The following is a 259,250-nucleotide window of genomic DNA, read 5'->3' as shown; positions in this document are numbered from 1 at the left end:
TGAAATGTCCAAAAAAGACTATAAGTCACTAAACTGTAGTGTTGTTAAAGAAATCGAGCCTGTGACCATGTTTTCAAGTGCCAATTTTCTATAAGCTTGTAAGTGAGCTGCTTTGTATCAGAGTAGCTCATTTTTTAACTAAGGGGCCCTTTTACTAAGCTGCAGTAAAAAAATGGCCTTAGCGTGCCCTTATGTGGGGTTTTCCTGTGTGTTGAGGCCACTTTTACCACACAGCCATAAAAATGGCTGTTTTTGATTTTTTTAAATATATTTAATGGCCATGTTGCCATTAGCAGGCAGCCATTTTGAAAACACCCACTCTCCGCCCCTTCATACATCCCCACACACATTTGACAGTTACCACAGGACACCTGAGCGCATCCCGCAGTACGCCATTTTAAGCTGCATTAGGCACACATTAGCGCCTAACATAGCTTAGTAAAATGGCCCCTAATTTTAGTAAAATTTTCAAGAGTAGCAGACTTTGAGTTAAAGTTTAAAGATAGGCTCAAATTTGCACTTCTTTTCACAGGTATGTCCTTGCAAAAAAAAAAACCACAAAGGGGGCAATTCTATAGTGGGTGCCTCCATTTAGGTGTCCGATGCAGCATGGTGGCAGCTTATTGTATGATGGCATTTCGGCACCCAGATTCCCATTATAGAATACTAGCATTACCATTACATTTACATCAGCCATAGATGTGGTGTAACTGCAGTTGCATAAATGCAACAACATGCATAACAGAGTATTCTGTATGGTACGCACATAAGTGGGAACCCTGCTTAAGAGTACACCCTCTTGCATTTATGTGTAATGCCACTTACACATGCCATTACAGAACAGTGCATAGGCACCCTGCTAGCATTTAACTAAGTGCTAGTATTCTCCACATGTATGCACACAAGGGGCATGTAAATGTGCACACCCAGTTATAAAATTCTCCTTATAATGCCTGGAAATGTTCACAGCAATAAAACTTTCACAGTTTTAATGATTTTTTTAAACACACACCTTCAGAAAAAAATAATAATGCAGTCTAGTACATATGTATATTTAAACATGGAAAAAATATGACGCTTGCTGGAAAAGCCCTAAAACCTGGGACTTTGTGAAACTAGACTGAAAAAACATTGCATGCTACTTTTAACCTTCTTCTACCCAGCTGAACACAGATTGCAGTTTAGACATGCTATGCACTTAATTCACAATTTGACTTTCAGGCAGGAGAATGTAGGTTTGTCTCATAAAATATAGATTTTAGCTTTGTGCGGAAAATTAAGTGTGAATCCAGAATGGACATATTCCACCTTTTTTTCTTCTATATCTCCAAATTATTTTTTTAATATTTTAGAAACAGTTTGCACAGTAAGTATAATGGTTTCCCTTTGGTTTAAGTATAGTGCAATAATTTAATTATTGTGGATATGACCTTGAGATCAGTTAGAATCTACTGTAAGTAGGTATGCAAATGACCATTATGAGCACTGAGGTATGTATCGCCTTTGGGGGTGGGGGATCCAATGGTGGGATGAGGGCTTTTGGGTGATGCAATTACTTACTACCAGCCCCTTTACAAATACTATCCAGGACATCGGGCCACGTAAGCTCATATAGGAAGAATAACGCAACTTGCAAAGTGGTACTAAAATTCCAAGGGATAGTGGTTTCTGTGGTACACAAAGGTGCACATTAATAACTAGCCCCATGAATGCTTCACATAAGTTGCATAAACCATAGTTTCAGGTGGCAGCTTAAAGCAAGATCTGTGAATAAACTGCATTGTACACAAGTAAATCAGCCGTTCCTTCAATTCAGCTAAACATTCACCAGTTTTTCCAAGGAAAAAAAAGCACTTTTAGGTCAATAAAGAAAAGTACAGACATGGATTATATTTTGAAATCTTCACATGCATTCTTTAGGCAAAAATCCTACCTTCACCCAAAGCAGGTGCCAAGTGCCCACAGATACTTTTGTACTCATTGCAGTTTTGAAAGTTAAAATGCAGTATGCACATGTTTTTCCTTTGAAAATTGGAACACAGATTATCGGTAAAAGAGTATAAAAATAGATAAAGTGGAATTAGAAAAGGTACAGAGAAGGGCATCAAAAATGATAAAGGGGATGGGACGACTTCCCTAAGAGGAAAGGCTGAAGCATCTAGGGCTCTTCAGCTGAGGGGAGATATGATAGAGGTCTATAAGTGGAGTGGAAAGGGTAGATGTGAATCGCTTTGTTACTCTTTCCAAAAGTACTAAGACTAGAAGGCATGCAATGAAGCTACAAAGTAGTAAATTTAAAATGAATCGGAGAAAGTTTTTCTTCACTCAACATGTAATTGAACTCTGGAATTCGTTACCAGAGAATGTGGTTTAGCTTAGCAGAGTTTAAAAAAGGTTTGACCAGCTTCCTAAAGGAAAAGTCCATAGACCATTATTAAATGAACTTGGGGAAAATCCACTATTTCTGGTATAAGCAGTATAGAATGTTTTGTACTTTTTGGGGATCTTGCAGGGTGTTTGTGACCTGGATTGGTTGGAAACAGGATACTGGGCTTGATGGACCTTTGGTCTGTCCCAGTATGGCAATACTTATGTACAGGCAATTTAAAAATTGTCCCTCTTCCCCCCCACCCTTTAAAAAAACCTGTGGTGGGGAAATTAAGAGGAAAGAGAAAAAATTGTCTGCTCTCTGATATTTATTTATTGAAGCTTGTCAAAATTTGTAAAATCAGCATGCAAGGGAAAACATTTTTCTCTTAAGCAAAATGGTTGGATGGTGTGCAGTGTGATAAAGTAATGAGATTGTATGATAAATGTTAAAGCTGTAACAATGTATACTGAGCAATACTAGTTTAAAAAGTCAGGCAATAATATCTAGATCATGCACTATCCATTAAAAGCAAGGCAAACAGGGTGAAATATTCACTTTGCCAATGACATCTAAATTAATTCAGCAGTGCTTCTGGACCATTGATCTTGCAGAAAATGACAGGACACAACACTGCAAATATATAATTTAGGATGTGCTAGGTAAACATAACTTTCTGATGATATCTTTTGAAATTTTGGCAGCCAACTTGATTTATGACATGTCTTTTATTGGTAGCTCAAGACAAAGTCCCTACTGTACCTGAATGTTCTTCCCTGTCCCCAGGGGATTTACAATCTAAGGGGGTCTTTTACTAAGGCGAGCTACCATTTTTAGCTGGCTCTAAATGCTGAGATGCCCATAGGAATATAATGGACGTCTCAGCATTTAACGCCAGCTGATTTTTAGCATGAGCTAAAAATGCTAGCACACCATTGTAAAAGACTCCCTAAATTTGCATCTGTGACAATGGCAAATTAGGTGATTTGCCCGGTGCAAGAATATTAGGCACCACAGATGAACCATTATTCTTGTGCCCCCACCCCAAATCTAGCATCTCCCCTCCAGCATCCTCCCACCATCTGTCCAGAAGCAGTAGCAGCAACAAGGACTATAAAACAGAAAGGAAGCCAGAGCAGCTGGGCAGAGTGGATGGACCGTACAGGTCTTTATCTGCCATCATTTACTATATTACTATGAACCCAATGCTTGCTCTGAATGCCTGGCCACCTGTCGCCCCCTCTGACCTAGACTTCCTGTTTGCAGGATGTAGATAGACTTTCAGAGTACAGTGCTCAGGAGTTTAGATGCCCTGTGCTGCACATTTTTCCTCTTATAGGGGCCGATGCTCAAAGATAATACCAGTGCTAAAGGGAGGCTAGTACCGAGTTAGCACACACATTATTCTGCGTTGAATGCTGTAATAGATAAAACTGTTGCTGCAGGTCCAAGGAAGTTGTGGCAATGTGGCATGGGGGGGAGGAGCAGGGTTCAGAGGCAGAGCAAGGCTGCCACTGCTGGGGATTTGGGGAGAGAACACTTTACTACTCCCAAACTTTGGTGCTCTAAGCAACCACCTACTTGGAGCATCAACCCTGACCTTGGCCAAGGTCACAAGGGGCTTCATTAGGATTTAAACCCTGGTTTTGCTGGCTTTCAGGCCTCTTTTCTATCCACTAGGCTACTCCTTCATCCTCTACCATTGTGATTATAGTGAGGGAGAAGGGCTTAATTACTGACTTAGCCAGTCAGAGTTCAGTTTTCTGACATTCTTATTAGCCAATAAATGGTCCAATCATGTAAAGAGACTGAAGAGTTTCTAATATGTCAGTCATTGTGCATGACATTTAACTATTTTGCTCCTAGCAGATTTAATGGTTTAATGAGTCAATGATATATTTTTGAGAATCAATGTGAGAAAAGCTGCATTCCTATGCACCTGGGATATGATGGTCAGCCTCATCTATCATTCAAATCCACCAGCTCATGGTTGGACTATGAATACACATACATCGTGAACCAGGGGCGTAGCCAGATTTCAGTGGGAGGGAGGTCCAGAGCCCGAGGTGAGGGGGCACATTTTAGCCCCCCCCCCTGGCACCACAGACCTCCCCGCCACTTTTGACCCCCCCCCCCCCCCACTGCCACCAACTATCCCCCACCACCGCCAAGTACATTTGCTGGCGAGGCCCCAATCCCCGCCAACTGAAGTCCCCTTCAGCGCCAGTCTCCGAGTCCAGTGTGTTTGCTGAGCAGGATTCTGTTTCTGTGAGTCCTGACATCCTGCACATTCCTACGTCCAGGTCGGCGGCGGGGGAGGGTGAAAGCAGGGGGGCCCATGCCCCTGCCTTATGGCACAACCTTAAGGGCCTTTTTACCAAGCTGCGGTAAAAGGGAACCTGTGATGGCATCAGCATGTGGATTTGCCACACGCCGAGACCCCCTTTTAATGCAACAGGTAAAGGGAGTTCTTTTTTTTTTTTAAGGGAAATGGCCATGTGGTAAGTTAAGCACTTGCCATGTGGTCATTTCCAGGGGGAATCCTTACTACTTGCTATTTAGGAGTCAGTAAGGTCTCCCGTGCTAATCCGGCGCTGCCGCTCTAGCAGTCCATAAAGATTTCTTCTTTGATTTTGGGTTTCATCGACACCCATTTCGTGTACAAAATTTGATAAGAATATTTCTTTTCAAGATCGCCATTACATCATAAGACTCCTGAGGCAGGCGCTCAGGCGCCAAAACACAGCAGCCGTGTCGAGTCGCTTTTGATGTTTTGTAATAGAGACTCTTATCCCTCTACACGTCTCCTTTGGTATTTAAGAAGAGCCAACTCTCCCTATTCCCCCTTTTGCTCAGATTGTTTTTGCATAGGGAACCAGCGCACCTCCACCCTTTGTGTGGCCTCCCCTTGTTCTGATTACCACCAGGTAAACCCCCCTGAGCTAAAAAGTTCAAATAATTTCAAAGCATGGGAAATGGCAGGCGGCACACACTGGAACTATCACCAGACTTCTGTGGTATGGCCAATTTGCTGTGGTAACCCTACTGCGGCTTTGTAAAAGGGCCACTTAGTACCGAAACGAAAGTTCAAGCCACATCAACAATAATAGGGCTGATTCCAATTAAGGGAATAGATTAAAAAAAACTACCAGACAAAAAAAAAGTTGAAATGACAGTATTTTTAACTTAACTTGTCACAGGCAAGCAATAGTCTTGGGTAGATCACTACCTCTTAATAAATCTAAATTCAATTGCTCCCGCTGCCTACAAATTAAGATGTATTTCAGTGCACCCTGTTGTTGCAAGTAGACCAGCTGTAGGTTTTGTTTTCCAGGCTGAAAATGTCAAGTCTTGATTAATTAGCAATACCTTGAAAAATAATGGTGAAACACTAAAAAATATTGAGTTAAAAATGGTTGCACTTAAGGTCTACTTCATTGTAGCATTATCTGTACCAGTTTTGATGAGGTCTTTTTCTTCATTTATTTTTGTTGGATTATATAAGTTTTTCTGAGTGTTTTAGTATTTCATCATTATTTTTCAAAGTCTTGCTTGCTCATAGTATGGTAAAAAAGACCTTGAATTGTGCTATGTAAGTCTTGATTAACAGTCATGGAAGAATGTACAGAGTAAATACTATGCAATTCTACAAATCTGACATATTGAAACAGAACATCCATTTTTCTTCTATGAGCAACCCTGTTTCTAGAACGGATGCTTTTCACTGAAGTTCAAATATTTTTCATTCATCACTGATCAGCTCTTACATGGTTCATGATTCTCGAGGACAAACAGCCATAAGCCTTTAAACTTTTCTTTTAAATGGTGTATAGTCTTACAAAACAACACCATTACATGAGCCTACTAGATCAAAAAACAAGGCCTGTGTATATGTTCTCTTAGGCTTCCACAGATGACATCAGAATTGTTGCAGTTATCCATGTCTTGATGTATCCGAGTATGTGGAACCAACCTTTAAGCCATCATGCTAGGCTTTCTCAAGATATGCTGTTAGGTGGTCTGCAATCTGTCTTTATATACAGTGGATTCATAAATAAAGACAAATGCATTGGTCTAGAAAAACCTCCTTCAAAAAAAAGTTGGGTAGATCTAGTGATTATCAAAATTTTTAACTACTCCTTGTAACATCTACCAAACTAGATTTTTTTTTAATTAAAATATGAAAAATAAAAAATAATAACACTTAGCTTAGAGGGCACAGCTGAATCACATCAATCTGTTCTGAGATCTGTTCCACTGGTTCAATCTTTATAAGGAACCGGATCAGCAAACATCAAAAATATCCATTCACATAGGCAAAGGTCCAAACGGGGACCCGTTTTGCAAAGGCTTCATCCGGAGTCCTTGCCGACACTTTAAGCTGTGCACTTCACTGAATCTGTTTTTCTAGACCAATGACGACTTTTTGACTGATCACATTATAAGGTAGCCATAAAAAAGGTTGGCTCCGACACTAGTGGTCTGGGTCTTGATGAGGTTTTTCCTCCCTAATTTTTGATAATAATCCAATTCATTTCCTGTATTTCCTATATACTTACCATCATTTATATTTAGAAGTATCCTGACTGGCTAGGTGTCTCCAAGTACTGGGTTGAGAATCACTGCTCTAACCAAAATGGAACACTTATTCTTCTTAATGTAAAAATGCACGGACAGAAAGTGTTCTTTGCCCAAAGACAAAAGGAAAGACCATATAATCAAATCAGGGGTATTTAAGTATAAAAAGAGTCTTCATAGGTTCTAGCCTTCCCACTTTATGAAAACACACCTTTTGACTTGTGTAATGAGCACAAAAATAGGTGACCAGTAATGCTATCACAGAAGCAAAAGTAGTGTTTTCATAGGAACCAGCTCTGTAAGTGCAAGATGGTGCTGAGCACCTCCTAATATTGAGCAAGCTTCTTCCATAGATACCTAAGGCAGTAACTTCAATTTTACATCCCAATAAGTACAGCATGCATCAGCCCCTCCCCTTCCATTCTCTAATTCCAAAATTATATTTAGAAGCAAAGTATTTTAGTTGTAGAAGAGAGATTTTATAAGGGTAAATATATTATAAATCAGGCACTTTAAGGTGGTAAAATGTAATGCGGAAGAGATTAGATCTTAAAATCCTGAGGCTGCACGTGTTAAGAAAAAACATGAAACGTTGCCCGTTGAGACCGCTGGCCTTTCAGGGAATGCACAACCCTATCAAAACCACTATCATGTTGTTGTTTACTTGTTAACCTGGTCTTCCTTCTAAGTGACTCAGACTAGTGTCAAATTAAGAGGTAGTTTCTGGTTTTACAGGCAAAAACTGCCAGCACAATTACTGCAGACTGCTCACAGTTCAATTTGAACAACAATTGACTTTATGGTGTTGCCAAGGTGAATTTTAGACAACAAATTCAAAACCTACACATAATGTGGGTGTTAATACTTGTAATACAGTAATTTGGCACTGGTATGTCACAAATATGAGGCCTAGTCAAGCTAGGTTATACAGAAATCCATAAAAGGAATAAGTATTATATTTTTGGAAAAAGAAAAAGAAAATAGAGTGCAATCTGCCATGAAAGAGACAAAGGATGCTATAAAGCTGCATCGTAGCTCAGACTTTCCCAGACCTGTCCTGTTTACCCCCACATCTTCCCACCCTCTCAAAATTCCACAGTTTGTATCAGAAACTTGCACATACTAGTTTCCAGTGTATCTGCTGATAGCCTGAAAACCCAATTGGTTCTAGGGTACCTGGACAGGTTGGTGGAACCTCTTAATTTGTTTTATCGCTTGGTTTTCACTCTTAAGAACAACTGAAGTGAAGATCATGTGACAAACTAACCCCCCCCCCCCCCCCCCGTGCTACAGGAACAAGGTTAAAGAAAATCTTACACTCAACAGTGCAAACCCCTTGCCTTTTATATATCGATTTTGTATATATGTATAAAATTGGTATGGCCTCACTTCCAGCTAAAGATTTGTTTTGCAACTAAAGGTTAGCACGAATGCAAATCAACATTAACTTCAGAGTAAAAATCTTTAACTTATTCTAGTAACCTCTTTTGCATGAAAAAGAACAAAATGGCAGATATTTTTGGCTTGTAAAAAAGCTATTTAAACATGGAATGTAACATTTCTGTTGTAACTGTATATAAGATATTTATTGAACCATTCATTCATGTCTATTCAAATAAAAACAAAGGTTTTCTGAAATTCTCTGGACTGAGAAAACATTGCAAGTTGCTTTACAAATACATTTTTGGGAGCTGTTTTCATCACTTGAATGGCCATTGGTTACCTGTTAATTCAGGATTCTTGTCCCACATACTTAACCCTTTGACTTCACTCCTTCCATCATCAAGAACAAGCAGCAACCAAAATAAGTTAATCAGTCAAATGTTTTAGATTAAAAAAAAAAAACATGACTGCAAATAAAAGACAGTATGCCCCAACCAGTTTAACTCATTCCCATGACCAATGAAGATTAACTCCATTAGACAAGAAATCATATCAGATACGTTTGCTTGCACACCCATTTTCTGCATCTAAGGAGCAGCAAAAGCAATTGGGATAAAAGCAACTGGGAAACCTGCAAAACAAAGAATAGCAATAAAGTACGTACACCCAGCAAACTATAAATAGCTTGGAGTTTACCAGGGTCAATGGAAAAATTGCACCTTACAAGTCACAAATTTAATATTATTATTTTTTTTTTGTTATTTGCTTTAAACTCTATCACTGCAGTCGTATTTAATTCCACATTTGGCAAAGTGCCAGCCTGAGTCTACCCCCTTAAATGAGATAGCTAAGTGAGGTGATTTGTGCTATCTATAGCAAAAGTGGGGTTACTTACCTGTAATAGAGGCTCTCTGTGGACACAAAATCAGCAATAGTTGGTTGATATCACCCTGATGGTGGCAGGTTGGATTCATTCTCCCAGAGCCCGGAAGAGTCTAGAAAAACTCTGGGCATGTGCGAGTTCTCCTTCCTTCCTGTGTGACTGTTGCTACTCTCCCACAGTGTATTCACAGCTTCGTCAAACTTCAGTCGTGAAGGAAAGTGGGAGAGATTGTGTAGCTGATTTATCCTGATGTCCACAGCGAACCTTCATTACAGATAAATAACCCCACATTCTCCATAGGATATAATCAGCCAGACTTGGGTGACTCCAGAGCTGAGGGTGCAAGAGTGGTTGGTAGTTAGAACGTATACATGTGACCCTTACAATTTGGGTGTCAGTGCTATGCTAGGTTGATGCCAACTAGAAAAAAAACATATTTGTAACAGTAAGTGTATGGTTTACAACTGAATAGAGGTTGAGAAGATGATTCAACTATTGCATGAGCAGAGCTAGTTCAACATCATCGAAAGAGAAAACACCTTGTGAAAGACCTAATTCTGCAAAAACAAAATGTAATTGACTCAGTGTTTGAAATAGAAATGTAGATATATGTCAAATGATTCTTTAATTTATTGAGGATTAGCTCTACATGCATGGTCTTTCAAATGGCGATCAGAGTGGGCTTTTGGCTTATCCAGTCTTGCAAATGCATGCAAGTTGTTCCTATCATTTTTTTTTTATTTTAAGTGAAAATTTATAATAAACAAAAAAGTAAAGTACACTGGAAAAAATAACTAAAATAAAAAGGAAATATAACCAAGGTAATATAAAAAGATATACATTCTACAATACCTAAGTTCACTTTGTGGTGATAGAGACAGACAGGAAACAGAACACAGTACTACAGAATGAACATCAAACAATAAATAATCCCCAAATACTCATAAGTAACAAACAAATACTACACTTTCAGAAGATGTTTCCTGTTTATTCTCTGACTTCTCAACAATAAATCATTTCAGCTCCTCAGGTTCAGTAAAAATGTTTGTAGCCCACTGACCTTTAATCAAATGCATACCAGGAAATTTAAGGAAGAAATGAAAACCCAATAAGACAGCCAAAGAGTGATGGAACAAATACTCCTTCCTCCTTGCCTGGGTCTGAGGGAAAGGGTCAGGGAACACATTAATCTAGATACCATGAAAAGGAATAAAACACTTCTTTAAAAATCCTTGTCAGAATCTTATCTCTATCTAAAGCCTTCACAAAAAAAAAAAAAACAATAACAGTTGTTGTGATGTTATTTTACTGTGATTAGATATTTGACAGCTAAAACTTCAAATGTATTCATGTTAAGTCTCCTTGAGGGCAGTAATAGATATATACTTTGTTCACATGTGATAAATAAGTGCGACCCAGAGATGGGGCAGTTGATGTGCTCTGAACCAATTAAACAACATCTGATATCTAGTTAAAGTACATTTGGACACCCAGGCACCTATAATTAGAGCTGTACCGAATAGCATATTTTACTATTTGGCCAAATACAAATAATGGGCATTGCACTTTAACATAACAAATAATAAAAGAAGCAACATGAAGTCAGAGATCAAGTATTTATTTATTAGGATTTAGCACAGTAGAACCCCAAAGTACTTTCATTTGAATTTAAATAATGTATTCAGGGCACTGTTTGGGGCTGAATCAAATATTCAGTACAATCCTACAATAATGTTTAAAGGAGACCAGCAGGAATGGTGAGCAGCCCAAAAAACAGACCTGATCAGTCCAAAAGAAAGTCCAGTATCAATTTTATTAGCAACATCAACAAGAGGGGTAAAAACTATCATCGTCATCACCTCCTTGCTTTAACAACACAGATGTAGAAAGTCTCTGCTTCCGGGCTTGATGCACAGTTTTTACCCCTCAGTTGACGTGGGTGCAGTTTGTATCCCTTCGTTGATGTTGCTAATAAAATTGATATTGGACTTCCTTTTGGACTGATGTGGTCTGGTTTTTTGTTTTTTTTTTGGTCTGTTCACAATTCCTGCCAGTCTGACTTTTGCAGACCTTTCACCAAATTGGAGAAATACTGCTTTGAACAGGTTTTTACTTGCTGTGTTGGTGGAAGTTTGAATATTGATGTGCACCCATAGTCTAATGCTAGCAGTAGACAAGTTGTGAGTTAGATTTGGTCAAAAATACTGGAAGGATGTTTGATTTGTTTATACATTCACCACTATCCCTGGTAAAGTTTTGAAGTACAGAATACTACTCTATTCAGAGGTACAGGATAGTGTTTTAAGGGCATAAATCTTGTTTATCCAGATGTGGCAGCTATTAAACACTGATTTCCTGGAGAAATATTTTGATGAAGTCTGACCCAATAGTTCAAAAGGGTTCCAATTAGTCACATCCATGTTAAGGTTCTATAAAAGGGAGCAGTGGACAAAATGAAAGCCATAGTGAGAAGACAACCTACCTGAGACAGGGCTGTGTCTGTATTGATTTATCACAGATTAAAAAAAAAAAAAAAGAAATAGGGGCTAACCTCAACACACCACAGACCAAGGATGAAGAAAGGTTGGGAGAAAGAAGATCTGAATTGAAAGACAGCTTGATTCACTACATGTAACCCCAGCTTTAAAGTACAGTTTTTACCTGTTTGGTGAAGCTTGGACTTTTACAGCAGCCGTACTGGTGAAACATGACTATTTTGGGTGCACTTGTTTAAACCTGTGAGCTAAAAGTAGTGAATAAAGACTGTTCCCTTGAAAAACAGAAGGAAAAAAAAACAGGAATGGGTGTGGGTGTCTGTATTTACATAGACAGAGACTTGCACATGAACAGGGTTTGTGGAACTTTCTCTGAGGCTGTGGTGTTCCCAGGGGGTCAGAAGCAGTTCCTGCAGGGTTCCCATGGAAATATAAGCTGCATCTGGGCCAGTCTCTCACCTACCAAGTACCAAGTTCTTTGATTGCCAGTGCCATCGCCACCACCATCACCTCCTTTCTTTAATAGCACAGATGTGGAAAGTCTTCCATTAATCCTCTCCGCTTCCAGGCTTGATGCACGGGCCCCAGCTCTGACCCAGTAATGAGCATCAGAGGGCACCTGACCTACTGGCACATGCATGTGGTGACCTCTCAGCAAACACGGTGAGTGAATCAGACACAAGTCTTACATGTGTGCACCAGAGAGTGCTCCAAGCTCCAGCTTCCATTCCTTCCTTTGCTGCAGTGCTTTGGCTCAAACCCAGAGAGAGACAAAGGGTCAACCAGAATTTTTAAAGTGTTTTAGAGGTGACCCAGGAAATTATAGACTTGTAAACTTGATGCTGGTGCTAGGCAAAATGGTGGTAGACTACTGTAACAAAATTACTGAGCATATACATACAATATGGATTAAAGGGACAAAGCCAATATGGATTTAACCAAGGGAAATCTTGCCTCACCAATTTGCTACATTTCATTGAAAGGATGAATAAAACATGTGGATAAAAGTAAGCTGCATGATATTGTGTATCTAGATTTTAATAAACCATTTGACAAAGAATCCCTTGAATGACGCCCGAGGAAATTAAAAAGTCATGAGGTAGAAGGCAGTGTTCTATTGGATGAAAATCTGGTTAAAAAGAATAGTTAATATTCTTAATGGAGACAGGTAGTGAGATTCACCAGGGGTCGGTGCTGGGTCCACTGCCTTTTAACATATCTAGAAATAGAAATAAGGAGGAAGGTGATTAATTTTGCCAAAGACAAAGTTATTCAGTTGTTAAATCACAAGAAGATTATGGAAAAAATTGCATGATGAACTTACAAGACTGGGCATCCAAATGGTAGATGACATTTAATGCGACTACTGTAACACTATTCTAAGGACTATCTAGTAGATTTCTCCATACCTTGCAAGTGGAACAGAATGCCACAGCTCAGTTGATTGTGGGTTGTTCCCGATATTCACATAGCTTAGATTTGAAACAATTGGTAGGCAGTTGCTTGGCGGATCAACTTAAAATTATCATGTTGTTATTCAAATTATTGAATAATCAGTCTCCAGCCTGTTTAGCTACTTCTTTGAAGGTTTCTACTTCTACTTGCACTAAGAGATCCTAGCATCAAAATTTCAGTACCATCTTTTCATCAAATGAGACTTGATTTTTATGATGATCACAGCATCTAAATTATGGAATATTTTGACACAGCACTTGGGTGATACACAATTGATTCTCCCATTCAGAAAGCAGTTAAAGGCATTTTTATTCCAGCAAGCTTTTAATACTGTATAATATGTAGTACACATTGTACAATTGACCTTTTTTTTTTTTTTTTTTTTAGGAAATAAAGGCATTTTTATTGTGACTAGTTTGCATTATTGTAACAAATTGTATATTTAGTCAATGTGATGGTTATTGGTATTTTGTGTGTTTTTATGTGAAAATTATTATGGAAGTGATGTGAACTACCCTGAATTATAGATGGTGCAGGGTATACATTTTATAAATAAGTGCAAAGTGAAGCATGGAGGAAAGAGGAACCCAAACTATAGCTACATGATGCAAGGTTCCACATTAAGAGTCACCACCCAAATGATTTAGGTGCCATTGTTCATATGTTGAAACCCTCTTGCTTAGCACAGCAGTGGCTAAGAAAGCAGATAGAATGTTAGGAAATATTAGGAAAGGAATGGAGAACAAAACATAACACCTTTGCATTGCTCCCTGGTGCGAGCACACCTTAAATATTGTGCACAATTCTGGTCACAGCATCACCAAAGCAATTATAGCACAATTAGAAAAAGGCAACAAAAATGATAAAGGGGATGGGACAACTTCAGCTAAAGAATCCAGGGCTCTTCAGCTTGGAGAAGAAAACTGACAGAAGATATGAAAGAGGTCTATAAAAGTTTTGCATCAAATAGGCAGACATGAATCACTTGTTAACTGTTTCCAAAAATACAAGTAAATTATAAACAAATCAAGAGAAATTTTTTAATTTAATTAAATTCTGGAATTCATTGTCAGATAATGTGGAAAAAGCAGTTTAGCAAGATTTGGACAAATTCCTAAAAGTTCATAAGCCATTATTAAGAAGGAAGTGGGGAAATCCACTAATTATTCCTGGCCTAAGCAGCATAAAATCTATTTTGGATCTTTCCAGGTACTTGTGACCTAGATTGACCAGTGTTGAACAGCATACTGGGTTTGATGGACCTTCAGTCTCTCAGTTTGGTGATGCTTATGTAGTTACATACTTAAATGTCTATCATAACACCTCTATGGCATAAATGCACAGGGGATGTCTCTTTCAATTGAGAGGACATAAGAACAAATGAGGAGCCATAATGGCTCAGACCAATAATCCATCTAGCCCAGTAATCCTGTTTCCAACAGTGGCAAAGCCAGGTCACAAGCACCTGGCAGGAACCCAAATCATGGCAAAATTCCACGCTACAAATACAAATTCAATAGCAGACTATGGACTTTTTCTCCAGGAGCTTGTCCAAACATTTTTTTAACCCAGATACGCTAACGGCTGTTACCAAATCCTCCAGCAAAGAGTTCCAGAGCTTAACTATTTGTTGAGTGAAAAAAATATTTCCCTGTAACTTCCTTGAATGTCCCCTAGTCTTTGTACTTTTGTAACGAGTAAAAAAAAATTGATTTACTTCTACTCGTTCTATACCACTCAGGATTTTGTAGACCTCAATCATATCTCCCCTCATCTGTCTCTTTTCCAAGTTAATGAGCCCTAACCTCTTTATTCTTTTCTCATACGAGAGGAGTTCTATCCCCTTTATCATTTTGGTCGCTCTTCTTTGAACCTTTTCTAATTCAGCTATATACTTTTTGAGATACAGCAACCAGAACAAAACGCAATACTCAAGGTGTGGTCACACCACGGAGCGATAGAGGCATTACAGTATTTTCAGTCTTATTTACCATCCCTTTCCTAATAATTACTAGCATACTGTTTGCTTGTTTGGCCGCTGCCTCACACTGAGCAGAAGACTTCAGAATATTATCTACGACACCTAGATCTTTCTCTTGGGTGCTGACCCCCTAGGTGGACCCTAGCATCAGGTAACTATGATTCAGATTATTCTTTCCAATGTGCATCACTTTGCATTTGTCCACGTTAAATTTCACCTACCATTTGGATGCAGTCTTCCAATCTCCTAAGGTCTTCCTGCAATATTTCAGTCCGCTCATGTTTTAACAACCTTGAAAAGTTTTGTGTCATCTGCAAATTTGTTTGATTTGCATATCATTTATAAATATGTTAAATAGCACCAGTCCCAGTACTAATTCCTGTGGCACTCCACTGTTCACTCTCCTCCATTGAGAAAAATGACCATTTAACCCCTACCCTCTGCTTTCTAATACCCAATTCCTAATCCAGAACCTTGCATCTTATCCCATGACTGTCTCAGGAGTCTCTCATGAGGAACTTTATCAAAAGCTTTCTAAAAATAAATCTAGATACACTACAGCAACCAGCTCACTGTTATCCACGTTTATTCACGCCTTCAATGAAATGAAGAAAATTGGCGCGGAAAGACTTCCCTTGGCTCCCATGATGACTGACATTAAGCCATGTTTATTTATACATATTCCATAATTTTATTCTTTATAAATTTAACAGGTGGATGTTGTATTTCTGGGTAGTGTTAGGCTGTACTTTCTGATGCATTTGACAGCTGAAGATGGGATCTTAAGCTGTGGATACCTGAATCTAGCCTTAGTGGCCAAAACCAGAACAAATTTTGAATTTACTAGGCTTGATATACTGCCCATTAATAGGATGTATGTGCGGTTTACACATAATTAAAAATGAGAGTTAAAAGGGCTAACTAGTTATAAAGATGGTGAAAGAGAAATGAGGGGGAGGGGTGAAAAGAAATACAATAAATGATCGGAAAAAGAGGAAAAACAAGGATAGGGGTAAGGAAGTAGCTTTTGCAGGCTGGCTCCCGAAATGATTACCTAGCAGGAAGTCCATCACAAGCAGCATGGATTATAAAAGTTTCAAGTGCTGCTTTATATTTAGCTAAAGAAGTTCCCAAGCACAGAGAAAAGAAAAGAGCATTCAGTAAAGTGGGGCTGACTAGAAAAAATGCGATGGCGGGTAGCATCATAAATAATTTGAGAAAAACTAATAAATTTTGCTGTGAGGATCGAAGAGTACAAGCTGGTATATTTGTTACATTTGTATCCCACCTTTTCCCACCTATTTGCAGGCTCAATGTGGCTTACATAGTACCGCAAAGGCCGGTAGCGAAACAAATACAAGGAGGCTCATTTTCAAAGCACTTAGCCTCCCAAAGTTCCATAGAAACCTATGGAACTTAGCCTCCCAAAGTGCTTTGAAAATATGCCTCAAGGTGATGTTGTGGTCGAATAAGGTTCATGTGTTTCAGACACAATAGGGATCGAAGAGAGGAAGGGTTATGTAGTGTCCATTACACACTTTGGTTTTGCTGTGTTGCAGAGTTCAGGCACTTATGTTGGGTCAGTAGGGTATGCCTTTTTGAACAGGTTGGTTTTTAGTGATTTCCTGAAGTTTAGATGGTCGTAGGTTGAGACCTAACAGCTTAACAGCTGATTGAGTCTTGCATGATCGAGGTAATACTAGGAGCACCTTTGGTTAGCTCATCCGTAATACCTAGTTAGGGCTAGTTCAAGACAGGGCCACATTGTTTTGGCCATGCTTCTTATAAGCTCCTATGCAGAGTGGCAGACATGACCATCTTGAATAGATTTCATGTTGTGTGAAAGTTAACTGTTAAGTTTAAGAACTTCTTTAAAAAAAAAAAAAAAACAACTGTTAAATAACCAGAGTCTGACTGAAGTACTTGTAAGTCCTTCCTTCAGGCCCCTCTCCCAGTACTAGTCATTGTTGGTCCAAATACTGTAGTGTTCTATGCTGCGCAATCTGGTTTGCTATTCTCTAAAGCACTTACAAAATTCTATCAAATATTATAGAAAAAGAATTAAAAGTATTTTTAATTACTCACCCACCATCACAAAAGCATAACTATTCCAGCAGCTCCCTCTCTTCCTCAGGAAAGTAGTCCAGAACAGAAGGCTTGAATGGAATAGCCCTCTTATTGGAAACTGCTGTGTTTTGGCTGTGCTTAAACATTTTTGGGGCTCAAGAGGGTTTTGGCTCTACATGTTCTTGGGGTTCCTATGTATAAGGGCGATTAAGTAGTTCCCTGCACAGATACACATTTCCTCCAAGGGTTACCACCCGATATGCCCAGGTTTGGTATCCTGGATCCCTCGCTGACAGCTTCAGGCCCTCTCCTTAGGCTAGTGTGACCTCAGTTACCTGTTTATCAATGTCTCTGTATTTAGGACTGAGTCAGCACGAGAGAGACCGACAGCCTTCTGCAGTGGTGGACCTATGTGCTGACAGGAAAAGCAGCTTGTATCTTATGTTTCTAGAGAATAGGGGTACGTTCATGTCTCCTAAGAAAAATGTGGACTTGTAGTTTTGGATATCAGGGCTCAAGATCTCACTCCCAGTACTTGGGTCATCCCTTTCCACATCTTCTCTCTCCCAATTAAGACAGCTTTTGGGGTGAATTCCATTAGGCCAGTGCCACAAGGTTACTTCTCCTTCCTTTAGGAAGGCTGGAAGGAACCTGTGCAGGTGGCTTTCACAATTCTCTGGTAAGGAATGGATTGGGAGTTCCATTCATAGTTAATTTTGCATTATAGAGGTGATCCTAAGACGCGGGGAGGGGGACCTGTGGCAGCCAAAGTGATGACAGGGGTCCTGGTGGAGTAGCAACAGGTTCAGTTTTAGGCCAAGAGCCAGTATTGGCCATCTAGCACTCCAGCAATTCTGGCCTCTAGTTGGGAGAAGGCAGTCCAGGTGATTGAGGACAAACACCATTTGCGGATGGGAATAAAGCTGAGGGGAAGTAGTATGCCTGGTGATGTCAGTTTTGGTCTGGGATGGTGTTCTTATGCAGGACTAGAAAAGGCTATGACTCTATAGGTATCAGGTATACCTCATATTGGCTTGACGGAACTGCAAAACAAGGAAATTCTTTAGCCAAAGAAAGAAAAAGGAGCTAAGGGGGCTAGATAGCCATGTGAAACCAGGACTGATACCAGGTCTCCTGCACATGTTCCTGCTGGGAGTCTGGATATGTCCTGATCCATTTTCTGATAAGGCCATTCAGGAGGGTACATCACCTTCTTCCCCAGTCAAACCATTCCTTCTTGGATGATCCAGAGACTGGTGATAATAGGGCAACAGAACATGGGTACTTAGTGCAGAATAAGACCACATAGATTTTACATTTTGATGTCTCTGACGGTAAAATTATGTGTCATACCTGATAATTTTCTTTCCATTAATCATAGCTGATCAATCCATAGACTGGTGGGTTGTGTCCATCTACCAGCAGGTGGAGATAGAGAGCAATCCTTTGCCTCCCTATATGTGGTCATGTGCTGCCGGAAACTCCTCCGTATGTCGATATCCAAGCTCCATCCGCAGGACTCAACACTTAGAGAATTACACCCACAAAGGGACACTCTGCCCAGCTCACCACCACCGAAACGGGGGAGGGGAATTAACCCAGCTCATCCCCACACAAGTGGGGGAGGGGAATCCGTCCAGCTCATCCCCGCGGAGCGGGGGAGGGACACCACACCCGCCAATGCGGGGGGATCTGGCTTATCCTGCAACCGCAACCGCGGGAGGAGCTGACTGACCCTAACACCGCCGAAGCGGGAGGGGTACAAAGCTGCCCTACTGCCGCACGAAGCGGGAGGGAGCGCTGGCAGAATTTAAGTCTCAATCCAGCCCCGTAAAACGGAGGGGAGAGGAATGCAGCAGCTCACTGTAACACAAATTCGTCTCAACTCTTGAAGAATCCATTGAAAAACTTGAACACGAAGTCCTCCTGAACAGGAACTGAAGACTAAACTTGAACCTGAAATGCAACCAGAATATAAACAATACAGATATCTGGGAGGGGCTATGGATTGATCAGCTATGATTAATGGAAAGAAAATTATCAGATATGATACATAATTTTACCTCCCATATCCTCATGCTGATCAATCCATAGACTGGTGGGATGTACCGAAGCAGTACTCACCCAGGGCGGGACATAGAAATCCCTGACCGCAACACTGAAGCTCCAAACCGGGCCTCCGCCCGAGCAGCCACAGTCAAGCGGTAATGCCTGGAGAAGGTATGGGCTGATGCCCAAGTTGCCGCCTTGCAAATCTCCTCCAAGGAGACGGACCCGGCCTCTGCCATCGAGGCCGCCTGAGCTCTAGTGGAGTGAGCCTTCAGCTGGATAGGCGGCACCTTCCCCGCGGCCACATAAGCCGCTGCAATGGCTTCCTTGACCCATCTTGCCACTGTAGGCTTAGCAGCCTGCAGACCCTTACGAGGACCTGCAAACAGGACAAACAGATGATTCGACTTCCGGAAATCATTGGTCACTTCCAAGTATCTGATGATGACTCGTCTCACATCCAGATATTTGAGAGCAGAGTATTCCTCTGGGTAGTCCTCCCTACGAAAGGAAGGGAGACAGAGCTGCTGATTCACATGGAAACGAGAAACAACCTTGGGCAGGAAGGAAGGCACTGTGCGAATAGACACTCCTGCCTCAGTGAACTGCAGAAAGGGCTCTTGACATGAGAGTGCCTGGAGCTCGGAAACTCTTCTGGCTGAAGTGATAGCCACCAAAAAGACTGCTTTCAACGTCAGGTCTTTCAGAGATGCCCTTGACAAGGGTTCAAAAGGCAGCTTCTGCAAGGCTCTTAGCACCAGGTTGAGATTCCACGCAGGCACCACTGAGTGCAGAGGAGGGCGCAGGTGATTAACTCCCTTGAGAAAGCGCACCACATCTGGCTGCGAAGCCAGGGAAGCACCCTTCAGGCGGCCCCTGAAGCAAGCCAGAGCCGCTACCTGGACTTTAAGGGAACTGAGCGACTTTAAGGGAACTGCTGGGTCCAAGGGAAGGCGCACAGCATAATCCTCCAACACCGGAGTCCAGCGCTGCAGCAGAGAGTGTTGTAGTGGTCTCTTATGAGCCCTGGCCAAGGGCACTACTTCCATCGTGGCCGTCAGAGAGCCCAACAGCTGCACATAGTCCCAAGCCCGGAGCGGAGAGGCTACTAGGAACTGGTCCACCTGAGCCTGAAGTTTGACAATCCGATTGTACGGCTGGAACACTCTGCCTAATTGGGTGCTGAATCGAACTCCCAGATACTCCAGGGACTGAGTCGGGCGCAGCTGGCTTTTCTCCCAGTTGATGATCCACCCCAGGGAGCTCAAAAGAGCAATCACCCGGTGCACAGCTTTGCCGCACTCTGCATAAGAGGGGGCTCGGATCAACCAGTCGTCCAGATAAGGATGGACTTGTACTCCTTCCTTTCTCAGGAAGGCCGCGATGATCACCATTACTTTGGAGAAGGTCCGCGGAGCAGTAGCCAACCCGAACGGGAGGGCTCTGAACTGGAAGTGTCGGCCCAGGACTGCAAAACGCAGAAAGCGTTGATGAGGAGGCCAGATGGGAATATGCAAGTACGCTTCCTTGATGTCCAAGGATGCCAGGAACTCCCCTGCCTTCACTGCCGCTATAACAGAGCGGAGGGTCTCCATGCGAAAGTGCCGAACTCTCAAGGCCCGATTGACCCCTTTGAGGTCGAGGATAGGCCGTACAGAACCTCCTTTCTTTGGTACCACAAAGTAAATGGAGTAACGTCCCTTGCCAAGCGGATCAGATTGTCCAAGGTCTGCTGCACTGCCACAGCTTTGACCGGAGACTTGAAGGGAGAGAGTACAAACCCGTCTCTTAAGGGTCGGCAGAACTCTAGCTTGTAGCCGTCTCTGATGACTTCCAGCACCCAAGCGTCTGAAGTTACCCTGGTCCACTCGCCCAGAAACGAGGACAGGCGTCCTCCAATTTGCACTGGGCCATGGACCAGGACCTCGTCATTGGGTACGAGACCCTGGGGGAGGACCGGAGGGCGCACCTCCGGGACGGCGGTCTCTGCGAAAGGAATGCTGCTTGGGGGAGAAGTTCCTCTTGAAGAAAAGGGGGCAGAGGAGCCCGACTTGCCCGGGCGGTACCGACGGGCTTCCTGAAACCGTCCTCTGGAGATACCGGGGCGAGCACTGGCCCGAGCCCTGACCTCTGGTAACCTCTTGCCCTTAGACGTGCCGAGATCGGTCACAATTTTGTCCAGCTCGACCCCAAAGAGCAGCTTGCCTTTAAAAGGCAACTTAGCCAGGCGGGACTTAGAGGCGTGGTCCGCAGACCAATGTTTCAGCCAAAGCCACCGCCGCGCAGAGACTGTCTGAGCCATACCTTTAGCCGAGGCTCTCAAGACATCATACAGCAAGTCTGCCAAATAAGCCAAGCCCGATTCCAGGGCCGGCCAATCAGCCCTCAAGGAAGGATCCGAGGGGGAATCCCGCTGCACAATCGTCAGGCACGCCCTGGCCACGTAGGAGCCACAAACTGAGGCCTGCAAACTTAAGGCAGCCGCCTCGAAGGACGGCCGCCTCCAATCTTCTGTCTTGGGCGTCCTTTAGGGCCGTGCCACCTTCCACCGGCAACGCCGTTTTCTTAGTCACCGCAGTGATTAAAGAATCCACGGTAGACCAAAGAAAGGCCTCACGTTCACTTTCAGGCAAAGGATAGAGGCGGGACATAGCCCTAGCCACTTTCAGGCTCGCTTCCGGGACATCCCATTGAGCCGAAATTAAGGTGTGCATGGCATCATGCACGTGGAAGGTTCTAGGCGGGCGCTTCGTCCCCAGCATAATGGCGGAGCCAACAGGGGCTGAGGGAGAGACATCCTCCGGAGAGGAAATCTTTAAAATGCTCATGGCCTGCATTAACAGGTTGGGCAAATCCTCTGAGCGAAAGATCCGTGCTGCAGAGGGGTCATCCACTCCATCCGAACGGGAATCCGTCTCCTCCAAGGAATCCCCAAAGGACCGTTGGGAGAACTCAGATACGCTGCCCTCATCTACATCAGAGGAAACAGCGTCCTCTAAGGCCTGGGAATCCACCCGAGGGCGTTTACTTCCGGGGGCCTCAACTCCTTTATCGGACAAGGGAGAAGGGGCAGCGTTCTGCATAAGGAAGGCCTGATGCAGCAGCAAAATAAACTTGGGGGAGAAACCCCCCAGACTGTGCACTTCAGCAGCCTGGGCCACAGCCCTAGACGCACCCTCAACCGACGCTCATAAGAGCGGGGGAAAAACATGCTGCGCATACAAGATGGCGTCCGGCGCGACACTCCGCGAAGGAGCCACGCGGGAAGAACGGCGCTTAACTTTAGCCGCTTTTTTGCAGTCGCCCAAATCAAGGGCGGCCATGGCATGAACGTCTCCCAGCTCAAGGGCGGCCCAAGAAGAAGCCGTCCGAGCAGAGTGGCCGGCCAAAATGGCGGAGGCGAGCAGCGGGGGATGGGCGTTTATGGCGGGAAAAACCGCCGCACCGGAGGAAGACCCAGGACACTGACCGGCCTCCGAACTGACACCCAACAAGGGCGAATCAGACTTTAATACCCCCGCATCCCCGCTAGGAGCGCACATGCGATCCGGGGAGCGATTCTTCGCGCCCTCGCCCTCCGACGCCATAGGCCACGTGGAGATCAATCGGGGAACCCCCTGCCCGCTATAAAAAAGGTAAAAATTACCTGCTTCTCGCTCCGAGCTGTAACGACCTGGTGTCCCAGTGAGTAGCTGCAATAAACGTTTAAATAAACGTCGAAATAAACGCCTTTAAGGACATCCAAAATTTTTTTTTTTTTTTTAACGGAGCCAGCGGGAGGGGGGAGAAAAGGAGGGACTTGGCGCCACCAGGTTTGCACTTGCTCAAGAAGAGCCCTCAACCCCAGTCACTCAACAAAACCTAAAAATTAGGCTTGGAGGCCTAGCCAGAGCTGCTGCTGTGTGTGACCACCACCTGCTGAGATAGAGAACATACTGAGGAGTTTCCGGCAGCACATGACCACATATAGGGAGGCAAAGGATTGCTCTCTATCCTGCTGGTAGATGGACACAACCCACCAGTCTATGGATTGATCAGCATGATGATATGGAAAGTTCAGTTTCTGAGGGGGGGGGGGGGGGGGGGGGGGGGGGGTGGGGAGACACTATTTCCTTTAGGAGCTCTTTCTCCAGCCACCTTCCTCCACAAGAGATTGGGACAAAGTTAAATTTGCAACTCTCAGAGTGAACACAGGCTGGCTCTGAGGCACAAAAGTGTTCTTGGATTCTCTTGCAGTTGGGATACACTTCTCCTGGGACTTGACCATGTAAGACTATTAAGAACATGGGTTTGACCCTCACTGCATCAGGTGTGGCTGTCTAGTTTTTACAGCTTTTCTTGCCTTCCCAGTGGGATTTTTGACAGTGTTCTTCACTTTTCCCTTTTGGGGCTGTTTTTCCTTTATGGGTTTAGTTTGTTTCCCCCCACTCTTAGGCACTTTATTATTTCTGTGCTCAGTAGGGCCTCTTAGGCTTGAGCTCTGGTCTGTCTTTTTTTTTCTCAGTGATTTCCACCCCCCCCCCCCTTTTTTTTTTTTTTTTTTAAGTTCACATCAAGTGATTTGATTTGGCCACATCTGTTACCCCTTCATGTCATCGTAGGTTGCCAGTGGTTGTAAGTGCTGGGCCGGGTACAATACAACCATCTGGTAAGGATTCCCATTCTTGGTGTCTACAATGTTTGAGGCCTCAGCATATTCCTGCCAGTTGTTTTCTTTGACTTGACTTACTTGCAGCATCTTACCTCCCTTTTTCTCCAATACACAATGGAGAGAAAGTGAAGATACATACCTGTAGCAGGTGCTCTCCGAGGACAGCAGGCTGGACATCACCACACGTGGGGTCGTTATCCGCGACGGCCCAGGAGCTCCGGAAAAATCAAAAAGTTCTAGAAGGTGCGCGACAGGCGCGGGGACAACACACCACTCATGCGCGAGTGACTTCCCACCCGCGCGCTTCCCTCAGTTAGATAAGCAAACAAGAAAAAAAACTACAACTCCAAAGGGGAGGAGGGAGGGTTGTGGTGATGTCCAGCCTGCTGTCCTCAGAGAACACCTACAACAGGTATGTATCTTCACTTTCTCCGAGGACAAGCAGGCTGGAGCTCACCATGCGTGGGGTACCCCTAGCACCCAGGCTCACTCAAAACAACAAACTTTGGTCAATTGGGCCTCGCAACGGCGAGGACATAACTGGAGATTGACCTAAAAACAAACACTCTAAGTGAGAGTGCAGCCTGGAACAAAACAGAAATGGGCCTAGGCAGGTGGAGTTGGATTCTAAACCTCAAACAGATTCTGAAGCACAGACTGCCCAAACCGACTGTCACGTCGGGTATCCTGCTGAAGGCAGTAGTGAAATGTGAATGTGTGGACTGATGACCACGTCGCAGCTTTGCAAATCTCTTCAATGGAGGCTGACTTCAAGTGGGCCACTGACGCAGCCATGGCCCTGACATGACCCTCCAAAGTCAGCCCAGCTTGGGCATAAGTGAAGGAAATGCAATCTGCTAGCCAATTTGAGATGGTGCGTTTTCCCGATGGCAACCCCCATCCTGTTGGGATCAAAAGAAACAAACAACTGGGCGGACTGTCGATAGGGCTTTGTCCGCTCCACGTAAAAGGCCAATGCTCTCTTACAGTCCAAGTTATGCAACTTGTCCTCACCAGGGCGGGAATGTGGTCGGGGAAAAAATGTTGGCAAGACAATTGACTGGTTCAGATGGAACTCCGACACCACCTTTGGCAAAAACTTAGGATGAGTGTGGAGGACTACCCTGTTATGATGAAATTTGAGATAAGGAGCATGAACCACCAGGGCTTGGAGTTCACTGACCCTATGAGCTGAAGTAACAGCCACCAAGAAAATGACCTTCCAGGTCAAGTACTTCAGATGACAGGAATTCAGTGGCTCAACAGGAGGTTTCATCAGCTGGGTGAGGAAGACATTGAGATCCCATGACACTGTAGAAGGTTTGACAGGGGGCTTTGACAAAAGCAAACCTCTCATTAATCAAACTGAAGGCTGTCCAGAGATAGGCTGACCTTCTACACGTTGATGGTAAGCACTAATCGCACTAAGGTGAACTCTTACGGAGTTGGTCTTAAGACCAGACTCTGACAAGTGTAGAAGATATTCAAGCAGGGTCCGTGTAGGACAAGAGAAAGGATCTAGGGCCCTGCTGTCACACCAGACGGCAAACCTCCATTTAAAACCGTAACTCCTTTTTGTGGAATCTTTCCTGGAAGCAAGACTTGGGAGACACCCTCGGAGAGACCCAAGGAGGCAACTTCTAAGCTCTCAACATCCAGGCCGTGAGAGCCAGAGACCGGAGGTTGGGATGCAGAAGTGACCCCTGATTCTGAGTGATGAGGGTCAGAAAACACTCCAATCTCCACGGTTCTTCTGAAGACAAGTCCAGAAGAAGAGGGAACCAAATCTGACGAGGCCAGTAGGGTGCTATCAGGATCATGGTTCCTCGGTCTTGCTGGAGTTTCAGCAAAGTCTTCCCTACTAGAGGTATGGAAGGATACACATACAGGCCCAGTCCCCCAATGTAGGAGAAAGCATCTGACGGTAGTCTGTCGTGAGCCTGAAGCCTGGAACAGAACTGAGGAACTTTGCGATTATATTGAGTGGCAAAAAGATCCACAGAGGGGGTGCCCCACGCTCGGAAGATCTTGTGGACAACGTCCATGTTCAGGGACCACTCGTGAGGTTGCATTATCCTGCTCAATCTGTCGGCCAGACTGTTTACACCTGCCAGATATGTGGCCTGGAGAATCATTCCGTGCTGATGAGCCCAAAGCCACATCCTGACAGCTTCCTGACACAGAGGCTGTGATCCGGTGCCCCCCTGCTTGTTCAATACATGGCAACCTGATTGTCTGTCTGAATTAGAACAATGTGATTGGACAGCCGGTCTCTGAAAGCCTTTAGTGCATTCCAGATCGCTCGTAATTCCAAGAGGTTGATCTGAAGATGTGTCTCCTGGACAGACCAAACTCCTTGAGTGTGGAGCCCATCCACATGAGCCCCCCACTCCAGAAGGGATGCATCCGTGGTCAGCACTTTGTGGCTGAGGAATTTGAAATGGGCGTCCCAAGACCAGATTGGATCGAATGGTCCACCAATGAAGGGAATTGCGAAATTCGGTGGAGAGATGGATGACATGCTCCAGATCCCCCGTAGCCTGACACCACTGGGAAGCTAGGGTCCATTGAGCTGATCTCATGTGTAGACGTGCCATGGAAGTCACATGGACTGTGGAGGCCATATGACCAAGAAGCCTCAACATCTGCCGAGCTGTGATCTGTTGAGACGCTCGAGTCAAGGAGACGAGGGACAGAAGGTTGTCTGCCCTGGCCTGGGGTAAGTAGGCTCGAGACGTCTGTGTGTTCAACAGAGCTCCTATGAAGTCCAATTTTTGAACAGGAACTAGATGGGACTTGGGATAATTGATTACAAACCCCAGTAGCTCGAGCAGCTGGATAGTAATCCACATGGATTTCAGAGCTCCTGCCTCCGAGATGTTCTTCACCAGCCAATCGTCGAGATAAGGGAACACATGTACTCCCAGTTTGCGTAGAGATGCTGCGACCACTGCCAAACATTTTGTGAACACTATGGGTGCAGAGGCGAGACCAAAGGGCAGTACGCAATACTGAAAGTGCTGAGTTCCCAGATGAAATCGAAGGTACTGTCTGTGACTTGGGAGCACCGAGATGTGAGTATAGGCATCCTTTAAGTCCAGAGAGCATAGCCAATCGTTTTCCTGAATCATGGGCAGAAGGGTGCCCAGGGAAAGCATCCTGAACTTTTCGCGAACCAGGTATTTGTTCAGGCCCCTTAGGTCTAGGATTGGACGCATCCCCCCTGTTTTCTTTTCCACAAGAAAGTACCTGGAATAGAATCCCAGCCCTTCCTGCCCTGGTGGAACGGGCTCGACCGCATTGGCGCTGAGAAGGGCGGAGAGTTCCTCTGCAAGTACTTGCTTGTGATGGGAGCTGAAGGATTGAACTCCCGGTGGACAATTTGGAGGCAAGGATTCCAGATTGAGGGCGTATCCGGACCGGACTATTTGCAAATCCCACCTGTCGGAGGTTACAAGAGGCACCTTTGGTGAAAAAATGTAAGCCTCCCCCCGACAGGAAGATCGTCCGGCACAGACACTTTGATGTCGGCTATGCTGCTCTGGAGCCAGTCAAAAGCCCGTCCCTTGCTTTTGCTGGGGAGCCGGAGGGGCCTGAGGCGCACGCCGCTGACGAGAGCGAGCATGCTGGGGCTGAGCCTGAACCGGCTGCCGAGAAGCAGGAGTGTACCTACGCCTACTAGAGGAGTAGGGAGCACTCCGTCTTCCTCCAAAAAACCTCCTAATGAGAAGGTAGTAGCCGAAGGTGTCCAGCAGGCAAGAGAATCAATAGCATCATAATGCTTTTTGAGGGAATCAACAATGTCCTCAACCTTCTCTCCAAAAAGACTGTCCCCCCGGCAAGGTACATCCACCATACGGTGCTGGGTCTTCTGATCCAGGTCCGAAACACGCAGCCATGAGAGTCTGCGCATCACGATACCCTGAGCAGCTGCCCGGGATGCAGCATCAAAAGAATCAAAAGCTCCCCTGGCCAGGAATTTTCTGCACACCTTCTGCTGCCTGACCACCTGGTGAAAAGGCTCAGCAAGCTCAGGGGGAAGAGCTTCAACCAAGCTAGACAGTTGCTTTATCGAGTTCCGTAAGTGGATGCTGGTGTACATCTGGTATGTCTGGATTTTGGCCGCAAGCATTCCAGCCTGATACGTACGCCTCCCAAAAGAATCCAAGGTACTAGACTATCTGCCTGGGGGCGCCGAGGCATAGTCTAGTACTCCTGGATCTTCTGAGAGCAGAGTCCACCACCATGGAATCGTGAGGAAGCTGGGCCTTCACCATCACATGTTCACCATAGACTCTGTACTGGGATTCGGACTTCTTGCTGACCACTGGATTAGAGAGAGGACAAGACCAGTTCCGCAATATCACTTCCCGGAGTGTATTGTGCAGGGGGCTGCTGCAACCTCTTTTGGTGGAGAAGGATAGTCCAGGACCTCGAACATCTCCGCCCTGGCCTCATCCACAGCCTCCATGGGAAAAGGAATGTCCCGAGACATTTCCCGCACAAAAGAAGAAAAGGAGAGACTCTCCGGTGGAGATTGTCTAACCTCAATAGGAGGAGTGGAATCAGACGGAAGCCCCCGAGAATCTTCCTCCGAAAAATACCTGGGGTCTTCCTCTTCACTCCATGAGTGCTCCTGCTCGGTGTCGGACAATAGCTCCCGAAGAACAGCCCGAACCCGATCCTGTCTTGACTTCGAGGCCCGATGTCCTGGGGGGGGGGGGGGGCGAGAAGTGGACCGGTGCCTGGACTCCGGTGAAGCTTCCTCCACAGACGTCAAGGGAGACTCCACCCGGGTGTCAGCCGACTGAGGCACCGCATGCGGTACCGAGGGCGGAGACGTCCACACAGGAGATGGACCAGATGCAGTCTCAACAGTAGGTACAGAAGGCGCAAGCACCTGCGGTACCGATGCCGATGGACGCATCATCCCTTCCAGAAGGCTTGGAAGTATGGCCCGGAGACACTCATCAAGGGCTGCCATCGGAACAAGCGGTGGGGCCGGTGCAGGAGCCGGTGCTAGAGTCTGCAGGGGTTCGAGAGTCGGTACCTGGCTGCCAGACGGCCGACGCATCGGCACCTCCTGATTGGAGAGTGAGCAATCCTCCCCGTGCCGACGCTTCTTGGGTGTCGACTCCCCGGAGCTCCCGGTACCGTAACGGGAAGGAGACCGATGATGGCGCTTCTTAGCCTTCGCTCAACGCCAGTCATCGACACTCGGTACTGATGAAGAGGACGCGGAATCCTTGCGCTTCTTCAGAGCCGGGTCCGACTCAGAGCAGTCCCGGGGGGCCTGCATAGCAGTAGGCCTCGAGACAGGTGGAGACCCGATCGATACCTCGCTGCTCCCAGCGGTAACAGGCCTATCAGCAGCCATTACCTGGACTCTCGATGCTGCTTCCCTCGACGCCGTCGACCTCGGTACCGATGCCGACGTCGAAGGTTCGGACCGATCCGAAAAAAGTCTCTCACGCCGAGCTTCTCGAGACACCTGGGTCCGTTTTTTCATCAATTTACACAACTTACAAGCAGCTGGTAAATGATCAGGACCCAGGCACTGAATACACCAAATGTGAGGATCGGTCGACGCGATGGTCCGATTGCAGCGGGAACAGCGTTTGAAGCCGCTAGGGAGTCCTCGATGACATCAGAGGAAAAATAGCGGCCGAAAAATCAAAAGGGCTCGATGGTGCCAATCAAAAGGCACAAAAAAAGAATTAGACGAGCAACCTAAGCGGTCGCGAACGAAAATGAAAGAAAACTTAAAGGCGAAAAACTAGAAAATAAAGGAAAAAATTTTTTAACAAAGCACAAGAAGAAAAAACTGAGCACGTAAATGCGAGGTCAAAACGAAACCTACCTCCTGGGCCAAAAAACACGCAGAGAAGTTGAAGTCACCTCTCTTCGCGAACGCGGAGAAAAGGAAACTGAGGGAAGTGCGCGGGTGGGAAGTCACTCGCACATGCGCGGTGCTTTGTCCCCGCGCCCGTCGCGCACCTTCTAGAACGTTTTGATTTTTCCAGAGCTCCTGGGCCGTCGCGGATGACGACCCCACGTGTGGTGAGCTCCAGCCTGCTTGTCCTCTGAGAAAGTGGGAGAATGATTACTTCAGACCCCCTGCAATTCCCAGTCTGAGAAAGCACCACAGCAGACCAGGAGGGCAGGCACTGAAGGCTTTTTCTTCCTTATCCTAAAAAAAAACAAACAAAAAAAAAACCTACAACTTTAAATCAGCTGATGTAGCACTGCTGCTACAACCCCTGCATGGCTCAGAGAGTGGAAGGTGAAGGATCTGGCACCACTAAGTTTATCCATGGACCAGCTTCTGCTAATCCTAGCCCTCTAGTCAATTTTCAAAGGTGGAGGGGCATCATCTTTATGCGACTGGTGCCTGCAGTTTTCCCCCAGACTCTCTGCTCCACCAGGATCTAGGCCTACAGCCTTCTCTCTCATAACTGCTGCACCAGGCCAGACCTGCACCATTTGCTTGAGCACAGAGCTGAAGACAGTACCAGCTCCCTTTAAATGGGAGTGAAGTCAGCTCTGAGCTGTTTTTCTCTGGCACCTGACAAGGGGACATAGCCCACTAGTCTTGGCAGTAAGGAAGGCAGCATTAGATTACCATTTGTCTGGCTTTTGCTATATGCATGTTTGACATAAATGTCAGAAGAACTACTACACAGATGAATTACTACACAGATGAATGTTAGGAAGTCTGAATGAGTGAAATATAAGTGCTAACCAGTTTTACATACAAGATTGGCAAGAATTTCACCTGCACCGATACTGTATAGCATTGCTTTAATAGGTATGGTATTTATCTGCAATGACTTATTAAAATGAGGTTCTGGAAACAGCGTTTCAGTTTTGTTTTTTTGTAAACTATTGTACTGTGATAATGGGAATTTGGCTTTTATTGCAGACATGAAACCTCTACAGTTATGTCACTGCTATATATGAAGGAGCTGAATTCCTGCAGACATATCAGAAGTACAAACTCCAAGTATTGTACCACTGGAACAGATTAAAAGCACTATCTTAAAAGAAAGAAATGAGTTTAAAATAGAATCTGCTTTACCTACCAAATTACTACTTTAAATGAACCCTCTGAAGAAATGCACACTGCATTTAACTTAATGGGCAGCCTTTCATAACAGTTTACAGCCTTACTGAGTATGAAGAGCAATCCTCAAAGTAAACCCCATGCAGGGAATTGTCAAACTAAACACTGATAAGAACTCTTGATACAAAATCTTCCCTTTTATTTAAAAGAATTCTAATCTCATCAAATGGATAGTCAAATGTTTCCATCATCTAGAATGAAATTTGTTTGTATTTATTGATTTTGAAGTAACACTAATAAAAACAGAACAAAAAGATTTAAAGTTACAATTGAAAATTCAGAAAAACAAATTCAACAACCTGGGAAGGGAGATCAGCCATACGTTACCTGCCTGCCACCCAACATCCTTATGCTCTATGTAACTACTTTCTAACTACTTCTGAGATGTTATCACACTACATTATTGGCCAACATTCCCCATTTACTAGGAAAGGTTTTCAAGTAATTTTAACAGAACTCCTTCTCCAGTCTTACCTTTATTACAAATCCATATTACAACCTGTACCAGCACAGACCAAACTGAACAAGACCTTGTTAGGTTTACAAGCTGCCATATTGTAGAAATACCAAAAAGCTTTGGTCTGACAGAGAAGTGTATTTGAGCATTATTTTTTTAGACACAAAATGTGGCTGCTGCCACCATTTTATTTAGGGCCACAAGAGAGAATTTGATTATTCATACATGACAACCCTGATGACCAAAAGAACTACTGTTATCAAGCACATACCTACAATGGCCAACTGTCATGCCAGACCTGGTTAATTATGAAAAGAATTGGCAATCTTATTTGTATTCCTATGGAAAACAAATTGTCAGTAAAACGCATGACACTATATGTTCTGTAACACTGAGTCTGAAATTACCATCAAGAGAATACCCAATACAGAATTCATGAGCACCAACATTTTAATCTGTGGGGAAGGAGAGCGAAATCCAAGTCTAGACCATAAATTCTTTTTATTTTAACTTTTGTCAAGACTGGAATGAGAGATAAATAGAAGGCACAACAATTCTGCTTTTAAAAGTCCTTTTTAGTTTTTGTTTTTTTTACAATACAAACTAAAACATGAAAAACCTAAACTTTCAATAAAAATTCACAAATTCAGGAAAGTATTAAAAGTCAAGTAACTAGATGTTTAAAATCTATCCCACAATCCAAAATCTGAGTGGTAAAAACAGGAGCACTATAATTCCCCCTCCCCTCACTTGATCGCATTATATAAAAAGTGATGAACACACTATTCAGTATTACCAGTGCCATAAAGGGAAAGAGCACCTGTTCTAGTTAAGTGGCTACTTCTCCAGCTCAGAAGCTCTTAAAACTTCAAAGGGTCTAATCTTAAAAAAAAATATATAATAAAAAAATTGGCTCCAAGATGCCTGTCAAGTACTGAGTTTCCTAAAAGCCTTCAACCATGTGCAAGTGAAAAAGCTTATTCAGTTTACTGAAGTGCACCCAATTTCAGTCAAGAGCGATACGCAAATGTCCCTTTTAGGTATGTCAAACATGCCACTTGTAGGGGAAAAATATCCAGTTCAGGTTATTTACAGTACAGGAATCTCTTGGTTAAAAATCCACTTTTCCTAGAGTAATTTTCCACAAAAGATGGATTCTGGGACAAGGAAGAACACACACACACAAAAAAAAAAAAAAACCAAAGAGGGGACGGTGATGCAAACAGTATCAGATGTAGCAGTCTGTAAGGCAAGAGCCACATTTGAAAATATCCAAAAGCTGAAATTCAAAATGCTGAAGAACAGGGATTTTGTGTCACTAGCCGCTTGAGCAATATGTGATTAAATCACTGGCGCTGCCCTCCAATTCCTCTTCCAGCTCCAAATCCTGGTTTCTGAGACATTCCCCCACGTGGCAGCCCCCTGATACCCCCTCCTAGCCCTCCACGAGGACCACCAGGACCTCTGGGTCTGTTTTGACGATCGCCTTCCCTAGCAGCTCGTGTTTTCTTTTCTTCCACATTCAACCGAACATCTCCTCTGAACATGATTGGCTGTAGAAAGGGAGGGGGAGGGGTAGGGAAAAAAAAACAAAACCTTTAGCTTCCTGGATATAAACCATTATAAAATATCCTAATGATGCAAAAAAATCACAATGCATTGAACTAGAAATCACAGGATCTGACATTAAGCTTTTCTTACCATAAATACAAAATGGAAAAAAAAAGTTTTAGTAAAATCAAGCTCACGAGGACCGACCTATTGCACATTAAACAATATTCGGGGTCTTTTTAAAAACAAGCACGCGCTAGGATGCCCATATATATTTCTATGGGTGTCTAAAGCATCTAGCGTGTGCTAAAACTGCTAGCACGCCTTTATAGAAGACCCCCTTAATGAGATCAACTCAAAATACTATAGACTACATGAGTTCTTTTATATTCTAATACCGAAAATAAGACACTGTCTTATATTAATTTTTGCCCCCAAAAATGCACTAGGTCTTATTTTCAGGGGCTGTCTTATTTTTCGGGGGAAACATCGGGGTTGGATCAGGGTTGGCCCGCCCGCCCTCCGTCGCTCCCGGAACTAACCTTACACGCCTCCTTTCACCTTCGCAGCAAGCAGCAGCAGAGCAGGCCACGTCTTCCTTCCGTGTCCCGCCCTCACCTGACGTAACGTCCGCGAGGGCGGGGCACGGAAGGAAGGAGAGGTCTGCCCTGCTGCTGCTTGCTGCGAAGGTGAAAGGAGGCGTTTAAGGTTAGTTCCGGGAGCGATGGAGGGTGGGTGGAGGGGGGGCCCGGCGACCTCGGGTGGGGGGGGGGGGGGGGGGCAGCCCAGGGGCGGCCTTGTCCAGCTCTCGGCGGCCCTGCTTTCAAACAAAAATTTGCTAGGTCTTACTTTCGGGGGAGGCCTTATATCTACCAATTCAGGAAAACCTCTACTAGGTCTTATTTTTGGATGTCTTACTTTCGGGGAAACAGGGTAGTATAAACTTGAAACAAGGATTCGTGAAGAATTCTAATGGATATATTTCATTTTTAGGTTGTGCATTGTTTTTAGCTATTTGTTTTATATACAGCTCTGGTGTTTTTTGTGAAAGGCAGTGAAAACATTCAATTTCGGAACAAATATTTGAGGAGGCTGGAACTTATTACTTGGGGATCTCTATTGTAAGAGAACTACTACTGAAATGGATGTTAATCCATACCTTGAACAAGTTTTAAAATTGTAAAGTTAAGCTACAGCTAATAAGGTGAGATTAGGCCTTATCTGCTAATTTTCTTTCCTCTAGATCCTCCAGACTGTTCAAGACGCTTGGGTTATGCACTCCTACCAGCAGAGGGAGACTGAGAACACTGAAACTTCTTATACAAGAAGCCTGTGCAGACCTTCTACTAACCAGTAAAACAGTAACAAAGCAGAGGAACAAAACACCTCCACCTAAACAAAACCACTGAATCCACACTCAGATCTCCTCCCCTTAAGACGGGGGAATTCAACTGCAGATGGGCACAAACGGTACCACAAACTGCCCTTAGTAAAACTCCAGGACCCAAATCACAGGAGCTACTAGAAATATCAACAACTGAAGTCTAAAGAAATCATCATACTGAACTGTCCGATACACTGGGTGGGCTCTTGGAGGATCTAGAGGAAAGAAAATTAGCAGGTAAGGCCTAATTTCACCTTCCTCAGCAATCCTCCAGACAAGACGCTTGGGACGTACCAAAGTAAACACATCTAAGGGTGGGACCTGCGAAGCCCAGAGGACAGGACTACAGCTCCAAAACTGGCATCCTCCCTTGCCTGTACATCCACTCTGTAATGTTTGACAAAAGAATGCAGGGAGGACCACACTGCCGCTCTACAAATGTCCACAGGTGGAACAAAACTGCCCCCAAGAAGCCGCCATCCCCCTAGTGGAATGTGCCTTGAGCCCCACCGGCACCGTACGGCCATGCAATATGTAAGCCGAAGAGATGGCATCCTTCAACCACCGAGCTATAGATGCCTTAGAAGCAGCCGCTCCCTTCTTGGGCCCCCCATGAAGGACAAATAACCTGTCCGAAGACCTGAATTCCTCCGACCTGTGCAAGTAAACCTTCACTCTGCGCACATCCAATTTCGCCAAACGACGCTGAGAAGCATCCCCCGTCCGGTCCCCCAAGACCGGCAACAAAATCACCTGATTGACATGAAAGGAGGATACCACCTTAGGCAAACGTGAAGGCACTGGACGCAGCGAAACCTTTTCATTAGAAAACCACAGAAACGGACGCCTACATGAAAGAGCCTGAAGTTCCGAAATCCGGCGAGCCAACAATATGGCTACCAAAAAAACCACCTTCATAGTAAGGTCTTTTATCAAACAAGATTCCAAGGGCTCAAAAGGAGAACCCGCCAAAGAGTCAAGAACGATATTAAGATCCCACTGTGGAACTACCGGCCGCTGAGAAGGACGAAGCAACTTCACCCACCTCAAAAAACGGACAACAACCAGGGAAGACGCAACCGACCTGCCCTGCACCTTAACCCGAAAACACAGCAAAGCAGCCAGCTGCACCTTCAAAGATGACAATGAAAGGCCCTTCTCAAACCATCCTGCAAGAAATCTAAAATGCACGACACAGAAGCTGTCGAAGGGACACACGCCCGGTCCCCACACCAATCTTCAACTATGCGCCACACACGCACATAGGCCAAAGACATCGAATGTTTGCGAGACTGCAGCATCGTCTGAATCACCTGAGAGGAAAACCCTTTCCTTCTCAACCGTTCCCTCTCAAGAGCCACACCGTAAGAGAGAACCGAGCCGGATCCGGCATTACAATTGGACCCTGACACAACAGCACCAAGCCCCCCCCAGCCGCAGAGGCTCGCCTTCTAACAAGCGCATCAGATCCCCGAACCACGGCCGACGCGGCCAATTCGGAGCCACCAACACCACCGGACCCGCATGACCTTCTACCCTCTGTAGGAATTCGGAGCCACCAACACCACCGGACCCGCATGACCTTCTACCCTCTGTAGGACTCGACCTATCAAGGGCCATGGGGGAAACACGTACAGCAATACACACTGAGGCCACGCAAGGACCAACGCATCGATCCCTTCCGCTCACGGATCCCGACGCCGACTGAAATACCGAGGAACCTGAGCATTCTGCGCCGACGCCATGAGATCCACTACTGGCATTCCCCACTTTAGAACTATCTGGTCGAACACCGACTGGCGCAGAGACCATTCTCCGGGGTCTAACATGTGTCTGCTTAGAAAATCCGCGTTCACGTTGTCCACCCCAGCCACGTGCGCTGCCAAAATCTGCACTAGATGCCTTTCCGTCCAACTCATGAGCAGAGCAGTCTCGATTGCCAACCGCGGACTCTTTGTACCGCACTGCCGGTTGACATACGCTACCGCTGTCGCGGTCGAACATGACTTACCGCCTTTCCGACCACACGAGCAAAACTCCAACAGAGCTAGCCGAATCGCCCTAGTCTCCAACCGGTTGATAGACCACTGAGCTTCCTCCGTTGACCACCACCCCTGCGGCATCTGTTACCAGAATCACCCACTGAGGAGGTTCCAACGGCATGCCCTTTTTCAGATGAGCCGAGCACAGCTACCACTGGAGATTGCGCCGAGGAGCCCCCCTCAATGGCAACCGCAACTCCAAACTGTGTACCTGAGACCACCTGGACAACAGAGCCGCCTGAAGCTGACGCATATGCGCCCTGGCCCATGGTACTACCTCTATTGTCGCTGCCATGAGGCCCAGAACCCGAAGGTACATTCGAACCGTCTGACTCTGAACGGACATTAACAGCCGGACCTGCTTCTGAAGAGAGGCAATCCGAGAATCCGGCAGAAAAACACGACCCACTGCCGCGTCGAACTGCACTCCCAAGTACTCCAGACTCTGCGACGGGATCAACTGACTTTTGACTACATTCACTATTCATCCGAGCAATTCCAGAAACGCAACCACCTGAGCTGTCGCCGCCACACTGTGAGCCCGAGACTTCGCCCGGATCAACCAGTCATCCAGATACGGATGCACCAGAATTCCCTGCCTCCGCAAAGCCACTGCTACCACCACCATTATCTTGGAGAAGATGCGTGGAGCCGTTGCCAGACCAAAAGGCAGAGGAGTCATTCCGTATCAAGTGGACCAATTTTAAAGATCGTCCCCACCTCAGCATCTCAGATTTTGATGAAATTTGGTACATAGTTTCTTTATGATAAACTAAGCTGTGCAAAATTTTAGTTCAAAAGACTAAAAATTGGAGGTTCTAGGGGACCTCAAGTAAAGGGTTGCAAAATGTTGCCTGAGCAAAAATGACATTTTGGGCCAACTTCCAGAAGCTGTAAAACTGGAAGTTTTAGTAGTACAAGGGGGATATTTGGAGAACCTGCACTACTTTTAGGGCTTAATGAACTGGCAAAACCCCATGTTCCTAGTCCTCTTACTTTTTGAATGGTTTAGGCTCAAACTTTGCAAAAAAAACGGCAAAAATCAATTTACAGCGATGTTGAGGCTGCTGTAGTTTCTAAACTAGTTGGCCTTTCAGATTGATTTTTGATAGGTGTACTAAATGCACGGCTGTAATGAGGCATTCCAATTTGCAGCACTTTCCTTCAAGTGGTTGAAACATTATAAGCGTTCAAAGTTGGTATAAAAAGCATTTTTGCCCATTTTAGGTTACCTTTGATGCCCTTGATCTCCAGTGGGACAGCTTCAATATTCTTTCTTTTAGCATCATTAGAAAGAGCAGATTTCCTTCTATCAGAATATGTAGTTTTCAATTTGGAGTCTCTCCATATAAAGATTGCAAAAAAAGTGTTTTTTGGCCAGTATTGTTGAATGATAGATGAAACGGATATAGGGCCCATCGATGTTTCTAATTGCTGTATAAGTCACTCAGTTGCTTTAAGCATGCGTTGGTCCATTGTGGCTACGCCACTACCAATTCAATAGGAAGTGGCAACCTCATCGCCAAGAGGTCACGCCCGATAGCCAGGCAAGTCCAGCCACTTGGCACAGGTTCCCAAGCCTGAAGGTGGGCATCTTACTTGAGGTTCCCAAGCCTCATTTGGTTGTCTTTGCCTAGTTTCTCAAGCCTAATGGGGGTGTCTTAATGGTTCCCAAGTAAAACCTTAGTGCTGAAGTGACAAGAAATTTTCACTAAGTTTCACTGCTGTTTCTGGAAATGTATACTGTCGTCCAAGTGTTGTAGTTGCTGGTACTGGAAGAACTGCTAGAATATGCTGTTCAGAAATCCAACAAGAATCTCTTCTGCTAGGCCAATGAAATGATCGTGCAGCCCGCATGGATGCATAAAGTTGACCAAGGCATCATGTTCTTCAAATGATGTGTCACAGACATTGCCAATCCACCATTTGTTGTCATAAACACAGGCAACATACTGCCCATGCTGAAGTTGAGACACATTTATGCCGGGTACACTCACTGAGTCATCTGACTGACAAAGTTTGACAACAAATGAGGAGGAATCATTTGACACTCTACTGACTGAAATTTGGTTCAAGTCAATGGGAATAAACTGGTGATTTTCACGAGTTCCAGCAACTGTGGAAGCTTTACTGAATCTTTCCTCTTGTGCAGATCTTGAAGATTCAATTTCATCCTTGGAAACAAAAATGAACTTGATTTTATTTATTTTTTGATCACAAATTTCAAACAAGCCTTGTGCTGTGAGAATTTGGCTATTTTTAAGTCGTTGCAAACTAGCCTGAGCAGCTAGTCGCTTTGTTGTACCACCTATGGCATCACATGGTGACTTGCCATGGCTTGTGCCAAAGAAATTCCACTGTGCACTTATTCCAAATTCTGTTTGATGATAGCACAAGGTGGCAAAGTTTTTGAAGTTCTTGTATTGTGCAGCTGAGCCATCACTAAAGTATGTTACATATTTTATTTCTCCAATTTTGCTTTTCAAGAACGCGATTAATTTTTCCAAGAATGCATGTACAGCAACTGCATCATGCCGCAAGCTGTCACTTATTATGCAAACACTTATGCACTGAATTTCATTTGAAGCATCACGGAAGTACACAACAAATGGATGCAGTGTAGCTTGACTGTTTTCCCAGTGGAAACCTTGAACAGCATCTTGGACAATAAAGGAGTAGTTTTCAGCAAAGTCCAAGAGAACAACAATTTCACAAGGATTTAGGTTTTCTTTAACAGTTTTTAAGTATTGTGTCTGATGTTTGGAAATGTAATGGTGAATTGACAGGTTTGAAACTTTCAATGCAAGCTCAGATCCAAAATCATCAACATACATCTGTTTGGTCTCCAGTGTGGTGTGATCTGTATGAACCCACTGCTTAAACTCGATTGTTTCACCTGAGTCAGCATCACTGAACACTTCTGTCAGGTAATTTTCAAGCACATCTTTACCTGGACATATTTCACACCTGTGAAGCATGCATTCTTTGCATTCCAAATTGCACACAGTTTTAGCCATCAGTGCTTTGTAATCTTCGTTCAGCAGATGGCTTCCAGCAAGCATAAGCTTCACATTTTGATGAATGACACAAACACACACTGAATGCATACCAGATGAGCCAACAGTGACACACCATTTTGGCCTTAGCTCACAAAATTTGGAAAAACCCACTTCTGGCCCATTTCGAGTACGATATGCAACATACATTTCTTTTAGATTGCTAAGCAGCAAGCGCTTTTGCATTTGAATTTTTTCAGTGCCAGTTCTGACAGAGACAAAATCTTTTTTTCCCTGGGCACAGTCTACTGAATTCATCATCTTCAAAAAAGCCTTTCTTCTTGTCTGGTTTTGCCAGAATGCCACAAACTGATTTCAGATTTCTTGCTTTTTTAACCATTCTAGTTGAAGCCATGAATTCTGAGGCAGTTCTTTCAATAGACCAGCGGTTTGGTGCTAAAGTTACTATTTGCAGTTTTTCTGCATGATTTGCTGAAACCTGGACTTTGTTTTTCAACTCGTTTAGCAGGTCATCATAATCAGAACATTTGTCACATTTCTGACTGGTAGAAGGTTGAGTTTCAAACTCATTTAGGTCTAAGCCACCAGCAACTGCAAGATGATGACAAAGTATTTTGCACTCGCCTGATTTTGCGCTTGGTGTAGCCTCGTACATCACGCTTGCTGACTTTTTTGAACTTTAATGGAGAAATACCAAGAGATGTCAAACTTGTGTTCAACCTGCCAGAAATGTCACTGTGTTCATCATCTGCTGTTGTTGATGATGATAAAGAATCAGCAGCTCTGTTACTGACGTCATTTCGACAAGATGGACATAGTTTGACCCGGCACAAATATTTTGCTTGTTAAGGCCTTTAGTTGGGCTGCTAGTGTGTCATCCAGCACTCTTAAGCCCCTTTTTGCATTATGACCACCTTTGGAAAATGGGTTACAGCAGGTTCTTTGCAAAAATTAAAACTTTTTCAACAGTAAGGATTCATGATGAAGGCAAATAGTTGATCCAGCATCGAAAAGTTGACCAGAACGCTCTTGTAACAACTTCTGTTGATCAGGCAGAAGCTCTTCAATTAATTTCAAACCTTTATTTTTATTGTATGCTAGTAAATTACACTCTGATGTACTTGAACAGCCAACTGAGCAAAGTGGAAATTCATCTGATCTTTCTGGATCCATTGATGACCATTAGCATCAGTTCAACAAACGCATTTATTCTTGCAATCAGGTTTTCAATGGGTAAAATTTTACTTCAGTCTAAAGTGATTAATATCTTCATTTGTGGCATTTAATTCAATATAAATGAGCCTGTTGGTGCAGGTGCGAGTTTCTTCAACAAGAAGTATGTATACAATGGTTTCCACCCTGTTTTTTAGTTTACTTGATCACAGTTTTATAACAATGTTTAAAGAAAACTTCTTTAGCCAATTAGACTTTGCCAATTATGATTGGTGAACCCTGTTGCAAGGCAGAATTGTTTGTTTCATTGCCCAATTGTATGCTTCTGGTACCTCCTGGCTCCTGAGTGTCTGTTGCTAGGCTTACTTTGATGCCTACAGTTCACTAAGAGGTCAAACTGTAGCAAGGGTGAAGAAACACCAGCAACAGACACTCAGACGCTTTGCAACAGGGTCCACCAATCATAATGGGCCAAGTCGGTCATCCTGACTGCAGTTTTCTTTAAACCTGTTATGAAACCTGGCCTCATCCTTCCACATCCTAAAAAACATTCCTGTTTTTTAGTTTTCTTGAATACAGTTTTAACATAATGTGTTCTTTATTTTAAAAAATTGGTGCTTTTTGAAAGAAGAATCACTTTTACTACACTTGTATCAAGGGTGTAGTGAAGAAATCACAGGCTGATGCCCGCAAACATTTGAGGGCATTTTTGCAATCCTTATATGAAGAGACTCCAAAATGAAAACTACATATTCTGATAGAAGGAAATCTGCTCTAATGGTGCTAAAAGAAAGAATATTGAAGCTGTCCCACTGGAGATCAAGGGCATCAAAGATGGCCCAAAATGGGCAAAAATGCTTTTTATACCAACTTGAACGCTTATAATTTTTCAACCACTTGAAGGAAAGTGCTGCAAATTGGAATGCCTCATTACAGCCGTGCATTTAGTACACCTATCAAAAATCAACCTGAAAGGCCAACTAGTTTAGAAACTACAGCAGCCTCAACTCGCTGTAAATTGATTTTTGCCGTTTTTTTGGCAAAGTTTGAGTCTAAACCATTCAAAAAGTAAGAGGACTAGGAACATGGGGTTTTGCCAGTTCATTAAGCCTTAAAAGTAGTGCAGGTTCTCCAAATATGCCCCTTGTACTACTAAAACTTTTACAGCTTCAGGAATTTGGCCCAAAATGTCATTTTTGCTCAGGCGACATTTTGCAACCATTTACTTGAGGTCCCCTAGAACCTCCAATTTTTAGTCTTTTGAACTAAAATTTTGCACAGCTTAGTTTTTTTTATCATAAAGAAACTATGTACCAAATTTCATCAAAATCTGAGATGGTGAGGTGGGGACCCCTGGTCCACTTGACACGGAATGACTCAGAGCACAGAACTGAAAGTGCCTCCCTAAAACAGCAAAACGAAGGAAATGCTGATGGGCCTCTCGAATCGGCACGTGCAGATACGCTTCTGTGAGATCCAGTGACGTGAGAAATTCTCCCTGACGAACAGCCACTATGACCGAGACACAGAGGCTCCATGAGGAAGGATGGCACCTTGAGCGCCCCATTGACACTCTTGAGATCTAAAATGGGTCGAAACTGGTCCTCCCTTCTTCGGCAACACAAAGTAAATGGAACAACCACCCATTCCCAGCTCGTGCCGAGGAACGGGTGCCACTGCTCCCAACTGGATTAAGCAACCCAGAGTCTCTTGAATAGCCTTTAACTTGACTCAAGAGTGACAAGGAGAGGGAAGAAACAGATCCAGCAGTGGGTGCTCGAACTCGAGCGCATAACCATCGCGAACGACCTCCAGCACCCACTGATCTGAAGTAATTTGGGTCCACCCCTGATAAAACAGACGAAGTCGCGCCCCGACCTTCACCAGAGGCTGGACCCGCACACCTTCATAAGGAGGACTTATTACCATTTCCAGCACCTCCAGAGGAGTCCCGACCTCCTCGAAAGGACTGCGTCCGCTGGAAAAACTGGCTTTTAGAAGAAGACACAAATCTGCCTGGCCTGTACCCGCCTCGCATTCTTAAACCGACCTCTAGCCGAACCACCTCGACTAGCCGCCTTAGGCCGTAACTCTGGCAACCGTGAGACCTTGGTATCCCCAAGACCACTCATCACTTTATCCAAGTCCTCTCCAAACAACATAGAACCTTTGAAAGGTAGAAAACACCACTTTGCTTTAGAGGCCGCATCTGCCACCCAGCCCCTAAGCCAAAGAGCCTTGCGAGCTGTCACCGCCAGAGCCATATTCTTAGCCGAAGCCTTTAGCAAATCATAAAGGGTGTCTGCCAAAAACGAAGCCCCATCTCCAATTTGGCCAGGTCCTGAACCAAATCCTATCTAACGCAGGCTCATCCAAGAGCTTCTCTGCCCAATGGAAACAAGCTCTGGCTACCAAGCCCCCACACACAGAAGCTTGCAAGGCTGAAGCCGACAAATCAAAGCTACGCTTCAGAAAGGACTCTAGCTTCCTATCCTGAGGATCCCGTAAGGTTGTACCGCCATCCACCGGAATGGCCATAGCCTTAGTAACCGCCATAACCACCGCATCCACAGTAGGTGGTTTCAGGAGGGCCAAATCTTCCGGAAGCAAGGGATACAGACGTGCCATAGCCCTAGACACCTCACAAGCAGCCTCCGGCACAGACCATTCCTGAAAAACCTTGTCCCTGATGTCTGAATTCATGGGAAAGGAATGGGAGGCTCTCCGAATCCCCTTAAACAAGGGATCTACCTGGGGTCCCTCCGCACAGGTCGTGGCCGCCGGAGCAAACTTCAAAGTAGAGATCACCTGATCAATGAGCTCTAACAACTCCTCCTTATGAAAAATGCGAACCACTGAAGAATCTTCCACAGGCCTTAGCCCATCCTGATCCTCAGACACATCTAAGAGATCCTCCTCTCCTGGGTCACTCCAAACGTCCGATCCAGGCAGAGAAAGTATCTCCATAGGCTCCGAAATATCCACCCGTGGGCGCTTAACTCCCACTGAGCTAGCAGCCTCCGGGGAACAAACAGCCTGAGAGGGGCCAGCTCTCCAGGCATTATACAGAGACCAAACAAACTCGGGGGGGGGGGGGGGGGGGGGGGAGAGAGAGAAAGAGCCAGCCCCCCTCCCCCGACGTTGCTGAAGCCCCAACACTGCCCGCAGTCTCCGTGACAGACCCCCCTCGCTCCCGAGGCAGCAGGTCCATCGCGTGACCCGTGGCTAAACTAGGCGCGCTTCCCGCCACACACGGATCCCCCGGCGTCAGTACGGAATGCGCGGCCAAAAGGGCCGCTCTTCCCGCCAAAAACGGCCCCACCGTTGCCGGCCCAGAATGTGCGGTCAAATCGACGCACAACACCTCCGCCGACTCAGGGGAAAGCACGGTGGGCAAGAGCGCTGACAACGTAGGCTCCCCACAAAATTTACATTGGCCACCTTTCACTTCAACGCCGCGCTTTGCGCAAAACCGACACCTCACCGGCTTAGACATAATGGCCACGAACACAATAAAAACAAACAGTTGCTTTGTGCTCTGACAGATTAATAGGCAAAACCGCCTAAGGCAAGAACGCCCTTGAAGATGTTTTATCTCTGGACTGCCACAAGAACGGCCAAAATAGCCGCCTTTTAAAAACTTTTTTTTTTAAAACCTCGTTGCTGATGCCTAAACGCCTCAAGAGTACAGAATGAAGTCTGTAGCCGAGGTCAAGAAGTCCTCCAGAGGAAGAGCACAGGGGGAGGGACCCGGCCACCCAGGTGTGACACCCCACAGGGAATAAGAAGCCCCTTAGGACTTACACCCTGTAATAATGATCCAAGTGTGGGTTCTCTAACATTTACAACCCAACCTAGAAACCCCAAACGGGCCTACCAGACTGAGTACACTGCACAGGCTGCACACATCTACCCTCTACTGAGACTGAGAAAATACTGGTTAGTAGAAGGTCTGCACAGGCTACTTGTATAAGAAGTTTTAGTGTTCTCAGTCTCCCTCTGCTGGTAGGAGTGCATAACCCAAGCGTCTTGAACGGTCTGGAGGATTGCTGAGGAATGGCAGATTTTAAATAACCAGTCGGTGCTGTACAAAACGTTTCCCTGTATAGTTTGTAGCTATACTGACTGCAGACATAGTAATCAATTAAAACCAAGGAAAATACTAGTGTATTAGCACTGTTTGGAAGCTTACCTTATTGCCAAGGATTTTTTGGACTGGCTCAGGATCATCAAACACCACAAAGCCAAAGTTAGGGAGTTTACCTCCACTGTTGATACGAAGCTCAACAACATTTCCATAAGCTATGAGGGGGGGGGAAAATAATTAAGTTATAAAATAAACTAGTAAAAAAGGCACGTTTCTGACACAAATGAAATGGGCGCTAGCAAGGTTTTCCTCGGAGTGTGTATGTGTGAGAGATGGAGTGTGTGTGTGAGTGAGAGATGGAGTGTGAGTCTGGATGCGAGGGTGTCTGTGAGAATGAGAGTGTGTGCAAGTGCGTATGTGAGACAGTGAGCGTGTTTCACACAGATACAGGGTGTGCGAGAGAGAGTGTGTGTCAGACACAGACTCTCTGTGAGACTGAGTGTATGAGACCAAGAGTGTGAGTGACTGTGTGACACACAGAGAGTGAATGTGATACAGTGTGAGACAGAGTGTGTGAGAGCGAGAAAGAAAGACACTGACTGTGAGAAAGTGTGCGTGTGTGACAGAGATACCTCCCCCCCCCCCTGGTGTCCGGCCCCCCCCCCCCTTCCTCCCTCTGTCTGGTGTCAGGCCCCCCATCTCTCTCTGGTGTCTGAGCGTTACTGTGCAGGACGCTGATCTCTGGTTGTGCTTCAAGGAACTGACCAATCCTATTTAATAGAATGCACCTCCAACATTCTGAAGCCGAGAAACCTCATGTGGTTGGTCACTTCTGCTTGTGACGAACCCGGAAGTACATGATGTCAATTCAGGAGATGGATACAGAGAGCAGGAATGCCTCAGCCATGCAGTCAGCTTCAGAATGTTGGAGGTGCGTTGTATTATATAGGATGATTACCCTTGACAAGGGTTGTTATAGGTGAAAGTAATATTAAACAGTTTATATTTAGTATGAATGATCTTTAAAAACTAAAACGTAAGAGGGCAACTTACTTTGGAAAAATTCTTTCAGCTCTGTTTTGTCAACATCATGAGGCAGGTTCCCAACAAACAACTGATGACTGTCTGGATACCTAATAGCACGCCTAGTATCCAATTCTCCCTGCTCACCCTCACGAACTAGAGAAGGAAAGAACACAAGGAGCTGCAAGCAGAACTTACATATCTGGATTCAAACATTCCATACCACCATCCTATTATGATCTTGTAGCCCTAAATATAAAATCGAACACTAAATAGTTAGAAAGGAATGGAAGTCACAAGCACTTTTTCCTTTGAAAGATGAGGGTGGCATGGTCAGCCTCAACATTACTGCTAGCAATTCCCATATGCAATCAAAACATTTAAAAGCAGATATTCAAAGCTATGCTCAGCCATCAGTGAACGTGTAACTTCTGAAAATACACAAAACATATATGGATAAGTAACAATATTCTAACAAGATAAACTTATGCATTTTGTTTAGGTCTACTGAATAGCAGGCCTAAACAGATAATGCGGTCACTATGCTAGACTATATATATTCAGCACGCATAGTACAGAATTAGTTTAAAAGGAGAAATGAGTTCTAACCTGCTAATTTACTTTCCTTGAGTCTCTCCAGACCATTCCTGATGAGTGGGTCATATGTTCTCTTACCAGCAGAGGGAGACAACTACTACCTAGTGACACCTGTATAAGGGACTGTGCAACTCTGACCTGCTCAGTATTTCACAGGGCCAAGCATTAAAAAGAGACCAAAGAATCAAAACAAACAGTGAAACCCCCCAAAGTAACCCTTGAAAAAGAAGTGAGCACCAAACCAACATTAAACTGGGACGCTTGCTGCTCCCAGACCCAACGTGACACCTGCAAATTCCACACATTCTTCCAGGGCGGGGTCCAGGAATGGTCTGCAGAAACTCAAATAAAGTAAATTAACAGGTACAATTTAATCTCTCCTTCCTTGTCTGCTCTAGACCATTCCCGATGAATGGAAAGTACCAAAGCAGTACTCACCAATGTGGGAAAGTCCCGGATCAACATGGAAGCCCCAAAGAAGCATCCCACCGAGACTGAACATTCAATCTATAATGTTGGACAAAAGAATGCAGAGAAGACCCAAGTAGCAGCCCTGCAAATACCCTGCAGAGGAGAGAATGCTCCGCCCAGGAGGCTGCCTGCACCCGAGTAGAATGCGCCTGCAAGATCGCTGGCACCGTCTTAACACACAGTAAGCAGACAAAACAGCCTCCTTAATCCAGCTAGCGATCAAGGTATTAGATGCCACCTGTCCTCTTGTGGTCTCTCAAACACAAAAAGCCGGTCCGTGGATCAAAAATCCTCACTTCGGCGGATGTACCACTTCAGCGCCCTACCAACATCCAGCCTATAGAAGGAAGAAGCCGCCTCCTGTGAAAAGGAAGGCAATAAAGCAGACTGACATGAAAAGGGGAAACCACGTTAGGCAAAAAAGATGGGATCGGTCTCAACGACCTCTTTTCCTTAGAGAAAACCAGAAATGGCTCCCTGCACGACAAAGCTTGTAACTGAAATATGCTGCCCCGACATGATAGCCACCAAAAACACCACTTTGATAGAAAGATCATTAAGGCTGGCCTGCTGAAGAGAATCAAAAGGGACAGCACCAAATTGAAATCCCAAGGGGGAACTGGTTGGACAAAGAGCCAAATCTCTACACCCTGGAAGAGGACACATCTGGATATAGCGCCCAACGCACACCCCTGCAACAGGCCCCCAAAACAAGCCACTGCCGCCAACTAAGGGAAGACAACCCCTGTGACTTTGGGCAAGTCACTTAACCCTCCATTGTCCGTGGTACAAATACGTATCTGTATATAATATGTAAACCGCTTTGAATGTAGTTGGGAAAACCTCAGAAAGGCGGTATATAAGTCCCATTCCCTTTCCCCAAACCATACTGAAGAAAATCCAGAAGCTGATCGACCACCGCCCGAAGGGGAACTACCTGTCTTTCCTCACGCAAGTCCTCAAAGATATACCAGACTTGAACATAGGCCAAAGAAGTGGACCTTCTTCGAGAACTTAAAGGATATGAATCACCCCAGAGGAATAACTCTTCTTCAGCAACCACGCCTACTCAACAGCCAAGCCGTAAGCAAGAACTGACCCACAGTGGGCATTAGAATAGGACTCTGTCTCAGTAGACCGTCCTGCAGAGTAAGACGAGTTGGATCGCCCACTTGCAACTACAGCAGGTTTGCATACCAGGGCCTACATGGCCAGTCGGGGCCCACCAAGACCACCTGACTGCTGTGCCCGCAAAAGTGTTGAAAAACACAACCAATAAAACGGCTATAGAGCAAATGCAAAAACAGCAGACCCTGAAGGGACCAAGGCTGAGCCAACGCATCCAGCCCCTCCAACAGCTCCTTCCTGCGACTGGAAAAAAAAAAGTGCTCTCAGCCTTGGAAATGTCCATGATCGGAGGATCCCAACAGTTGACTATAACCTGAAAGGCCGCAGGAACCAGACTCCACTGACTGAGGTAGTCTGCTTTCAGATTGCTGACCCCTGCTACATGGGCCACAGACAGTAAGTGAATGCTCTGTTCTGCCCAGGCCTTGAGAAAAGCCGTTTCTCGTGCCAAACAGAAGGCTCTTTGTACACCCCCCCCCCCCCCCCCGGCCGACTGACATAGGGTACTGCCATCACATTGTCCGAGAGGACTCGCACATCCCGGAAGCGGACTAAGCGTTGAAAAGCCAACAGGGCGAGACATATCAACCGAGTCTCCAGGATATTGATTGACCATCATGACTCCTCCTCCAACCAGCGTTCCTGAACCATATGCTCAAAACAAAGAGCTCCCCATCCACAGAGACTGGCACCCGTCGACATCAGCATCCAATCTGGCGGGTCCAGGGACATGCCCCGACTCAAATGGCACTGGTCTGGCCACCACCGAAGCCTGAGATGCAAGACTACTACTACTACTAACTAGCATTTCTAAAGTGCTACTAGGGTTACGCAGCGCTGTACAATTTAAACATAGAAGGACAGTCCCTGCTCAAAGAGCTTACAATCTAAAAGACAAGAGAACAATCTAGAGGACGAGTGAACAGTTAATCTGATAGGGTGGATAGATTGGGGCATTCTATATATCTCGAGCGGTTAGGCGCCGAAGGCAGCATTGAAGAGGTGAGTTTTAAGCAGAGATTTGAAGATGGGTAGGGAGGGGGCATGGCGTATGGGTAAAGGAAGACTGTTCCAGGCATAGGGTGAGGCAAGGCAGAATAAGCGGAGCCTGGAGTTGGCAGTGGTGGAGAAGGGTACTGAGAGAAGGGCTTTGTCCTGTGAGCGGAGGTTACGGGCGGGAACATAGGGGGAGATGAGGGTGGAGAGGTAGTGAGGAGCCGCAGACTGAGTGCATTTGTAGGTAAGGAGGAGGAGCTTGAATTGTATGCGATATCTGATCGGAAGCCAATGAAGTGATTTGAGGAGAGAGGTGATATGAGTATATCGGTTTTGGCGGAATATAAGACGTGCCGCAGCGTTCTGAACTGATTGAAGGGGGGATAGATGGCTGAGTGGGAGGCCGGTGAGGAGTAAGTTGCAGTAATCAAGGCGACAGGTAATGAGAGCGTGGACGAGAGTTCTGGTGGTGTGCTCAGAGAGGAAAGGGCGAATTTTGCTGATGTTGAAGAGGAAGAAGCGACAGGTCTTGGCAGTCTGTTGGATATGCGCAGAGAAGGGGAGGGAGGAGTCGAAGATGACTCCGAGGTTGCGGGCAGATGGGACGGGGAGGATGAGGGTGTTATCAATAGAAATAGAGAGTGGAGGAAGAGGAGAAGTGGGTTTAGGAGGAAAGACGAGGAGCTCGGTCTTGGACATGTTCAGCTTCAGGTGGCGGTTGGACATCCATGCCGCAATGTCGGATAAACAGGCCGATACCTTGGCCTGGGTCTCCACGGTGATGTCAGGTGTGGAGAGGTATAGCTGGGTGTCATCAGCATAAAGATGATACTGAAAACCATGAGACGAGATCAGCGAGCCCAGGGAAGAGGTGTAGATTGAGAAGAGAAGGGGTCCAAGGACAGATCCCTGGGGAACTCCAACAGATAGTGGGATGGGAGTGGAGGAAGATCCATGGGAGTGTACCCTGAAGGTGCGGTGGGAGAGATAAGAGGAGAACCAGGAGAGGACAGGGCCTTGGAACCCAAAAGAGGACAGCGTGGCAAGAAGTAAATCATGGTTGACAGTGTCAAATGCGGCGGAAAGATCGAGGAGGATGAGGATGGAGTAGTGACCTCTGGATTTGGCCAGGAGCAGATCATTGCAAACTTTAGAGAGTGCTGTTTCTGTCGAGTGCAGAGGGCGAAAACCGGATTGAAGTGGATCGAGGATGGCATGAGAGGAGAGAAAATCAAGGCAGTGGCTGTGAACGGCACGCTCAAGTATTTTGGAAAGGAAGGGTAAAAGAGAGATGGGGCGGTAGTTGGAGGGGCAGGTAGGGTCAAGTGAAGGTTTTTTGAGGAGAGGTGTGACAACGGCGTGCTTGAAGGTGTCAGGGACAGTTGCAGTGGAGAGAGAGAGGTTGAGGATGCGACAGATGGCGGGGGTGACAGTATGGGAGATGGTGTTGAGTAGGTTGGTGGGGATGGGATCAGAGGAACAGGTGGTGCATTTCGAGGAGGAAAGAAGGCGGGAAGTTTCATCCTCGGTGATCTCAGGAAAAGAGAAGAAAGAGACCTGGGTAGGTTGGTTGAGGGAGAGGGTTAAAGGGTGAAGAGGAGGTGGTGGCTTGGTCGTGAACTCAAGGTTGATCTTTTGCACTTTGTCGCGGAAATAGTCGGCCAGTGATTGAGAAGAGAGAGAAGGGGGAGTAGGAGCGGGGGGCACTTTTAGGAGGGAGTTAAGGGTGGTGAAGAGACGACGAGGGTTGGAGCTGAGAGAATTGGTCAATTGGGTGTAATAGTCCTGTTTTGCACGGAATAGGGAGTGGAGGGAGGATAGCATGAATTTGTAGTGGAGGAAGTCTGAAAGGGTACGAGATTTCCTCCAGAGGCGCTCAGCGGATCGGGTGCAGGAGCAAAGGTAGACCTGGTGAAGCCACACTCGGCAAGAGCCTCTGATTGAGACTATTGCGCCAGCAGCACTGCCTGAAGAGCAGCTCTTGCCCAAGGCACCACTTCGATGGTTGCCACAATGGATCCTAGCACCTGCAGAATGTTCCATGTGGAGTCCGAAAAGCGAGGAGACAGCGAATCTGAGCCCAAATATTCTGTATTCTGTCTCATGTATTGAAATGTACCCCTACGTACTCCAATGTCTGGCTGGGGACCAGAAAAAAAAACCTCTTGGCTAAATTGACTATCCACCCCAGATGCTGGAGCAACTGTACTCCTCAAGCTGTTGCCTTCTGGCTCTCCTCGACCAACTTTGCTGGCAAAATCAGCCAATCATCCAGGTAGGGATGCACCAGAATGCTCTCCTGCTGAAGATGGGCTGCCACCACCATTACCTTGGAAAAGGGTCTCAGTGCCGTGGTCAGGCCAAAGGGCATCACCCAAAAGAATGAAGATACATATCTGTAGCAGGTATTCTCCGAGGACAGCAGGCTGAGACTGGGTGACGTCCACGGCAGCCCCCCCCCCCCCCCGAACGGAAATCTTCCTAGCAAGAAAGCTTGCTAGAGCCTTCGAGCGCGTGCACCGCGTATGCGCAGCCATCTTCACGCCCGTTGCGTGAGAGTCCCGACAGTTCGATACCAAAGCAAACAAGGACAAAGACAACTCCAAAGGGGAGGCGGGCAGGTATGTGAGAACAATCAGCCTGCTGTCCTCGGAGAATACCTGCTACAGGTATGTATCTTCATTTTCTCAGAGGACAAGCAGGCTGCTTGTTCTCACGACTGGGGTATCCCTAGCCCCCAGGCTCACTCAAAACAACGAAGAAAGGTCAATTGGGCCTCGCAACGGCGAGGACATAAGAATTGACCTACGAATAAACATCTAAGAGTGCAGCCTGGAACAGAACAAACATGGGCCTAGGGGGGTGAAGTTGGATTCTAAACCCCAAACAGATTCTACAGCACCGACTGCCCAAACCATAGTCCCTAAAGAATGTAAAGAAAACCACAGAAGGTATCCCACACCCCAAAAGCTAAAACATTGGATTTTAAAACTCAGATTTGTAACTTATGTCAAAGTTACCGAGAGAGCTTGTTTCCTCCCCGCTTCTGCACAGATACATTCAAGCTGTCTTGCCTTTGGAACCAGTTACCTCTTGTCTCCTGATTTTACAAGCTGTGAGTCCTGTTACATTGAGACCAGTCAGTGTAGAAGGTATTCAAGCAGGGTCTGTGTAGGACAAGAGCGAGGATCTAGGGCCTTGCTGTCACACCAGACAGCAAACCTCCTCCATTTGAAAGAGTAACACCTCTTCGTGGAATCTTTTCTGGAAGCAAGCAAGACTTGGAGACACCCTCAGAAAGACCCAAGGAAGTGAAGTCTACGCCCTCAACATCCAGGCCATGAGAGCCAGACACTGGAGGTTGGGATGCAGAAGCGCCCCCTTGTTCTGAGGGTTGGAAAAGAGTCCAATCTCCACGGTTCTTCGGAGGACAACTGCAGAAGAAGAGGGAACCAAATCTGACGCGGCCAAAAGGGCGCAATCAGAATCATGGTCCCGCCGCCTTGAGTTTCAGCAAAGTCTTCCCCATCAGAGGTATGAGAGGATACGCATATAGGCCTTTCCCCCAATGCAGGAGAAAGGCATTCGACGCTAGTCTGCCACGGGCCTGAAGTCTGGAACAGAACTGAGGGACCTTGTGATTGAGCTGAGCGGCAAAAAGATCCACTGAGAGGGGTGTCCCAAGCTTGGAACATCTTGCGGAGTACGCCCGAGTTGAGCGACCACTCGTGAGGTTGCATTATCCTGCTCAATCTGTCGGCCAGACTGTTGTTTACGCCTGCCAGATACGTGGCTTGAAGAAGCATGCCGTGCTGCTTGCCCAAAGCCACATCTGGAGGGCTTCCTGACACAGGGGGCGAGATCCGGTGCACCCCTGCTTGTTGATGTAGTACATGGCAACCTGGTTGTCCGAATTTGAATGATTTGATAGGGCAGCCGATCTCTGAAAGCCTTGAGCGTTCCAGACCGCTCGCAACTCCAGGCGGTTGATTCGAAGACCTTTTTCCTGGAGGGACCAAACTCCTTTGAGTGTGAAGCCCATTGACATGGGCTCCCCACCCAAGACGGGATGCATCAGTTGTCAGCACTTTTTGTGGCTGAGGAATTTGAAAAGGACGTCCCAAAACCACATTGGATCGAATCGTCCACCATTGCAGAGAATTGTGAAAAGCGGTGGACAGGGTCCATTGAGCTGATCTCATGTGAAGACAAGCCATGGGAGTCACATGAACTGTGGGGCCATATGACTGAGAAGTCTCAACATCTGCCGAGCTGTGATCTGCTGAGACGCTCTGGCCGTGGAGACAGACAGAAGATTGTCTGCCCTCGCCTCGGGGAGATAGGCATGAGCCGTCTGTGAGTCCAGCAGAGCTCCGATGAATTCTAGTTTCTGAACTGGAAGGAGATGGGGCTTTGGGTAATTTATGACAAACCAGAGTAGCTCCAAGAGTTGAATAGTCATCTGCATAAACTGTAGAGCTCCTGCCTCCGAGGTGTTCTTCACCAGCCAATCGTCAAGATAAGGGAACATGTGCACTCCCAGTCTGCATAGTGACACTGCATAGTGATGCTGCAACCACTGCTAGGCATTTTGTAAACACCCTGGGCGCAGAGGCGAGCCCAAAGGGCAGCACACAATATTGGAAGTGTCAAGTTCCCAGACGAAATCGAAGATACTGCCTGTGAGCTGGAAGTATCAGGTTTTGTTTATAAGCATCCTTTAAGTCCAGAGATCATAGTCAATCGTTTTTCTGAATCATGGGAAGAAGGGTGCCCAGGGAAACCATCCTGGCGCACACTGTTGATGCGAATGAGCGCGCTGGGGCTGAGCCTGAGAAGGCTGTCGGGAAGGTGCATTGTACCTACGCTTATTGAAAGCATACGGAGCAGTCCTCCTTCCCCGGAAAAACCTTCTACCTGTTGAGGTAGATGCTGAAGGCGTCTGGTGGGAGAGTTTCTCGAGGGCGGTTTCCTGCTGGTGGAGCTGCTCTACCACCTGTTCGACTTTCTCGCAAAAAATATTATCGCCCCAGCAAGGAACATCCGCAAGCCGCTGCTGGGTTCAACTGTCCAGGTCAGAGGCATGCACCCATGAGAGTCTGCACATCACTGTACCTTGAGCAGCGGATCTGGATGCAACATCAAAAGTATCGTAAATACCCCTGGACAGGAATTTGCGACACGCCTTCAGCTGCCTGACCACCTCCTGAAAAGGCCCAGTGTGCTCCACAGGAAGCTTATCCACCAAGTCTGCCAGTTGCTTCACACTGTTCCGCATGTGAATGCTAGTGTAGAGCTGGTAAGACTGAATTTTGGACACGAGCATAGAGGACTGATAAGCCTTCCTCCCAAAAGGGTCCAGAGTTCTAGATTCTCGTCCCGGGGGCGCCGAGACAAAATCTCTAGAACTCCTGGCTCTCTTGAGAGCGGAATCCACAACCATAGAGTTGTGAGATAACTACGTCCTCATCAACTCAGGTTCTCCGTGAATCCGATACTGGGACTCAGCTTTTTTGGGAATGGTGGGACTAGTTAGTGGTTTCATCCAGTTCCTAAGCAATGTCTCCTTAAGGACATTATGCAAAGGGCCAGTGGACTCCTCCTTAGGTGGCGAAGGATAGTCAAGGACCTTGAGCATCTCAGTCCTGGGCTCATCCACAGACACCGCAGGGAAGGGAATGCCCACAGACAATTCCTGGACAAATGGAGAAAGACTCTCCGGGGAGAAAGCTCTCTTTCTGGAAAAGGAGTAGGATCAGAGGGAAGACCACAAGACTCCTCAGAAGAGAAATATCTGGGATCCTCCTCTTCCTCCCACGAGGCATCCTGCTCAGTATCGGACAAGAGTTCTCTGACTGCAGTCCGAAACCGGGCCCGTCTTGACGCCGAGGAACCACATCCTCAATGATGTCGAGAAGTCGACTCCCGTGCCGGCGGCGATGAAGCTCCCTCCAGCGATGTCGACGGGGAGTCGACCTGGGTGGCAGCCGACGCCAATACCGCAAGCAGTACCGGGCGGAGACCTCACCACAGGCACAGAGTCAGCCACCACTTCCATCAATGGTACCGAGGGCGCAAGCACCCCCAGTACCGGAACAGACTGAAACAGCAGCTCTTCCAGAAGACCTGGAAGAATGGCTCGGATGCGCTCGTCCAGAGTGTCTGCCGGGAAAGGCTGTGGGGCTGGTGCAGGAGTCGGAGGCAGAATCTGCAAAGGGTGAGGAGGCTGTACCAGGCTGTCCTAAGATCGACGCACCGACACCTCTTGAATGGAGGGTGAGTGGTCCTCCCGGCGTCAATGCTTCACGGGTGCCAAATCCTTCGACGCCCCGGAGAGTGAATGATACATACCTGTAGCAGGTGTTCTCACGACTGGGTTGACGTCCACGGCAGCCCACACCAACTGGAACAAAACTTCGCGGGCAGTCTCGCACGCAGGGCACGCCCACCGCGCATGCGCGGCCGTCTTCCCGCCCGTGCGTGACCGTTCCCGCTCAGTTGAATGACAAGCAAAAATGATCAAACGCAACTCCAAAGGGGAGGAGGGAGGGTAGGTGAGAACAATCAGCCTGCTGTCCTCGGAGAACACTGCTACAGGTATGTATCACTCACTTTCTCCGAGGACAAGCAGGCTGCTTGTTCTCACGACTGGGGTATCCCTAGCTCTCAGGCTCACTCAAAACAAGAACCCAGGTCAATTGAACCTCGCAACGGCGAGGGAATAACAGAAATTGACCTACGAAGAACAACTAACAGAGTGCAGCCTGACCAGAATAAATTCGGGTCCTGGAGGGTGGAGTTGGATTTACACCCCAAACAGATTCTGCAGCACCGACTGCCCGAACCGACTGTCGCGTCGGGTATCCTGCTGGAGGCAGTAATGTGACGTGAATGTGTGGACAGATGACCACGTCGCAGCCTTGCAAATCTCTTCAATAGTGGCTGACTTCAAGTGAGCCACCGACGCTGCCATGGCTCTGACACTATGAGCCATGACATGGCCCTCTAGAGTCAGCCCAGCCTGGGCATAAGTGAAGGAAATGCAATCTGCTAGCCAATTGGAGATGGTGCGTTTCCCGACAGCGACCCCTATCTTGTTAGGGTCGAAAGAAACAAACAATTGGGCGGACCGTCTGTGGGGCTGTGTCCGCTCCAAGTAGAAGGCCAATGCTCTCTTGCAGTCCAATGTGTGCAACTGACGTTCAGCAGGGCGGATATGCGGTCTGGGAAAGAAAGTTGGCAAGACAATTGACTGGTTAAGATGGAACTCCGACACCACCTTCGGCAGGAACTTTGGGTGGGTGCGGAGCACTACTCTGTTGTGATGAAATTTGGTATACGGAGCATGAACTACCAGGGCTTGAAGCTCACTGACCCTATGAGCTGAAGTAACTGCCACCAAGAAAATGACCTTCCAGGTCAAGTACTTCAGATGGCAGGTATTCAGTGGCTCAAAAGGAGGTTTCATCAGCTGGGTGAGGACGACGTTGAGATCCCATGACACTGCAGGAGGCTTGATAGGGGGCTTTGACAAAAGCAAGCCTCTCATGAATCGAACGACTAAAGGCTCTCCAGAGATGGCTTTTACCTTCCACACGATAATGGTAAGCACTAATCGCACTAAGGTGATTTCTTACTGAGTTGGTCTTGAGGCCAGACTCTGATACGTGCAGAAGGTATTCAAGCAGGTTCTGTGCAGGGCAAGAACGAGGTTCTAGGGCCTTGCTCTCACACCAAACGACAAACCTCCTCCACTTGAAAAAGTAACTCTTTTTAGTGGAATCCTTCCTAGAGGCAAGCAAGACACGGGAGACACCCTCAGACAGACCCAACGCAGCGAAGTCTACGCCCTCAACATCCAGGCCGTGAGAGCCAGAGACTGAAGGTTGGGGTGCAGCAACGCTCCGTCGTTCTGCGAAATGAGAGTCGGAAAACACTCCAATCTCCACGGTTCTTCGGAGGACAACTCCAGAAGAAGAGGGAACCAGATCTGACGGGGCCAAAAGGGCGCGATCAGAATCATGGTGCCGTGGTCTTGCTTGAGCTTCAGTAAGGTCTTCCCCACCAAAGGTATGGGAGGATAAGCATACAGGAGGCCGGTCCCCCATTGAAGGAGAAAGGCATCCGAAGCTAGCCTGCCGTGTGTCTGAAGTCTGGAACAGAACAGAGGCAGCTTGTGGTTGGTCCGAGAGGCGAAAAGGTCCACCGAGGGGGTGCCCCACTCTCGGAAGATCTTGTGTACCACTCTGGAATGGAGCGACCACTTGTGCGGTTGCATGACTCTGCTCAGTCTGTCCGCCAGACTGTTGTTTACGCCTGCCAGGTATGTGGCTTGGAGGAGCATGCCGAACTGGCAAGCCAACGCCACATCCAGACGGCTTCCTGACACAGGGGGCGAGATCCGGTGCCCCCCTGCTTGTTGATGTAATACATTGCAACCTGATTGTCTGTCCGAATTTGGATAATTTGACAGGACAGCCGATCTCTGAAAGCCTTCAGTGCGTTCCAGATCGCTCGGAGCTCCAGGAGGTTGATCTGAAGATCCTTTTCCTGGAGGGACCACAGTCCCTGGGTGTGGAAGCCCATCGACATGAGCTCCCCACCCCAGGCGAGATGCATCCGTCGTCAGCACCTTCGTGGGCTGTGGAATTTGGAATGGACGTCCCAGGGTCAAATTGGTCCGAATGGTCCACCAGTGCAGTGAAGTGCGGCAACTGGTGGAGAGGCGGATGACATCTTCTAGATTCCCGGTGGCTTGAAGCCACTGGGAAGCTAGGGTCCATTGAGCAGATCTCATGTGAAGACGAGCCATGGGAGACACATGAACTGTGGAGGCCATATGACCCAGAAGTCTCAACATCTGCCGAGCTGTGATCTGCTGAGACGCTCTGGTCTGGGAAGCCAGGGACCGGAGGTTGTTGGCCCTCGCTTCGGGAAGGAAGGCCTGAGCCGTCTGAGTATTCAGCAGAGCTCCTATGAATTCCAGAGACTGGGCTGGCTGGAGATGGGACTTTGGGTAATTTATCACAAACCCCAGCAGCTCCAGGAGATGAATAGTGCACTGCATGGACCGGAGAGCTCCTGCCTCCGAGGTGTTCTTGACTAGCCAATCGTCAAGATATGGGAACACGTGCACCCCCAGCTTGCGTAGGTAAGCCGCTACCACCACGAGGCACTTTGTAAACACCCGTGGGGCAGAGGCGAGCCCAAAGGGCAGCACACAATACTGAAAGTGTCGTGTGCCGAGGCGGAATCTGAGATACTGTCTGTGAGCTGGCAGTATCGGGATGTGAGTGTATGCGTCCTTTAAATCCAGGGAACATAGCCAATCGTTTTTCTGAATCATTGGCAGAAGGGTGCCCAAGGAAAGCATCCTGAACTTTTCTTTGACCAGGAATTTGTTCAGGCCTCTCAGGTCTAGGATGGGACGCATCCCCCCTGTTTTCTTTTCCACAAGGAAGTACCTGGAATAGAATCCCTGCCCTTCCTGCCCGGGTGGTACGGGCTCGACCGCATTGGCGCTGAGAAGGGCGGAGAGTTCCTCTGCAAGTACCTGCTTGTGATGGGAGCTGAAGGATTGAGCTCCCGGAGGACAATTTGGTGGAGGAGAGGCCAAATTCAGGGCGTATCCGCACCGCACTATTTGGAGAACCCACTGGTCGGAGGTTATGAGAGGCCACCTTTGGTGAAAAAATTTTAACCTCCCTCCGACCGGCAGATCGTCCGGTACGGACACTTTGAGGGCGGCTATGTTCCCATGGATCCAGTCAAAAGCCCGTCCCCGGCTTTTGCTGTGGAGGCGCAGGGGGCTGCTTAGGCGCACGCTGTTGACGAGAACGAGCGCGCTGGGACTGTCCCCCTGTGCCTGACGAGGCCTTCGGGCCGGCTGGGTGTACCTACGCTTGGTAAAGGCATAGGGCGCAGCCTGCCGGGACCGGGAAAAACGTCCACCTGCTGAGATGGATGCTGAAGGCGCCCGGTGGGAGAGCTTGTCGAGGGCGGTTTCCCGCTGATGCAGTTGGTCCACCAGCTGCTCGACCTTCTCGCCAAAAATATTATCCCCCCGGCAAGGGACGTCGGCCAGTCTCTGCTGGGTGCGGTTGTCCAGCTCAGAGGCACGCAGCCATGAGAGCCTGCGCATCACTATACCTTGGGCCGCAGCACGAGATGCCACGTCATAGGTGTCAAATATCCCTGGACAGGAACTTTCTGCACGCCTTCAGCTGCCTGACCACCTCCTGAAAAGGCCTGGACTGCTCCGGCGGGAGCTTGTCAACCAGGTCCGCCGGTTGCTTCACATTATTCCGCATGTGGATGCTCGTGTAGAGCTGGTAAGACTGGATGCAGGTCACGAGCATGGAAGATTGGTAGGCCTTCCTCCCAAACGAGTCCAGAGTGCGAGACTCCCGCCCCGGGGGCGCCGAGGCGGTATCCCTCGAACTCCGTGTCCTCTTGAGAGCAGAGTCCACGACCGCCGAGTCATGAGGCAATTGGGGCCGCATTAACTCTGGGTCCGAGTGGATTCTGTATTGGGACTCTGCTTTCTTGGGGATGTTGGGATTAGATAGTGGTCTCAACCAGTTCCGAAGCAGTGTCTCTTTGAGGACATTGTGCAACGGTACTGTGGAGGACTCTCTAGGTGGTGATGGATAGTCGAGGACCTCGAGCATCTCAGCCCTCCACAGAGACCACGGGAAAGGGAATGCAAATAGACATATCCCTGACAAAGGAGAAGCTCTCAGGTGGCGAGAGCTTTCTCTCTGGTGAAGGAGTGGGGTCGGAGGAAAGGCCCACAGACTCCTCTGAGGAGAAATATCTGGGGTCCTCCTCCTCCCACGAGGCCTCTTCCTCGGTGTCGGACATGAGCTCGTGCAGCTCAGTCCTCAACTGGGCCCGGCATCGAGGCACCGAGGCCTCGGTGGTGGCGTCGTCGAGCGGTGGACTCCCGCGCCGGCGGGGATGAAGCTCCCTCCATCGACGTCGACTCCACCTGCGTGGCGGTCGAGACCGGCGCCGCAAGCAGCGTCGGCGTCAAAGGCCTCGGCACCGGGCTAGAGCACGCAGAGGGCGCAAGCATCCCTGGCGCCGGCACAGTCTGGCGCATCAGCCCTTCCAGAATCCCCGGAGGCACTCGTCCAGGCCCGCTGTCGGGAAAGGCGAGGGGGCCGGTAGAGGCGTCGGTGCCGGAAGCTGTTTGGGTCCAGGAGACTGCACCGAAGTGCTGGCACCCTGACGCGGCGGTACCTCTACTACAGAGGGGGACCTCTCCTCTCGACGCTGCCGCTTCCTTGGCGTCGACTCATCTCCGGCGCCGGGAGCCGGATGCATCGAGGGCGACCGATAACGGTGTTTTTTCGTCTTTTTGCGATGCCCGTCATCGGCGCTTGGTGGAATTGAGGAGGAGGTCGATCCCCCTCGGCCTCGAGGGACCGGGTCCGACAGGGTTCGGTCCCGAGGGCCCTGGGTAGAGGGAGTGACCGGGGCCGATTGCCCACGCGGCCTCTCACCCCTGCCTTCACCGGGGGACCGGCGGGCTGACAGGACCTGTGCTCCTGGGGTCGATGCCATCGGTGCCGATTTCGTGGACATCGATACCGGTACCGAAGAACCGGCCGTCGATACCGATGCCGTCGAAGTAGACGGGCCGGCGCAAGTTCCAAAAAGACGGGGTAGCTTGAGGGGGCGTGTCAAGATGGCGCCGTGAGCGGTAACGTTTGAGGTGTTCTCTGCTCTACAGTTGCTAAAACTTGTTTTTTTCTAGTTGCCTCATTACAATATGCCGCACATAAAACGAAAGGGAACGATTCGGAAGAATCCCCTACCTTCTGGAACGTCCACGCCAGTAACTGTGGGCCTGGAACGCTTCTTCCCCGCTCTTTCCCGACGTGGTGAAGCGGAGTCCATAGCGGGAGAAACCGGTGAAGCGGTTCCCCCGCTGGAAATTGAAACATCTCTCTCCCCGCCAAGCTCTATGACGCCTCCTTGCCCTGCAGCTGCTGCGATTCGAACGGGGTTACCTGGGGAGCCCAGAAGGGGCGATCCCGAGGAGCCCAGAGGGGAGCTCGAATCTGGAGAAAATTCTGCGGTTGCCGGAGAGATGGAGGTGAGCCTGGGGAAGATTTGGCTAAAGCTGGTAGAAATGGACAAAATATTGAAACAATCTTCTGAAGAGGTAAAGATATTGAATGTTAATATACAGGAGGTGAAGAACTCCCATGAGCTGGTGAAACAAGATTTGTCTTTGAAAATTGAGGCCTTGCAGGGAGAATCAAAACAAACAGAAGAATTTAAAATTGCAGTGATAAAGGATAATATGGATTTAAGAAGGAAGATAGAGCAAGTGGAGAACTATAATAGGAGATTAAATCTTCGAATACTGAATTTTCCTAGATTGATGGGAGTGTCCCCGAATGATATGTTTTGCAGGTTTTTAAAAGAAAATTTGAAATTTCCCCAAGAAGTGTTTCCACCGTTAAATAAAATTTATTATATACCATCTACAATGAAAAAAATGGACTTAGAGAAGTCAATAGACCTGCAAAACATCACAGATATTTTGGAACAATCAATTGAAGATGTAACAGAAAGAGGGACATTAATTGTTTCATTCGTATTTCAGCAGGACTTAAATGCAATAATGCGTTTATATTTTAAATCTACTGACCGTTTGTTTGCTGGTCAAAAAATTTGGCTTTACCCGGACGTGACTAAGTCTACTCAAGAAAGACGAAAAATATTTCTTTCTATGAGACCAAAAGTTTTGGAATTGGGGGCTTCATTCCTCCTGGCTTACCCTTGTAAATGTATTATTAGACTAAATCAGATAAAATATGTCTATTATTTGCCTAACCAACTTCAGACCTTCCTAGACAGCAAGAAATCTGTAGAGTAATAAAGAAGAAAGGAATACGGAACCATAATTAAAATTATAATGATTTATGTATATATTATGTCTAAACTTCACTATATTCCTACCCCCCCTTTTCTTCCATATTGAGGTCTAAGGAAGTCATGTTATATAAAAGAATATTTTCTTGATTTTCTGATTTAAAAGCTTATTGTTTAATGGCTGTATTATACTTTGCAGTATTGATAATACCTGTATAAGTATTAAAAACTTAATAAAATTATATATACATAAAAAGACGGTCCCGAAGAACTTGCCTCGCTACTTGTGTCCGTTTCCGGAGACCGAGACACAAAGTACACGTCTTGGTATTGTGCTCCGGCCCGAGGCACTGGAGGCACCAAGCGTGCGTGTCGGTTTGCGAGATATGCCGGCCGCACCGACCACACTTTTTAAATCCACTCGGGACCTTCGAGGACATCGACGGAAAAATTGCGTCGGCGAAATCAAAGTCGTCGATGGCGGTAAAAATCACACCTCGAAAATAAATAGACCGCGCGGCCACAAGGCCGCAACGCGACGCCCCCGCTAAGAGACGAGGGAAAAACAAAGTTCAGCGTTTTTTTTTTTTTTTTGTAAAAGAAACTAAAAGAGAAAACGCGAACAACGAAAAAAAGAAGATTCGCGCGAAAACGCGATCCGGTTTCCGGGGCTGACAGAGAGAGAGACGAACACGGCTCCCTCCAGCGCGGAAAAGAAAAGACTGAGCGGGAACGGTCACGCACGGGCGGGAAGACGGCCGCGCATGCGCGGTGGGCATGCCCTGTGTGCGGGACCGCCCGCGAAGTTTTGTTCCGGTTGGTGGGGGCTGCCGTGGATGTCAACCAAGTCGTGAGAACAAGCAGCCTGCTTGTCCTCGGAGAACTCCCGGTACCGTGTCTAGAAGGAGACAAATGGCGATGCTTCTTAGCCTTCGCTCGATGCACGTCATTGGTACTCCTCGGTACCGACGAGGACGTGGAATCCACACGCCTCCTCAGGGTCGGGTCCAAAAGTGGTCGGTCCCGGTGGGCCTGCACAGCAGGAGTCTGAGGCAGGTGGACCCACTCGATGGCTCACTGCTCCCAGCGTTTGGTGGTCTCCGGAAAGCCATTATCTGCACTCCCGATGTCAATGCAATCTCTGGTGCCGACATCAACGCCACGGACCGCGGTGCCAATGTCGACGTCCCGGGCAAAGCTCCAAACAGACCACCCCGCTGAGTTAGTCTTGACGCCTATGTCCGCTTTTTAAGGCTAATACACAACTTACATGCGTCTGGGCGATGGTCGGGCCCAAGGCACTGGATACATCACGAGTGGGGATCGGTACCTGAGATTGCCCGGTTGCATCGACCGCACTTCTTGAAGCCGCTGGGAATTCTCAATGTCATGGATGGAAAATAGCGGTGAAGTCAAAGTTCTCGATGGTGCCAAAAAGAAGGGCACAAAAAAGGAGAAACGTGTACATGCGGCCTAAGAGCGCCGCGACGAGAACGAAAGGAAGCTTAAGAGGGAAAAAACCTAAGAAATAAGGGGTTTTTTTTGTTAAAGAAATACAGCTCCACAGAGCAAAAAAACGAAAGAAAAAAAGCAGAAAAAGACCGCGCAACAAAGGCTCTTTTCAGGGGCACACGGAGAGAGACCGCAGTCTTTCCCTTACCACGGAAAATGGCTGCACCAACGCACGAAGGCTCTCGCAAGCTTTGTTACTAGGAAGATTTCCGTTCGGGGGGGGGGGGGGGGGGGGGGGGGGGGGGCGCCGCTGCCATGGACGTCACCCAGTCGTGAGAACAAGCAGCTTGCTTGTCCTCGGAGAACTGGGCTTTCCATGAACATCAGGCCAAAAGCAATTATTAAGATGGACTTGGGGAAAATCTACTGCTTTTTTTTTCTAGGAAAAGCAACATAAAATCTGTTTTACTGTTCTGGGATCTTGCCAGGTACTTGTGACCTGGATTGTCTACTGTTGGAAACAGGATACTGGGTTTGATGGACCTTCAGGCTGCCTCATTGATCAGGTGGTAGCAGCCCTGCAGCTGGAAGGAGCTCCTTAGGAGGGCCCCAAAAGGGGGGGGGGGGGGGGGGGGCCATCCTTGAGTGGTATTATAAACCATACAGGACCATTCTATCAAGCACCACTGGAGATCGTGCTGAAAAGGTCCAAGCTCATAGGGAGGCTTTACCTGCTTTCTACTGAGTGACTCTGGAAGGGGAAATAACCTCTCCAAAGTCAATGCCCTGATCACAGCAGTGAGAGCTATTCTGGTGGCATATGTGGCTTCACCCTCATGGATGCCCATGACAAGGTTGAGATGCTATTTAAGCAGATCTCTAGGTGTACAGATCAGTCCTTTTGTGGTTTACAGCAGCTTTCAGTCTCAAATGGCTTGGTTGAAATTAAGAGTGGGCATTCCTGGCCAGAATGCTTTGTGACCCGATCTTCATGGTGCTGGTCCTAGTCTCTAAGCTGCATCTTGACAGTCATATGTTGATGGTCCTTGGCTGTTTGGAAAGATGCAGTCAGGGGTCTTGACCTTGGAGATTTCTCTCCAGCAAGGAAGCACTCTTTCTGGGCCCAAGTCACCCCCTATGAGATTGCAGCTGCTAGATGAGGCCCCAAATCAAACCAGAGACCCCACAAAGACCATTTCACAGGGAGGAGGATCCACCCCACCTCCCCAAGCAAAAACACAAACCTAAAATGGTCATCATTCAACAAAATCCATGAGCAATCGGCTGGACTGCTTCAAGGCCACCTCAGCTTCTGCTGCCATCTCCAGCACCCGTTAACTACCCCACAAAAATCAGTACAAGGGGACAGCAGCGGCCATGGGGAGCTGCTGCATGTCCTGTAGCACTTAGACATGGTCACCTCCTCCCACTGCTGAGCCAGGGGTCTCTCCCACCCCAACAGGAGCCGACAACCTGAAAAACTCTTGGCCCACAGGTCCAGAGCTCTCATTTTCCACAGTCTCCTCACCCCCAATCATGCAAACAGGAAAGAAAGAGGACAGCCACCAGCTAAACCACCACAGGCAAAACGGCCCAAATATCACTGCCAAAAGCTGTGTAAACCAGGCTCTAGGCAAAAGATTCCCCCCTCCAACTAAATGGCTGCCTCTCCCAGCCTAGCTGCTCTTCCCCCAAACAGTCCTAGGCAAACTACCTCAGCAATACCACTGGAACCAGGAGGGGGGGGGGGGGGGGGGGGGGGAGGGACCCGGCCACCCAGATGTAGCACCCCTGAGGCTGCAATAGATTCCCACGGACCTCAGCCTCCTACAAGCAAGTTAAACACAACTAGATGCTCAGAAAGGAAGGATACTCAGAAAAACCACAGTAAAAATTGTCAAGAAAGAGTAAGCTAAAGAGACTGAAGGGCTCACCACCTTCCACCTACTGTAGACTGAGATTACTGGATCTTTCTCTGTCAGTCAAGGGCTCTTATTGGCTCGCCCTGGAAAGAGTTCAGTCTCCACCTGCTGGAAGGCGTGCATAATCCATCAGTCTCAATCTGGGCCGGTCCGGGACACTAAGGAAATATTCATTTTTTTCCCTTAATTTCTGAGGCTCCATATGAAGGAGGACCTACGGAGGGTCTGCTACTTTGTTGGCAGGGTCCCCTAGGACCTGTGCCAGCCTGCTCTAACAGCAAGCTCACAGGCAAGGATACCAAGCAGTTGAGATGCCTGTTGTGTGTGGCCCTCTAACTCAACCAGGGAAGAGTCCTTGGGAAAAACAACCAGCCCCTGGACTAGCGCTCATGCCATGAACCGACTGTGGGAGTCTGGCCTCAAGACAAAAACAAAACACAAAACAGCTGCATTAGTCCAACCCGTACCATCTGCTGGAGGACTAGAAATACACATTTTTTTCAGCTGGTCGAGGGACATAACCCACTGGTACAGACTGGCCCAGCTGGACAAAATAAGGTAAAATTATGTATAATCATACCTGATAATTTTCTTTCCATTAATCATAGCTGATCAATCCATAGACTGGTGGGTTGTGTCCATCTACCAGCAGGTGGAGATAGAGAGCAAACTTTTGCCTCCCTATATGTGGTCATGTGCTGCCGGAAACTCCTCAGTATGTCGATATCAAAGCTCCATCCGCAGGACTCAGCACTTAGAGAATTACACCCACGAAGGGACACTCTGCCCAGCTCACCACCGCCGAAACGGGGGAGGGGAATTAACCCAGCTCATCCCCACACAAGTGGGGGAGGGGAATCCGTCCAGCTCATCCCCGCGGAGCGGGGGAGGGACACCACACCCGCCGATGCGGGGGGATCTGGCTTATCCTGCAACCGCAACCGCGGGAGGAGCTGACTGACCCTAACACCGCCGAAGCGGGAGGGGTACAAAACTGCCCTACAGCCGCACGAAGCGGGAGGGAGTGCCGGCAGAATTTTAAGTCTCAATCCAGCCCCGTAAACGGAGGGGAGAGGAATGCAGCAGCTCACTGTAACACAAACTCGTCTTAACTCTTGAAGAATCCAAGTGAAAAAACTTGAACACGAAGTCTTTCTGAAGTAACTGAAGACTGAACTTGAACCTGAAATGCAACCAGAATAAAAACAGTACAGATATCTGGGAGGGGCTATGGATTGATCAGCTATGATTAATGGAAAGAAAATTATCAGGTATGATTATACATAATTTTACCTTCCATATCATCAAGCTGATCAATCCATAGACTGGTGGGATGTACCGAAGCAGTACTCACCCAGGGCGGGACATAGAAATCCCTGACCGCAACACTGAAGCTCCAAACCGGGCCTCCGCCCGAGCAGCCACAGTCAAGCGGTAATGCTTGGAGAATGTATGGGCCGAAGCCCAAGTTGCCGCCTTGCATATCTCTTCCAAGGAGACGGAACCGGCCTCTGCCATCGAGGCCGCCTGAGCTCTTGTGGAGTGAGCCTTCAGCTGGATAGGCGGCACCTTCCCCGCGGCCACATAAGCCGCTGCAATGGCTTCCTTGACCCATCTTGCCACTGTAGGCTTAGCAGCCTGCAGACCCCTACGAGGACCTGCATACAGGACAAACAGATGATCCGATTTCCGGAAATCATTGGTCACTTCCAAGTATCTGATGATGACTCGTCTCACATCCAGATATTTAAGAGCAGAGTACTCCTCTGGGTAGTCCTCCCTACGAAAGGAAGGGAGACAGAGCTGCTGATTCACATGGAAGCGAGAAACAATCTTGGGCAGAAAGGAAGGCACTGTGCGAATAGTCACTCCTGCCTCAGTGAACTGTAGAAAAGGCTCTCGACATGAGAGCGCCTGGAGCTCGGAAACTCTTCTGGCTGAAGTGATAGCCACCAAAAAGACTGCTTTCAACGTCAGGTCTTTCAGAGATGCCCTTGACAAGGGTTCAAACGGCGGCTTCTGCAATGCTCTTAGCACCAGGTTGAGATTCCACGCAGGCACCACTGAGTGCAGAGGAGGGCGCAGGTGATTAACTCCCTTGAGAAAGCGCACCACATCTGGCTGCGAAGCCAGGGAAGCACCCTTCAGGCGGCCCCTGAAGCAAGCCAGAGCCGCTACCTGGACTTTAAGGGAACTGAGCGACAGGCCTTTCTCCAGACCTTCTTGCAGGAACGCCAACACTGAAGAAATTGGAGCAGTGAAGGGAGAAAGTGAGCCTGCTTCACACCATGCTGCAAAGATACGCCAAACCCTGGCGTAAGCAGTAGAAGTAGAGCGTTTCCTCGCTCTCAGCATAGTGGCGATGACCTTGTCTGAGAAGCCCTTCTTCCTCAGACGCTGCCGCTCAATAGCCAGGCCGTAAGACCAAAGGGAGAGGGATCCTCCATCACCACGGGACCCTGATGTAACCGGCCCTGCTCCACTGACAGCCGCAGAGGATCGTCAACTGAGAGCCTGATCAAGTCCGCATACCAGGGACGTCTGGGCCAATCCGGACCCACCAGGATTACCCTGCCGGGATGCTTTGCCACCCGGTCTAGCACCCTGCCCAACATGGGCCAGGGCGGGAACACATAGAGGAGCTCTTGTGTCGGCCACTGTTGGAGAAGAGCATCTACTCCCAGGGATCGAGGGTCCCGTCCTCTGCTGAAAAAGCGCGGCACTTGGCAATTGGCCGATGACGCCATCAGATCTAGGCTCGGCTGGCCCCAGCGCTTCGTGATGTCCAAGAACGCCTGAGCAGATAGTTGCCACTCTCCGGGCTCCAAGGTATGGCGACTGAGAAAGTCCGCCTTGACATTCATGACTCCGGCAATGTGGGCCGCTGAAAGCTGCTCCAGGTTCGCTTCCGCCCACTGGCAAAGACTCATAGCCTCCTTGGCTAGAGGGGCGCTCTTGGTACCTCCCTGGCGGTTGATATAGGCCACAGCCGTGGCATTGTCCGACAGGACCCGTACAGGCTACAACACCAGTACCGGGATGAACTCCAATAACACCAACCGAATGGCTCTGAGTTCCAGGAGGTTGATAGACCACTTGCCTCTGCAGGAGACTAGAGCCCCTGCGCTGTCCTTCCCAAGCAGTGGGCTCCCCAGCCCATCAAAGAGGCGTCTGTCGTGACGACAATCCACTCCGGGGTCACCAGAGGCAATCCTGCAGACAACTTGTCTGTCTGCGTCCACCAGCTCAGCGCCTTGCGCACTGCTGGGTCCACGGGAAGGCGCACAGCATAATCCTCCGACATCGGAGTCCAGCGCAGCAGCAGAGATAGCTGTAGTGGTCTCATATGAGCCCTGGCCCAGGGCACTACTTCCATTGTGGCCGTCATAGAGCCCAACAGCTGCACGTAGTCCCAAGCCCGAATAGGAGAGGCTACTAGGAACTAGTCCACCTGAGCCTGAAGCTTGACAATCCGATTGTCTGGCAGGAACACTCTGCCCACTTGGGTGTCGAATCGAACTCCCAGATACTCCAGGGACTGAGTCGGGCGCAGCTGGCTCTTCTTCCAGTTGATGATCCATCCCAGGGAGCTCACAAGAGCAACTACCCGGTCCATAGCTTTGCCGCACTCTGCATAAGAGGGGGCTCGGATCAACCAGTCGTCCAGATAAGGATGGACTTGTACTCCTTCCTTTAGCAGGAAGGCCGCTAAGACCCCCATTACTTTGGAAAAGGTCCGCGGAGCAGTAGCCAACCCGAAAGGGAGGGCTCTGAACTGGAAGTGTCGTCTCAGGACTGAAAAACGCAGAAAGCGTTGGAGAGGAGGCCAGATGGGAATATGCAGGTACGCTTCCTTGATGTCCAAGGAAGCCAAGAACTCTCCTGCCTTCACTGCCGCTATAACAGAGCGGAGAGTCTCCATGCGAAAGTGCCTCACTTTCCAGGCCCGATTGACCCCTTTGAGGTCGAGGATAGGCCGGACAGAACCTCCTTTCTTTGGAACCACAAAGTAAATGGAGTAACGTCCCTTGCCAATCTGATTTTTTGGCACCGGAACGACCGCACCCAGGCGGATCAGGTTGTCCAAGGTCTGCTGCACTGCCACAGCTTGACCGGAGACTTGCAGGGAGAGAGTACAAACCCGTCTCTTAAGGGTTGGCAGAACTCTAGCTTGTAGCCGTCTCTGATGACTTCCAGCACCCACGCGTCTGAAGTTATAGTGGTCCACTCGCCCAGAAACGAGGACAGCCGTCCTCCAATCTGCACTGGGGCGTGGACCAAGGCCCCGTCATTGGGTACGAGACCCTGGGGGAGGACCGGAGGGAGCACCTCCGGGACGGCGGTCTCTGCGAAAGGAATGCTGCTTGGGGGAGAAATTCCTCTTGAAGGAAGAGGGGGCAGAGGAACCCGACTTGCCCGGGCGGTACCGACGGGCTTCCAGCAACCGTCCTCTGGAGGTACCGGGACGAGTACTAGCCCGAGCCCTGACCTCTGGTAATTTCTTGCCCTTAGACGTGCCGAGATCGGACACGATTTTGTCCAGCTCGACCCCAAAGAGCAGCTTGCCTTTAAAAGGCAATCTAGCCAGGCGGGATTTAGAGGCGTGGTCAGCAGACCAATGTTTCAGCCAAAGCCACCGCCGCGCAGAGACTGTCTGAGCCATGCCTTTAGCTGAGGCTCTCAAGACATCATACAGCAAGTCTGCCAAATAGGCTAAGCCCGATTCCAGGGCCGGCCAATCAGCCCACAAGGAAAGATCCGAGGGGGAAGCCCGCTGCACCATAGTCAGGCACGCCCTGGCCACATAGGAGCCGCAAACTGAGGCCTGCAAACTTAAAGCAGCTGCCTCAAAGGACGACCTTAAGGCCGCCTCCAATCTTCTGTCTTGGGCGTCCTTTAGGGCCGTGCCACCTTCCACCGGCAACGCCGTTTTCTTAGTCACCGCAGTGATTAAAGAATCCACGGTAGGCCACAGATAGGCCTCACGTTCACTCACAGCCAAAGGATAGCGGCGGGACATAGCCCTAGCCACTTTAAGGCTCGTTTCCGGGACATCCCATTGAGCCGCAATTAAGGTGTGCATGGCATGCACTTGGAAGGATCTAGGCGGGCGCTTCGTCCCCAGCATAATGGCAGAGCCAACATGGGCTGAGGGAGAGACGTCCTCCGGAGAGGAAATCTTCAAAGTGTCCATGGCCTGTAAAAACAGGTTGGGCAAATCCTCTGGGCTAAAAAGCCGCGCTGCAGAGGGGTCATCCGCTCCATCCGAGCGGGGATCTATCTCCTCCAAGGAATCCGCAAAGGACCGTTGGGAGACCTCAGACACGCTGCCCTCATCTACATCGGAGGAGACAAAGTCCTCCAAGGCCTGGAAATCAACCCGAGGGCGTTTACCTCTGGGAACCTCAACCTCTTTATCAGAAGAGGGAGCAGGGGCAGCGTTTTGCATGAGGAAAGCCTGATGCAGCAGCAAAACAAACTCGGGGGAGAAACCCCCCAGACTGAGCACTTCCGCAGCCTGGGCAACAGCCCTAGACGCACTCTCAACCGGCGCTCGCAATAGCGGGGGAGAGACATGCTGCGCATCCAAAATGGCGTCCGGCGCGAAACTCCGCGGAGCCGCGCGGGAAGAACGGCGCTTAACTTTAGCCGCTTGTGCCGTCGCCCAAATTAAGGGCGTTCATGGCATTAATGTCTCCAACCTCAAGGGCGGCCCACGAAGAAGCCGTCCGAGCCGCGTGGCCGGCCAAGATGGCGGAGGCAAGGAGTGGGGGATGGGCGTTTATTGCGGGAAAAAACCGCCACGCCGGAGGAACGACCGGGACATTCATCGGTCACTAAACTGTCACCCATCAAGGGCGAATCAGGTTGTAAAACCCCCGCATCCCCTCTAGAAGCGCTCCAGCGATCCGGGGAGCGACCCTTTGCGCCCTCGCCCTCCGACGCCATTGCCACGAGGAGAAGAATCGGGGAACCCCCTGCCCGCTATAAAAAGGTAAAATTACCTGCTTGCCGCTCCGAGCTGTAACGAACTGGTGTCCCAGTGAGTAGCTGCAATGAACGTTTAAAGAAACGTCGAATTAAACGCCTTTAAAGACGTTTAAAATTTTTTTTTTTTTTTTTTAAACGGAGCCAGCGGGAGGGGGGAGAAAAGGAGGGACCTGGCACCACCAGGTTTGCACTTGCTCAAAAGAGCCCTCAACCCCAGGCCTCAACAAAACCTAAGGATTAGGCTTGGAGGCCTAGCCAGAGCTGCTGCTGTGTGTGACCACCACCTGCTGAGATAGAGAACATACAGAGGAGTTTCCGGCAGCACATGACCACATATAGGGAGGCAAAAGTTTGCTCTCTATCTCCACCTGCTGGTAGATGGACACAACCCACCAGTCTATGGATTGATCAGCTTGATGATATGGAAATGCTAGTTTTCACTTACAACTATTCTTTTCAATGAAAACTGTGCTTTTAAGAGAAAAATTACACATTAAGAATTGGTTTTGGTATGCACTCAAATTCCCTATTCTAGTACCTGGTCGAGGGCCTCTTGGTGGCAGAACACTGGTTCGTTGCTCCCTCACCCTCTGATCTCTCTGTGGTGGCCTCTGCAGTGGAGTCTGGGATTCAGGCTTGGGTTCTGGACGGGGCTGCAAGTCAATCAATGTTAACTAAAGGAAATCTAGCTCAAACTAAGAGTATTTTTAAACATCCTAAGCCAAAAAAAAAAAAAGTTACGTACGCCTCTACTTTCTTGATTACATTGGCTCCCAGTTCACTTTCCGATTTAAGATTTCAACTTTAGCTTACAAAGCATGCTACTCTAGCATTCCCATTTACCTCACAACCTTAACTATTCCATATGCTCCATCCTATTCATTTCACTCTCGATGCCAATCTGGTCCTTCCTGAGCCTAGACAGGGCCATTTAGAATGCATGTGGCATTCAGCTTTTTATTTTACAGCTCCCAGTCTTTGGAATTCTCTTCCCACACGTCTGTTCTGAACAGTTCTCTCTCGAGTTAAGGCACTTCTTGACATTTCTCTTAGGATTTTCAAAATAGTTCAGGTTTCTGTCGGAGGTTTCTGTCGGAGGTTAATTTAATTAACTGAATTGAATGACTGGATAACTGTACTTGTCCTATTTATAAAACAGTATTCGTTTCAAATTATTTTAATTTGCAAACTGCTTAGATCCATCTGTTTGGAATATGCAGCATAGCAAATTTTTAGAGGCCCCGTTTACCAAGGTGTGCTAGCATTATTAGCGCACACTGTAGGTGCCCACTGGAATATTGTGGCCACCTACACAGCGCGCACTAGAAATGCTAACGCACCTCTAGCACTGCTTAGTAAACAGGGTCTTAAGTATACAGAAGTTCTAATGGGAGTGGGAGATGACTAGATTTATGGTATTTGTACCCCGCATTATCCCAAACAAGTTTGGGTTCAATATGACTTGCATCAAACTTTTAAAGCAAATTACAATAAAGAGAACATACTGGTTTTCTGTGACACAAACCAGTGACACATTAGAAAAGTAACGTTTTCAAACAAGATGACTAAAATTAGCAAGTCTAAATTGAATCTAAAAGCTATTAAATGGGTATTAGAGATTAGGGAACAATGTTTGAAGCCTGAACTAAATTTTTGAAAGAACCTTTTTGAGTTAATATCCTATTAATGTGTATCCTTTTCAGTTGCCTGTAGTCCTTCCTAAAAACAAGATACTTACAGAGACAGGTATTTTGACAACATGAGGTGGTATTCCAGACACAGGGACAGCACCACTTGGGGGGAGGTTCTTGCTAGTCACAGATGCCCAGGAGAAAGTCTATAAAAGAATAGCATTAAGCATGGTTAAAATACTATACATTGCATTTAACTGCCTTTGGGAAAATGATTAAACGGGTAAAGTGAAGAATACATCAAAAGGTAAAATTATGTATAATCATACCTGATAATTTTCTTTCCATTAATCATAGCTGATCAATCCATAGACTGGTGGGTTGTGTCCATCTACCAGCAGGTGGAGATAGAGAGCAAACCTTTGCCTCCCTATATGTGGTCATGTGCTGCCGGAAACTCCTCAGTATGTCGATATCAAAGCTCCATCCGCAGGACTCAGCACTTAGAGAATTACACCCACGAAGGGACACTCTGCCCAGCTCACCACCGCCGAAACGGGGGAGGGGAATTAACCAGCTCATCCCCACACAAGTGGGGGAGGGGAATCCGTCCAGCTCATCCCCGCGGAGCGGGGGAGGGACACCACACCCGCCGATGCGGGGGGATCTGGCTTATCCTGCAACCGCAACCGCGGGAGGAGCTGACTGACCCTAACACCGCCGAAGCGGGAGGGGTACAAAGCTGCCCTACAGCCGCACGAAGCGGGAGGGAGTGCCGGCAGAATTTATGTCTCAATCCAGCCCCGTAAACAGAGGGGAGAGGAATGCAGCAGCTCACTGTAACACAAACTCGTCTCAACTCTTGAAGAATCCAAGTGAAAGAAGAACTTGAACACGAAGTCCTCCTGAAGTAACTGAAGGCTAAACTTGAACCTAAAATTCAACCAGAATATAAACAGTACAGATATCTGGGAGGGGCTATGGATTGATCAGCTATGATTAATGGAAAGAAAATTATCAGGTATGATTATACATAATTTTACCTTCCATATCATCAAGCTGATCAATCCATAGACTGGTGGGATGTACCGAAGCAGTACTCACCCAGGGCGGGACATAGAAATCCCTGACCTCAACACTGAAGCTCCAAACCGGGCCTCCGCCCGTGCAGCCACAGTCAAACGGTAATGCTTGGAGAATGTATGAGCCGAAGCCCACGTTGCCGCCTTGCATATCTCTTCCAAGGAGACGGATCCGGCCTCTGCCATCGAGGCCGCCTGAGCTCTCGTGGAGTGAGCCTTCAGCTGGATAGGCGGCACCTTCCCCGCGGCCACATAAGCCGCTGCAATGGCTTCCTTGACCCATCTTGCCACTGTAGGCTTAGCAGCCTGCAGACCCTTACGAGGACCTGCAAACAGGACAAACAGATGATCCGATTTCCGGAAATCATTGGTCACTTCCAAGTATCTGATGATGACTCGTCTCACATCCAGATATTCAAGAGCGGAGTACTCCTCTGGGTAGTCCTCCCTACGAAAGGAAGGGAGACAGAGCTGCTGATTCACATGGAAGCGAGAACCAATCTTGGGCAGGAAGGCAGGCACTGTGCGAATAGTCACTCCTGCCTCAGTGAACTGCAGAAAAGGCTCTCGACATGAGAGCGCCTGGAGCTCGGAAACTCTTCTGGCTGAAGTGATAGCCACCAAAAAGACTGCTTTCAACGTCAGGTCTTTCAGAGATGCCCTCGACAAGGGTTCCAAAGGCGGCTTCTGCAATGCTCTTAGCACCAGGTTGAGATTCCACGCAGGCACCACTGAGTGCAGAGGAGGGCGCAGGTGATTAACTCCCTTGAGAAAGCGCACCACATCTGGCTGCGAAGCCAGGGAAGCACCCTTCAGGCGGTCCCTGAAGCAAGCCAGAGCCGCTACCTGGACTTTAAGGGAACTGAGCGACAGGCCTTTCTCCAGACCTTCTTGCAGGAACGCCAACACTGAAGAAATTGGAGCAGTGAAGGGAGAAAGTGAGCCTGCTTCACACCATGCTGCAAAGATACGCCAAACCCTGGCGTAAGCAGTAGAAGTAGAGCGCTTCCTCGCTCTCAGCATAGTGGCGATGACCTTGTCTGAGAAGCCCTTCTTCCTCAGACGCTGCCGCTCAATAGCCAGGCCGTAAGACCAAAGGGAGAGGGATCCTCCATCACCACGGGACCCTGATGCAACAGGCCCTGCTCCACTGACAGCCGCAGAGGATCGTCGACTGAGAGCCTGAACAAGTCCGCATACCAGGGACGTCTGGGCCAATCCGGACCCACCAGGATTACCCTGCCGGGATGCTTTGCCACCCGGTCTAGCACCCTGCCCAACATGGGCCAGGGCGGGAACACATAGAGGAGCTCTTGTGTCGGCCACTGTTGGAGAAGAGCATCTACTCCCAGGGATCGAGGGTCCCGTCCTCTGCTGAAAAAGCGCGGCACTTGGCCATTGGCCGATGACGCCATCAGATCTAGGCTCGGCTGGCCCCAGCGCTTCGTGATGTCCAAGAACGCCTGAGCAGATAGTTGCCACTCTCCGGGCTCCAAGGTATGGCGACTGAGAAAGTCCGCCTTGACATTCATGACTCCGGCAATGTGGGCCGCTGCAAGCTGCTCCAGGTTCGCTTCCGCCCACTGGCAAAGACTCATAGCCTCCTGGCTAGAGGGGCGCTCTTGGTACCTCCCTGGCGGTTGATATAGGCCACAGCCGTGGCATTGTCCGACAGGACCCGTACAGGCTTCAACACCAGTACCGGGATGAACTCCAATAACACCAACCGAATGGCTCAGTTCCAGGAGGTTGATAGACCACTTGCCTCTGCAGGAGACTAGAGCCCCTGCGCTGTCCTTCCCAAGCAGTGGGCTCCCCAGCCCATCAAAGAGGCGTCTGTCGTGACGACAATCCACTCCAGGGTCACCAGAGGCAATCCTGCAGACAACTTGTCTGTCTGCGTCCACCAGCTCAGCGCCTTGCGCACTGCTGGGTCCACGGGAAGGCGCACAGCATAATCCTCCGACATCGGAGTCCAGCGCAGCAGCAGAGATAGCTGTAGTGGTCTCATATGAGCCCTGGCCCAGGGCACTACTTCCATCGTGGCCGTCATAGAGCCCAACAGCTGCACGTAGTCCCAAGCCCGAATAGGAGAGGCTACTAGGAACTAGTCCACCTGAGCCTGAAGCTTGACAATCCGATTGTCTGGCAGGAACACTCTGCCCACTTGGGTGTCGAATCGAACTCCCAGATACACCAGGGACTGAGTCGGGCGCAGCTGGCTCTTCTTCCAGTTGATGATCCATCCCAGGGAGCTCAAAAGAGCAACTACCCGGTCCATAGCTTTGCCGCACTCTGCATAAGAGGGGGCTCGGATCAACCAGTCGTCCAGATAAGGATGGACTTGTACTCCTTCCTTTAGCAGGAAGGCCGCTATGACCCCCATTACTTTGGAAAAGGTCCGCGGAGCAGTAGCCAACCCGAAAGGGAGGGCTCTGAACTGGAAGTGTCGTCTCAGGACTGTAAAACGCAGAAAGCGTTGGAGAGGAGGCCAGATGGGAATATGCAGGTACGCTTCCTTGATGTCCAAGGAAGCCAAGAACTCTCCTGCCTTCACTGCCGCTATAACAGAGCGGAGAGTCTCCATGCGAAAGTGCCTCACTTTCCAGGCCCGATTGACCCCTTGAGGTCGAGGATAGGCCGGACAGAACCTCCTTTCTTTGGAACCACAAAGTAAATGGAGTAACGTCCCTTGCCAATCTGATTTTTTGGCACCGGAACGACCGCACCCAGGCGGATCAGGTTGTCCAAGGTCTGCTGCACTACCACAGCTTGACCGGAGACTTGCAGGGAGAGAGTACAAACCCGTCTCTTAAGGGTTGGCAGAACTCTAGCTTGTAGCCGTCTCTGATGACTTCCAGCACCCACGCGTCTGAAGTTATAGTGGTCCACTCGCCCAGAAACGAGGACAGCCGTCCTCCAATCTGCACTGGGGCGTGGACCAAGGCCCCGTCATTGGGTACGAGACCCTGGGGGAGGACCGGAGGGAGCACCTCCGGGACGGCGGTCTCTGCGAAAGGAATGCTGCTTGGGGGAGAAATTCCTCTTGAAGGAAGAGGGGGCAGAGGAACCCGAATTGCCCGGGCGGTACCGATGGGCTTCCTGCAACCGTCCTCTGGAGGTATCGGGACGAGTACTAACCCGAGCCCTGACCTCTGGTAATTTCTTGCCCTTAGACGTGCCGAGATCGGTCACGATTTTGTCCAGCTCGACCCCAAAGAGCAGCTTGCCTTTAAAAGGCAATCTAGCCAGGCGGGATTTAGAGGCGTGGTCAGCAGACCAATGTTTCAGCCAAAGCCACCGCCGCGCAGAGACTGTCTGAGCCAAATAGGCTAAGCCCGATTCCAGGGCCGGCCAATCAGCCCTCAAGGAATGATCCGAGGGGGAAGCCCGCTGCACCATAGTCCGGCACGCCCTGGCCACATAGGAGCCGCAAACTGAGGCCTGCAAACTTAAAGCAGCTGCCTCAAAGGACGACCTTAAGGCCGCCTCCAATCTTCTGTCTTGGGCGTCCTTTAGGGCCGTGCCACCTTCCACCGGCAACGCCGTTTTCTTAGTCACCGCAGTGATTAAAGAATCCACGGTAGGCCACAGATAGGCCTCACGTTCACTCACAGCCAAAGGATAGAGGCGGGACATGGCCCAGCCACTTTAAGGCTCGTTTCCGGGACATCCCATTGAGCCGCAATTAAGGTGTGCATGGCATCATGCACGTGGAAGGTTCTAGGCGGGCGCTTCGTCCCCAGCATAATGGCAGAGCCAACAGGGGCTGAGGGAGAGACGTCCTCCGGAGAGGAAATCTTCAAAGTGTCCATGGCCTGTAACAACAGGTTGGGCAAATCCTCTGGGCTAAAAAGCCGCGCTGCAGAGGGGTCATCCGCTCCATCCGAGCGGGGATCTATCTCCTCCAAGGAATCCGCAAAGGATCGTTGGGAGACCTCAGACACGCTGCCCTCATCTACATCGGAGGAGACAAAAGTCCTCCAAGGCCTGGAAATCAACCCGAGGGCGTTTACCTCTGGGAACCTCAACCTCTATCAGAAGAGGGAGCAGGGGCAGCGTTTTGCATGAGGAAAGCCTGATGCAGCAGCAAAACAAACTCGGGGGAGAAACCCCCCAGACTGTGCACTTCCGCAGCCTGGGCAACAGCCCTAGACGCACTCTCAACCGGCGCTCGCAATAGCGGGGGAGAGACATGCTGCGCATCCAAAATGGCGTCCGGCGCGAAACTCCGTGAAGGAGCCGCGCGGGAAGAACGGCGCTTAACTTTAGCCGCTTTTGTGCCGTCGCCCAAATTAAGGGCGTTCATGGCATTAATGTCTCCAACCTCAAGGGCGGCCCACGAAGAAGCCGTCCGAGCCGCGTGGCCGGCCAAGATGGCGGAGGCGAGGAGCGGGGGATGGGCGTTTATGGCGGGAAAAAACCGCCACGCCGGAGGAACGACCGGGACGTTCATCGGTCACTAAACTATCACCCATCAAGGGCGAATCAGGTTGTAAAACCCCCGCATCCCCTCTAGAAGCGCTCCAGCGATCCGGGGAGCGACCCTTTGCGCCCTCGCCCTCCGACGCCATTGCCACGAGGAGAAGAATCGGGGAACCCCCTACCCGCTATAAAAAGGTAAAATTACCTGCTTGCCGCTCCGAGCTGTAACGAACTGGTGTCCCAGTGAGTAGCTGCAATGAACGTTTAAAGAAACGTCGAATTAAACGCCTTTAAAGACGTTTAAAAATTTTTTTTTTTTTTTAAACGGAGCCAGCGGGAGGGGGGAGAAAAGGAGGGACCTGGCACCACCAGGTTTTCACTTGCTCAAAAGAGCCCTCAACCCCAGGCCTCAACAAAACCTAAGGATTAGGCTTGGAGGCCTAGCCAGAGCTGCTGCTGTGTGTGACCACCACCTGCTGAGATAGAGAACATACTGAGGAGTTTCCGGCAGCACATGACCACATATAGGGAGGCAAAAGTTTGCTCTCTATCTCCACCTGCTGGTAGATGGACACAACCCACCAGTCTATGGATTGATCAGCTTGATGATATGGAAGCTGTAAAATTAGTGGCAATTTGTTCCTTAAGCTTAAAGGTTGTGCGCAAAACTTGAGACAACTCTTGTTAAAAAAGCATGTTTTGATAACCCGTAAGTGAACAGAAAGAAAAATTTGGTTTTATGAGATAATTTTCTTTCCTTGGGTATAACCAGAACAGGCAGCCCAGTAGCCCCTCTAATAATGCATCTCTAACAGCCTAGTATCCCCTCTAATAAAGCAAGTAACTCCTCCTACCCCTCTATAACCAAACTGAAAAAGGAAGGGGGAGGGAGGTCACCCTCAGCCCAAATTTGGATGTGACATAACAGCACCGCCTGGAACTTACTATCCAAGTAAGGTGATCCAGGAAAACAGAACCAAGGGAAAGGGGGGACATCTGAACTGGTCTCGTTGGACTTGGCTAAATGCAAGGAAATTAAAAATCAGGAAGTTTGGTCTTACCTTGCTTTTTGACCACCAAAGCAGCTCCAAATAAAGAATCTTAAACTGAATAAGGGCCTCAATAGGCAACCTTTGGAGCTCCAATAAAATCAAATGATATATGATCAGATTTTTTTTATGCATCAATTAAGTGTTGTGGATCAGCTGAAGTCTCTGCATTTGATATTTAGGCAGATCACAATAAGAGACTTTTACAATAGCCAAGCCTAGAAGTAATAATAATAAATGCATGAACCAGAGAATTTCTAGATCCCAGCTAGTCCCAGCAGTTTTCTATGACAATGGTTCTCAACCCAATCCTTAGGACACACCTAGCTATCAGGTCTTCAGGATACCTACAATGAATTTGCATGAGAAATTTTTCACAAATTATCTCCATTGTATGCAAATCTCATGCAAAGTCATTGAAGAGAAAACTGAGTAGCTAGGAGAACCCCTGGTCTAAGGAGATGTAAACTCACAAAATTTCAAGTTTATTAGGGATTTACTAGTCTGCCAATCATGGAAGACATCTAGGCAGCTTACAGTCAAATTATAAACAGAAAGGAAGGGATGCGACATGACTGGAGGGGCAGAGGAGGTGGAACTACAATTTTAATGACAGCTTGGGGTAGTACAAAAGGAGTGGATGAAGTTATTCAGGCCCACCTCAGAAGACAGCTCAAGTCTCATACCTCTCAAAACTATGGGAGGGAAGTCACCTGATTCACTTGAAGAGGCAATATCCTTGGGAACAAAAATGAGGGAACTGCATGAAATTACCTTCTCTTCAGAGGTCACCAAACAGGGCTCCCAATATGGAGAGCACCCATTAACTCCAAAATCATTTGTGCTGAACAGATTGCCACAAGGAATATCAAGAACCTTCAGAGAAGTCTCCTGGAGAGGCTCAAAAGGGTGTCTTAACCTAACCACCTTGACCAAGTCCCAAGGAGGTACAATGGGATGCTGAGGAAGTCTAATGTACTCGACACTCCTCAAAAACGTCCTGCATCCAGATGAGCTACCAACAGGTGACAATGCCTGTTGTAGTGGGCCGGTGCAATCACCACCATCTGCAATTCTACAAAATTAAAAGCCAAGCCCAAGAGACGACCTTGAACACACAAAAATCATCTGGCAAGAAGAATGAAATGAGTTGACTCCGTGGTCCTGGCACCAAGTCTCAAAAATCCTTCACACTTGGGTGTAGGCCAGAGATATCTACCTTGTCCTGGACTGTAACAAGCCAAGATCACAGACAGAATAACCTTTTCTTAAACTTTGCCTTCAAGAACCAGGTCATAAGAAAGATCAGAGCTATGTTTAGCAAACTAACGTCTTGAAGTTAGGTGGCCACACTCAGAGCTGTAACGGTTCCTCCATCTTTAGCCTCATGAGATTTATCTACTATGGGCTTTAGGGTCAACTAGACTCACTATAAAACCACCAGGCTCAGTTCATTCTCCAACCTCTGGATCATCCTAACCAGGGGTCACAGAAGGAACAGACCACTCTGAGGGCAGAACTGATCAGGGCATCTATCCCAGCCAACTGACACTTCTTAGTGCGGATGAAAATCCTGGCGGCTATTAAATACAGAACTGGTTCCTCACAGCAACTGACAATGCATTCAAAGGCCACATCTGCCAATGCCCATTCTCCTGGGTCTAGCATGTTCTTGTTGGAGAGGATGACAGCATGTACCTCAGCCAAAGTACCCACCACTGCAGAGGCTAAACAAGAGTGTGCGGTGATGGCGGTGTCTAATTTCATTTTTGGGTCTTCATGACAATTGACAATTGTCATGGAGTGGATACCATCTGATCCAGGTGATAAATTTGTCATTTTGCCTATTAAATCCTCCAGATTTCAGCTCCTCCAATCAACACCATTAAAATATTTTTGGAATAGAATGGAAGTTCCATGCAACTGATGGCATCAAGGCAAGATGTTGACGAGCAAGAAAAATTTATAGAACGGCCCAAAAAATAGGTCAGATTTGAGAAACAGAACACACATCGCTGCAATAACCTGCTAAAAAGAAATTTAGCAGTGGGGAATATATCTATAGTACAACACTGCTTATACAACAATTATCTAAATGGGAGTTCTCAGAATGAAAACACTTTCCACAAATGCATTTACCTAAAATATGCACAATAAAATCTTGGTAAGCCTGAAATCCACTAAAATAAAGTGTTATGGAATGAATAAAAGAACAAAAAAAAACAAACATTCATCCACAATCACACAATGTATATATATGAAGAAAAAAAGGTTGACAAAGCAGCTAAAAAGAGGGGGGAAACCCCACCTTTCCAACTGTTAGGCATGAAGGTGGATCTATTATGCTTTTGGACTGGCCAGTGGTACAAGAAATATTGTATGGGTTGAAGGAGAATGAACACACATATGAATACAACATTCCACATCCGTGAAGAAACACACTTGCTGAAATATCCAACATCTTCAGTTTTGATGATCAGAAAGTCGGAGGAAAATTTTGGAATCTAATTCCCAGACCTGACTGAGAAAATCTGAATTGGCAGATCTCAAACATGCAGTGCACACAAGGAGATCTAGGAATATGAGTTCTGCAAGGAGAGTACAGGAAATTTCCAAAAGCAAAAGTAGTCGCCTTTACAAATACCAACTGAAAAGATAACCACATTTTTTTTTTATTTTTTTTACTTACTGTATTCATTGCTCCTATATGGGAAAATTAGGTTCTTATGATAATTTTCTTTCCTTTAGTCATAGCAGATGAAGCCATTACGTATGGGTTGTGTCCATCAACCAGCAGGGGGAGATAGAGAGCACTCAACTTTTCACAGTGCCTCATGGCCAGCTAGCTCCACTGCCTCTTCAGTATTTGAAGCTTCCAAAGCAGTATGGCAAACCGCAATGGGAATAACATGAACTTTCCTCACAGCGAACAATGGCCCCTTAACAAGGGCATAAACTCAAAAAAGGAGGGAATGAACTCATCCTCCTGGAGGGAATAAACTCGACCTCCACTTAAACGGAGGAAATACTTGCATCCTCCTGGAGGGAACAAAACTCATCCTCCCAAAACATGAACTGGAGGGAATGAACTCATCCTCCTACAATAGTAACAAGAATCCTGAAGACTCTTTTCCGACTCCCCAAGGAAGGAATAACTTCAGGAAACAAGAACAGCACCTAAAATCAGAATCACTGCAATACAGAATCATACAGGGAGGGCTCATGGCTTCATCTGTTATGACTAAAGGAAAGAAAATTATCATGGTAAGAACCTAATTTTCCCTTCCTTGTCATCAAGCAGATGAAGCCATTACGTATGGGATGTAACAAAGCAATCCCTAAATAGGGTGGGAACAAGCCACGCCACGCGTTAGCACCTGTGCTCCAAAACGCGCATCCCTCCTTGCAGCCACATCCAGCCTCTAATGTCGGGCGAAAGAGAACTTAGAAACCCATGTTGCAGCACTACAAATCTCATGAAGAGATAGTGCTGCAGTTTCCGCCCAGGAAGAGGAAATCGCTCTTGTGGAATGTGCCTTAAAAGCTTCAGGCGGAGCCCGGCCAGACAGCAGATATGCTGAAAAGATAGCTTCTTTGAGCCAACGGGCAATAGTGGCTTTAGACGCTGAGGACCCTCTGCGAGGACCTGCAAACAGCACAAAGATGATCAGAGGTCCTGAAAGAATTTGTAATTCGCAGATACTGCAACAGAGTCCTGCGCACATCCAAAAGGTGCAACTGCCCATATGAATCTGGAAACTCCTCCTCAAAGGAGGGAAGAAAAACAGGCTGCTTTAAGTGAAACTCAAACCACCTTAGGCATGAAGGAAGGCACGGTCCGAACAGTTACCCCTGACTCTGAGAATTGCAGAAAAGGGTCTCTACAGGACAGCGCCTGGAGCTCTGACACCCGTCTCACCGAGGTAATGGCCACTAAAAAGACGGCCTTCAGTGTCAAATCTTTCTCTGAAGCACGGCGAAGCGGTTCAAAGGAAGCCCCCTGAAGAGCCTTCAATACTAACTCCAGGTTCCAAGCTGGACAAGGTGCCCACACGGAAGGATGGAGCCGAAGCACCCCTCTAAGAAACCGTGCCACATCTGGATGAGCAGCTAAGGACACGCCTTCAACCTTGCCACGCAGGGAGGCCAATGCTGCCACTTGCACCCGCAGGGAATTATAGGCCAAGCCTCTGTGTACACCATCTTGCAAAAAGTCCAGAATCGACGAGACAGGAGCCTGCAACAGAGAAAGCACTCTTGAAACACACCAGACTTCAAACTGGCGCCAAATCCTGGCATAAGCCACGGAAGTGGAGTGCTTACGGGCCTGCAGGAGAGTGGAAATTACCTTATTTGAGTAGCCTCTCTCAATTGCGCCCTCTCAATCGCCATGCCATAAGACCAAAGCGGCAGGCGTCCTCCATGGCCACCGGACCCTGTGACAACAGGTGCGGAACCAGAGGTAACGGAAAGGGAGCCTCCAACAGCATCTGTCGGAGGTCCGCATACCAAGGTCTGCTGGGCCAATCCGGGGCGATGAGCACCACTTCTCCTGGATGCAGCCGAATCCACAGGAGCACTCGCCCTATCAAGAGCCACGGAGAGAAGACATACAGCAAGCCCAGGGGCCAGGGTTGAGCCAAGGCATCCAACCTGGCAGAGCGAGGATCCCTCCGTCTGCTGAAGAAGCACGGGGCTTTGGCATTGGAACTGGTCGCCATAAGATCCATCACTGGCTTGCCCCATTTGGCACATATCTGCAGGAATACATCGTCTGCTAGTTCCCACTCCGCTGGAGCGATCTGATGCCTGCTTAGATAGTCGGCTGCATGTTGCTCTGACCTGCAATGTGAGCTGACAGGGACTGTAGATGCAGCTCGGCCCAGTGGCAAATTTGTTCGGCCTGCGCGGCTAGAGCTCTGCACTGAGTGCCGCCTTGTCGACTTATGTAGGCCATTGCTGCCGTGTTGTCCGACATCACTCGGACAGCCAATCCTTCCAGGGTCACTTGAAAGGCCAGAAGAGCCAGAAACACCGCTTTCAACTCCAGGCGGTTGATAGACCACTCTGACTCGTTGGGTGTCCACAGACCCTGGGCATGCTTCCCCTGGCAATGTGCACCCCAGCCCTTCAGGCTGGCATGTAACCACTAGGCACCAATCGTGGAGCGCCAGCGGCATTCCCCGCCGCAACATGCTGTCCGAGAGCCACTACTCCATACTGAGGCGGACCGCAGGGAGCCAAGAAAGTCTGCACTGATAATCCTGAGATACTGGAGACCATCGTTGAAGTAGAGAATACTGTAGTGATCTCAGGTGCGCTCTCGCCCATAGCACCACTTCCAAGGTGGCCGTCATCGATACCAACAGCTGGACAATGTCCCAAGCTCGCAGGCGGGGCATCCTCAGGAGCAGACGGACCTGATTCTGAAGCTTGCACCGCCTTTGCTCAGGAAGAAACACATAGCCCGAGGCTGTGTCGAACCTGGCCCCCAAATATTCTAGAGATTGCGAGGTGGTCAGGTAACTTTTGGCCATATTGACGACCCAGCCCAGAGATTGAAGGACTGAAACCACTCTGGCTGTAGCTAGACGACTCTTTTTCTGAGCCTGCTCTGATGAGCCAGTCGTCTAGGTACGGGTGAACCCGGATACCCTCTCGCCTGAGAAAGGCAGCTACTACCACCATTACCTTGGAGAAGGTTCAGGGAGCTGTGGCAAGGCCAAAAGGCAAGGCCCAAAACTGGAAATGTTTTCCCAACACCGCAAACCGCAGAAACTTCTGGTGCGGGGGCTAAATTGGTATGTGCAAGTAAGCTTCTTTCAGGTCTAGAGACGTGAGAAACTCTCCTGGCTGTACCGCCGCAATGACGGAGCGCAGGATTTCCATGTGAAAATGCCGCACTCTTAAGGACTTGTTTAACTCTTAAGTCCAGGATCTGGCGAAAAGACCCGCCTTTTCGTGGCACCACAAAGTAAATGGAGTAGCGGCCTAAACCTTGTTCGGCGGGAGGCACCGGGGTCACAGCCCCTATCTGGCACAGACTGTGCAAAGTCTCCTCTACCGCCATCCGTTTGGCGGCAGAACCGCATCGGGACTCCACAAACACGTCTCTCACTGGGGCATCGAATTCTATTCAGTATCAGTCTCTGATCAGGTCCAAGACCCACTGATCTGCGGAGATTTTGGCCCACTCCTCGAAAAAGAGAGAAAGTCTTCCTCCGATGACAGGAAACGAGGAGGGGGCCGGCGCACCATCATTGAGAGGGTTGCCCCTGAACTCCAGGCCTTGAACCGGCAGCTGCAGAACGTTTGTCCGTGCGAAAGAAGTTTCTCTGCTGAAAGCGGGCACGCAAAGTGAACCCAGCAGCACGCCCCGGGCGGTACCTTCTAGCTTCACGGAAGCGAGGTCTGTAAGAGGAGCGGACCGCCTGACCCTTAGAGGAAAGCTTCGGCCTATCTTCGGCCAAGCGCTGAGGTTTGGAATCCCCCAGGCCTTTAACAATGTTTTCCAGCTCCTCACCAAACAGGAGAAGGCCTTGAAAGGGCAACTTCACCAACCTTTGCTTAGAGGCCATATCCGCCGCCCAATGTCGTAGCCAAAGAGTGCGACAAGCCACCACTGCTACAGTCATTTGTTTAGCCAAAACTCTGACCATATCATAAAGGGCGTCAGCCAAAAAGGACAAGGCCAACTCCATCCGCGGAGCTACTTCAGATAAGGTCTCCGCTCCATCACCGGGCTGTTCCACTGCCTGCTGTAACCAAGCCAGGCAGGCTCTAGCAGCATAACAACTGCATGCAGACGCCCGAACAGTGAGACCTGCCAAATCAAAGGACCGCTTCAGAGCTGAATCAAGCCTGCGGTCTTGAATATCCTTCAGGGCAACACCTCCTTCAACAGGGAGGGTAGTTCTCTGTCACAGCCGTGACCAGGGTATCCACTTTAGGCATTGCAAAGCGAGCCAAATGTTCCTCACTCAGAGGGTATAATTGCCCCATAGCCCTGGCAACCTTCAAAGGTCCCTCGAGGTCAGCCCATTGAGCCGAAATAAGCTCTTGGATGGAGTCATGCAAAGGAAAGGCTCGAGCAGGCTTTCTGGTACTAGCCATCCTTGGATTAACAGAGGAGGCTGTGCCACTCCCAGGATCTTCAATCGAGAGGGCTTGTAAGGCATCTGAAATAAGCGCTGGCAGCTCCTCGCGGTGAAAAATCCTCACCGCAGATGGATCAAGCAGCACCTGTGGCAATTCTGCACCTGACTCTGGCTCCTCAGCCCAAGAAGTTCTGCCAGACCTCTCATAATCCTCATAGCCCAACCACCGGGGGGGGGGGGGGCCACACTCAGAAGGGGAATTAGCCCTTCTGCGTTTATCAGGAGGAGAAGAAACAGGCAAAGCCAACTCCAAAAGGCCAGGATCCACCGGGGGGGGGGGGGGGGGGGGGGGGGGGGGGCAGGCAAAGGGTCCGAAGATCCCTGTGGAAGAGCTCTTTTAAGCATGTACGCCTTATGCAGCATTAAAACAAAATCAGGGGAGAAAACCCCTCCCTTACCAGGGCTATCAGCTCTATTATTAGCCTCACTCAGAGGACCCCCCCCCCCCCCCCCGGATTCAGGGCTCTCCATCACAACGGAGGCCACGCCATGTGGAAAATCCAAAATGGTGTCTGCTGCCATCTCAGAGCGCAAAAGATGGCCGTTCGCCATGCTCGGGCCGGCTCTACCGTCTGTACAGCACGAATTACAGAGCCCCACTGCTGATTTGCGTTTACCACATTTAGAACAGCGCTTTACAGTCTCCGCAGCCATCGCCGAAAACGGCGGTAAAATTTAAAAAATGGCGGTTCGCGCCAAAAACGTCCCGATCGCGGGCCCACCCCGGAGGACTCAGAAAACACTCTTACCTCACTAGACCGAGTGTCACAACTCCGGTCCTGCAGAAGAATCTCAAGAAAAAAAACCTCTTTTCCAAGATCGCAGCGCTAAAGCGCGACGCAACTTTAATTATTATTATTTTTTTTAACGCTGTGAGGAAAGCAGAGGCAAAAGAGGTAAATAAAAACACTCCGGAGGCTCAGATAAGTGGGAAAGGCAGGGAAAGGCGAACCAATGTGCCTGCATCCACTGAGTGGGAAAGGCCAGGGAAAAGCAAGCTAATATGTCCACATCCACGGGGGCATGGGTAAGGCAGGGAAAGGGCTGACCTATGTGCCTTCAAAGTGAAGCTGCTATAGCCTCTAACACCCCGGCTAACAACTGGCAAGCCAGCAGCCACCCCCAGGCAGATTTTTGATGGAGCTCGAAGAAGCTGCAGCCACCCTGCTTGGGGAGATAGAGAATACTGAAGAGGCAGTGGAGCTAGCTGGCCATGAGGCACTGTGAAAAGTTGAGTGCTCTCTATCTCCCCCTGCTGGTTGATGGACACAACCCATACGTAATGGCTTCATCTGCTTGATGACAAGGAATTTGAATTTATAAAAACTGCTAACGGTAATCTAGAATTAAGAACTGCACAAAGATTTTGGGCCCAATATCCAGTGGCACTTATCTGGATAGAAGTGGATTTTATCCAGCCAAGTGCCACTCACTGAGGCCAGCCACCAATTCTCAGCAGCATCATCCAGATTGATGACAACCCCAGCATTACCTAGATAATGCTTGGGTGCAGAGCCGGACATTATCCAGGTACTGCCAATATTCTATTCCGTTAGCAATTCATTGAAACAAACAACTTGATATGGGGTATTCACTTTTGTTATACTTTAAATTAGACCACCACCAAACCACTGCACAATTTTATATTGGCTGTTTTTAACATTAGTGTGAACTACAGAAACCACTTCCAAGAAGTACTCCAAAATGGCAAACCGATTTTAAAAATAGGGCACTTGCCAAAAGAATTCCTTACTCTAGAATCTTCCTGTACTGCTGGAATAGGGTCTGCAGGAGCAGGAGAAGAACACTTCTCAGCAACCTCCTCCTCGGGAGCTGGCTCCTCCAATACTGGCTCAGACTTTTCTTCCTGCACCGTTGGTTCTGGATCTTGTTCAAGTTCAGGTTCAGGCTCCGGTTCTGGTTCTGCCACCTGTTCTTCCAATTGTTCATCTGTGTCATTCACACTGAGGAAAACAGAATTTCATTACAGTATAAACATGAATGTGGAGAATTAGCTTACAGGAGGACTAAGCTACAAAAATCCAAGTGTTGATTTTCCACAATGAAACAAAGCAACGTTACTCACCTGTAGTACATGTTCTGAGGACAGGAGGACGTTACCACATATGAGCGAGAATTACCTGTTGACAGCCTCGACCACGCACTCACTGTTTTCCTACCCATCTTCGTCACTTAGGACCAGCAGTTAACTACTAAAAACAAACTACTAAAAACTTAGAAGATACAACTCCTAGATGAGAGGGTATGTGGTAATGCGCATCCTACTGTCCTCTGAGAACACCTTTAGAGAACTTCACTTGCAAGTTTTTATTGAACCAAAAAATGAAACGGAAAAGGCCAACCAGAAACCAACTAAACTGTAAATAAAGCTATGTTGTGTAGGTACAGCCTGAAACACAGCAAAATGGGCAACACTCATCTAACATCCAGTCAATACAACAGTATTCTTCTGTTCTTCTGGTCTCACCCAACACACTGGCAACAATACAGACTGCTCGACATGAAAGGCTGTATTCACCTAAAGGAATGAGGGCACCAGTCAAAATACCACCTTTTCTTTGGAAAATAGCAGGAAGGGCTTCCTACATGATAAAGTTTGCAATTCCAAAAATCTAGCTGATGAAATAGTGACAATTTATAATATAGCTTATATTCCACAGTTGACCTTGAGGTTCTACATAGATTAGAAAAACTAAGAAGCTGGATATACACTAGGAAATCACAATACAAAATTGTCAATAAGCTAATAGATGACACCCATTAATATCTTATAACCTGTTACAACATTAACATATACCAATTAAAATTAAAGCCCAAGGATATACAGTTCTTAGACCCTACAAAGGAGAAATTAGACCTTACCTGCTAATTTGCTTTCCTTTAGTCCCTCCGGACCGGCCCAGGATTGGACTGATGGGTTGTGCACGCCCTCCAGCAGGTGGAGACTGAGAAAAATTCTGACTCTAGAGAGCCAATAAGAGCCCTGGCCATGTGACCATAGCCTCAGTATTTGAATAACAAAGCAGGAAAGAAAAGAAAGACGAACCTTATGTGCCCCTTGGAATCTAAGCAGCCCCAAGTACTCCTGAAATGTGCTTAAACGGCTATGCCGTGAAATTGGGCTCACCAACAACTCTAACCAGAGCCGAGGTATGGCCGTGAAAAAAAGTTGTTTTTTTAAATTTATTTTATCATCAAGTTTTTTGGGTTTTTTTTTAAATTATCATCATCAAGTTGTCAAACAGCTCTGTATCCGACATCAGAACATCTGAACACAATAACTCCAAACATAGAAAGAAGGAAAAGCACAGTCATGAAAGAACATGGGAGGGACCTGGGCCAGTCCGGAGGGACTAAAGGAAAGCAAATTAGCAGGTAAGGTCTAATTTCTCCTTCCTTAGCGTCCCTTCGGACCGACCCAGGATTGGACTGATGAGAAGTACCAAAGCAGTAATCTGAAGGGAGGGACCCTATCAAATCCACTGTGAGTACTCGCGCTTCTTTACAAATGTCCTCAGATGTCACTAAGAATAGCTTTGGCAAAGAGACTGCTTGTCTAATTGTGGAATGCGCTTTAACCGTCCCTGGAACTGTTCTCCCGCTGTGAAGATAAGCAGAAGCTAGAAGCAGCCAAAACCCATAAGCCGACCGGCCAGAAGGACAAAAAGACGATCCAAGCGCTGACAGTGTTAAATAATAGGTAAAGAATGCAAATTCTTCTGATCCTACGTGCCCAAAGAAGAACCCAGAACAGTAATAGTAAGGAAATACTGATTGATAAAGATGAAAACGTGAGCTTCATCAGACAGGAAAGACAGTACCAGAGACAAACCCCTAAGGGAACAAGGAGAAGGATAAGATTGAGATCCCTAGAGGGAAAGATCACTAGAACTGGCGGCGAAAGAGACTAACTCCCTTCAAAAAATGGAAGACAGCCGGAAAAGTGGCCAAAGAGTTAGCTCGTAACTGACCTTGGAAATAGAAAGAGCCGCAACTTGCACCTTAAGAGAAGAGAAATAAACTTTTCAAAACCCCCTCTGTGAAAAATCCAACATCTCTGCCATTGAACCTCGATAAGGAACAATAGCAGCATCTGAACAGCAAAACAAAAAATCCTCCAGGTGCAAATGTAATATAGAACGCTACCACAACCAAATAGGAATTACTGAAGCTGAATATCCACTCTTAGGTAATCAAGTCCATTAAAGAGGCAAGCTGTAAGACAAAAGATCGGGCCGTGCCATAAAGGGTCCTTGAGAACAGAAAGATGTAGAGGAAACGCTGACAAAAGACGCTGAAGATCCGTGTACCACAGACGTCAAGCCCAAGCTGGAGCTAGTAGGACTACGGGACCCTTTTTTTTTTTTTTTTTTTTTTTTAATATAAAGCGACGACGCAAGAGGGAGCATGGAGAAAACGCGTACAGAAGACCGAAAGGCCACTGCTGTACGATGGCGTCTATCCCTGCCGCTGTCGAGACTCTTCTGCAACGGAAGAAGCAAGAAACCTTTGTGAGACTGAAGGCAAAAAGAAGTAGCACCGAGGTGCCTCAGTGAGGTACTATCAGATGAAAACACTGAAAAGGTGGGAGTCCATTCCCCTGGATCTAGGTTCGACTGCCACCACATGGGAGGCTAAAATGGCAGTTAAGCGAATGTCTACCCATGTCAAAAGCCTCACCGCCTCCAATCTCAAGAGTAGACTCTTTGTTCCTCCTAGGCAGATGACATAAGCCATTGCCATGGCCTTGTCCGACAGAACTCTCCCCGCCTTGCTTGACACTAGGGGACAAAATTCCTCCAAAGATAGACAAACTGCTCTGCCCCCCCCCCCCCCCCACCCAAAATGGACTGGAAAGCTTCCAGAGGAGACCAAAGATCGTACGCCCAACGTGGCTAAACAAAGGGCCCCCCCAGCCGCGGAGACTGACGTCAGCCATTAAAAAAACTCTCTCGACTGTAAAAGACTGTAGAGGCATTTCTACAGTAAGATACTCCCTCCGGAACCACCAGAATAGACTACTGCACTCGTGAGACCGGAGAGGCAACCTCAGCTGAAGGGATTCCATCCGAGAGAACCACCTGGATAAGAGAGAAAAATGGAGAGATCTAATTAGAGACCTGGTCCAGGGAACTAGCTGTATATGAGCTGCCATGGAGCAGAGGATGGGAAGGTAACGTTGAGCACAAACAGCGCGACCGATTCCATCCAAAAGGACTATCCGGATAAGAGAGAAAGATGGAGAGACCTAAAGAGAGGTCTGACTCAGGGACCTAGCTCCAAAGTATCTGCTATGGAGCTAAGGACATGAAGATCATGGTGAGTACAAAGAACTCGACCGAGAAGTAATGTTGAAATCGCAGCTTGAGAACTCTGCCCTGGGGAAGAGAAAGAAAAAAAGAAATAACACGAGCTTGCGCCATGTCGAAGGTAACCCCTAAATATTGTAGACTGCGAAGGATTCAGGTGAATCTCAGCCATCATTACTAGGCCACCTAAGACCAATAAAGATTGTACCCTTCGGTCTGTGGCCTGCTGCTCTGTCGACAAGATATTAGTCGTCTAGATATGAGTAAACAAGAAACTCCTCTTTCCTGAGAGGTAGCATAACTTTGGTGAAAATGGGAGGGGCTGTTGTGAGACCAAGCAGAAGAGCCCGAAATGACAAAAGTTACCCCAGAGTCGCAAACCGATAGAACTTTTATAGAGACTGTACCTGATAGGAATATGCAGATAAGCTTTCGCCAAAAATTGTCCTGCACGAAGCGTCACTATAACGGATTGAAGGTTCTTGTGACAAAGTCTTGATACTCAGAGCGCGATAGATGGTCTTGAGATTCCAAATAGAATGAAGGAAAATTCCTTCTTGGAGACTAGAAAGTAAAACTGAACTCTGAAGAATGGAGTGAGGAAATGGCCGAAGGACCAAGAGCCTCTGTAAAGTCTCCCCTACCTCACCTGCATTGCCGTGAGAGCGATAGGGAGACTGTAGGAAGACACGTGAGAGAAGCTTGGCGAAGTGAAAAGCATAAACATCTCTAATAATGTGCAAGAACCAAGTGGTCAGAGGAAATATGACCATAACTGAGCTGCAGAAAGCAGAAACAGAAATCCTGAGCTACAAAATCTCACATGCAACACTAGGTTCCTAGGCCAGTGCCCAGATACGAACAGAAAAAAAATAATGTATACAAAAACTGCCATGTAACTATCATTTCATCACCTAAAGCTAAAGGGGAAGAGAAACAGTAGAGTCAACTATGTACACATAGAAGTTATGTCATAACCGAGAAGGTATAGAATTTTCTGCCACAGAATTAGCTATAGTCCCAGATGAATTGGCAGCCGCTGTAGTTGCACTAAATAACCTTCAGACACCTATGTTATCTGAAGAAATAATGTCTCAAAGTGAAATACATACCAGGCAGTCCACAGCTGAATATGCTGGCCCTGCAAGGAGACCACCAGTGGCTTTTGTGCTAGAGACTAAACATGAGAGTGCTAGAACTGAAGCTACATGAGTTAACATACCTGGGCATTATTATTATTTACTTATTGACTTGTTTATTTCTTTTTCAATGGCGCTGCTGCAGTGAAAACAGTACGCAACTGTAACCATGGCAATTGAAAAAACATTCCCAAAGTTGTAAAAACTGAAACTACCACTGTGCAGTACCTACATACCCTCAAGGTAAATATTGAATTAGAATCATGGAACAGCCTCCACACTGGAGACCGACAAAAATTACCATAGCTTACAGAGCAACAAGCATCAAACAAATTGTGCAAATGCTGTGCATAAAGGCGAAAGCAAGCAAGCCTTCCAAGTAAAACATACATTGCATAAAATAGAGTAATAGCACACAGTGGACTAACCCTGGGCGAACCATGAATCTACTTGTGGAGCTCAAATCCATAACTTAAATATAACAGTTCATCACTGTACCCTATTCTGAAAATCTTGTATCTTTTACCCTGGAATGGCGACACCATTACAGGCCTTTGTAAGCCACATTGAGCCTGCAAATAGGTAGTAAAAAGCGAATGCTACATACCTGTAGAAGGTATTCTCAGAGGACAGCAGGCTGATTGTTCTCACTGATGGGTGACGTCCACGGCAGCACCCTCCAACCGGAAACTTCACTAGCAAAGGCCTTTGCTAGTCCTCGCGAACCGATGCGCACCGCGCATGCGCGGCCGTCTTCCCGCCCGAACCGGCTCGTGTTCGTCAGTCCCATATGTAGCAAGACAAAGATAAGGGAAGACACAACTCCAAAGGGGAAGCGGGCTGGTATGTGAGAACAATCAGCCTGCTGTCCTCGGAGAATACCTTCTACAGGTATGTAGCATTCGCTTTCTCCGAGGACAAGCAGGCTGCTTGTTCTCACTGATGGGGTATCCCTAGCCCCCAGGCTCACTCAAACAACAAACATGGTCAATTGGGCCTCGCAACGGCGAGGGACATAACTGAGATTGACCTAACAATTTATCCAACTAACAGAGTGTAGCCTGGAACAGAATAAACATGGGCCTAGGGGGGTGGAATTGGATTCTAAACCCCGAACAGATTCTGAAGCACTGACTGCCCGAACCGACTGTCGCGTCGGGTATCCTGCTGCAGGCAGTAATGAGATGTGAATGTGTGGACAGATGACCACGTCGCAGCATTGCAAATCTCTTCAATAGTGGCTGACTTCAAGTGGGCCACTGACGCTGCCATGGCTCTAACATTGTGAGCCGTGACATGACCCTCAAGAGCCAGCCCAGCCTGGGCGTATGTGAAGGAAATGCAATCTGCTAGCCAATTGGATATGGTGCGTTTCCCCACAGCCACTCCCCTCCTATTGGGATCAAAAGAAACAAACATTTGGGCGGACTGTCTGTTGGGCTGTGTCCGCTCCAGATAGAAGGCCAATGCTCTTTTGCAGTCCAATGTGTGCAGCTGACGTTCAGTAGGCAGGAATGAGGACGGGGAAAGAATGTTGGCAAGACAATTGACTGGTTCAGATGGAACTCAGACACCACCTTTGGCAAGAACTTAGGATGAGTGCGGAGGACTACTCTATTATGATGAAATTTGGTATAAGGAGCATGAGCTACTAGGGCTTGAAGCTCATTGACTCTATGAGCTGAAGTTACTGCCACCAAGAAAATGACCTTCAAGGTCAAGTACTTCAGATGGCATGAATTCAGTGGCTCAAAAGGAGATTTCATCAGCTGGGTGAGAACGACATTGAGATCCCATGACACTGTAGGAGGCTTGACGGGGGGCTTTGACAAAAGCAAACCTCTCATGAAGCGAACAACTAAAGGCTGTCCTGAGATCGGCTTACCTTCAACACGGTAATGGTATGCACGGATTGCGCTAAGGTGAACCCTTACAGAGTTGGTCTTGAGACCAGACTCAGACAAGTGCAGAAGGTATTCAAGCAAGGTCCGTGTAGGACAGGAGCGAGGATCTAAGGCCTTGCTGTCACACCAGACGGCAAACCTTCTCCATAAAAAGAATTAACTCCTCTTAGTGGAATCTTTTCTGGAAGCAAGCAAGACACGGGAGACACCCTCCGACAGACCCAAAGAGGCAAAGTCTACGCTCTCAACATCCAGGCCATGAGAGCCAGAGACTGGAGGTTGGGATGCAGAAGCGCCCCTACGTTGTGTGTGATGAGGGACGGAAAACACTCCAATCTCCACGGTTCTTCGGAGGACAACTCCAGAAGGAGAGGGAACCAGATCTGACGTGGCCAAAAAGGAGCAATCAGGATCATGGTGCCTCGGTCTTGCTTGAGTTTCAACAAAGTCTTCCCCACCAGAGTTATGGGAGGATAAGCACACAGCAGGCCGTCCCCCCAATTCAGGAGGAAGGCATCCGATGCCAGTCTGCCGTGGGCCTGAAGTCTGGAACAGAACTGAGGGACCTTGTGGTTGGCTCGAGATGCAAAAGAGATCTACCAAGGGGGTGCCCCACACCTGGAAGATATGGCGCACTACTTGAGTTGAGCGACCACTCGTGAGGTTGCATAATCCTGCTCAACCTGTCGGCCAGACTGTTATTTACGCCTGCCAGATACGTGGCTTGGAGCAACATGCCGTAACGGCGAGCCCACAGCCACAAGCTTACGGCCTCCTGACACAGGGGGCGAGATCCGGTGCCCCCCTGCTTGTTGATGTAATACATGGCAACCTGGCTGTCTGAATTTGGATAATTTGGTGGGACAGCCGATCTCTGAAAGCCTTCAGAGCGTTCCAGACCGCTCGTAACTCCAGGAGATTGATCTGCAGATCGCGTTCCTGGAGGGACCAGCTTCCCTGGGTGTGAAGCCCATCGACATGAGCTCCCCACCCCAGGAGAGACGCATCCGTTGTCAGCACTTTTTGTGGCTGAGGAATTTGGAAAGGGCGTCCCAGAGTCAAATTGGACCAAATCGTCCACCAATACAGGGATTTGAGAAAACTCGTGGACAGGTGGATCACGTCTTCTAGATCCCCAGCAGCTTGAAACCACTGGGAAGCTAGGGTCAATTGAGCAGATCGCATTTGAAGACGAGCCATGGGAGTTACATGAACTGTGGAGGCCATGTGGCCAAGCAATCTCAACATCTGCCGAGCTATGATCTGCTGGGACGCTTGTACCCGGGAGACGAGGGACAACAGATTGTTGGCCCTGGTCTCCGGAAGATAGGCACGAGCCGTCCGAGAATCCAGAAGAGCACCTATGAATTCGAGTCTCTGTACTGGGAGAAGATGGGACTTTGGATAATTTATCACAAATCCCAGTAGCTCCAGGAGTCGAATAGTCATCTGCATGGACTGTAGAGCTCATGGACTGCCTCGGATGTGTTCTTCACCAGCCAATCGTCGAGATAAGGGAACACATGCACTCCCAGCCTGCGAAGCGCTGTTGCTACTACAGCCAGACACTTCGTGAACACCCTGGGCGCAGAGGCGAGCCCAAAGAGTAGCACACAGTACTGGAAGTGACGTGTGCCCAGCTGAAATCGCAGATACTGCCTGTGAGCTGGCAATATCGGGATGTGCGTGTAGGCGTCCTTCAAGTCCACAGAGCATAGCCAATCGTTTTGCTGAATCATGGGAAGAAGGGTGCCCAGGGAAAGCATCCTGAACTTTTCTTTGACCAGATACTTGTTCAGGGCCCTTAGGTCTAGGATGGGACGCATCCCCCCTGTTTTCTTTTCCACAAGGAAGTACCTGCAATAGAATCCCAGCCCTTCTTGCCCGGATGGCACGGGCTCGACCGCATTGGTGCTCAGAAGGACGGAGAGTTCCTCTGCAAGTACCTGCTTGTGCTGGAAGCTGTAGGACTGAGCTCCCGGTGGGCAATTTGGAGGCTTCGAGGCCAAATTGAGGGTGTATCCTTGCCGGACTATTTGAAGACCCCAACGGTCGGAGGTTACAAGAGGCCACCTTTGGTGAAAAACTTTCAACCTCCCCCAGACCGGCAGATCGCCCGGCACGGACACGTTGATGTCGGCTATGCTCTGCTGGAGCCAGTCAAAAGCTCGCCCCCTGCTTTTGCTGGGGAGCAAAGGAGCCTTGCTGAGGCGCATGCTGGTGATGAGAGCGAGCGCACTGGGGCTTAGCCTGGGCTGCAGGCTGTCGAGAGGGAGGATTGTACCTACACTTACCAGAAGAGTAGGGAACAGTCCTCCTTCCCCCATAAAACGTCTACCTGAGGAGGTAGATGCTGAAGGCTGCCGGCGGGAGAATTTGTCGAAAGCGTTATCCCGCTGGTGGAGCTGTTCTACCACCTGTTCGATTTTTTCTCCAAAAATGTTGTCCGCTCGGCAAGGGGAGTCCGCAATCTGCTGCTGGATCCTATTCTCCAGGTCGGAGGCACGCAGCCATGAGAGTCTGCGCATCACCACACCTTGAGCAGCGGCCCTGGACGCAACATCAAAGGTATCATATACCCCTCTGGCCAGGAATTTTCTTTACGCCTTCAGCTGCCTGACCACCTCCTGAAACGGCTTGGCTTGCTCAGGAGGGAGCTTGTCCACCAAGCCCGCCAACTGCCGCACATTGTTCCGCATATGGATGCTCGTGTAGAGCTGGTAGGACTGAATCTTGGCCACGAGCATAGAGGAATGATAGGCCTTCCTCCCAAAGGAGTCTAAGGTTCTGGAGTCTTTGCCCGGGGGCGCCGAAGCATGCTCTCTAGAACTCAGCCTTCTTTAGGACCAGATCCACCACACCAGAGTCGTGAGGCAACTGAGTGCACATCAGCTCTGGGTCCCCATGGATCCGATACTGGGATTCGATCTTCTTGGAAATGTGGGGATTAGTTAGTGGCTTGGTCCAGTTCGCCAGCAACGTCTTTTTTAGGACATAATGCATGGGTACTGTGGACGCTTCCTTAGGTGGAGAAGGATAGTCCAAGAGCTCAAACATTTCAGCCCTGGGCTCATCCTCCACGACCACTGGGAAGGGGATGGCCGTAGACATCTCCCGGACAAAGGCCGCGAAAGACAGACTCTCGGGAGGAGAAAGCTGCCTTTCAGGGGAGGGAGTAGGATCAGAAGGAAGGCCATCAGACTCCTCGACAGAGAAATATCTGATGTCCTCCTCCTCCTCCCACGAGGCCTCACCATTGGTATAAGACACAAGTTCACGAACCTGCGTCTGAAGCCGTGCCCGACTCGACTCCGTGGAAACACGGCCACGGTAGGAGCGTCGAGAGGTGGACTCCCTCGCCAGCATCGGCGAAGCTCCCTCTGCCGACGTCGTCGGGGAGTCTGCCTGGGAGGTGGCCGTAGCCGGTACCACAAGCGGTACCGGTACTGGAGACCTCACCTCGGGCAAGGGGCCAGCCGGCGCCTCACTCTCGACGGTACCGGTGGCGCAAGCACCCCCGGTACAAGAGGGGAAGGGCGCAACAGCTCTCCCAGAATCTCTGGAAGAACGGCCCGGAGACTCTCGTGCAGAGCGGCTGTGGAGAAAGACTGAGAAGCCGATGCAGGCGTCGATGTCAGAGTCTGTTCCGGGCGTGGAGGCTGTTCCGGGCTGTCCAAGGGGGAGCGCATAGACACCTCCTGAACAGAGGGTGAGCGGTCCTCCCGGTGCCGATGCCTACTGGGTGCCGACTGCCTCGGCGACCCAGAACTCTCGGTACCGAGACGGGAAGGAGACCGGTGACGATGCTTCTTAGCTTTCTTCAAGCGAAGCATGTCACCGGAGCTTCCTGGTACCGACGAGGACGTAGAATCCAGCCGTTGCTTCCTCGGGGACGAGGCCGAAGAAGGTCGATCTCGGGGGGGCTGTACCGCAGGAGCCCTCAGGGCAGGGGGAGACCCACCCGAAGGCTCACCGCCACCAGCAGGGGAATGGACAGCCCTCACCTGCACTCCAGACGAAGCACCACCGTCCGACGACATCAGCAACAGCGGAGGTCCCGGTACCACCGACGTCGACGCAGCCTCGATGAAGTTGATGCCGAAGACTTCGATGCTGTCGACGTCGATGCACTCAATGCCCGTGCTGTTGTCGTCGAAGAGCCCGAGAACAACACGTTCCACTGGGCCAATCTCGTTACCCGAGTCCTCTTTTTTAAAAGAGCACAAAGACTGCAGGCCTGCGGGCGGTGCCCAGCCCCCAGACACTGAAGACACGAAGCGTGCCTATCAGTCAGCGAGATTACCCGGGCGCACTGGGTGCACTTCTTGAAGCCGCTGGAAGACTTAGATGACATGGGCGGAAAAATCACGCCGGCGAAATCAAAATTTGCGATGACGAAGGGCACCAAAAAGAAGGGAGAAAAACCCGAAATAGAGGCCAAATAGGCCGGTCCTGAAAGCGAAAGGAAACTTACTCGGGGAAAAGCTGGAAACACGGGAAAAGGGTAAAGACCGATCGGTCTTTTTTTTTTTTAGCGAAAATCGCGAAGACGCGCGGGGGTCAACTTGAGGGGCACGAAACGGCGGTAAAACACGACCGTCTCGAGTGCAGACAAAAGAAGACTGACGAACACGAGCCGGTTCGGGCGGGAAGACAGCCGCGCATGCGCATCGGCGCGCGAGGACTAGCAAAGGCCTTTGCTAGTGAAGTTTCCGGTTGGAGGGCGCTGCCGTGGACGTCACCCATCAGTGAGAACAAGCAGCCTGCTTGTCCTTGGAGAATGTGGGATACAAGTGCAATCAATGAACGTGAATGACCTTTGAATGAAGAAAAGCCCTGGATGACTCCCCTGAAAACTGCAGCCTCAAGGCCATAGTTCTTCTTCGAGAATGTGTGGAATATGTGGCAAAGTCAGGGAAAAAATTCTCCTCTCCTGAGATTCAACAGACTACAGCAGAAACACTACATCTGTTTCGTTCTGCACAGTAGAAAATCAGAAAAAAACGGCGCCATGGAGAAGCTACAGCTGCGGGAAAAAATGGTGGCCTTCCGCGCCAAAATTAAAAGAATGAGGGAGTTTCTAAGGAGAAATAACGGAAGGCACTAAAAACAGATGCGACGGGGATTCAAGATGGCCGCACCCTTGAGACGCTAGCAGGCTACACTTGATAGCTCCCTGAAGGAAAAATTATTCAAACATGCCGAAAAGACGGGGCCGTCCTGCCTCCAAAGCCCCGCAACGGCAAGTTCTTACTTCTCAAGATATCCGAACGCTTCTTCAGGCAGCGTCCATTCCAACTATTTCGGCGACTCAAATGTCGGAAGGCAGCCGCTGAGTAGCGCCGGTCCGAGTGGAGGCCCGGAAGCTTCTCCTGGGCTTGAGCTAACGCTCAGCCCCGACTCGAGGGAACCGCCCCCGCAACCTGCGGGGTATAGCACACCAACCGAGGCGTCTCTGGACTCGCTTTCCCGAAGTGGTGTAAGTATACAGGGCCGGGAGGAAATAGATCCGGTTGGATGTGAACTGAGGTCTCGGACACAAACACCTATTCTATCGAAGGTGGAAGAAGCTGCTAGCTCGATACTGGAGATAACTTCGGACAAAGAGGTACCACCCACACAATTTTCTTTTGAAATTAAAAAACCAGCAGAAGTAACGCTAGATTCGCTGTGGACTTTGATAGTTGGCCTAGGAAAATCTCTTGTTCCCCAAGTAAATAAATTGAATCAGGATTTCTTGGCTCTTGAGCAAAAAACTAAAATTTTGGATACTAAAGTTGAAAAATTAGAGCAAATGGATAACGATATGATCTTGGAAGTTAAAAAACTCCAAACTCAACAAGAGACTATGGTTAAAGACTTGATTTTCCTGCGAAAAAAACCGGAATCATTGGAAAACTCAGTTAGAAGTAACAATCTTCGTTTATTAAATTTTCCAAGACAATTGTCTAAATCCCCAAGGGAAATGCTAAAGAAGTATTTAATGGAAATACTTGAAGTAAAAGAAGAGATGATTCCACCTCTCTCTCAGATTTATTACCTTCCAATACTAAATCAAGAAAACCAGAAACAAGATCTTAATATTTCAGCCATACTTGAGTCTAGAGAAAATGATCCTGTCATCCCAACAACATTGATAGTGACGGTAGCATTACCACCAGATAAGGCATGGTTAATGAAAATGTATTTCAGAAATAAGGACAAAGTGTTCTTAGGCCAAAAAATTCAGATATTTCCTGATGTCTCTCGCGAGACACAAAAAGGCGAAGGCAATTTCTTTTGATGAAGCCAGCAGTGTTACAGCTGGGAGCAATTTTCTTTCTTAGATTTCCTTGTAAATGTGTGGTAAAATACCAATCCCTTAAATATGTATTTTTTGAACCAACCCAGCTAACAGCCTTTTTAGTGTCTAGACAAAATAAGGAAAATTGAAAATGTCATCTTCCCTTTGATATGGATAATTATGACACCGAACAGTGTAACCTGTAAATTTCTCAAGTGAATATTCCTAGAAATGTATTTTTGTTAGAATAATTCCACTTTTCTTTCATTTTGAATCCCATATTGTGGACTTGAGTGGGGATTTCAATTTAAAATATATATATATTTTTTTCTCTTTAATTATTACCTAAAATTGTATATGATACGAAATGTACCACTTTTCAAGCAAGTTGAATACTTGACTTATGTATAAAATTGTTATAAAAAAAAAAAAAAAAACAGATGCGATGGACTGGGCCAACAAAGCAGGAAGAAATCACTGACGCCGCCCGAAGAGGCACCGAAGAAAAGTCTAACTGCGTAGAAAACGTGAACGATCCAAGGTAAAATTATGTATCATACCTGATAATTTTCTTTCCATTAATCATAGCTGATCAATCCATAGACTGGTGGGTTGTGTCCATCTACCAGCAGGTGGAGATAGAGAGCAAACTTTTGCCTCCCTATATGTGGTCATGTGCTGCCGGAAACTCCTCAGTATGTCGATATCAAAGCTCCATCCGCAGGACTCAGCACTTAGAGAATTACACCCACAAAGGGACACTCTGCCCAGCTCACCACCGCCGAAACGGGGGAGGGGAATTAACCCAGCTCATCCCCACACAAGTGGGGGAGGGGAATCCGTCCAGCTCATCCCCGCGGAGCGGGGGAGGGACACCACACCCGCCGATGCGGGGGGGATCTGGCTTATCCTGCAACCGCGGGAGGAGCTGACTGACCCTAACACCGCCGAAGCGGGAGGGGTACAAAGCTGCCCTACAGCCGCACGAAGCGGGAGGGAGTGCCGGAAGATTTAAATCTCAATCCAGCCCCGTAAAACGGAGGGGAGAGGAATGCAGCAGCTCACTGTAACACAAACTCGTCTCAACTCTTGAAGAATCCAAGTGAAAGAAGAACTTGAACACGAAGTCCTCCTGAAGTAACTGAAGGCTAAACTTGAACCTAAAATTCAACCAGAATATAAACAGTACAGATATCTGGGAGGGGCTATGGATTGATCAGCTATGATTAATGGAAAGAAAATTATCAGGTATGATACATAATTTTACCTTCCATATCATCAAGCTGATCAATCCATAGACTGGTGGGATGTACCGAAGCAGTACTCACCCAGGGCGGGACATAGAAATCCCTGACCGCAACACTGAAGCTCCAAACCGGGCCTCCGCCCGAGCAGCCACAGTCAAGCGGGTAATGCCTGGCAAAGGTATGGGCCGAAGCCCAAGTTGCCGCCTTGCCAATCTCTTCCAAGGAGACGGACCCTAAGCCGCTGCAATGGCTTCCTTGACCCATCTTGCCACTGTAGGCTTAGAAGCCTGCAGACCCTTACGAGGACCTGTAAACAGGACAAACAGATGGTCCGATTTCCGGAAATCATTGGTCACTTCCAAGTATCTGATGATGACTCGTCTCACATCCAGAAATTGAGAGCAGAGTATTCCTCTGGGTAGTCCTCCCTACGAAAGGAAGGGAGACAGAGCTGCTGATTCACATGGAAGCGAAAAACAATCTTGGGCAGGAAGGAAGGCACTGTGCGAATAGTCACCCCTGCCTCAGTGAACTGCAGAAAAAGGCTCTCGACATGAGTGCCTGGAGCTCGGAAACTCTCCTGGCTGAAGTGATAGCCACCAAAAAGACTGCTTTCAACGTCAGGTGTTTCAGAGATGCCCTCGACAAGGGTTCAAAAGGCGGCTTCTGCAATGCTCTTAGCACCAGGTTGAGATTCCACGCAGGCACCACTGAGTGCAGAGGAGGGCGCAGGTGATTAACTCCCTTGAGAAAGCGCACCACATCTGGCTGCGAAGCCAGGGAAGCACCCTTCAGGCGGCCCCTGAAGCAAGCCAGAGCCGCTACCTGGACTTTAAGGGAACTGAGCGACAGGCCTTTCTCCAGACCTTCTTGCAGGAACGCCAACACTGAAGAAATTGGAGCAGTGAAGGGAGAAAGTGAGCCTGCTTCACACCACGCTGCAAAGATACGCCAAACCCTGGCGTAAGCAGTAGAAGTAGAGCGCTTCCTCGCTCTCAGCATAGTGGCGATGACCTTGTCTGAGAAGCCCTTCTTCCTCAGACGCTGCCGCTCAATAGCCAGGCCGTAAGACCAAAGGGGGAGGGATCCTCCATCACCACGGGACCCTGATGTAACAGGCCCTGCTCCACTGGCAGCCGCAGAGGATCGTCGACTGAGAGCCTGATCAAGTCCGCATACCAGGGACGTCTGGCCCAATCCGGACCCACCAGGATTACCCTGCCGGGATGCTTTGCCACCCGGTCTAGCACCCTGCCCACCATGGGCCAGGGCGGGAACACATAGAGAAGCTCTTGTGTCGGCCACTGTTGGAGAAGAGCATCTACTCCCAGGGATCGAGGGTCCCGTCCTCTGCTGAAAAAGCGCGGCACTTGGCAACTGGCCGATGACGCCATCAGATCTAGGCTCGGCTGGCCCCAGTGCTTCGTGATGTCCAAGAACGCCTGAGCAGATAGCTGCCACTCTCCGGGCTCCAAGGTATGGCGACTGAGAAAGTCCGCCTTGACATTCATGACTCCGGCAATGTGGGCCGCTGAAAGCTGCTCCAGGTTCGCTTCCGCCCACTGGCATAGATTCATAGCCTCCTTGGCTAGAGGGGCGCTCTTGGTACCTCCCTGGCGGTTGACATAGGCCACAGCCGTGGCATTGTCCGACAGGACCCGTACAGGCTTCAACACCAGTACCGGGATGAACTCCAACAACAACAACCGAATGGCTCTGAGTTCCAGGAGGTTGATAGACCACTTGCCTCTGCAGGAGACCAGAGCCCCTGCGCTGTCCTTCCCAAGCAGTGGGCTCCCCAGCCCGACAAAGAGGCGTCTGTCGTGACGACAATCCACTCCGGGGTCACCAGAGGCAGTCCTGCAGACAACTTGACTGTCTGCGTCCACCAGCTCAGCGCCTTGCGCACTGCTGGGACCAAGGAAAGGCGCACAGCATAATCCTCCGACATCGGAGTCCAGCGCTGCAGCAGAGATTGCTGAAGTGGTCTCATATGAGCCCTGGCCCAGGGCACTACTTCCATCGTGGCCGTCATAGAGCCCAACAGCTGTACATAATCCCAAGCCCGAAGAGGAGAGGCTACTAGGAACTGGTCCACCTGAGCCTGAAGCTTGACAATCCGATTGTCCGGCAGGAACACTCTGCCCACTTGGGTGTCGAATCGAAGTCCCAGATACTCCAGGGACTGAGTCGGGCGCAGCTGGCTTTTCTCCCAGTTGATGATCCACCCAGGGAGCTCAAAAGAGCAACCACCCGGTTCACAGCTTTGCCGCACTCTGCATAAGAGGGGGCTCGGCTCAACCAATCGTCCAGATAAGGATGGACTTGTACTCCTTCCTTCCTCAGGAAGGCCGCGATGACCACCATTACTTTGGAGAAGGTCCGCGGAGCAGTAGCCAACCCGAACGGGAGGGCTCTGAACTGGAAGAGTCGGCCCAGTATTGCAAAACGCAGAAAGCGTTGATGAGGAGGCCAGATGGGAATATGCAAGTACGCTTCCTTGATGTCCAAGGATGCCAGGAACTCTCCTGCCTTCACTGCCGCTATAACAGAGCGGAGGGTCTCCATGCGAAAGTGCCGAACTTTCAAGGCCCAATGGACCCCTTGAGGTCGAGGATAGGCCGTACAGAACCTCCATTCTTTGGAATCACAAAGAAAATGGAGTAACATCCCTTGCCAAGCTGATTTTCTGGCACCGGAACGACCGCCCCCCAGGCGGATCAGATTGTCCAAGGTCTGCTGCACTGCCACAGCTTGACCGGAGACTTGCAGGGAGAGAGTACAAACCCGTTTTTTAAGGGTCGGCAGAACTCTAGCTTGTAGCCGTCTCTGATGACTTCCAGCACCCAAGCGTCTGAAGTTATTGTGGTCTACTCGCCCATAACCGAGGACAGCCGTCCTCCAATCTGCACTGGGGCGTGGACCAAGGCCCCGTCATTGGGTACGAGACCCTGGGGGAGAACCGGAGGGAGCACCTCCGGGACGGCGGTCTCTGCGAAAGGAATGCTGCTTGGGGGAGAAGTACCTCTTGAAGGAAGAGGGGGCAGAGGAACCCGGCCTGCCCGGGCGGTACCGACGGGCTTCCTGAAACCGTCCTCTGGAGGTACCAGGGCGAGTACTAGCCCGAGCCCTGACCTCTGGTAACTTCTTGCCCTTAGACGTGCCGAGATCGGTCACGATTTTGTCCAGCTCGACCCCAAAGAGCAGCTTGCCTTTAAAAGGCAATCCAGCCAGGCGGGATTTAGAGGCGTGGTCAGCAGACCAATGCTTCAGCCAAAGCCACCGCCGCGCAGAGATTGTCTGAGCCATGCCTTTAGCTGAGGCTCTCAAGACGTCATACAGCAAGTCTGCCAAATAGGCTAAGCCCGATTCCAGGGCCGGCCAATTAGCCCTCAAGGAAAGATCCGAGGGGGAAGCCCGCTGCACCATAGTCAGGCACGCCCTGGCCACATAGGAGCCGCAAACTTAAAGCAGCCGCCTCAAAGGACGACCTTAAGGCCGCCTCCAATCTTCTGTCTTGGGCGTCCTTTAGGGCCGTGCCACCTTCCACCGGCAACGCCGTTTTCTTAGTCACCGCAGTGATTAAAGAATCCACGGTAGGCCACAGAACGGCCTCACGTTCACTCACAGGCAAAGGATAGAGGCGGGACATAGCCCTAGCCCCTTTAAGGCTCGCTTCCGGGACATCCCATTGAGCCGAAAATTAAGGTGTGCATGGTATCATGCACGTGGAAGGTTCTAGGCGGGCGTTTCGTCCCCAGCATAATGGCAGAGCCAACAGGGGCTGAGGGAAAGACGTCCTCCGGAGAGGAAATCTTCAAAATGCCCATGGCCTGCACAAACAGGTTGGGCAAATCCTCTGAGCCAAAGAGTCGCGCTGCAGAGGGGTCATCCGCTCCATCCGAGCGGGAATCCGTCTCCTTCAAGGAATCCGCAAAGGACCATTGGGAGAAATCAGATACGCTGCCCTCATCTACATCGGAGGAGGCAAAGTCCTCCAAGGCCTGTTAATCAACCCGAGGGCGTTTACCTCCGGGGGCCTCAACCTCTTTACCTGAAGAGGGAGCAGGGGCAGCGTTCCGCATAAGGAAGGCCTGATGCCGCAGCAAAATAAACTCGAGGGAGAAACCCCCCAGACTGTGCACTTCCGCAGCCTGGGCAACAGCCCTAGACGCACCCTCAACCGGCGCTCGCCAGAGCGGGGGAGAGAAATGCTGCGCATCCAAGATGGCGTCCGGCGCGACACTCCGCGAAGGAGCCGCGCGGGAAAAACGGCGCTTAATTTTAGTCGCCTTGTGCCGTCGCCCAAATTAAGGGCGTTCATGGCATTAATGTCTCCTACCTCAAGGGCGGCCCAAGAAGAAGCCGTCCGAGCCGCGTGGCCGGCCAAGATGGCGGAGGCGAGGAGCGGGGGATGGGCGTTTATGGCGGGAAAAAACCGCCACACCAGAGAAAGGACCGGGACACTCATCGGTCACAAAACTGTCACCCAACAAGGGCGAATCGGACTTTAAGACCCCCGCATCCCCTCTAGAAGCGCCCAAGCGATCCGGGGAGCGACTCTCTACGCCCTCGCCCTCCGACGCCATATGCCACGAGGAGATAAATCGGGGAACCCCCTGCCCGCTATAAAAAGGTAAAAATTACCTGCTGTCCGCTCCGAGCTGTAACGACCTGGTGTCCCAGTGAGTAGCTGCAATGAACGTTTAAATAAACGTCGAAATAAACGCCTTTAAGGACGTTCAAATTTTTTTTTTTTTTTAACGGAGCCAGCGGGAGGGGGGAGAAAAGGAGGGACCTGGCACCACCAGGTTTGCACTTGCTCAAGAAGAGCCCTCAACCCCAGGCACTCAACAAAACCTAAGAATTAGGCTTGAAGGCCTAGCCAGAGCTGCTGCTGTGTGTGACCACCACCTGCTGAGATAGAGAACATACTGAGGAGTTTCCGGCAGCACATGACCACATATAGGGAGGCAAAAGTTTGCTCTCTATCTCCACCTGCTGGTAGATGGACACAACCCACCAGTCTATGGATTGATCAGCTTGATGATATGGAAGAATACTTACACTCCGGCGCCTACCAAAACATTCTTTAGCCTCCCCTGCATCGCAGAGCTCTCGCTTCGTGCCTTTTTTTTTTTTTAACAAGCCGCTGCCCGCTGCCCAAAACACGAGGAAACGGAGTAAGAACTTCTGAGGCAGAAAATGGCTCATTAAAGTCACGGACACTGTATTGTTTTCCTCTAGGCTTTTTTTTTTTTTTAAACCAGCTGAGCTAGAAAAGGAAAAAGTGCTCAAGAGTAATAGCCTATAACAGAGCTGCCTGCTCGTTAGCAGTCTGTTTTGTTTTTTAAAAAAACTGAGCTTGCTCGTTAACAGTCTGGGGAAAGAAAGAACTTCTTTTAATTTCCTTTAAAGTAAAAGTGGCTGCCTCTCCCAAAGGCAATTACACCTTTCCACTGAAATGGTAGCCCTTCCCAACTAAGTGAGGGAGATGGGGAGGAAAGGGGGGAGGGACTCGGGGCAACCGAGTATAACACCCCAGAGGCTGGAAAAGAAAGAAAAGAAATCCCTATCTGCCAAGCCTCTAACAGAGATTCCCCAGGCACAGAAGAAGTATTATCATTATTAACCTCTAAAAGAGAGAAAGAGAAATGGGCTCACCTCCTGCCTGCTGGACACGGAGAAAATACTGAGGCTAGGGTCACATGGCCAAGGCTCTTATTGGCTCTCTAGAGTAAGAATTTTTCTCAGTCTCCACCTGCTGGAAGGCATGCACAACCCATCAGTCCAATCCTGGGCCGGTCCGGAGGAACGCTAAGGAAGTTACAATTAGCCTTTCAAATCCGAAAGTATTCAATGAAACATCCTTAAGCGTACTCCTTGCCAAGGGCTTAAAAGGCACTCAGATTAAGGCCTTCAAATACAAGATAGAGAAACCAACGGATGACAAGGCAGCCTACTGAGCTTAACTCCTCTCAAAAATCTGACCATGGCTGGATCCTTTCAGACCCCCAAAACAAACCAACACCATGATCTGCATCTTAAGCGATACCAAGGCCAGCCCTTTGTCCAAAATTTTCAAAAACACAACCTAGTGTTAACCACACCATCCCTTGAAGATACGCTACACACTGATGTAGATCAAGGAACGTGCTTCTTTGCTTAGGGCCCACCAAAGGGTTAATCCTGCCCTGCTTGCAACCTAGGCTGTTTACTCAAAGCCCAAGCCCTTTTCAACACTGTTGGTATATAATAAAGTCTTTGAAGAGGAGGCATTCCATTTTCTGAATATTTAAAGCTCTCAAAAACCTATTAGAACATATCCTTTGGAAAGCTCAGCATAGACCATGGAAAGATTCAGTAAAGTCTTTTTTAGGTCTGAGCTTGAATGGCATTACTCAGTGAAACAGTAACGAGAGGAACAAACCTTACAAAGAGTTTCCAGAGCTGACCAAATAGAATCCAGTGTCATGTGTTGGCCTAAACAAAGGCTGTAGAGCAGCAGCAAACAAAAAACAGCTTCTGCTCTGGGAGAGCTGGAAACTCTCCAAAGCTAGCAATGGGGCAACACTTGGTGCAGAGATGTCTCTTCTTGCTAGCACTGAAAAAAAAAAAAAAAAAAAAAAAAAAAGAGAGCTGCCTCTCCTCCATAAACTATGGGCAAACCAGTTGCCGGAGTCTGCGCAGTTCCAGTCATATGCCATAAGTCTGGCATCACAGGATCTTGTGAACTAAGTGAAATTCTGCCCTCCAGTCCAGGGCTCTTATTAGCCCCAAGTAATGTGGATATGCCTAGTTCGGGAGAAGGCTGTGTATGTTTCAATAGTAGTCTGCCTAAACGAAGGGACACCAGACTTTTAGGGGAGAGGTCCCTTCAGCTTGCCTTTATTTGGCATGCTCTGATGAACAAAAAAAATTCAAAAAAAGATAATCCAAAGAGAAAAAAAAGCAGCATTAGAGACACACACCCTAATCAGTCACCATTTTGGATCCAGATAAGTATCATGGTCAAATCATTTAAAATGACAGAACACATGGAAGAGCTCCCCAGCCCCTTCCATAATACCTGTCTCCAAGTTTGCCAATAGCAGCCCAGCCTGGGCAGACTAGATGGACCATGCAAGTCTTTTTCTGCCATCATCTACTATGTTACCTTGACACAAAGCCACTCAGAATGCTGGAGAAATGGTTTTGATCTGAATTTCTGGACTACTCTTTCCAGAGTAGGTAGATCCCTGCCCCAGACCGCGCTCAGTTGGCATCCAAGAGTCAATCATAGGTCAGCTAAGCGGGTGCCATCAAACAAATTTTACGTGGTTATGTCCCTAATGAAGTTCTAAATTCTATTTCAGAAGTAAACCACCACCACATATGCATAGCAAAAGTAATATTAAACAGCCTTTATGCAGAAAGGAGTACTAAAAGCAGTGTAGTGAAATTTTACCTTCCGGGGGTATCATAGTAGGTCCCAGCATCATCTCCAACATCTCCAACTACTTCAGGAGTCTGAGACCTTTCTTCAGGTTCATCCACCTCTTCATCAGATTCTGCCACAAAATACCATAAAATTTAAATTTGTCCAGTGTGCAATCTTATGATTTTCAGGATACAGTTACCCAAGTTGTATCTATATATTGCCTATTTTAGTGAAAATTTCCTTGTGTACACCCACTAAGATCTTCTCAGATGTCACTCCATAGTCAACCAGCATTGTGAAAGGAGTAGTTTATGCACACAATGACTCACGACATACAAATGTAATGACATTGTGCTCTCCAGAACAACAAGTTACATGAGCTCAATCTCATTTAAAAAAAGTTAAGAATCTTGAATTTCAATACCCAAACATTTTATTGTCACAAATTTTCAAGTTTAAAATGGATTAGAATTCAAATACTTAGTCCCTGAAGTGGACTAGATGTCAACTACATCTTAAAACAAAAGGCAAAAGCAGAATCGAACAACAACAGAGTATGGTGAGCACTCCACCCCCCCCCCCCCCCCACCCGCGGGGTCATGCCAAAGTTGTCTAATTTGACAAAGCAGCACAGAAAATGCAGCCTCAAAGGCTGCAAGGTACCACAAGCATTATCCCTTTAGGCTAGACATTCAGGGTCTGTAAAAAATTCTGAATACAAAGTTACTGGACTTACCCTCCTCAGGAGGCTCTGTATCTGAGTCAAAGACTTCATCTTGATAACGGAAGATATCATTGTGTACATAAAACTTGTTTGCTACAGAACCCTAGGGAGAGATACATTTGTCTCTGATCACCACTATAAAGAATTCTGCAGAAGGAGTAAATTGTGTCACCAATTCAATTAATATTCTGTCATTGCTTCCTTCACCAGCTTAACTGAAACAAACTTCGTATCTAAGCACCCTGGGCTCTCATTTGCAGAGATCTGGGATTTTTCCTATTTATAACCACCATTCTTGACCTAGGCACTGCACAGGAGCCACAAACTGTTCCTTCTTAACATGGATATTAAGTGCCATCACTAATGAAGGCTGATAGCTCCTGGGGAAGAATTATGACCCACAACACCAGCCCAGAAAACACACAACATGGCACATCTTATGTTTCACCAAGCCCAGCTTCCTGACTTAGTAGCCAATCCACATCACAATTGTTCAGCATGATTCCAAGGAGGAAATGCATTCTCTGCTCATACCCAGACCCACAGCTAATAATGGCTTATGGACTTCTTCCAGAACTACTCTCTCAATTCTTTAGAACAGAGCTATATTGACTTCCCTGTCCATATTCTCCACTGCCACTGACATGTGACCACCACCAAAGATCACATCAATGTCCAGTGGCTTGAAGGGTGCTTTCAAACTATAGAACAATGCTGAGGTGCAAAGACACAGCCGACAGCTTGACAGGTTTGAATAGAATCAAGACTGCATCAAGCAAATTAAGAACTACACAGAGATGGGTTTACCTTCTACAAGGTGGTAAGCTGAAATTTAGTCATACCTGTTATCTTATTTTCCTTTAGTCCAGCCACATGAATCTGAACAGGTTGTGTTCCTTTCCTACCACCAGATAGAGGTAGAGAGCCAACTTTTCCAGTGACATCACTGTATATAAGCTGGTGCTTTGCAGTATAGAAACAGAACGTAAGCAGAGAAAGACCATATGGCCTATCCAGTCTGCCCATCCATGCCATCTCTCTCCCTATCACTCTTTTAGAGATCCGATGTACTTGTCCCAAGCTCTCTTGGAATTCAAGTACTGAATTTGCCTCCACCACTTCCACCGGGAGGCCGTGCCACGAATTCACCACCTTTTCTGTGAAGAAGTTATCCCCTCAGGTTTCTATCCCCTTACACCTTCATTCTATACTCCCTCATTCCACAGCTTCCTTTCAACTGAGACTTGCCTCTTATGCATTAATGCAGCATAGGTATTTAAATGTTTATCATATCGCCCCTCTCCTGCCTTTCTTCCAAAGTATACATATTAAGATCTTAAGTCTGTCTCTATATACTTTATGACGAAGACCACCAACCATTTTAGTAGCCGCCCTTTGGACCGACTCCATCTTGCTTATATATTTTTGAAGGTGTGGTCTCCGGAATAGTACACAATATTCTAATTAAGGTCTCACCCGAGTCTTATACAGGGGCATCATCACCTCTTTTCCTACGGGCCATTCCTCTCTATATATCGAAGTGTCCTTCTAGCTTTCACCATCCCTTTTGCTACCTGTTTGGCCACCTTAAAATCATCACATACAAAATCACACCCAAGTCCTACTCCTTTTGTGAACAAAAGTTCTTCACTCCCTAAACTGTACCATTCCTTCAAGGTTTTGCAACCCAAATGAATGATCCTAAATATTTTTAGCATTAAAATCTAAGCTGACAAATTCTAGACCATTCCTCTAGCTTCACTAAATCCTCTCTCATTTTATCCACCCTATTGCAGATTTTGGTACTATCCGTAAAGAGGCAAAACTTACCAGACAGCCCATCAGCAATATCACTTACAAAAAGAGATAAAGAGAACCTGCCCAAGAACCAAACCTTACAGCACACCACTGGTAACATACTCTTCCTCAGAACGAGCACCATATACCACTACCCTCTGTCGCCTTCCACTCAACCAGTTCCTAACCCAAATCAATTACTTTAGGGCCCATACCGAGGGCACTCAGTTTATTTACTGTCTATATGGAACAGTGTCAAAGGCTTTGCTAAAATCTAATACACCACATTTAGCGCTCTCCTTCAACCCAAACTCTCTGATCAACCAGTCAAAAAGAAAATAAAATCTGGTCCAACAAGACCTGCCTCTAGTAAAACTACATTGCCTTGGGTCCTGTTAATTCATTGGATTCCAAAAACTTTACTATTCTTCATTTTAAAAAAGTGTGTCCATTCATTTACTTACCAGAGAAGTCAGACTTACCGGCCTGTAATTTCCAACCTCTTCTTTACTTCCGCTTTTGTGGAGACAGACCACATCTACTCTTTTCCAATCCTCCGGGGCCACTCTGACTCTAAAGAAGCACTGAAAAAAGGTCAGCTAGTGGAGCCTCTAGAACTTCCCTAAGTTCCTTCAGTACCCTCCAATGTATGCCATCCGGCCTCATCGCTTTGTCCACCTTTAGTGAACATCTTTCAGCGACTACCACCTCTCCATTCCTATTTGTGTTTTGTCTTCTGCAGTCATGCTCCTGGCCCTTCAACTGTGAACACAGAACAAATATCAGTTAAGCAATTCTGCATATTCCTTCACTTCACCTTTGAGTCTCATAATGCCACTTTTGCATTTCCTCGTATCACCAACAAATCTAACCCCCCCCCCCCCCCCCCCCCCAATTTTAATGTATTGGCTATTTTTTATTTCATTTGCAACTTTGCTTTCCTGACTACTCTACCAGCTTCTCATGAATTTTCTAGCTATTGTCTCTTCTCTTTCTGCAATCTCTTGCAGTTTATAAATGCTAACCTTTTCCCATACCTTTTCAGCTACTACTTTTAAGAACCAAAGCACCTCCTTTTCCTCTTACTTTTATTTACTTTTCTTACAAAAAGGTTGGTTGCCCTTACAATTGCTCCTTTCAGTTTTGCCCACTGCTTTTCATCTTCTTCCAGATGTTCCCATCCAGACAGTAATTCCTCAAGACAATCCCCCATCTGAACAAAGTTTGTCTAGAATGTTTACTTCTGAATGAACCTCTCTCCACATCTATCTTAATATTAAACTACACCATCTGGTGTTCAATGGATGCCAATTACTACTACTACAAATCATTTCTATAGCGCTACCAGTCATACCACCTGCTTTAACATCAGAAATACTCTCCCCATTAGTAAGCACTACATCCAGTATGACTCCACCCCGCATGGGCTCTATTACTACTACCAAAGCGGTAAAAGTTCCTTTGAGCTACCCTGAAGCCCCATACACCACTGCAGCAAGGTCACTAAAACAACCTTCTACACATTAAGTGACCAGCAGAGAATGCAGGGTGCTTGAGGAGTCACAGTCTTCAAGGGTGAAACAGAGTCATGTGGCTGGACTAAAAGGAAAAGAAATTAAACAGGTAGGACTAAAACCCTAGTTATCCCTGGTCCTCTCCAAGGGAAGGAGGAATCCGATGGAGATGGAGGATCTGGATTCCTTCTGTCTTAGTTTGGCCCTTGGGAGGTGGCATCTCACAGCCTCATTTCCACCTTCCTGAGGGTCCATAAGTCATTAACCTTGCTGACGTTTGGGTCTGGAGTTTTTTCAAGTACTGATCATTCCCTGTCATCTTGGAAAGTGCAATCCCTGCCATGCTGAATTTCCTGCAGTAGGGGGTTCAGGAAGGACTGGCTCTCAACTCACTTAAATATTCAGGTGGCTGTGCGTGACCATAAACCCCAAATGTTATACAGTTTCTGGCTATTGAGCTGCCTGCCCATGCCCCCCTCCAAAAAAAAAAAAAAACCAACAACATCCATTGCTGCCCTTATGGGATTTGAACTTCCATGTTGGATGGCCTGGCAGGCCCACCATTTGAGCCATTACAGGCGACCACCTTGGAAGTTTATTGAACTGAAGACTGGCTTTCTGGTTTTCATTGAGTCTGTGTAGAGGGTCTCATTTACAGGCTTTATCGTGTAGGGACCCATTCCTGTCCTCGGACAAGGCTGTTTGTCCTCATTGCCCCAGCTTTCCACAAAGAGTTATATACGATGCAGTCTTGGAACACAATACCACCACAGCATGCCAATAGCCTGAATTATGGCTGAATCTTAATCACAATCATTATCGATACACAATCCAACAATATTGATACCATTTTATTTGCTCATTTCAACCTTAAAGCGAATGCTACATACCTGTAGAAGGTATTCTCCGAGGACAGCAGACTGATTGTTCTCACTGATGGGTGACGTCCACGGCAGCCCCTCCAATCGGAAACTTCACTAGCGAAGGCCTTTGCTAGTTCTCGTGCGCCCATGCGCACCGCGCATGCGCGGCTGTCTTCCCGCCCGAACCGGCTCGTGTCCGTCAGTCCCATATGTAGCAAGACACAGACAAGGGAAGACAACTCCAAAGGGGAGGCGGGCGGGTTTGTGAGAACAATCAGCCTGCTGTCCTCAGAGAATACCTTCTACAGGTATGTAGCATTCGCTTTCTCCGAAGACATGCAGGCTGCTTGTTCTCACTGATGGGGTATCTCTAGCCCCCAGACTCACTCAAAACAAAAAACATGGTCAATTGGGCCTCGCAACGGCGAGGACATAACTGAGATTGACCTAAAAACTTATCCAACTAACAGAGAGAGTAGCCTGGAACAGAATAAAACATGGGCCTAGGGGGGTGGAGTTGGATTCTAAACCCCGAACAGATTCTGAAGCACTGACTGCCCGAACCGACTGTCGCGTCGGGTATCCTGCTGCAGGCAGTAATGAGATGTGAATGTGTGGACAGATGACCACATCGCAGCTTTGCAAATCTCTTCAATAGTGGCTGACTTCAAGTGGGCCACTGACGCAGCCATGGCTCTGACATTGTGAGCCGTGACATGACCCTCAACAGCCAGCCCAGCCTGGGCATAAGTGAAGGAAATACAATCTGCTAGCCAATTGGATATGGTGCGTTTCCCCACAGCCACTCCCCTCCTATTGGGATCAAAAGAAAAACATTTGGGCGGACTGTCTGTTGGGCTGTGTCCGCTCCAGATAGAAGGCCAATGCTCTTTTGCAGTCCAATGTGTGCAGCTGACGTTCAGCAGGGCAGGAATGAGGACGGGGAAAAAATGTTGGCAAAACAATTGACTGGTTCAGATGGAACTCCGACACTACTTTCGGCAAGAACTTAGGGTGAGTGCGGAGGACTACTCTATTATGATGAAATTTGGTGTAAAGGGCCTGGGCTACCAGGGCCTGAAGCTCACTGACTATGAGCTGAAGTAACTGCCACCAAGAAAATGACCTTCCAGGTCAAGTACTTCAGATGGCAGGAGTTCAGTGGCTCAAAAAGAGGTTTCATCAGCTGGGTGAGAACGACATTGAGATCCCATGACACTGTAGGAGGCTTGACGGGGGGCTTTGACAAAAGCAAACCTCTCATGAAGCGAACAACTAAAGGCTGTCCTGAGATCGGCTTACCTTCCACACGGTAATGGTATGCACTGATTGCACTAAGGTGAACCCTTACAGAGTTGGTCTTGAGACCAGACTCAGACAAGTGCAGAAGGTAGTCAAGCAGGGTCTGTGTAGGACAAGAGCGAGGATCTAAGGCCTTGCTGTCACACCAGACGGCAAACCTCCTCCATAAAAAGAAGTAACTCCTCTTAGTGGAATCTTTCCCGGAAGCAAGACACGGGAGACACCCTCTGACAGACCCAAAGAGGCAAAGTCTACGCTCTCAACATCCAGGCCATGAGAGCCAGAGACTGGAGGCTGGGATGCAGAAGCGCCCCTTCGTCCTGTGTGATGAGGGTCGGAAAACACTCCAATCTCCAGGGTTCTTCGGAGGACAACTCCAGAAGAAGAGGGAACCAGATCTGACGCGGCCAAAAAGGGAGCAATCAGAATCACGGTGCCCCGGTCTTGCTTGAGTTTCAACAAAGTCTTCCCCACCAGAGGTATGGGAGGATAAGCATACAGCAGACCTTCCCCCCAGTCCAGAGGGAAGGCATCAGATGCCAGTCAACCGTGGGCCTGAAGTCTGGAACAGAACTGAGGGACCTTGTGGTTGGCTCGAGATGCGAAGAGATCTACCAAGGGGGTGCCCCACACTTGGATGATCTGGCGCACTACTCTGGAGTTGAGCGACCACTTGTGAGGTTGCATAATCCTGCTCAACCTGTCGACCAGACTGTTTACGCCTGCCAGATATGTGGCTTGGAGCCACATGCCGTAACGGCGAGCCCAGAGCCACATGCTGACGGCTTCCTGACATAGGGGGCGAGATCCGGTGCCCCCCTGCTTGTTGATGTAATACATGGCAACCTGGTTGTCTGAATTTGGATAATTTGATGGGACAGCCGATCTCTGAAAGCCTTCAGATCGTTCCAGACCGCTCGTAACTCCAGGAGATTGATCTGCAGATTGCGTTCCTGGAGGGACCAGCTTCCTTGGGTGTGAAGTCCATCGACATGAGCTCCCCACCTCAGGAGAGACGCATCCGTAGTCAGCACTTTTTGTGGTTGAGGAATTTGGAAAGGGCGTCCCAGAGTCAAATTGGCCCAAATCGTCCACCAGTACAGGGATTTGAGAAAACTTGTGGACAGGTGGATCACGTCCTCTAGATCCCCAGCAGCCTGAAACCACTGGGAAGCTAGGGTCCATTGAGCAGATCGCATGTGAAGACGAGCCATGGGAGTCACATGGACTGTGGAGGCCATGTGGCCAAGCAATCTCAACATCTGCCGAGCTGTGATCTGCTGGGACGCTCGTACCCGGGAGACGAGGGACAGCAGATTGTTGGCCCTCGTCTCCGGGAGATAGGCCCGAGCCGTCCGAGAATCCAGCAGAGCTCCTATGAACTCGAGTCTCTATACTGGGAGAAGGTGGGACTTTGGGTAATTTATCACAAACCCTAGTAACTCCAGGAGTCGAATAGTCATCTGCATGGACTGTAGAGCTCCTGCCTCGGAAGTGTTCTTCACCAGCCAATCGTCGAGATAAGGGAACACGTGCACTCCGAGCCTGCGAAGCGCTGCTGCTACCACAGCTAGGCACTTCATGAACACTCTGGGCGCAGAGGCGAGCCCAAAGGGTAGCACACAGTACTGGAAGTGACGTGATCCCAGACGAAATCGAAGATACTGTCTGTGAGCTGGCAGTATCAGGATGTGTGTATAAGCATCCTTTAAGTCCAGAGAGCATAGCCAATCGTTTTGCTGAATCATGGGAAGAAGGGTGCCCAGGGAAAGCATCGTGAACTTTTCCTTGACTAGATATTTGTTCAGGGCCCTTAGGTCTAGGATGGGACGCATCCCCCCTGTTTTCTTTTCCACAAGGAAGTACCTGGAATAGAATCCCAGCCCTTCTTGCCCAGATGGCACGGGTTCGACCGCATTGGCACTGAGAAGGGCGGAGAGTTCCTCTGCAAGTACCTGCTTGTGCTGGAAGCTGAAGGACTGAGCTTGACATCGGCTATGCTCTTCTGGAGCCAGTCAAAAGCTCGCCCCCTGCTTTTGCTGGGGAGCTGTGGGGCCTTGCTGAGGCGCACGCTGCTGACGAGAGCGAGCGCGCTGGGGCTTAGCCTGGGCCGCAGGCTATCGAGAGGGAGGATTGTACTTAAGCTTACCAGAAGAGTAGGGAACAGTCCTCCTTCCCCCATAAAAACGTCTACCTGAAGAGGTAAATGCTGAAGGCTGCCGGCGGGAGAATTTGTCGAAAGCGTTATCCCGCTGGTGGAGCTATTCTACCACCTGTTCGACTTTTTCTCCAAAAATGTCGTCCGCTCGGCAAGGGGAGTCCGCAATCCGCTGCTGGATTCTATTCTCCAGGTCGAAGGCACGCAGCCATGAGAGTCTGCGCATCACCACACCTTGAGCAGCGGCCCTGGACGCAACATCAAAGGTATCATATACCCCTCTGGCCAGGAATTTTCTGCATGCCTTCAGCTGCCTGACCACCTCCTGAAACGGCTTGGCTTGCTCAGAAGGGAGCTTGTCCACCAAGCCCGCCAACTGCCGCACATTGTTCCGCATGTGGATGCTCGTGTAGAGCTTTTAAGACTGAATCTTGGCCACGAGCATAGAAGAATGGTAGGCCTTCCTCCCAAAGGAGTCTAAGATTCTAGAGTCCTTGCCCGGGGGCGCCGAAGCATGCTCCCTAGAACTCTTAGCCTTCTTTAGGGCCAGATCCACCACACCAGAGTCGTGAGGATCCGGTACTGGGATTCTATCTTCTTGGGAATGTGGGGATTAGTTAGAGGCTTGGTCCAGTTCGCCAGCAACGTCTTTTTTAGGACATGATTAATGGGTACTGTGGACGCTTCCTTAGGTGGAGAAGGATAGTCCAAGAGCTCAAACATCTCAGCCCTGGGCTCATCCTCCACGACCACCGGGAAGGGGATGGCCGTAGACATCTCCCGGACAAAGGCCGCGAAAGACAGACTCTCGGGAGGAGAAAGCTGCCTTTCAGGGGAGGGAGTGGGATCAGAAGGAAGGCCATCAGACTCCTCGTCAGAGAAATATCTGATGTCCTCCTCCTCCTCCCACGAGGCCTCATCATCGGTATCAGACACAAGTTCATGAACCTGCGTCTGAAGCCGTGCCCGACTCGACTCCGTGGAAACACGGCCATGGTGGGAGCGCCGAGAGGTAGACTCCCTCGCCAGCACCGGCGAAGCTCCCTCCACCGAAGTTGTCGGGGAGTCTTCCTGGGAGGTGGCCGCAGCCGGTAGCGCAAGCGGTACCGATGCCGGAGACCTCACCCCGGGCAAAGGGCCAGCCGTCGCCTCGCTCGACGGTACCGGTGGCTCAATCACCCCCCGGCACCGGAGAAGGGCGCAACAGCTCTCCCAGAATCTCTGGAAGAACGGCCCGGAGACTCTTGTGCAGAGCGGCTGTGGAGAAAGACTGGGAAGCAGATGCAGGCGTCGAGGTCAGAGTCTGTTCCGGGCGTGGAGGCGGTTCCGGGCTGTCTAAGGTGGAGTGCATCCACACCTCCTGAACAGAGGGTGAGCGATCCTCCCGGTGCCGATGCCTACTGGGTGCCGACTCCCTCGGCGACCCAGAGCTCTCGGTACCGAGGCGGGAAGGAGACCGGTGTTGATGCTTGATTTCTTCAAATGAAGCATGTCACCGGAGCTTCCCGGTACCGACGAGGACATAGAATCCAACCGTCTCTTCCTTGGGGCCGAGGCCAAAGAAGGTCGGTCTCGGGGGGGCTGTACCGCAGGAGCCCACAGGGCAGGAGGAGACCCACCCGAAGGCTCACCGCCACCAGCAGGGGAATGGACAGCCTCACCTGCACTCCAGTCGAAGCACCACCGTCCGACGTCATCAGCAACAGCGGAGGTCCCGGTACCACCGACGTCGACGCAGCCTTCCAATGTCTCGGTACCGACGATGCAGAGGGTCAAAGCCTCGATGCTGAGGTCGAAGACTTCGATGCTGTCGACGTTGATGCACTCGATGCGTCCTGTGCTGTTGTCGACGAAGAGCCCGAGAACAACACGTTCCACTGGGCCAATCTCGCTACCTGAGTCCTCTTTTGTAAAAGAGCACAAAGACTGCAGAGGCCTGCGAGCGGTGCCCAGCCCCCAGGCACTGAAGACACGAAGCGTGCCTATCAGTGAGCGAGATTACCCGGGCGCACTTTTTGAAGCCGCTGGGACACTTCGATGACATGGGCGGAAAAATCACGCCGGTGAAATCAAAATTCGCGATGACAGAAGCCACCAAAAATAAGGGAGGGAAAACCCGTACCGAGGCCAAAAAGGCCTATCCCGAAAGCGAAAGGAAACTTACGCTGGGGGAAAAAAATGGACACACGGGAAGGGACAAAGACCGAAGGTCTCTTTTTTTTTTTTTTTGCGAAATCGCGAAGACGCACGAGGGTCAACTTGAGGGGCACAAAACGGCGGCAAAACACGACCGTCCCGAGCGCGGACAAAAGAAGACTGACGAACACGAGCCGGTTCGGGCGGGAAGACGGCCGCGCATGCGCGGTGCACATGGGCGCGCGAGAACTAGCAAAGCCCTTTGATAGTGAAGTTTCCGATTGGAGGGGCGGCCGTGGACGTCACCCATCGGTGAGAACAAGCAGCCTGCTTGTCCTCGGAGAAGATACCTTCCCCCTTCCCCACAGTATACAAGTAGGATGGTGACTATAATCCAGGATGAAGTCAAAACCATGTCCTTGGTTTTGGCTGAGGAACATGGGATTTCTGGGCTCTCTGTCTAGAATGAGAGCAAGGTCCCTATTAACAAGGACAGTTATCTATGCCTTTGAGTGTAGGTATATTTTTATTTCTAATCTCTCCCCTCATATCTCCTGGAAGAGGAGGCTGGGTGGATCAGAGGTGGAACCAAGAGAAACTCAATTTTCCTTTATGACAGCTTCTCTTTGGCACTGCACATCAGGGAACCTTTCCTTTACCTCGTAACACAGGTCTGAGAACCATAGCCTTGAGTCTACAAGTTCCAAATAAGCTGTAATAAAAGCTTATGTCATGTCATTTCAAAATGGTCTCACCATGTGTTTTCCCACTTTCTATTGACTGGAGTTGGGCAGACATCCTATGTGGAAGTTTGCGCAAATACTTCAATCTTAGCAAGCTGCTTTATGTACAGTGGCCTTGAATAACTACTATATAAACTGCTTTGGTTGTACCCACGGAAAGATAGTATATCAAATCCATGAATCTTTGCCCTTTGACTCTGGTACTTAGAAGTGCCCACAAATGTCAGTGCCACTTGTGCTTCCAGAGGAGATTGTTGGTAGTGTAGATCAGTTAGATTAACCTCTTGTCAGTTTTGATGGGTCCAGAAGCTGCATTCAGACACTAGGGGTCCACAGACCTCAAGGGAGAGAGGCCAGATTCTCATCTGGAGGAGGATTCATCTCTTGACAATAAAAAGGTAACTGGTATGTCAAGTGGAGAAACAGAATGGTCAACACTGTGCCTTTCACCATGATGTCAAGCGTATCATCTAGTTGCCAAGTCTTCAAAGCACCCCTAGATGGTGGTCTAATCATCAATGCCAGAGGGATGGCACAGCCTCCAAGGACCTGAAATGGGCCACCCTCTAAGACACTGGAATCAGCAGCCTTCAAGGAAGGAAGATGGATGAGAGGCTCTCTCAAGGTCATACTCTATACTCTGGCATCAGTTTTTGATACATGGAATCCTACAGACTATTCTCTCTCCCTGGAAATATTCATCACCACTGACTTGGAGGGTAGGTCCAATTAGTCATCCTGATGTCCTTCTACTGGGCATCTAAATTGTCCATAGTTAAGTAATGTCCTTACTGAGGCAATGACATGTAGCAAAGCATAGACCTGATACCTTTTTTTTCCCCTGAATCTGAATTAGATCCCTCTTCCTACAGTCTTTCCCCTCAGAAGATCTCTAGGTTTTATCAGGGAAATGGTATTCCATTTAAATTAGAGATAGTGAAAGAACCTAGGAATCTAATTTAAAGGGATTAAACTAGGGCTACATTTCAATTACAATTTTGAATTGCATGATTAAAGGCAGGACATAACCAGCAGTCCATTGGGAGGGGCATGCATTTCCTCTGCCTCCACCCTACATTAGATATACCTTTGCTGGTGGAAATGTCAAAGCCCTGCCAGTCGAATAAATCAACTGCCAAAGTGGTCCCTTCCTCCTTGTGCTACCTCAGGAGCACGGAAATCAGCGGGGTGCCTCCAGCTGCCAATGTTGGCACTCTCCGAGCATGCTCTGTTCATGCACGAGAGCATGCTTGGGAAGTGCGGTGGCTAGAGGCACCCCATTGACTTCCTTGCTCTAATTCTCAACCCCGAGAACCAAGAACAAAGCCACCATTACCAATTTGGAGATTATAAAAAGACCAAGGGAAAATTAGGTTCTTATCTTGGTAATTTTCTTTCCTTTAGTCATAGCAGATGAAGCCATTACGTGTGGGTTATGTCCATCAACCAGCAGGGGAGATAGAGAGCACTCAAACTTTCACAGTGCCCTGTTGGCTAGCTAGCTCCACTGCCTCTTCAGTATTTGAAGCTTCCAAAGCAGTATGGCAAACCGCAGTGGGAATTACAAGAGCTTTCCTCACAGCGAACGATGGCCCATCACAAGGGCATGAACTCATAAAGGAGGGAATGCACATCCTCCTGGAGGGAATAAACTCATCCTCCTTATTGTATAAGTGGAGGGGAACACACGCGCCTCCTGGAGGGAATCACACATCCTCCCAACACACTGGAGGGAATGAACTCATCCTCTTTTTTATAGAACTGGAGGGGAACACACACGCCTCCTGGAGGGAATGAACACATCCTCCTAAATTTAAACTGAATATGAATCCTGAAGATTGTTTTCCAACTTTCTCCCAAGGAAGGAACTTCAGGAAATTAGAACAGAACCTGAAAAACAGATTCACAGCATACAGACAATCATACAGGGAGGGCTCATGGCTTCATCTGCTATGACTAAAGGAAAGAAAATTACCAAGGTAAGAACCTAATTTTCCCTTCCTTGTCATCAAGCAGATGAAGCCATTACGTATGGGATGTAACAAAGCAATCCCTAGATAGGGTGGGAACAAGCCACACCACGCGCTAGCACTTGTGCACCAAAACGCGCATCCCTCCTGGCAGCTACATCCAGCCTGTAATGTCGGGCAAAGGAGAGCTTAGAAGCCCATGTTGCTGCACTGCATATCTCTTGAAGAGAGAGTGCTCCAGTTTCAGCCCAAGAGGAAGAAATCGCTCTAGTAGAATGTGCCTTAAAGGCTACAGGCGGAACCCTGCCGGCCAGCAGATAAGCTGAAAAGATAGTTTCTTTGAGCCAGCGGGCAATAGTGGCTTTAGACGCTGGAGACCCTCTGCGAGAACCGGATAGCAAAACAAACAGATGATCAGAAGTCCTGAAAGAGTTAGTAACTCGCAGATACTGCAGCAGAGTCCTGCGCACATCCAAAAGGTGCAGCTGCCCAAAAGATTCTGGAAACTCTTCCTCTGAAAAAGAGGGCAAGAAAATAGGCTGGTTTAAGTGAAAGGCTGAAACCACCTTAGGCATAAAGGAAGTCCGAACCGTGACTCCGGACTCTGAAAATTGCAGAAATGGGTCTCTACAGGACAGCGCCTGGAGCTCTGACACCCGTCTCGCCGAGGTAATGGCCACCAGAAAAAAGGCCTTAAGTGTCAAGTCTTTCTCCGATGCTCGCCGAAGCGGCTCAAAAGGAGATGCCTGCAGGGTTTTCAAAACTAGCCCCAGGTTCCAAGCTGGACAGGGTGCTCTCACTGGAGGTCGGAGCCGAAGCACCCCTCTAAGAAACCGTGCCACATCTGGGTGAGCAGCCAAAGACACGCCTTCCACCTTACCACGAAGGGAGGCCAACGCTGCCACCTGCACCCGCAGGGAATTATAGGCCAAGCCTTTTTGTACACCTTCCTGCAAAAAGTCCAGAATCGGCGAGACAGGAGCCCGCATTGGAGCAATGGCTCTGGAAGCACACCAAGACTCAAACAGGCACCAAATCCTGGCATAAGCCACGGAAGTGGACCGCTTGCGGGCTTGCAGGAGAATGGAAATAACTTTATTGGAATAACCTTTATCCCTCAATTGCGCCCTCTCAATAGCCATGCCGTAAGACCAAAGCGGCCGGCGTCCTCCATGGCTACCGGTCCCTGAGTCAACAGGTTCGGTACCAGAGGTAACGGGCAGAGGAGCCTCCAGGAGCATCTGTCGGAGGTCTGCATACCAAGGTCTCCTTGGCCAATCCGGGGCGATGAGGACCACTTCTCCTGGGTGCAGCCGAATCCGCAAGAGCAAGCGCCCTATCAAGGGCCATGGGGGAAACACAAAGTAGACCCGGAGGCCAGGGTTGAGCCAAGGCATCCAACCCTGCCAAGCGAGGATCTCTCCGTCTGCTGAAGAAGCACGGGACTTTGGTATTGGCACTTGTCGCCATTAGATCCATCACAGGCTTGCCCCATTTGGCACAGATCTGCATGAATACTTCGTCTGCCAGATTCCATTCTGCTGGATCGATCTGATGCCTGCTCAGATAATCGGCCTGCACATTGCTCTGACCTGCAATATGAGCTGCCGACAGACACTGAAGATGCAGCTCGGCCCAGTGGCAAATCAGTTCGGCCTGCGCGGCTAGTGCTCTGCACCTTGTTCCGCCTTGTCGATTTATATAGGCCACCGTTGTCGTGTTGTCCGACATCACTCTGACAGCCAATCCTTCCAGGGTCACTTGAAAGGCCAGAAGCGCCTGAAACACCGCTTTCAACTCTAGGCGACTGATGGACCACTCCGACTCCTCGGGTGTCCATAGACCCTGGGCATGCTTCCCCTTGCAGTGTGCGCCCCAGCCCTTCAGGCTGGCATCTGTTACCACTAGGCACCAAACGGGGAGCGTCAGCGGCATTCCTCGCCGCAGCATGCTGTCCGAGACCCACCACTCCATGCTGAGACGGGCCGCAGGGAGCCAAGTAAGTCTGCATTGGTAATCCTGAGAAATAGGAGACCATCTCCGGAGTAGGGAATACTGTAGAGGTCTCAGGTGCGCTCTCGCCCAGGGTACCACTTCCGCAGAGGGTATAACTGCCCCATAGCCCTGGAAACTCTCAAAGGTCCCTCGGGGTCAGCCCACTGAGCCGAAACAAGCTCTAGGATGGAGTCATGCAAAGGGAAGGCCCGAGCAGCTTTCTTGGTACTAGCCATCCTGGGATTACCCGAGGAGGCCATGCCACTGTCAGGATCTTCAATCGAGAGGGCCTACAGGGTATCTGAAATAAGCGCTGGCAGCTCATCAGTGGAAAATCCTCACCGCGGAGGGATCATCCAGATCCTGTGGTAAATCCGCACCTGACTCTGGTTTCTCAGCCCAAGAAGGTGCACCACAATCTGAAGGGGAATTAACCCTTCTGCGCTTATCTTTAGGCCAAGCATCCGGGAAAAAAGCCTCACTGGGCAGTCTCAGGCCAGAATCCATCGGGGGGGAGGGGGGGGGGGGCAATCAGAGGAGCCTCAGGCGACCCTTGAGGAAAGGCTCTTTTCATCATGTATGCTTTATGCAGCAAAAGCACAAAATCCGGGGAGAAAATCTCACCCTGGGAACCCAAATCCTGTCCGGTGCTAGCCACTCCTGAAATAACCTCATCTCGAGGTGCCCCACCCGGCTCAGGTCTCTCCGTGTCCACGGAGGCCGCGCCTTGCGGTGTAAGCAAAATGGCGCCCGCAGCCAGCTCAGAGCGGGAAGAAACATCGCTCGCCATGCTCGGGCCGGCTCCTACGCCAATACAGCACGATTTAGAGCCCTGCTGCTGATTTGCGCTTGCAACAAGTGGAACAGCGCTTTACATTGTCTGCAGCCATCGCCGAAAAACGGCGGTAAAATCCAAAATGGCGGTTTCGCGCCAAAATCACCCCGATCGCGGGCCTACCCCGGAGGAGTTGGAAAACACTCTTACCTCAAAGGATCTAGTGTACAACTACAATCCTGCTGAAAATCAGGTCAAAAACCTCTGTTCCAGCGTCTCTGCGTTTAAAAACGCGACGCAACTTTTTTTTTTTTTTTTTTTTAAGCTGCGAGGAAAGCAGAGGTATTGAAGACTCGAGGCTCAGATGAGTGGAAAAGGCAGGGAAAGGGCGAACCTATATGCCTGCATCCACTGTTGGTGGGTAAGGACAGGGAAAACAAGGCAATATGTCCACATCCACGGAGGTATGGGTAAGGCAGGGAAAGGGCTAACCTATGTGCCTTTAAAGTGAAGCTGCTATAGCCTCCAACACCCCGGTTAACAACTGGCAAGCCAGGAACCACCTCCCGGCAGATTTTTCTGGAGCTCGAACAAGCTGCAGCCACCCTGCTAAGGGAGATAGAGAATACTGAAGAGGCAGTGGAGCTAGCTGGCCAAGAGGGCACTGTGAAAGTTTGAGTGCTCTCTATCTCCCCTGCTGGTTGATGGACATAACCCATACGTAATGGCTTCATCTGCTTGATGACAAGGAAAATAACTGCAAGAGTTTACAGTGATTTGCTGTGCAGGCCATCATACTGAAAACCTTGACACAGGCAAGCAGCCAAGGCACTCCTGTGATAAAAATGGCAGGGTTCAGGAGACCATAAGAATTTAGGGAGGTAAGGTGGAAAGCAAATAAACACCTTGTGAGTAATGGATTCTGATTAGGAATGGAATATTGTAGTACATGATTTCAGACTAGATGGAATTATGATTCTAGAGAGGGCTATAGTGAAAATTGTTTCCTACCTCAGGTGCCAATACAAAGGTCTGCATGAATCTGCGCATGGGTTGTCTGTTGTTGGAGAGTTCGCCCATCACCTGAACAACAACACCATCGTTCAAGGTAGCATGTGCATCGACGTGACGAATCTTCGTATGACAGTCCTTGAAGTTCATGGACATTACTTTTTTGTGGATCTCCTGTAGGAAAATTGCAGCACTTATACATAAACAAGACCAGAGAGTGCAATACAACCTTCTCCCACACACAGACTCGAGACAACTATTAAATGAATTTGCCTTAGACTCATGTTGGATACCACTAGTTGAGGAGCAGTATATCAAAGCACATCACAAGCAAGCAGGGAAGATATCAGACAGCCTAGCTTAAAAGTTGTATATAAGGAGAAATTTGATTTTACCTACTAGCTTGTTCCTTGAATCTCCCCAGACCATTCCCAATGAGTGGGTATATGTCCTTCTACCAGGAGATGGGAGACACAGTACTATTATAAAACACTTGTGCAGCCCAGAGCCAGCCAGTATTTCTATTGACAAAGCAACAAGGCAAAGAGCAAACAAACAGATCCCCAAATAAGAGAAAAACAAATCAACCACCAGAAATTCAACTGTTCTGACAGAATAAAAGTAGTGCACTGCCTTCCAGAGTTTATTCAGTTGTGCCCATCTGAGGAAACAGCGAATGATACATACCTGTAGCAGGTGTTCTCTGAGGACAGCAGGCTGATTATTCTCACGACTGGGGTGACGTCCATGGCAGCCCCCTCCAACCGGAAAAAAGTCTCGCGGGAGGTCCCGTGCGCGGGGCACGCCCACTGCGCATGCGTGGCCGTCTTCCCGCCCGTGTGCGACCGCTCCCGCTCAGTTAAGTAAAAAGCAAAGGAATAAGAAATAACTCCAAAGGGGAGGAGGGAGAGTAGGTGAGAACAATCAGCCTGCTGTCCTCGGAGAACACCTGCTACAGGTATGTTATTATTCGCCTTCTCCAAGGACAAGCAGGCTGCTTGTTCTCACGACTGGGGTATCCCTAGCTCCCAGGCTCACTCAAAACAAACGGGGTCAATTGGGCCTCGCAACGGCGAGGACATAACAGAAATTGACCTACAAAGAACAACATAGTGCAGCCTGAACAGAATAAAACTGGGCCTAGGGGGTGGAGCTGGATTCTAAAACCCGAACAGATTCTGCAGCACCGACTGTCGCGTCAGGTATCCTGCTGGAGGCAGTAATGAGATATGAATGTGTGGACTGAAGACCACGTCGCAGCCTTGCAAATCTCTTCAATAGTGGCTGAATTCAAGTGGGCCACCAACGCCGCCATGGCTCTAACACTGTGAGCCGTGACATGACCCCCCAGAGTCAGCCCAGCCTGGGCATAAGTGAAGGAAATGCAATCTGCTAGCCAATTGGAGATAGTGCATTTCCCGACAGCAACCCCCTTCCTGTGGGAGTAAGCATAAGGAGCAGTCTTCTTTCCCCTGAAAAATTGCCTACCTGAAGAGGTAGGTGCTGAAGGTGCCCGGTGGGAGATGTTGTCGAGGGCGGTTTCCCGCTGGTGAAGCTGTTCGACCAACTGCTCGACCTTCTCACCAAAAATATTATCCCCCCTGGCAAGTGACATCCGCCAGCCGCTGCTGGGTCCGATTGCCCAGGTCAGAGGCGCGCAGCCATGAGAGTCTGCGCATCACTATACCTTGGGCAACGGCCCAGGATGCATCCCAAGTGTCATAAATACCCCTGGACAGAAATTTGCGACACGCCTTCAGCTGCCTGACCACCTCCTGAAAAGGCCTGGCCTGCTCCGGCGGGAGCTTGTTAACCAGGTCTGCCAGTTGCCGCACATTATTCCGCATGTGAATGCTCGTGTAGAGCTGGTAAGACTGGATCTTGGTCACGAGCATGGAGGAATGATAGGTCTTCCTCCCAAAAGAGTCCAGAGTGTGAGACTCGCACCCCGGGGGCGCCGAGGCGGTATCCCTCGAACTCTTGGCTCTCTTGAGAGCAGAATCCACGACTGCAGAGTCGTATGGCAACTGAGTCCTCATCAACTCCAAGTCTGTGTGGACTCTATACTGGGACTCCGCTTTCTTCGGGATGGTGGGATTAGATAAAGGCTTCAGCCAGTTCCGCAGCAGTGTCTCCTTCAGGACACTGTGCAGCGGAACCGTGGCAGGCTCTCTAGGTGGTGATGGATAGTCGAGGACTTCAAGCATCTCAGCCCTCGGCTCGTCCGCCGTAACCACAGGAAAGGGAATGCTCACAGACATGTTCCTCACAAGAGGCGAAGGAAAGGCTCTCAGATGGGGAAGTTTCCTTTCCAGTGAAGGAGTGGGGTCAGAGGGAAGACCACAGGACTCCTCGGACGAGAAATACCTGGGGTCCTCCTCCTCGGTGTCGGACATGAGTTCTCTGACTTCCGTCAGAAAACGGGCCCGTCTCGACTCACAGGAACCACGTCCTCGATGATGGATTCGAGAGGTGGATTCCCGCGCAGGTGGGGATGAAGCTCCCTCCATAGACGTCGACTCCACCTGAGTGGCGGCCGAGATCGATGCTGCAAGTGGCACCAGTGTCAACGACCGCATCACAGGGCCAGAGCCAGCCAGTGCTTCCGTCAACGGTGCAAGCACCGCCGGCACCGGTAGCCCTTCCAGGACGCCTGGGAGAATGGCTCGGAGGCGCTCGTCCAGTGTCGGGAAAGGCTGAGGGACCGGTGCCGGCGTCGGGTGCTCAAATCTGCATGGGGCCAGGAGACGGTACCGGGCTGCCCGACGACCGACGCATCGACACATCATGGATGGAGAGGGAGCAGTCCCTCCCGGCGTCGACGCTTCTCGGGTGCCGAATCTTTCGACGCCCCGGAGCTCCCGGTACCATGTGAAGGGGGCGACTGATGACGATGCTTCTTAGCTAACTTCTTACGATGCACGTCAACGGCGCTCCGTGGTACCGACGAGGAGGACGTGGAATCCACACGCCTCCTCGGGGTCGGGTCCGAAAGGGGTCAGTCCCGATGGCCCTGTACAGTAGGAGCTGCCGAGGCAGGTGGAGGCCCACTCGGCTGCTCACTGCTCCCAGCATAAGAAGGTCGTTGGGCCGGTGGTACCTGTACTCCTGAGGTCGATGCCATGACCAGAGGCGAAGTCGATGCCACCGGTGCCGATGCTGCCAACGTTGAAGGGCCGGCGCAAGCTCCAAAAATCCGATCCCGTTGAGCTCGCCTCGCTACCTGTGTCCGCTTCTTCAAGCCGAGACACAAGTTACACACTTTGGGATTATGCTCAGGCCTGAGGCACTGAAGGCACCAAGCATGGGTGTCGGAAAGCGAGATCTGCCGACCGCACCGACCATACTTTTTGAGGTGGCTGGGTATCCTCGATGTCATCGACGGAAAAATCGCGGCGGCAACGTCAAAATCGGCGATGGTGGCAGGAAAAAAGGCCACCAAGAGGAAAAAGGCACGAACGCGTGGCCACAAGGCCGCAACGGCAGCGAAACAAACTAAGGCGCTAAAACTACGAGCAGTAGGATTTTTTTTTTTTTTAAAGAAAAGAAGAAGGCGCGAATGGCACCACAAAGAAAAGAAAAAGCAAACAAGCGCTACCGGTTTCCTAGGCTGACAACGGAGAGGGACGCGAAGCAGTCTCTCTCCAAGTGCAGAAAACGAAAAACTGGGCGGGAAGGTGGTCACGGGCGGGAAGACGGGTGCGCATGCCCTGCGCGCGGGAGCTCCCGCAAGACTTTTTCCGGTTGGAGGGGACTGCCGTGGACGTCACCCCAGTCGTGAGAACAAGCAGCCTGCTTGTCCTCGGAGAATAAAGGCTCTACACAGCACTATCAAAAAATACCTTCTCAAATTCTAGGTGGGTTCAGGCATGGCCTGGAGAGACTCAAGGAATAAAAATTAGCAGATAAGATCTAATTTCACCACACCACTTCCAAGTGGGAAGTACAAAAGCAGTACTTAAAGGCAGGATGCAGTCAACCCCTGAACTAAAACAAGTTCCGAAAGATAGCTTCCTGTCTCATTTGAGCATCCAACCAGTAATGCTTGACAAATGAATGGAGGGTAGACCAGGCAGCCACTCCGCAAATATTCCGAGAAGGCACCAAGCCAAGTTCTGCCCATGAAGAAACCATATGGGGCTCTTGTAAAATGTGCCTTCAAACCTTCAGGCTCCTGCCTGCCACCGAGCATGTAAGCTGTAATTATCACCTCTGATGATTCACCTGACAATTGTAGCCTTTGAGGCCACTTCTCCCTTCTGTTCTCCAACCAGTACAAAAAGTCTGCCCAACTTCCGAAATTCATCTGCTGAACAGCACAACACTCTACAAACATCCAAATTATGAATGGCATCCTGACCACTCCCTGTGAAACACTAGAAGAGTAATTGCCTAAAGGTGGAATGGAGTAGCAATCAAAGGGCCTACAATTCCAAAACACACTGAACCGAAGCAATTGCCATCAGAAAAACCAACTTCAGAATAAGGTCTTAGGGATCGTCTCAGAGGTTCAAACAGCATTTTGACCCAAGACTGTTAAGACAAGATTCAGATCCCAGAGGAACAACTCTCCAAAATGAAAATGCAAAACATTATTAGCAAAGGTGGAAAGGAAGAGAAAATGACAACCAGCATGGTTAAAAAGTGAAGTAAAAGAGGCTATTACAGCCAAAAGATTGCCCTTCAAAGAATGGAAAAAGGACCCAAAAGACAAAAATAAGAAGCAACATAAGTAGTGGAGGAGTGGCCTAGTGGTTAGGGTGGTGGACTTTGGTCCTTGGGAACTGAGGAACTGAGTTCAATTCCCACTACAGGCAGCTCCTTGTGACTCTGGGCAAGTCACTTAACCCTCCATTGCCCCATGTAAACCGCATTGAGCCTGCCATGAGTGGGAAAGCGCAGGGTACAAATGTAACAAACAAACAAAAAAAAAGTACTGGCAAGCCAGATGCAAAGCATTAATAAAGTCAGTTAAAAGAATATGAAGAGAAACTTCCCACAGAGGCTAAAACACTCAGTGAACTTTTTCAGGTACATCAGAAGCAGAAAGCCTGCAAGGGAATTCATGGGACCGTTGGTTCCAGGCGTGATCTGTGAAATTACAGACCGGTAAGCCTGTGCAGGACAAAATAGTGGAAATTATAAAGAAGAAAAAAAAACAGAAAACGTAGACAAACATGGTTTAATGGGACAGTCAGCATGGGTTCAGCCAGTCTTGCTCACCAACTTACTTCATTTCTTTGAAGGAATGAATAGACATAGGGATAAATTTGAGCCGGTTGGTGTACTGTATCACCTCTCACCAACCTTGTTTAATTTAATGAAGAACACCTTTAGCCAAATTGCTATCCAACCAAGGACTCAACCCGTACATCTATGCAGATGATATCACGATATACATCCCGTTCAAACATGATCTAACCGAAATCACAAAGGAAATCCAACACAGCCTCCAAATAATGAACTCATGGGCGGATGCATTCCAATTAAAATTGAACGCAGAGGGATCACGTGACGTCATGAACAGGAGCGGCTGCTGAGTCTTCTCGCTCCTGCCAGCTTGCCCGTTCAACCCTCAAAATCAGGTGAATAATTTGGCAGCGAATCCCCCAATTTTACAGTACCAGAATCGGAAATCAGGGCGCAACAGCTGAACGATTCAAAACTTAATTATGGCAGCGAAAAACGTCCGTAGCGCCAAAGACAAAACACGAGGCAGCGAGGACAAAATGGCGGCCCCGCCAAGTCCGCCCGTGCACACGGTGAGCTCAGCATGGGTGGCAGAGGTGGTAGCGGAGGTGACGAGCGCCATGGAGCCGCTGTTGGACAGGCGTCTGGGACCGATTGACAATAAGCTAGATCTAGTCCAGGAAAATCTGGGGCAACTAAATAAAGATTTGGCGGAGTTCCAGCAGCGCCAGGGGGCCTTGGAGGAAAAAGTTACACGAATGGAGGTGGAAAATGCGAAGCTTAAAAACCAACTAGAGGCTTATGAAGAGAAACTAGAGGATCTTGAGAATAGATCCCGGAGAAATAATCTGAGATTCGTGGGGTTACCAGAGGCGCTAGAATCTCCTAATCTGAGAGCTTTCCTGGAATCCTGGCTTTTGAAGCAGCTGCAATTACCTACAGACCTGGGAACACTCCGTGTGGAGAGAGCACACCGGGTGGGTCCCAGACACCCAGATACCGGGAAGTCCCGAGTGGTGATTTGTCGACTATTAAACTTTGCACATAAAGAGGCTATATTGCAGGCACTAAGAAAAGATCAAGAACTGCGCTATGAAAACAAGAAAGTTCTATGTTTCCAGGACTATTCGGCAGCAGTTGCGATGCAGCGGAGGAAGTTTTCTCCGATCTGCACGAAGTTATATGAAAAAAAGATCCGATTCGCCTTGCAATATCCTGCGAAGCTGCGGGTCACTTATCAAGCGGAGACAACAATTTATACCTCAGTGGAAAAAGCGCAGGCTTTCTTGAGATCCATTGAAGAGCGTTGACTGCAAAATGAACACGTGAGGTTGAAATAGACAGAAATGTCCAAGACAATGTTGAAGTCCTAGTAAGCATGGATTATAAACCACGAAGCTCAAGCTCTAGAGATTATTAACATGTTAGTACCGGAATTTACTGGTTAGATGCGAGACCCTATTTGGAGACAAGGCAGTTGAATATGCGGGATGTCTTGTTGAGGATCAGTGGAGATATTTTTGTGAAAGCTGTTTGAGCGCTCCAGAGGCCACATACTGAGTTGAGCTGCTGGTTCTCTAAAGACTTTAGTGGAGAAGGCCCAGCTCAGCATCCTGGTGAAGAAAAAGGAAGGTTTGAAGGGAGAAATTGTTGGTGAATTTGTATATAAAATGTTAATATGCAGAGGTTTTGATGCAACCTATAAGTTATTTCTGTTGTTATAAAAGAGATGGGGGGAAAGAGCTTACAAGAGGGGGGGGGGGGGGGGGGGGTAAGAGACGTTATACGTGATGGTCCCATTTTGGGGCTGGGGGAATCACCAAAGGGGATTGGGGTTAGTTAGAGGGGGGGGAGAATATGGGGTTGAGGGTGGGGGGGTTGGGGGGGGGGAGGAACTGAGACCTGGAGGACACGCAATATAGATATGTGGAAGGGAAGTATAAGTAACACCTTGGAAATGGAGGGGGGGGCGGCGGCTGGGACGCTCCCCTTTAAAACAAGAATGGTACAAGTTGCAAGGAAAGACATCAAATAGGAGTGAGGTCCTTTGAAGGTAGTTACGTGGAATGTAGGAGGGATTTCATCCCCTATCAAACGTTCCAAAATTCTACAACATTTACAACGACACAAAGTAGATATAGCATTACAAGAAACACACTTGTCAAATGATGAACATAAGAAATTGCGCACTTGGTGGGTGGGGGAGTGCATCTCAGCGGCGGCACAAGGGAAGAAAGGAGGGGTTGCCATCTTGTTTAGAAAAGGGATAGCAGATAAATTGGATATTAAATATACAGACCCAGAGGGGAGGTTTTTGATTGTTGAGGCTACTATAGACCGCCAAACAGTGCTGCTTGGGAATATATATGCCCCAAATCAATACAGTAAGAGATTTTACAAAATGATTATGGAGAAGCTGTTACAACAACGCCCTCTACCCATAATACTAGGTGGGGATTTTAATGCAGTAATGGATCCTCTGATAGATAGTACTGGGCCTAGAAGACATATTCCTGGGCAGGAGAATCGGGGGCTGCCTAATCTCTGTCGACAGATGGGGTTGGTGGACGTTTGGAGGACTCTTGATCCGCAAGGGAGAGACTATACTCACTTATCTAGAGTGCATGGCACACAAGCACGCATCGACTACTTGTTGATTTCGGAACAGTTGTTTGGCTCAGTGTCCAATGCAATAATAGGTGCCACTGTAATTTCAGACCACGCATGGGTGGAAATGCGATGGTCGCCAAAGCAGATACAGGGAGGAGGTAGCAGATGGACATTCCCCATAGAGCTATACCGAGACCCAGTTTTTAAAGCCTCTATGCTTTGCAGCTGGAATGATTACAAGAGACATAATGAGCCGTACGTTGAACGCCCAATTCTTTATTGGGAAGCGGCTAAGGCAGTGTTTAGGGGGGAAATTATAAGTTATACGGCCCATAAACGTAAAGCCAGGCTCCAGGAAATTCTACGATTGAGTCAATTAGTGTGTAAGGCGAGGAGGAGATATGGCCGACAACCCTCCCTAGAGAGTAAACAACATCTACTCTCTTTGCAAACAGCGCTGAATGAGCTCCTTCACCAAAAAGCTGTGAAGGCACAGAATTATTATAAATTCCAACTTTATAAGCACGGCAATAAAGGGGGGCGGCTGATGGCGCGACTAATTGCGGCGAAGCAAGGGAACACTAGGATATTAACCATGAAAAATGAGCAGGATAGACGAATTAACACAGATCAGGGAATTAGTGAAATTTTTTACAACTATTACAGTAAGTTGTATGAGAGTCCACAGGATGAAGGTCTATCGGGAGACTCATATTTGGAGCAGTTAAGTTTACCAAGGCTATCTGTGCAAGATGAGCAGAAGCTTAATAATCTAATCACAACAGAGGAGGTGGTATTAGCCATTAATCAAAGCCAATTGCTCAAAGCACCTGGAGTGGACGGCTATAGAGCGGAATTTTATAAACTCATGGGGGAAGAGATAGCAGAGCCCTTAACATTGATGTTTAATGCTTTAATAGAACAAGAGCAAGTGCCCCCTAACTTAAATACTGCCTGTATCATTGTAATCCCTAAGAAAGGGAAGGATCCAGAATTGGCAGCATAATATCGGCCGATTTCGCTCTTAAATTTTGAGATTAAGCTGTTAGCTAAGATCATGGCAAATAGATTAGCAGAAATTCTACCGAAATTGATACATGACTCCCAGGCAGGATTCGTGAAGGGCCGAACAATTGCTAAAAATGTCCGCAAAGTCCTGGCCTCCTTAGAGGCTAGCAGCAGAGGGAATAAAAAGTCTCTATTAATAAGCTTTGATGTGGAAAAAGCCTTTGACAGGGTTCATTGGGACTTTTTATATGCGGTCCTTCGGAAATATGGATTTTCGGGCAGATTTTTTTCAGGGATAAAAGCACTATACTCGAACCCGAGGGCCCGAGTCTCAGTTAATGGGCTGGCAACATCAGACTTCGCCATAGGAAGGGGGACGAGACAGGGTTGTCCTCTATCGCCCCTTCTGTTCGTGTTAACGTTAGACCCTTTATTGAGAGATATAATGGAGCAATCGGAAATAGAGGGCACAAAGATAGGGAGGGAGATGTTTAAGGTGGCTGCCTTCGCCGACGATATTTTGGTTCATCTGACGAATCCACAGGACTCGTTGGAAGCATTGCTGGAAATTTTTTCAGAATATGGAGACTATGCGGGGTTTCGATTGAATCGTGAGAAGTCGGAAGCCCTGGCCTCCTCGGGGGAGATATGGAGAGATTGGAGGGGCGAATTTCCGCTGAGGCAGGCGCAGAACGCTTTTACATACTTGGGATTCTTATTGCCTATGGACACGTCAAGTTTATATGATCTAAATATCACCTGGCTGCTGAGGGAGACCCGGAATGTGTTGCAGGGTTGGATGGATTTGCCACTATCGCTGATGGGTAGAATTAATTTAATAAAGATGGTCCTTTTCCCTAGGTGGCTTTATGTTCTGCAAGCGACACCAATTTGGTTGCGTCGGAAGGACTTGCAAAGCTTTTATGCACTAGCATCTAAGTTTTGTTGGAAGGGCAAGAAACCACGAGTCCGGTTCTCCTACTTAGTCGGTACCTGGAGACAGGGTGGGGTGGGAATGCCAGACTTAGCATTATACAATCTGGCATGTCAACTGCGTCACTTAGGGGATTGGTTCTTAAAATCGCATCGATACACCCCTACTACACTAGAGTCAGCATACCTGGCTCCTTATCAACTTTTCTCATTGCTACACCATAAAATAAGTAGTATACCAGAGGGAGTACGGAGAAGCGTGTTGGTGAGGCCGCTGAGAGAGGCGTGGAAGAAGCTTGTGCACCTGCTTGGGGGGGACCCAACAGTATCAGACCAGCTTACAATATGTGGGAACTGTGAGTTTCTGCCTGGGATGTCTAGCCGACACTTCGTAGACTGGGCGAGACGAGGTATAATATGTTTAGCTGATCTGTCAGATGGAGATGGGCGGCCCCTTTCATCCAGGGATCTGTTGAGTAAGGTGGGAGACTCTTGGGGTAACAGATTTGCGATAAAACAGATACAACATTACGTGGCGTCGCTGCCAGAGACCGCTTTGACCGGGCGAGTGGGAGATAAACTAAGAGATTTTTTCCAATCATTGGGCGAGGGCGAAATTTCTGTCTCCTTACTTTGTAAAGCACTAACTAGATGGCAACCCCCCAGAGATTATGGGCTGTTGAAACAAGCATGGGAAAGAGAATTGAATTTTGAATTAGTGTCTTGGGAAGTGCCGAGGATAGTGTCACGCATACCCCTGTTGGTAACAGATGCTCGTCTGAGAGAATGCGCATACCGATGTATCCACAGAGGGTATGTGACAAAAACACAATTAGCTCACATGGGAGGGAATCGAAGCCCACACTGTACTAAATGTGGAAAGAGTCCTGGTACGTTCCTACACATGTTTTGGAGTTGCACTCGAGTGCAAAGGTTCTGGACTCAGGTTTGGGGCTTTTGGGAAAGGAGACTGGGTATCAAAGCCAGAAAGACAGTTGAACAATTAATCTTAGACTTACCTGATTCTTTTCGTGGACAGAATCGGTTTGAAGTATTACTGATTCGTAAGATGTGCTTACTGGCAAGGAAATGTATTCTACAATATTGGACGGTTAAAGACCCACCAGCATATTGGCACTGGAGAAACCAGCTACATCAGCTGGCTTCTTGGGAGGCTGGAGAGGTTAGACACTCACAAAGAAAGAGAGTTACGTTTTTGGCCATTTGGGGCCCCTATCTAAGCATCTTAAATCCCAGAGGTCGGAGCTTGCTTCTAAATGCAAGGTGAACTTCCCATGTTGATTTGGTATCATTCCTCCAGGGGGGGGAATAGGGAGGGGGGGGGGGGAGTAGTTAAGCTAGGGGGGGGGGGGGGTAGGTATAGGATGGGTTAGGGGTTGAGAGAGGAGAGAGGACTTGTGTCTTCGGGCTCCTCTAAGCCAATTATATTGGGAATATTGCTCTTTATTTGCTTATAGCTTATACTAATTGATATTCTGCGAGTCCTTCTCTGTAAGGATAGTACCATATAAGAGGAGCTTTGAATAAGATACAAGATACAGGGTCATTTTAAGTATGGGTAAGATAGAGGGGACGTACTCAGAACCACGCTGCACGGCTGTTTAATTATTTATTTTCCCTTCTTTCATTTTCAAAAATGTGGATCATTAATAACAAAATAAAATAGTACCTGGTTGGATTATAAGATTCAAATATTGAAGGCTGTTAACTAAATCGTTGTATAATTGTATCAAGACTCGAAATATGTGAAATGAAGAGCTTGTATGACAATGTTTATTTTGCTGTAATCTCAATAAAATCGTTTAAACATAAAATTGAACGCAGAAAAGACACAATGTCTCATCCTATCTTCACAATATAACTCAAATAAATATAACACCATAAACACTCCAGACTACACTCTTCCGGTCTCTGACAGTCTGAAAATTCTGGAGTACAATCGACCACAATCTCACACTTGAAAACCATGCGAAAAATACAGCAAGGACAACGTTCCACGCAATGTGGAAACTTAAAAGGATCAAACCTTACTTCCCAAGGGAAATATTCTGCAGCCTGGTACAATCAATGGTGCTAAGCCACCTAGACTATTGTAATGCCATCTATGCCGGATGCAAAGAACAAATTAAGAAGCTTCAAACCGCTCAAAACACAGCAGCCAGACTCATATTTGAGAAAGCGAAATACGAAAGCGCCAAAACCCTAACAGAAAAACTACACTGGCTTCCATTAAAAGAACGAAACGCATTCAAAGTCTGCACCCTGGTGGTCCACAAAATTATACACGGGAAAGCCCCGACCTACATGTCAGACCTTACAGACCTACCTACTAGGAACGCAAAAAGATCAGCACGCACATTCCTTAACCTCCACTACCCCAACTATAAAGGACTAAAATACAAGTCCACATACGCCACCAGCTTCTCCTACATTTGTACGCAACTATGGAACGCATTACCAAAGGCCATAAAAACGCAAGATCTAGCTAGCTTCCGAAGGCTACTGAAAACTAACCTATTCAAGTAGGCATACCACAAACAACCATCCTAATTACTAAACAATAAGACTGATCATGAACGAGACACAACCGATCTCGTATCACTTGACTGGTTAGCCTCACTGTTTCTAATGTACAAACACTACCACTTCTACCCTGATCTTTCTTATAAATGATGAACATATGTTACAATCCAATCTATAACTTATGAATCTATTTGCAATAGCTTAATGTATTCCTCTATCATGTATGTACGCACTTGAATTAAATACCATTTGTAATTCTACTGACCGGAAATGGCAATCGCCACTACGGCAAATGTAAGCCACACTGAGCCTGCAAATTGGTGGGAAAATGTGGGATACAAATGCTACAAATAAATAAATAAAATTTTCAGAAAGCTTTTGAGATGCTCCTAAGAAAATGTGAGTCGTGGGATAGGAGGCAAGGTTCTGGTGTGGATTAGGAATTGGTTATTGGATAGAAAACAGAAGGTAGGGTTAAATGGTCATTTCTCTCAATGGAGGAGGGGTAAACAGAGTGCCGCAGGGATCTGTTCTGGGTCCGGTGCTATTTAACATATTTATAAATGATATGGAAATTGGAACGAGTGGGGTGTTTAAAATTGCAGATGACACAACTATTCAAAGCTGTTAAAACACGTAGACTGTAAAATATTGCAGGAAGACCTCAGGAAATTGAAAGACTGGGCATCCAAATAGCAGATGAAATTTAATGTGGACAAACGCAAGGTGATGTACATTGGAAAGAATAATCCGAATCAGCTACCTGATGCTAGGATCCACCTTGGAAGGATTGGGGGGGGGGGGGGGGGGGGGGGGTCAGCACTCAAGAAAGATCTAGGTGTCGTAGATAATATGCTGAAATCTTCTGCTCAGTGTGCAGTGGCAGCCAAAAATACAAACAGGAGGCTAGGAATTATTAGGAAAGTGATGGTGAATAATACTGAAAATACTATAATGCCTTTATCACTCCATGGTGTGACCACACCTTGAGTACTGCATTCAGTTCTGGTCGCTGTATCTCAAAAAAGATAAAGCAGAATTAGAAAAGGTTCAACAAACAGCAACCAAAACGATAAAGGGGATGGAACTCCTCTAATATAAGGAAAAAGCTAAAGAGGTTAGGGATCTTCAGCTTGGACAAGAAAGTGGTGTAGAACAAGTAGAAGCAAATAATTTTTTACTTTAAAGTACAAAGACTAGGGGTCACTCAAGGAAGTTACGTGGAAATAGGAGGAAATATTTTTTCATTCAATGAATAGTTTTAAGCTCTAGAACTTTGTGCCAAAAAATGCAGCAACAGTGGTCAGCGTATCTGGGTTTAAAAAAAAGGTTTGGACAAGTTCCCGAGACACACATAGCGAATGATACATACCTGTAGCAGGTGTTCTCCGAGGACAGCAGGCTGATTGTTCTCACAACTGGGTTGACGTCCACGGCAGCCCCCACCAACCGGAACAAAACTTCGCGGGCGGTCCCACCACGCATGCGCAGCCATCTTCCCGCCCGTGACCGTTCCCGCTCAGTTGAATGACAAGCAAAGATGATCAGAACGCAACTCCAAAGGGGAGGAGGGAGGGTAGGTGAGAACAATCAGCCTGCTGTCTTCGGAGAACACCTGCTACAGGTATGTATCATTCGCTTTCTCCGAGGACAAGCAGGCTGCTTGTTCTCACGACTGGGGTATCCCTAGCTCTCAGGCTCACTCAAAACAAGAACCCAGGTCAATTTAACCTCGCAACGGCGAGGGCATAACAGAAATTGACCTACGAAGAACAACTAACAGAGTGCAGCCTGACCAGAATAAATTCGGGTCCTGGAGGGTGGAGTTGGATTTACACCCCAAACAGATTCTGCAGCACCGACTGCCCGAACCGACTGTTGCGTCGGGTATCCTGCTGGAGGCAGTAATGTGATGTGAATGTGTGGACAGATGACCACGTCGCAGCCTTGCAAATCTCTTCAATAGTGGCTGACTTCAAGTGAGCCACCGACGCTGCCATGGCTCTGATACTATGAGCCGTGACATGGCCCTCTAGAGTCAGCCCAGCCTGGGCATAAGTGAAGGAAATGCAATCTGCTAGCCAATTGGAGATGGTGCGTTTCCCGACAGCGACCCCTATCCTGTTAGGGTCGAAAGAAACAAACACTTGGGCAGACTGTCTGTGGGGCTGTGTCCGCTCCAAGTAGAAGGCCAATGCTCTCTTGCAGTCCAATGTGTGCAACTGACGTTCAGCAGGGCGGGTATGCGGTCTGGGAAAGAATGTTGGCAAGACAATTGACTGGTTAAGATGGAACTCCGACACCACCTTCGGCAGGAACTTAGGGTGAGTGCGGAGCACTACTCTGTTGTGATGAAATTTGGTATACGGAGCATGAGCTACCAGGGCTTGAAGTTCACTGACCCTACGAGCTGAAGTAACTGCCACCAAGAAAATGACCTTCCAGGTCAAGTACTTCAGATGGCAGGAATTCAGTGGCTCAAAAGGAGGTTTCATCAGCTGGGTGAGGACGACGTTGAGATCCCATGACACTGCAGGAGGCTTGACAGGGGGCTTTGACAAAAGCAAGCCTCTCATGAATCGAACGACTAAAGGCACTCCAGAGATGGCTTTACCCTCCACACGATAATGGTAAGCACTAATCGCACTAAGGTGATTCCTTACTGAGTTGGTCTTGAGGCCAGACTCCGATAAGTGCAGAAGGTATTCAAGCAAGTTCTGTGCAGGACAAGAACGAGGTTCTAGGGCCTTGCTCTCACACCAAACGACAAACCTCCTCCACTTGAAAAAGTAACTCTTTTTAGTGGAATCCTTCCTAGAGGCAAGCAAGACACGGGAGACACCCTCAGACAGACCCAACGCAGTGAAGTCTACGCCCTCAACATCCAGGCCGTGAGAGCCAGGGACTGAAGGTTGGGGTGCAGCAACGCTCAGTCATTCTGCGAAATGAGAGTCGGAAAACATTCCAATCTCCAAGATTCTTCGGAGGACAACTCCAGAAGAAGAGGGAACCAGATCTGACGGGGCCAAAAGGGCGCCGCGGTCTTGCTTGAGCTTCAGTAAGGTCTTCCCCACCAAAGGTATGGGAGGATAAGCATACAGGAGGCCGGTCCCCCAATGAAGGAGAAAGGCATCCGACGCTAGCCTGTCGTGTGTCTGCAGTCTGGAACAGAACAGAGGCAGCTTGTGGTTGGTCCGAGAGGCGAAAAGGTCCACCGAGGGGGTGCCCCACTCTCGGACGATCTTGCGTACCACTCTGGAATGGAGCGACCACTCGTGCAGTTGCATGACTCTGCTCAGTCTGTCGGCCAGACTGTTTACGCCTGCCAGGTATGTGGCTTGGAGGAGCATGCCGAACTGGCAAGCCCAACGCCACATCCCGACGGCTTCCTGACACAGGGGGCGAGATCCGGTGCCCCCACGCTTGTTGATGTAATACATTGCAACCTGATTGTCTGTCCGAATTTGGATAATTTGACAGGACAGCCGATCTCTGAAAGCCTTCAGTGCGTTCCAGATCGCTCGGAGCTCCAGGAGGTTGATCTGAAGATCCTTTTCCTGGAGGGACCACAGTCCCTGGGTGTGAAGCCCATCAACATGAGCTCCCCACCCCAGGCGAGATGCATCCGTCGTCAGCACCTTCGTGGGCTGTGGAATTTGGAATGGACGTCCCAGGGTCAAATTGGTCCGAATGGTCTACCAGTGCAGTGAATTGCGCCAGCTGGTGGAGAGGCGGATGACATCTTCTAGATTCCCGGTGGCTTGAAACCACTGGGAAGCTAGGGTCCATTGAGCAGATCTCATGTGAAGACGAGCCATGGGAGACACATGAACTGTGGAGGCCATATGACCCAGAAGTCTCAACATCTGCCGAGCTGTGATCTGCTGAGACGCTCTGGTCTGGGAAGCCAGGGACCGGAGGTTGTTGGCCCTCGCTTCGGGAAGGAAGGCCTGAGCCGTCTGAGTATTCAGCAGAGCTCCTATGAATTCCAGAGACTGGGCTGGCTGGAGATGGGACTTTGGGTAATTTATCACAAACCCCAGCAGCTCCAGGAGGTGAATAATGCACTGCATGGACCGGAGAGCTCCTGCCTCCGAGGTGTTCTTGACCAGCCAATCGTCGAGATATGGGAACACGTGCACTCCCAGCTTGCGTAGATACGCCGCTACCACCACGAGGCACTTTGTAAACACCCGTGGGGCAGAGGCGAGCCCAAAGGGCAGCACACAATACTGAAAATGCCGTGTGCCCAGGCGGAATCTGAGATACTGTCTGTGAGCTGGCAGTATCGGGATGTGAGTGTATGCGTCCTTTAAATCCAGGGAACATAGCCAATCGTTTTTCTGAATCATTGGCAGAAGGGTGCCCAAGGAAAGCATCCTGAACTTTTCTTTGACCAGGAATTTGTTCAGGCCTCTCAGGTCTAGGATGGGACGCATCCCCCCTGTTTTCTTTTCCACAAGGAAGTACCTGGAATAGAATCCCTGCCCTTCCTGCCCGGGTGGTACGGGCTCGACCGCATTGGCGTTGAGAAGGGCGGAGAATTCCTCTGCAAGTACCTGCTTGTGATGGGAGCTGAAGGATTGAGCTCCCGGAGGACAATTTGGTGGAGGGGAGGCCAAACTCAGGGCGTATCCGCACCGCTCTATTTGGAGAACCCACTGGTCGGAGGTTATGAGAGGCCACCTTTGGTGAAAAAATTTTAACCTCCCTCCGACCGGCAGATCGTTCGGTACGGACACTTTGAGGGCGGCTATGTTCCCATGGATCCAGTCAAAAGCCCGTCCCCGGCTTTTGCTGTGGAGGCGCAGGGGGCTGCTTAGGCGCACGCTGTTGACGAGAACGAGCGCGCTGGGACTGTCCCTGTGCCTGACGAGGCCTTCGGGCCGGCTGGGTGTACCTACGCTTGGTAAAGGCATAGGGTGCAGCCTGCTGGGCCCGGGAAAAACGTCCACCTGCTGAGATGGATGCTGAAGGCGCCCGGTGGGAGAGCTTGTCGAGGGCGGTTTCCCGCTGATGCAATTGGTCCACCAGCTGCTCGACTTTCTCGCCAAAAATATTATCCCCCCGGCAAGGGACGTCGGCCAGTCATAAGTACATAAGTACATAAGTAGTGCCATACTGGGAAAGACCAAAGGTCCATCTAGCCCAGCATCCTGTCACCGACAGTGGCCAATCCAGGTCAAGGGCACCTGGCACGCTCCCCAAACGTAAAAACATTCCAGACAAGTTATACCTAAAAATGCGGAATTTTTCCAAGTCCATTTAATAGCGGTCTATGGACTTGTCCTTTAGGAATCTATCTAACCCCTTTTTAAACTCCGTCAAGCTAACCGCCCGTACCACGTTCTCCGGCAATGAATTCCAGAGTCTAATTACACGTTGGGTGAAGAAAAATTTTCTCCGATTCGTTTTAAATTTACCACACTGTAGCTTCAACTCATGCCCTCTAGTCCTAGTATTTTTGGATAGCGTGAACAGTCGCTTCACATCCACCCGATCCATTCCACTCATTATTTTATACACTTCTATCATATCTCCCCTCGGCCGTCTCTTCTCCAAGCTGAAAAGCCCTAGCCTTCTCAGCCTCTCTTCATAGGAAAGTCGTCCCATCCCCACTATCATTTTCGTCGCCCTTCGCTGTACCTTTTCCAATTCTACTATATCTTTTTTGAGATACGGAGACCAGTACTGAACACAATACTCCAGGTGCGGTCGCACCATGGAGCGATACAACGGCATTATAACATCCGCACACCTGGACTCCATACCCTTCCTAATAACACCCAACATTCTATTCGCTTTCCTAGCCGCAGCAGCACACTGAGCAGAAGGTTTCAGCGTATCATCGACGACGACACCCAGATCCCTTTCTTGATCCGTAACTCCTAACGCGGAACCTTGCAAGACGTAGCTATAATTCGGGTTCCTCTTACCCACATGCATCACTTTGCACTTGTCAACATTGAACTTCATCTGCCACTTGCACGCCCATTCTCCCAGTCTCGCAAGGTCCTCCTGTAATCGTTCACATTCCTCCTGCGACTTGACGACCCTGAATAATTTTGTGTCATCGGCGAATTTAATTACCTCACTAGTTATTCCCATCTCTAGGTCATTTATAAATACATTAAAAAGCAACGGACCCAGCACAGACCCCTGCGGGACCCCACTAACTACCCTCCTCCACTGAGAATACTGGCCACGCAATCCTACTCTCTGCTTCCTATCTTTCAACCAGTTCTTAATCCATAATAATACCCTACCTCCGATTCCATGACTCTGCAATTTCTTCAGGAGTCTTTCGTGCGGCACTTTGTCAAACGCCTTCTGAAAATCCAGATATACAATATCAACCGGCTCCCCATTGTCCACATGTTTGCTTACCCCCTCAAAAAAATGCATTAGATTGGTGAGGCAAGACTTCCCTTCACTAAATCCGTGCTGACTTTGTCTCATCAGTCCATGTTTTTGTATATGCTCTGCAATTTTATTCTTAATAATAGCCTCCACCATCTTGCCCGGCACCGACGTCAGACTCACCGGTCTATAATTTCCCGGATCTCCTCTGGAACCTTTCTTAAAAATCGGAGTAACATTGGCTACCCTCCAGTCTTCCGGTATTACACTCGATTTTAGGGACAGATTGCATATTTCTAACAGTAGCTCCGCAAGTTCATTTTTAGTTCTATTAATACTCTGGGATGAATACCATCAGGTCCCGGTGATTTACTACTCTTCAGCTTGCTGAACTGACCCATTACATCCTCCAAGGTTACAGAGAATTTGTTTAGTTTCTCCGACTCCCCCGCTTCAAATATTCTTTCCGGCACCGGTGTCCCCCCCAAATCCTCCTCGGTGAAGACCGAAGCAAAGAATTCATTTAATTTCTCCGCTACGGCTTTGTCCTCCTTGATCGCCCCTTTAACACCATTTTCGTCCAGCGGCCCAACCGACTCTTTGGCCGGTTTCCTGCTTTTAATGTATCTAAAAAAGTTTTTACTATGTATTTTTGCTTCCAACGCTAATTTCTTCTCAAAGTCCTTTTTTGCCCTCCTTATCTCCGCTTTGCATTTGGCTTGGCATTCCTTATGATCTATCCTGTTACTTTCAGTTGGTTCTCTTCTCCACTTTCTGAAGGATTGTTTTTTGGCTCTAATGATTTCCTTTATCTTACTGTTTAGCCACGCCGGCTGACGTTTAGTCTTTTTTCCCTTTTTTCTAATACGTGGAATATATTTGTCCTGAACCTCCAGGATGGTGTTTTTAAACAGCATCCACGCCTGATGCAAGTTTTTTACTCTGCGAGCTGCTCCTTTCAGTCTTTTTTTCACCATTTTTCTCATTTTGTCGTAATCACCTTTTCTATAGTTAAACGCTAGCGTACTTGATTTCCTAGTTTCACTTCCTTCAATGCCAATATCAAAACCGATCATATTATGATCACTGTTATCAAGCGGCCCTCGTATCGTTACCCCCTGCACTAGATCATGAGCACCACTAAGGACTAAGTCTAGTATTTTTCCTTCTCTTGTCGGCTCCTGAACTAGCTGTTCCATGAAGCTGTCCTTGATTTCATCAAGAAATCTTATGTCCCTTACGTGTACAGATGTTACATTAACCCAGTCTATATGCGGGTAATTGAAATCCCCCATTATTATTGTGTTGCCCAGTTTGTTTGCGTCCCTGATTTCCTTTAACATTTCCGCATCCGTCTGTTCGTCCTGGCCAGGCGGACGGTAGTACACTCCTATCACTATCCTTTTCCCCTTTGCACATGGAATTTCAATCCACAGTGATTCCAAGGAGTGTTTTGCTTCCTGCAGAATTTTCAATCTATTTGATTCAAGGCTCTCGTTAATATACAATGCTACCCCTCCACCAATCCGATTCACCCTATCACTACGATATAATTTGTACCCCGGTATGACAGTGTCCCACTGGTTATCCTCCTTCCACCAGGTCTCAGAGATGCCTATTATATCTAATTTTTCATTTAGTGCAATATATTCTAACTCCCCCATCTTATTTCTTAGGCTCCTGGCATTCGCATATAGACATTTCAAACTATGTTTGTTGTTCCTAAGTACATCATGCTTAGTACTTGACAGTATTAACTGGCAATCTTTTGTCTGATTTTTATTGTTATTTAAAGATACCCGATTCCCTTTTTTTCTGGGTGCGGTTGTCCAGGTCAGAGGCACGCAGCCATGAGAGCCTGCGCATCACTATACCTTGGGCCGCAGCACGAGATGCCACGTCACGTGTCATATATACCCCTGGACAGGAACTTTCTGCACGCCTTCAGCTGCCTGACCACCTCCTGAAACGGCCTGGACTGCTCCGGCGGGAGCTTGTCGACCAGGTCCGCCAGTTGCTTCACATTATTCCGCATGTGGATGCTCATGTAAAGCTGGTAAGACTGGATGCGGGTCACGAGCATGGAAGATTGGTAGGCCTTCCTCCCAAACGAGTCCAGAGTGCGAGACTCCCGCCCCGGGGGCGCCGAGGCGGTATCCCTCGAACTTCGTGCCCTCTTGAGAGCAGAGTCCACGACCGCCGAGTCATGAGGCAATTGGGGCCGCATTAACTCTGGGTCCGAGTGGATTCTGTATTGGGACTCTGCTTTCTTGGGGATGGTGGGATTAGATAGTGGTCTCAACCAGTTCCGAAGCAACATCTCCTTGAGGACATTGTGCAACGGTACCGTGGAGGACTCTCTAGGTGGTGATGGATAGTCGAGGACCTCGAGCATCTCAGCCCTCGGCTCATCCACGGAGACCACAGGAAAGGGAATGCAGACAGACATATCCCTGACGAAGGAGGCAAAGGAGAGGCTCTCAGGTGGCGAGAGCTTTCTCTCTGGTGAAGGAGTGGGGTCGGAGGGAAGGCCCACAGACTCCTCTGAGGAGAAATATTTGGGGTCCTCCTCCTCCCTGGAAACTGTGCAAGACAAATGCAGTATGGCTGGGGTAAAATTTGTAACCTAATACCAAATAGAGCAACTCCAGCCAATGTTGTATATTGGGTCGCGATATTCAATGGGTATAATGGAGAAAAAGCCCTCAAACCTCCAGTGAAATACTGGTGGTTTAGTGCGAGGTTATACACAGTTTTATGAAATAACTCACGCAACGGTTCTATCATAGGGCAAAAAACTCCACTTCCCAGACTGTTATTTAAGTCTTAAAGTTCTGCACGTAATTTACACAATGTTTAGGCGATATTTTTTGTGCTCTATGTTTCAACAACACACAGAATAAAGTAGCACTTAGCTTATGATTTAGATCGGCACTCTTCTATAACCGTTCGACGGGGGCCGCCGTTTCACCTAGAAACATGGCTTCATCAGGAACGGAGTGCTCACTGTAATGTTGAATTGAGAACTCGAGCTGGAGGCATAAGTTTAAAAATGGCGCCATTTTTAAAGTTATGCCTCCAGCTCCAGTCCTCCTCCTCCCCCCACGAGGCCTCTTCCTCGGTGTCGCACATGAGCTCGTGCAGCTAAGTCCTCAACCGGGCCCGGCTCGACGTCGAGGCACCGAGGCCTCGGTGGCGTCGTCGAGCGGTGGACTTCCGCGCCGGCGGGGATGAAGCTCCCTCCATCGACGGGGACTCCACCTGCGTGGCGGTCGAGACCGGCGCCGCAAGCGGCGTCGAAGGCCTCGGCACCGGGCTAGAGCACGCCGGCGCCACAGTCAGCGGCGCCGAGGGCGCAAGCACCCCCGCGCCGGCACCGTCTGGCGCATCAGCCCTTCCAGGATCCCCGGAAGGATAGCGCGGAGGCACTCGTCCAGGCCCGCTGTCGGGAAAGGCGAGGGGGCCGGTAGAGGCGTCGGTGCCAGAAGCTGCTCGGGTCCAGGAGACTGCACCGAAGTGCTGGCACCCTGACGTGGCGGTACCTCTACTACAGAGGGGGACCTCTCCTCTCGACGCTGCCGCTTCCTCAGCGTCGTCTCATCTCCGGCACTGGGAGCCAGATGCATCGAGGGCGACCGATGACGGTGCTTCTTCGCCTTCTTGCGGTGCCCTCATCGGCGCTGGGTGGAATTGAGGAGGAGGAGGTCGATCCCCTCGGCCTCGAGGGACCGGGTCCGACAGGGTTCGGTCCCGAGGGCCCTGGGTAGAGGGAGTGACCGGGGCCGATTGCCCACGCGGCCTCTCACCCCTGCCTTCGCCGGGAGACCGGCGGGCCGACGAGACCTGTGCTCCTGGGGTCGATGCCATCGGTGCCCATTTCGTGGACATCGATACCGGTACCGAAGAACCGGCCGTCGATACCGATGCCATCGAAGTCAACGTCGAGGGGCCGGCGCAAGTTCCAAAAAGACGGTCCAGAAGAACTTGCCTCGCTACCTGAGTCCGTGACACAAGACACGTCTTGGTATCGTGCTCAAGCCCGAGGCACTGGAGGCACCAAGCGTGAGTGTCGGTCTGCGAGATATGCCGGCCGCACCGACCACACTTTTTAAATCCACTCGGGACCTTTGAGGACATCGACGGAAAAATCGCGTCGTCGATGGTGGCGGTGAAAATCACACCTCGAAAATAAATCGACCGCGCGGCCACAAGGCCGCAACGCGACGCCCCCGCTAAGAGACGAGGGAAAAACAAAGTTCAGCGTTGTTTTTTTTTTTTTTTTTTTAAACTAATAGAAAAAAACGGAGAACAATGAAAGGAAAGAGAAAAAAAAAGAGAAAATTTGCGGTTAAAGCGCGATCCGGTTTCCGGGGCTGACAGAGAGAGACGAACACGGCTCTCTCCAGCGCGGAAAAGAAAAGACTGAGCGGGAACGGTCACGCACGGGCGGGAAGACGGCCGCGCATGCGCGGTGGGCGTGCCCTGCGTGCGGGACCGCCCGCAAAGTTTTGTTCCGGTTGGTGGGGGCTGCCGTGGACGTCAACCCAGTCGTGAGAACAAGCAGCCTGCTTGTCCTCAGAGAAAGGCAAGTAACTGCTTGCCCTGGGATTTGTAGCACGGAATGTTGCCACAATTTGGGTTTCTGCCAGGTACTTGTGAAGGCTAGATGGACCATTGGTCTGACCCAGTATGGCTACTCATGTTCTATATTAACACCCCTTGAAGAACCGGGAAACATCCTGAAGAGGTAACAGACCCCTAAACTCCACAACTTCAGCTAACTACTTTAAGAGTACTCCTGAAACAGAGGCTCGTAACGGATTAACTTTCCTGTCTTTATAAGAACACAGAATAGCTGGGTCAGACCAATTGTTCAACTAGCCCAGTACCTTGCTTAACAGTGGCCAATCCAGGTCTAAGTACCTGGCAGAAACCAAGCTCATAATATTCCATGCTTCCAATCAAGCAGTGGCTTCTCCCATGTCTATCTCAACAGCAGATTATGAACTTCTCCTCCAGGAACTTGTCCAAACCTTTTTTAAACCCAGATACATTAAAATCTGTTACCACATCCTCAGGCAATGAATTCCACAGCTTAGATATTCTTTGAATGAAAAAAATATTTCCTCCTGTTTTAAAGGTATTTATGTAATTTCATTGCAACATTCACCGTATGGGAGGATGGACCCAAATACATTCATTGGGAGGTCCAGGAGGCTCCATATACCACTGGGCCTCCCTCTCTGCAGGGCTGAAAGGAACAGTCTACTCCAAAACCTACCTCACTAAGCTCCACTCAACCTGCCCGGATGGTATCTCCTCGTCTCAAACGCCCCAGATCATAGAGCATGTCCCCAAGTGAGATCCTCAGCGAGTCTAGACATTTTGAATTTACCCAAGTCTTTCATCAATTAACCAAAATCTTCACCAAAACATCCCCTAAAGAGCAGCTGACTCAGATGTATTTATGAAGCCAAATCTGTGGACCAAATACTTATAAGAAAACCCTCTCTGCCACTGCCAAGGCCAAATTTTTTGCTGAAACTAACCAAAATCATACATGGTGGTCACCAAAAAGGCTGTATCTAACTTCAGGTTTATGGCATCCTCAGAAACTTGTGCCATGGTTCTCTCAGGGAATCCAAAGTCTTTCTGCCCCACAAAAACAGGCTTGAGCCACAGATGGCTGCTTACGTCAGAGCAGAGATCTCAAAGGAGATCTTCAAGTGGGCTTCCAGTCTTTAATCCCGAAGATCCTTTAATGTCATTCCCCCTTCAACAGGGATTGCCGTCTTCCTGGTGACATCTGTGAACAAGCACTTCCACCTTTGGAAACCTGAAACTCTCCAATTCCATCAAAGAAAGATGATAAAGGCAAGTCATGGCTCAGCCAATTCTTAGGGCCGTGTCGGAGAGTGCCATTTCGCCTCCACCATCTCTGAGGACTTCATTATACAGGAAGGTTCTCACAGGCTTCCTGATTCCCTTTCAAAAAAAGTAAAAAAAATGTTTTTAAGTTACAAAAGGATCTTCATCTAACAAAAGCACCTATAGAACTTCAGTAACCAAGGAGGGAACTCCAATCTACAGAAAAATGCAAACTATGATAGATCTTCACCCAGCATAACCTCCAAGCTCCCAGCCTCTGGGGCAGGGGGTGGTCCTCAAGGTCCACAAACCAGTAACGTTTTCAAGATTTCCCCAGTAAATGCGCATGAGATTTATTTGCATGCACTCTCTCCATTATATGCAAACAAATCTCATGCACATTTATTGGGGAAATCCTGAAAACCCAACTGAATGGCAGCCCACGAGAAGTGACACAGAGCGCCTCTAATCTAGGTAATCCCCTTAATTTGGTTTATGTCTACAACCTCATCCAGGGGTGTCAGTCTTCCAAAAGAAATCATCCAGATCCTGCTTTTCTGACAAGTGCTGCCTCTTGGTGCTCCCCTCCCCCCACCCAGGGCTCCTCTTCATCCTTGCAGCTGTGGGCTCCAAAGGAGAGGACTGGCAAGCTCTGCTTCATACAGAAAACCCAGTGAAGCAATAATGCAAACTCGGGGGGGGGGAGGGGGGGGCCAAATAGTCTACCAGAATCCTACCTGTGTAGAACCAGAAGTTAATCTGAATGGGACTATGTAAAGTTAAGACACTCAAAACTACAGTGCTTTCCACCAGCATGTTCCCCTCTGAATCCTGCTGGGCCAGTCTGCTTTTTGCAGCACCACCAGTAGTTCCCTGCAATCCCAAAGCCAGCAGCACTGACTTGGTGCTAATATAACGGCTGCTAAGTACAGACACCATATGCCATGCTGGAGCAAGAACACCAGCAGCGTGGTTTCTCCAAAGCAGCTGCCATTTTGGCTCAACAGTCTCCGTGCTGTACAAAACAGAGCTTCCTACCGTTGAACAAAGGATATCTTCATCCCTCAAAATAACAGTTAAGCCACAGGGGAACAAAACTAGACTCTGAAGGCTCTGCCTGAGCACCTATTCAAAAAAGTACAGTGCACTTCTGTCTTTTTTGTTTTTGACAAGTATTTCCTTCTGCTCCCAGGACGCACTCAAGGAACCCCTCCCAGTAGGAGGGGCCAGAAGAACAGGGCAACTCCTGGAGAAGTAGGGAAGACTACTGGTAAGAGGGCACATAACTTGTCAGGAATGGTCTGAAGAGAAAGTAAAACTAAATTAATCTAATAAAATACAGAAGGGAGCCGTAGAAAAAAATTGATGGGAACACTTTCCTACTTAAAGTATTATCACGATTATTACCTACTTAAATGGTTGATTCATTCTGGTTTTACAGAAAGTCTAGGTCAAAGTATATCCCAAGAAAAGCACCACAGAATCAGCTTTAATTAGTTTCAACTCTAAACATCAGTCTCAACCACAAGACCATCATGTTACTATGTTCAGACAGAAATTTTACTTTGAGCTTACAGACTGTCCATAGACTGCATCTGCTGGCTTTCCACTGGGATCTAAACCTCCATGGACATATGAAGAGCTCTTCCCATAGAACCTATAAAAGAAACAAACATGTAAAATTTAAATTAAAGCTAACAGCTATAGTCCGAGTATTCAGAATTCCACTTGCTATTACATAAGTTTTTAAAAAACAGATCTAAAATTTAGCACTTAAAACACAGAGTAACTAAAGCAAGCCTCAAACAAATTTTCTTGCAACAACTGGAAATGTATGCACATTTATAAGTTGCCCATTCATAACATGCTTAAACTATGCTGTTCATCACCTTATTACAGTAGCAGGATGGAGTGGATAAGAGGCTGCTGCTCTCCCTATTGTCCACCCTACCCAGCAATGCCAAGAAGCTTTAAGCTGCAGCTACTGAGACAATGGGGGGAGAGGCTAAAGCTGCAGTTGCTAGGTGTGAGCGGGCAGCAAAGTGCACCCACCCACTTGCCCTTAGAATCTGCAGTCTTCATCTCTATCATCCATCTGCACCCAGAAGTTGCAGTTTTACCTCTTCCCCCCCACCCCCCACCGAAATACACTGCTTGCCCACCTACTCCCAGCAGCCTTAAGTCTCTCCATCATCTACCCAACAGCAGCCCTAGCACCACATCCCCCTCCACCCAGCAACAGTTTCTCTGAATTTCTCCTCCCCAACCCCACACATTTCCAAGTGTTCTACCACACCTAGTATAGCCCTAGCCCAGTGCTGATCACAAACGGAAGAGAAAGGAGAGCAGATGTGCATTGGACTGCATTGTCTTCACATTTCAGCCATGCAGTTCATATTCTGCATTCAACATCAGGTAGCAAGAACAGGCATCTGGGGCCTGATGAACAGCGATGCTCCTTCCACTTGTGATCAGCATCAGGCCAGAGACTTTAGGGGATTTGAAAGCCTAGAGATCAAGCTGCTGACACTACTTTAACAGGCCCAATGTTGCTGCCCATGTGTTCAGGCTACAAAATCTAGGGGCCAGGTCTGATCTTTTGGTCACCATGGTGAGCTAGCACCTGGGGTTTGTCAAACCCTTCCCATAACCCTGAAAACAGTAAAGTTTTCTTTACTACCAAAATCAGCGACATATTCCAGTGGCTCCCTAACCTGGTCTTGGAGGCACCCCAACCAGTCACGTTTTCAGGATATCCACAATGAATATTTGAGAGAGATTTGCATACACTACCTCATGCAAATACACGCAAAGCTCATGAATATTCATTGTGGATCTTCTGAAAATCTGACTGGCTGGGGTGCCTCCAGTACCAGGTTTGGTAACTACTGACATACTCACTGGTAACTAAACGTCATTCAAACTCTCAGGACAGTGCAGGGATTACTGCCAAGGCAGACCCGGTTGACCCTCAGTACAGAATGCTGTATACAAGCTAAGATCTGAATGATTCATAGTATATGTACCTCTACCCCACATTGTTGCATTACTAGGCACCCAGGGATAGAGGAAGGGTATGTGGCAGCACACACAGTGGTCAACAAACCTGGCAACCTGTGAATGAAACACTGAGCTAGAAGCCCAGTAGACAGCAGAAATAGCAGCTACGCAATTAAAAGTGCCACCTTCTTCACTTAAAATGAACAAGCAGTTACAGTAAAGAATAAACTGATACTTAGAATGTCAGACTCGCATAAATTACATTTGTAAAGAAGGCACCTTCACATCAGTAGCAACCCATTTCAATACTTCGTCCAGCCTACTGTTGCCTTCTAGTTATGTGCATTGATTTACCGTGAAAGTTCAGATAGCAGGCCATATATAAAGTGAAATTTAAATACACTTGTTCCTTCTCTAGTCCGGCTGTACCATTCTGAACGTTTTGGGTTATCATCACTGGTTACCAGCAGATGGAGGTAGAGAACTCACTTCACCGGTATAAGGAGGCTGGTGCTTGGTGGAAAATGCTAGTACTTGCCAAAGCAGTGGACAGTACCTTAAACCACACCCATGTCCATAACCCAATGCAGTTATAGACAAAAAAAAACATCACCCCCTTTTGTGTACCACCACCGAACAGAAAGACAAATCCCCATAAGCCCCGAAAGCCAAAGTCTTCCAAGGAAGGGATTCATAATGGTACAGCCAGAGTAAAGGAAAGGAAATTAATAGTTATGACTCCTAGCTGTAGCATTCTGAACCACTTGGGATGTACCCAAGCACAACTCAGGGATCTGAAGACATCCAGATATGGCTAAACACTCAAGCCACCCACAAAGCTCAACTGGGGACCAGCTGACCAATTGGACCAGGAGCAAATCACTCAGAACCAGAGGCTAAAAAGTGTCCATCCACCTGCTGGAGACAGAAAAATACTGAGGAGCTGTACTGGATGCCAAGAGATATCTCAGCTCTCCATCTCCACCTGCTAGTTGATGGACACAACTATTCCACATGTTCTGGAATAGTGTAAAGCTACGTAACAGAAGGTGAAATTAGACCTTACCTGCTAATTTTCTTTCCTCTAGACCCTCCAGACCGGTCAAGACGCGTGGGTTATGCACTCCTACCAGCAGAGGGAGACTGAGAAAACACTGAGCTTTGGATACTGTATATATAACCTGTGCCATACACCCACTAGCCAGTATAACCGTAACAAAGCAGAGAAACTAAAACACTAACCAAAACTATCAACCCTGTACGTGGTCATTGCCAAATGCAAGAACAACTTTTGTTCCTTTTATCTGTTTTACTGTGTTCTGTTTGTGCTTCCACAGGTGGGCTATCCAACCACACCTGTTTCAGACTCATACTAACAATCATCTGAAAAAACAAGAGTCTGAATTATGTAAACCACAATCATCAGCTGCCAAGAGATATCCAATCACTAAAGTCTACCTCCTGGCCCACAGAAAAAACAGGGTGGGCTCTTGACCGGTCTGGAGGGGCGCTGAGGAAGGTGAAATTAGATCTTACCTGCTAATTTTCTTTCCTCTAGACCCTCCAGACCGGTCAAGACGGGTGGGACGTACCAAAGCAGTAAATCTCTACGGGTGGGACCCCCTTAGGCCAGAGGTCAACACAGCAGCCCCAAAACCTGCCTCCTCTTTAGCATGAACATCAATCCGATAATGTTTAACAAACGAATGCAGAGGACCAGACTGCCGCCCGACAAATCTCTAGAGGAGGAAGCATACTACTTTCCGCCCAAGAGGCTGCTACTCCCCTGGTGGAATGAGCCGAAAAACCCTTAGGTACCTACTACTACTACTATTTAGCATTTCTATAGCGCTACAAGGCATACGCAGCGCTGTACAGACATAGAAGAAAGACAGTCCCTGCTCAAAGAGCTTACAATCTAATAGACAAAAAATAAATTAAGCAAATCAAATCAATTAATGTGAACGGGAAGGAAGAGAGGAGGGTAGGTGGAGGCGAGTGGTTACGAGTCAAAAGCAATGTTAAAGAGGTGGGTTTTCAGTCTAGATTTAAAGGTGGCCAAGGATGGGGCAAGACGTAGGGGCTCAGGAAGTTTATTCCAGGCGTAGGGTGCAGCGAGACAGAAGGCGCGAAGTCTGGAGTTGGCAGTAGTGGAGAAGGGAACAGATAAGAAGGATTTATCCATGGAGCGGAGTAGGGAAGGACGAGTGTGGAGAGATACTGGGGAGCAGCAGAGTGAATACATTTATAGGTTAGTAGAAGAAGTTTGAACAGGATGCGAAAACGGATAGGGAGCCAGTGAAGGGTCTTGAGGAGAGGGGTAGTATGAGTAAAGCGACCCTGGCGGAAGATGAGACGGGCAGCAGAGTTTTGAACCGACTGGAGAGGGGAGAGGTGACTAAGTGGGAGGCCAGCAAGAAGCAGATTGCAGTAGTCTAAACGAGAGGTGACAAGGGTGTGGATGAGTGTTTTGGTAGAGTGCTCGGAAAGAAAGGGGCGGATTTTACGGATGTTGTAAAGAAAGAAACGACAGGTCTTGGCGGTCTGCTGGATATGAGCAGAGAAGGAGAGAGAAGAGTCAAAGATGACCCCAAGGTTTCGAGCTGAGGAGACAGGGAGAATGAGAGAGCCATCAACAGAAATAGAAAACGGGGGGGGGGGGGGGGGGGGGGGGGGGGTACCGCACGACCCTTCAAGACGTAAGCAGACGCAATCACCTCCTTCAACCACCGAGCTATCGTTGCCTTGGACGCAGCCGCTCCCTTTTTAGAACCGCCAAAAAGAACGAACAGCCGATCAGATGTTCTGAACTCTCGAGTTCTAGACAGATAACACCGCAAAACTCGCTTCACGTCCAACTTCGCCAGTCGACGCTGTTCCGAGTCTCCAGCCAGATTCCCTAAGACTGGCAAAGAAATGACCTGATTCACATGAAAGTCGGACACTACCTTGAGCAAAAAGGAGGGCACCGGTCGCAGAGAAACCCTTTCCTTGGAAAAAAACAAGAAGGGCGTCCTACAAGACAAAGCCTGGAGTTCCGAAACTCTGCGCGCTGATGAAATGGCTATCAAAAACACCGTCTTTAAGGACAGATCCTTGTCCGTAGCCGAAGCCAAAGGCTCAAATGGAGGCCGAATTAACGCCTCCAAAACCAGATTCAAATCCCACAGAGGAACCAACCGGCGTTGCGGAGGCCGAAGCAATTTCACTCCCTTCAAAAACCGAACCACATCCGGGGACGAAGCCAACGACCCACCCTGAACCTTGCCACGAAAACAAGACAAGGCTGCCACCTGAACCTTCAAAGTAGACAAGGCCAGCCCCTTGTCCAGACCATCCTGCAAAAATTCTAACACATCCGCGAGCGAAGCGTGTATAGCCCTCAAATTCCGAGCCAGGCACCAGTGCTCAAAAAGCCTCCAGACTAACGTACGCCAGAGAAGTGGACTGCCTACGGGAACTCAACATCGTAGCAACAACCCTTCTTCCTCAACTTGCTCCTTTCGAGAGCCAAAGCGAGAACTGAGCAAGATCTGGGAGAGTGATGGGACCTTGACACAACAACACTGTCTCTGTCAATGGCAGGGGTTCCGCTACCGCCAGACGCACCAGATCTCCGTACCACGGGCGTCGCGGCCAATTTGGAGCTATCAGAATCACCCGACCCGGGTGACGTTCGATGCGTTGAACTACTCTCCCCACTAACGGCCACAGAGGGAACACGTACAGCAACTCCTGAGGCCACGGCAGCAGCAGGGCGTCTATTCCTTCCGACCGCGGGTCCCTTCTGCGACTGAAGAACTGCCGCACTTGCGCATTGCACGCCGTTGCATCACTGGAATCCCCCACACCGACACAATGCGATTGAAAACCGAGAGATGACGCGCCCATTCCCTGGGATCTAGAGTATGTCTGCTCAGATAATCGGCGTCCACGTTGTCCACCCCGGCCACATGAGCTGCCGACAAGGCCTGAAGATAAAGTTCTGCCCACTGGCACAACTGCGCTGCTTCCTCCGCGACCGCTCGACTCTTTGTGCCCCCTTGCCGACTGACGTAAGCTACGGCCGTGGCATTGTCGCAGAGAACTCTGACAGCCTTGCCTTGAAGCAGCGTCTGTAAAGACTGAAGAGCCAAACAAATGGCTCGTGTCTCCAACCGGTTGATGGACCACTGGGTTTCCTCCTGAGACCACCGTCCTTGTGCCACCTGACCGAGACAATGAGCCCCCCAACCGGCCAAGCTGGCATCCGTGGTGAGAACTAACCACTCTGGAGCTTCCAATGGCATTCCCTTTACCAGGTTCCGAGCGTCTAGCCACCAACGGAGGCTGAGACGCGGAACAGCAGTCAGAGGCAAACGCATCTCCAACCCCTGCGATTGAGACCGACCGACTGAGAAGTGCCGACTGCAACTGCCACATGTGCGCTCTGGCCCAGGGAACCACCTCTATAGTCGCTGCCATCATGCCCAAAACCTGAAGGTAAGCACGCGCTGTCGGTCTGTCCCCCGCCAGAAAGCGACGAATCTGATCCTGTAACTTGCGGATCCGAAGAGCCGGCATCACCACTCGACCGTTGAGCGTCTCGAAGCGCACTCCTAGATACTCGAGAGATTGGGACGGGACGAGATGGCTCTTTCTGTGGTTCACTACCCAACCAAGCGATTCCAGAAAGGCTAGAACTCGCGCTGTAGCCACTTCGCTCTCCGACTGAGACTTGGCCCGAATCAACCAATCGTCCAGATACGGGTGCACCAAAACGCCCTGTCTCCGCAATGCCGCCGCCACTACTACCATGACCTTGGAAAAGGTGCGGGGAGCTGTTGCTAGCCCGAAGGGAAGAGAACAAAACTGAAAATGCTTTCCTAAGACCGCAAAGTGCAGAAAACGCTGATGCGCCGTCCGAATGGGAATGTGAAGATAAGCTTCCGTCAAATCCAGGGACGTCAGAAACTCTCCCTGTCGAACCGCGACAAAAACGGACCGCAACGTCTCCATGCAAAAAGAGGGAACCTTGAGCGCTGAATTGACCCCCTTGAGATCCAGCACCGGACGCCAGGCATCCTCCTTCTTTGGTACTACAAAATAGATTGAATAGCACCCTGAGCATCGCTGCTCGGGAGGAACAGGAACCACTGCTCCCAGGGCGAGAAGACGACGCAACGAGTCTCGAACTGCTGCTCTCTTGATTCTTGAGGCGACTCTTCGAATTCCAGCGCATAACCATCTCGAATCACCTCGAGAACCCACTGATCGGACGTGATTTAAACCCAGCTCTGGTAAAACCGACTCAGCCGAGCCCCTACCCGTACCAGAGCCTGGGTCCGCACACCTTCATTGCACATTACACCCGGAAGACTGTCCCCTCGAGGCAAAGTCACGCCCTCCACGACGATTCCCTCGAAAGGACTGGGTGCGCTGAAAAAAACGGCCTCTAAAAGACCCACTAGTCCGTCCCGGCCTATACCGCCGGGCCTCAGCAAAACGACCACGAGCAGACACCCCCCTGGTGCCCGACTTGGGACGTAAATCCGGCAGGCGAGGAATCTTAGCATCACTAAGGCCTTTCACCAAATTGTCCAAATCCTCTCCAAAGAGCATGGTTCCCTTAAAGGGAAGAGAACACAACTTCGCTTTAGAAGCCGCATCCACGACCCAACCTCTCAGCCATAGGGCCCTACACGCTCCAACTATCATAGCCATATTCTTGGCGGACGCCCTCAACAAATCATAAAGGGCATCCGACAAGAAAGACGAACCCATCTCGAGCTTGGCTAACTCATGAACTCAGAGGCACCAACCTCCACTGACTCATCAAGGAGTTTCTCGGCCCAGCGAAAACAGGCTCGGGCTACCAGGCCCCACATACAGAGGCCTGGAGCGCGAGCGCCGAGAAATCAAAACTACACTTAAAAGCGTCAACCCTCCTATCCTGGGGTCGCGGAGAGCAGCTCCGCCGTCCACCGGGATAGCAGTCGCTCTAGTCACTGCATCTACCGTAGGGGCCTTAAAGGAATCTTTATCCTGCTGAGGAAGAGGATAGAGCCGCACCATTGCCTTAGAGACCTTGCATGGAGCATCCGGTGACTTCCACTCCTGGGAAATCATCTCCCGGAGGTCTTTGTTCATAGGAAAGGACCGTGCCTTACTGCGAATACCCTTTACCAAAGGGTCCTGTCCAGATTCCCCCATGGGCACCTCAGGCTCAAACTTAAGTGTCACCGTGACCTAGTCTATGAGCTCCGCAAGCTCATCCCTATGGAAGATTCTGACAACAGAGGGGTCCTCACCAGGTAAGGCATCAATAAGGTCACGAGAGTCTTCAAACCCCTCTACCTCCTCCTCAATACCTAGTGGGTCTTCCGAACCCAGCTGAGACAAACAGTCCCCATCTTCTGACCATTCTAACCTTGGTCTTTTAGTCAGCATCGAGCAATGACCCTCCTCCACTGAGGAGGACCAGACTTCCAGGCTTGGAACAGGGTCCACACAAATTCCGGAGGAAAACAAAACACTTCCTGAGCCCTCCGAGGGTACTTTCTGCCCTAAAACGAAGGAAGCTGGCCCCACACTCAAAATGGCGGCCGTTCCCGCCGAACTGTAACCGCCAACATCGCGCCTGCCTGCGAACCCGCTGACACAAACCGCCGATCCCATTGGAACTTCCGCGGCCAACACGGGGGGAGCTGAAATCGACTGTTTAGGCTCACCACAAAGGTGACACTGACCGCCCGCCGTCTCTAACCCCCGCCGCGAACAGGCGTGACATCGAAGCAGCTTGCCGGTCATAATAAATAAACACACAGTCCGCCTTCACGCCAAATACTCTGATACAGCAAATTCACACTGCTCTCCCGTCTAGTGCAAGGAATTGAACTCCCCTTCCGTTCCGCACCAAATAAATAATAAAGGCTCTTAAAGCCCAGAACACTCAGATCTGTCTCAGAATTAGCGGTATATCAAACATCAGTAAAACCATGGGGACCATTTCCTGTGGGGGGGGGGGGGGGGGGGATTTGTCAAAGGTCACTGATATAGTGTCTTCCAGAACAGTCTTAACAGTTCGGTCCCCTTGTTTAGCACTGCAGAGTCCTCTAAGGCTCTTTGGTATGGAGCAAGGCATCTACACTTCAGTCATAAAAAGCAGAGCTCTGAAGCTGAGACCATAAAACAAACAATGGATGTATTCATTCAATCCACTTAAAAGTCTACCTGTGTAAGTAATCTGGTGCCTGATTCAGTAGAGTGTAATACTGCCTCACAAATTCCCGCCCGACCAGCAGGGGACTTGGCTTCTCCATCACCATTTCTTTGGTCAGCTGAAAACTGAAAACAAAAATTAGTAATATTTCATACAATATCACCTGAGATACAGGTGTCATCTGCACTGAATACACAAACACATGGCCATTACAAATCAGTATACCAGTTTCATTAATACTACTGCAACAGGGCTAGCCTAATAGCCAGTATATTTATAACTTTGGGCTTACATACAGTGTTAAGTAGTAGTAGTATTTTAGATTTTACAGTTGTATACAAACATTTACGCACCCCAGTCAAACCATGTGGTTTCAACACTGTGGTATAAAAGTTAAATTAACTTAAGTTATGCTTTAAAAATTTGCAGAACATACTCTTCCTGGCATTTTTTGCACCTTCCTACTCCTCTTCTCAGAATTCTAGTTCAAGTATTCTTAGGTCTCCTTGCATGCACTTTAAGTTTAACACCACGCATCATCCAATCACAAGGTACATTTCCAAAGAACATCCTAGTAGCTCAATGTTCCATGAAAATAGCTTATACATCTACATCCCTGTCCTCTCCACCTGCTTGCTCTATCAACTGCTTCTGGGGATTTGTGTGCTCATCAGATTGCTTTCAGCAATACTCTGATGCTTTTGGTGAACGGCAACCATTAGATGTCCTGCAGTCATAAATATATGATCTACATAGTTTTTCCTCTGACCTGTGTACAATTGGGTTTCAATAACAATTGTTGGAACCTACATCCTTTTATGTATATCTCACAGTAAGGATTACCAAATAGCCCCTGACTGCCCTGATGGGTGAATCACGGCCTGTGTCAAGCAATATATGTTATATGCAATTTTATTAAGATCTTGTATATCCACCACTGATCTGCTTTTTTGTCTTCCATTTCAGCTGGGCTGCTACATAATTTTAAAGTGCCTCCAAACTCCCCTTCTATTTGGGTAACTGCAAAATACAATCTACCACGTGTAGAGGTCAGTCTTTCCAAATATATATTTCTGAATCTCCTATCAATAAGCCTGAAAATTATTTCTAGTACTGCTACAGGTAGCACCAGAAATAGTATAAGAATCTGGGCAATGACACCATTTTGATACTCGCGAACCTCCCTATCCAGGGAGTATTCAGCCTTTGCCAGTTTTCAAGCTCCTTTCCCAAGCCATCCATCAAGAAGCCTTAATCTAAAAACAGCAAAACAAGAAAAACCTGCTACGTCAAAATCGTCCAATCAGGCAAGAGTAGAGGCTGACCAAATCCAACGCAGGATAGTGCGAAACATGTTTTATTTGTTGATTGGAAAAAAGGACCCCGACTCAGTCCATGCTGAATGCTGGTTGTCCAGCATTTTCTGAGTGGATGCCTTCGGGCAATTTTGTTCAGAATACTACTTTATTATTTGTGACCCCTGAAACGGCATTTTGCGGATGCTGAACACAGACCGTGTCAGGTCCTTTTCACCCCCATCAACAAATAAAACATCTGTTTAGCACCATCTCCAGCGTTGGATTTGTCCTTTGGTCAGACTCTACTCTTGATCTAGAGATAGAAGCATAAGCATCTGGGAGTTCAAATAGTAGCCCACCAAAAGGATGAGAACTGCTTTTCAGTCTTCATTTAAGTTCAGGTTCTAGCCACAGACTTGCCCATATTTACTGTAAAGCCCAATAACCTCCCATATTCTTTGAACTACAACATTAAGAGGAGAGAGGTGTAGGTGTAGTAGTAGGAGCTGGTGAGCGCCTGCAAAATGGTATCTGCAAAAAAAAGTTATCCAATAATCCACTTTCCCCACCTCCATTCATCATCAAGTACATTAAGTGTTGCCATACTGGGACAGACCGAAGGTTCAAGCCCAGTATCCTGTTTTTTTCAACAGTGACCAATCCAACATTTACAGATCCACAATCTGGGAAAAGTTTTTTGCTTCAATCTAAGACACCCTGTCAATCAGATCATGTAATTTACTGAATACAGTGTCCATGTGATAAATTATGTATTGGACAAACCAAGAAAATTATCCATAAGATTAACAGAACATAAAAGAGTACAATAAGTACAAAAAATGTTTTAAGATGGTTTAAACTCTAAGATGGAAGGGTGTCATTTCTACTAAAAAAAATTTTTAAATGGATGACATCCACAGATTTAAAACAAGTCACAATGTTGTCACCCTTAAATCTGGAATTAAACAGTAGGCTGCGATTGGCCATTTACTACTGATGGCATCTGACATCACCTTATATATACACGAGCGCCATTTTCACATGACTAGAAAGTACAAGAAGCCGTGCTATATAGCCACAGTGTGGTATTTTGAGTATGTTTATGTCGTAAAGCATTTAACTAGAGCAAAGAGTTTTGATTTTCTGTAGATTTATTGTATATTTTTCAGTCTGAGTTTATTCCACAGACCCTGACAAAGGTTCTGAAACTTTGGCCACAGCTGGCCGTGGAATGCGGACAAGTTAAAAGATGAAAAACTAATATATTCTAAAAGATTTATATGGACTATTTATCCAGTAGAATAAAGTCTGTTGAGAGGTTTTTCCAGTGCTTTTCTTGTAGAAAAAAGGTGCCGGTACTCATTATGGGCGGGGTCCACATATGGCTCCACCCGTATTATAGCCACACCCCTTATACCAGCCATCGCGCATATAAACAGACATAGAAAATATACTATAGGAGAAAAAAAGGTAAAATTAGGTCTAATTTTCTTTCCTCTAGACCAGTGATGGCGAACCTATGGCAAGCGTGCCAGAGAGGGCACTCAGAGCCCTCTCCTTTGGCACATTCGCCGTCGGTGGTCCGCTCCCCCCACTCTCCCTCCCTCTTCCAACGAACGAAGCACCAGGCTACCCGCCCTCCCTCCCTCTTCCAACCAACGAGGCACCAGGCCGCCCGCCCTCCCTCCCTCTTCCAACCAACGAAAAGCCACCAGGCCTCCCGCCCCTCCCTCCCTTCCAGCACTCGCCCTCCTTCTCTGAAATTGAAAAGGCGTCAGCAGCTGCAGCGAAACGCGTGGTCTTCGCTCGTGTCTCTCAAGCTCTGGTCCCGCCCTCATAGGGCCAGACGTACTAGATCGGCAAACCAAGGCCGACGAGGCCAAAGTGGAGCCACAAGAATACTGTCCCGGCGTACCGCTCTATTCTTGAACTCTCCGTTCTATCAAGGGCCAAGGAGGAAATACGTACAACAGCTGGTGAGGGGGCCACGCAAGCACCAGAGCATCGATCCCCTCGGACCTCACCGCCGGCTGAAAAACCTGGGTACTTGAGCATTGTCCGACGAGGCCATGAGATCTATCAACGGCAGACCCCACTCCTTCACTAAGCGACAGAACAATGGACGATGTAGCGACCACTCTCCTGGATCCAACGTGTGCCTGCTCAGAAAATCCGCACTGACGTTGTCTACTCCGGCTACGACTTGCTGAGAGACTCTGAAGATGAAGTTCTGCCCAACGCATTAACTCCGCCGTCTCCTCTGACACCTCTCGACTCTTGGTACCTCCCCTGATGATTTACGTATGCCACCACTGTGGCATTGTCGGACCACAACGCCTCCTCCTCCAACCAGTGACCCTGAGCTACCTCTCCGAGACAATGCGCCCCCCAACCTGCTAGACTGGCATCCGTCGTTAGCACCATCCACTCCGGAGGATCCAAGGGCATGCCTTTTTCCAGATTCGGCGTGTGAAGCCACCATCGCAGGCTGAGACGAACCGGATACGGCAAGCGCATTCTTTTCTCCAAGCCTGAGGAGACCACTGCTCCAACAGTGCCGCCTGCAGCCGCCTCATGTGAGCCCTGGCCCAGGGCACTACCTCTATCGATGCCGTCATGAGTCCCAAAATCTGAAGGTAAGAGTGAGCAGACGGGAACAGTTTGGCACAAAACTGGCAAATCAATAACTGCATCTTGGCAATTCGAACTGCCGGTAAAAACACCCGGCCCTTCACCGTATCGAAGCGAACCCCCAGATATTCCAGGGACTGAGTCGGTTCCAGGTGACTCTTGACCAGGTTCACCACCCAGCCAAGCGACTCCAAGAAAGCTACCACCTTCGCCGTCGCATCCACACTCTCCTGAAGGGACTTGGCGTGAATGAGCCAATTGTCAAGATATGGGTGTACCAACACTCCTTGTTTCCTCAAAGCCGCCGCCACGACCACAACAACCTTGGAAAAGGTACAAGGCGCCGTATCCAGACCGAACAGCAGCGCACAGAATTGAAAATGCTGTCCCAGAACCGCAAAACGGAGAAAACCGATGATGCGCCGCCCGAATAAGAATATGAAGATAGGCTTTTGACAGATCCAAAGGATGTGAGAAACTCCCCCTTCTGCACCGCTACTATGACCGAGCGCGTTTCCATGCGAAAGGAGGGAACTTTCAAAGCCTCGTTGACCCCGAGATCTAGAATAGGCCCAGAGGAACCTTCCTTTTTGGGGACCACAAAATAAATCGAACAACCACCTGTCCCCCTTTCTGAAACCGGCACGGGAACAACCGCCCCCAGATCTATCAGCCAACGAAGCGTCTGTCGAATCGCCCTGGCCTTGACCCGAGAGCGGCACGGAGAGGCGAGGAAAAAATCTGGAAGGAAAGTCTCGAATTCTAGCGCGTACCCGTCTCGCACCACCTCGAGTACCCACTGATCTGACGTGATATGGTCCACCTCTGTTAGAATTGACTCAAACGAGCCCCTACCCTTACCAGAGGCTGGACCCGCACACCTTCATTGTGAAGCACGCCCGGAGGACATAAGTACATAAGTAGTGCCATACTGGGAAAGACCAAGGTCCATCTAGCCCAGCATCCTGTCACCGACAGTGGCCAATCCAGGTCAAGGGCACCTGGCACGCTCCCCAAACGTAAAACATTCCAGACAAGTTATACCTAAAAATGCGGAATTTTTCCAAGTCCATTTAATAGCGGTCTATGGACTTGTCCTTTAGGAATCTATCTAACCCCTTTTTAAACTCCGTCAAGCTAACCGCCCGTACCACGTTCTCCGGCAACGAATTCCAGAGTCTAATTACACGTTGGGTGAAGAAAAATTTTCTCCGATTCGTTTAAATTTACCACACTGTAGCTTCAACTCATGCCCTCTAGTCCTAGTATTTTTGGATAGCGTGAACAGTCGCTTCACATCCACCCGATCCATTCCACTCATTATTTTATACACTTCTATCATATCTCCCCTCAGCCGTCTCTTCTCCAAGCTGAAAAGCCCTAGCCTTCTCAGCCTCTCTTCATAGGAAAGTCGTCCCATCCCCACTATCATTTTCGTCGCCCTTCGCTGTACCTTTTCCAATTCTACTATATCTTTTTTGAGATACGGAGACCAGTACTGAACACATACTCCAGGTGCGGTCGCACCATGGGAGCGATACAACGGCATTATAACATCCGCACACCTGGACTCCATACCCTTCCTAATACCCAACATTCTATTCGCTTTCCTAGCCGCAGCAGCACACTGAGCAGAAGGTTTCAGCGTATCATCGACGACGACACCCAGATCCCTTTCTTGATCCGTAACTCCTAACGCGGAACCTTGCAAGACGTAGCTATAATTCGGGTTCCTCTTACCCACATGCATCACTTTGCACTTGTCAAACATTGAACTTCATCTGCCACTTGCACGCCCATTCTCCCAGTCTCGCAAGGTCCTCCTGTAATCGTTCACATTCCTCCTGCGACTTGACGACCCTGAATAATTTTGTGTCATCGGCGAATTTAATTACCTCACTAGTTATTCCCATCTCTAGGTCATTTATAAATACATTAAAAAGCAACGGACCCAGCACAAAACCCTGCGGGACCCCACTAACTACCCTCCTCCACTGAGAATACTGGCCACGCAATCCTACTCTCTGCTTCCTATCTTTCAACCAGTTCTTAATCCATAATAATACCCTACCTCCGATTCCATGACTCTGCAATTTCTTCAGGAGTCCTTTCGTGCGGCACTTTGTCAAACGCCTTCTGAAAATCCAGATATACAATATCAACCGGCTCCCCATTGTCCACGTTGCTTACCCCCCTCAAAAAAATGCATTAGATTGGTGAGGCAAGACTTCCCTTCACTAAATCCGTGCTGACTTTGTCTCATCAGTCCATGTTTTTGTATATGCTCTGCAATTTATTCTTAATAATAGCCTCCACCATCTTGCCCGGCACCGACGTCAGACTCACCGGTCTATAATTTCCCGGATCTCCTCTGGAACCCTTCTTAAAAATCGGAGTAACATTGGCTACCCTCAGTCTTCCGGTACTACACTCGATTTTAGGGACAGATTGCATATTTCTAACAGTAGCTCCGCAAGTTCATTTTTTAGTTCTATTAATACTCTGGGATGAATACCATCAGGTCCCGGTGATTTACTACTCTTCAGCTTGCTGAACTGACCCATTACATCCTCCAAGGTTACAGAGAATTCGTTTAGTTTCTCCGACTCCCCCGCTTCAAATATTCTTTCCGGCACCGGTGTCCCCCCCAAATCCTCCTCGGTGAAGACCGAAGCAAAGAATTCATTTAATTTCTCCGCTACGGCTTTGTCCTCCTTGATCGCCCCTTTAACACCATTTTCGTCCAGCGGCCCAACCGACTCTTTGGCCGGTTTCCTGCTTTTAATGTATCTAAAAAAATTTTTACTATGTATTTTTGCTTCCAACGCTAATTTCTTCTCAAAGTCCTTTTTTGCCCTCCTTATCTCCGCTTTGCATTTGGCTTGGCATTCCTTATGATCTATCCTGTTACTTTCAGTTGGTTCTCTTCTCCACTTTCTGAAGGATTGTTTTTTGGCTCTAATGATTTCCTTTATCTTACTGTTTAGCCACGCCGGCTGACGTTTAGTCTTTTTTCCCTTTTTTCTAATACGTGGAATATATTTGTCCTGAACCTCCAGGATGGTGTTTTTAAACAGCATCCACGCCTGATGCAAGTTTTTTACTCTGCGAGCTGCTCCTTTCAGTCTTTTTTTCACCATTTTTCTCCCCAGCGCATCCCCCCAGCACATCTCGGCATCCTCGTCGACCTCTGCGAAAGGGCCGAGTACGCTGAAAAAAAATCGACCTCTAGGTGCAACAGTAAACCTACCCGGCCTATAGCGCAGAGTATCTTTGAAACGTGCACGCCCTGCCATACCTCAACCCCCTGCTTTGAGGCGCAACTCCGGCAAGCGCGGCATTTCCTCACCAAGACCACGAACCAACTTATCCAACTCTTCTCCGAACAGCAAGGTCCCCTTGAAGGGGAGAGAACATAACTTGGACTTAAGACGCCGCATCTGCCGTCCAACCACGAAGCCAAAGAGCCCGACGAGCTCCAACCGCCAATGCCATATTCTTAGCAGAAGCTCTCAGCAGATCATAACTAGAATCTGCCAAAAAGGAAGAGCCCATCTCTAACTTGGCTAGCTCTTGCACCAAGGAAGCTCTATCTAAGGCCGGGCCATCCAAAAGACTTTCAGCCCAACGGAAACACGCCCTGGCTACTAGGCCCCCGCACAGAGCGGCCTGAAGTGACAATGCCGAGAGATCAAAATTGCGCCGAATGACTCTAATCTCCTATCCTGCGGATCTCTGAGAGCAGCCCCCCCATCAACCGGAATAGCCGTAGCCTTGGTAACCGCGGTTCACCACCGCATCCACTGTCGGCGACTTAAAAGGAGTCCTTATCCCTTTGCGGAATAGGGTACAGACTTGCCATAGCTCTGCTCACCCTACAAGAAGAATCTGGGGAGGACCACTCCTGGACGATCATATCTCTGAGATCTGAATTCATGGGAAAAGTACGCTCTGCCCGCAGAATTCCCTTAACTAAAGGGTCAAGCTGCTTAGCGTCCGCTACCACCGGCTCAGGCAAATCAAACCTAAGCGTGGACACTACCTGCTCAATCAGTTCAGGAAGCTCATCCCTAGGGAAAATGCGCACCACCGAGGGGTCTTCATCTGGCAAAGGCCCCTCCTCCTCAGAAACCTTGTCCCCTAGGAACTCATCCCCCAGCAGACTACCCTCATCGTCTGAGGGAGGCAATGAAAACAAATCTGGCTCTTCAGACCAATCTAAACGCTGTCGCTTTGCAACCAGAGGCCCTGCTCCCTTCAGAGGCTCTAACTGATTAGGGCCCGACTGCCAGGCCTGAAAACATGGCCCAAATAAAATCCGGAGGAAACCCCATGGCCCCCGCACCTTCCAGAGGCCTAGAAGCACTCTGCCCCGGACCTTCCAACAGCGGGCGAGCAGCCACCCCCGTGGCGCCCGAATCCAAGATGGCGGTGGTTCCCGCCAAAATCAGAACCGCCGCTACAGGCCCAGAGGACAAGTCAGAGCCGGGCAAACCTTTACCGCTACCTGAACCCTCCACAGCTAGTACCGGAGGCGAAGAATCAGGCTGTTTAGGCTCCCCACAGAACCTGCATTGAGCTCCTGGCGCGTCTATCCCCCTTCGCGCACAAGAACGGCAGCGCGACGGCTTTCCCGCCGACATCGCGAATTTAAAGCGGTACACCCTAACGTCCCAGCTCTCTCAAAGTTGCTCAAAATCCCCAGGCCTGTCAGCTTCCCAAACAACACAGTCAAGCACTGCCAAGCAGCCAAACACTGTTTCTTTTTCTTTTTTTACACTCACAACAAAAGCCCAGTTGCTAAGAGCTGACAGGGACTAAGCACCCAAGGTTCCTGCCATAGCAGGAGCCAAGGCAACAGGCAGAAAGTTCAGAAAGAGGATTTCAAAGCTACAAACTGCCAGAAGTTATGGCTCTCAAGGTTCCTGTCACAACAGGAGCCGAGGCACATGGCTGCCTAACCAAAGGCCAACAGGGGAATAATACAAACTGCCAGAAGTTATGGCTCTCAAGGTTCCTGTCACAACAGAAGCCGAGGCACATGGCTGCCTAACCAAAGGCCAGCCGGGGAATAAGCCACACACCAGCTAAATTCCACAGAGAAAAGTGAATCCCACTGGACCCGCTTTTCTTGAAGCACTCAACCAAAAATAATTCCAAGTACAGGGTATTAGTTAAGAAAATCTAATCCTACCAGACTGACTGCATGTCTACCCTCTGCTGGAGACTGAGACTTACTGGCTGCTAGCTTATACTGGTTTAAGCTTTAGTGTTCTCAGTCTCCCTCTGCTGGTAGGTGTGCATAACCCAAGCGTCTTGACCAGTCTGGAGGGTCGCTGAGGAAATAACGTAATTTTTTTTTCATTAGAAATTATTTCTGTAAGCTGTTACAGCTCCAGTATACCCAGTGCAAAATAAGACAGCAGATGTAAATTCTCAAATCGGACATATTCCAAACTTTTTGTATCCATATTGGTCCCAGTCTGATTCTGCTGCTAGCTGTTCGCTTAACTCCGTTTCCAGGGCTTCCTTTCCATTTATTTCTTTAACTTTCCTCCTTTCTTCTTCATTTCTTGCCCTACATCCGTAAGTAAAAGCTGGGTCCTTCTCCGTGGAATTGACTGGAGGAGGTATAACGTGGATCCAGCTTTTGCCTATTTTCTCCATCCATGTGCAGTTTTTCTCCTCTCTTCCCTTTCCCTCATCTCCATCCATGTGCATCTTTTTTCTTTCCTCCCCTCCATCCATGTCCAGCATTTCTCCTCTCTTCCCTCCCCTGTATCCATATCTAATATAATAAAAGGCACCCTCAACGTTCTGAGGACAACGTTCTGAAGTCACTCAGACTCCCAGAACGGTTCGTAAGTTCGTGGTGGTGAAGCCACTGAACGACTTGCTGCCCCGCCCTCGCGTCAAACGTCATGACGTCGAGGGCGGAAAACCAACAGAAAAATGAAAGCAGGGACCGCATCAAGGAAGGGGGAGGAGTAGGGAAACACGCGGAGCGTGTTTCCCTACTCCTCCCCCTGCCAAGGAAACGCTGGCTACCAACCGCGCCGCGCGCCTCAGGTAGCCCCGCCCCGACCGCCCGAGCACCACTCTCCCTCCCTCCCAAGTTCAGCAACGCGCGACGGCGACGTGGTGGGGGCGCTCCGCCCCAGATGTCAGCGGGTGGGGGGTGCTGCGAGTCCGCTCCCGGCGCTGTCCTGCCTTTAAAACCCAATTTGAAGCGCTGGAATAACAGGCAGCAGCGCCTCGCGTCTGCCCTTCTACTAAAAATCTCTTCCACGACGTCATTGGGCCTTCCCACATTAAGTCCCACCCGCCCTCGCGGTAATTGGAAGTTACCTGAGAGGAGGGCGGGACTCAATGTGGGAAGGCCCAATGACGTCGTGGAAGAGATTTTTAGTAGAAGGGCAGACGCGAGGCGCTGCTGCCTGTTACTCCAGTGCTTCAAATTGGGTTTTTTTTTTTAAGGCAGTGAGGGTGGTGGGCCTGGGCGGCAGGAGAATGGAGCTGGTAGGTGGGGAGGGACTCAGATGGGAGAAGGGTGTGGGGCTCTCAGGTGGGGGGGAGGGGGTTCTCAAATGGGAAGGAGACTGAGGTGGGAGGGGTTCATGGATGGGAGAAGCAGAAGGGGGTGGGGAGGGGGTTCTTGGATAGTTGAAGGGGACGGGTGGGGAGGGGACTGGGGTTCTCGGATGGGAGAAGGGGACGGATGGGGAGAGGACTGGGATTCTTGAATGGGAGAAGGGGACTGAGGTGGGAGGGGTTCATGGATGGGAGAAGCAGAAGGGGGTGGGGAGGGGGTTCTTGGATAGTTGAAGGGGACGGGTGGGGAGGGGACTGGGGTTCTTGGATGGGAGAGACTGGGGAGGGGGTTCTCGGATGGGAGAAGGGGACGGATGGGGAGAGGACTGGGATTCTTGAATGGGAGAAGGGGACTGAGGTGGGGAGGGGGTTCTGGGATGGGAGAAGGGGACGGATGGGGAGAGGACTGGGATTCTTGAATGGAGAAGGGGACTGAGGTGGGGAGGGGGTTCTTGGATACTTGAAGAGGACGAGTGGGGAGGGGACTGGGGTTTTTGGATGGGAGAGACTGGGGAGGGGGTTCTTGAATGGGAGGAGACTGAGGTGGGGAGGGGGTTCCTGGATGCTTGAAGGGGACGGGTGGGAAGGGCACTGGGGTTTTTGGATGGGAGAGACTGGGGAGGGGGTTCTCGGATGGGAGAAGGGGACGGGTGGGGAGGGGACTGGGGTTTTTGGATGGGAGAGACTGGGGAGGGGGTTCTTGAATGAGAGAAGGGGACTGAGGTGGGGAGGGGGTTCAAGGATGGGAGCGCTTCATGAAACCCCATACACACTCACTCTCTCATCTGGCAGCGCTTCCTGTACCCCCTGCCCCCCCCCCCCCCCCCACACACACACACACTCCCTCACTCTGTCATCTGCCATTGCTTCCTGAACCCCCCCCCCCACACACACACACACACATACTCACTTACTTTCATCTGGCAGCGCATCCACAATCCCCCACAGCCCTCTTCTTCCAAGCTGAACCCCTCCAACACATCCCCCCCCACCCCACACACACACTCTCTCTCTTCCTCTCCTCCAGCACACCAATTGCTTAGGTGCAGTGGCAGCAATCTCAGACACCAGAGAAAGAGGGGGGCCTGACACCATAGAGAGAGAGAGAGGGAGGGAGGGAGGTATCTCTGTCACACACACACACACTCTCTCTCTCACAGACTATGTGTTTCTGTCTCTCATTCTCATACACTCTATGTCTCACATTGTATCACATTCACTCTCTATGTGTCACACAGTCACTTACATACTCGCTTGGTCTCATACACTCAGTCTCACAGACAATCTGTGCCTCACACACACTCTGATTCACGCACACACTGTATCTGTGTGAAACACACTCTCTCTCTCTCTATCACACTGTGTCTCCCATACGCAATTGCACACACTCTCATTCTCACACACACACTCTCTCTCACAGACACGCTCACACCCATACTCACTCTCTCTCTCACACACACACTCACACTTTCACTCTCTCTATCACACACAGTCACTCTCGCATACACTCTCCAAAACATACACATTATGAGGAAAACCTTGCTAGCGCCCGTTTCATGTGTGTCAGAAACGGGCCTTTTTTACTAGTAAAGCAATAATTCTCTCTCCCATCTCCTCTATCCAAGTCCAGCATTTCTCCTCTCTCCCTGCCAACACCCATCCATCCACGTCCAGCAATTCTCTATCTCCTGCTCTCCTCTCCATCCATTGCCAGCATTTCTCCTCTCTCCCCTGCCCTCCATGTCCAGCGATTCTCCTCTCTCCCCTGCCCTCCATGTCCAGCATGTCTCCTCTCTCCCCCTGCCCTCCCCTCCCATCCATGTCCAGCAATTCTCTCTTCCCTGCCCACCCCTCTGTCCAGCGATTCTCCTCCCCTCCAGCAATTCATTCAAACCCCAGATCCCGCCCTCAGCTCCCTTTCTGTTTGTGCACCCGTGTCCCCTGCCTTGAAATCTTTAGTTTACCTGAAGTCGCATCGAACCAGCAGTAAAAGTAGCAGGCAGGCAGGCCTCCTCATCACTCCCCTTCCCAAGCGTGTCCCGCCCTCGTGGAAAGGAAATTACATCAGAGGAAGGACGCACTGAGAGGGAAGGGAAGCGACATGGAGGCGAGCCTGCTGCTTTTACTACTGGTTTGCTGCTACTTTGGGTAAATTAAAGCTTTCAAAGTAGGGAGCACGGGTGCACGAACGGAAGGGAGCGGGCAGGTGAGCTGGACCTCACAAAATAGTTGCCGGTAGGCAGTACCGGCGCAAAAAAAGCACTGGGCTTTTCAGCTAATGACTGCATGAACTCCTGACAGCGATCGGCTGTGAAGCTAAGAGTTAGTTCAGGCTTTTCCTCCCATTTTTAATAAGATTGAAGTTGGATATACTGAGAAGTTTAACGTATACACATTCGTAGAGGATAATTTTTGAATTTGTACTGAGAAGCTACCTTCGATAATTATACATATATATTTTTTTTATTTATTGCATTTGTATCCCACATTTTCCCACCTCTTTGCAGGCTCAAATAATATATATTTTTTTTAATAGAAGACTACTGTAATGACCATGGTCCTTGCCCATGGTACCACTTTCACTGCCGCTGTCACTGACCCCAGCACACAGACACAGACCATGGACCTGTCTTGAATTTGTTGAACCAGTTTTAACCTCCTGCGCTCCATAAGAAAGAGCAGAACACCCAGATACTCCAGTGTCTGGGACTGCGTTAAGTCTGGTCTTCTCAGAATCCATCACTCAAACCAACTGCAGAAGATAAGACAACTTTGTCACCACCACGCTGTAAGAACAGGTCAACACAGAAATGAACCAGTCATCAAGATACAGGTCAACTCTGATTCACTAGAACTGAAGTCTACCACCACCACAACCTTGGAAAATGTTCTTGGAGCCACAGCAAGACCAAAGGGCAAAACCCTGAACACTACAAGTGACAGTCCAGCACTGCGGTGGCCATATGGGTATATGCAAGTGTGCCTCCTTAAGATCAAGGGCAGTGAGAAATTCTCCCACTTGAACCAAGGCTATGACTGCTCTTAGTGCCTCCATGCAAAAGTAGACAGTTATCTGCCTTGCCCTGTGCAGCCTGGCGAACTAGAATAGCAGCCCTGAATGCCAGCAAAGAATCTACATTGGCCTGAACTGGTTTCCTTTCAACAAGACGACTGCAAATGGAGAGGCACAACTGGGAAGGAGAATTCCAACTTCTAACCTTCTGAAAGAATATCCAGAACTCACTGGTCTGACATGATTTTGGCCAACACCTCCTGAAGACATCCTCCCACCAGAGGACAAGAGTGGACTAGCCTCGCATCATTGTAAAACTTGGGAGGCATTGGGTGTTGTAGCTGACTAAGAGGACTTCCTGTCCGAATGAAAGGAAGACTGGTGTGCCTGAACGAAGGACATCTGACCATATTGCTGATGACCAGGCTGGTACTGTCTGCGGTCTCAAAAGCAAGGCAGAGAACCCCCCGAAGACAGACAGAGACTTTTGGCTTATCCTCTAGCAACCGCTGTAGCTTAGGTTTCCCCCAGTTCTTTCCCCAAGTTACCGAGATCTTCCAAAATAGCCACTTGCCCCAAAAGGATAGTTACTAGACATGACAGATGCTGCACCTGCTGCCCAATGCCGCAGAGTTGCCAACGTGCCATGACAGCCAAAGACATACTGTTAACAGTAACCCCTAAACATGTCATAAATAGCATCCACTAAGTAGGCTAACCCTACTTCCAGCTAGGCATTACGGTTCCAATCTTGCCTTGCAAACTGCTGATAAAACTTCAGGTATGCTCTAGTCATGAACATGCCCTCTGAAGCTTGAAGGCCCCAAAGATGCCACTTCAGGCAACAGTTTTAGTAAGCCTTCTAGCTTCCTATCCTGAAGTTATTTAGGGCAATACCCTCAACTGCAAGGTGGTCATCTTTGTCACCGCTGTAACAAGGGAGGCCACCCTGGGATGCTGCAGTTTCTCTTTCTCCTCCTGCTAGTTGATGGACAACTATCCCATAGGTTCTGGAACTGTGGGAAGCTATGCAATGGAATACCCAAATATTTAAGATGTTTCTCACTTTCCCTTCTTTCATCCAGAAAATACACTATCCAGCTTATTTTCGAAAGAGAGAGACGCCCATATTTCGACCCAAATCAGGAGATGGGCGTCTTTCTCCCGTGTGCAACCAAATCGGTATAATCGAAAGCCGATTTTGGTCGTCTTCAACTGCACTCCATCACAGGAACGAACAAAGTTGACGGGGCCGTGTCGGAGGTGTGGTGAAGGCGGGACTGGGGGCATGGTTATCGGCTGAGAGATGGGCGTCTTTAGCTGATAATCGAAACAAGAAGGGCGTTTTGGACGAGAATTTGGTCCGCTTTATTTGGACCCTTTTTTTCCAGGTCCAAATCCCAAAAAAGTGCCCCAACTGACCAGATGACCACCGGAGGGAACCAGGGATCTCGTCCCTGACTCCCCCAGTGGTCACTAACCCCCTCCCACCAAAAAAACCCCACTTTAAAAACTTTTTTTTCCAGCCTCTATGCCAGCCTCAAATGCCGTACCTACCTCCATGACAGCAGAATGTGTTCTATCCTCTGACAGCCTTTCCCTGGCTCTGATGTGGCTCTCGGGTGAGTGTGACACCCTCTCTGTTATGCGCACTGCAGAGTCACATCAGCAATGCATTGTGGTGGGTGTGGGGTATTGGGTTCATGCCAAAAACATCCCGATTGCGGGCCCACCCCGGAGGACTCAGAAAACACTCTTACCTCACTAGACCGAGTATCACAGCTCCGGTCCTGCAGAAGAATCTCAAGAAAAAAAAAACCTCTTTTCCAAGAGCGCTGCACTAAAGCGCAACCCAACTTTAATTTTTTTTTTTTACGCTGTGAGGAAAGCAGAGGCAAAAGAGGTAAATAAAAACACTCCGGAGGCTCAGGTGAGTAGGAAAGGCAGGGAAAGGCGAACCAATGTGCCTGCATCCACTGAGTGGGAAAGGACAGGGAAAAGCAAGCTAATATGTCCACATCCATGGGGGCTTGGTTAAGGCAGGGAAAGGGCTGACCTATGTGCCTTCAAAGTGAAGCTGCTATAGCCTCTAACACCCCAGCTAACAACTGGCAAGCCAGGAGCCACCCCCAGGCAGATTTTTGATGGAGCTCGAAGAAGCTGCAGCCACCCTGCTTGGGGAGATAAAGAATACTGAAGAGGCAGTGGAGCTAGCTGGCCATGAGGCACTGTGAAAAATTGAGTGCTCTCTATCACCCCCTGCTGGTTGATGGACAACCCATACGTAATGGCTTCATCTGCTTGATGACAAGGAAGCTCACGATGTTGGTAGGCTCTACTCCCATGATGCTTTTCCCCCCTGCTTACTGGGTCAGAGTGTGCCCTGTTTTGTTTCCGGTAGTCCATGAGGTAGTGGCCATTTTTGTAACAGTTTTAGATCCCTTTCATGCGTTAGCCACGTTACAGAACTTAGTTCTTCCCTTGAATGTTGCTGAAAGAGGGCATTGTACAGCATTCTGCCAGCTCGGCTGATCTCAGTACCAGGAAGACTCTTTGGGGCACAACCTCCGATCTGCAGTTAACTGTGAGTAAACGTGCTTATTCAAATAAAGGACTTTTTCAAAGAGATTAGTCTTCAGGTGTCTACTGGTGTGCCAAGATTATACAGCAGCAACAAGTCCTAGAGACCTGCGTGTATGCAGGTGCCTGGAGCACTTTTAGTAGGTACCGCAGTGCACTTCAGGCAGGCGGACCCAGGCCCATCCCCCCTACCTGTAACACTTGTGCTGGAAAATGGGAAGCCTCCAAAACCCACTGTACCCACATGTAGGTGCCCCATTCACCCCTAAGAGCTATGGTAGTGTTGTACATTTGTGGGTAGTGGGTTTTGGGGGAGGGGTTGGGGGGCTCAGCACCCGTGGTAAGGGAGCTATTGCATGTGGGAGCGTTTTCTGCAGTCTACCGTACTGACCTCTAGGGTGTCCAGTTGGTGTCCTGGCATGTCAGGGGGGCGAGTGTACTACAAATCCTGGCCCCTTCCACGACCAAATGGCTTGGATTAGGACGTTTGAGCTGGGCGTTTTTATTTTCCATTATCGCTAAAAAAAACAAACGCCCTGCTCACAAACGACTAAATCCATGGCATTTTGGTCCATACAAACCGTATTTTCGAAACGAAAAATGGACGCCCATTTTTTTTCAAAAATATGGTCTGTCCCACCCCTTCACATACCCGTTCTCGGCCATAGACGCCCATGGAGGTGAGTGTTCACATTCGATTATGCCCCTCCACGTTTAAGATTTTTGTTCTAGTGTGTTGCAAACCATGTATCATTTAAATATCCCTTCCCTAATTGCTCAGCTTTCATGGCATTATAAAAAGTAGTCTCAGAATCATAAGACAGGGGCTCTACAACATTATCTTATTCTTCCTACCTCTTAGGCAACCAAGCACACAATTCTGGATAGCAACTGGGATGTACTTCAGAATAACTAAACAGACTGGGTCAAATGTGTGTCACTTGTTGCAGCTTTACTATGTTACTATTCACTTTCATTGTTGCTTTGTTATATTGATTAGTTCCCCTCAAGTAATTAAAATATTTACCTGTAGAGTCCCTTGCTCAACACTTCAATTCTTTCTAGATATGTGGCTATTTTCACTAGCTCCTTGTCTTTCAGCTCTTCCCTTGCCTAACATGACCCTCACAGAGGCAGCTGATCTCTAATTAAAGTCATAAATCAACTTTTACTTTTCAGGCTACATCCTCTAGTAAATAAATAGTAGCTTGAGAATAAGCAAATGTTACAGATCTGAAACTCAGGATTATCAATGCCATTCTTGGCACTCACTTTTCTGTAAGTCTATTTTCTACCATACATGCGATTATATAATTCTCATAAATATATATTTAAATCATGTTAAAAGTATATATTTTCAGAGACCAATAAAATACTTCACCATCAAGGAATGACTTTCCTCCTCCCCGTTAAATTATTCTCAATTACAGAAGCAAAATTTTGAAATCCAGGATAGTACTATTTATAGCTAGAAAACGCCTCATCTGTGCAGTCCTGAAATACAGGACCAAATTACAAGCACGCTTTCTACCAACTATCCCAAGAAACAGTCCCAAATATCTAAATCCCTTTATCATGTAACGGCTGTCCCCAATCCCAAAACACATGGTACCAGGAATGTTCAGAACAGGTGGCATGGCTCCATGTTGGATATTTCTTCATTCTAGCTCACCTTTTAAGTTTAAAACATACAATCTCACGAGTTTTATAGATAGTGCAAGATACAAAAACATTACACTCAATAGCAAATACAGGATCAGTTTAGAGAATAGCACAATGGTCTAAAAAAAAAAAAGCCAGGGTTTAATCTTGCCGACAACCCTTTTAAGACACTTAACCCGCCATTGCACTCAGTTACAAACAAGAATAAAAATCCTCTAGGGACAACAGATAGAGAGCTTTACCACAGCACTGAAAAAGCATTAGCAAAACCCAAATAAAGTTTTTTACAGTCCAAATTAATGTGCGTGATTGGGGGGGGGGGGGAGATGAGGGAGAAAAAAAACACAACCGAGTTGCAACATGCGAATATTGTTTGCAGAACTTTGAAAGAGAAAAACGAACTGAAACGGTAAGAGTTGGCAACCTAAACTGAAACGTACATTTCACTAAAGACCTTTGCCTCAGCCCCGATTACTAGAAAGTGCCCAAAAGCGTAGACGAGCCTCGCAGTGCTCAAATCCCAACACAGCAACCGTACACCCTCCCCTTCGTCGAGAGCTCAAAGCAGTATAGGCCATCTCTTTTTGTGTACAAGAAACTAGCACGATTATTACCCCCACTAGCCGGTCATTCGCCTGCCGCAAGGGTTATGCTACGTTCTTTTCACTCAGCATAATCCACCACCTCCCATTTTTTTTCTTAATAACCCCCCTTTATAAAAGGGGGGGTTATTAAGAAAAAAAATGGGAGGTGGTGGATTTATAAAAAGGGGGGGGGGAGGAGGAGGAGGACCGGCGATGAGTACGCGCTCCCGTAATCGGCAAGAGCGCGCGTGCTCGTGCTCCTTCCACCACCTCTTATGGCGCATGAACATTCCACACAGCCTCCCTGTTAAAATAGAAATCGTGCAGAGAGAGACAGGGAAACAGAAAACTACCAAAGAAAAGGGCAAGCGGAAGAATAGACGAAAAGAAAAGATCCCAAGCGCTTAGCCCTGGGAATTCCCTACCACCACTATACGGCCTACTTGCTTCGCTCCTCAAAAAGCGGCGTAAAACGCAGGCGCGCGTCCATTCCCAACCGCCACGAGATCGCCTGAACCTTTCAGTGGCGGCAACATACCAATCCCATTCTCAATCCCAAATAGCCTTTTCCCCTGCTCTATCGACGCATTCCACTAATTACCTGAAAAACCGACCAGGAGGAAGGAAGGGGGGAAAAAAAAAAAGAAGCACACGCCTAAATACGTCTACTAGGAAACTACCTCACACGGCAGCGACACAAGCAAGCGGCGGCGTGCTGCTCATCAGCCACCGGTACATATATCAAGAACTCAACCTAACCATCGGACTGTTGGGTACGACTGCAGCTATCCAATCAGCGAGCAAAGCCGGCAAGATTAGGGCCTCGAGTTCGGTGAGGAGGAGGGAATAGGGCGGGTCCTCCAGCGAATGATAGCTAGAAGTACTTAATTGCTTGGAAACATATGGCTTGGGATATGCGATTGACAATCTTTTCAGCAAATAGACTTTTCGCTCAAGCGGATTAGGGCAGGCTAATAAGATGATTGCTGATCCTTTCCACCAATTGAATGATAGTCCACCTTATGATTGGGTGCGAAGCACTTGAGAGGGTGGTACACATTTCACCCAGGTGCGGTTTCCCTGAAAAGTGTAGCCCTGTAACCTTGAGCAGGAAACCCTGGGCAAAGGAGAAGGGAAGGTAGTGGTAAAGGCGGCAATAAAAGAGGATAACCAATAGGAGTCTTCAAACTAGATTGACTGAAAGAAGTGAAAAGGGGCTTCTTAAAGTGATCGCCGCTTGACATGCAATAATGGTCACGTCAGGTAGTCTGTCATATTAAATGTCCCAGGTATTGAGGAGATGTGGTACGGTCAAAAATTATGTAGGAATTCAATAACAACAACAAAAAGCTTTTACTTCCACATCAGTTTCTTTTTTTTTCCATGAGAATTTATTGAAGTTTAAAAGTTATAACAAAGGAAAAACCAAACTGGAACAGCATTGGACAAAAAAACAATATTTTTATTTTATTCATTTATTTATAGCACTTGTATCCCACATTTTCTCACCAATTTGCAGGCTCAAGGTGGCTTACATTTGCCATAATGGCAATTGCCATTTCCGGATAACAGAATTACAAATGGAATTGCATTAAGGTGCGTACATACATGGTAAAGAATAATACATTATGGTATTGCATATAGGTTCCTGAGTGGTAGATTGGATTGTAACATATGTTAGGTCATCAATTATAGAAAGATTGTTTTCGACATAAGGATTAAAGTGGTATTGCATAAGGTGCGTACATACATGGTAAAGTAGAATACGTTATGGTATTGCATATAAGTTCCTGAATAATAGATTGGATTGTAACATATGTCATCAATTATAGAAAAAACATTTTAGACATTAGGAATAAAGTGGTTGTGCTTGTTCATTAATAGCAGTGAGGTTAGTCAGTCAAGTGATAAGAGTTCTGTCTAGTTCGTGATCAGTCTTGTTATTTAGATATGGATACAAATCAGAGGCATATAACTTTCACATCAGTTTCTTAGTTTAAGCCCTATTTAAGTTATAAGATTTTTACAGTTATGGCATATTAATTACTAAAATATACATGTAACATAGTAGATGACGGCAGAAAAAGACCTGCACGGTCCATCCAGTCTGCCCAAGAAGATAAATTCATATGTGCTACTTTTTTTATTTGTACTGTCTTCTTCAGTGCACAGACCGTATAAGTCTGCCCAGCACTATCCCTGCTACCCACCACCGGCTCTGGCACAGACCGTATAAGTCTGCCCAGCACTATCCCCACCTCCCAACCACCAACCCCGCCTCCCAACCACCAGCTCTGGCACAGACCGTATAAGTCTGCCCAGCACTATCCCTAAGTTATCTCTTCAGACTCTCATTAGGGAAGTGGTTCCCAAACTTGTCCAGGTGAGGTGGGTTCCCCTGGCAGTCAGGTCTTCAAGATATACAAAATGAATATTCATTACAGAGATTTGCATGTAGACCATAACAAATTGTTATTTCACTTACGTATTCTTGCTTTCCTTTGATTTAAAAACATTTAATGAAGGGGAATTGGGACTTGATATACCGCCTTTCTGAGGTTTTTGCAACTACATTCAAAGCGGTTTACATATATTCAGGTACTTATTTTTAAGATATCTGAACTATGAATTGGTGGGGGACTGAGCCACTCTGAGTGATCCAAGAGAGGAAGAAAAGAGAGGAAGAAAAAAAGAGAACGTCTCATCATGTATCAGAAGGAAGCAGATTAGTAGTGTATCTCACAGGCATTTGTCAAAGTAATTGATTTTGACAGGTGGCACGCTTACTCCCATGTTCTCAGCCAATCAGAAATGAAGCCATGCGCACACCACACCCACTCCCTTTGCTGATGTCACCACATGTGATGCCACAGCCCTGCCCTAAACCTACCTTTTTTGTTTAACCATACCCCTTGCCCCATCTAATTTGCATTACTTTGCCCCAACTTCACCCTCCCCAAACCCTGTTCCTTTGGTGATGTCATGGGAAGTGACTTCATAGCCACACCCCTTTTCCCAAGATGGCAGCCACTACTGGACACATCACATCACAAGTGACGTCAGACACCCCCAACACTGCCCCCTTACAGCCATGGAGGAATGTGTGCAGCATAACCTTTTTTCTCACCGGAACAAAAATAGGCATTGTTTTCTTTTTTTCCTTTTCTTTCACAAGGATGCCTTGTGTTTATTTTAAGCTGAATAAGTTAGGTCCATCAATTTTAAAGAACGACAGTCTGATTGATGAATGACAGCCGGTTTAGACTTTAAAACAAAAGGCTCAACCCCAGACCCTCCTCCTCCTCCTCTTTGCTTTAAAGGGCACATAGACAAAATAACTAGTGTTAGCATGATGTGCTGTGTCCCTCCTCTCACAGCCTTCCTGCTTTTTGTGCCTGAAGAACTGTTTGCTTTGAAGACATGTCAAAGAAAAAAGTCATTTTTTTAACTGATGCAAAATTACATTTTTTAGGTTTTAAAGGCCACATAGACAAAACAACTAGTGTTGAATTTTAAAACAGAGACAGAACGATGTGCTGCTTCCTGTGTGAGAATCCACATTCCAAAATAGTAGAACTTTTACCCAGTGGCGTTCCTAGGGGGGCTGACACCCGGGGCGGATCGCCGATGCGCCCCGCCCCCCGGGTGCAGCACGACCCCCCCCCCCCCCCGACGAAAGGACACCCTCCCCCAGCGAAAGAACCCCCGGGTGCACGCCGCTAGGGGGGGGGGGTGCCGTGCGCCTGTCCGCTTCGTTCGTTTCCATGCTCCCTCTGCCCCGGAACAGGAAGTAACCTGTTCCGGGGCAGAGGGAGCACAGAACGATCGTAGCGGACAGGCGCACGGCACCCCCCCAGCAGCGTGCACCCGGGGCGAACCGCACCCACCGCCCCCCCCCCCCCTTGGTACGCCACTGCTTTTACCACTCAACAATGAACATTAATCCTAATCTGAAGTGGTTTTGCTTAATAATGCTGTGTAACTCCACTTATAAAATACTTTCTAGATAATATTATGAATTGATTTTTGTCTTAAATAGTAACATAGTAGATGACGGCAGAAAAAGACCTGCACGATCCATCTAGTCTGCCCAACAAGATAAACTCATATGTGCTACTTTTTGTGTATACCTTACCTTGATTTGTATGCCATTTTCAGGGCACAGACCGTAGAAGTCTTGCCCAGCACTAGCCCTGCCTCCCAATCTCGGCTAAGCTTCTGAGGATCCATTCCTTCTGAACAGGATTCCTTTATGTTTATCCCATGCATGCTTGAATTCTGCTACCGTTTTCATCTCCACCACCTCCCGCGGGAGGGCATTCCAAGTATCTACCACTCTCTCTGTGAAAAAATACTTCCTGACATTTTTCTTGAGTCTGCCCCCCTTCAATCTCATTTCATGTCCTCTAGTTCTACCGCCTTCCCATCTATGGAAAAGGTTTGTTTGCAGATTAATACCTTTCAAATATTTGAACGTCTGTATCATATCACCCCAGTTTCTCCTTTCCCCCAGGGTATACATGTTCAGGTCAGCAAATCTCTCCTCATACATCTTGCAAAACTTGATTTTTGTGCAAGTTATTTAGAGATGAGATTTTAAAGAGATGAGAGTTTTAAGCGGGAAAATGCCTCTGAACGTCAGCGGTCTGAATGCTTTTGTCTTGGTGGTTCAGCGAATCTGTTAAGCACCCAATTATTAATGTGTGTGCAATTCTGGGTGCCTTATATAGAATCAGGAGAAGAATGTCTAGAGATTATAAAGAGAGAAGGTTATAAATACGAGGGCCTTTTTGTTGCATAGTGAACTGAGGCCAACTTTAACAGGGGGCAATGTCTGATGGGAGGGTGTGTCAGATAAAAGAAAAGTTACTTCATGAAGATACCTTGAACCACAATAAGGCTTACTCACATTCCAGTTGCTCGAAATTTGTGCCAAAGACAAGTCAATGGAGCTGCTAAAGGGAGACATTAAAGAGGCAGAGATGTGGCCAAAATAAAGGCACAACAAAGCAAGCAGAACTAGTGAGAGGCCAGACATAACTGGATAGGAAGAGGTGCCCGAAGGAGTGAAACATGATTTACTGCATCAAAAGCTGATGCTGAAGCAAAAAATGATAATTAGTACTGCAGTATCTCCCCTTTCCAAAACTGATAGCATGGCAGCAATTAATGATGCCAACATTTCAGGTCTGCAGCTCAGTCTGAAGTCATATTGATTTTAATTCAACATACCATTAGATTCCAAATAATCCTGATTTTCTATTTTTACCAACGTCTCCAACAATTTACCCTTAAACAAAATACTAGAGATTGAATGATAGTCATCTACCAAGGAAGAATCCAATGATATATGTTTAATAAAGGATAAACTTGATGTATTACTGACATTTGTGGAGTGGATGAGTGGCCTAGTGGTTAAAGCACCAGGTTTGACATCCAGAGGTGGTCAGTTCAAATCCCACTGTTGCTCCTTGTGATCTTGGGCAAGTCACTTAACCCTACATTGCCTCAGGTACAAACTTAGATTGTGAGCCCTCCAGGGACAGGGAAAATATCCAGTGTACTTGAATATAACTCACCTCGAGCTACTACTGATAAGGTGCGAGCAAAATCCAAATAAATAAAAATTTGTACAGAACCTTCAGATGAGGCTCAAATAAAACAGAGCAAAATCAGGGCAATGATGTCATATGCTGACTTCACGTATCCTACTGAACATGCATCAAAGGGACCAGAGGTAGTATTCAGTGACTTTATTACCTTTCCTACTTTCTCCAGTGACACCTCTGAAAAATTGTTCCACTGCACCACCACAAGACTCTCCTCCAACCCTGCAGTATCTTCCAGTCCTATTACTGCATGATGTTAATTTCCCCACTAACATCTTAAGCACCATAGTAAAATATAAGCCTTTATGTTAACTCTTAAATGCTATTCTATATAATCGCACCCAAATTTCTGCGCCAATCTTTCCAAAGTGTTGTGTGTAGACTTACAGGATTCATCTGAAGTGCACCTAAATTGGATTCTGGCATTTACAACTGCTTTTAGCAGGGTGTAAGTACGGTGCCTAAAGGTTAGGCACTAGATCCATGCCGAATGCTGTTTGATAAAGGGTGCTATCCTGTAACACAAAGGAATCCTGCTTAGAAGGAATGGATCTATGGAATCTTAGCGGAGATTGGGTGGTGACACTGGTATTTGGAGAGTATAACCGGTGCAGGTCGGACTTCTACAGTCTGTGCCCTGATCGTGACTGAATAGATATGGATGGGCTGGAGTGTAAATTTTAAGGGGCTTCGACTTTAGCTTCAGAACGTTTAGTACAGGAACAGTGCTGGGCAGACTTTTACGGTCTGTGCCCTGAGAAAGGCAGGGACAAATCAAACTCGGGTATACAAAAACTCATTTTACATGGTATGTAATACTTTATATCTTGTTGGGCAGACTGGTTGGACCGTTCAGGTCTTTATCTGCCATCATTTACTATGTTACTATGTAGTAGAATAGCGCTTAGCGCTCATTTTTTCAGTAACAAATTTTCAGCACCATTTATTGAGTTCCCTCCTTTATGCATAAATTCTAGGTAGTATCATTTATTTACTACACAGTGTTAATTGCAAAATGAAGTTACACAAATCACAGTGTGCTTATAGTCAAGTAATACAAATTTCTGCAGAGAAATGTGCACATGCAGCAAACCCATTATACCACAGGGGCCCAAAATTCAATTATTCAAACAGCAATCGTAACTTTTAAAACACAGCACTGCAAATATTGCAGCTTATCCTAGAACTTCATTACATGTCCTTTTCCAGACTGAAAATAGAAGTTTGGTATGCTAAAGATCCCTTCACAGAGACTACATGATAGTAGAATGCCCCTGCCTTAGTCACATAAGGGTAACACAGATAGATCCTCACCAAATAAAGAATAACTTATAAATAGAAATATACAGACAAAAGTTGAATGGGGTCCTGGAAGATCTTTGTCTGCAAGTGTGAGTGTGGTACTGGGGCTTAAGAACAGCAAGGGGAGGCACAGCCTTAAATCATCAAGATGTGCCTTTTCCTGATAAAGCCCTGTGGGCCTTGAGGTACATTGTTGCAGGGTGTGGCGAACGGGGTTGCACAAAGGGGCATGCCTTGTCCCTTTGAAACAGGGCCTGTTTTATTAAGCCGCAGTAGACTCTACGCGTACCGCCCGACTACTGAATGCCTTTTGCGGTTATTTCATTTTTGGTGTGCATCCGCTACGCGCATCTGAAAAATATTTTTTATTTTCAGACGCGCGTAGCGGATGCACACCAAGTGGCATCTGACGTGCGTAGGTCGTTACTGCGCAGATTCTTTACCACTAGGTCTATGGCAGGCTGTAAGGTCAGACACCCAAAATGGACGCACGGCAATTTTGATTTTGCTCCACATCCATTTTCGTCAAAAATTTAAAAAAGACATTTTTGGTACGTGCGCTTAAAAATATTTCTGCGCACGCCCAAAACCCATGCCTATACTATCGCGTCATTTTTTACCGCATCTTAGTAAAAGGACCCCTCAGAGTGTAGTGAGGATATTAGAAGATAAAGACCTGGTAAGAACCCTGTTTTGTGGTGTTAGATTTAGTGGGGAAAAGGAAAGGTAAATTAAGAGAAACCATAACTTCGAACCTACTCCATCTGGTCCAATGGATAATAACATTGTAGGTTTTACTGCAAGGTCCATACCAATACACCTCAAAGTCCAGTGGTGTTTCATTAATCTCAGCTGACAGGACCCCTCATTCCAAGCTATGTACTACTGCAGAAGTATCTCAGTCCTTAACTGAAGTAGGAGGAGGCAGTAAGGATTTGGATTCCAAGACTGTCTCTTTTGAGACTCAATAGCATAATATGGAGGCAAAAATAACCTTTTTGTAATCTACTTCTGTGTCTATTATGAAAGGATTCTTTTATTTATTTATTTATTTTATTTATAGGATTTACATACACAAATATACACAAAGTCCAAACTTTATACAGAAAAAGAAAACTGATTATCCAAACTTTACAGGAAGTAATATAAATTAGGAAATAATAAATCATCCATAATACAACAGACTTGAGTAGTCCACAAAGTCTGGAGGCATGAATATCCAAAACATGTGAGGACTGAAAAATAACAAAAGAGAATAAAGGAAAACAGCAGAAACCCTTGACCTATAATCATAAAATCCCTAACTAACCTCAATCAAAATGTACTTGCTAACTGCTCGTCCCTCCAAAAAGGAACGCAACTGAGATGGTTAAAAAAAACCCCAGTATTAATAAGATTCAAAATACACTTACAAAGAAACCTTAACTGAAATCTAGTCCCCAAAGCAAGAAACTTTTTTCTCCTCTCGTGTTCACCTGGAGACATCTGGAAATACCTTAAATTTTATCTCCCATAAACATAACAGCCTGTCTGAAGTAAAGTCTTAAGAGTACTTCTTTGCCTTGTTAAAAAAAAAAAAAAAAAGGAAACCAACAATGTAACTCTATAAAAGGATTGTTTAGCTTTGAATCATAAAATTGAATCATTATGCAGGATTATGCAGAGAAGATGGCAGAAGAGATTTGAACATACATCAGGAATTCTAGCTTGTGGTTCATTATACCCAAACCACCAGATTTCACAGCCACCCCATGCAGAGATGTTCAGGAATTTTGCTGATTTTACTAGAGGCACAGGGGCAGAAGAATAGTACAAGGGCACTGTGGAGACTGGTTTGTGAAAAGAAAAATCCAATCCCAATTTCACACATTTTTGTCATCAGCAAAACGACCAATCAATGAAATGGAGTAATCTCAGAGATGACACATTCACATCTGACTCGTCTTAACTGAAATGATACCTATATTGTATTTTTTATATATATATAAAAGATTTAGGGCTCCTTTTAATAAGCAGTACTACCGATTAGCATATGCTGGATGTGAGGAAGCCCATGGGAATTGAATGGGCTTCTTCGCATTCAGCGCACTGCTAATCAGTAGCGCCGCTTTGTAAAAGAAGCCCTTAATTTATACCATACTTCATTTTGGTAGGAGTATGGAAAGCAAAAGTCTTATTTGAAGTGCCCTGTACATACCAAATCTTTTCCGCTTCAAAGTTCTGAGCCTCTGGTCCCAGAAACAATTTATAACTGCCCAGCACTTGTCTAGCACTCATTGAGGTGTATTTTCAAAGCAATTAGGGGCTCTTTTACTAAGCCGCATAAGTGTCTACACACGCCCAACACGTGCCAAAATGGACTTACCGCCTGGCTACCGCATAGCTCTTGCGGTAGTTTCATTTTTGGCGCGTGTCCGCTACGTGCGTCCGAAAAATAATTTCTATTTTCGAACATGCGTATCGGACGCTCGCCAAGTGGCACTTGACACGCGTAGGTCATTACTGCCCGGTTACCGAGTGAATCTTTACCGCTAGGTCAATGGCTGGCGGTAAGGTCGCAGACCCAAAATGGACCTGCGGCAATTTTGATTTTGCTGCACATCCATAGCTAAGTGCTCAAAACTTTTCATTTTTTATTATATATAAAAATACAAAAAGAAGAGAATGTTTGAGAATAAAGGGAGATTTGAAACTTTAAATACATCGTGTTGATAAATTTGATCAAGAACATACACTGGACTCTTCACTTGTTGATGTACAAGTAACGAAGGGACACAGGAGCTGAGCAGTTCTCAGCATTCAGTCAGTGTAGTATGATCACAGACCTATAATACAGTACAAAGTGTGCAGTCCTAAATAATTGAAAATGCTCACTGGGTTCTACCTCTAATACAGACAGAAAGATCCATTTTATAATTTATTTATTATTTTAACCATTTATCACCTGCTTTATCTAAGCAATTTTAGGCAGTTGACAAAAGAAGATACACAATAATCCAGCATCTGCCCCCTGACACCCCCACCACTGCTGCTGCTATCCCGAACCAGGCTCTGGACAGAAAGCAGAAAATGAATGGGAGGAGGAAGTGCAGAATGCCTGAAGGACAAGCCATTTCTCATAGACAAAAGAGAATGCACTTGGAAATGCTAAGAACCAAGGGCATAGCCAGACCTCATGGTGGGAGGGGGCCAGAGCCCAAGGTTGGGGGCACATTTTGACTGCCACCCCACCGCCCCCCCTACCACCTCACCTCCTCACCCCCCCCCCCCCACCATCTTGCCTCCTTGTTGCTCCTCCTCACCGCTTTGTCGCTCCCCCCCCCCCCCCGCAAAAACAAATACTTTTGCTGGTGGGGGTCCCAAACCCCCGCCACCTGAAGCCTTCTTCAGCGTCAGTCTCGTGCAGCTGCGTTCGCAGCCCTGCTCTTCTTTCTTCTTGCTGACATCCTCCTGTGCACGCTGACGCTTAGTTTCACGTAAAGGAGCGTCAGCGTGCAGAGGACGTCAGCAAGAAGAAAGAAGAGCAGGGCAGCAAACGCGAAAATCGATTATAGTCCCTTTCTGTGACTTCCATCATATAGATTAATGAATAAAATTTCATCATGCAATATATATAAATATATTCTTAGAAATCAATACCCCCTTTTTTAAATATACCAGTTTTTTTTTTAAAAAGTAAATATATTTATATACAGGTATATACCCTTTCAAACAATACCAGTCCATACACATGTAAACACACAAAAAAAGAAGGAAGAATATCTTCAAGGAATGTCTAATAATTTGTACTTGCATTTTATAACATCAAATAAATGTAGGGCAATCTGTATCAAACCAAATTGTTCTATTTATTGAAAAATCTTTTAGTGTTCATTTTTAACTAAAGAACATATAAATATCTGATGTCCATTTTTTTGGCAACATATAATTCCTGTGTCATAATACCCATTAACATGAGTTCATACATGCTTAGATTTTTCATTTGTTCTTTGGGGTTTTATTTTGATTTTATTTTTTGCACTTGATTTTTTATTTGTAAAGTATGATTATAAAAGAATAAAAGACATATAAACTCAATAGGCATGTAAATGGACATACCGAAGGAGCATGAGCGGCATTGTGCTTATGCTTTAATTCTATCCTGGACAGAGTCCTGCAGGCAGGGGTGGCTCTCACACACCCCACAGAGATGTCAACATATCTAGTTCCAAGAAGGAGACTTTTTGGCCAATCCTAGTTTTGAAGTTACACTCCAAAGCAGTGTGGAATTTATAGTCCCTGATCCTGCCCATTGAAAGTGTTCCTACAAATCCCATAATGCATTATGGTAGAGATGCCACAAGGTCAGAACTGGCCCAAAATCTCCATCTTGGAATCGGGTAAGTTGGCAGCTCTGCCAGGAGCTGACTTACCAGGGCAAACATCTGTCTTGTGTCTTGGGACCTTCCTAAATATTTGGGTCCTAGGCATTAACTTAGCGGGGTTTTAAAAAGGTTTGGACGGCTTCCTAAAGGAAAAGTCCATAGACCATTATTAAAATGGACTTGGAGAAAATCCACTGCTTATTTCTGGGATAAGCAGCATAAAATGTTTTGCACTTTTTTGGGATCTTGCCAGGTATTTGTGACCTGGATTGGCCACTGTTGGAAACAGGATGCTGGGCTTGATAGCTGGGTCTGTCCCAGTATGGCAATACTTATGTACTTATGCCTTAATCTTGTTCCATGTGTAACATTTATTGCATCTTATTGAGTGAAATATTTTTTTTTTCAGAGGAAGATAATGGAAAAAGATCTTTTTTGAATAGGGCCCACTATTTATCAGAAAAGGTTTACATAAGCACAGATTTTGACTGAGAATAACTACTACTACTACTACTACTATTTAGCATTTCTATAGCGCTACAAGGCGTACGCAGCGCTGCACAAACATAGAAGAAAGACAGTCCCTGCTCAAAGAGCTTACAATCTAATAGACAAAAAATAAATAAAGTAAGCAAATCAAATCAATTAATGTGAACGGGAAAGAAGAGAGGAGGGTAGGTGGAGGCAAGTGGTTACGAGTCAAAAGCAATGTTAAAGAGGTGGGCTTTCAGTCTAGATTTAAAGGTGGCCAAGGATGGGGCAAGACGTAGGGGCTCAGGAAGTTTATTCCAGGCGTAGGGTGCAGCGAGACAGAAGGCGCGAAGTCTGGAGTTGGCAGTAGTGGAGAAGGGAACAGATAAGAAGGATTTATCCATGGAGCGGAGTGCACGGGAAGGGGTGTAGGGAATGACGAGTGTGGAGAGATAATGGGGAGCAGCAGTGTGAGTACATTTATAGGTTAGTAGAAGAAGTTTGAACAGGATGCGAAAACGGACTGTTAGTCCTTAAGTGCTGCACACTAGTCAGGTTCAAGGCCAGCCTAACCATTAGGCAAGACTAGTGGTTGCCTGGGCAGTAGATGTTGGAGGGGGAGGGGCAGCAAAGAGCAGTTGCAGACAAAGCAAAACAATACGTCCAGACAGGCACACAAACCCAAACAACTATCACTGCAGGAAGGGTTGGCAATTTTCCAAATATCCCATTTATCTGGCTAAATAATTTTGGGAAATTTATTATTAATTTGGATTTTGCTCACACTCTTTTCAGTACTATTGAGGTATACTAGTACCTCCTTATCCATGATGATGGAGGGCTCACAGTCTACCTTTTACTAAGCTGTGGTAAAAAGTGGCCTGCAGTAGTGCGAGCTCATCTTCTGGGCACACACTGGGCCTTTTTTTACCGCATCTAGGAAAAAGGGCCTTTTTTAAGGGGCCGAAAAATGTACGTGCGCTAAAATTGAAACCAGCACGTGCCCATTTTCGGCCCGAGACCTTACCGCCACCCATTGACCTAGCGGTAAGGTCTCACTTGCTACCCACGCGGTAAGCATGCAGTGAACGCCAACTGCTGTTTACCGCCAGGTAAGAGGCCCACAGTAGAAAAGAGAAAATTATTTTCTACTGTGGAATTCAGCGCACACCAAATTCAAAATTACCGCCTGGCTCATGTACCTCTAATTTTATACTTAAGGCAAAGGAGGGTTAGGTGACTTGCTTAAGATCTTTCAAGTGTACGTGTGTTTGTGTGTATTATACACACATACAAAACAAGGTGTAATATTTAAAAAGCATGTTTTTGTTGGAGGGGGAGGAGATAGATTACCAGCCTGAACGTAAAATATAAGGCTGTAGGTTCACCTGGTGTGCCCAACGCCCTTGCACCAGCCCTGGTCAAGTCTTCACAATATACAGAACGAGTATACTTTGAGCTACATTCACTTATTAATTCACAAAATTCATTAGCATTCCTTCTGGTTTTGTCCGCTGTGCTTGCATGTCTGCGTATTTTCCGCATATATCAGAAAGGCGCAGTGCCCCCTTGGGTGCACGGAGCCGAAGATAACATGGCGCCGTGCACCGAGGGGGCATGCGTGCTCAGGCCAGCGGGGTGCCCAGGACAGGTAATAGGTGTTCGCCTGCCCGACGGGATGGGGCACCCCGCTGGGAGAAGGGAGGAGAGAAGAACGGGGTATAAAAGCCCCAGGGAGGAGCCCGGACGCCCTCTTTCCTGTCCGGGCTTCAGGTGCTCCAGGTGCTGCGTGCCTGCCGCAATTAATCCTGCTCCTGGGCATGAAAAGGGCAGCAGAGATAGGAGAATCACACGTGCAGTGAAGATTCCCAGCTCACCTGCATCGCTGTCCGGGCCACAAGGCAAACGAAAACGGGTGCAAAGCTCCCCAGCTCACCTGCATCGCTGTCCGGGTCCGGGATCCAGCCGCAAATAAAGAGCTGCAGCTCCCCTGCATCGCGCCCCTACGACCAGGCTCTCCAGTGATCCAGGTGCGGAGCCGGCGACGACAAAAAAAAAAAAAAAAAAAAACAGCCGGCAAAAAGTATCCCTGTTCCCCACACCAGTTCCGGAGTAGGGGAAAAGAAACAAGAGAGGAGTGCAGCGATCCTGCATCTAACCACTAAAGTTGACCACCGAGTGTTGCAGTTGAGCCAGGAGGCCAAATTGTAAGTAAAAAAAAAAAAAAAAAAAAGAGAGAGAAAAACAACGAAACCGGGTGCATTTTTAGTGAGCAGGGAGGCATAGTGTATGTCCATGCGGCGGCCATCTTGGTTAGATGAACATGCTGCTGCTGGGGCGGCCATCTTGGTTAGAGCAGGCCTCTGTTTCTGCAGGGGCAGCCATCTTGGATAGGGCAGACTCCTTAGGCCATTAGCGGATATTGGTGGGCAGCCATATTGGGGTGGGCATTTACATTGCAGTATATGACACAAGGATGGGAATAGGAGACGGCCATATTGGGGATGGCAGGAATCTAGCAGTCACCCTCAGGTAACCAGTTTTAAAGCCGAAAGCAAAAAAAAAAAAAAAAACCAGAAGGGGACCTTAGCAATTATATACCTACACCGAGAGGCAGATATTAACTTGTTATCTCTTAAGTCTGTTTAGATCCTTGTCTGTCGGCTACCTTGCATTCCTCCCCCCCATCAGAATGGAAGTGAGCACAGACGTGATCGGAACCTGCCCCACAGTAGAAATCAGAGCCGAGGACGGACGCAGCGCATCACCCATGCATCCCGAAGAGAAGACGGCACATGATGCTGACCTGAACGACGCAACGGAAACGTCACCACCGAGCTCCGCAGACAAAAAGAAAGGACAAAGGAAGCAAGCAAACAAGAAGGCAGACGTCACTGCAGATGCTATAGCGGCTAAAAAAGACAAAAAAAAGAAAGCCAAAGGAAGGCAAGATGCAGCCACGTCGGGAAGTTGGCCGTACCCACCAGCATTCCCAGGTTGGACGATGCCTCAGACCTTTCTTACTCAGGCGAAGGAGAGCTTGGGGCCTCTGGCGGGGCAAGGGCAGCACGCGATCGCGCCTCCATGGCAGTATGGGGCAGGATGGGGCTACCCCCCACAACCACCATACTATGGGGCGTGGCCAGGATTTGCCCCCCCCCCCCCCCCGTACCAGCCATGGCAAGCGAAGGGTGCTGCCCAATGCCCGGCACACACAGGGGCCTCAGGCAAACCAGACCCTAGTCACGGAGGCATGAACCCGGTTAACCCGATACGGGACCCTACTAAGAGAGACAATACGCAGATGACGGACACAGCAGGTATGTCCAGTGGCACACTCGAGAATGTAAATGTTGATGTGAAGGAGGGGGAGAGAGCGGGTGTGTCAGAAGGGAGTAATGCAGCGAAGGTAGGGGAGCAGGGCGCACACGCTGAAAGGGAGGGCGCGAACACAGGTCAAGGTGCGCATGCCAGCGTGGTTAAGACTACAAATGACAAAAAAGCTAAGAAGAAAAAGAAGGGGAAAGGAAAGAAAAAGGCTAGACGAGGAGACTCCGACTCGGAGAGCAGTTCGAGTTCGTCGTCCTCATCTTCCTCTTCATCGGATGGGGACGACGAACCACAGAGCGCGGAGTTAGCGACAGCGGGTGACAGGGACGAACGCCCACCCCCCCTAGCAGCGTTACCACACATATGGCGGCTGGTGCCCAAGTCCATACAGAAAAAGATAAAGAACAGAAAATACTTTGACATGTTTCAGGTGCTAGAGGGGAGGAAAAAGAGTAAGATAAGGGGCAAGGATGCGAAAGAAAAGACAGTTACACAAGCAACCAGTACACCAAGATCGTTATTTAACTGGTTATTGGCATTCCTCAGGGTAATAGATGAAGCGGGACATGCCGATCCAAACCAATTTAGCCCGATGCTGGCATATGCCCACAACATACTATTGGCCTATAGGGACTACGAGGGATACAGATGGTTAAAATATGACGAAGAATATAGGGACAGAATGGATGGGAACCCTGCATTAGGGTGGGGTTGGAAAGATGCAGACCTCTGGATGTACACAATGACTAACAGGGGGGCGGTAGCTGGCACACGAGGTAGATCCTTTCGGCCCGGGGGGCTACACGGGGCAGGGAGAGCAGCTAGCCCACATGATGGAGTCTGCTGGAGATTCAACAGAGCCACATGTACTTTACCGAGCTGCAAATTCAAGCATGTCTGTGCCTCTTGCGGAGCACCGCACCCGGCCAGCAAATGTGTCAAGAAAGCCCCTGACCGAACCTCCGCCCAGATATGATACACAGAACAGGGTAAAAGCTCCTTCCCCGGTTAACCTAGCCGCTATGCGGCCTTGGTTAGCACTCTACCCCCGCAGGAAGGAAGCAATTTCTATTGAAGAAGGTTTTGCACACGGATTTAGAATTCCTTACTACGGCACACAGCAAGGGAGAATTGCTAGGAACTCCCCCTCAGTAATACGTTTGCGGCAGGAAGCCAGGGCGCGTATTACTAAGGAACTAAGCTTAGGGAGAGTGGCGGGTCCTTTTCGTCATCAGCCTTTCGAAAAATTCATAGTCTCCCCGCTGGCAATCATTCCCAAGAAAGAGCCAGGAAAATATAGGCTGATACACAACTTATCGTATCCAGTGGGCGAGTCAGTGAATGATTTCCTTCCCCCCGAGGCTACATCAGTGCAATATGCCACTTTTGACATGGCGGTACAACTGCTGAGGCAATCAGGACAGGGAGCACTAATGGCCAAAGCAGACATCGAGTCGGCATTCCGGCTACTACCGATACACCCAGACAATTTCCCCATACTAGGTTTTAAATTCGAAGGGCAATACTATTACGATAAGTGCATGCCCATGGGTTGTTCGGTGTCCTGCGCCATATTCGAAACTTTCAGCACGTTCTTGCATTGGGTAGTTGAGAGAGCCTCGGGGAAAAAGAACATCATACATTACCTAGATGACTTCCTGGTTGTCGAACCGGCATCCAGCCTAGCTTGCCAACGCACACTTACTCATTTCTGTGAGATATCAAAATCATTCGGTATCCCCTTAGCGAAAGAAAAAACATGTGATCCAACTACCCGTCTACAGTTCCTGGGCATTGAGCTGGATTCCAGCAGCATGGTTTCTCGAATCCCGTCGGATAAGATTGAAAAGCTAAAAACACTCGTAGCGGGAGCCTTGAGTAAAGAAAAGGTCACCCTGTGGGAAATGCAATCATTAGTTGGCAGCCTCAATTTTGCTTGCAGAGTTATCATTATGGGTCGGACGTTCCTGCGCAGGCTATCCAGCTCAATGTCAACAGTGCGTAAACCATCACACCATATAAGGATGACGAAGGCCATGAAAGAAGACCTTAGAGTGTGGTACATGTTCCTGAGAGATTTCAATGGCAGAGTAGTTTGGCTAGACCCCCCTATATCCAATAGCGACTTACAGCTGTATACAGATGCGGCAGGCAGCATCGGCTTTGGGATATACTTCCAGGGGAAATGGTGCGCGGGCGTGTGGCCGCCGAACTGGAAAGAACAGCCCATTATTAGAAACATCACGTTCTTGGAACTGTTCCCGATAGTAGTCGCGGTAGCTATTTGGAGAGGCAGACTACGCAACAAGAGGGTAGTTTTTTGGTCAGATAACAGGGCAGTAGTAGACATACTGAATAGACAAAACGCGCGCTGTCCGCGGGTGGTGGACCTGGCGCGCGAACTAGTCATGCTGTGCATATTTAACAACATATTGTTGCGCGCGAGACATGTGCCTGGCGCAAGTAACCCAATTGCTGACGCTCTTTCTCGTTCAAAGTGGGAAGACTTCCGGAAACTGGCGCCACAAGCTGCGGCGGAGGGAGAGCCGGTGCCCAGCTACCTCTGGAAGTTCGGAGCCCCGAGGCTTGGCAATTGCTGAAACAATCATTGGCACCACGAACATGGGCAACTTACATAGCGGGCTACAGGAGGGTCTGCGCCTTCCTGCACACACGGGGATGGCAAGACGGGCCAGTGTCGGACACCGCGATCGCGGAATACATAATACGCACAAAAAAGGCGGGAGGGTCTCACAGTTCTGTATCCAGACACCTGACCGCATTCTCATTCTTCACAAAGATAGCAGGTTGGGGCGACCCAAGAAACAGGTTTCTAGCCAAAAAATTACTGGAGGGTTGGCGGCGCGAACGCGACGCTAGACCAGATAGGAGGCTACCAATCACGCATGACGTGTTGTTCGAAATCTGGCATGCACTGCAGGCAGTGTGCACATCAGAATTCGAAACTCGGCTCTTCCGAGCAGCATTCACAATGGCCTTCTTTGGGGCATTGAGGGTATGCGAATTGGTAGCTACGTCCAAGAAAAACGCCGTGGCGGCGGGCCTCCAGCTAGATGGGGTCAAGCTGTCAGAAAATACATTACAGATTTTAATCTGCAGATCTAAGACGGACCAACTGGGCAGGGGGCAGTCAGTCACCTTAACTCAGGTGGATGCATTACAGACGTGTCCCGTAGAAAACGTTAGAAAGTACCTAGCGGCGAGGCCCGCAAGCCGCGAAGCGTTCCTAGTACACCAGGATAGATCCCCATTGACGCGATTCCAGTTCTCTGCAGTATTGCGCAAGTGCCTGCTGAAGATAGGACGCGACCCAAAGAGCTTTGGAACGCATTCCTTTAGGATAGGGGCCGCCACATGCGCGGCAGCTATAGGCTTTCCGCCTACATCCATTCAAAAATTAGGCAGATGGAAGTCTGACGCTTACAAGGGATACATAAGGGATAAGTCACTGGGTAAGCCAGGTCCCTCCGGGTCCTAAGTAATATACGCATTCTTATATGTTGCAGGGTCTCCAGCTGTGTGGATCGTCGGCCACTCATTCATTAAATGGGCAGCACGCAGAGCCCAGACAAGACCAGGTGGCGCACATTTAGGTTTTGCCACAAGAGGAATGAGGATCCATTGGTCAGGCATGCCAGGCATGAAATGGCCCCAGCTGGTGCCATTACTCTGACAGAAAGCCGACATCCTTGCCCCCCCTGCAGCTGTAATAATTCACTTGGGGGGAAACGACATAGGAACACTCCCCTGTATACACCTAGTCCGTGTTGCCGAACGAAACCTGTCAATAATTTCACAACTTTTTCCCAATACTAATATTGTCTGGTCCGACATAATCCCAAGGTGGCGGCACAGACACCGGAAGATCTGGGGCAGACCCAGAAAGAAAGTTAACAGGCAGATTGCTGCGGGGGTAATGGTTAGGGGCGGGTGGCAGATCACACACACATGGGCCGACGATCTATGCGAGGGATTATTTTGTAAGGATGGTACGCACCTATCCGCCATAGGAAATGACCTATTTAACAATGACCTTCAAAATGTGTTAGAGGAGATATTTCCTGCATAACAGGCCGCAGCTTTTAGAGTGGGAGGTCCGGGGCAAGCTATGCTACCCCGGCCTGGTGGCGGGGTACCCAAGCCTGATGGTTTAAGCTAGGCAGCTGGGGCAGCTGCGAGTATGGTGGAGCCCCCTTGCTAGACGGCGGGGAGCGCAGGTTTACGATTGGTCAGTCCTGCTAGGACGGCGGACTGCGGATGGACATTGAGCCAGAGGCTGGAGGAGGCTTGGGTATGCCCATATGTAAAACGTTTGTATATAAATAAAGCTGCGGCCGAGTTATACCAGATTAAATACATTGTGTCTTGTGATGATTAATGATGTTACTGCTTAAAATTGGCAAACCGAGGTCTCTCGGCTGCCTATGTTACAGAAAGGCGCAGTGCCCCCTTGGGTGCACGGAGCCGAAGATAACATGGCGCCGTGCACCGAGGGGGCATGCGTGCTCAGGCCAGCGGGGTGCCCAGGACAGGTAATAGGTGTTCGCCTGCCCGACGGGATGGGGCACCCCGCTGGGAGAAGGGAGGAGAGAAGAACGGGGTATAAAAGCCCCGGGGAGGAGCCCGGACGCCCTCTTTCCTGTCCGGGCTTCAGGTGCTCCCAGCCCTCCCTGCCCAATTTATGCTATGTTTACTTGAATTGTTCTATACTGTCGCAGCTTTGGCGGGGTACCCAAGCCTGATGGTTTAAGCTAGGCAGCTGGGGCAGCTGCGAGTATGGTGGAGCCCCCTTGCTAGACGGCGGGGAGCGCAGGTTTACGATTGGTCAGTCCTGCTAGGACGGCGGACTGCGGATGGACATTGAGCCAGAGGCTGGAGGAGGCTTGGGTATGCCCATATGTAAAACGTTTGTATATAAATAAAGCTGCGGCCGAGTTATACCAGATTAAATACATTGTGTCTTGTGATGATTAATGATGTTACTGCTTAAAATTGGCAAACCGAGGTCTCTCGGCTGCCTATGTTATTCAATCAGTGCAGACTGAGGTGAGCAGAAGAGCTCCGAGTCAGGAGCCTGACATGTCAGCAGATGGCAGCAGCACTCCAGGGCACCGATATCTCAAAGCTGCTACAATGTGCAGGAACAAGCTTAGCTAGCTCCCAGGCCAATCTCCTCCTCCTTCCCTCTCCTTTCACCTCGTCGGTTCAAACCAGTGAAACAGGAACCCAGAGCAAGCTCTACGGAGAAAAAGGAAGCGGAAACCGAGCTGTGCACCGTATTGACAGGAGCCGATCCGAGGCAGCGGCGACAGAGGAGCGCAGGGGATGCCGGTAGGTGCCTTTTAGGCAGCTAATTGCAAACTGGAAGCGCGCGCAGGGCAGAGTGCAAGACTGCGCACGTCATCCAAAATGAGTCCGGAGCGAAGTCCTGAGGAGTTTGCCTGAGTGAGGCTGAATAGGCAGAGAGTTCTGCCAGTACCAGGGTCAGACTGTAGTAAGGCCACGGTCTGTTCAGCTGCATTTGGAGTTTAAAATGGGAATTACTGCACACTATCAGTGCAGTGCCACGTTGAAAGTTAATGCAGGATGTTGTTAGCATGGGCTAATTTCTACAGAAAACACCATCTCAGGGGCCCTTTTACAAAGCCGCATAAGCGTGTATGCACATCCAGTGTGTGTGCTAAAGTGGAGTTACCGCCCGACTACCATGTGGCTCTTGCGGTAATTTCATTTTTGGCACGCGTCCAAAAAATATTTTTTATTTTCGGACTCGCATAATGGACGTGCGCAGGTCATTACCACTAGGTCAGTGGCTGGTGGTAAGGTCTCAGACCCAAAATGGACACGCAGCAATTTTGATTTTGCCACACGTCCATTTACGGCAAAAAAGAGGCCTTTTTCACAGGCGCCCTGAAAAATGGATTGGTGCGCGCCCAAAACCCGCGCCTACACTACCACAAGCCATTTTTCAGCACGCATAAGCGGAATGGGTAACAACTGTGCTCTGCGTTATCTGCTATGTAGTTAACATCCATAGAAAACTTTGGGGCCCTTTTACTAAGCTGCAGTGCTAACACAGGATGCGCTAAAGCGTTTTATGTTAGTTTTGCCATCTATGCATGCTAAGTGTGGTTTTAAAAAATATTTTTGGAGGGGGCGTGTTGGGAGCAGAGAATGGGCACGAATGCACTAATCAGCTGGAACTCTGACGCTGTGCATTCTGGTTAGTGCATCCATAACACAGGAGCCCTTAGCGAGCTAAAGTTAACATTATGATAGGAAAAAGGCAAAGTTGTTGCTGCGCTAGAAATGGGCTTAGCATCCACCCTGCCAGTGTACTCCATCCTCAAACTCGCAAAGAATATCAGCTCCTTGTCCTCTGGATTCCCCGAGCCTTATACTGTTTCTTAGTTATCTGCTGCCCATTTTCATGTATACAATGGGGCAGTGGTACCCAAACTTGGCCCTGGAGGCACCCCAGCTAGTCAGATTTTCAGGGTGTGCAGTGCAAATCTCTCTCATGAATATTCTCAGAGTCTTCTTACTTATTCGGGGACATTATTGCTGTTAGTATTAGATGTACGTTTGATTGTTGCACTGTTCACATTCATATTCCCATTGACGGTTTACTCAAGGATGTATCTGGGCACCAAATGAGAGCTCAAGGAGTAGCTCATAGGTCATGTTGCCGTATGGAGCCTTAGACACGAGAGCGTCCTGTCTCAGATAACTGAGCCAGGATTGAGTGTTTTCACACACACACACACACACATATATATATATTTATTTATTTTTTACTTTTTTTGTGTGAGGAGTTTCATCATACTTTTTACACTTGGGGATTATCTATTGTTAATATTTGTGTATTCCCAATCCGTGTTTTTTTGTTTTTGGATTTATTGTTCTATCTAAACCAGTTTCACTGAAGCATGGTAGGAGGATGGTATGTAGGAACAGACAATGTAGGCATATAAAGGCATTATGACCTATCCAGCCTGCCCATCCATGCCATCTTCTCTCCTTACCACTCGCTTAGAGATCCTTTGTACTTGTCCCAAGCTCCGTTGAATTCAGGTACAGTTTTGCACTTCCTCCTATCACTAAGATATCTAAAAAAAATGTCTTGCCCCCCCCATTTTACCATATTGTCTGTTTTCTTCCCTTTGCATCTTTGCTTTCCTGACTACCTGCTTCTTTTAGCTTTTCCAGATATTGTCGCTTGTCTTCCTCTTTCTGCAGTCTCTTGTAGTTTATAAAGACTAATCTCTTTTTCCTTATCTTTTCAGCTACTACTTTTGAGAACCTTTTCCTCTTACTTGTATTTACTTTCCTGACAAAAAGGTTTGTTACCCTTACAAATAGCTCATTTCAGTTTTGCCCACTGCTTTCCAACTCCTTCCAGATGTTCCTATCCAGACAACAATTCCTTGAGGTAATCCCCATCTGAAAAAGTTGGGGTTTTTTTCAAGTCTAGAACCTTCACTTTTGAATGAACTCTCTCAATACCTATCAACCCATTAGTGCCCAATATTCCCATATGGGCACTTATTTTATTTTTGTTACATTTGTACCCTGCGCTTTCCCACTCATGGCAGGCTCAATGCGGCTTACATGGGGCAATGGAGGGTTAAGTGACTTGCCCAGAGTCACAAGGAGCTGGGAACATTGGGCACTAATGGGTTAATACTAAACCGCACCATCTGGTGATCAATGGTGGTCACCTACTGTAACATCAGAAACACTCTCTCCATTAGTAAGCACTAAGTCCAGTAAGGCCCCATCTCGTCTTGGTTCCATTATCAACTGTTGGAATAGTTCCACCTGTAGAAAATCTAGGATCTCCCTAATTCTAAAAGATCCTGCAAATAGGAGTACCCAATCAACATCTGACATGTAATCTTAGAAGGAAGTGGGTTTTTTAATTCTTTCCACCTTCTGATTTTTTTTTAAGCCAGCTGCTTCCTGAGTTGCTGAGATATTTGCTGATTTTGTTATTGGCGTGAAACAGAAATTGAACTAGCAGAGATTGTTTCATGATCTAGTTTTGGTGAAATTTAGCAGAACCCCACAGAGGGCATTCTTTATCTAGGCCTCTAGAGGTGATGGCAGCCCTCATTTTCAGCCCCAAATCACCAGCCATTAGACCACGTTTTCAGTTTATCAACTTACATCCCACTTTTCCAGAAAATCTGCTCAACATGGCTTCAGTAGTTGTTCCTTTATAGTTTACTAGTAAAAAAGGCTCATTTCTGACACAAATGAAACGGGCGCTAGCAAGGTTTTCCTCGGCTCCCCTGCAGCCACCCATGTCCAGCGACTCTCCTCTCCCCCTGCAGCCACCAATGTCCAGCGAACCTCCTCTCTCCCCTGCCCCCCCCCTGCCCCCCCGTCCAGCGACCCTCCTCTGGACATGGATCAGCTGTGAGGCATGTTTTTTTTTTTCCCCTGGGTTCTGAAGTTGACATCATAATGGCTACAGTGATGTCAGCCTGATCTACGGAGCCTAGCAGACCAACTCGGAATGACAACTCGGAATGAACCACGGTCCCAGGCAAGTCAGAACGTTGGAGGTGAGAATTATTATATAGGATGTTCTGTCTAGAACAGGAAGAATTAAGGGACATTTTCTTGCCTGCTGTCAGCCCTGTTTCATCGTGCAGAGAGAATATGCCTTCTGTTCCTGGTACCAAAGTCTCTTCTGTGGCAACCTGCTTTGTTGTCAAAGCACAGGGTATCATGCTGCTTACTCTGGGGAAGTATAGCTAACTGGGGAAACCAGACTCTTTAAAAACATTGGGGTTGATATTCAAGCATTTCAAACAGCCTGGAGAGGTTCCTGGCCGTTTAAATTGCTTGTCCGGGGCTAATCGGGTATATCCGGTTAAGTTCTACTATCGCACTTAACCGGATAAGTGTTAATTTGGCTATGGTTAATCAGATATTCAATGCCAGTGTCTGGACATGGCCCAACATTGAATATCCAGGGATACTTCCTTCAGTGGCCTAAAAACACTGTCCACTGCTGGCAGAATATTGATTCCCCCTCTCCCCATTACTTTTCTCTATCCTTTGAAAGTGTTGTGTGAGTTATGAAAACTGAGGAGTCTAATTGTATACTGTGTAGAGAGGGGTTGAAAGATAACTAGGATAGAAAATAAATAATTTGAGTATGAAGTTTCAAGATTTAAATGTAATCCAGACGGTTTTCCATAAATTGAGAAGCATTCGTAGACTGAGAGAATTGTGATCAGTCTCTAATTCCGAACTGTGGTTCAGAGTTGGATAACCCCTCATTTTGACTAATGTGTTGTTAGGGGTTGTCAAAATATTCTCTGTGGGCGTTACAAGTGGCATAAAATTCAGTGGCTAGAGTGATTGTAGGTTCTCACGTTATAAGCGCGTTTCAGCTATTTTACAGCAGTTGCATTCGTTGCCTGTTGAGCATAGAATTATGTATACGGTACTTTTATTTGTGTTTAAGGCTGTTTCAAACTTAGGGGTCCTTTTAATAAGGTGCGCTGAAAATGGCTTGCGGCCATCTTTCGTTTCGATAATACTATTGGGGACGCCCAAATCTCAACATTTAGGTCGACCTTAGAGATGGTTGTCCTTAGAGATGGTCGTCCCCGGTTTTCAGCGATAATGGATACCGAGGACGCCCATCTCAGAAACAACCAAATCCAAGCTCTTTGGTTGTGGGAGGAGCCAGCATTCATAGTGCACTGGTCCCCCTGACATGCCAGGACACCAACCGGGCACCCTAGGGGGCACTGCAGTGGACTTCGGAAATTGCTCCCTGGTGCATAGCTCCCTTACCTTGGGTGCTGAGCCCCCCAAAACCCACTCCCCACAACTGTACACCACTACCATAGCCCTAACAGGTGAAGGGGGCACCTACATGTGGGTACAGTGGGTTTCTGGTGGGTTTTGAAGGGTTTACATTTACCACCACAAGTGTAACAGGTAGGGGGGGATGGGCTTGGGTTTGCCTGCCTGAAATGCACTGCACCCACTAAAACTGCTCCAGGGACCTGCGTACTGCTGTGATGGAGCTGGGTATGACATTTGAGGCTGGCATAGAGGATGGAAAAATATTTTTAAAAATGTTTTTGAGGGTAGGAGGGGGGTTAGTGACCACTGGGAGAGTAAGGGGAGGTCATCCCTGATTCCCTCCTGTGGTCATCTGGTCATTTCGGGCACCTTTTTGAGGCTTGGTCACAAGAAAAATTGGACCAAGTAAAGTCGCCCAAGTGCTCGTCAGGGACGCCCTTCTTTTTTCCATTATCGTCTGAGGATGTGTTAAGCACGCCCCAGTCACGCCTTCGCTATGCTTCCGACACGCCCCCGTGAACTTTGGTCATCCCTTAAACGGAAAGCAATTGAGGGCGCCCAAAATGGGCTTTCGGTTATGCCGATTTGGGCGACCCTGGGAGAAGGACGCCCATCTCCCGATTTGTGTCGAAAGGTGGGTGCCCTTCTCTTTCGAAAATAAGCCTGTAAGTAAGACTAGTTTCCTAGCATTGGGCACTGATGGTATTCATGGCTGAGTGGTCAAGACGATGGACCAGAAATCCACTGGTGTCTCTCCCGCACAGGTTCAAATCTTGCTGACTATAGGACTGCAAATTTGTCTTATTGATAGCATGGAATTTTGCAACTTTTTGGGATTCTGGAATCTTTTTATTCTTTGGGGTTCCGGAATGTTGCTACTCTTTGGGATTCTGGAATCTTTTTATTCTTTGGGGTTCCGGAATCTTGCCCACACAGTCATTTTAAAGTACTATTGAAATCTCTGGCTCTTTTGATTCAGCCTGTTAGCCTGCATCCCCCCCACACCACTCTCCCCGACTTTACCCTCTACCCAGTTCCCCTTTCTTGTTTCGTCAGCATGGTAAGGATTCTTTTTATTTGTGTAAACTGCTTAGTCACCTGTTTAGACTCTATTTGCGGTATATCAAGTGTGCTATAAAATAAAATAAATTGGCCACTGTTGGCAGCAGGATATTGGGCTAGATAAGACCATTGCTCTGACTCAGTCTGGCTATTCTTACGCAGTTATGATAGTGAAAGCTTTGAAACTTGGCTTATTTAACCCTTGTTATCCTGCCCAACAAAGTTCTGTAACAGCACTAGAGAGTGGAAAAAGTATCTCTATATATAAAAGGCACCACCAACGTTCTAAATGAAGCCTCCAGCCGGAAGTGTGAAGGGGGAGAGATATCCGTTTTCCCCATGAGTGTCTGCCCCGCCCTCGCTCTCTCTGTAACACAAACAGTGAATGAAAACACAGCAAAGCACAAAATCATATCGCTCTCTCTGTAACAGTGAAGGACTCAGAGGGGGAGAGAGGGCAGAAGCCCTCACTATCTCTGTAACACAAACACAGCACAGCAGGAAACTTAACACTGAAGGACTCGACTCCGAGGGGGGAGGGGACAGAGAGGACAGACAGCACAGGGGAAGGGAGAGAGGGCAGAGGGCAGGGACACACACACTCCCACATGCACACAGAAGAAAACCTTGCTAGCCCCCGTTTCATTTGCATCAGAAACGGGGCTTTTTTACTAGTATAATATATAGTTGGGAGGTGGAACTACATTCATTTGATAGGAAAGCAGGAGTGAGAGGACAGAAAGGAGGGGCAATGTATTGCAAATTCAAGCCTGCCAGGCATAAGGACAAAGGAAGAGGAAATTAAACTATGGAAAATACTTTAAAGGATAAGCTTTATTAAGTAAATACATCATTAAACAGTTAAAGTTTAATCTTTTCTAGGAAAGTCTCCAATCTAAGGTGTGGTGTCAGGGCATCCCAAAGTCTAGGGCCAGTGAAATTGAAAATGGAGTTACGAGTGGAATCGTTTGTACCCTATTTTTAGGCACACAGGAGGGAATTCTGTAAATACCGCTCAAATTTCAGCGCTGGCTGATCTCGGATACAGGCAGCAGAATTTTATATGTGATCCTATGGGACAGGGTCAACCAGTGGGCTGATTGATTTACAATCTCTGCCTTACCACACGTATCCCTTCTCGAGGGAAATTGGCTAACCCTCCTTCCAGATCAAGTACAAAAATGATCTGGTGTCCATCTGTAACCCAGTGATATTCATCTCTCAAATCCAGGTGAACATTTAGGGGCCCTTAAGCTTAGCATGCACTAAAAGTGCAACGTGGCCCTTAGATATAAAATAGGACATGCAGCATTTAGTGCATGCTAAGCTTTAGCAAAAGGGTCCCTTATTGATTTATTTTATTTGTATTTATTTATTCATGCTTGTGTCCCACAATTATCCAAAAACGAATTTCGGTTCAATGTGGCTTACATTTACCAGTTGTTAGAGATTACATTGATTCAATTACATTTACAAGGTTGTATGATGCTGTGTTTTACATTGGTTGGCAAGACAACTTTTAGTGCATAGGGAATATTTATTTATTTATTAGATTTACTGCCTTTTTGAAGGAATTCACTCAAGGCATTGTACAGTAAGAATAAATCAAATATGAGCAATAGGTAATGTTGTTTTCTGATCCCAATGCCCATCTGTAAAAATATTCAAATAACAATACAAAGTATGGCACTGTATACTACTTACAATGTCAACACAATGCGTAATAGAACATTGTAATAGTCAGCGTAGGGTATAAGCAAAGATGGAACATATAAATAGGTAAGAGAGTAAGAGGCATTAGAGAATAAGATGACTAATTTAAAGAAAGTGCACATAGTCATTGGGTTTCTTGTGAAGATATGTCTTAGTTCATTTCTTAGATGAAAAGATGTGTTACATACAGTTAAAGGTTTTGTTGTGTATCGTTGTTCCATGGGATGTATTAACTGCCTTTATGAACAGATTTCAGCAAAGGCAGAATACAGCCAGTACAGCTTGACATAAAACAATTATGTTAACGGCATAACAATAGTCAAATATAAGCATAAATACAGTCAATAAGGTAAACTTGGAGATGGCAAATTGATTCTTAGATTTTGATAGCTTCAGGGGAGTTGATGAATAAAAGAGAAAAACGTCTCGAGTTCCTATCTAATCTAATCTAATCTAATAAAACGCACCGTGAACGTTCTAATGAGGACAACGTTCTAAAGTCACTAAAACACTCTCTGAAGGGTTCGTGTGGGAATCGTTCGTGGTGTGAAGCCACCCAGCCGTCTCTGCCCCGCCCTCGCGTCAAACGTCATGACATCGAGGGCGGGGAAAACACACGGATCGCGAGGGCAGAAAAAAAAACAAACGGATCGCACCCACGCACGGTGCGTTTTACTATATTACATTTACCTCTGTGGTGGCGGTTCCGGCAGCGCAGCGTCAGGGAAGGAGGCGGCGCTCCCGACGTCTAGCCTTCCCTTCGCTGTGTTCCACCTTCTTCTGACGTCAATGATGACGTCAGAAGAAGGCGGAACACAGCGAAGGGAAGGCTAGACGTCGGAAACGCCGCCTCCTTCCCTGACGCTGCGCTGCCGGAACCGCCACCACGGAGGTAAATAAAAAAAGAAAAGGGATTTGGGGGGATAGAAGAGGGTGGGCAGCAAAGTTGAACACAGGGAGCAGGAGGGCAGGGGAAAAACGACAGCATGGATGCGAAGGGGGGGGGGGGGGGGGAAGAAGAGGGGGGGCCAGGCTGGGACATGGGACAGAGAGGAGCATGGATGCGAGGGGGGGTCATGGAAAGAAGAGAGGGGAATTACATGAAAAGAAAGAATGGAGGGGGCAGGGGACAGAGGAGCATGGATGGGCATAGATTGGGAGGGCTGAGCTCAGGGAAAGAGGGAAATTGCTGGAAAGGGAAAAATGGAGGGGCCAGGTGACAGATGAGCATGGATGGGCATGGATTGGAAGGGCAGGACTCAGGGAGAGGGGAATTGCTGGATAGGGATGAATGGAGGGGACAGATGGGCATGGATGGATATGGATTGCAGGACAGGCCTCAGGCAGAGAGGGAAAATGCTGGATAGGGAAAAATGGAGGGGCCAGGTGACAGAGGAGCATGGATGGACATGGATTGGAAGGGCAGGACTCAGGGAGAGGGGAATTGCTGGATAGGGATGAATGGAGGGGACAGATGGGCATGGATGGATATGGATTGCAGAGCAGGCCTCAGGCAGAGAGGGGAAATGCTGGATAGGGAAAAATGGAGGGGCCAGGTGACAGAGGAGCATGGATGGACATGGATTGGAAGGGCAGGACTCAGGGAGAGGGGAATTGCTGCATAGGGATGAATGGAGGGGACAGATGGGCATGGATAGATATGGATTGCAGGGCAGGCCTCAGGCAGAGAGGGGAAATGCTGGATAGGGATGAATGGAGGGGGCAGGTGACAGACAAACATGGATGGCCATGGATTGGGAGGGCAGGGCTCAGGGAGAGAGGGGAATTGCTGGAAAAGGATGAATGGAGGGGGCAGATGGGCATGGATGGATATGGATTGCAGGACAGGCCTCAGGCAGAGAGGGGAAATGCTGGATAGGGAAAAATGGAGGGGCCAGGTGACAGAGGAGCATGGATGGACATGGATTGGAAGGGCAGGACTCAGGGAGAGGGGAATTGCTGGATAGGGATGAATGGAGGGGACAGATGGGCATGGATGGATATGGATTGCAGGGCAGGCCTCAGGCAGAGAGGGGAAATGCTGGATAGGGATGAATGGAGGGGGCAGGTGACAGAGAAACATGGATGGCCATGGATTGGGAGGGCAGGGCTCAGGGAGATAGGGGAATTGCTGGAAAAGGATGAATGGAGGGGGCAGGGGACAGATGGCCATGGATTGGGAGGGCATGGCTCACACTCTCTCTCTCATATACAATGTCTTTCTGACTCTCACTCTCACACTCTCTGTCTCACACTGTATCACATTCACTCTCTATGTGCCACACAGTCACTCACACACTCGCTTGGTCTCATACACTCACTCTCACAGAGAATCTGTGTCTCACACACACTCTCTCTCTCGCCCACACACACACACTCTCTCTCACACTGTGTCTCACATACACACTTGCACACACTCTCATTCTCACACACACACTCTCTCACAAACACACTCACACCCAGACTCACTCTCTCTCTCTCACACACTCACACTTTCACTCTGACTCTCAAACAGTCACTCTCACATACACTCTCCCAAACATACACACTCCAAGGAAAACCTTGCTAGCGCCCGTTTCATTTGTGTCAGAAACGGGCCTTTTTTACTAGTTAATAATAAATGTTTTATGAGGGTGGTTGTAGGAAAATTGCTAATTTTTGGCCATGTAAGTGAACATGCCCCCCTCCCCCTTAAGAGGGGGAAATTAGCAGCTCTCATGAAGCCTGACAGTATTGCATAACTTCAGCTGGACAGTGTATTGGAACAGCTGGCTAATCAGTTGTGAAGGTCACCACAGCTGAGAGAGGGCCAGAGATCCATTGAGTTCAACTTGCTTTCATTTCGAAATGTGTATTCAGGTGCCTTTCTATCCTTTTTTTTTTCTTTTGTGACTGCAGAAACAAGAGTTCTTCGTAGACATGACCTGCGAGGGTTGCTCGGGTGCAGTCGTTCGTGTCCTGAACAAGCTTGGAGGTGAGCTGCATTAAGGTCACTTCAAGAGAGTGACCACTTTAGGGCCCTGTTTACTAAGTACATAAGTACATAAGTAATGCCATACTGGGAAAAGACCAAGGGTCCATCGAGCCCAGCATCCTGTCCACGACAGCGGCCAATCCAGGCCAAGGGCACCTGGCAAGCTTCCCAAACGTACAAACATTCTATACATGTTATTCCTGGAATTTTGGATGCGTTATAGGTTATTAACGTTTTTAACGCTCGTTAACCATGTACGTGCCTACAATATTCCTATAGGTGCCTACGTGGTTAGCTCGCTCAGTAAGTGTAGACACGCTAAAAACACTAAGGTACCTTAATAAACAGGGCCCTTAGAAAGGGATCCTTAACTTTAAAAGTTCTTCTGAAAAATTTTTTTTTTTTGTTAATATTACATCCACACACAAGATTCATTTACCTTAAACAAGCTAAAGGTTCATTATGAAGTTAGAAACTCAGTTCATTTTTTAATTTAAGATTTGCGCATGCCTACAGGCTAGAAATGTGTTTTGTAATTTTATTTTCCCCCTTTAAGAAGTAAGTACAAGGACTTCTGCATACCCAAGATGTTTTCTTGACATTGGATTTACAAGTGTTTGCTGATATCTTTGTAGCGTGGTAACATTATTGATCTTAAATGAAAGAATGCATAACTCAAACCATGTGACAGCAAGTAAAGAAAGGGAGCTCCGGCCTGCCCTGTTTGCACAGGGATGTGGTTGTTTCTATGTTGAAATTCTGTCATAGAACTAGAGGAGAACTTGTAGATATACAGCAACTCAATGGCACTCAGCATTTGTCATTCTAAGAGCCGCTTCACCACTGCGGGTCACAAACAGCTTCGTTCATAGCACAATGCAAGGGGAGACTAAGATGATATCCCGACTTAGAGTGAGGTTTATTCCTGTCATGGTATGTGAAAACCAACCCGTATGACATTATCCCCACATTTATGCTTTCTCGCCGTTCCCCTGAAAACGGCCTGTTAGCAGTATAAAGTCTCTTGGGCTCTGTCTACATTCTGTATTATGAGTCTAAATGTGGTTGGTTCTTTTAAAAATATTACTGTGTAAGTTGAAATATTTCACACAAATTCCTTGTTACTGAACAGTGGACCTGCTAATGTTAACTTGAAACTCTTTTACTGGTGAAATCAAGAAATACACAAAACAATGCAACCACATCCAAAAATATGAACAAAAACCCCAAGCAGTAAAACCAGTATATACAATAACAACAGTGCAAAAGTCATCAAACTTCCTTAGCATCCCTCCGGACCGGACCAGGATTGGACTGTTGGGTTGTGCCCGCCTACCAGCAGGTGGAGACTGAGAAAAAACTCTGACTCTAGAGAGCCAATAGGAGCCCTGGCCATGTGACCTTAGCCTCAGTATTTTCTCAGTCTCTCAGCAGGTAGGAAGTGAGCCCATTAGTCTCTCTCTCTCTCTTTTTCTCTATAAGATATTACAGATATATTTATAATACTTCTTCTGTGCCTGGAATCGTAATTAGAGGCTTGACAGGGTTTCTTTTCTTTCTTTGACAGCCTCTGGGGTGTTAAACTCGGGTGTCTCGAGTCCACTCCCCTTCCTCCCCATCTCCCTGGCTTAGCAGGGAAGGGCCGTCCCTTTCTCTGGAAAGGTGTACCGTCTTTGGGAGAGGCAGCCACTTTTAATAGGCAGCTGTTTTTAAAGAATTAAATCAAGTAAAAGAAAATTTAAAAAATTAATTCAAATGAAAGGAATTTAAAGGAAATAGTTTTTGCTTTCCCCAGTCTTATAACGAGCAGGTAGCTCTTCTGTCTTATTCTGTTTGAAGAGTCTTTATTTTCTTTTCTGGCGGAGCTATTTAAAAAAATAAAAGTGAAAAGTCAGCGTCTGTGACTTTAATCGGTGGTTTTTTGTTATTTTCATTATTTTTCCTCTGTTATCCGGCGTTGTTAGCGGCGGTAGTTGTAAAAAAAAAAAAAGAGAGGCGCGAACTGTTAAGCGCGTGCTCGCTCTTGGACAGGTCTGTATAGCTTGGGAGCTGTATTGACGGTTCCTGTCGGGCCAGAGGCTAAACCGTGTTTTGTGCGGCATCGGAGGTTATCTGTTTTTCAGCGGCACGGATTTCCTGCTTCTTCGTCGGTCTGGTCAGTGGTTTTCTCCCCCGAACTTTATTCTTCTCATTTTGGCGCGCTTGGCCGCCATTGTTTTGCCTGCAGCTGCAATTTCCCTTGACGCGGCAGCGTTTTTCTGCTTTTACTGTGTTTGGCTGTTTGTGCAATGGAAAGGAGATATTGTTTCTCCAGTAGTTGGGGCAATTGGTAGTATATTTTCCCCGCAATTAATTTTTACATGTATTTTTCAAGCTATTAAAAAAAAAAAAAACGAAATGTTACGATGCGAATGGCGCTCATTTTGTTTTTCCCTCTGTTTTTTCTCTGTCGGGGACTTTTTGGTTGCTAGCAATGTTGTGAATTAAAGTGCAGCTCAGTTGGTGATTTCTTTGTTCTTGGCAAGACTCCGATTCAAAGTGCAGCTCAGTCGGGAATTCTCTGTTTTAGACAATGGGGCGAATTAAATTATATCTCAGCTCCAAAATAACCAATTTCCTATTCCTTTCCCTTGTGTGTGATGTTTGGAGGAAAGGTCTTTGCTATTGTCTAGCGCAGTTTTTATGGAGGTCCAGTGTGTGTCACTCTGTGTCTTTCTCATTTCCTGGTGAATAGGACTACATTGTCTAATAGTCAATTAATTAGTACTTTACAAATCTGGCCATAATATCTTAGTTCCTTTCAAGCATTTCCCTTTATGGCTATGATGTTATACAGTGTTTTAAGAACTTAACAAACATTTTCTATGGCATAGGCTATCTGGTTCAGGTGCCATTGTTTGGTACTTTACAATGCTGGACATAAGATCTTAATTCCTTTCAGGAAATTTTCCTCCGTGGCTATGTTCTTATACAGTGTTTTAAGATCTTAACAAACGTTCTCTACAGCCTAGGCTATATGGTTCAGATGCCATGTGCAATGAAATACATTGTCTGATACTCAATTGTTGCGTACTTTGCAATTCTAGACATAAGGTCTTACTTCCTTTCAGCAATTTTCTTTCATGGCTATGCGTTCTCTTTGGCATAGCAGATGACAGCTGCATAGGCTACATGGTTCAGATGGTTCTCATATTCTAGGAGACTCAGTCCTGTCTACCGAGCACCCAGTTTTCTCAGATGCTTTAGAAGGCATGTTTTATTCACGTCTTCTCTACTTTCCAACTGTCTTGGAGTTTCTCATGTGTTATCTTAGTTTTCTTCTAGGACTTACAAGATATATGTCCACTTAGGGTGTAAAGTTATCAGGTCAATTTGCATTTTCTCCCACTTAAGGATAGTGGGAGGTCCTCACGCCATCTACTTGTATTTTTGTTTCCTCTATCTATTCAGCCTGGGCACATGGTAAACATTCTGGTTTTGTCCAGTATGACCATCCATAACATCTGCTATCCCTTTCTCTTCCTTACAGATTTTAGGGTCTTGTTTCAAGCTTTCTTGACGTCAGGTACAGTCTTGTCTCCTGTGGCACAAATTCATCACCTTTTCCGTAATAGGTATTTTCCAAGTCTATTACTTTTCATTTTCATTTTATTCTTCCTCTCTCCAGAGTTTTTTTCTCTTGGAAGGAGATTCACTCATTTTCTGTGCATTTTTTGCCATAAGGGCTAAGTGTTGCCATAATGGGAAAGGCCAAGAGTCCCCATCCTGTTTTCAGATGGGGTCAATCCAGATTGCAAATACCACATTCATATCTTGTGAGTGTGCATCTGTTCATCTCTGTACATCTCAGTGAGGAAGGAGGCATGACATGATACGAGGTTTGGGGAGATCCGGTAAAATTAAAGGCCAGTGTGTCTCAGTCCATGCTCAACATATGGTGATCCTTTCATTTTCATTCTATATGTCCTCATTCCAGACCTTCCTTTCAATTGGAAGGGGATTCTTTCACTTCCTGTGCATTTTTGCTATTAGTATATGAGTATGGTCATACGGGGAAAGTCTAAGAGTCCATTAAGCCCAGCATCCTGTTCTCAGTTGTGGTCAATCCAGGTTGCAAGTACCAAATTCATTTCTTATGGATGTGGGTCGGTACATCTTAGTACATCTCAGTATAGGAGGAGTAATGTCCGTGATACGAGGATGATAAGGTCCTCATTACCAGTTTTCTTGCCCTGCTCTTCGGTCTCGTGTCGGCTCCGCGCACTTTTTTCTTAAGTTATGGTCGTAGTAGCAGCGGCGCTCATGAAACTACGTCTCGTCGTTTCATCCTTTCCATAGATGTCTGGTTCATTACAGACAGTCTTATTGGCAGAGTTGTCAGGTCAAGCAACGGGTGGTGCATTTCGGGCACACCCTAGGTTATGGGGTGCATGTAGCCAGGTCTCTCATTTGAGCTCTCTTTTGAGCTCTCGTGTGATCTCATTAGATTTCATAGCATGTTTCTATTTTTTCTCTCTTTGTTTAGTCAAGTTGGCGCAGACTGTTTTTGTCTTCTCTACAAGCATCCCACTTTCTGTTTTCTCTGGATGTTCTTGGGCCTTCGGCCATTACCTTGCTCTATTTTGCAGAGTAAAATTTTACTTTCTAGCTCCCAAGAAGGAATTTTTTCTTCATTCGCTTTGGAGTCTCGGTAGTCTTTTTTGGGCAGCTTTTCACTCTGTCAATTTCGTGACCATTGAAGAAAAAAAAAAAAGAGTTCTCAGTGGATAGTACCTTAAGGGGAGGTCCCAGTTCTACAACTATTTCTTTTCGCTCTGACCTTCCATGTGCCTCGCTTACTCTCTTGCTAAAACGACTTGTCAGCGGCAGAGGTAGATGCCCTCTCGTATCCAGATATTTATCTCTGATGGAATCCCTCCGCTCAGTTGGCCTCTGTATTCTCACTAGTGGTCTGGTGGTTGAGATTGAGCATTCTTCCTGCAGGTATGCCGGGAGCATATACACAGTGAGCAGTTTTTTGATGGCTGCATCTGTGAAAATATATATGTATATTTATAGTTCTACTACATAAGTACATATGTAATTCCACACTGGGAAAAGCTCAAAGGTCCTATCGAGCCCACCTTTCGGTCCACGGCCAATCCAGACCATGAGCACCTGGCTAGATTCCTAAACGTACAAACATTCTATACATGTTATTCCTGGAACTGTGTAGTGTTTTATGGACTTCTATATGTTTCTAACAGATGAAAGGTACTAACAAGTGTCTACTGTTGATTTATTCCCGTTTTCACTAATTGGGGTCTACGACAAGAGTCTCAGGTGATTGGCTTGCAGAGGCAACAGCTACAGATGATTCTTTCTCTCTCAGTTGAATTGCGCTCTGAGATATGTTTTTTTTTCATGTTGGGTACTTCAGGATTTCGGTTTCCACTTTCTCAGCTGAGGTAGATTCATTGCAGTTTTTTGTTGCCAGGCGGCTCTGCTTCTACCTTTGTCATCCTTCTTTCAGTCGTTTTTTCTCGAGTCTCTCTGTCCTTTGCGCTGCACTGATAGTGCGGTAGGGGACAATATATAGCGGCCACTTGGTAGGGGACAATGTTCAGCGTCGCTTGGACTTTTCAGCTTCAGCTTTTTTGCTTTGTAGTCATTCTATTTAGTTTATTGGCGGTTCTTGGATCGTCAAGCTTTGGCTTCGTATTCATCCTAGTTTGGGTGTCTTCAGGGACTCTACCACATTCTCAATGTCTGTCCCTCCCGTAAGATTACTGCTTTGGTACTTCCCAGCAGTCCAATCCTGGTCCGGTCCGGAGGGATGCTAAGGAAGGAGAAATTAGATCTTACCTGCTAATTTGCTTTCCTTTAGTCCCTCCGGACCGGACCAGGCCCCTCCCATGTTCTATCAACTCTTTAGATTCTTTTATTAAGTTTGGAAGTGTATTCGTTCCTTTACCACACGTGGAATGTTTAAAAAACAAAAACAAACAAAAAAAAAGACTTTGCGTGGTCCATACCACTTCTCTGGTGGTGGCTGGTGAGCTCGGTTGCTGGAATATATATAAAACCTTAATGGGTCATACCACTTCTCTGGTGGTTGCTGGTGAGTTCAGTTGCTGGAATATATATAAAGCCTTAAATATGTCATACCACTTCTCTGGTGAGAGTTGCTGGTGAGTTCAGTTGCTGGAATATATATAAAGCCTTAAATATGTCATACCACTTCTCTGCCGAGAGTTGCTGGTGAGCTCAGTTGCTGGAATATATATATATAAAACCTTAATGGGTCATACCACTTCTTTGGTGAGAGTTGCTGGTGAGCTCTAATATGAATGGGCCATGCCACTTCTCTGGTGAGAGTTGCTGGCGAGCTCTAATATGAATGGGCCATGCCACTTCTCTGGTGAGAGTTGCTGGCGAGCTCTAATACAAATGGGCCGTACCACTTCTCTGGTGAGAGTTGCTGGTGAGCTCTAATATGAATGGGCCATGCCACTTCTCTGGTGAGAGTTGCTGGCGAGCTCTATTACAAATGGGCCATACCACTTCTCTGGTGAGAGTTGCTGGTGAGCTCTAGTACTCGGTTTTGCCGAGGAATTTGTGGCTGCTAGGATTCCATACGGCACAGAAGTTCTTTCTTTCTTTCCTGCTTTATTATTCAAATACTGAGGCTAAGGTCCCATGGCCAGGGCTCCTATTGGCTCTCTAGAGTCAGAGTTTTTTCTCAGTCTCCACCTGCTGGTAGGCGGGCACAACCCAACAGTCCAATCCTGGTCCGGTCCGGAGGGACTAAAGGAAAGCAAATTAGCAGGTAAGATCTAATTTCTCCTTTATACCCCAAACTAATAGCCCTCCCCATCCATCCCCATATACAGAGCCCCCCAAACCCCCCATCCCTTCACAGCAATCTGAGATTTTGGCTCTTGTGGAGGGGCATTTTTGAAAGGGATGTCCCTTTGCGATTTGGACATCCTTGCAAAACAGCAAAATCCGGGGGCAGGGAAACCCGTATTTTCGAAACAAGATGGACATCCATCTTTCATTTCGAAAATACCGTCAGAGACATCCAAATCCTTAAATTTGGGTGTCCCTAGACATGGACGTTTCTGACTTTCGGCATTTTTCGAAACCAAAGACGTCCATGTCAAAAACGTCCTAATGCAAGTCATTTGGGCGTGGGAGGAGCCAGCATTTGTAGTGTACTGGTCCCCCTGACATGCCAGGACACCAACCGGGCACCCTAGGGGCATAGCAGCCGAGAGAGGGGGGCAGGGGTGACAAAACTCCCCGGGCCCGGGCCTCCAAAGAGGGCCCAACGCTGCAGTCCCACCCGCCCTCCATTGTCAACCATCTGCCACTGGGCTGGGTCCCCTGCATTGAAATCACAGCGCCTTTCACCTCCATGTGAAAGCGCTGCAGGCAGCAGGGCAGCAGATTGCCTCCCTTCAGGCCTCCTTCCCTCCCTGTGTCCCGCCCTCGTCTGACATAACTTCCGTGAGGGCGGGACACAAGGAGGGCTGAAGGGAGGCGATCTGCTGCCCTGCTGCCTGCAGCGCTTTCATACGGAGGTGAGAGGCGCTCGGGGGGGGGGGGCGGTGGAGGGGGAGCAGCGGTGTTCTCGGGGGGGCGGGGCCAAAGGGGGTAGCCTTGCCCTGGGCCCGGCCAGGTCTCTCGGCAACCCTGCCTAGGGGGCACTGCAGTGGACTTCATAAATTGCTCCCAGGTACATAGCTCCCTTACCTTGTAAGCTGAGTCCCCCAAACCCACTTCCCACAACGTACACCACTATCATAACCCTAAGGGGTGAAGGGGGGCACCACTGTGGGTACAGTGGGTTTGCGTTGGGTTTTGGAGGGCTCGCTGTTTCCTCCACAAATGTAATAGGTAGGGGGGATGTGGGCCTGGGTCCGCCTGTCTGAAGTGTACTGCTCCTGGGACCTGCATGCGCTGTCATGGACCTGGGTATGACATTTGAGGCTAGCACAACATATTTTTAAAGATGTTTTTTTGAGGGTGGGAGGGGGTTAGTGACCACTGGGGGAGTAACGGGAGGTCATCCCCGATTCTCTTCGGTGGTCTTCTGGTCATTTCGGGCACCTTTTTGTGCCTTAGTCATAAGAAAAACAGGTTCAGGTGAAAATGTCCAAGTGTTCGTCAGGGACGTCCTTGTTTTTTTCAATTATGGATCAAGGATGTCCCAACTGTTTAGGCACGCCTAATTCCCACCTTCGCTATGCCTCCGACACGCCCCCTTGAACTTTGGCTGTCCTTGTGACGGAGTGCAATTGGAGACATCCTAAATCGTGCTTCGATTATACCGATTTGGACGTCCCTGGGAGAAGGACGTCCATCTTCCGATTTATGTCGAAAGATGGACGTCCTTCTCTTTCGAAAATGAGCCCAATAGTCTCCCAGGAGAAAACCAAGGGAACCAAACCCTAACCCCCCCAACCCCCTAGCTACCTCAGACCTTACAAACCAATGCAAGAGATTAGGTTCCCCCTGCTCCTGGCACCTAAGGTCCCAAATTAGTTTAACAGCAGACTGCCACCTGAGGGAGACGAAATCTGTATGTAGGAATTGTAGATAGATAAATAACGCTGAGTGCATTTAAGGGATTCTGTAGAACCCTAGCCTCCCAAGTAGCCAAATAATGGACTTGGTTTCTTCAACTCCAAAATAGTGGGGGATCGGATGAAGCCCAAGCCTGCATAATAAATTTAAGACTCACCTCCTTATTTCTGAAGCAAAAAAACATTTCCCTGGCCCTCCAATTTCCTTAGCCTGTACACAGCCCAATATTAACACCTCTGGTGTCAAGGGGACTGGGATCTGCGAAGACTGAGTAACAATTATGACTAAGATGGGCATAATCGAATGGGGGCGCCCAAGTTTTCCTGAGGACGTCCTCACAGAACATTCCTGCGAAGGGGCGGGGAAACCCGTATTATCAAAACAAGATGGGCGTCCATCTTTCGTTTCGATAATACGGTCGGGGATGCCCAAATCTCAACATTTATTTAGGTCGACCTTAGAGATGGTCGTCCTTAGAGATGGTCGTCCCCGATTTTTGGCGGTAATGGAAACCAAGGACGCCCATCTCAGAAACGACCAAATCCAAGCAATTTTGGTCGTTGGAGGAGCCAGCATTCGTAGTGCACTGGTCCCCCTGACATGCCAGGACACCAACCGGGCACCCTAGGGTCTAAACAAGTTTAGACTTTCAGCTTGGACTTTCAGCTTGGAAAAAGATGTGACTCAAGAGGAAATTGTCTTGTATTGTACAGTTTATATTCCGCCTTTAACCTACTACTACTTACTACTACTTATCATTTCCATAGCGCCACTAGACATATGCAGCGCTGTACATTTGAACATGAAGAGACAGTCCCTGCTCGACAGAGCTTACAATCTAATCAGGACAGACAAACAGGAGAAACTAAGCCATGATGAAGGAGAACTTTTCAGTGGAGTTAATCAGCCTGGAGAATCTCAATCTGTGGGTGTGGTTCCTTTAAAGGTTATGCTGAACTTTCATGAGTATGTGCATTTCCTTAAGATTTGATACTACTGAGTTATTACCTTGCCAACATGGGAGAAGACTTTCAGGTATGAATTGTACTCAGAAACAAGATACCTCAGGGATTTAAAGGACCCAGTTCTCACAATATCTACAGTCTTAGCTGGCATTTTCATCTGCTTCAAAAGTACTGTCAGTCATGAACATGGAGCGTTTATGAATATGCACATGAAACTCAAAACATGAAGGAAAAATGATGCCGGTGTATTTATCATGAGTCTACTCGAAACGTGACTTTCATAATATTACATATTCCTTGGATAAGCAGCACATTTTACTCTTTTCAGACTGCCAGGTACCTGCGACTTGGACTGGCTACTGCTGGAAAGAGGACGCTGGGTTTGATGGACCCTTCATTTGTCCCTGTATGGTGATACTTATATACTTGTCACAAAACAGAAAGGGCAGAAAAGGTTACTCTCTAAAGCATTTCTTCAGCATTATCAGGCTTATTTTCGAAGGAGAAGGGCGCCCATCTTTCGACACAAATCGGGAGATGGGCGTCCTTCTCCCAAGGTCGCCCAAATCGGCATAATCGAAAGCCATTTGGTCGTGGGAGGAGCCAGCGTTCGTAGTACCCCTCACCGATAATTGAAAAAATAAGGGCGTCCCTGATGAGCACTTGGGCGACTTTACTTGGTCCATTTTTTCTTACGACCAAGCCTCAAAAAGGTGCCGGAACTGGCCAGATGACCACAGGAGGGAATCGGGGATGACCTCCCTTACTCCCCCAGTGGTCATTAACCTCCTCCCACCCTAAAAATAAAACTTTAAAAATATCTTTTCCAGCCTCTATGCCAGCCTCAAATATCATACACAGCTCCATGACAGCAGCATGCAGGTCCCTGGAGCAGTTTTAGTGGGTACTGCAGTGCACTTCAGGCAGGCGGACCCAGGCCCATCCCCCCCTACCTGTTACACTTGTGGTGGTAAATGTGAGCCCTCCAAAACCCACTGTACCCACGTGTAGGTGACCCTCTTCATTCCTAAGGGCTATGGTAGTGGTGTACAGTTGTGGGGAGTGGGTTTGGGGGGCTCAGCACACAAGGTAAGGGAGCTATGCACCTGGGAGCTTTTTCTGAAGTCCACTGCAGTGCCTCCTAGGGTGCCCGGTTGGTGTCCTGGCATGTGAGGGGCACTACGAATGCTGGCTCCTCCCATGACCAAATGGCATGGATTTGGTCGTTTCTGAGATGGGCGCCCTCGGTTTCCATTATCACCGAAAATCGGGGCTAACCATCTCTAAGGTCGACCAAAATGTTGAGATTTGGGCGTCCCCGACCTTATTATCGAAACGAAAGATGACCGCCCATCTTGTTTTGATAATACGGGTTTCCCTGCCCCTTTGCGGGGACGTCCTGTGAGGACGTCCTCAGGAAAACCTGGGCGCCCCATTCGATTAAGCCCCTCTATATGTTCCATCTTTCCTTATACCCTTCGCTGTCTATTATTGTGTTGATGTAACTAGTATACTGTGCAATACTTTGTATTCTTATTTGAATATTTTTACTGCTGTAATTGTCTGTCGCTTATGTTTGATTTATTCATACTGTACACCACCTTGAGTGAATTTCTTCAAAAAGGTGGTAAATAAAACCTAATAAATAAATACATCAAAGTGCCAAAATTTGGAATAATATTCTCTACCAGATTCCTCAGATTTCATCTTCTTTTTCAAAAGGCACTCAGAACGTACTCATTTTTAAATCAACAACAGTACATTTTAATTGGCTTTTTCATAAGGAACACTGTTGTAAATTTCTTCGCATGTGAAGGTCCTCTTTTATCTGTAATCCGCCTTGCATCCTTGCTGCCTGGATGTCTCAGCGCCATCTGAAACTAAACATGACCAAGACTGAGCTTCTTATCTTTCCTCCTAAACCAACCCCTCCTCCTCCCCCAGTCTCTATTTCTGTGGATAGCACTCTTATCCTTCCTGTCTCATCAGCTTGTAACCTTGGGGTCATCTTCAACTGCTCCCTCTCCTTCTCTGCACATATTCAGCAAACTGCTAAAACCTGTCGTTTCTTTCTCTATAATATCACCAAAATCCGCCCTTTCCTTTCTGAGCACACTATCAGAACCCTCATCCACACTCCTATCACCTCTCGCTTAGACTATTGCAACTTGCTTCTCACAGGTCTTCCACTTAGCCATCTCTTTCCTCTTCAATCTGTTCAAAATTCTGCTGCACAACTAATATTCCACCAGTGTCGTTATGCTCATATTAGCCCTCTCCTCAAGTCACTTCACTGGCTTCCTATCCGTTTCTGCAAACAGTTCAAACTCCTCTTATTGACCTATAAGTGCATTCACTCTGCAGCTCCTCAGTACCTCTCCACTCTCATCTCTCCTTACACTCCTCCCCGGGAACTCCGTTCACTGGGTAAATCTCTCTTATCTGCACCCTTCTCCTCCATCGCTAACTCCAGACTCCGTTCCTTTTATCTTGCTGCACCATATGCCTGAAATAGACTTTCTGAGCCGGTACGTCAAGCTCCATCTCTGGCCGTCTTCAAATCTAACTAAAAGCCCACCTTTTTGATGCTGCTTTTAACTCCTAACCCTTATTCACTTGTTCAGAACCCTTATTTTATCTTCCTCACTTTAATATTCCCTTATCTCTTATTTGTCCTGTTTGTCTGTCCTAATTAGATTGCAAGCTCTTTCGAGCAGGGACTGTCTCTTCATGTTCAAGTGTACAGCGCTGCATATGTCTAGTGGCGCTATGGAAATAAGTAGTAGTAGGTTAAAGGCGGAATATAAACTGTACAATACAAGACAATTTCCTCTTGAGTCACATCTTTTTTCCAAGCTGAAAGTCCAAACTTGTTTAGTCATTCATCAGGAGAGAGGCGTTTCTACTACTACTACTACTACTACTATTTAGCATTTCTATAGCGCTACAAGGCATACGCAGCGCTGCACAAACATAGAAGAAAGACAGTCCCTGCTCAAAGAGCTTACAATCTAATAGACAAAAAAAAATAAATAAAGTAATCAAATCAATTAATGTGAACGGGAAGGAAGAGAGGAGAGTAGGTGGAGGCGAGTGGTTACGAGTCAAAAGCAATGTTAAAGAGGTGGGCTTTCAGTCTAGATTTCAAGGTGGCCAAGGATGGGGCAAGACGTAGGGGCTCAGGAAGTTTATTCCAGGCGTAGGGTGCAGCGAGACAGAAGGCGCGAAGTCTGGAGTTGGCAGTAGTGGAGAAGGGAACAGATAAGAAGGATTTATCCATGGAGCGGAGTGCACGGGAAGGGGTGTAGGGAAGGACGAGTGTGGAGAGATACTGGGGAGCAGCAGAGTGAATACATTTATAGGTTAGTAGAAGAAGTTTGAACAGGATGCGAAAACGGATAGGGAGCCAGTGAAGGGTCTTGAGGAGAGGGGTAGTATGAGTAAAGCGACCCTGGCGGAAGATGAGACGGGCAGCAGAGTTTTGAACCGACTGGAGAGGGGAGAGGTGACTAAGTGGGAGGCCAGCAAGAAGCAGATTGCAGTAGTCTAAACGAGAGGTGACAAGGGTGTGGATGAGGGTTTTGGTAGAGTGCTCGGAAAGAAAGGGGCGGATTTTACGAATGTTGTAAAGAAAGAAACGACAGGTCTTGGCGGTCTGCTGGATATGAGCAGAGAAGGAGAGAGAAGAGTCAAAGATGACCCCAAGGTTTCGAGCTGAGGAGACAGGGAGAATGAGAGAGCCATCAACAGAAATAGAAAACGGGGGGAGCGGGGAGGTGGGTTTGGGGGGGAAAATGAGAAGCTCGGTTTTGGTCATATTTAATTTCAGGTGGCGTTGAGACATCCAGGCAGCAATGTCAGACAAGCACGCTGAAACTTTGGTTTGGATGCAAGGTGAGATATCAGGGGTAGAAAGGTAGATTTGGGAGTCATCAGCATAGAGATGGTAGGAAAAGCCATGGGATGAGATTAATGAACCAAGGGAAGAAGTGTAGGTAGAAAAGAGGAGGGGACCAAGAACAGAACCCTGAGGTACGCCGACAGGCAGAGGGATAGAAGTAGAAGAGGATCCACCAGAGTGAACACTAAAGGTGCGGAGGGAGAGGTAGGAAGAGAACCAGGAAAGGACAGAGCCCTGGAATCCAAGTGAGGACAGGGTATCGAGAAGTATGCTGTGATCGACAGTGTCAAAAGCAGCAGAAAGATCAAGAAGAATGAGGATGGAATATTGACCTCTGGATTCATCCCCTTTACCATTTTTGCCTTCTTTCTCTGAACCTTTTCTAGTTCTGCTGTATATTTTTTGAGGTAGGATGATCAGAACTACACACAATACTAATGTGGTCTCAATATGGACCTATATATAGGCATAATGATATTCCTAGTTTTGTTTTACATTCTTTTATGACTAATCTCTAATATTCTAGGTCTTTTGTTGTTTGTTTGTTTTGGCACAGTGTATTGTCCACAGTGAATCCAAGTTCTTTTTCTTAGGTGGTGGCAGCTATTTCAGAACCTCACATTTTATACCTGTTAATGAGATTATTTTTTCACATAGGCCTTCAAGACTGTTTATATATCACACACACATATGTAAATATAAGTGCTCAATGTTAGATTTTGTGAGGCTTATATTCATTACATTTTTTTTTGTTATCAAATGTTTAATTGGGTAATTTTAATGCACATATATTCTTGTCAGGCATAATGGCCTTGCTAAGTCTATCTGGTGGGGCTTGTAACATCTGTCGTGATCTACTATGTTACAAGCCCCACCAGATAGACTTAGCAAGGCCATTATGCCTGATAAGAATATATGTGCATGAAATTACCTAATTAAACATTTAATAACAAAAAAAATGTAATGAATATAAGCCTTGATTTGTCCGTTGCAACCTTGTAAATAGGGATTCCCAAGGATAACTATATCATATGTTATTAAGCAATAATCCTCTCCAAATGAGTATATAACAGTCATTAAATTTATATATATTTTTTTTTCAACCACAGAGTGGAGTGAGTTTTTGTTCTACGAGCCCTGATGAAGGTCGCAAAACTTTGGCCATGGTTGGTCGTGGAATAGAGTTACTCGATTGAGGTGTCAGCATGTCAGCTGAAAAACCTTCCCAAAGTTTTATTCATTTATAAATGTACTCAGTTCAGAGCTTTTTACTTAACTTTCGACTCTTAAAGACATGCTAAGAGTCGAAAGTTAAATAAAAAGCCCTGAACTGAGTAAATTTATAGATGAATAAAACTTTTGGGGGAGGTTTTTCAGCCAATGATGACTATATGAACTCCCAGAAATGTTTGGCTTGTAGTCTTAAATGAGTCAGTTGAGCCTTTTCCTCCTATTTTTGATGAAAAATTATAGAAATAAAAAAAATATTTAAAAAATATATAAAATTGAAAGTTATATGAATTGAATGATTGTTATATACTCATTTGGAAAGGATTATTGCTTGATTTGTCCTTGCTATTTTCAGGGCTTAGACGTAGAAGTCTGCCCAGCACTGTCCTTATTCCCCAACGTCTGAAGCTGATGCTGAATCTGTCTAGCCACGATCAGAACACAGACTGTAAACGTTTGTCCAATACTAGCTTTGCTTCCCAATTACTGGTGTTGCTTCCTAATCTCTGCTAAGTCTCTTTGGTTCCTTTCCTTCTAAACAGGATTCCTTTGTATTTATCCCATGTATTTTTGAAATTCCATTACCGGTTTCATCACCACCTCCCACGGGAGGGCATTCCAGGTATCTGCTACCCTCTCCGTGAAAAAATACTTGTGTTAATGCTGGGTACGTCTCCATGGAGGAATTTTGTTTTTGAAACAGTATTTGAAAGGAATGGAAACTATCTGCATCCAAATGACGTGTGATAGAAGAATCCATCTGATACAAATTGTGTTTTACCAGAATTGTAAAATCAAGGAGACCTTGACTACAGTATGTTGCAGTATCATTTTTGAGAATCATGCCGTTCTACTGATAACCATGTGTTACAGTATAAGGAGAAAACAAAAAACAATAATTGAGCAATGCCATATAAAAAAAAACATTAAATACATAATGCAATATCATTTAAATCAAGAAGATGCTATGTTTTTTTGTTAACATTTGCTGTTGACTTACCACAACCTGTTACTAATCCTGTGAAAATCCAGGGTTCTCTTAAGCGGCTGTGCACAAGTTTGTTAATGTTGGATCAATATTCAGTGCTGTGTCTTAGATTTATTTGCACAACAAAACTAAAGTACGTAATGGACATGACATACAACTCTTCCGTTATACAATATGGCTGTGCCACATAAACTTTATCTTACCACAATATCACTTTGTATTTGTTTACACCAGAGTCTGCAAACACCTCTCCGGTACTATGTAAGCCACATTGAGCCTACAAATAGGTGGGAAAATGTGGGATACAAATAAAATAAATACAAAATACATTTTCTCAAAGATATTTTATACATGCCACTCTAGAAGAAGCTGTTTTAGGGACCTATTTACTAAGGGACCCTTTTACCTAAAGGTTTGGCGCGTGACAATAGGCTTGCTAGGCACCAATCCGAACTACCTCAGCAGCCCAGTGGGTAATTCTGCCCCCAGCACATGCCATTTATTTATTTAGATTTTGCTCACACCTTTTTCAGTAGTAGTCAAGGTGAGTTACATTCAGGTACACTGGATATTTCTCTGTCCCAGGAGCGCTCACAATCTAAGTTTGTATCTGAGGCAATAGAGGGTTAAGTGACCTGCCCAAGATCACAAGGAGCAACAGTGGGACCTGAACCGGCCACCTCTGGATTGCAAGACCGGTGCTCTAACCACTATTTGCAGTGCTGCGGAAATTTATATCGTATTTTTACCACTGAGCACGGGAGCCCTTACCGCCACCTCAGTGGGTGGCGGTAAGTGCTTCCCCCCCCCCCCCGGAAATGGCTGGGCGGCAAGTGCAGGTATACTATATGGCCATTTCTTTTTTCAGCCTTTTTACCCTCTGCAATAAAAGAGGCCTTGGCGCACAGCAAAAACATGTACTGCCGCTAATGCAGGGCCCCTTTTACCACAGCTTGGTAAAAGGGCCCCTAAATTGTGGCAAGGTTTTGCCATTAATGGACATTAACGGCACTATTTATTTATTTATTTATTTCAGACACTTGATATATCGCCTACACACAGGCAACTAAGAGAACACAATCTTCAATTGGGGGGGTAGGAGAAAACTGAAGAGTGAAAAGATGGGTCTGTGAGGGCTTGTTTAAAGGCAGGGAGGGAGGGTTGATTCCTGATGTGCAAGGGTAGGTCATTCCAGAGTTTACTGTCTGATATAACAGAAGGCTGCGTTAGCAGTATAAACCTTCATGGGAGATTAGATGTGTTCAGCTTGTAGTGGGGGGAGCAGCCATGTTATTAACATAGCAGCTGTTACCACAGAAGCAGTTAACAGCACCTCTGGAGGTGTCGAGCCTGATTTTAGAAAGAACATGGAGAAGGAAATTGAGACGTGTAGGTTGGGGTGTGCACTGCTCCCTCTATTTTTTTACAAAGGATCTGTCAAATGCAGAGCTTTTTGTAAAATACATGAAAAGATATTCAGCTGGAGCAGCGATTTTTAAAAAGCTGCTTGTGGGGGAAGAATACATGCTTTTGTTCCCCAAATGTGCATGGGAGCAGCTTTATAATCACTGCTAGCATTCTGCACACATACCCCAATTAGCACACCCACCCCTAGCTATTACTGAGGTCCAATGATCCCTGATAACTAATGGGAGCTGGAGCAATACCCAGTTGCTCATTCTCTTCTGTGTCCTGGGTAACCTTGGGGCACCACCACTAGGGGGCTCAGGCTCCCAAATAAGGGCAGGGAGATCAGATGCCGGAAGAGGAGGGGATCGGTGGCGAAGCTACACCTATCCTTCGAGCAGGTACTTAAGCATGCCTCAGAGCAGGTGTAAATGCCAAGATCTAGATTTTTTAAGAGTAACCTGTTTTCCCCCTTGTAAAATGTGGAGTACACATCAATGTTTGTGGCCTACCCAAATAACATTTGCACACCTTAACCATGCCCCCTTACTATGTAAACATGCCGTGGATCCCCACTTTAAATTGCCTACACACGCAAACAGAAATTTCGGAAAGCTGCAATCTGCATGTTTAAAAATTATTATTTGCACTTGGGGATGCTTCTAAAGAGAGAACAATAGTTAAATTTCTGCAGTAACAGCTTGCCTTGCTGTTAACAGGCATTACGATAATACCTGTTAACACCCCTGCCCGTGTCCCACTTCCTTTACTGCTCACTGCCTGCCATGAACATAAAATCCCACAGTAAAGATATTAACAATTTTTAATGTGTTTTTGTAAGTAGACGCCTATATGAGTTTAATGTACTGCATTTGGAGACGTGGTAGCAAGGACAGGAATTTTAAAGCCAATGCTTAAAAAAAATATGCTGATTTTCCTCTTGCCGGTCCTTCTTTCAGGAGTGCAATATGATATTGATTTGCCCAACAAGAAGGTTGTGATCGAATCGGAACACAGTGTTGATACCTTACTGACCACGCTGAAGAAAACTGGAAAGGATGCCCAGTACCTGGGAACAAAATAACCTACACATGGTTGAATATACTGCACAGTGGACAGATTGTTTTGGGTAACGGTTGCAATTTTTCCATTCATCACTCGGATTTTCTACTGGTTCTTTCGGGCCACTGAAAATGAAACAGGACTGCACATGAATCCACTGTCTTAACACACGGTCCTAGTTTCTGCTTGTCATGGCAATTTGTTGTTTTCAATAAAAGCTAGAATTGCAGTGCTGTTTATTGCTTGAGTAGAAAAGTACCATAAATGAGCAGTTTCAGCCTTTGTTAGAAACTTCCTAAGTTCCCGATTTTCTTTTCCTGTTACTGAAACGTGTTTTCAGCTGCTACTTCTCCAAAAAAATTTGATTTTCCAAATGATGATACTGGGGTAGATTCAGTAAAGGGTACTGGGATACAGGGGGACTTTTACTAAAGCTTAGCTCAAATTATCTGCAGCAGGGCCCATTTTATTCCTATGGACTCTGCTGCAGATAACTCGAGCTAGCTTTAGTAAAAGACCCCCACAGAGCAGTAAGCACAAATTTTATACGGGCAGTTCCGTGCAGCACAGATTCAAGTGGAGTTCAGTAAAAGGGCCCCTAAGTTTGCAGCTGAAAATTCATCTTTATTTAGGAGCTTAAAAATGATGCTTGTACATATAGATATGCCATTCATTTGCCTAAATTTATGAACCTAGTGCTGAAAATCAATGTTACGTTCTTTTTTCCTCTGCACCTGTTGCCACCTACTTTTTATGCTGAAAATGTAGGTGTTTAGTGAAATTCTGAGTATAAATTTATTCACTCAGTCCTAGTAAATTTTCAGAAAAGCCAATTTAGGAGCACAGCTTTCAGTTAGGAGCATAAATATTTTGAATATTGTGTCCATAGTTTTTATCACATATAGGGCTAGATTCTGTATATTGCTCCCAAAAAAGCGCTGTTCTATAAGCCATGTTTAAAGTTAGGCACGGTTTATAGAATAGAACTTAAGTCGGGTCACACGTAAATTTAGGTGCATCTATTTGTACCAGTGAAAACGAGGTGCAAATGCCCCTGCCTAAATTTATGCGTGGAACCGCCTTATTCTGTAATTGAGTGTGTAACCACGCCCACAATCCGCCCCGAACCGCACATGACCCTCCTATTTCCACGCCCTCTTTTTCAGGACGCATATAAAATTTAGGTACTGATCACGGTCCTAAATTTACATGTGCACATCTTAATTGATTCCAATTAGCTCCAATAATTGTTAAAAAGCCAATTATGGCAATTAGCTCGTTATTCAATTAATTTGCACTTGCAATTTTTGGCAACTGTTATTAGGAGGATAATGAGCAATGGTAGTGACGTACAAATGAAGTAGGATGTGCAATATGCTCGTATTTCACCTATGGATGTTGTCGTACAAACTTAACTATGCTCCCCAAGGTGTAGTTTTATTTTGTGTTCATGCAGCTGCAAATTAATTAGCAAATTGTTGCTTGAATGGCATGTTAAAAGTTGTTGCAAGCTAATCCACATGTATTAGAAGCACAGTTAAAATGCGGAAACCAGATTGCGTGATTAATGCTTGTGAAAGCATTATGGAAGGAATTGTATAAATGGTGGCCAAACTTGGCACTGAAAAACTTGAGCGCTAAGAGCCAAATTCTATATATGGCACCTAAAATAACCCGTGTAAGGCAATTATGTCTAAGTGTATTCTAAATACCACGCATAAAGTTATGCGCGGTATACATGCGGTGTTTAGACTACGCTTAGGCGTAGTTCATGCAACTATACATGCATCCATTTATGCCAACGAAAAGTTGGCGTAAATCCCTGCATGTAGATTTATGCACACTGGCCCGTATTTTATAACAACGGGCGTAGATTTTGGAATGCCCACGAAATGCCCATTTCCACACCCCTAAGCATGCCCCTTTTTGCCTGCGCGCGTTAGAATTTAGGCATAATACGTTACAGAATACGCTTACCAAAGTACGTGTGTAAATTCTAATTTTTGCCAATTAGTGCCTGTTAAGAGCTGTTAAAAACACTTAGCTTGTTAAAACAATCTACGCGCGTAGTTATATAATACGTCTAGATTTACATTCAGAATCGCGCGTAAATCTTGGTATGCTCTATAGAATCCGGGGGTATGTGCTGTTCTATAAAGGGCACTTGCCTTTCAGAATAGCATTTAGTTCGAATCCTACGCCTAACTTTTGAGTGCCTGACTTACACCTGCTAAAACCTGGTGTAATAAGGTGCAGTAAGGAAGTATTCTGTAATTCTGCATTTTGAAACGCCCCCTGACATGCCCCGGCCATGCCCCCTTTTCCAATATGCACTATGACAGGTACCAGCCAGCTGTGCACAGAAATTCTATTTGATGCCATTTAACTGCAATGATTGATTGTTAGCGCTCAATTATTGCTAGTTAAGTGCTTGTTTATCAATTAAGGTGCGTACGCAACTGAGGGTCGTGCCCAAATTTCAGCGCACAATTTAGGTGTCATATATAGAATCCGGGGAGTGATGGAGTTTATTACACTGGCTCCAGACATTGCAAAATTGTGAATTTTGCAGTTACATTTTCTAGAGAAGAAAAACCCAAGAATAACCCAGATCCATAATTGGGTAGGATCTGTCAAATTTGCTCCATACCACTTCTTCAAAAATTTTCTTTATAGTTTTTTTTTCTCATGTATTTTTGTTAAAAGACGTCACCTTTGCTTCAGTTCCTTCCTTGCACTCCTTAGCCTCAGGTATCAGGCGGTGGCCATTAAGAATACTCGATAAGTTACACAAATACAATTAGAGAAAAATGGCCACTGAATTAACCTTTGAATCTAATTATTATAAGCCAGTATATGTGATGATGCTAAGGGAAGGGGTCAGAATCCAGTACGAGAGGAATGGTTACAACGTTTTAAAGCCAATGCATGCTGGATGGAACCTAGGCAACACTTAGGAAGGGAGGAATAATGAGAGAGAAACACATTTTCCTCAAAGTTATTGAACTCCTCCTTCATAAAACATGCCATAAACATTAATCATTCTTCAGAAAGCCAGGATAAGAATACTGGTGACTAGGTCTGTATTTAACATGCATATTATAGAAGTTCACATGTCTCATACTTTCACATTTGGGCATGTTCTTGTGTTGGAAATCAAAATGGAAGACTGTCAAAAAGGACAAGTTAGTTGTAAAAATTTAAAAGTTGCAAAAAAAAAAAAAGCATTCCAAGCTTGAATTAGCTGAAACAGGACACCTATGTGTAATAATAACATCTTAAAGAGATGTTTCAAGTCTGCTGTTCTTTGGTGGTGATTAGAGGGGTTGAGTGCAATACAGAGACAGTGTGCTTGCTGCAGGGGATGGAAGGTGGTTTCTTTTAAAGCTTTGCCCCCCCCCCCCCCCCCCCATCAGCCTTAACGGGTTTTACTGACGGAAATACCCACCTGTCTTGGGGGCTGAAAAGGGTTTCCATTCTTAACTGGTGGAAGGGGAGGAAAATGAGTAAGAAAATAATGATGATTGTAGGATATACTTTTCTATAGTATGAATTAATATTGTACCTTTTTTCTTTTCTATATGTAAGGAGTCACACAGTACAAATACTGTTCTGTAGTACTGTAATATATAGGGTAATAATTAAAGTCATCTTTACAGGTAAACACATCTTTAGCCATGTAAAATTGTGAGCTGGTAATTGCCACCCCTCCCCCCATTCAGGTAAAAATATATGCATTGACGTTTACAGGGGGGAAGTGTGAGCAGTTGGGGTAGGTAATTAGTCACTGACAGTTATTACTTGTCTCTGTCAACAAATGTGAAATGATTCATAACACTTAAAATACAGTAAAACCATCACATAAACCATTACCCTGCCCTCAATTCCCACTATAAACCAAATCCCATATTCCCACTTAAAACTTCCCTATTCTATACAGTCCATTATCTACTGCCTTCAAATCCATACCCATCCCAGCCACTTTCTTCCTAAAAACAATTCTAAAACCACCCAACATCAACAAACCTAAAACCTCAATCATAAACAGCCCCCATACCTCCTAAAATCACGTGGAGGGGCATTTTCGAACGGGGGCGTCCATCTCTAAGGATGTCCCCGCGAAGGGGCGGGGCATCCCATATTATCGAAACAAGATGGGCGTCCATCTTTCGTTTCGATAATAGGGTCTGGAATGTCCAAACCTCAACATTTAGGTCGACTTTAGAGATGGTTGTCCTTAGAGATGGGCAACCTCGGTTTTCACGGATAATGGAAACTGAAGACGCCCATCTCAAAAACAACCAAATGCAAGCCATTTGGTCGTGGGAGTAGCCAGCATTGGTAGTGCACTGGTCCCCCTCACATGCCAGAACACCAACCGGGCACCCTAGGGGGCACTGCAGTGGACTTCATAAATTCCTCCCATGGTGCATAGCTCCATTACCTTGGGTGCTGAGCCCCCCAAACCCACTCCCCAAAACTGTACACCACCATAGCCTTTAGGGATGAAGGGGGGCACCTACATGTGGGTTTCAGGTGGGTTTTGGAGGGCTCACATTTACCACCACAAGTGTAACAGGTAGGGGGGGGATGGACCTGCCGCCTGCCTGAAGTCCACTGCAGTGCCCACTAAAAACTGCTCCAGGGACCTGCATACTGCTGTGATGGATCTGGGTATAACATTTGAGGCTGGCAAAAAATGTTTTTAAAGTTTTTGTTTTAGGTTAGGAGGGGGTTGGTGACCACTGGGGGAGTAAGGGAGGTCATCCCCGATTTCCTCCGGTGGTCATCTGGTCAATTTGGGCACCTTTTCGAGGCTTGGTCATGAAAAAAACTGGATCAAGTAAAGTCGGCCAAATGCTCATCAGGGACGCCCTTCTTTTTTCCATTATCGCCTGAGGACGCCCATCTGTTAATCACGCCCCTGTCCCGCCTTCGGTACTCTGCCAACATGCTCCAGTGAACTTTGGTCGTCCCCACAATGGAAAGCAGTTGAGGATGCCCAAAATCGGCTGTTGATTTGGGCGATCCAGAGAGAAGGACGCCCATCTCCCGATTTGTGTCGGAAGATGGGCGTCCTTCTCTTTCGATTATGCCCCTGATAGTCATGTACTTTTGTGCCTGCTTCATTTTGTGAGCACTTTGTCCTCTCCCCCCCACCCCTTCCATTTTGCTTGCCAGCCAAATTTTCAAGGGAAACTCAAGTTTCCATTGGACAATGATCCAGTGCCTGGAGGACTGCAACCTCCATGGGCTGTTTGAAATGCCATATTATTTTGGTATTTGCTGGTACCATTGAGTTGTTGTGTATGACCATCTTCTGCAACATTGTATATATATATCAGATGTAACCCCTGAGACAAGCATTTGTGCTGAAACACGGATACATGTTGGATCATTGGGCTCAGTTTTAACATCCTCTGGTGGACATTGTGATTGTTTTTATCAAGGTCTTGGATTATTGTTTTTTTTTTTTTAATAAAGAGTGTTTGATGTGTTACCTCTAGTCTCTCATCTTGTGGAAATCCATTGGTCCATCCGTACTCTGAAGGACTTGTGATTTTTGGCATGGGGATGTGCTCTCATGTTTGTAATTTTGGATGATTATTAACCTCATCATACAGTGGTGGAAATAAGTATTTGATCCCTTGCTGATTTTGTAAGTTTGCCCACTGACAAAGACATGAGCAGCCCATAATTGAAGGGTAGGTTATTGGTAACAGTGAGAGATAGCACATCACAAATTAAATCCGGAAAATCACATTGTGGAAAGTATATGAATTTATTTGCATTCTGCAGAGGGAAATAAGTATTTGATCCCCCACCAACCAGTAAGAGATCTGGCCCCTACAGACCAGGTAGATGCTCCAAATCAACTCGTTACCTGCATGACAGACAGCTGTTGGCAATGGTCACCTGTATGAAAGACACCTGTCCACAGACTCAGTGAATCAGTCAGACTCTAACCTCTACAAAATGGCCAAGAGCAAGGAGCTGTCTAAGGATGTCAGGGACAAGATCATACACCTGCATAAGGCTGGAATGGGCTACAAAACCATCAGTAAGACGCTGGGCGAGAAGGAGACAACTGTTGGTGCCATAGTAAGAAAATGGAAGAAGTACAAAATGACTGTCAATCGACAAAGATCTGGGGCTCCACGCAAAATCTCACCTCGTGGGGTATCCTTGATCATGAGGAAGGTTAGAAATCAGCCTACAACTACAAGGGGGGAACTTGTCAATGATCTCAAGGCAGCTGGGACCACTGTCACCACGAAAACCATTGGTAACACATTACGACATAACGGATTGCAATCCTGCAGTGCCCGCAAGGTCCCCCTGCTCCGGAAGGCACATGTGACGGCCCGTCTGAAGTTTGCCAGTGAACACCTGGATGATGCCGAGAGTGATTGGGAGAAGGTGCTGTGGTCAGATGAGACAAAAATTGAGCTCTTTGGCATGAACTCAACTCGCCGTGTTTGGAGGAAGAGAAATGCTGCCTATGACCCAAAGAACACCGTCCCCACTGTCAAGCATGGAGGTGGAAATGTTATGTTTTGGGGGTGTTTCTCTGCTAAGGGCACAGGACTACTTCACCGCATCAATGGGAGAATGGATGGGGCCATGTACCGTACAATTCTGAGTGACAACCTCCTTCCCTCCGCCAGGGCCTTAAAAATGGGTCGTGGCTGGGTCTTCCAGCACGACAATGACCCAAAACATACAGCCAAGGCAACAAAGGAGTGGCTCAGGAAGAAGCACATTAGGGTCATGGAGTGGCCTAGCCAGTCACCAGACCTTAATCCCATTGAAAACTTATGGAGGGAGCTGAAGCTGCGAGTTGCCAAGCGACAGCCCAGAACTCTTAATGATTTAGAGATGATCTGCAAAGAGGAGTGGACCAAAATTCCTCCTGACATGTGTGCAAACCTCATCATCAACTACAGAAGACGTCTGACCGCTGTGCTTGCCAACAAGGGTTTTGCCACCAAGTATTAGGTCTTGTTTGCCAGAGGGATTAAATACTTATTTCCCTCTGCAGAATGCAAATAAATTCATATACTTTCCACAATGTGATTTTCCGGATTTAATTTGTGATGTGCTATCTCTCACTGTTACCAATAACCTACCCTTCAATTATGGGCTGCTCATGTCTTTGTCAGTGGGCAAACTTACAAAATCAGCAAGGGATCAAATACTTATTTCCACCACTGTATGTTATATAATGTTGTTATATCTGTATCATTTGCATGTGTAGCCTGTTCTAAGCAACAAGTGGATTAACATAAGGGGGCAATTTTGAGTAACTTGTGGGCACTTTTATTACATGGACTTTTTAAAACATTAGCTGGCGCCATACTCTACAGCTGCTAGTTGTGTCCAGGGTTGAGGAGTAAAATTGCACATGGATTTTGGAAAATGGCAACTATAAGCACTGATCTACTCCTCTGCCCTGGACATGCGCAAAGGAATGTCCCTGTTTAATGCAGCCAAAAATAAGTGTGAATGCCAAACATACCTTTTAGCTATTCCGAGGAGACCAGTTTTCAGACAAATTTGCCTGAGTAAAGAGCAATGAAAATTGTTATTCATACCCAGAAAAGCCTTGCTGCATGCAGAAAAGAAAAATCTAAACTATATTTAACACCATGAGTGTATTACACAGTAATAACAAATCAACTGCAACAAAATCTCAAAGGAAAGCCAAGCAATAATAAATGATGGTTCACTAGGGAAAAGATAACTTGAAAACTAAGGAAACAGAGAAGGGACAAAACTGGCTCTTTGATTTCCTGCTTGCCAGTAAATGGGAACTGGAATAGTGAAACTGAATCACATCTTATTAATGGGCCATTAGACCACAGTGGCATCTGTCCACATTTGTCCCAACCCTGACCTAGGGACCCCACAGCGTGTTGAGGATATCCCCAATGAACATGCATGAAATACATTTGTGTATGTTGCAAACCCAGTGTAGCCAATCTCATGTATTCTTCACAGACATCCCAGAAACCTAACTGGTTGTGGCAGTGGCGTAGCCACGGGGGTCCTGGGCTCCTCCCCTTTTGGCTCAGGCCCCCTGCTGCCGGAACTGTCCGAGTGGCTACCTCAGTAGAGAAGAAGCCAACAGCTGCTTCCCTTCCTGCTGCCAACATCTGCAGTCCTGGCATAAACTGAGCATGTGTAAGGAGTGCTGATGCCTGGGGCAGGAACAGCTGACTTCTTCCCTAATAGGGCAGTTATGACGGTGGATCTCCTCAGCTAGTGGGCATTAACAATCTCCACCAGCAAAGGTAAGGAGTGAGGGAGGGGAAGGAAATACATTGTCCTCCCCCCCCCCCCCCAAGTCCATCTTGGCCCCCTAGAAATCCAATGCTGGCTACACCCCTGGGTTGTGGGCATAGGAGCCAACTTTTCAAAATTATTGGGGGTGCTAAGCCCAGTGGAAATAACCCCTCCTTGGACACATACAAGAAATTTTCTCAATATTAGGGGTGCTCAAGCACCCACAGAGTCAGCTCCTATGGACTTGTGGGGTCCCCAAGGCAGGTTTTGGAAGCCCTGTTTCATGCCATCTTTCCTGTTAAATAACCTTATATGTGACAGCTTCTGATGCTCTAGCAAGAGTGATTCTGTTGGACAGTAGAGGGTGCTCTTGTACAAGCTAATTCCCTTGTTCCCTCCCTTCCACCCACTTTTCTAGAACAGTACCAGACTGCTTCTAAAATCATTTTTTGTTTACAGCACTGTGAAACTACACGCCTGTCAGGGTTGTGCTGGAGATTATGGAAAAAAGCTTTGAAGTGAAAGAGGACTGATGTTAGGCTATAACGTTCTGATCTCTAATTCACCCGTTCTGGTTATGCATTTCCTAACTTGTCATTCCATTAAAAGGGCCTGAGTTAGACAAAATAAAAATGTTTTTTCTTTCTAGTTTTTTCGTTCTGGTTTCAATTGGTCATGCAAGAATGCATAAAAATTTGATGAAGTGCTTTGGTTGTTATGTTAATGTGGGGAAAAGGTCAACAAAAAAATTAAGGTAATATCAGATTAACTTAATATATTTATGGGGTAACCCCCGGATTCTGTATAGATTGCCCAGATTTGGTTGCACATCCCAGATCCATGTGTAAACTAGTCAATTTGGTGCTAACAATCAATTATTGGAGTTAAGTGCTTAATTGGCAGTAATTACATATTAACATAGTAAATGACGGCAGATAAAGACCTGTATGGTCCATCCAGTCTGCCCAACAAGATAAACTCATTATACATGGTATGCGATACTTTATATACAGTGCGTTTTTGCTAGCAAAAAAGGTGCCGGTACTCAAATGCCAGGCCACCCTTCAGAGGTGGGGTAATCACTGAGGAACCCACCCCACAATAGCCTGACCCCCTGCAACCAGTCACAGAATCTATGACAAGGCAGAATTGGTGTGTAGAGCCTTTCATTAAAACTTGGGGACCATGGGTCAGTTTTATCAGACAATGGAAAAGGTGCCGGTACTCAGTACCCCCATTTTCAGTGCACACACTGTTGAAGTCTGCCCAGCACTGTTCTTGTACTAAAATTTCTGAAGTTAACGTCGAAGCCCCTTAAAATTTAAACTCCAGCTCATCCATATCTATTCAGTCATAATCAGGACACAGACCGTAGAAGTCTGCCTAACAGTGGGGGCGATTTTTGCAGGTTTCTGAACCGGGTTGGATGATATTCCTCCCTGTTTTCGCCGAACTTAGATCAGTTTCCCTGAGGATGCCGTTATCTAGGCGAAACATGGCCCATGTAGGGAACTTTGAATATTGATTTTTGAATACACTACTGGTGAAGTCACGTAATGATTCAGATTTATAAAGTACTACAATAACCGGGGACTTGCATCACCTCTTCAATCAGAATATCTGCTTATACTGCTGAGAAGATCGCTGAACCACTCCACCCTTTCAAACCCTACCTAAGCTAAGTAGCTGATATTTTTTCTACAATTTTTCTAAACAAATGTTTTTTTTCTCTAGTGCTACGATTAGGTTGGAGGTAGGGTGTGCGATAATGGCAGCATGGTGTCTTTACACATCTCGAGTCTCCAGGTCATTGTAATACACCAAAAAAACTGAGCACAATATATTATTATACACTGAATATATAATGTGATTTTTAAAACACAATTTTTTTCTTAGTTTTTCTTGTTTTGTTATTAAGATGTCAATTAGTTTTTGGTTTCTGTAATAGTTTATCATTAAATTTTAACTGCAAGACCCTCGACTATTCTTCTAGCGTTTGGAGATCTCTTCTCATTGTTTCTACTCCCTCCCAGTGGCGTAGCCAGACTGCCAATTTTGGGTGGGCCTGAACCCAAAGTGGGTGGGCACAAAATTTTCTCTCTACCCCCCCCCCCCCCCCCCCCCCAGCAAAATGTAGTCACACTCAGATGCATTTGTCACACAGGGTAAAGTGCTGCTTTTCAGTGCATCCGATTTCAGACAATTTATTTAATAGCCTAATCCTTTTCAGTGAGCTTTCAGAGGCCAAAACCTCCTGCCTCAGGTCAGTATAATGCTGTTACGGTATCCTCTCCTGACCTAAGGAAGGAAGTATTGGTCTCTGAAACTTTATTAACACCATATTACTTTATCCTAAATTAAAAATAAAATTATTTTCTTTACCTTTGTTGTATGGCCATTTACTTTTTCTCATTGTGTTGCTCCCAGTCTCTAGATTCTGCTTTCCTTCGTTTTCGCTTAACTCTTCATTTGTCATTTTTCTCTCCTTTTTCTTTGCTTTCTTCAATATTTTTCTGCCTCTCTCTGTGTCCAGATTTAATTCATTCTTACTATCCATTCTTTAATTTCCTTCATCTACTTATGGCTTTTCATCTTTTTCTCACCCTTGTTCTCCCCATGCCCCTTCTTCTTATTCTCCAATCTTTCACTACTCCCCCTTTCCATGCAGCCTCTCCTCTTTCTCTCCCCATCCTTCCAGTGTCTCCCCTCTCTCTCCCCATCCTTCCAATAGTCTCCCCTCTTTCTTTCTGCATCCTTCCATCCAGTGTCACCTCTTTCTCCCTACCCTTCCATCCAGCGTCTTCCCTCTTTCTCTCCCCATCCTTCCATTTTCCCTCTCTCTGCCATCCTCCCATCTGTTTTCCCTCTTTCTCTCCCCATCCTGCCATCTGTTTTCCCTCTTTCTCTCCCCATCCTTCCATTTTCCTTCTTTCTCCCCATCCTGCCATCTGTTTTCCCTCTTTCTCTCCCCATCCTTCCGTTTTCCCTCTTTCTCTGCCATCCTCCCATCTGTTTTCCCTCTTTCTCTCCCCATCCTTCCGTTTTCCCTCTTTCTCTGCCATCCTCCCATCTGTTTTCCCTCTTTCTCTCCCCATCCTTCCATTTTCCCTCTCTCTGCCATCCTCCCATCTGTTTTCCCTCTTTCTCTCCCCATCCTGCCATCTGTTTTCCCTCTTTCTCTCCCCATCCTTCCGTTTTCCCTCTTTCTCTGCCATCCTCCCATCTGTTTTCCCTCTTTCTCTCCCCATCCTTCCATTTTCCCTCTTTCTCCCCATCCTGCCATCTGTTTTCCCTCTTTCTCTTCCCATCCTTCCGTTTTCCCTCTTTCTCCCCATCCTGCCATCTGTTTTCCCTCTTTCTCTTCCCATCCTTCCGTTTTCCCTCTTTCTCTGCCATCCTCCCATCTGTTTTCCCTCTTTCTCTCCCCATCCTCCGTTTTCCCTCTTTCTCTGCCATCCTCCCATCTGTATTTCCTCTTTCTCTCCCCATCCTTCTGTTTTCCCTCTTTCTCTGCCATCCTTCCATTTTCCCTCTTTCTCCCCATCCTGCCATCCATTTTCCCTCTCCCATTCAGGCCCACCAGCCCCAGCTTCCATTGCCGGCCACTGCTGCTTTTCCTGATGAGCAGCAGTGGCCGGCGCTACAAAAAGAAGAAGCGCTCAGCTGACTGAGCTGAGCGCCAACGCGTCGCTAAGGAAGAGAAAAAAATGTTTTTAAAAAAACGCGGCACTGCAGGCAGCCTCGAAGCATTGGCTGCTGGCTCTGCAGGCTCCTCCCGTCTCGTAAGAGCCAGCAGCCAATGCTTCGAGGCTGCCTGCAGTGCCGCGTTTTTTTTAAAACATTTTTTTCTCTTCCTTAGCGACGCGTTGGCGCTCAGCTCAGTCAGCTGAGCGCTTCTTCTTTTTGTAGCGCCGGCCACTGCTGCTCATCAGGAAAAGCAGCAGTGGCCGGCAATGGAAGCTGGCGCTGGCGCTGGGCGGGCCTGGACTGAAATTGGGTCCCGTAGCTACGCCCCTGCTCCCTCCAGGGTATCCACTCTATTGGCTATCTTTGTGGCAAACCTTTCCTTCCGACCCTTCATCAATACCGCTCACAAATATATTAAACAGAATCGGCCCCAGCACTGACCCCTGAGGAACTCCACTGCTCACCTTCCATTCCTCCGAGCGGATTCCATTTACCACCACCCTCTGCCACCTGTCGGTCAACCAGTTTCCTATCCAATTCACCACTTTTGATCCTAAGTTCAGCCCTCTCAGCTTATTCATGAGTCTTCTGTGGGGGACCGTATCAAAGGCTTTGCTGAAATCCAAGTAGATAATATCTAGCACATCTGCCCTAGGCCCTATTTTATAGCATGTGCCTAAATTTCCAAAGTGAGTGTGGCCGTAGGAGGGGCATGGTGGGTCAGGGGCATTCCCAGAAATTAGGGACAGTGTTATACAATACCTACATTTGCACATCTTTGGATGGGCACCAACATATACACCAGCTTTTGGCAGATTTAAGTTCTTGCACCTAAAGGTCCTTTTTACACAAGCGTGCTAGCGTTTTCAGCACGTGCTAAAAATAAGTGTGTGCTAAATGCTAGAGACATTTGTATATTCCTATCGGTGTCTCTAGTGTTTAGCGTGTGCTAAAAACGCTAATATTCATTTCTAGAAAGCTCCTAAAGTTAGATGTGAAATATGTATTAAGCTAACACCTTTCTGACCTCATTTGCAACTTTCCTTAAGTTAGTATCTTATTTTCTTACACCTGTTACTCTCTCTTATCTATCTACTAGTATAAAAGGCCCGTTTCAGTAGGCAATGAAACGGGCGCTAGCAAGGTAATGCCCCCCCTGCAGCGTCCTTCCTGTCTCCCCTGCCCCCCCCCCTGCAACCACCCATCTGGTCTCAGGACCCCCTCCCCACCAACCCTCCTCTGCCCCTGCAGCCACGCATGTGCTGCGGCCCTCCTCTCTTCCCTGCTCCCCCTGCAGCCACCCATGTCTAGCGACTCTCCTCTCCCCCTGCCCCCCCTGCAGCCACCCATGTCCAGCAACCCTCCTCTCCTTTCCCCTTGCCCCCCTGTAGCCACCCATATCCAGCGACCCACCTCTCCCCCTGCCCCCCTGCAGCCACCCATGTCCAGCGACCCTCCTCTCCCCCTGCTGCTCCACAGGAGAAGCAGCAGCGGCCGGACAGCGTTAGTATTGGCGGCTGCGGGTGGCGAGGGATTTGATGTGCCCAAGAGGGGGGGTAGGGGCTTTGGTGATGCGCCGGGGGGAGAGTCTTGGGTGATGCGTCGAGGGGGGGGTAGGGGCTTGGGTGCTGCACCAGGGCGGAGGGGCTTGGATGTTGCGCCGAGGGGGGGGGGGCACTGACAGCTGTTTCCCAGGCAGGGGGAGAAGTAGGGAAACGCAGACCACCTCCAAGGGAGCCACGGTCCCAGGCACATTAGAACTTTGGAGGTGAGAATTATTATATAGGATATGTTCCATGTTTTCTTACACCCTATGCTGTCTATTAAAATGTTTTATTACGTATTGTGTTGACATTGTAATGTAGTGTACTATGCCATACTTTGTATTGCTTGATTATTTTTACTGCTGTAATTGTCTGTTGCCTGTGTTTGACTTATTCTTGCTGGACACCACCTTGAGTTAATTCCTCTAAAAAGGTAAATAAATCTTAAGAAATTAAATAAATAAGCAATTGCCCTATTTACAAAGCCGCGCAGCAATGCCGACACGGCCCATTCAAAGTGAACCGGCTGTGTCGGCATTAACGCACCTGTACCCTCTAGCGTGGCTTTCTAAACGGGAGGGAGGTAAGTAAATTAATTTTTGCCCACATATAATGATTGCACAGGAAGGTGTTTTATACTGATGATTGACATCTAAGCTCTGTTGAATGAAATTTAGGAGAAGCTTCCTGAGACTTTAGAAAAATTTGAATTGATTGTGTGATGAAAAATGGAGGTGATTTATGTTTATGTATTGCTTTCCAAATACTCCAATAACTTCAGCTGATATTTAGTGGCATAATGTGAAAATAACTCAGTACAGTCATGCTTAAGTGACATTTGAAGTGGCTGGCTTGGTGTTTGGCGGTATTTTGCCAAACTGGCAGGCACTGTACAGTATTAAGGCCAACACCAACTTACACAAACGTCCTGTGACTACCTAGACTGTGGAAATACCCTTTGATGGTTTCTTTCCTAACCTCTTTCCTTCTTGATGTGAAAAAAAAACAGAGTAAAATATCCTATATAATAATTTGCACCTCCAACGTTCTACGTCTGGATGCCTGGGTTCGTAACACACTTCCCATTGGTCCGCCCTCGCGATGACATCAGAGGGCGGATCAGTGAAAGGGAAGGGAAGCCAGCACCAGCCAGCCACAGAACCTTGGAGGTGAGTAGAGAATCGCGGGAGAATCGCCCCTCTCCCTCCCCCACTGTCCTCCCTCCGAGTTCCATCCCCCCTCCCCTTTGAGTTCCATGCCCCCTACCTCCCTTCCTCCCTCTCCTTAAGTTCCAGGCCCCCTCCCCTTCGACTTCCAGGACCACCCCCTCCTCCCTCCCTCCCCTCCCCTCTGAGTTCCATGCCCCCCTCCTCCGATTTCCAGAACCCCGCGCCTCCCTCCCTCTCTCTCTCTCCCCTCTGAGTGCAAGCACGACCTGTCCGCCGCCTGCTCCTTGCCTTCCTGCGTGCTTCTGGTCCTGCCCTTCCGGAAACAGGAAATGAGGGCAGGACCAGAGGCAGAGCTGAGACAGAAGGGAAGGCAGTCTGAAGCGCTGTGCCTGCTCCACTTCACTGTTGCCGCCGGACCACGAGATAACAAGTTTTAAATTACAGCCGGCACTTAGGAAGGCGAGGGGCAGGCGGACAGGTCATGCTTGCACTCGGAGGGGAGACAGAGAGAGGGAGGGAGGCGCAGGGGTCTGGAACTCGGACAAGAGGGGGGCATGGAACGGGGAGGGAGGGATGGGGGTCCTGGAACTCGAAGGGGAGGGGGTCCTGGAACGCAAAGGGAAGGGGAGGGGGGTCCTGGAACTCAGAGGAGAGGGAGGGAGGGAGGTAGAGGGGCATGGAACTCGGAGAGGAGGGGGGTTGAAACTCGGAGGAGAGAGAGGGAGGGAGGGAGGTAAGGAGGGGGGCATGGAACCTTGCTAGCGCCCGTTTCATTTCTATCAGAAAGGGACCTCTTTTACTAGTACCTTCATACTATTGTGTAATATCCATTTCAGCTTGCCAGGATTATGCCTAAGTATTATCTAATATGGTCCATACTATGAATTGTAACTTGAGATATAGTGATCCACGCCAATTTGTTAGTATGTCCAGGAAATTTAAATCAACTCCACATGTCTTTCGGGCTGAGGAACAAGAGCCTCAGTAATTGCTGAAGCCAAGATGATGTTCTAAAAGAACTGTCCAATTCAAGCTTACTTGGGTTGGCTGTACTCGATAGTTGGCTCACCCAAAAAACCTCCAGATCCCGTATAAGACAATTCTGACTAATAATTTTTTGGTATTCTTTTATAATGTCTTTGTATTTTTGATTTTTAATCTTGTGTGACTTTTCTCTTATGATGCTGAACAAATCTAGCAGGTATGGTCAACATCTGCATCTGTACTTCTATCCATACCCGTCATTCATCTTATTTCACAAAACGAGTATTTGGGAGACTGAGGGAGACTTATTCAGGGGAAGTTCTCAATTGGTCTCATGCTCAGTGACACCGCTCTCATTTTTTTAAAAACTCAGCAGGACCATGAAGTGCTCATACTATGAACTATCATAATTCCATACTAGATTCAATCTTATTTATTTATTTATTTAAAATCTCTTATACCCTGCCCATTTACAAATCTGGGCAGTTTACAAATAAACATGCATAATCAGAATCTAACAACATAACAAGATAGCATAAAGGTACAGTACCAATATCAATAATATTAAACAAATAGACTTAAACTAACAACTTCAATAAAAAAATTACTTAGCAGTAAAGTACAAAAAATGAGCTTTCAACTGCTTTCAAAAAGAAAGTATAGATTCATTGTGACACAGGCTTAATGGCAAAGAATTCCAGAGGGTTGGGCCTGTAACCATAAACATTGAAGGGGTCTTTTACAAAGGTGCGGTAGTGTTTTAGGCACACACTAATGATTAGTGCGTGCTAAACGCTAGAGACACCCATAGGAATATATGGGCATCTCTAGCGTTTAGTTCATGCTTATTTTTAGCGCGTGCTAAGAATGCTAGTGTATCTTTTGTAAAAGGATACCTGAGTTCCTAAATAGATCAAGTCTAATATGGCTAACTGACCGCAAAGAGCAGGTAGGTACATAGATCTTCAAGGTGGCAGCGAGACAAGGAGGAGTTTTATCGGCGAAAACTTTAAAAATCCATGCGAAAAATTTAAAGCAGATTTGCCAAAAGATAGGCAACCAATGCAATTGCTGTAAAATTGGAGTACTATGTTCATAACAAGAATGACCAGAAATCAATTGGGTAATAGCATTTTGGGCTATTTGAAGTGTCCTCAGAAAACAATTTGGAAGACCTAAAAACAATGAGTTACAATAATCAACAAGTAGAGGATAAACCAAGAGACTTCCAACGGGGAGTATAGTCACAAAGGTTCTTTATTAGATACCAGAAGGGACCCGACACAGGCTGTATTTCGGTGGCAAAACCCGCCTGCCTCAGGGGTCAAATACAGGATTACTCAGATCTCAAGAAGTACACTACAGTGCCTTAAGAGAACTGTACTGAAAAAGTTGTAAAAGCGACCAAAGCCACTGCTAGGTTCAAACAGGCTTGATAATGCCAAAAATACCACTATCAAAGTTTTCAAAAGGTTCTTAGTTTATCCTCTACTTCTTGGGTTTTATCTTTGGGCTGTTGTAGAGGACCTTTGCCTGTTTTCTTTTGGACTGTTTACAATAATAATCTCCATGAGCGAAACATGACACAAAACCTTGTAGGTGACTGCATTCCCTCCCCAAATGCAAAATAAGCAGGAGGATGTTAATGAGTTTTGTTTTAATTGCCTGAAAAGGATTGCAAGTAATCCATAATCTGTATTTAGGATTGCTGGCTTGCTCAGGTTAACTCCGAGATTAGTTCAGTTCTGGTATTGTCCCATTGCATGGGTGAGGAAGTATTTTTTCACGGAGAGAGTGGTGGATACTTGGAATGCCCTCCCGAGGTGGTGGAGATGAAAATGGTAATGGAATTCAAAAAATGCGTGGGATAAACATAAAGGAATTCTGTTCAGAAGGAATGGATCCTCAGAAGCTTAGCGGAGATTGGGTGGCAGCACTGGTGGTTAGGAGGCGGGGCTAGTACTGGGCAGACTTCTACAGTCTGTGCCCTGAAAATGGTAGATACAAATCAAGGTCAGGTATACACATAAATTAGCGCATATGAGTTTATCTTGTTGGGCAGACTGGATGAACTGTACAAGTCTTTTTCTGCCTTCACCTACCATGTTATGTTACATATGCATATACAATTTCCCACCATGGGTGTGGAAGGACTAGGGTTGTGCATGGGAACATTTCCAGCCTGATCATTTTTAGATCAATCCAACTTTTCCAGAAAAATAAGAATTACAATGCAATGCCACAGTCCTGTATATTCAGTGCTTCTCAACCCAGTCCTTGAGGCGCTCCTAATCCCATCAGGTTTTCAGGATATCCACAGTGAATATGCATGAGATAGATTTTCATACCATGGAGGCAGTGCATGCAGATCTATCTCATGCATATTCATTGTGGATATCCTGAAAACCTGATGGGACTAGATGTGTCTCAAGGACTGGGTTGAGAAGCACTGTTCTATTCTATTGTACTCTCTCTAGAAAAAAGGTTCTGATTAGCTTACATTTAAAGAAGCTAGTGTGTTCACCAGGAAGAGCAGCAAGAGAATTACAGCCAACAGATTTATACATATCTACCCACTCATTGGGGCACACCTAGCCAGTCAGTTTTTCAGGATATCCACAATGACTATGCATGAGAGAGATTTGCAGGCACCTCCTTTTTTGTATGCAAATCTATGTCATACGTATTCCTTGTGGATATTCTGAAACTCCAACTGGCAGGGTGTGCCCAAGGACTGGGTTGAGAACCACTGCCTTATATGCTCACTTCACATTGTTCCCATTGTAACCACAGGGTGGCAGGACACACTAGTTCTTCTCTTACCTTGTCTTCTTTCATATGTTTAGAAAAAAGTGGTAGTTTTTGGAAAGTTTGTAATTTTTTAATAGTTAGTTCATGATCATAATGGATTTGGTGTCTCCTCCAGGTGCAGATGAAACAACTAAATTAAGTACAGGGGACACGTATTCCAAGATGTGCTTTGTGTTCAAGTGTATGATAGGGATTTGCTAAGTGATTACAGAGGAATGGCATAGCCAGGAAACAGAGTACCCATTATGTATGCATTGCATTCCATAAGCATGAGCATATAAAGAAGATATCAAATAGAAACTCAAGTTTTTTGGTGTTACACAATGAGAATAAATGAATTAAAGAAATGTGGAGAAAAGGAGGGAGGGTTCATTCATTTGGTGGGTTGTGAATTTGGACCAAGTTATAAACTAATGGGCATGTACTCTTCCTAGAGAAAACTTTCAGGGGTATATTTTCAGTAAGATGCCTACATCAAAGGTACACACCCAGTTCTTAGCCCACGCAAGCCTTATGTTTGAAGATCAGCTTATGTGGCTAAAATTATACAGTTCCACAGAGTTAAACAATGACATAAAATACAGTCATCGGTGCAGTGGTTCCCAAATCTGTCCTGAGCTTCCCAGCCAGTCAGGTTTTCAGGATATCCATAATGAATATTCATGAGAGAGATTTGCATGCAGATGGAGGGAGTGCATGTGAACCTCTCTCAGAAATATTCATTGTAGATATCCTGAAAACAGGTTTGGGATCCACTGCATTAGTGGCATCCATACTATATGTATATCTTCAGGGCTGGTGTTATACATGCTGTGGCCTAGGGCGGAAATGTGGGAGAGGGCCCCCAAAGCTCACTGGCAGGCTCTGCCAGCCTCAGTTTTGAGGAGGCTTGGAAGGCTTTTAGGGCAGTTGCCCTGTTGGCATTCTCATAACGCCAGCCCTGTATATTTTTCCTAGGACAAAGGTAGCAAAATTGGGAAATAATGAATAATTAATATTGCATTTTACTAACATCATCATGAGTGATGTCTACATTAATTTAGAAATAGCTTTTCTTAAACAACTATGGAAAATTATACATAATATTATCTCAAAATATGGACATTTATATATGCACCAGTACAAAATGGAAGAAGCTCAACTGGGCAACTGGATAGACCATTTTGGTCTTTACCATTGTTTACTGTGTTTACAGCAATATTATAAGTTGAAAGGCATATGCTAGAAGCAAGACACATGTTGTTTTCCTTCCTCACAGCAAGTGAAGGTTGGCTGAGGAGCTCCATTTTGAACCAAAATGACAAAACCATGGCATGTTTAGCCCCAATTCCCCATTGTGAGTTTGGAAGACTAGGGATGTGCAAGGAAAAATTTACAGTCTAGTCTTTTTTTGGATCAGTTGCCCATGTCAATCTCAATATAAATCATCTGCTAATGAATTTGTCTCAGTCTCTGTACTATAATTATCACAAAAGCCCAGTTAAAATTCATCAGAAATATCTACCAACTAGAGCATATGTATTGTCTCACATTTACTGATGGTTAGGGAGGATTTGACCTGATGGCTCCTGCTTCTCTTTTTCCCTGGTGAATTGGAACTAGCACTTGGAGCCTTCATTTGCAACTGCCCGAGGATTTCTCCTATTTGAATAGACCTGCCCTCCCCCCCCCCCCCCCCCCCCCCCCACCTGTTCTTAGTTTGATCATTGCAGCAATACTCCTGTGCCTGGAAGTCATATACAAGGGCTCATTCCAGACTCCTCTGTCATGGGATCTGAATCTGGCCACTAAATGATGCTTTTAATGATAATAAAGCCTTTCAGTGCATTTTCCCTTCCCTTCCCTTCTTCTTCTGATCCTTCTACCCTCTCTACTGTCATTGTAATTGTTTCCTCAGTTCATTGTAAGCCGCTTTGAGGCTGCTTTAAGTGGTATAAAGCGGGGTATAAATGTTCTGAATAAATAAATAAAGACTTTCTCCCTTTTGAGGTTTTGAACACTGCCTCCACATCATTCCCAGCTCACATGATGTATGGAACAGCCAACATGGAAATAAACCTCTAGACCAGGGGTGGGAATCACTGTCCTCAAGAGCACGCATTTGGCTTATCAAGATTTCCACAATGAATATGCATGAGATCGATTTGCATGTTCTGCTTCCATTTTATGGAAACAAATGTCACGCATGTTCATTGTGGAAATCTTGAAAAGCCAACTACTACTACTACTACTACTTAACATTTCTAAAACGCTACAAGGGTTACACAGCGCTGTACAATTTTAACATAGAGGGACAGTCCTTGCTCAAAGAGCTTACAATCTAAGAGACAAGTGAACGGTCAGTCCGATAGGGGCGGTCAAATTGGGGCAGTCTGGATTTACTGAACGGTAAGAGTTAGGTGCCGAATGCAGCATTGAAGAGGTGGGTTTTAAGCAAAGACTTGAAGATGGGCAGGGAGGGGGCTTGGCGTAAGGGCTCAGGAAGGTTGTTCCAAGCATAGGGTGAGGCGAGGCAGAATGAGCGGAGCCTGGAGTTGGCAGTGGTGGAGAAGGGTACAGAGAGGAGGGATTTGTCCTGTGAACGGAGGTTACGGGCAGGAACGTAAGGGGAGATGAGGGTAGAAAGGTAGTGAGGGGCCGCAGACTGAGTGCATTTGTAGGTAAGAAGGAGAAGCTTGAATTGAATGCGGTATCTGATTGGAAGCCAGTGAAGTGACCTGAGGAGAGGGGTGATATGAGTATATCGGTTCTGGCGGAATATGAGATGTGCAGCAGAGTTCTGAACAGATTGAAGGGGGGATAGATGGCTAAGTGGGAGGCCGGTGAGGAGTAAGTTGCAGTAGTCAAGGCGAAAGGTAATGAGAGCGTGGACGAGAGTTCGGGTGGTGTGTTCAGAGAGGAAAGGATGAATTTTGCTGATGTTAAAGAGGAAGAAGAGGCAGGTCTTGGCTATCTGCTGGATATGCGCTGAGAAGGCGAGGGAGGAGTCAAAGATGACTCCGAGGTTGTGGGCAGATGAGACGGGGAGGATGAGGGTGTTATCAACTGAGATAGAAAGTGGAGGAAGAGGAGACATGGGTTTTGGTGGAAAGACGATGAGCTCAGTCTTGGACATGTTCAGTTTCAGGTGGCGGTTGGACATCCAGGCAGCAATGTCGGATAAGCAGGCTGATACCTTTGCCTGGGTCTCAGCGGTGATGTCTGGTGTGGAGAGATATAGCTGGGTGTCATCAGCATAGAGATGATACTGGAAACCATGAGATGAGATCAGGGAGCCCAGGGAAGAGGTGTAGATTGAGAAGAGAAGGGGTCCAACTGGGTTCTGGCCCTTGAGGAGCATGGTTGCCCACCCCTGGTCCAGATAATGCCACAGAAAATCCACGCACGACCTAGTGAGCAGCAGTTAGGAGCAGCTCACTATGCCAGGTTAAGTTGTACTGAATATTTTAACTAAAAGTTTACAATTTAAAGGTGACTAAATAAATCCAAATAAATAAGCACACTTATAAACACCTGAAAATAGAAACACTGATTACAGTGTTTCTTCAGTAACATAACTGAGGGTTTTAAACTTTATTTTGTTACCCAAAGACCACTGAATGAAGACCTTGCAAGAACACTTTTACTTAATGGAGCAATGACGTTTACAAAATCAGTCTGAGATTCTCGTGTGCTGGAGTGAGAAGCAGTGTACATAGAGTAGACTCAGTAGCATCTTTGCTTTTGACCACAATGAGCCGATGAGAAAGGTGTGGGCTGCTGGCAATTTGTGGCATGGGGCAGCCACACCAGCATTAAAAGCTATACTTTGAAAGAGCTATAAATGCACATTGGCTTTTCTTTGCATTGCAATTAGCCTGGTGCTACAGAATCTGTCTCTAATATCAAAAGGAATGATTCAAGTTAAACTTGCACCATCCAGTCATCCAGAAAACTCTGCATGCAAAACGACACAAAGAAAGCCAAATATACAGTGCATGTTGTCTTGCAAAAAAGGTGCCGGTACTCAAATGCCAGGCCACCCTTCAGGGGTGGAGTGATCATTGAGGGACCCACCCTACAATAGCCAGGACCCCTGCAACCAGTCATAGAATCTATGACAAGGCAGAATTTGTATGTAGAACCTGAGCGCTTTCATTAAAATACGAGAACCATGGGTCAAGTTTAGCAGACGGTGGAAAAGGTGCCGGTACTCAGTACCCCCTCAAAAAAAGCCCTGCAAATATATATCATGATTTCAGAGAATGGAAACTTCTTTTCTCAGTTTGTTGCTTTCTCCTTATAACAGATTTATCAATAGACAAGCTGCATTCCCTTCTAGTGCCAGTTTTGAGCATAGACTAAATTCATGTTTATAACACCACCTTCAGTTTAGACTAGGTTGAGTAAACAGATCTTGATCCGTGTTTGAATGCCACTGCTCTTCTTTTCTGGGACTCTGCCAGCTACTTGTGACCTGGACTGGTCACTGCTGGAAACAGGATACTGGGCTTGATGAACCTTTGGTCTAACCCAGTAGGGCAACTCTTATGTTATCTCCAGTTGAGAATGGTCAGTGGTCCCCAATGGATGACCAAGAGCTTTTCTACATCCCTTCTACCAGCCCCCCAACACCAACACCCATACCCCAATCATTCCCTTTTCCCATGAACTCCTGAAAGCTTTCTCCTAAAACCATTTGAAAGCTCTCCCTATATTCCCCCTCTCACTCCATGGACTCCTCTCCTGAAATCTCGCTTCATATTAACTTAAATATATATATATATTTAGCTAATGGCGGTGGCCAGAATTCTTCATCATCCTCCTAGCTTCAAACCCATACTTCTTTGGCAGTATGGGGTTCATCTGAAACTGATCTTTACCTTTAGACTGTGGCTTCACCAGCGCTTTGGAGTTGCACTGAAAGTAGGTAGGAGCTCACAACCCAAGGAACACCCTCCCCGGGCTTCCCATGCTCAGACACACCAGAATGCTTCAGGCTCAATAAAGCTACAAATTCTGCATTTTTCATAGTGTTCTGCTATTGTCAGTGTTTTCTTCATTTTTAAGGACTGTTCTCACATTTTTTCCAAATTTTTTTTTCTTCAGTTGCAATATTCTTTTGCTGCAGTGTTATACTACTGTTTACGTTTGTGTAGATTGCATTTTTTAGGTCACTTACCTCCAAATTCTATAAAAGGCGCCTTAAGTTGCGCATGCTAATTTGGCCGCAAGGCCAAACTGCACACACAAGTTAATTAACAAGACAATTAGCGCCAGTAATTGGTACTTAACCAATTATCACCACTAATTAGAATTTACATGCACAACTTTCTAGGCATATTATACAATGTGATGTGTGTAAATTTGAATGCATGCAGCCGAAAAGGAGGTGTGGCCAAGGGCATCGAATGGGTGGTTTGTGGATGTTTCAGAAAAATATGCACACTATTATGGAATACACCTAATCTGCACCTAAGTTAGGCACAGGTATTTAGGCCTGGTTTATGCGGCCTACATGTGTGCACCTACGTTTTTGTCACAAAAACGGCATGTGAGCATATTCTATAAACTGCACCTGACTTTAGGTGTAGTTTATAGAATCACGATAAGCGAATGTTTTTTCGGCGTCATTTATAGAATTTGGCCCTTTGGGAAAATGTGTGCCCCAGTAGTGATCCGACAGATGGAACGATTCCTGGTGTAAATCAACCACATTGTATAAAAACCTACATAATGTCAAGAGGTCGAATCATGCATCCCAGCTCCTCTGCAAGCAACATTGCTTTCCCCATTGGTAGTAAGATTCAGTGAATTCTGATACTTGTGCATTGCGCTTACTACACTGGAATCCTTATTTATCTGAACTCCTTCCTCATTGCACTCTCCAATCATCCCAGGCCAATTTGATGGTTGTATCTTACTCACCAAGCTTAGGATGGATTGTTCCCGAAACATGGCCTTTAGCTGTTTGGCTTTTTCCATTTAGAACTCCTCACCTACCAACACACTTTGTGAAGTTTGAAGCATACCTCAGACATGGTTCTTTGTCCAAGCCTTCCAAGGACTGACTTTATTGGCAAATTGATCTTCCCTTGTTCCTCTTCTTCCTTCTCTCTGTACTCCTCAGGTTCTGGTCTCTTGTGGTTACTTTAGTGCTACTCTCTCCCTACCCTGCCCCACCACCACATTAACCCCTTGATTCTATAAAAAGCACAAAAAAATGTGCATTCAAATTTGGGCATGTGCATTTTAATTGAATAATAAGCTAATTAGCACCAATAATTGGCTTTTTAACAAGCAATTATTGGCACTAATTAAATTCAATTAACTTGTACACATGCAAATTTAGGCATGGGATCTGCGCCTAAATTTTATGCATGAGTCAAAAAAGGGGGAGCAGAAATGGGAAGGCCATGGACAGATTGGGGCAGATCAGGGTATGATTTTTAGCTATGTGCATAATTATAGAATAAGGGGGCTCTGCGCTTAACTAAAGGCACAATCCCTGGGCTTAAGCACTATTCTATAAACCACACTTAATTTTAGGCATGGTTTATAGAATACCGCTATGTGCTTTTTTTTCATCACCATGTATAGAATTTCCCCCTAAGGGGCCTTTTACTAAAGGGTGTTATGCCCTTAATGCACGGTTAATGCATGGAAACAGGCCAGATAGAATTACAGTAGTCAAGATGGGACAGAATTATCGCTTGGAGAACAAAATGAAGTTCAGAAAAAAAAGAAAATGTGTCTAATCTAGCATAGGTTAAAAACAAAAAAATTCTGTCAAGGGTACCTGTACATCCAATGATAAAGTAGAATCAATAATAACTTTGAGACTCAGAAATTAGAGCAATGAGGCATGGAGATGTTTTAATCATTAGTTTCGTCAATGATGCAAATGTCATCGACCAGGAAGGATACATGCAAAATCTCTCCTTTAGCAGTGTTTTGTCTAATGCACAAAGCACCATTCATATTAACATCTGTTTTTCTTCTTTCACCAGTTCAGGATAAAGCTGATATCTGTTGGCTTCATTTCCTGTTTCTTTTTGTTGTTGCTGTGGTTTTCCCTTTCATTCTCTAGAGCTCAGGAACAGACCTCCTGGGAGGCACAGGGTGGGGCTGATAATGAGAGCTGAAAATAGCTGGTAAGCATCAACAGAGCAAAAGGCACTTCTGACCAGCTCATGCATTTCAACTGGTCAAATAATCTGGAGAGCAAGGAAAACATGACAGATTCTTAAAGTGACAATTCAATATTGACAAAAATTTACAAGCATGTCTCGTTTAAACATAAACATATTTGCATCTATAGTTTATAATAATTTAGTACCTCTACTATAACAGATTATTTAGGGGTCATTTTATTACATTGCATTTCATTTATGCTTATATACTACTAGCACCAGTAGGATCAAAGCAGTTTACAATAAGAAAAAAAAGCCAAGACAATCAGTTGGAAATTACATGAACATAAATATAAAGTCCCTAATTAGAAATAGAGAACCAATAGCAACAAATGAAACAAATCTTTTAAAAAGTAAAGTCTTTAAATTCCTCCTAAAAATGGATAATTATGTAAGATATTAAAACATGAAACAAGTTCTTTACATATTTTGGCGCTTGAAAAGCAAGCAGTTTTTCATATAGCTTAAATCTCTTAGGGGCCCTTTTACTAAGCTGTGTAAGTGTATACGTGCGCCCAACGCATGCCAAAATGGAGTTACTGCATAGCTACTGCATGGCCTTTGTGGGAATTTCATTTTTGGCGTGCATCTGCTACGCGCGCCTGAAAAATATTTTTTCTTTTGTGGTGCGCATCAGCTACGCATTTGGCGCACGTAGGTCATTACTGCCCGGTTACCGCATGAGACTTTACCGCTAGGTCAATGGCTGGCAGTAAGGTCTCAGACCTAAAATGGACACGCGGCAATGTTGATTTTGCCGCATGTCCATTTTTAGCAAAAATTTTAAAAAGGGCTTTTTTTATAGGCGCCCAAAACCTACGCCTATACTACCGCAAGCTTTTTTCAACGCACCTTAATAAAAGGACCCCTTAGGGCCCCTTTAACCAAGTTGCGGTAAAAGGGGTCCTGTGGTGGCGTTGGCATGCCGAAGCCCCCTTTTACCACAGTGGGTAAAAGGGTTTTTTAAAATTAAAAAAGGAAATGGCCATGCGATAAGATAAACACTTGCCGCGTGGCCATTTCCCTGGGGAACCCTTACCATCACCTATTTAGGAGGCGGTAAAGGCTCCAGCATTAACCCATTGGTAAAAATTAAGAAATCTTTTTCAAGTACCGGAAATGGCGCACTGTGAGAGTGGGAACTACTGCCGGGCTACTGCAGGATCCCGGTGTTGGTGCCAAATTGGCACATGGCAAGCCCGCAGTAGGTTTGCCGTACCTTTATAAAAGAGCCCCTTAATACTCCTGAGTAATGGAAAAATGAAAGGAGAATTATTATGTGATCTTCTGTTTCTGATGGGAGTAACATATCCTGGATGAGACAAGAGAAATTCTGGGCAGTCTCCATTTAAAACTCTGTACAACACGCAAGAAACTTTAAACAGAATTCTGGCAACCCACAGGTAGCCAATTAAGTTCTACTTAAAATTTTGTTACTTTATCATATTTATGCAAAGAGAAGATTAATCTCGCTCTTGTATTTTGAAATGTCTGCAGCTGCAAGTTGACTATCAGGCTTATTTTCGAAAGAGAAGGATGCCCATCTTTCGACACAAATCGGAAGATAGGCGTCCTTCTCACAGGGTCGCCCAAATCGGCATAATCGAAAGCCGATTTTGGGCATCCCCAACTGCTTTCCGTTGCGGGGACGACCAAAGTTCACAGGGGTGTGTCGGAGGCGTAGCGAAGGTGGGACTGGGGCGTGCCTAACACATGGGCGTCCTCGACCGATAATGGAAAAAAGAAGGGCGTCCCTGATGAACACTTGGACGACTTTACCTGGTCCTTTTTTTCTTACGACCAAGCCACAAAAATGTGCCCGAACTGACCAGATGACCACCGGAGGGAATCGGGGATGACCTCCCCTTACTCCCCCAGTGGTCACTAACCCCCTCCCACCCTCAAAAAACATCTTTAAAAATCTTTTGTGCCAGTCTCTATGCCAGCCTCAAATGTCATACTCGCAGCAGTATGCAGATCCCTGGAGCAGTTTTAGTGGGTGCAGTGCACTTCAGGCAGGCGGACCCAGACCCATCCCCCCCTACCTGTTACACTTGTGGTGGTAAATGTGAGCCCTCCAAAACCCACCACAAACCCACTGTACCCACATCTAGGTGTCCCCCTTCACCCGTAAGGGCTATGGTAGTGGTGTACAGTTGTGGGGAGTGGGTTTTTTTTTTGGGGGGGGGGAGGTTGGGGGGCTCAGCACACAAGGTAAGTGAGCTATGTACCTGGGAGCAATTTATGACATCCACTGCAGTGCCTCCTAGGGTGACCGGTTGGTGTCCTGGCATGTCAAGTGGACCAGTGCACTACGAATGCTGGCTCCTCCCACGACCGAAAGGCTTGCATTTGGTCGTTTCTGAGATGGGCGTCCTTGGTTTCCATTATCGCCAAAAATCAGAAATGACCAAGTCTAGGGACGACCATCTCTAAGGACGACCTAAATTTCAGGATTTGGGCATCCCTGACCATATTATCGAAACGAAAGATGGACGTCCATCTTGTTTCGATAATACGGGTTTCCCCGCCCCTTCGCCGGGACGTTTTGCAAGGACATCCTCAGCAAAACTTGGGCGTCCCTTTCGATTATGCCCCTCCATGTAGAACATCTTTTTACATATTCTAGTAGGCTTTATAAAATCAACCATTATATAAATACCTGAAAGTAGGTGGTCGGAAGTTATTCAGCCTGATATTGAGCCCATGGTGTACAGCAATTATAGAGGCACTGACTGCCGTGGGATATAAATGACCCGGATATTCAATACTGAGCCTAATCCAGGCATTGGCTTTGAATATCCAGGTCTTCAATGGCTGCCAGAAGTTATCTGGGTACTGGCCGGTAGACTAGTGCCTAGATAGTCTTTTTGCTGTCCTAACTTTGGCGTCTTTTTACCAAAGGGTGATAGGGATTCTGCTGGCTTGGCCTGCAGTGATTCAGGGGCTTGCCCAGAAGCCCGGCAGTAGTTCCAGGTCTCTCGTGCACCATTTCCAGCACTAGAAGGGAGTCCTTTTACTAAGCTGTACTAAAAAGTGGCCGATAGTCGTTTTAGTGTTTGGTTTCCTGCACACTGCGGCCACTTTTTAGAATGATTCTGAAACTACCAAATTTTTATTTCTGCTATTAATGGCCATGCACTAATTTCCACATTAGTATGAGGCTATTACCACTTGAGCCCTTACCAGCTCCTATTTCTCATGTGGCAATGTGCCCACGCTGCCCAATTACCCTGCCTACTCCCCGCCCTCTGCACTAGAAAATAGTGTGTATTTTCTAGCGGGGGGAAATGGCACAGACTGATCTAAGAAATACCATGGAACGCCTCAGGATGTCCCAAAGTAGTGCTGATTCTGTGCTTGCTACCCGCTTGTTAGCTCTACTGCAACTTTCTTAAAGGGCCTCTAAATTTTTATATAGAAAATGTAGCTGTTTTCTATTTAATTTGCTTTATATGTGAATGTTGTTTATTGTTATGCTATTGCTTTAATAAAGAGACTTCAAAGGAAAAATTAAAGAAAAAAACTTAAGGTTCTCTGGTGACTCCGTTTGAAGGAATGGTCTCAGTCATGGGATTCTGATTTCCTCCTGACACAATGCTGATTCCAGCATCGGGGATCACAGTAGACTTCTCCATAAGGCCAATGATGAGGGTGACGGTGAAGCCAAAGATGAGACTAACGCAACAGGTGTAAAATGTCCAGCCGAGGTTCTTCAGCATGGAGTTGGAACTGTGCATCAGTGTGGTAAGAAAAGCAGCCAATGCCCCAGCACAAAACAAAACTAGTGAAGAAAAAAGTGACAATCACGTGACAGAATTGAAAATGCATTCCATGGAATGTACTTGCAGGGGAATGAACTGCTTCTGAAAAATAAGACTTCTTGATTCATGACTTCTATTTGAAATTTGCTCTTTTTCCCCATGGTTTTAAGGTTTCTTCTTATTTTTTGGCAATTTTTGTAGTGTTTTAATCTATGTTCAAGACTCACTATTGACCCCATTGTGGATAACCTGAGAACTTGACCAGTTGTGGGCTTCCTAATCCTAGGACAATTTTAGGAAGCCTTAGAAATCACCTTCAGTATTATAAAAACAACCTGAATGCTTCATTCTTATCAGGGGAGGCCAGTTTAAAACCATTTTTCTGTTTCACTTTCCACAGGCTCCTGTGCTCCTTCCCCCCTCTCCTATCCTTACTGTGAGAGTCTTTTACTAAAGCTCAGCTTGAGTTATCTGCAGCAGGGCCTATTTTATTCCTATGGGCCCTGCTGCAGATAACTTGAGTTAAGTACATAAGTGTTGCCACACTGGGACAGATCAAATAGTCCATCAAGCCCAGTACCCTGTTTCCAACAGTGGCCAATCCAGGTCACATGTACCTGACAAGAAGTTAATTACACATTGAGTGAAGAAATATTTTCTCTGATTCATTTTAAATTTACTAATTTGTAGCTTCATTGCGTGCCCCCTAGTCCTAGTATTTCTGGAAAGAGTAAACAAGAGATTCACGTCTACCCATTCCACTCCATTCATTATTTTATAGCAAGGGCGTAGCCACGGGTGGGCCTGGGTGGGCCTAGGCCCACCCAGTTTGGGTTCAGGCCCGCCTAGCAGTGGAGGCAGCAGAGCGGAGGGAGCAGGCTGAGCTCCGTTCCTGTATCTGCCTCCCTCTCTCTCACGGCAGCGCTTCCCAGACGCTGCCTACCGCCGCCACGATCGTGCAAGATCTACCTCTCTCCATCACGGTCTCAGGCTCAGCACTCAGCAGCAGCGGTAGCGAAACATACACGCTACCTCCTTCTAACCCAGAAGCGTCTCCTCTGCCGCGTCCTGCCCCAGCACTGCAGAAACAGG

At 47.2% G+C, this 259,250-nt stretch overlaps 2 protein-coding genes across 3 annotated transcripts; one reads left to right on the top strand and one right to left on the bottom strand.

The window, feature by feature from the left end:
* Nucleotides 1-31,214: 31,214 nt before the first annotated feature.
* On the bottom strand, nt 31,215-180,685 carry G3BP1 (G3BP stress granule assembly factor 1). Of its 2 annotated transcripts, none has more exons than XM_030211488.1 (12): nt 180,621-180,685; nt 161,593-161,706; nt 152,956-153,037; nt 126,868-127,041; nt 110,616-110,706; nt 109,907-110,009; nt 88,310-88,520; nt 72,951-73,049; nt 71,751-71,865; nt 45,798-45,923; nt 44,850-44,959; nt 31,215-33,043 (listed from the first exon to the last, which is right to left on the bottom strand). In XM_030211488.1, the coding sequence occupies exons 2-12, from the start codon at nt 161,685-161,687 to the stop codon at nt 32,837-32,839; spliced, it is 1,413 nt and encodes a 470-aa protein (XP_030067348.1). In that variant the 5' UTR covers nt 161,688-161,706; nt 180,621-180,685; the 3' UTR covers nt 31,215-32,836. The 2 variants fall into 2 exon arrangements, with proteins under 2 accessions (XP_030067348.1, XP_030067347.1); XM_030211487.1 differs by having other exon boundaries at nt 180,542-180,670.
* Nucleotides 180,686-200,216: 19,531 nt separating this feature from the next.
* Nucleotides 200,217-228,970, top strand: ATOX1 (antioxidant 1 copper chaperone). The gene is made up of 3 exons (XM_030212818.1): nt 200,217-200,368; nt 210,542-210,617; nt 228,639-228,970. Exons 1-3 carry the CDS (start codon nt 200,363-200,365, stop codon nt 228,761-228,763), a joined length of 207 nt encoding a protein of 68 aa, XP_030068678.1. The 5' UTR covers nt 200,217-200,362; the 3' UTR covers nt 228,764-228,970.
* The last annotated feature ends 30,280 nt before the right edge of the window (nt 228,971-259,250 follow it).

The sequence above is a fragment of the Microcaecilia unicolor genome, chromosome 8 (assembly GCF_901765095.1).
Source record: "Microcaecilia unicolor chromosome 8, aMicUni1.1, whole genome shotgun sequence".
NCBI classification, from domain to species: domain Eukaryota; kingdom Metazoa; phylum Chordata; class Amphibia; order Gymnophiona; family Siphonopidae; genus Microcaecilia; species Microcaecilia unicolor.
The sequence above is the reverse complement of the archived record's forward strand: the minus strand, read 5'-3'. Positions and strand labels throughout refer to the sequence as shown.

What these genes read in the sequence shown, in the direction of transcription:
- ATOX1 (XM_030212818.1), top strand. An exon ending in TGTCCTGAACAAGCTTGGAG is followed by an intron (nt 210,618 to 228,638) that starts GTGAGCTGCATT and finishes TCCTTCTTTCAG; the next exon opens with GAGTGCAATATGATATTGAT.
- G3BP1 (XM_030211488.1), bottom strand. Translation starts at nt 161,687, where the DNA reads ATGGTGATGGAGAAGCCAAGTCCCCTGCTGGTCGGGCGGGAATTTGTG. An exon ending in CCTTTGTATTGGCACCTGAG is followed by an intron (nt 110,707 to 126,867) that starts GTAGGAAACAAT and finishes ATCTCTCCCTAG; the next exon opens with GGTTCTGTAGCAAACAAGTT. An exon ending in AAAAAATCCTTGGCAATAAG is followed by an intron (nt 33,044 to 44,849) that starts GTAAGCTTCCAA and finishes CCCTTTCTACAG; the next exon opens with CCAATCATGTTCAGAGGAGA.